At 38.7% G+C, this 280,962-nt stretch overlaps 23 protein-coding genes across 50 annotated transcripts; 17 read left to right on the plus strand and 6 right to left on the minus strand.

Annotated features, from left to right (window-relative positions):
• Positions 1-290: 290 nt before the first annotated feature.
• Positions 291-7,895, plus strand: tbx20 (T-box transcription factor 20). The gene is made up of 8 exons (XM_079470328.1): positions 291-737; positions 1,584-1,818; positions 2,070-2,234; positions 2,615-2,723; positions 3,390-3,548; positions 3,871-3,947; positions 4,980-5,092; positions 5,205-7,895. The coding sequence occupies exons 1-8, from the start codon at positions 611-613 to the stop codon at positions 5,543-5,545; spliced, it is 1,326 nt and encodes a 441-aa protein (XP_079326454.1). The 5' UTR covers positions 291-610; the 3' UTR covers positions 5,546-7,895.
• Positions 7,896-9,487: 1,592 nt separating this feature from the next.
• Positions 9,488-13,318, minus strand: herpud2 (HERPUD family member 2). Of its 2 annotated transcripts, none has more exons than XM_079470111.1 (9): positions 13,198-13,318; positions 12,183-12,557; positions 11,824-11,901; positions 11,590-11,691; positions 11,245-11,393; positions 11,034-11,159; positions 10,618-10,941; positions 10,428-10,530; positions 9,488-10,274 (listed from the first exon to the last, which is right to left on the minus strand). In XM_079470111.1, the coding sequence occupies exons 2-9, from the start codon at positions 12,327-12,329 to the stop codon at positions 10,098-10,100; spliced, it is 1,206 nt and encodes a 401-aa protein (XP_079326237.1). In that variant the 5' UTR covers positions 12,330-12,557; positions 13,198-13,318; the 3' UTR covers positions 9,488-10,097. The 2 variants fall into 2 exon arrangements, with proteins under 2 accessions (XP_079326237.1, XP_079326238.1); XM_079470112.1 differs by having other exon boundaries at positions 9,627-10,274; positions 13,091-13,199.
• A 621-nt stretch (positions 13,319-13,939) lies between these two features.
• On the minus strand, positions 13,940-15,457 carry pkdc (protein kinase-like domain containing). The gene is made up of 2 exons (XM_079469062.1): positions 15,394-15,457; positions 13,940-15,050 (listed from the first exon to the last, which is right to left on the minus strand). Exon 2 carries the CDS (start codon positions 15,047-15,049, stop codon positions 14,084-14,086), a length of 966 nt encoding a protein of 321 aa, XP_079325188.1. The 5' UTR covers position 15,050; positions 15,394-15,457; the 3' UTR covers positions 13,940-14,083.
• A 1,444-nt stretch (positions 15,458-16,901) lies between these two features.
• smarcc1a (SWI/SNF related BAF chromatin remodeling complex subunit C1a) lies at positions 16,902-29,772 on the plus strand. Its single transcript, XM_079470115.1, has 28 exons — positions 16,902-17,148; positions 17,969-18,088; positions 18,280-18,365; positions 18,513-18,594; positions 18,707-18,799; positions 18,890-18,959; positions 19,101-19,170; positions 19,362-19,437; positions 19,563-19,688; positions 19,891-20,006; positions 20,206-20,333; positions 21,354-21,413; positions 21,504-21,541; positions 21,675-21,793; positions 22,651-22,722; positions 23,687-23,800; positions 23,888-24,041; positions 24,173-24,283; positions 24,370-24,429; positions 24,541-24,799; positions 24,916-25,077; positions 25,960-26,015; positions 26,138-26,279; positions 26,515-26,669; positions 26,833-26,967; positions 27,666-27,921; positions 28,001-28,129; positions 28,215-29,772. The coding sequence occupies exons 1-28, from the start codon at positions 16,963-16,965 to the stop codon at positions 28,319-28,321; spliced, it is 3,282 nt and encodes a 1,093-aa protein (XP_079326241.1). The 5' UTR covers positions 16,902-16,962; the 3' UTR covers positions 28,322-29,772.
• A 13,519-nt stretch (positions 29,773-43,291) lies between these two features.
• cspg5a (chondroitin sulfate proteoglycan 5a) lies at positions 43,292-71,258 on the plus strand. Of its 6 annotated transcripts, XM_079469083.1 has the most exons (7): positions 43,297-43,755; positions 49,971-50,868; positions 59,835-60,023; positions 62,881-62,959; positions 67,137-67,193; positions 69,522-69,623; positions 70,541-71,258. In XM_079469083.1, exons 1-6 carry the CDS (start codon positions 43,668-43,670, stop codon positions 69,606-69,608), a joined length of 1,398 nt encoding a protein of 465 aa, XP_079325209.1. In that variant the 5' UTR covers positions 43,297-43,667; the 3' UTR covers positions 69,609-69,623; positions 70,541-71,258. The 6 variants fall into 6 exon arrangements, with proteins under 6 accessions (XP_079325208.1, XP_079325209.1, XP_079325207.1 ...); XM_079469081.1 differs by lacking the exon at positions 69,522-69,623 and having other exon boundaries at positions 70,541-71,257; XM_079469085.1 differs by lacking the exon at positions 69,522-69,623 and having other exon boundaries at positions 43,314-43,755; positions 62,884-62,959; positions 70,541-71,257.
• A 5,914-nt stretch (positions 71,259-77,172) lies between these two features.
• Positions 77,173-86,765, plus strand: ppox (protoporphyrinogen oxidase). 4 transcript variants are annotated; one of them, XM_079470068.1, is made up of 15 exons: positions 77,267-77,307; positions 77,403-77,445; positions 78,143-78,177; positions 78,332-78,458; positions 78,803-78,937; positions 79,732-79,847; positions 79,969-80,101; positions 80,215-80,359; positions 80,655-80,848; positions 80,973-81,036; positions 81,147-81,265; positions 81,518-81,631; positions 82,301-82,450; positions 83,634-83,676; positions 83,759-84,808. In XM_079470068.1, the coding sequence occupies exons 4-15, from the start codon at positions 78,372-78,374 to the stop codon at positions 83,890-83,892; spliced, it is 1,434 nt and encodes a 477-aa protein (XP_079326194.1). In that variant the 5' UTR covers positions 77,267-77,307; positions 77,403-77,445; positions 78,143-78,177; positions 78,332-78,371; the 3' UTR covers positions 83,893-84,808. The 4 variants fall into 4 exon arrangements, with proteins under 4 accessions (XP_079326193.1, XP_079326191.1, XP_079326192.1 ...); XM_079470067.1 differs by lacking the exon at positions 77,403-77,445 and having other exon boundaries at positions 77,173-77,307; positions 78,071-78,177; XM_079470066.1 differs by lacking the exon at positions 77,403-77,445 and having other exon boundaries at positions 77,224-77,307; positions 83,759-85,095.
• Positions 86,766-101,325: 14,560 nt separating this feature from the next.
• Positions 101,326-113,017, plus strand: kcnj21 (potassium inwardly rectifying channel subfamily J member 21). The gene is made up of 5 exons (XM_079468746.1): positions 101,326-101,653; positions 102,552-102,655; positions 107,578-107,718; positions 107,831-108,707; positions 111,611-113,017. Exons 3-5 carry the CDS (start codon positions 107,641-107,643, stop codon positions 111,940-111,942), a joined length of 1,287 nt encoding a protein of 428 aa, XP_079324872.1. The 5' UTR covers positions 101,326-101,653; positions 102,552-102,655; positions 107,578-107,640; the 3' UTR covers positions 111,943-113,017.
• Positions 113,018-114,725: 1,708 nt separating this feature from the next.
• On the plus strand, positions 114,726-119,902 carry fbl (fibrillarin). The gene is made up of 9 exons (XM_079469266.1): positions 114,726-114,915; positions 115,639-115,770; positions 116,206-116,346; positions 117,236-117,330; positions 117,410-117,580; positions 118,147-118,279; positions 118,360-118,472; positions 118,655-118,800; positions 118,913-119,902. Exons 1-9 carry the CDS (start codon positions 114,906-114,908, stop codon positions 118,935-118,937), a joined length of 966 nt encoding a protein of 321 aa, XP_079325392.1. The 5' UTR covers positions 114,726-114,905; the 3' UTR covers positions 118,938-119,902.
• Positions 119,903-120,034: 132 nt separating this feature from the next.
• Positions 120,035-125,085, plus strand: alkbh8 (alkB homolog 8, tRNA methyltransferase). 2 transcript variants are annotated; one of them, XM_079469264.1, is made up of 11 exons: positions 120,035-120,570; positions 121,077-121,311; positions 121,445-121,576; positions 121,686-121,781; positions 121,970-122,074; positions 122,145-122,215; positions 123,004-123,110; positions 123,315-123,466; positions 123,574-123,830; positions 123,995-124,144; positions 124,236-125,085. In XM_079469264.1, exons 1-11 carry the CDS (start codon positions 120,439-120,441, stop codon positions 124,800-124,802), a joined length of 2,004 nt encoding a protein of 667 aa, XP_079325390.1. In that variant the 5' UTR covers positions 120,035-120,438; the 3' UTR covers positions 124,803-125,085. The 2 variants fall into 2 exon arrangements, with proteins under 2 accessions (XP_079325390.1, XP_079325391.1); XM_079469265.1 differs by having other exon boundaries at positions 123,574-123,821; positions 124,236-125,038.
• Positions 125,086-126,451: 1,366 nt separating this feature from the next.
• On the plus strand, positions 126,452-162,004 carry dyrk1b (dual-specificity tyrosine-(Y)-phosphorylation regulated kinase 1B). Of its 4 annotated transcripts, none has more exons than XM_079470166.1 (11): positions 126,452-127,239; positions 153,762-153,907; positions 154,116-154,235; positions 154,482-154,670; positions 154,846-154,993; positions 155,464-155,750; positions 156,199-156,345; positions 156,644-156,805; positions 158,321-158,624; positions 158,703-158,806; positions 158,890-162,004. In XM_079470166.1, exons 2-11 carry the CDS (start codon positions 153,845-153,847, stop codon positions 159,625-159,627), a joined length of 2,262 nt encoding a protein of 753 aa, XP_079326292.1. In that variant the 5' UTR covers positions 126,452-127,239; positions 153,762-153,844; the 3' UTR covers positions 159,628-162,004. The 4 variants fall into 4 exon arrangements, with proteins under 4 accessions (XP_079326292.1, XP_079326293.1, XP_079326290.1 ...); XM_079470167.1 differs by having other exon boundaries at positions 156,644-156,784; XM_079470164.1 differs by lacking the exon at positions 126,452-127,239 and adding an exon at positions 143,702-145,788.
• A 1,043-nt stretch (positions 162,005-163,047) lies between these two features.
• zp3d.1 (zona pellucida glycoprotein 3d tandem duplicate 1) lies at positions 163,048-167,189 on the plus strand. Its single transcript, XM_079468607.1, has 9 exons — positions 163,048-163,703; positions 164,292-164,404; positions 164,482-164,585; positions 164,699-164,873; positions 165,075-165,186; positions 165,478-165,566; positions 165,652-165,722; positions 165,940-166,674; positions 166,758-167,189. The coding sequence occupies exons 1-8, from the start codon at positions 163,149-163,151 to the stop codon at positions 166,530-166,532; spliced, it is 1,812 nt and encodes a 603-aa protein (XP_079324733.1). The 5' UTR covers positions 163,048-163,148; the 3' UTR covers positions 166,533-166,674; positions 166,758-167,189.
• A 1,368-nt stretch (positions 167,190-168,557) lies between these two features.
• Positions 168,558-174,232, plus strand: zp3d.2 (zona pellucida glycoprotein 3d tandem duplicate 2). The gene is made up of 10 exons (XM_079469235.1): positions 168,558-169,214; positions 169,361-169,476; positions 169,548-169,651; positions 169,750-169,924; positions 170,006-170,117; positions 170,221-170,309; positions 170,396-170,469; positions 170,608-170,834; positions 173,757-173,997; positions 174,074-174,232. The coding sequence occupies exons 1-9, from the start codon at positions 168,705-168,707 to the stop codon at positions 173,793-173,795; spliced, it is 1,446 nt and encodes a 481-aa protein (XP_079325361.1). The 5' UTR covers positions 168,558-168,704; the 3' UTR covers positions 173,796-173,997; positions 174,074-174,232.
• fli1rs (Fli-1 proto-oncogene, ETS transcription factor-related sequence) lies at positions 171,715-182,378 on the minus strand. Of its 2 annotated transcripts, XM_079469232.1 has the most exons (10): positions 182,098-182,378; positions 177,239-177,444; positions 176,557-176,729; positions 175,147-175,350; positions 174,892-174,963; positions 173,768-173,836; positions 173,573-173,635; positions 173,422-173,469; positions 172,839-172,922; positions 171,715-172,684 (listed from the first exon to the last, which is right to left on the minus strand). In XM_079469232.1, the coding sequence occupies exons 1-10, from the start codon at positions 182,113-182,115 to the stop codon at positions 172,161-172,163; spliced, it is 1,461 nt and encodes a 486-aa protein (XP_079325358.1). In that variant the 5' UTR covers positions 182,116-182,378; the 3' UTR covers positions 171,715-172,160. The 2 variants fall into 2 exon arrangements, with proteins under 2 accessions (XP_079325358.1, XP_079325359.1); XM_079469233.1 differs by lacking the exon at positions 172,839-172,922 and having other exon boundaries at positions 182,098-182,376.
• etsrp (ETS1-related protein) lies at positions 175,637-188,001 on the plus strand. 2 transcript variants are annotated; one of them, XM_079469236.1, is made up of 10 exons: positions 175,637-176,748; positions 177,273-177,467; positions 183,909-184,142; positions 184,409-184,490; positions 185,179-185,289; positions 185,405-185,494; positions 185,603-185,791; positions 185,913-186,152; positions 186,248-186,366; positions 186,530-188,001. In XM_079469236.1, the coding sequence occupies exons 4-10, from the start codon at positions 184,409-184,411 to the stop codon at positions 186,803-186,805; spliced, it is 1,107 nt and encodes a 368-aa protein (XP_079325362.1). In that variant the 5' UTR covers positions 175,637-176,748; positions 177,273-177,467; positions 183,909-184,142; the 3' UTR covers positions 186,806-188,001. The 2 variants fall into 2 exon arrangements, with proteins under 2 accessions (XP_079325362.1, XP_079325363.1); XM_079469237.1 differs by having other exon boundaries at positions 176,563-176,748; positions 185,212-185,289.
• Positions 188,002-188,848: 847 nt separating this feature from the next.
• On the plus strand, positions 188,849-191,467 carry caspa (caspase a). The gene is made up of 7 exons (XM_079468758.1): positions 188,849-189,461; positions 189,803-189,954; positions 190,026-190,202; positions 190,317-190,551; positions 190,642-190,758; positions 190,925-191,034; positions 191,120-191,467. The coding sequence occupies exons 1-7, from the start codon at positions 189,191-189,193 to the stop codon at positions 191,228-191,230; spliced, it is 1,173 nt and encodes a 390-aa protein (XP_079324884.1). The 5' UTR covers positions 188,849-189,190; the 3' UTR covers positions 191,231-191,467.
• Positions 191,468-192,705: 1,238 nt separating this feature from the next.
• Positions 192,706-194,873, plus strand: pycard (PYD and CARD domain containing). Of its 5 annotated transcripts, none has more exons than XM_079469242.1 (4): positions 192,706-192,842; positions 193,356-193,684; positions 194,066-194,122; positions 194,505-194,873. In XM_079469242.1, the coding sequence occupies exons 2-4, from the start codon at positions 193,414-193,416 to the stop codon at positions 194,765-194,767; spliced, it is 591 nt and encodes a 196-aa protein (XP_079325368.1). In that variant the 5' UTR covers positions 192,706-192,842; positions 193,356-193,413; the 3' UTR covers positions 194,768-194,873. The 5 variants fall into 5 exon arrangements, with proteins under 5 accessions (XP_079325368.1, XP_079325365.1, XP_079325366.1 ...); XM_079469239.1 differs by having other exon boundaries at positions 192,718-192,842; positions 193,287-193,684; XM_079469240.1 differs by having other exon boundaries at positions 192,718-192,824; positions 193,287-193,684.
• LOC306901479 (sodium channel regulatory subunit beta-1) lies at positions 194,475-196,967 on the minus strand. Its single transcript, XM_079469238.1, has 5 exons — positions 196,609-196,967; positions 196,079-196,245; positions 195,660-195,897; positions 195,338-195,497; positions 194,475-195,241 (listed from the first exon to the last, which is right to left on the minus strand). The coding sequence occupies exons 1-5, from the start codon at positions 196,661-196,663 to the stop codon at positions 195,196-195,198; spliced, it is 666 nt and encodes a 221-aa protein (XP_079325364.1). The 5' UTR covers positions 196,664-196,967; the 3' UTR covers positions 194,475-195,195.
• Positions 196,968-199,762: 2,795 nt separating this feature from the next.
• Positions 199,763-218,515, plus strand: gramd1a (GRAM domain containing 1A). 4 transcript variants are annotated; one of them, XR_013787389.1, is made up of 19 exons: positions 199,763-200,324; positions 206,830-207,028; positions 207,492-207,512; positions 207,596-207,680; positions 207,784-207,887; positions 208,138-208,233; positions 208,345-208,425; positions 209,821-209,939; positions 210,191-210,461; positions 210,702-210,864; positions 211,213-211,356; positions 212,368-212,489; positions 213,201-213,343; positions 213,433-213,536; positions 213,618-213,842; positions 214,006-214,112; positions 215,232-215,339; positions 215,417-215,537; positions 216,501-218,509. XR_013787389.1 is itself a non-coding variant. In XM_079469894.1 (19 exons), exons 1-19 carry the CDS (start codon positions 200,215-200,217, stop codon positions 216,594-216,596), a joined length of 2,403 nt encoding a protein of 800 aa, XP_079326020.1. In that variant the 5' UTR covers positions 199,763-200,214; the 3' UTR covers positions 216,597-218,515. The 4 variants fall into 4 exon arrangements, 2 of the variants coding, with proteins under 2 accessions (XP_079326020.1, XP_079326021.1); XM_079469894.1 differs by having other exon boundaries at positions 214,006-214,096; positions 216,501-218,515; XR_013787390.1 differs by lacking the exon at positions 199,763-200,324 and adding an exon at positions 204,489-204,889 and having other exon boundaries at positions 216,501-218,513.
• Positions 218,516-218,819: 304 nt separating this feature from the next.
• On the minus strand, positions 218,820-231,249 carry scn1ba (sodium channel, voltage-gated, type I, beta a). The gene is made up of 6 exons (XM_079468895.1): positions 229,646-231,249; positions 223,799-223,965; positions 222,695-222,932; positions 221,503-221,644; positions 221,073-221,144; positions 218,820-220,944 (listed from the first exon to the last, which is right to left on the minus strand). Exons 1-5 carry the CDS (start codon positions 229,713-229,715, stop codon positions 221,078-221,080), a joined length of 684 nt encoding a protein of 227 aa, XP_079325021.1. The 5' UTR covers positions 229,716-231,249; the 3' UTR covers positions 218,820-220,944; positions 221,073-221,077.
• A 992-nt stretch (positions 231,250-232,241) lies between these two features.
• Positions 232,242-237,414, plus strand: psmc4 (proteasome 26S subunit, ATPase 4). Its single transcript, XM_079470399.1, has 11 exons — positions 232,242-232,341; positions 233,161-233,259; positions 233,388-233,574; positions 233,747-233,893; positions 233,985-234,094; positions 234,219-234,312; positions 234,489-234,656; positions 234,915-234,991; positions 235,073-235,241; positions 235,423-235,478; positions 235,614-237,414. The coding sequence occupies exons 1-11, from the start codon at positions 232,306-232,308 to the stop codon at positions 235,725-235,727; spliced, it is 1,257 nt and encodes a 418-aa protein (XP_079326525.1). The 5' UTR covers positions 232,242-232,305; the 3' UTR covers positions 235,728-237,414.
• A 733-nt stretch (positions 237,415-238,147) lies between these two features.
• Positions 238,148-257,292, plus strand: LOC306901510 (beta-1,4-galactosyltransferase 3). 2 transcript variants are annotated; one of them, XM_079469291.1, is made up of 8 exons: positions 238,586-238,678; positions 239,053-239,078; positions 249,755-250,727; positions 250,839-251,074; positions 252,407-252,594; positions 252,797-252,919; positions 254,585-254,689; positions 254,818-257,292. In XM_079469291.1, the coding sequence occupies exons 3-8, from the start codon at positions 250,472-250,474 to the stop codon at positions 254,978-254,980; spliced, it is 1,071 nt and encodes a 356-aa protein (XP_079325417.1). In that variant the 5' UTR covers positions 238,586-238,678; positions 239,053-239,078; positions 249,755-250,471; the 3' UTR covers positions 254,981-257,292. The 2 variants fall into 2 exon arrangements, with proteins under 2 accessions (XP_079325416.1, XP_079325417.1); XM_079469290.1 differs by lacking the exons at positions 238,586-238,678; positions 239,053-239,078 and adding an exon at positions 238,148-238,364.
• Positions 257,293-257,459: 167 nt separating this feature from the next.
• Positions 257,460-263,721, minus strand: mtdhb (metadherin b). 2 transcript variants are annotated; one of them, XM_079469172.1, is made up of 13 exons: positions 263,194-263,721; positions 262,697-262,786; positions 262,373-262,454; positions 262,043-262,249; positions 261,899-261,952; positions 261,253-261,423; positions 261,094-261,153; positions 260,875-260,940; positions 260,674-260,795; positions 260,380-260,490; positions 259,812-259,907; positions 259,595-259,703; positions 257,460-258,725 (listed from the first exon to the last, which is right to left on the minus strand). In XM_079469172.1, the coding sequence occupies exons 1-13, from the start codon at positions 263,521-263,523 to the stop codon at positions 258,658-258,660; spliced, it is 1,566 nt and encodes a 521-aa protein (XP_079325298.1). In that variant the 5' UTR covers positions 263,524-263,721; the 3' UTR covers positions 257,460-258,657. The 2 variants fall into 2 exon arrangements, with proteins under 2 accessions (XP_079325298.1, XP_079325299.1); XM_079469173.1 differs by lacking the exon at positions 261,899-261,952 and having other exon boundaries at positions 257,841-258,725; positions 263,194-263,659.
• A 1,844-nt stretch (positions 263,722-265,565) lies between these two features.
• cep85 (centrosomal protein 85) lies at positions 265,566-275,859 on the plus strand. Of its 4 annotated transcripts, none has more exons than XM_079469410.1 (14): positions 265,566-265,765; positions 266,350-266,389; positions 266,474-266,596; positions 269,153-269,859; positions 270,185-270,315; positions 270,407-270,524; positions 270,610-270,795; positions 270,914-271,066; positions 271,370-271,524; positions 271,629-271,746; positions 271,846-271,896; positions 272,709-272,816; positions 272,906-273,149; positions 273,760-275,859. In XM_079469410.1, the coding sequence occupies exons 2-14, from the start codon at positions 266,365-266,367 to the stop codon at positions 273,924-273,926; spliced, it is 2,286 nt and encodes a 761-aa protein (XP_079325536.1). In that variant the 5' UTR covers positions 265,566-265,765; positions 266,350-266,364; the 3' UTR covers positions 273,927-275,859. The 4 variants fall into 4 exon arrangements, with proteins under 4 accessions (XP_079325536.1, XP_079325537.1, XP_079325539.1 ...); XM_079469411.1 differs by having other exon boundaries at positions 273,763-275,859; XM_079469413.1 differs by lacking the exons at positions 265,566-265,765; positions 266,350-266,389; positions 266,474-266,596 and adding an exon at positions 268,201-268,448 and having other exon boundaries at positions 273,763-275,230.
• The last annotated feature ends 5,103 nt before the right edge of the window (positions 275,860-280,962 follow it).

A 280,962-nucleotide genomic window follows, 5' to 3' on the forward strand; every position in this document is an offset into this window, starting at 1 on the left:
ATTCAAGGGGGTCTGTACTACATCTTCCTGGTGTGAATAATTTCTCGTCTTCTTGAAATAATGAAAGCTAATAAAAAAGTAGGCTACTTGTTTTGTTGACAGATATGACGTGCAAAACTGCAATTGTACAAGAGGCAACAAGATTCCTGCAATTTCTAAGATTTTAATGTTACTTGTGTCCAGTCATTTTTTTTAGTAATATTATCCTAATAAGCTACGCATTCTTCACATCGGTTTATTAGGGCCTGTCACGTGTCATTATTAATATAAGATACGCCTTCGGTAGGACTGGTACATGGGCGCATAGCAGACGGAAGAGGACGAAGAGCCAATGATCTTGAAGCAACACACCGATTGGTCGTGGCTGACTACGACTGAGGGGCTTCTGAAATTAAGGGGACTGAAAGTCATCCAACACTTACAATGAAAAACCAGCCTGCGTAAGAAAACTCAGGGGTGACCGGAGCACTGCGCGCACAATGTCCCAGACGATTTGGAACTAACACCCTGTAGCCTTCAATCCTTATAGCGTTAACTAAAAGTAACGTCTTGTTTTTAAGGTCGAATCTGGACATTTCTGGTATTGAGAATAGTTTTGAGCATTCGCATCATGGAGTACACATCTTCCCCGAAGCCTCAGCTCTCGTCCAGGGCGAACGCTTTCTCCATAGCCGCACTCATGTCAAGTGGGAAATCCAAGGACAAGGAGTCGGAGGAAAATACGATCAAGCCGCTGGGTAAGACCACATATGAATGTAAAATATGAAGGAAAGTTTTGAAAAGCGTGCGTCTGATCGCAAAAGACACTGATTTGTGACAGACTACTGCAACGTCAACGTTTCGAGCACCACTGATACTAAATATATGGATTTAGGATTAAAGTAGTTTCGCATATTTTCAGTGGGTTATACAATTGCGTAGCCTACCGTTTGTCTCTTCATACAAGTGTAATCATTTTAAAGAAAGGGACACAAGAACGATATATATATAATATTTCCATTCAGCACAGTAAATGAAACATTCTGAAAATACAATCGTTGCATCCCTGTGTTTGGCTCGTGAAAAGCATATAATAATGTGAAGAACTCTTACACATAACCATATGTATGAATTAATGCCTAAAGTGACTGTAAAATGGAAAAAATGCAAGAATGAGTTTCGATTCTTTATTTTGCGTAATATCGTGTTGGTGCTTTTGTGCAGTTTATCAATGTTACATTACAGACGACGTTGCAATATACATTTAAACAAGAAAATCCTTCAGAGCCATCATTGTACACAATACCCTACATTTTAACGGGAGATATTTTAGATAATATTTCTGTGTTGCAGGACTGCCGTGTTACAATTGTTAGGCTACATGAAAGCAGGCCTCGTTTTATTTTATTTATAGTTCGCATGCATAATGACGATGTCATTAATGCTCATCGTTTTATTTTATATTTATGTCGTGACGTGGTTTACACCTTAATTCCACTCCCAGATCTTAATCATTTTATAATGGTTCATACACCATAATAAACTCGCTAATGCTGAAAATGTGCGAATACGCTTCTAATGGTCTGACATGATTTAAATTGTAGAACAATTCGTGGAAAAGTCATCATGCCATCAAAACCTCGGCGACCTTCCTGCTCTGGAAACCCACGGCGATTTCAACAGCACCGCGCCTCCGTTATGCACCGAGCCGCTTATTCCCACGACACCCGGCGTGCCCAGCGAGGAGATGGCCAAGATCTCCTGCAGCCTGGAGACTAAAGAACTGTGGGACAAATTTCACGAACTCGGCACGGAAATGATCATCACAAAATCCGGAAGGTAAAAGGCTCATATGATTTGAGTTTTTTAACTGCACCCAGACGAATTTTTGACTTGAACAATTCTTGGATACATTCCATTCATACGTTCAATTCATTGTGGCCTATTCGCCTATTGAAGATCTAAAGCAGAATACTTTAAATCAGTTCGCCTCTCTAATAATTTATATATATTTATTTTGGTCGTAAGTGCGTAAAACATTGTTTGTATATTTCACATTTGACATGCTGCTTATGCATTCATTTCAACAGAAGAATGTTTCCGACTATTCGTGTATCATTTTCCGGAATGGATCCGGACGCAAAATATATTGTCCTAATGGACATCGTTCCTGTGGACAATAAGAGATATCGATACGCCTATCACAGATCATCTTGGCTTGTTGCGGGAAAGGCAGATCCACCTTTACCTGCAAGGTAAACCTTTTGACGTGTATATAGACTATTTATTATTGTTTTACTGTTGCAAAATTGTGGAAACCAGCGGCTACTCCCCAATTTTTTTTACTGAAACTGATCATTTTAAGATGATGTGTTTTTCGATTTCAATATACGATTACTTCGTAAGGATCGATAAACGTACATTTTGTTATATTTATCAAATTAGTATAACCATTATAATATTATAGAAACAATAATACTTTAAATGGTAAATATACATTTGCTTTATAGATTAAGATTAAAAAGAATATAGTTCTATGTAAAATGCGGGCAAGCAGAACATTGTTGTCCCTATTCGTTAAAATGCCTGAATTTTATAGTCAGCAAAAATAAAAGGCTTTTTATTCGTTTTGCAGGTTGTACGTGCATCCAGATTCGCCATTTACCGGTGAACAGCTATTAAAACAAATGGTTTCTTTCGAAAAGGTCAAACTTACAAACAACGAACTGGACCAGCACGGACACGTAAGTCGTGAATTTGTTTTAAATTTTGTGTAACATTGTTTTATAAACATTACAAGTCACATCTTCCACGCTTATTATAAAAAATAAACACATCTAACCCACCAGCGAGCATGTAAAATTCAAGACACTCATTTGATGACTTAATATGACAAGTGTAGTGTGATATAGGCTACATTAAATGTGTACACAACATTTGGTTGTTTCGATTTTAAATTCTGGCAGTAGCCTATAATTTTGAAAGAAAATCGGGTGTAAGACACAATGACGCTTTTCTTTGAACACTTACGGTAATGTTTAAAAAGATTTTTGGTAAGCAATTTTAATAATTATTATTCAAGAACAATAAAGTGCGTATTTGTTACAAAATATGTACTGCATGCATTTCACAAAAGAAACAAGATTCCATAATGTAATATTATTTAAGGCATATCTTTCAAATGTATTTATATTTAAAGTCACAACACGTGACAAAGCTATACCATACCCTGATGCTACACAACCAAAAATGCTGCAACCTGTATATTTCATAATGTTTTATATATTCTGTATTTTTTATTTGCGCTATGTACCTGGTATTTTAATTGTAATTTAAAAAAATACAGTACATTTAAATACATTTCAAACTCTTCATATTTTTGTTATACTTACGAATATTTTGTTCAACAGATCATCCTCAACTCCATGCACAAGTATCAGCCCAGAGTCCATATCATCAAGAAGAAAGATCACACCGCCTCTCTACTCAATCTTAAGTCTGAAGAGTTTCGAACATTCGTCTTCACTGAAACTGTTTTCACTGCGGTCACTGCCTACCAGAACCAGCTGGTGAGTTTAGCAGCATTACTCTGAGAACAATATTAAACATTTAAATTATTATATTATAAGTAATTCTCTATGTATCTGGTCAAGCCTGTGTTATATTTAAGGATATATTGTTTTAAGCTATTTTATGAAACCGTAACACTGCTCTGAATAAATAATCGTCCTTTTGAAACTATTTTAAATTATTATAATTTTTCTGGCATTAGAAAAAATATATACTGAAAGGCGACAATCGTTACAGCCAACCTTATGTTTCTTTAAATCTTTTAGAATAAAGACTATGAATTGATGGACTAATTCGACGTTTTCAAATTTTTTGCTACAGATAACCAAACTGAAGATTGACAGCAACCCTTTCGCCAAAGGCTTCAGGGACTCCTCAAGACTCACAGATATTGAGAGGTATGAGGAATTCTGCTGCTGGATGTGTTGATCTGTGTCTTGCGTTCAGTGAGATCAGTGATTGCGGTGGGTGAGCAGCTGTACCGTGGAGTGAAATGTGTGGTGGGGAACATTTAGCGGATTCATTAACAAGTGCATAAGTGCCTTTTCATAAGATAGATTCTCATAGTTGCTGTTGTGTGTGGGTGGCTTAAACAGAAGAGAGAAAGGGGTATGAGACATGAAACACAAAAGGATTACATGACCCCTTAAAACGTCGCCAAAGCTGGAAATGACAAATCTGTTCCCTGAATTTTCTAATATAAATTCTAGTTAAACATCACAAGGCAAAATTAATTTAAGACACATGCAAAAGTACCAAAGAAAGTCAGTGACTGCCAAAAATACCAGACAAAAATGCATCCCTCTCTCTCTCTCTTTCGGTGTCTCTCTATTTCTTCTCTTTGGAAAGGCTGTGAATTAGATCTGATCAATTGATCTTCAGGGAGCTGCAGAAATCGCATTAGTCTGGAGTCGGGTACTGCACTAAAACACAGTGTAATTCAATTGAGCCCGGTGACTGATTGAAAACAGCCACCCAAGTTGTAGGGCTGCGAGGCCCCTCTCCTCGAGAGCGCATCACAGATAAAAACACACATATTTGTATTGCGCTGCTGACAGATATTGCACTTTCCTAACCTAATTGGGAGGCTAATGTGGACGCATGGCTCTTGTGATGCAGACCATCTCAGCCTGTCTGAGGGGTCTAATCTAACAGGAGCAAATGCATTTACTGCAAGGCAAGCAGACACGCTGCTCTCTGCACACTTGTTGTGTGTTAACGTATTTTTATGCAGGTGTTGTTCGGGCTGATGTTATGTTTCTTGACACTACCCACGCAGCCTGTAGCCTTGATTTATAGGTGCCAAAGATAGTATGACAAACAACAATTGTTTTGTTTATTAAAATGCAATGTATTTATTATTATATTTAAATAAGCAGTTGTGGATAAAGAGATTTATTTTGGGCTGTGATCTTTCGGTTTTGCTGTAGGGAAAGTGTTGAGAGCTTGATCCACAAGCACTCTTATGCCCGGTCGCCCATTCGGACTTACGCTGGTGACGAGGAGCCCTTGGGTGAAGATGGTCACTTGGCACACAGTAGAGGTAAGCAATTCTCAAACAATCGACCAAGTATACATTTTAACAGCAGTGCACTTTTATTTGCTGTAGACAGGTCATATAAATGATTTGGATATGTACAATTTTGCTTTTGTAGGTTCTGCATTCACTGCTTCGGATAACCTCTCCCTGAGCTCCTGGGTCACCACCACGTCTGGTTTTACCGGGTTTCAGCACCCTCAATCACTGTCTGCTATCGGAGCCGGCACGGCCTCCTTGGCCAGTCCTCTCCCTCACCCCATCCAGGGCTCTCTGCCCCCTTACAGTCGACTGGGAATGCCTCTCACCCCTTCCGCCCTGGCAAGCTCCATGCAGGGCAGCGGGCCTACCTTCCCCTCCTTCCACATGCCACGGTACCACCACTACTTCCAGCAAGGGCCCTACGCCGCCATCCAAGGACTGCGTCATTCCTCTGCAGTCATGACTCCGTTCGTATGATTCCTACCATTTACAATAAGTCAACCTGATTTCCCTACTGCTGGCATGTGAAGACACACGGCACCCAAACACACGCAAAAACACACGCTTACCCGAACTTGTCCTCGTGTTCAATATCCATGAGGAAAATGCCAGTTCGACACGTGTAAATAACATTGACCTGACACAGTATTACCCAACGACCCTGACACGCTGCTTCCCGCAGTCGTACTGGAGAAAAAAAGTAAATGACAAAAAGGCCAAGTGGACATGGAATTTTTCGAAGTGTAAACCATAATGTCGAGCATGAGTTTTTAGCATTGATAAGACTCGGAGATGGAAAAATCTTCATTTGCAGATATGTTTATGCTACCTTTAATGATTCATCTCATGCTTTGTCCACCCGCTTTCTTTTTTTTAAATGGATAGAGCTAAATGAGGAACAACCTCAGAAACATAACAAGGACAAACACTGGACATCTGCTGTTCCTCTTTACATCAATCACCTCTTATTGATATGATATCTGTGGAGCACTCACTTTTCTCCTACAAATCATTGATATATATATATATATATACAATAGAGGGCGCTGTGATTTCGGGATGTTTCAGAGCATCATTGGAAGGAACATTTTTGGACAATTCAAAAATGATGGACAGGCCACTGTTGGGTTTATCTTTATGGTCAGATAAGTAAAGTGGGTTTCCAGATATTTTGACTATGCTTGTTTAGTTTGAAGGCACAAACAACGTATTATTATGCTAAACTAAACATTATGAGATAAACTGCAAACGAAATGATTTAGTCACAATCACAACTCCGAACCATCAACAGGCACTATGAGGTCACTCGTAGTCACTACCAAAAAATTGTTGTATTAAACTGAATGTATATCTGCCTAAGACTGCTTGTCAACAGCCAGGAGACATCCACACCTGTAAATATTTGGTTAACTTTTGAATTATAGGGTTTTCACCCAGGGAAACGAGGGAAATTAGGTGATCCTGTTCATCAACATCCCTTAACCAAATCACAGAGAAACTGTTTTTGCCATAGACAGATGAAGGAACTAGAGTGTGTGTGTGTGTGTGTGTGGTTATTTGTATAGGTTAAAAATACAATTATATTGGATGTTCAGGCTAAAATTTATGAGAGTTATTTTATTATTTTTATTTCAATTAAAAACAATCCAAGCAGTGTCACATTGTGCGAATAATTACAGTCAGATTTAGCTTTTTAGGGTTCAGATTAAATTTACGTATGAAATGTGACGTTTTAATGAGCCAATGAGATGAAACCAAAATAGATTTGCTTTCTTCAATTACCAGATTTTGAAAACCCTCTCACTTCATCAAATATAAATCGTGCATTTCATGACCCACCATTTCAAGCCTTTGATTTGAAATGAATGGACTACCAACAATTATGTAATTGCAATGTATTAGCAAATGTTTTTTCTGTTTGTGTGTATTTTAAATGTAACCTTCCTATAAGGAGACAATGTTTTGATGACTTTTTTAAGTGCAATATATTTATTTCAGCTCTATGAAAAAGAAATGGCTAATGTAATATTTGAAGCAATGATGTTATTTGTAAACGAGGAGAAATATATATCACCCCAAACTGACCTTTTCAGTGTGATTTTTGTTGTTGTCACTTTGCATTGTTATCTTTATTCGGCTTGCCCAAAATATTCTGTCAGTTGGCAATGTATAAGCACAATTTAAATTCTTTACATTCAGTTCAGTCTTAAATAATATAGTAGGCCTAAAGTTAACAGGCACACAGAAAAATATATTTACATATGCAGATCATTTAGACTGTGTCTAACATTTAACTCTGCATACATTTAAGTACATTTTAAATTAACATATTCATCATTTAATTACTACATGGTACTTAGGACAAATTCAACGTACTTTACATGCATTGTATAGCAGTCACTTCATAAATCATGTCAATAACTATGTCTCTGTTAAATGTTTTTTTTTTTTTTTAATGTTAGCAGATATTGAGGATATAATGGACAACCACATTCGCAGTAAAAAACTACTACTGCAAAATGTACACTGACAAGTTTGCATGTTTTACTTGATTATTCATTTATAGAGGCAAACATTCTGTATAAAGTTTATCATATTGCTGTGACGATTGGTTAAGCTTGAAGTATGTACATAAAGAAACGAAGTGATCTGTGAAGTGACTTAATGTTATTCATCTCAAGTCTTACAAAATCAAACTAAAAAAATATACAAATATTTTGGATACAAATTCATCTGCAGATTGGTACAATTTATCAACCTCAAAGTTGAATTGCATGCCATTTTAAACAAAACAGTTGTTGGAATAAATAGAAAACCTTTGTTCACCAAATGAGACAGACTGTCATTTCAGAACCTATACAAGCAAACTATTTCTGATTAACCATACACAGATGTGACACCAATTATTCTTAATTAATATATTTTATAAAATACTTTGGGAAATGCCTATGGAATCTGTAGCATAATTCAACATATGTAGAAGGGCTCTATCACACAGCCATCGCTTTATAGACCACCCACCAAATCGATAGCAGGTCGTTAGTCACCGTTTCACCAGGAAAGAAAGCCACTATACCGTCTGATAAAAATCAGTTACATCCTTTAGAAATAAATAAATAAGCAAATAAATAACATCCAGTACGAGGGTGATTGGATTAAAGAGATAGGGGATAGGCAGAGTGAGGCCCGTGAGGTATGGCCAAAGAAATTGAAAGGAACAGTTCACCAGTGAGTCAATTTTAAGGAATAAGAGCGTAATTTGCACAGTGAATACTGCCAGCCAACTTTAATGTAATTTCTTTCAATTTTGCATGTTTTTCCTTTCTTTTATTTTTTTACTTCCTCTCCGTTTCTTTTCAAATGTCTGGATAAGACAAAGGGACTATGGTTCATTTTAATGGTGCAGCCGGGAATGAAAACGAGAATGTCTTTCCCTATGTTGGTTGTTGTCTCTATGCATACTTGGCCATGACAATTTAGTAATCATTTTATTAATGCACCGACTATTTATTTGTGAATTGCACAATTTGATGGCGAAATGTTCCCGTTAGAAACATATTGTTTTTACTGCAATGCCTGTGTAATATTTTCCGATTGTGTCTTGATGTTTGGTTTGATTTCACATTTTTCTTTTCCTCCCGTGATGTTAGTTTCAAGAATAGTTTAGTAACAATTCAGGCAAAATATTACAAACTAGGCTTACTCGATTTTTACATGCTTTGCCCCAATCCTGCATGCTTGGGTGTTGCTGATGAATGCCATGCGGTATTGTGAACTGTAGTTTTTACAAAAACAGTTTTACACATTCTGAAGAACTGATGAAATCATTGTCTGACAGAACATTCAGTGGAGATCTGTTCTCTTGATAAGAGTTGTCCTACCTTGAGAAAAGGGAGTGTAACCCGATTTGCACAGTTAGGCCTACTTAGTTGAGCCCGCATGGGTGAAATGAGCCCAATAAATGTCTCTGTCATGCATAATTAATTGTGTTGTTACAAGGAACGGAACAAAATCCATCTTCATTTGATTAGAGATTTTCTGAAGGCACTGAAGTGAATGATGCTCTACTCTCCATCTCACCTCAGTGTCTGGATAGGATTGGATAGATGGATGGATGTAAGAGGTTGGGCTCTGGAATGCAGAGGACTTTGTTATTTTATGCTGTGTACTGTAAGAGTAAAAGCGTAACGTCAAAAAGACGTAAGTTACGTAATAATTAAGAAAATAATTAAATGAAAAAAAATCCTATTCTGAAAGTTCTATTCTGAATTAATGTTGCAAAATATAAAACAATGTATAGATAGAAAGTCTTTGGTTTGGATGAATAATTAAAAATGACCTTATGTTCTATTGTAGAGGATAAAGTCTAGACATTATCTATGGATTTTATTGTATTAATTTAGTGTATTTTTTTGTTTTACTGCATGGGTGAGAACATTAAATCGGCAAGAAAATGATAATGTTATACATACATCTTTTGTAAATAAGGCCTACATAATACATGCAGTGGTGTTGCACATGTTTTTAAATCAGTGGCGCCCTCTTTCGGATGTAAAAGAAACCGTTCTGCTTTATTTCATGAAAGAAATAAAACCACTTATTACACTAAAGAACCAAAACCTGATTTTATTTAAAAACACACCTTGTTTCAATGAAATGCATATATTCATATATGTAAATATTTACTATTTATTTACACACGAGGAGGAGAAAAAAATTTTTGCACTAAGTCCATGGTTGACCAAGTCTTATGGTCTCGAGTGTTGTTTGATCAGATCAGAAAAAAAGTATTCCGTAACAACATGGACTGCACATCCATGAAATCTCAACCCGACTTAAGAGGTGGGGAAAGAAGCGTTAGGCAATGGCATATGGGGGAAATTTTAATACCATTGAAGCAGCATTGTAGACTTGCCAAAACATGGCAGATCTTTTTGTACATATTTATTTACATTTTTTTCTGCAGTGTATTGTCTATTTTTGTTTTTGCTTCCTCAACTGTGCAACAACTATGTGGAGAGGTCTGAGTTCAGTTGGCAGCGCGTTGAGGTCCCTCGGGGATGAGAGAGGTGAAAAAAGTGCTGATGAAAGACCATGCTGCCGAGAGGAAGCCTGGCTGATGTGGACCACCGTTTATGGGATCTTCCGGACCTTCCTCTCCACTGTCCCCCTCATCGTCTTCCATCCCCTCGTCCATCATTCGTTCCTACAATGGTGAAATAATGAAGCACATGGCCTAGTTTACTTAATATATTTTTGGTACAATTTTTGTTTTGTCGAGAAATTGACAAAAACAAAACGTAACAATACACTGCTCTAAATATAGAATAAAAAAAGATAATCGCCCACAATAACTAACCATCTCCTGCATATCATGATTTTGCTCCGCCTCATCTTGTGGACCTTCTTCAGCCCTTGGATTCTCTTGGTCAGCTCTAAAGGGAAACCATCCTGCCTGGTGCCTGAGATACACAAACAAAAACAAACTGTATAATTTCGATAGCAGAAACATTAGCTTTTCCAATAACAAACTTTAGTCTGTGACTTACAGATAAACCAGCAGCATGGCACCGATCACCATGACAAAGCGGCCGAAGGAGGAATAGAAGTATACGATGCTGAGTAGGATGGCGGCACGTGACACTGTGTACATCCAGTCCAGCCAGTCCCGGTTTAACTCATCATCGTTCAACATGGCCCCTCCTTGTGCGTTCAGCTGGATGTTGGGGTTGCCAGGGCGATCCTCAGGGGCAGGATTGGGCCCCATAGGGGCTGCAGGTTGGTTAGGCTGAGCTGGTTGAGTTGGTGGGCCAGCGCTGGAAGCAGAAGACGGGGCCGTGCTAGAGGCCTGGGACGCTGCCATGGCTGCTTGACTGAAAGAGAAAAATCATGAGATTAATGGTTCTCATAAGAAAATAAAAGCATGTATAAGAAATATAAGAAATATAAACAGCATGAAACTTACTATTGCACATAATAATGGCGAGCATACATCTGCTGCCACCAAAACATTTGCATTGGCATGTACATAGGGTGGACAGGAAAGCCAGCAGGGGCACCACCTTGCATGGGAATAGGAATTCCTTCAGGCCTGAGTAAGGAAAAAACTGTCAAAATTAAAGTCTGAATAAAGACATCAACAGTCATCTTATCATATTGTGTCATTGCGTGATGACCTCTGCATGACACCAGGAGGGGCCGGATTTAAGCCAAGCGTGTTTGCTGGGTTGCCTCGGTGCCGAAGACCATCAGGGCCTCCTGAGCTAGCTGGGCCATCTTGACTGGGGGTCGATGCTGAAGATGACACACCAGCACCGTCTGAAATCTTGGGATCGAAAAAGAGTAATACAGATGCATTAATAAGATGCTTTTATCCAAAGTGATCTTCACCTTCTTTCTATCAACGGACATGTCAAATCCCATGGTACTGAACCCATGAACCTATAACTGCTCTACCAGCTATGGGAAATAAACTTTTTCTCTCTATACATGATGTCAAAGGAACCAGGGCAGGCACTTACTGAAGAGATCGAATCAGTGGGGGTCACAGGGTTGCTGAGAGTGGGAGATGAAGGTGGGGTTCGAGAAGCACACACAAGGTGGACCATGTGGTATTCATCTTGCTGTTGGAATTCCAGAAAATCCAGAGATTCAAATGAAAAAAATAATCAAATAGTGTATACATTAAATAGTATAAATAACAGTCAAACAGTAAAGACGTTAGTGTGTTGAATTAAACCAGATCAAAAGAGTACCTTTCTAAGCACATCTCTTAACTGCAAGTGATCCTGCAGAAGCCGTCCAGAATAGACAAGTCTCTGGTCCTTAGATGACTAAAAGAGGAAATATAAACGTAGAATATAATAAATGCATTTGATGAAAAAGATGATATTGAAGCTTTACTTAAGAATGAATGTGATGCTCAGGCAAAATACCAGCAATGCCAAACATTCCTTTAAAGCAAGTGGGTAACATCTGAGGCCTAAACTTGGCGTAAATGTTCAAGAAGCGAGGCTCTAATGATCTTGCTACCCATATCTTTCATTTTAGAACAGATAACGCACCCGGTTTATAATAAAATAATTGCCCCAAAAAACAAAAGTAGCCTACTCACCGGCTTGCTAGGATAAACTTTGGAGATGTGTTTTTTCAAGTTCTCTACGGTCCAGTTCAAAAAACAATTGATGGTCTGGTCATCATATTTCTGGTTGGGTGCCTTGATGACAAGAGTAACGGGGCTGTCAACTGTACCCTGGTCCATGTTTCATACTAAAGCAGCTTTATCTATCAGATGGGGTTATCGCACAAAGCAAAGGTTCCTGCACAAGGCCAGGAATACTTTCCCTCATCAGAACTTATTCATGACAGGTGGCAAGCTGTAAACGTTTCCTTCATATTCCTCTCCAGGCTGTTTCTGCCCTCAGTGCCACATACAATCGGTACCTTTGGTAAGATGAATGTGGCAGAGGCAACTGGGTGCACTTAGCACCTAGGGGAAAAAACACAATGGAGATCTTCTGGTAAATGAAAACAGCACACTTCCCTCTATATGAAACGACAGTAAAACAGTTCTGCTTGCGAAAGATTATGTGAGATCATACTAAAGAACTTACACAAGGAGAACAAGTATGTACGAAGTCAAATGTGTTCATAAAAAGATATAACTAATTCACCTAAACCAATAAAACTGAACCTGGTCATAAAATGTCACATTTACAAGGAAGTTCATAACATGTAATGAGTGTTCTTAACTAAACAAATAGAAAAACACAGATTATTGTGAAAATAAACTCAGTATATATCGTGTTCGTGACAGTTGTCAATTCTGGTAACGTTAGAATATAACTAAACAAAAAACATCACATACAGTCGCCTCAAACCAATGCGTGGTGTACTTGATCAGAAAATCTAGCTAAATCGCAAAGGCTTTATACTAAATCCAAGCCTTTACCGTCAGACTAAAAATAAACATAGATTTAATAAGCAAACAACATACGACCAACTAGCCAGTTAGCAACTCACACCACATTAGCCCAAAGATCGCAGAACGCTGAATATCTACGTTTGTTATTCAAATATAAAGATTGTAGTTTAAATACATGTTAGGAGAAAACAAAAACTATACGCACCCGAGAAATGTCTCTTCCCAAAGACTGTTTTCGTGTAAAATGGAGTCGGGCGTAACTCCGGAAATGACGTCGGGAGAACTGAGAGGACAGTTCCGCACATTTGGAGATGCTTCCACATACCAAAGCGGACCCCTATGACTGACCTGAAATCAGTTCTAACATTTTTCTCGAATACAGAATAAAGCTGTGGGGTGTTGTGAGGGTTCCTAGATCAGTGTGAACGTTCTTCATGCTTCATGGAAAGACAATAGCAGAAATTCGCCGATTTCCACAAAATAACTGGTCATGGGGAAATAACATACATTAAGCGATTTTTAACACACGACAGTGTATGCTGATAAACGTGTTATTAAAGGTAGTAATGGAGTGGATTATAGAAGATTAACAGATTGAATAATTCAATAGGAAAGGCATTTTAGGAAAGTTAACCATAGTTTTAATGTAAGAGTAAAAAGTGTAGTAACCATGGTTTGAGCAAATGATATAGATTTACTACAAACATCATGTTTAAACTATGGTTAGTATGTAAAACCAAAGTAAATTTGTGATGGTTACTATAGTTAAAAAATACGGTCGATTTGCACAAAGGTCATTAATAATAAGCTTTATAGTTTTCTTTTTACAATTATAATAATTAAATGTTGCTATAGTAAAATATGTTTGTGGGTACCTCTTATCAATTTATTATCTCTAATCTATAATACAACAAAGTTGGAAACAAAGGCACAAGGGCTAGAAAACTGGAATTAATATACATTTTTAATCTCACAGGCACATTACATACAGAATATACATACATTTTGCAATACAGCATTAATGCAAATAACCCTTATACTTCTGTTTAATTGCAGAATAAAACACAATACATTAAACACCTAAGTTTTGTTTAAGATTGTTTCAGTGTATTATATACCTCTTCGACAAGTCTTTTGCTATACTTATTAATCTTGTGATGCCCCGGCATCCACCCAAGTACAAAGCGATGAAAGTCTGTCCAAGCAAATGCAAACATACTTCTCCATTCTTTCTCCAGCTCTGGAAAATTGGCCTTATTGCCCACTGATATCCGCAACTCTGAAAAATAGTGCTCTAAAAGTCCTGGCACTTTTCTTTCACACTCCCTCTCATCCATACAGCTGCCTAAAAAATAAATAACATCTTTCATTCCACAACCTCCACCGACATACTGAAAATCTACAGCTGCGACCTGCAGACCACCCTTGGAAAAGCAGAAATTTGCTAGTTTTGCATCACCATGCAGAATTGTAGTAAAACGACAGCTGTTGAGGATGTTGTCTATCTGAGCAGCGGCCGCTTTGAGTTTTTGATCTGACATGGCTTCTAACTCTTCAGGTCTTGTTGCTAAATGCCAATACGTTCCTACAGACCACAGACCTTCTGGGGATACACCAAGAAAGAGGCCATGAAAGTTGGCAATCCAGCTGAGGCATGCTTTCATTTCAGCATCATTTATACAGTTTTTTCTTTCTGGGAATCCTGCCACATCAAGGTCTTCCAGAACAATCAACAGCTCGTCACCAAATGACTGGGAGGCCAGAGAGATGGGAGCTTGACAGTGTTCATTGGTAGTGTAGTTTTGGTACCAATGACTTTCAACTTGATAGGATCGCACTTTGCGCTGGTGAGATATGTCTGAGTTCCAACCTCCTGGATGTTTCAGGTTTTGGGGAAACTTTACATGTTTGACAACAACAGATGCCCGGTCACATCCCTGCAAGTGGACTCTTCTTATTTCACCATAACCGCTCCACAACGTCTGAATCTTCTCTCCAATCTGAAGAGACGTTGCTCCACATGCTTTCAAAATGAGCTCCTGGTGTTCCTGTTTCATTCTAGAGATTAAGATTTGTAACATAAAAGACTGTTACAGGTCTATTAAACATATTTAGTTGTATTTAAATGTTGGTTCAAACTAACTAAAACGTATTATTATAGTAAACCATACATTGACAACTTTATTTAGAATATAGGCCATTTCAAATAACTTATCAAATAGTTCAACTGAATCGTTTATATAGCAGGCTACTTTTGAATGAATAAACAAATTATGAGGTTAAAATAAAATAAGCAGACTAGCGCTGCAGTGTCTTATCGAGGGTCGATTATCAAAGAAGCCACTGGATAACGAAATGACCGATTCATTTGTCTTTACGATACACATTGGTTTGCATTTACCTTATATCTGGCTGTGAAAGGTTTTCGGCAAAAGACGACGTAGAGCTAGCAGGTACAACTTCCGGCACACGAAAATGGCATTCTGGGAAATGTAGTTATTGGTGGGCTCAATTTACGAAAACGAGTGTAATGTCCGGATCAAATTCATCCCCTAAACCACAAGTTAATTATATAATCTAGAAATAAGATGTTATTTTTTTCAGAAAGACTAAGGAATAAAGAAAATGACTGGGTTTCATGACTGTTCCAAAGAAAATTTAGCAAGAAAATGTAAATGTATTTTATTTTTATTGTGAATTGCTCGTTTTTGTTTTACATATTTACGTTATACATTTTACAAGATGTTCCAGACTTTGCTTAAGAGACATCTAAATCTGTTGTTGAATGTTGAATATTATTGAAAATATTAACAACTAATAATAATTACAAAATATTTAGGTCTATTAAATCCTTGATTGGGATGTAATCTTTAATCTCGAACATTGTCATTTACTTCCTGTGAACATTTGGTTGGCCAATTTCACCCATAACAAGAAATAATTGTTCATGTGTGACTCAGTCTAGAGGTGGTCCATACACTTCAACCTCACATAGTGTGAGAAATTCACTTCGGCCAGGACCAAGAATTACAACATTGACTTAACCTCCCCAGAGGTCTACCGAAAATTAAACTAACTAAAGCACAAACTAAAACTTTCTCTACCAAATTTAAAACTTGGCAACATATTAGTTTACAGCAATGGAGGCTGAAATTGTCAAAGGACACACCACTGCATGCAAAACAGCGACATGATGATTGATTTTGGTACAATGATCCTAAAAAGCCAGGAGAAGGCAAAGAGAAACATGCAGTCAGGACAGTTTTCTAAAGCAATTTACAAATGAGGTAAACAATGGAAGCAATTGGAACAACAAAAAGCATACGTGCAATAAAAATGGTCTCATATAGCCTACCACAGTATACAGAGCTAAGTTCTTTTTAGAAAGAGTAGAAAATAGATAGAAGTCAGAACAGATCGTCAGGTGCAGACGGAAGAGATTTGTCAATCAACTAATATATGACTTTGTACTAAATTAACTAAAAAAGTAATTAACTTATATGAAAGGCATAGATAAATGTCATGACCTTCAGAACCAATCTAACCTATTTGGCCTGCTATCCCCTCCAACACAGGCAGTCTGTGCACTGTAATCTAACAGTCGGTGGGCTGTGTGTTGGGAGGCAACCCGTTAACTGTATGGATAATATACATGAAAAATTCACATCCCAAACTTAAATGGTTGTAATCCATGAATGCTTTGGAATAAAGTCCTAAAACTGTTTTTTAAATGACACCTGGAAGATAATTGCTAACCAAAAATTAACTTCGTCCTTTATTTTGATATATTATGTGTGCTTGTCCGTGAATTTTGCGAAATAAATCGTGGCGCTGTTGTATGTTGACTCGAAACACTAGGACATATCGCGAGATTTCCCCAGCAAGCGACTCCCTCGTCGACGGTTGCGCAGGCGCAGTTTCGTTTTAAAACATTTTGCTCAGTCTAGCCTCTCTCGCTAATAAAGAAACAATGGCGACAGCGGCTACTGCAGCGGGCGGAACGGGATCCGGAGGACCATCAGCCGGTCAAGCAGGGGCCGGTTCCTCGATCGGACGGAAGAAAGACGGAGGACCGTCTTCGAAGTACTGGGAGAGCTCCGAAACGGTGTCCCAGCTGGAGACGGTTCGGCTGTGGATCGGGAAACATTACAAAAAGGTATGCAGCTCGTGCGGCGTCCGTTGAATGGGGGGCGCGCGCATCACACAATGGCTACAAGAAGCGTTACTCGCGCGATTAATAGTTTATTCGTTATTATAGTTGATTATACTTGGGAGTCAAACCGGAGTGGTGTAAAGATGACATTCGAGCATTAAACTGACGCTTTTTTCGGTTAGTTTGAATGCTGTGTTGTTTTGAGTGACAATGTTTTGGGCTCCTCAGTTAGCTTTCGTGCTAACATTTGAGCTGCCATGATGATGGCTGTCTCAAAATCTTGTGTGCTGTGTCTTTTCATTTTTATGGCATTATTATCGGTTTAAGAGGAAGTAATCATGAATGATGATGTCCTCTAGGATGGTATACCCTCACGTGGTCCTTACAAAATGTACTGTTGTTGCACCGAAGTGCAGTTTATAAAGTTCTCCGATCATAATACTTTGACGCTTATAATATATCGAAGTGATAAGGATGTAATATGTCATGTATGTATATGTACTGACAATTTGCATGTCAGAGAATAGCGATTTCCCATGTGTTATGTGTTCAAAAGCCGTAGTGCTTACCATGGTTGGTAATACTGTAGTTCTCTGCACAACAAAAACAAAACACACACACACACACACGTGGTTAAATAAGCTTTTTAATACTAGTGGTGGACAATGGTTACACAAGTCTAATATTATTTAATAAAGAAATGTATTAATTTGTCGGGGATTAATCTTTCATCGTATTGAAAATGTGACTTTCTTGTGTAGGTGTGTGAAACACACTATAGTATAGATATGTGCCTGATCAGTATCCTGGTTTTGTTCCTCAGTATGTCCAAACCGACTCTCCTACGAACAAATCTTTGGCTGCGCTGGTGGTACAGCTGCTGCAATTTCAAGAGGATGCATTTGGGCGTAGGGTCAGCAATCCTGCCCTCACCAAGCTACCAGTAAGTTTCTTTGTGCATATTTAGCCTTTCATATCTGTTACTCACATGAACGTGTTCATCTGTCTTTATTTCAAATGAATCGACAGAGGTTGGAGTTGTACAATTCAACATAAAATTGAAGAGAAAGTAAACAATTGAATTGCTTTGAAATTCCATAATAAAGCTGTGTTTTGTATTTTCTGCACTTCTAGGCAAAGAGCTTTCTTGACTTCAAATCTGCCGGAGCTCTATGCCACATTCTTGGGTCTGCATACAAGTTCAAGAGCGAGCAGGGCTGGTGAGTAGAATCTCAGGAGAGTAAAGAAAGAAGATGCGGTGATGAGCAAAAAGCGACTGCTCTTCTGTAAACCTTAAAACTAGTTCATTAAAACACAGTTATGCCACGTTAACCACCTGTGCGATGTATTGTTATGCGTTTCTTCAGGAGGAGGTTTGATCTCCAGAACCCATCCAGAATGGACAGAAATGTGGAGATGTTTATGACAATTGAGAAGACACTGGTTCAGGTAGTGACCCTTCTTTAGCGATCCACTCACACGTTTATAATGGTATTCTGTGTCAATTGAGCTTTTGATTGTCTCTGAATGATCTTAATACATATTTTGTTCTTTTCTGCAGAACAACACGTTGACTCGACCTGTTGTGTACATTGTGTCTGATGTGGAGCAAAAGCAAGCCAATAAGCTCAAAGATATCATCAAGAGACATCAGGTATTAGAACTTGTCAGGTTTGGATGGATTAGAGTTTGGTCATTCAGATTTTCAATGTCCTGTTGTTTTTTTTTTTTTTTGCATCTCAAGGGAACTATCGCTGAAGATAAATCGAAGGCCACCCATATTATCTACCCCTCCCCGGCCCAGCTGGAAGAAGGTTTGTAATTTCTCTCAAAAAAGTATTACAAGTTGCATATTGTGAATATCACCCACTGTTACCAATGGTTCATTCTTTTTGGTGTTTGGTTTGCGTTGACCTGACCATGTTAATTGTAGTTCTTGTGTTGATGTTTTTTAGAAGAGTGGTTGCGTCCTGTCATGCGCAAAGACAAACAGGTGTTGGTTCACTGGGGATATTACCCTGACAGGTTAGTAATGTGGGACGTTATGTTAATGCACGATTTTAAAGGGATGAGTAAACATTCTAATGGTCTCTGTGTGGTCATGACCTTGAAACGTAGAAGTTAGGTAAAAAGGTGTCTTTTGAAGCCGTATGATAACTTCTTCTGTATTGTGCTGTTTTTATCAAAGTTTGCATATGGCTTTGTTGTACTTACAGTTATGACACATGGGTACCAACAAATGAGGTGGATGGAGATGTTGAGGATCCACCAAGCTCTGAGAAACCGTGGCGGGTGAGGGGCTTGTTTCTATAAACCGTACAATGTGACTGCATTGGGATTTGTATTTTAAGTGATGCAGCCTTGCATCAATAATACATTTCCCGGAATTTGCTCAGTATGCTCTCTGATGCCCTCAGGTGCATGCTAAGTGGGTCATGGACACGGATGACTTCAACGAGTGGATGAACGAGGAAGATTACGAAGTGGATGAAAACAAGAAGCCTGTGAGTTTCCGCCAGCGGATCTTCCCAGGGGAAGAAGTGGTAGGTCCCAGCAGGATCCATTTGTCATTGTCTGTGCGTCTGTCAGTCATCCTCTCAAGCTTTTCCTCGCTGCTTCACCCTCACGTGCCTCACCCTCCCGCATTTCCCCTCAGCACCCCCTCCCCCTTGTGTGTAAGATCGTTCCATTCTCTCATTCTCTCACTCTTTCTCTCATCCTTCACCCCACTATGGTTCTGATCAGTCTTCCCGTACACCCGATCGCAAGGACCGCAAGTCTCTGGTCGGTGGCAAGAAGAGGCGGCGCTCTCCATCCCCACCCAGCACTCCTGTGGAGTCTCGCAAGAAGGGCAAGAAAGGGTACGTTTGCTCATGAAACATACTAGTATCCTATTATGCTGTGCACACTTTTTACCCTGTGCCCAAAAGAGCAGAAAAGTTGAAAAGTATACTTAGTGCTATAATTTTTTGGATATGTGGTCCGATGAGCCGTATTTGAAGTTGCTATTGAGCCTTAAAGATGTCCTTTTTTGGAGGCTAACTATTGTTTCTCAAACAGTAATCCTGGATCACAGTGGAGGCGCCGTGGACATCAAAATGACGATGAGCAAGATGAAGATCTCACAAAGGATATGGAAGATCCATCCCCTGTGCCAGGAATGGAGGAGGTTACATTGCCCAAAAATGGTAAATTGTGGTGTTTAACTGGGGCTCTTGATTAGTCCCACAAATCTGAAGCAGTGCTGCAGCATTGGTTTTGGATGATAACCTGAAGGTTGTATGTTGGAATTTTGCAGTGAATGATCTTTAAGTGACCAATTTACACTTCATCGGACACCTATGTTGCTTGGAGTGCCTTGCTCTTATGATCGACTCGATAGGGCTTTTCGCATATGGTTATTCTAAACCCCAGGTAAACAGAATCCTGGGTTATCTGTTTCACACTTCGGTTTTCATAACCTGATGTTTCACACTGTACATCACTAAATCCTGTGTTAACATTTTTATTTGCATATTTACAGTGACAAAAGTCATGATTGGATTAATACTGCAGCGTAAAACTGACAGAAGAAAAATAGTGCCGGGTCACTTTAAATAACCGAATACCCCGTTGTTCCACATCCGGGTAAACATGACCCCTCGCAAATCCTTTTTGCCTGTTTTAAGCCTCCAAAGACGTTACTTTCTCAAATAAATAAAAAACCTAAAAGGATTGTTTACACAGCGAGCAGAGTTTCTGTGTCTGTTCACAGCTTGTGAAATGCTGTTCAGTTTTTGATTAGGTGACTGTTGCTAAGCGTCTGGTCATATCATTCTATGTTTGGCGCCCCGGGTTTCATAACCCAGGTGAAATGTGGGTATAACCTTGCTTCAAAATTACAAATGTGAAACGTTGGTTTACCCGGTGTTGAAAGCAGGGTTTTGAATGAAGATAACCTGGGGTTAAGCACCGTGTTAAAAGCCCTAATGTGACTTCGGATAAAGATAAATCACAAAAGCCTTCATTCCCTGCGCATTTTCAAGCTATTAGTACAATAACTCAAAACACTGAATCTTCTGTGCAGCTTCTAAAGATTGAGTGTGTGACTAAAATAGACAGCGTGGCTGCAGCCCTACTTTCATTGTCCTACTTTACATGGAAAGCTTTTAAACGTTATTAAATTGTCTGTCTGACATCACTAACTTGCTTTTCCTTTCTGCCTGCAGTAAATCAGAAGAAAGACAATGAGAACACACCATTGAAAGGGGGAACTGTCACAGATTTGGGTAAGTATTCTGTATGGTTAGTTGCAGGCATAACTGACATGCATTGCCAAGGCACCGGGGATGAATGAGTGAATTTGTTTTTTGTTTTAGGTGACCAGGAAGATGATTCAGTAGCCTCTGGTGGCAAGGTAGAAATTATTGTAGAATGGAAATGTTTCTGTTATCTAAACAGATGCACAGTGTTTGTTTTTAACAGCCTGGCTCTTTAGCCAATATGCTCCATATATTTTATTTAATATGTTGGTAATTTGTATTCGATAGGAGGATGACGAACAAGATAAAACGGCGATCAATCGACTGATCGACTCTGAGGACAACGTGACAGAGCAAACCCATCACATTATTATCCCAAGTTATGCTGCTTGGTTTGACTACAACAGGTATGGGATCCATCCCACTGTCGTCCTGCTTTTCTACTTGGTTGTTGTTTGCACAGATGTAGTGTTAAACACATAAGGCTGTTTATCTGCCAGATTGTGAAAATTTTATTTAAAGGGGTCATATGAGACGGCTAAAACGAATATTGTTGTTTTAGGTGTAATGCAATGTATATACCCGAGTAAATACGCTGTATTTTCCACATACTGTGCATGTGTGTATCTCCTCTTTGCCCCGCCTCTCTGAAATGCGCAGATTTTTTACAAAGCTCATCACTCTGAAAAGCGAGGTGTGCTATGATTGGCCAGTTAACCAGTGCGTAGTGATTGGTTGAATACTGCAAGCGTGTGACGAAAATTTAACTCTTATCTTATTTGGAACATCAGGTTCCAAAGCAATTGTACTGACAGATACGCCCACCTTTCTTGCGTATATACATTTGGGAGGTCTTAGTCAAATCATTCCACGAACTGACGTAGATTTGTGGGGGTGTGGTTACACGAGGTGTTTCAAGCAGGTCTGGGTGAGCTTTCGCTTTTAGATAGAATGCATCTTTTGTTCCGATACTTAAATTTTTGTAATTTTACGTGTCTAATACATGCATGGACAACTTATAACAAAGACACAGAAAAACACATTCGCGTCATATAACCCCTTTAATATATAATTTGTTAAAAATGGTGAATTTCAGCAAAATGTAATAACTTTCTCTGCTTTTGAAACAGCAAGAGAAATTATTAATTAATCATAGCTATGTTTTATATGCCACAATACAGACAGGAGGTTAAACGTGTTTTGCCTAATTTGGGAGCTTTATGATAACTGTATGAGATCTGTTAACTTTGAAATTCTCTTCCAGTATACATGAAATCGAGAGACGTGGCCTACCAGAGTTCTTCAATGGCAAAAACAAATCTAAGACTCCAGAGATGTAAGTCAAGACTTATCCTATCTTAAGGATACAGTTTGTAACGTTTTTGCATTAAAATATCACAAAACCACTAGAGAAGTGTTATATATTTTGTTCATTTGAGTACTCTCAAATGTTTCCAACCTTTTTAAAAAATCTTGAGAAAATTGTCATTGTAACCAGTGACACGGAGCTGTGTCTGGCAGTCAACAGCGTCATATCCAGTCACATACAGTTGCCAAAGACACTAGATGGTAAGCCTGCAACCTTGAATAAAAAAATTGCGGAAAGCGGACTAGAGGCTGTTCTATGATTGGCTGAGGTGCTTCACATTTCTCCAGACCTTGCATCTCCCCAAAAACACAGTTTCTGGCGTTACCCACAGTTTCCGCTTTTACTGCCTTAGAAACCATGACAACAGTCTCATGGACAATTGTGAAAGTATCAGCTTGCTCTATCAAGCAACTTTCTTGTTTTGCGCAGTCATTATGGAGCACGATTATTCTTTACTGTTTGCAGCTGGTCAACAAATACATTTTTACTAGACAGAGACGCTGATCTTGCATATGTTTTACTAGACAGGTGAAAAACTTAGCTGATAGAAAACGTATGATTATTATATAGATCAACAAAGTTAGTCTTATTGTTTGAGTGTCTCTTTCTTAATTTAATACGAGTGTCTTGTATAAATTTACTAAACAGCCAGTAATCGTTTTTAGATAATCTTAAATAATTAAAATAAATTAATGGTATGAATTATATCTAATTCATTATGTTACAAAACTATTATTTCTCATTCACCTCTGTTTTGAATGTGCGCCCTCTAGCACGGGTTTTACAAACTGTATCTTTAATCTTTCCTTAAAATAAAAACATAATGAATTACATGAATGCTGCTTCGATGGGCTGATGAGTTGCTGTCCTATAATTCCTGAATGTGTACTTGTCTTGATTGTTATGTTCCGTCTATTGACATTTTTAACAGATATCTGGCTTATCGTAACTTCATGATCGACACATACCGTCTGAATCCTCAGGAGTACCTGACTTCCACCTCCTGCAGGAGGAACCTCACTGGAGATGTGTGTGCGGTCATGAGGTGAGAATTGTCATTCATGGTCCTGTCATTTTTATTTGTTCTCTTTAGACATTTATTTTTTGTACTAATCTGTGTGTTTTTCCCCAGGGTTCATGCCTTTCTGGAGCAGTGGGGACTGGTGAACTACCAGGTTGATGCAGATAGTAGACCCCTCCCTATGGGTCCACCACCAACTCCACATTTCAACGTACTGGCTGATACTCCCTCTGGTTTGGTACCGTTGCATCACCGCCCCCCACAGGTGAGGTTTAAAACAAGCTTTCTCATTACCAACTAATGATTAAAAGTAAACACCATAGCCTTGGTGTGTCCTCTGTCTTTTGAGCATGTGAATCTGATGCAGTGTCATAAATTCTCTGGTGTTTTCTGCAGGCTCCCAATGCCCAGCAGATGCTGAACTTCCCAGAAAAGGGCAAAGACAAGCCGACCGACCTGCAAAACTTTGGTCTGCGTCCAGATATATACTCAAAGAAGAATCTCAAGGTAAGGGGCTCCTGTTCTTATAGCTGCTGTGATTCTTTGTGTCTTCCTTCGCTCGGGATTTGATCATGTTTTTCGTTGCTTTACAGAGTAAGGTAACTACTGGTGGCAGAGACTGGACCGAGCAAGAAACTTTGCTTCTGTTAGAGGTGAGATCAGACTCTGATTCAAATTCTTTGTACCACCATTGGCTTTTTTTGTTTGCTTTTGCCATTTTCTTCTTTCTTTGTCGTTTATTTAACCTCTGCTTGTATTTCCAGGCTCTGGAGATGTACAAGGATGATTGGAACAAGGTTTCTGAGCACGTGGGCAGCCGTACTCAGGACGAGTGCATCTTGCACTTCCTGCGGCTGCCAATAGAGGATCCTTACCTAGAGAGTTCTGAGGCCTCATTAGGACCTCTGGCCTACCAGCCGATCCCCTTCAGCCAATCAGGAAATCCAGTCATGAGCACCGTTGCTTTTCTCGCCTCCGTGGTCGACCCCCGCGTGGCGGCAGCTGCTGCCAAAGCAGCTCTAGGTATGTCTCTGTCCTGTATCAATTTTTGACACAAATTATGCTTTTAAACATTGAGCTCTTTTTGCCCTTAAATACCTGTGATTTGAATAAGGTTTTACTGGATGTTGTGTTTGTAGAGGAGTTCTCTCGTGTACGTGAGGAGGTGCCGACAGAGCTGGTGGAGGCTCACGTGAAGAAGGTGCAGGAGGCGGCACGCAACACGGGTAAAGTGGACCCCTCGTTTGGTCTGGAGAGCAGCGGTATTGCTGGCACTGCCCCTGAGGAGCCAGAGAAGACGGGTAACTACTAACGATAAAGTCAGAATACTCTATGGTGGCAGGTTTGTGGTGTAATACCTGCTGCTGCCACCTGATGGCATCAGATTAGTACGTTTGTGCGCCATCCCTTCAGATAAGGAGGGTTTGAGGAGAACTCATTGACCATAATCAGCATTGGATGGGCTTGTCCCAATCTAGAAATTCAAATGAAAGATATATGCTGCATAGAAACTCCCCCCCCCCCCCCATGCTCACGTATGAGCTTTAAGGACTTTGATAATTTGATCTGACATCCATATCATGTAAGACACTCGAGTCCTATATGCGATTGTGCTTTTGAAAACAATGGTTGCCCGTGGCTCGATGCAGCGCTGGCAGATGCACAAGTGTGGGGGGTTGAAACTGGGTCAGTTAAGGGTGACCTAGCGTGACTTGTTGTGCCAGCTTTGACTTTGCCGCACACACACCTTATCACATTTTTCCATATGTGCCGAATTTCCTCATTCAGCTGTGGTGCTCTATTTATTTGTAAGGTCATAGCGGTCCCACTATGTCATGCTGTTGTGTCTCATCTAATGGCTTTGTGTCTTCATGTGTCAGGTGCTTTAGAGTTCAGTGTAATAGGTCGACTGAGGCCTGGCACAGTGTGTTTTCGGGCAGGGCTGTGATTTACACCCTGCAGCTCACCATAGCACCGTTTACTCCACACTTACATGTGGACCAAATATGACAGGGGCAAAAAATATTAATGTTTTGAATTATGATCTGGAAAATGTTTATAATCACCTTTTTTTAGTATAGTCGTAGTAAAATGTATTTAATATTTTATTTAAAAAAAAATCTGATTTCATGTATTTGGTGTGATGTGCGTTATTCTAGTCAATGTGTTTTTTGTCCTTACAGAGACAACAGAGACTGAGAAGATGGACACAGACTCAGATTCCCAGCAGCCAGATAAGGTCAGTTTTGGTCCCTCTCCTGGTTGCCAGATGTAAATTTCCTTGTAATTTTAGTTCTTCCAGATTTACATGTCATACAGACACTTAAACTTCATATGCATTGCTCATGATATCTGACTCAGGCGGAGTCCAAAGATGAAGCAGAGAAGCCCAGCGAGTCTGCGGAGAAGCCAGCAGAGGTAGAAAAAGAAAAGAGCGAGGCGACAGAAAAGCCTGAGCCACAGGATGAGGAAGATAGCGAAGGTGGAGAAACAAAGACAGCAGGTACAGATTCTGACAGCCGAGTCTGTTCCAGATTCTCAAAGGCTTGTTTGCTGTTTGGTTTCTCTCGCCTAGCTAATCTCTTAGGTCTATAAAGATCTACCAAACAGAACTAACTTATAATTCTGGCACATTTAATATAGATATGCCCGACTGCTCACAGAAAATGTATTTGAAGTAAACAAAACAATGCATTGTGAAGAAAACTGATGTGCTATATGTTTACTGCTATTTTTAGAGAAAGACAAAGAGGAGGCCATGGAGACCACAGAGGAAGAGAAAGAGGCAAAGGAGGAGAAGGAGGAAGGAAAGAAGCTGGAGTTAGATATCGAAGAGGGCAACATTGCCACCGCCGCCGCAGCTGCTCTGGCATCTGCTGCGACCAAAGCAAAGGTAACACATCCGATGCATGGACTTGATATGATATTTAAGAAATCTTTGACTGACTTTGCACTAACAAACTGAGTTTTACACTTGTGGTTCCAGTCTTTATGCCTTTTATAATGTCAAGTTCATTTCATGCGGCATCTAATTGTCTCTCTCTCCTTTGTCGCAGCACCTGGCAGCAGTGGAGGAGAGAAAGATCAAGTCTCTTGTGGCTCTGCTGGTTGAGACTCAGATGAAGAAGCTGGAGATTAAACTCAGACACTTTGAGGAGCTGGAGACAATTATGGATCGTGAGAAAGAAGCGGTGAGTATTAAGTCTTGCAAAAACAGTTTAGAACATGTCTGGTTATAAAATAAGTACATATTATGGTATCTCATTTTGTGTTGTCAAGGGCCACAAATGTTAATGATCCTAAAATAGGCTTTAACAGTATAGCCAGTAAAAATTGTTAAACCTATAAAACTCACTGGTGAAAATATGTTCTTGTGTATCTTCAAATCTTGTGTTTGCACACCAGGGGTGCTCTCCACAAAATGTCTGAGCAAATGCAGCTGAAAATGTAACCTAATTTAACCGCTGTAAATAGTGCATGAAGTGTCTTTATATAGTCCAGTGTCCAAACATTTAATCAATGCACCTTTAAAAGCGCATTTAACTGAAATCAGAGGAAGACATATGCAGTTATTCACAACATGATTTACCAGTTGTCCTACAGTAACTCTTTTCACACTGATAATGTGCTTCTCACTGCCTATGTTGAAGTATCTATGCATTGTTTTATCTGTAGCAGCCAATATAGATATCCAGATTTTGGCTAGACTGTCCACACAAGATTTGTTTGGGGCACTTTTAAAACTGTTCTAAAGACCAGATGTTATGTTTATTTTTAGACATTTGAAAGACTCTTTATGAGCCTCTATTGGTTTGACCTTTCTGTCACGTCATCATGCTGTGCCTTGTACTGTAATAAATTCAAGTTGGATCTTTCCGTCTGTCTTTAGCTGGAGCTCCAGAGACAGCAGCTCCTGACCGAGCGACAGGCATTCCACATGGAGCAGCTGAAGTATGCAGAGATGAAGGCTCGTCAGCAGATGGAACAGCAGGCGGCCGCAGCTGCGCAGCAGAACGCAGGAGGCCATCACGGACCTCCCCCACACGGCCCACCTCCAGGCATGCACCCTGGACATCCCGGTCACCCCGGTCCTGGGTACCCCCCCATGCATCATGCCATGGGTCCCCACCATGCCCCTCAGTCAGGTCAGCACTTTTCTTAATAGCTTTGATGACTAGTATCTTTATGTAGCAAACCTCAAATGTCTCTTGTTTCTTGGTGCAGGACCAATGGTTGGACCAGGACAGCCCATGCCAGGTCGGATGATGACTGGACCTCCCCCAGTTGGGCCCCCACAGGTTGGCATGCCCCCTATGATGGGACCACGACACCCTGGACCACTCAATGGCATGTGTGAGTATCCTTTCTGTTTCAGATTTTGTCCTTTGCTACATTACTTTAAAGCTGCGTTGAACAATATTTTGTTCGCTCCTTACAGATACAGGTCCACAACCTCCTCAACCTACACAGCCCACAGATGGGTTGGCTCCTGGCCCAGTGGGACCTCCCATCGCTGCGCCCGCTCCTCGTGCTGCTGAAAACTAAACTGTTGCCCTGTCCTCACACATGTACACATCCACACAAATACACACAGTCAATTGAGCATTTTACTCTTTTAAATACAAATTAATCCTGATTCCTCTGAAACGCTCGCTAACCTGCTGTTCTCTCCCTCTGTCGATTGCCTTGCTGATGGGTGGGTCGTCTCTAAAGCCCCCCCAAGCTGAGCTAAGCACTCACCTTCTCACCCATAAACATCCTTGCACGCTCAGGGCACAGGAGTGCGTTTGTTCCTGCAACTCTTGGCTAGTAATAGCATTGGCTAGTGTTTGTTCTGTAATGTATAACACCGCGCTGCTAACGCTAACAGACTCCTGTGTTTGGGGAGGAATACCTGCTGTCATTTGGCTCCTCCTTGTAATGTGACTGAAAGAATAATATGTGTATATTGTGCTAAGCCAAGTAAGCTAAACCTTCTGAGACCAGAGGGAGCCAAAGCTCTGCTGTGAGTCAGTGCTCCCTCTTGGAAAACACACTGTAGATACGAGCCGGTCGGCAGCCTCCTTCCCTACAGGCCTGTGATGCTCAAAGAACCAGATCTCGCCACCGTTTTGTGTGTCTGTGGTGCGGTGTTTATCTTAACAGGGTTCCTAGTGGCGTCTCTGAGCTTCCTTTAAAATTTACACCCTCACTTTGCTAAGAATCTACCTCGCCGGTCGTTTTCCACCTGTGCACGGTTTGTGTTACTGTATCACTCAGACTTGCTTTATGGTGCTTAGTTTAGTCAGCCACACTGTGACCTAGCAATGCTCTGGCTAGAGCGGAGATCAACGAGCGCTCACCCTATGGGGGGTACGTTATGCCATATCCCCAGCCAAGTGGTCCCTGCTGTCCAGAACATGCCCGAGTACTGTATTCCCCCCAAAAAAGAGCAGATACTCCGCTTTAGAGATGTACCCACACGTTCAAAAACGCAAAACACGCCACATGACAAACTCCATACGTTCACACTGAGAATGAAAATGGAGGTGAATATGGTATCACACTGAAATGATTGGAGGACCTTTGCTTGTTTTAGGTGTAGCTAGCCCTTTGTGCTCCTCCCTTAGGTGCTGACAGAATAGCTGCCCTGCCTCGCTCTACCTCTCTCACTTTGCTACCTCTTTTCTCTCCCTCTCTCTCTTGCTCTCTTCCTATGGCTGTTGTCTCTCTTTGTGTGTGCCCATGTGACTGCTGCATTACTGCTGTGTGGAGGCTGTCGTCCTCTTCCTCCTCAGGTGAACCAAGCCCCTCTCTTCATCACGGCCCACCCCGCTACACTACACACACAAACACACACACAGATACACGTGCATTTCCTCTTCCAAAACTTTCCAGGCTGTATATCACAGGAGACAGGGGTGATTCCCTATCTTCCTCATCCCCAATATATATCTTTTATTGCTTTTTATTTTATGGTAATGTATTTTTAAGAAAATAAAGTTTGTGTAGACTCAGTTATCTCTGTTCTTGGATGTTTGTAGCTTTTTATTTTTACCCGGCACATAGGTACTAAGACCTGAACACTGTCAAATAAAGTGGGTTTCTGTTTTTGTACGACTGCTTATGTTTAGTTTGGATATAGCCTAAAGGAAATGAAACGCATCTTCTGTAGTTTTGCATTGTGGCATTTTAATGGCAATTCGAACTAAATTGTTTGGATATCTTTTTTACATTATTACATGCGTTTTACAGTTACAGTAAAAATACACTTGTACATTGTCTTGTAAATGTCACAATGCAAATCTTAATGGTCCTAAATAGGGTTCTTTTTTATTTTGGGGGAAATCAAGCTATTCTGTGGGCTGGGATTTAACTTTTATATGGCAGTCATTTGGCAATGTGTGTCTATTTGAAGTAGAAATTGAGTATATATTAAACCTATACATAAAACAAGCTTGTGGAGTGCAAAAGTGAAGCTTTGACCTCACGATGTGTTCGCTTGTCAGGTTTTCACTTTAGATGTGTTGCTACTTAGTGGTATGAGCACACATGATTATAGCAATTTCATTTTGCTAACCTGCATAATCCAGTTTAAAATGTTCTTGGTGGTTTAAATGGGTGTGAGATAAAACTGTTATTTATTTTAAATCTTTCTGTTATAGAAGTTTATAATGTATGACAGCAGAAATATGAAGTAAATGTATTAGTGATCAAAATAATCAGTCTTGTGACAATCATTGGAGTTTATTGTAGGCAGTTTGTAGTTGCCACGCAACAAGCTTGGTGAATGAATATATGGGCCCAGTTGTATAAACAGCTATTCACACAGACTAACAATTAGTTGGGACTAATCAGCCTCACTTTTTATATTTCAGTTAGACCCATCTACCTTTTTATGTACCACTTGAAGTTATGAGCAGTCTTGTAGAAAAAAAATTGATGACTTGTAAGACTAGTCTACCGGTTTATGCAAATGGGGTGGGATCACTGTATTAATAATATATTACTAATAAACAATACATTTCTAATATAAATGGCAAACAGCTTTTGGAGACCACGGTCATTGACCACGAAAAGAGCTTATTTGATTGATAATTACTCTCAGGTCCGACTTGTTAAATGGTGGAATATGATAAATATTTAAGGTGTTTTCTCATATTCAGCTTTTACAAGCCTTCTCATATTCGCAAGGCTTTTAGCACCTCACTGCCTCTGTGTGGATATTAATATTAACGGCTGCTATTTACATTGGATGTAATGACACCAGATGAGGTCCAGGTCATAAAACCGTGCTTGAGGCGTACCAATACGCCCAATGATTTCAGGACATATTAAAACCTCCTCAATAACTTAGAGAATTTAGTGCTATACAGCCGTGTGAAGGCTCTTATTTTTCATAAGCACAGTCAGAACATTTCCTGTTTCTCCATTATTTGTTTAATTTGTTGACAAAAGTTGCAAATTTATTTGATCTATTATTTTATATTAGTGATTGAGGTTCCTACATTTGACAGTTTTGTGATATGTATGTTTTCATCCCTTTAAATTTTTCCTGTAGTCTTATTTCTAAAATGACTTTCATTAGATAGGGTACGCCTGTCAGGGGATAATGTCTTAAATTCACAGTTAATTTGGTAAATATGGTGTAAAATACATGAACCACAATGTTCAATGAAATAAATAGGGGAATAATAGTTGGGTTTTGAGAAGTAACAGAGATAACATATAATTTTTATTCTCTGGATGTACCAATAAATAATTTACATGGAGATCAAGAATTATGGATTGTTGATCAAATAATGAATTTTACTCGGCCTCATGTCACCCCAAACACAAAAGAAGATATTATAATGAATGTTGGTTACCAAACCATATTGCCTATTGACTTCCTCTGGGAACAAAATGGGACATTTCTCAAAATATCTTATATATATATATATATATATATATATATATATATATATATATATTGTATAATATCTAGTCATACATGTTTGGTTGAATACAATATGGAAGTATTTAATCACAAATTTTTTTTTGTCATTTTTACATATATCAGTATTTTTATTAGTATAAATTCCATATTGGTTATACCCACTTGTTTAAATGTTACATACTTATCCCCTTTAATATTTGTGCTGCATCATTCCTATCATCACCGATGAGATGGGGTCATTCTTTAAAAGCCCATTTTCCTCCTCTAAACCCATTACTTTTTGCTCAGCTTTCTATTGCAGGTTTTCAGTACTCCGCCCATCTTCTTTTCCTTGAGTCTTTGTCGTCTCTGTACCCTCACCGCCTCCTCCTCGCTCGTCCTTACATGTTCTGCCGTCGGTCTTCATCCATCACGTCCGTAACCATGGCGGCAGGTCCAGAGATGTGTGAATAAAGCAGAGGGTGCTCAGTGCAGCTTGATCGTGGCACCGACAGAACGCACTCTACGACTGCGCTGCAGGAAAGAGAAGACAAGTGTTGTGGAAAGCTTGTATTCATATTTGCTGACAATACAACGCACATTTATTTGACTAATGCTCAAAAATTGAAAGCAATAGGGGACCTGTATAATTGTCAGATAGTGGCAGACTCAAGGGAGAAACGTTTGATTCTAGGGAACATGCATGCTAATAACCGTGTACCTTGACTGCCCCAGAAGCTAAAATGTGTTTGCTCAAGTGAAGAACATGTTTACATATAATATAGAAGGCTCAATATCCTCACTGTTCCCTGTAGGATTGCAGAAACTCCCAATCTAAAATCTTTTAGATTTAGATTGTCAACAAACAATGACAGCCTGTGTGTGATGTGCAGATGGCTGGAGCTCCTGGGCTGCCAGAGACAGTTGGTGTGTGTTTTTTTGTGATCGTATATTAAAGATACTTTCCTTGTTTCCTAAGCACCATCGCTTCAGTTCGATACCAGCTTGACAAAGGCATTTAAGCATTTCATGTTTGTGCACCCGCACTATCTCTGAGGACGTTTCCATGGCAACAGTTCTCATGGTTCTGCATGAAGAGTAGCCGTAGAGGAGGGGCTGTTTCGTGCTTTAAAGATGAACGTTAAAGCAAGTGCTTTGGGAAATCTAATGGTGGAGACTCTTGTCGGCGACAGAATTAGTGTCACGGTTGTAGGGGACAGTAGCTGCCTTCACCGGTCAAACAGAACTGTGACTGTCTTCGTAACACAAAATGAATAACACATCTAATCTGCATGCGTTGGGAACGCTCCCTTCGAGTTCCGTGTGCATGACCTGAAATGTTCAGATGGAGGGTCGATGAGTTCATGTGAGACAACCTCTTTTGGATTGTCTCAATCTGATCTCTGTTTTAAGAGTTCTCAAAAGGTTTATTCGCTGAAGCAGAGGCACATTCTCTAGTTTGTGATTTGATCTTCAGCCTTCCAGACTAGAAAAGAGCAAATCTGGGACAGAGCCCAGGGATTAACTTCAAGCTCTCAATTAGGGTCCGTCTGTGTTTGTGCCACGACTGAAAACATGGGACTTTGGTATCCATACATGGTTTTCACTTGCTGTACCATGACAGCTCATATGAAGTTTTAGTGAAGACTATACATTAAAAATACAGATATACATGAAAATAGAATTGATGCAGAGCACCGAGGTTTGAATTTGTAAGCCTTGAATAAAGAAAATATGTTGTGCATTATGGTTTCAATTCGGCAGAAATCGATTAAAATTTCTGGGGATGCAAATTCATTGGGCACACCAGGGACATTGTCATTTGTTTTATTTTATACAATCATAAATGTTAACTTGGAAAAGGAAAATGAGTCCATTACATGGATAACCCCCCTGAGCATTCTGGGGTTAAGTGTCATTTAAGGTCATAATCCAGACATGTTCACAATTCCCTGAGGTTCTGAGTCAAAAGGCAAGTCAGGATCGAGTCTTTTTAAAGTTTAAAGATTAGATGCTGTGATAGTATAGATTACTATTCTATTGAATGTATCTAATACAGTGCATTAGGATTTATTTTATTTATACGATAAAATAATATATTTTAAATTCAATATTTTGATTTGGAGAAATGTAATAGCGTAAATAATAAATAAAAAATTGTTTACTAGTCGCGAGTTGATTTTGAGTCTCGAGTAATTTGTCCGAGTCAGTCCAACAGCTAAGTTACGAGTCTCCGGGTACAATGAAAATGGCATTTGGATCAATCTTTTAGTTACCAGAGTTTAAACACTACGCCAGACCCCCTTCATTGTGTTATATAGTTTACTGAAGCACACAGGTGACCTGTTCACTTTGTGAAGACGAGTTTAAAGGCTGAGGAGGTAATCCTGTCCAGAAACGTTTTTTGTATTGCTGGTTGAAAGTCTCTTAAAATCCCGATAGGCATAAGTAAAGTGGTACATTGGCATTTTTATATTTATATATCGCATGTGAAAGGTGTAGGACCGAAAAATGTTTGCCCAAGGTCATGTGTTCGTGTACAGTCAATGTACTTTGCATCCGCATGCCCACCCTGTTTCACGCAGACACAATACGTCCGAGCTATTCTATTGTTAGTTGAGGGGTTCATTAGTTTTAATTACATTTCATTAACTTAAATTGACTTAAGTTGAGCCACTCTGTAACTGAACTATTCTGTTAATTTAAACTCTGTTTTTTGACACAATTTAATTGGTAAAAAATATAATTTTCATGGCCAGACAGTTAAGTGGGATATAGCAACAGGTGACAGATTTATTCTTAATTTTCTATATTTCAGAGCAAGAATGTGACTTCTAAGGCTAAGCTAAAGTAGGTTGGGGGACTCCGCAACGGTTACCTGGACGGGTTGCATACACAGCTTCACGCTGGATGTGTGAGAGAAGAGCAGGTGTCTCCTCCAGTCGCCTGCAGAGAGGAAATTAGATCCAGCACCTTTTTCACCGGTGGGAGACTGAGCCTCGGCCAGACCCTTTAAAGTGCAAAGGTGAGTGTGATGCCTGTTTAGCATTGAGCTCAGAGGCCTGTTTATTTGTTGTTCTTTATGGCCTATTAGTTGCGTGTTGTTGTGAATCTGTTTGTGCTTATTCCTCAATACATCTGCTGTTAGTTGGATTCTTGAATCTAGAATAAATAAGACGATAAAATGTGATTGTTACCGACATCTTGAGCATTTAAGATCAATCATATTTATTATATTTATCTTAAAGCATGCAGTGAGGCTATTGTGTAGCTGCATTCCTTTCCAGATATGACACTAGTTGCAAGTGTCATCCGTCTTCAAATTTTATTTAGGTGTATTCACTTAAAAATTGTGGTATCAAGGATTGGGAGTTGGCAACCAGCTTTTAGAGTTTTGGAGGTCACTGAACCTGCAGTTTTTGATATTCATGACAATAGCTCTGCGTTCCTTTCTGATCGGTTTCTTGGCCGTTACAGGTTGTTGAATGGTGAGCTCCAGCGCGGGTTCTGTAGAAGCTCATTTAAAATGGAGGCTAAGAAAGTAGGCCAGCGGTTTATTGATGTGGAAGTGTGGATGGGTTGAGAAAAAGAAGCATGCTATTGTCTGCCATTGCTTCCATTTTCACAGCTTGGTTTTTTTGACTGACTGGTATACTATCTCCATGCGTGATTCTATTTGGTAAGGTATTGCACTGGTGGAAACGGTAAAATGTCATACTACATATTGTTTTTTCCCCTAATCTTTCATTGTAACTGCATTGTATTTTCACAAACTGAAGGACAAAATCAATTTTATGTGCATTTAAGCAGCTTAGAGGTCCAGTGTATGAAATTTAGTGGCATCTAGCGATTTTGCTTCTTTGGTTGAAGCAGATAATGTATTTAGGAAACGAGCTCTGTAGAGTAGTTTGTCAGTTTAGGGCAACTGTAGAAACAACATGGTGAATTCCACGTAAGGGGACCCACGGTGTATGTAGATGGAGATAGAGATATTACATTTCTGTCAATAGATCCTCCAAAAACGTACACACTGGACCTTTAAATGACCTTAAATTTAGTTGCATTCCAATGCTCACATAAACTCTTTACTATTTAATTTCTATGGTGTGCCAGATAGACTTAACATCTTGTCCTGCAACAATTGTCCTTATTTTCTGTGAAATAGCCAGCGTGTGTGAGTTTTCTGACTCTTTGTGGGTGATTGTTATGGCCAGGCGCAATGGCAGTAAATGAAAATGAAAGTACGTTTAATGCTTTGTCTGATGGAGGAGCCACATGGAATTGTCCCATTGAAAAGAAATATGACCAAGCCAGAGTTTACGAATTGTGTGCTTTTGTTTAAAACAGTCACCTTCTGACTATTTTTTGAAGAATGATGGTAACTAAACAACATTGGCAACCATTGACTTCCATTGTATTGACACAAAACCATTAAGACATTTCTCAGAATATCTTACTTTGTGTTCCACAACAGAAAGGTCTATAAACGTTTGAGGGTAAATAAATTATGACAGATTTTAATTTTTGGATGATCTCTTATCCCCTTATATGCACTATGGACACTTTGGATAAGAGCATTTGCCAAATGCATCAATGAAAAGTGCAGATGTTTTTTATTTTTTGTAAATGACATGAATGCCCTTCAGTCAAACGTGACAAACATGCCGTTGTGATGTGATTTTATAATTCGTGTTATTCCTTTTGTTTTCAATTTGCTGAACTCTTCATTAGTAACTTCGGTGGATTACATCACAATGGTCTTCATTGTTCTCTCAATCATCTTGCATGGTGAGTTAATGTAGGCATCTATTCATCTTAGTGGGCCATTGCTGGCAATGTTTTATTTTTTCTGTGGTATTTGTTTATGGAAAACAACTGTGTGTTTTCAGGTCAATGTACGTACAGTCTATTCCGTCCGGCAGTTCTTAACATTTTGCCAAACAGTAACAGAAAGTATCTCAACACATGCTCTGTTTCACTGTTTAAATTGGGCTGTTCTTTCAGTCCAATATTGAGATTCCTCTTTCCAATGTTCTGCCAAGTGCCCGTCCAGCAAATAGTCTGTGTACTGTGTGCTACTATTAGCTCGCAGTGTGTACCATGTTCTGCTTGTTGTGAAGTCTGCGGTAGGATCATTATAACTTTCTTTTTCGCTTCTATATTTGATATGTAGTCAGGTTGTCCTCCAGCCAGCATCTAACACAGATGAAGCACAGTTGTGTCGTCCTGTTTTCATTGCTGTTGATCTGACATCTGGATCTTACACTTTTTCTGATGGGTTTTAATGATTCATATCAGCCATGTGTTGTCCTTGTTTTTCTGTCACCTTTTGTTCTTCAAGCTAGTCCCAGAAGGAATTCGTTTTATGACTGAAGCATCATAGGTCTGTTTAGCACGACATCTTAATACAGAAAAAAACTATTTATTGCTTTATTTTGTTTAAGATTTTGGTTTTTCTATGCATGCTTTTTATAAAACCTATATTTACTCATATGCTATACTTTGCCTTTTTACCATACATCTCAGATGATGGTTTAAACTTACTGAGATGGCATTAAAAGCAAATATACAAATTATCCTCCAGACAACACATTTGGCCACTGCAGATGCATAAATGCCATTGATCTTCATATGTTCCTTAAGGCAAAAATACACTACAAGACTTTTGCTCAGATTTTGTTTGTCTGTCCCAGTCTGTAGATTTGTACAGTTAGTGTGTTTCTATCTGAATCTTTCAAAAAGACTGCAATTGTATGATGTCTAGTTTAAAATAAATCTGTTCAGATTTTTAAAGTCTTAGTGTAGTGTAATCCAAAGCAATGCTGCAGTCTCTGATCAAGTCGCTCATAATACACAGAACCACCACGTTTTACTAATCATTATTATTTATGAATCATATGACACAAATATGTCACAACTTGCACAAGTTTCATCATTGTAAGAGATAAAAAGTTACCGTGCGTCTTTAAATGAAGCACAGAGGGAGATGGTGGGGTTGAGTCAATGCCAATGGTGAGTGGTGGAGGGGTCTGCACAAACAGTTTAGTTCTGCTCTGGTTGGCGGCACATAAGCCCGTATGATCCAAGCTCCGGCCCGTCCAGAGCCAGGAATAGCAGCAGTGTGCTAATGGCACTTGAATAAAAGGAAAGCGCTGAAGTAGGCGTAGAAGAAAGAGAGGCCGGTGCTTACGTCTGGCCACATGGGGAAGGATCAGTGTCTTTCATATATACTGTGTGAGTTTATATGCAAGGGTAAATCAGCGAGAAAGACTTTGAAAGCGCTTTCACCTGGCAGACGCAACAGAATGTTTAACTTCAGAATGAATAGCTTCATTGTGGTGCCAATAGTCAAACAGCGGCCAAACAGTAATGCTGCTTTGGAAGGCGAAAGTTCTCTGTCAAAGTAAATTTTATTTGGTAAACTCAAGTAAACCAATGGTTTGTGGGAATAATTTATATCTGCATCAGATAATAAATGATGTTGTTGATGATGACGTTTTTATTCATTTTAACCAATGACAGGATTTTGCTGTTTTTGTTAGACTACAATTATATTTTAAATTGTGATTTTCGTAACAATTTTAAATTTGTCATGATTCCGCTATCATGTCATGTTTATTTTTGGTCTTGCAGCGGAGTCATGGCATAGCCTTAGGTTTTGTGTGAGAAAGCCATGTGCTTTCTCGTGTCTCGTCAGTGTTTCCCGCCATCTCGTTTCCTCGTTAACCTTCCCTGAGTGTTTCAGTACCCGCACCTGACCCTTGTTAATTATCCTTTGTCTGTCTCCCTTTAAAACATCCTCGTGTTCATTGTCTTGTGCTGGTTCGTTGTACTTGTTACCCTGTCCTAAGCATTGTTGTGTTAGAAACTTTAAAATCTAGTCTTTGAGTGTTCAGGTTAGTCTTAGTGTTTATAGTTGAGTTCTTGAGTCTTTGGTTTTCAATTTGTCTAGTTTTGCTATTGTGTACTCCTTTGTTACCCCCTCGTGGGTTTTTGTTTTTCTGTTTATATATATATATATATATTAAAGTCCCTTCTGTTAACCCCTTCATCCCCGTTTCGCTGCCTGCAATTGGGTTCTCCCCTCACGATCATAACAGAACGAACCAGCCAGAACTGAACCCAGCAGGCAGCTATGACCTCGGCACGATCCCGGAAGCCTCGTCTACTCTGCGGCATCCAGCAAGGGAACTCAAACCTGCAGGACTATTTTGGGAGATTCCTGGATGTCGCAGTTGATGTGGACATGGGAGAAGAGGAGCTGGCGGTGCTCTTTAATGCCGGTCTGAGGGACCCACTTTCGCGGGCGGAGATGAGGTCATTGGGACCTCCGGAACTCGACGACCTGTGGCGGTACGTCAATGCTCGCTCTGAGTCCGGGGTCTCACCCCAACCGATCTCTCCGCTGGCCGCCATCCCCGAGGGCCGTACCCGGCGAATCGGGGCTGTGGGCCTCTCCTCACCCTCGGCACCCTTCAACTCTTCCAGCACGGAGCTGGTCATGCTCCCCGCCGCTTCTACGCAACCGGCTACACCCACCGTGAGCCGGGCGAAGAAGAAGAAGCCGAGGAGGGGTGTGGTGTCCAGCCCGAGGTTCCAGCCGGAGGAGAACGCCGGAACTCAGCCCAAATATTTTTTGGGGGGGCGTCATACGGGCAGGGGGGCCCTGTCCAGCGGGCCTCCTGGTGTCCCGTCAAGTCCGGTGGTCCCAAGTCCGGTGGTCCCAAGTCCGGTGGTCCCAAGTCCGGTGGTCCCAAGTCCGGTGGTCCCAAGTCCGGTGGTCCCAAGTCCGGTGGTCTCAAGTCCGGTGGTCCCACCTGCACTCAGTCAAGTGCCAAGTCCTGCCCAGGCGTCCAAGCAAGTGCCAAGTCCTGCCCAGGCGTCCACGCAAGTGCCAAGTCCTGCACCCAGTCCTGCCCTGCCGGCCTTCCAGCCGGCGTCAAGTCCTGCACCCAGTCCTGCCCTGCCGGCCTTCCAGCCGGCGTCAAGTCCTGCACCCAGTCCTGCCCTGCCGGCCTTCCAGCCGGCGTCAAGTCCTGCACCCAGTCCTGCCCTGCCGGCCTTCCAGCCGGCGTCAAGTCCTGCACCCAGTCCTGCCCTGCCGGCCTTCCAGCCGGCGTCAAGTCCTGCACCCAGTCCTGCCCTGCCGGCCTTCCAGCCGGCGTCAAGTCCTGCACCCAGTCCTGCCCTGCCGGCCTTCCAGCCGGCGTCAAGTCCTGCACCCAGTCCTGCCCAGCCGGCCTTCCAGCCGGTGGCTCAGCCGGCCTTCCAGCCTGTGGCTCAGCCGGCCTTCCAGCCGGGAACAAGAACAGTTCCCCCGAGGACTTCTCCCATCAAGTCCCCGGGGATTCCACGCTCGCGAGCGCCCCCGGGAACTAGGACTGTCCCACCCTATCCCTACCCTCTTGGACACTCTCCCGTGAACTTTGTTGTTCCCCCACCCCCCCTCCCATGTTTATTATTTTTATTGTCTCACCCCAACCCTGTGATTTTGCTTGCTTGTTTCCCCCTGATATTGTTTTCTTTGTTTTGCCTTGTATTGTCGTGTTCCCAGTCTGTCTTGTCTTGTTCGTCTACCCCTTGATGAACACCTGGAGGTGTTCATTTAAGGGGGGGCTTATGTCATGATTCCGCTATCATGTCATGTTTATTTTTGGTCTTGCAGCGGAGTCATGGCATAGCCTTAGGTTTTGTGTGAGAAAGCCATGTGCTTTCTCGTGTCTCGTCAGTGTTTCCCGCCATCTCGTTTCCTCGTTAACCTTCCCTGAGTGTTTCAGTACCCGCACCTGACCCTTGTTAATTATCCTTTGTCTGTCTCCCTTTAAAACATCCTCGTGTTCATTGTCTTGTGCTGGTTCGTTGTACTTGTTACCCTGTCCTAAGCCTTGTTGTGTTAGAAACTTTAAAATCTAGTCTTTGAGTGTTCAGGTTAGTCTTAGTGTTTATAGTTGAGTTCTTGAGTCTTTGGTTTTCAATTTGTCTAGTTTTGCTATTGTGTACTCCTTTGTTACCCCCTCGTGGGTTTTTGTTTTTCTGTTTATATATATATATATATATATTAAAGTCCCTTCTGTTAACCCCTTCATCCCCGTTTCGCTGCCTGCAATTGGGTTCTCCCCTCACGATCATAACAAAATTAAAGTCAGCATGAAACAAAAGTTGTGATGGGGATTTCTTCTGAATTTTTATGGATATCGAAGTCAAATGGCTTTTGGAGTGAGGAACATGAAGGTGTGGCTTGATTTCGTCCTGTGGGAATTGATTGTTGGAAGCCTGGCCCTTTTTGAGTCCCATCCTCGTGATAAGACATTCGTAGAGCATGCAAAGAAGAGATCTTTTTGATAATAGATTATCACATGATAGATGATGGTAGATGAAAGATTTGACCTACACAAATAAATCATTTATAACAAACACTTTATTATTCCATGTAAAATAAGTAAAAAAAAATGTCCTGGTGATTTTAAGAACCTACTGTAGATGTTAGCAATACAAGTTAATTCTACGAACCAGATGTGTTCACTGTACTTGTTCTAAAAATGCTTTTTGGTTAAGACTCTTTGAACATTTTTGCTCTGGAGAGATGTTATATGAGGGCCTGTTTTTCTTGAATTTGGTAGTAAATTAGATGTAATATTTTCAGTTTTTCTGAATTTACAATTTATAGGTATGTGTTTAGGTAAAATTAACATTTTTGTTTCTTTCTGTGAGTGTGAACTACTAACAATATTTCTACCAAATTTCAAATAATAATATAGTTTAAATTTGCAGAAAAACTAAAGAACCGGGTCAAAATAACAGAAAATATTTCATTTCTTCAGACCTCAAATACTGCAAAGAGAACAAGTTCATATTCACTTTTAAACAATACAACAGTAATATGTGTACATGTATTTAAGAACAGTTCAAAAATAAATGATGTGTTCGATTTTTATCGTTGTCTTGTGTATTGTCATGCTGTCAGTCTTCTGTTGGATGACTTTATAACACTCCTGAGGTTTGATTTTAAATATCTCTAATATAACACTCTTGTTTCTACAGCCCTAGACTTAAAACTGTATTACAAAAGGTGCGGTTATATTCTTTGTGTAGCAAGTCAGAAAGCTTTGAGATGTTTTCTGTCAGTCAGTCATTTTGTAGAGCGGCATGTCTTTACCTTTACATTTTTACATTTAGCAGACCCTTTTATCTTTTTAATCCTTTGTTCATCTGTATTATGCATTAAGGCATTAAGAAGAATATGGCATCTCTGGGGTTTTAACATCTCCCTGCGTTCAGCTTCATCACAGCACATTTTTTACATGGATGGATAGTCACAATTATTCATTTTTAATAGGCATTCCCAAAGGTGGCTCTATTTAAACCCAGCACTCTTATTAATAAAAGGTTGTTGCTCACCTCACGAGGGCAATAAAAGAAACACGCTTTAATTCAAAACCTGAGCAGCAAAAGAACAAGTGCAGTTTAGTGACATCCTGTTTGAAATCAAATGAAGTCATCGAAGCTTTGTGGTAGCTTTTTTATATGTATATTTATATTGTTAGAACACTGGTTGGAATCCCACATTACACCAGCTCTTCTCTCCGAGTTTCTTTGATGCAGATCTGTTGGCACTGAAGAGCAGTGTGGGAACGTGTGAGGGGGGTTTAGGGGCCGGGTTAATGAGTCCGAGGTTGAAGAGAATCTATTTTTTATGTCTTTCCTATGTAAATGAATGCACATGGGTGAAATATGTTGTGTGATGAACTAGGATGTGTTTATAATGTGCAGTGCTTTGTGTTTGACAAATGACTGCTGCTGTCTCAACATTAGTAAAATATCTCAAAGCTTTTAAAGAGCTAGTTTTGTGAAAACTGTCAAATTTGGGGCATCACCGTGATGTTGAAGAGCACTTGTTTCCCCATTGACCTTCTGGTATAGACAATAGCTATAGTCCGATATATTCTATAGCTGTGCTTCAAAGTACGATCACTGAATCGCGCACACACATAGATCGCAAGCCAATAGTAAAACGCCTGTTGCGCTCTCTTGTCTTTCTCAATGGCGCTGTGTGGAAGAATGCTGCCGACCCCCAACGACACATTCATCCCCTCAGCCTCCCGCCCCTCCTCTTCTTTATTGCGTTATCCCACTCATTTCAAACCATCAACCCATAAACAATCTGGACATATCGCAGCCCTAAAATGACACATGCATCTTGCGCGGCCCTCTTATCGGAGTTTAATAAATGCATTGGAATGGAATCTACATGCGCCTCCCTGCGCGTGTCCCAATTGCGAATGTATATTGTAAGCGTTAAATGTGTTATTGAAATTTCAGCGAGAAAGGGATCTGTTGCTTTCTGAAATTTGTCAATAGAATTGGCTATCGCTGAATATGTTTCTGTTATCTATTAGTAGGCTATTTGTTAACATGCTGATGTTTAAAAGACTAAGCCACTGACAACAAATCCCATATATTATGTCGCTATCCCAGATAAAACCCGAGAAAATCGATTGTGTGCAACGGAAAGCTGTTTGGTGTTTGTCAGTAGTTGAATATCATTGAAAGGAATAAGAAGTTGGGGAGGGGCTGGGCAGAATAGGGGGTGGGGAGACGGTGGGAGTCAAAATGATTTTCCCTCACAGACTGTGAGAACGCGTAGAATCGCATCTCAAACCGGGAAGCGGTTCATCCTCTTCAAGTGGACGGAGACTGGTTTCAGAACCCGATTGATTTAAAGCCGCGCCTGTGTTTCGGCAAGATCACCGACTTGCATTTGCTCTTTTGCAATGGGACCATAAAGGAACACATTCCATCGCATTAAAAAAAAAATTGCTAGGGGAAGTAAATAAATACGACTCGGGAAGACACATCACAAAGAAGTGGACATGGAAGCGTGCAGAAGAGATGCGTAACTAGGGCGCATATAGGATTTACTTATCGACTTGAAAAATAAGCTGTTAGGGGTTTCTAGCGTTTATTCAGGTACATTTACTAGTGTTACAAACAAGAATGAACCGAAAGCAGATGTCAAGATGCTGGAGCGTGCCGATGCTCTCCGTCCTCCTGGCTGTATTATGGGGGCCGTTGTTTGCACATGGTAAGATGTTTTTGAAACATGCATATAAATCACAAATCGTTAAGAATCTTCAAAGACGAGCTGACATTACAGGACAGCATTGCAAGATGTGAATGTCGGTCAGTGGTGCAGCCGCCGCTGGGTTTTGCTGTGCGCTCCTGACTGCGCGCGGCTGCTGCTGTTGTTCAGCGCCGCGAAATGTAGGTTAAATGTCGAATAGAGGTTTTTGGGATACGTTCGAAATGTACATCAGCATTCATTTAGCGACATTGAAAACAAATTATATGTTATATACAGTCACTTACAATAACTATATCTATAACTACACGTTGACCTTAAATCATTTTACGCACACAATTATTTCTCTTGGTTTTAACGTGGAGTAGTTGTAGTGCGGGTAATAGTATAGTAAAGCATGTGCAGAGAACTGCTGTGCTTTTGCCAAAGAGCAGCTGCTGTCACTATGGCAATGATGGAGGCACAAAGGCAGGATTACAGTACCGAATAATTTACGTTCGGACATTCTCGCGCAGCACGACCCTCCCCGCAAATCTCACTTGTTTACGCTTGCGGTTAGATTTTACGCACGGAACATGACTGTTTTTATGGTTGGGAATCTCGATCGCTTTGGTTTTGTTGAAACGTTGTGCCATTCCTCCGATTTTCAGTAATGGATGGAGCACCGACCCAATGGGAATTGACCGTTTCCTTGAGCACTGATGTGTTTAAAATTCCGATAGAGTACTGAACATAACAGATGAGCTCATCCTCTTTCTGTCATTACCAGCTCATTTTCAATCTCAACGGTCTCTAACCATAATCGTGTAATTTTGCGTTGGTGCATGAGAGGTGATCTATTGTCCATCCATTTGGCTTCCCCACCCAGCAACAGAACATGGAACATGTCTGGGTGTTGAACATCGTTTAATAGCAAATAAATGTACATGAATAAGAAACTGTGTGACAGTTATTGTTTTTTCATGATTGTTTATTACATTATTTGACTATACAAGCAGTAAGCTTCATCAGCTGTACACCTTTGTTAAAGCTTGTGTGATGGCGACCACTATGGAGTCAGTCAGGTAAAAATGATGTCACCCTCGACCATGCCCTTTTATTGTTGTTCTGTTCCCCTCCCATGTCAACGGCAAGGCATGCATATTGAAAAATCATCATTATTGGACTAAATGGCTCCTGTGGAATGGTTATGCAGGAAGAAAAAATATACCCTAACAACTGGCCATTTTGGACAGATTTTTATCCAATCCATCAGTTCATCATGGTGCGGTGTCCTCTGCAGTAAATGCAATTTGTCCCAGTAACTCATTTGATAATGTATTCCTTTCAGTGCTTTAACCACTTTTTGCTGAATAGCCTTTTTTATTGTCTCAAGAGTCTAGTGGACACACGACTGCCGTCGTCTGTGCTGGACAGGTTTGGCTGCTGATCTAGACAAAAAGGTGTCGCCCGCCATGTCTTGCGGATCGGACCAGTATGTTTGACTTAATGCGATCTTTTTGTATTTTATGTTTAGTGTTTTACACTGCACATAACTGCTTTGATCTCAACAAACAGAAAGCTCTTTGGATTTTCATATGCTGTTTGATATATTGACCCAAACATGATTAATAGCAGTTTGATATGCATGTGACACCTGTTACTGGCCATCACGATAATCCAGAATGCACGTTGATGGATCCCCTTGAGACGACGTAAGCATGATGCTTTATCTGATTGATCGAGATCAAATTATTGTTCGAGGCGTGTCATTGTTTATAATCGAAATGATCATTTTCACAAATGCAGTGCTGAATCATTTATAGTCTCAAATGAGAGATGCATGCAACTTGGCTTTGACGCCTAGCAGTGACTATTTCTCCAGCTACTGTTCTTTGTTCCAGTCGTATGATGTCATTTGCACACTTCCTAAAATGACAGGTTGCAGTTTAGTTGTATCATCAACATTGAATTTTTAGAAAAATAATACAAGAATATTCTTTCATGTGGTGGGTTACTTTTCTAGAAGGTGTCTTGAATCCTTGATTTGCATTATTCATATCATGTCATGCCAAGCAAGCAGAAAAGTGAAGGTAAATGTATCATGTTCATGTGGGTTGCTGCCATTTTGGTTTCATCAGACATAACTTGCAGCTGTTATGAAACAGACCAGCTGTGTCTACATTCAACAACCATTTTTTAATTGTAGGCTTGGGTGGCGATTTCTTTTTTAGGTGTTTCTCGCTGACTGAACGTATGAATTTGCGCCGATGGTTTCCTGCACGCCGCATTCGAGCTCAGTCGAAACATTAGCTCTGCACTGTGAGGGCAAGCCGGTTCCCATGGCAACACATCTCTCCTCCATCCCACCACCTGTTGCGTACAGAAATGAAAAGATTTATGCAACTGGAGGTGGAGAGACATTTAGTGGCAGCTGTTTGGTTATATCTCAAGGTCAAAAGATCATAATGTTACTGGCTGAATAATTAGGCGATGTAAAAATTGAGTGAAGCGTTGGGTTGTCAGGGTGGAATTAAATATTTCACTCCATTCTTGCGCGTGGAAATATCTAGCCGAGGGATTTCGATGTAATCAGGCAGAGAATGAAGACAAGTGTGAGTTTTTGTGTGAGTGGATGCAGCAAAATCGTGAACAAAAATGGCCAGAAACACGCCTACAAACTTTGCTCGCTGCTTCCCGTTCTTTGGGAATTACCCACTCAAGTCTGGTCTCTATGTAAAACTAAGAATTTCTGCTTTCGGGTTCATCTACTCTTCACAACGTCATTAAAACAAACATGTTTCTGCTTAGCAACGGCCTGCTACAGCACCTCTGATGGACAACTTTAAAGGCCATTTTCTCAATGTTTCAATTTTTTTCACCCTCAGATTCCAGATGTTTAAATAGTTGTATCGGGACCAAATATTGTCCTAATTGTTTTGATTGTCAAATATTGTCTTAATTATCCATACATCAATGGAAAGCTTATTTATTCAGCTTTCAGAAGATGTACTGTATAAATCTCAATTTAAAAATGTTTTTACCCTTATGACTGGTTTTGTGGTCCAGGGTCACATACAGTCGCCCAAATCAAAATTCTATGATCCTTGAGAGACTTATAATTGGTGTCGTTTAAAAATGCATTTTTTCTTCAGAATGTTAAGTTTTTTTTTAAACGGTGTCCCATAAAGTTGTTGGTCTTGACCTCTTAACCTTCTAACAATATATGGTATGATAGACAGTGACAGAAAAAAGTCATACGAGTTATTCTAGTTGTGGGGTCCTGGAGTTATACCTCCCACAGTTCTTGCTAGGGAAGATGGTGATCAGAAAAGTGTCTGAGCTACAGACAAGCTGTCACTGCTCATAGATGCCCTGCTTGGATGTCTGATTGTTTCACAAAGTCTCCTCCCTGATTCATGCAGCTGAGACCTGTGGCCATCTTTCCTCGTTGTCCGCTATAGAAGCCCTGAATTTTGGAACATGCTCCAAAAGACCTCCTCCCCCTTCAGGGCTGTTTAGGGGTGCCTGAGAGAAAACGGGTAACCAAGTATTGTACCAAGATTTGACCATCTGAAAGAAATGCGGAAACACAAGGACCCTTTTGTGTCCAGTCTGTGCTCTGCTCTGGGCCCCCGATTTTGCACTTCTGTAACGTGTCCTGTCTGGGAGACGCATTAAATAGTATGGCAGGAGATCTTTGATAATGCCGTGGCTCTAAAGATCTGACCCCGATCCAGCGATTCTACCCACGGTCAGTTTATTTGACAGAATAAATAGTCATGACTCTGGTTTGTAGACTCGTTGAAAGGAGATCCATCTCTAAATGAAAGTGTACAGTTTCAGAAAACCTGGTTCTGATTAGGTTACCGGCGAGTATCTGTGACGCTAATGGTTGAAAATCGATGTGCATTCCCTGTTATCTCTTATGAATTCAGGCCTTCCACACCACAGTTTGGTTTTCCATCCGTGTTTAGATTAACGCATGCACTCCGCATGAGTCACTCTAAAACATCATTACGCAATTTTCCAGATCCACTAAACAGCAAACATCATTACACCGCTTAAACGACAGCTTTATTACTTCATATTTGTTTTTTCTTAATGGTGTAAAACACTTTCTTTTAATGCATTCAGATGTATCATGCTGTAATTGTGCATCTGATTTTTATGTACTGTAGTCCTAGAACATTAGATTGATGTTGTCTTCGAGTACAGAGTCTGTATTAGTCATCGTCACTTTTGGCTCATAACTTTTGGTTGGAAATAAAAGAAGAATCAGTAATGGTATGCTTGAAATAATAGTTCATACATACTGTTTGATGTTTTTGGACTTGAACCCACATAAAGATTGGTATGTAAATTAACCTGAAATTTTATTTTTATAATCGAAATGGCAAAATATAAACAAAATATTTTTAAATGTATTTATTTTTTTAGGTAGGTACTTTTTTCATTTTATCATATATTTCCAGTCCTTCTTAAAGATTCAATATGTAATTTTCTGGAGTATCTATTTACAGAAATGCAATATAATATAGATACGTGTAACTGTCTTCAGAGGAGTATTTCGTTTTATTACCTTAGAATGAGTTATTTCTATTTACATACAAGGCGGGTCCCCTTACATGGAATTCGCCATGTTGTTTCTACGTTGCCCTAAACAGACATACGCAGATACGTTAAGAAAGCAAAAATGTGACGACGTTTTAGTTCTGTGTCAGCCGCCGCAGTCTTCGAAAGGGAGGGGTGTAGTGAGCCGTTGATTGCAATTTGCAACCTGACCACTAGATGACGCTTAATTTCATACGCAGGACCTTTGAACTTGTATCTTCATATTTCGTGATTTTTATTTTTTGCCATAAGTTATTATTTATATTCATCCCTCTGTTCGTCACTGGGTTTTTCTAATACAGTATATAACCAAACCAAGAATAGGTATTTAAATGCATGTCGACTTCGACAACCTAATTTATGTTACAGATTGCAGCTTGAAATTCAACACACACATTATAATTTATTTTAATTTCTAAACAGAGATTAACAACTAAATACCATTGATCTTCTCAAAAAATGAAGTCATATTCATCTCTCAAGCATGCAGAATTCAGTTCTTAGTTTGCTTGTGTTATCACAATGCTCTATCAGATTCATCTTTCTCAGACTTGTCTCAGAAATATCACACTTGTTCATTCACATTCACTAATAAAACCCAGACCAAGCACATCTGGCCATTTTTGGGAACCTTTCCGCGGTGGCGGCCCTCCAAAGATGCCAAAAGAGACGCCAGAAAACTTTAGTCTCCACTGTCACGCGTAACATTTCGGACACATTAATTCTGCTTCTTTATAAGTGTTTACAGAAGCAACGCAGCGATGTTCATTGGAAAAAAGACCCAATGTTTTGCTGTCAGATACAGGAGAAAAAACCCAGGACAGCCGTCTTTAGTGCTTTAAGCAGAGAGTGTCATGTTGGTTTGCTTACAATATGGCTCTGGTTAACAGGCAGGCAGACGCTCAGTAGAACCCTAAAATTGATAGTGAGGAGAATAAATTGCATTTGCATTGGGTTGTATTGAGTTATAAAGGAATTTTATTTGGACGAAAGACTACTTGACTGTCTTAAAGGGACAGTTCACCTAAAAATAAAATTCTGTCATTTATTCATCCTCATGTCATTTAAAACCTGTATGTGACTCTTTCTTATGCAAGAAAGATCTTTTGAGAAGTGGTTCAATGGTTTTAGTTTTTGAATGTTCTGCAGAAGAAAGAAAGTCATACAGGTTTGAAATTATATGAGGGTGAGAAAATAATAAAATAACTTTCCCTTTAAGGTCGGTTCACACCATGGACTATAATGATTATATTCATATTCATGTAATATACAGAAGTATGCATGCTGCCGTTTCACATTTTAAATGCCTGAGCCCTTTAAATTTGAATGAATTTGGATTGGCTATCAATGTTTTATTGTTCATATTATATCTATTATGCCAATCGCTGGCCCATTGAAAGCTATTGTGCTTCTAGTCTCGGCCACTAATCCCTAATCCTGCTTCTGTGAGAACCATGTACATTAGCAAAATAACGGCTTAATCTCAAATTTTGTTAAAGAGGCTTTTCAAAAACATTGGAGGACATACCACTGAGAAGTAAAAAAAACTGATGCTAAGATTCAGAACCAGTGCTTTGTTTTTGCTTGTTTTGTAGAGTTTTGACCGTAATCTTCTCTTCCCATAGGTAACACTGTGGTGGGTAATGAAACCGAGGCAGGTATTGCTGTTAATGTGACCTCCTCGCCTACCGAAGGTGCAGAAGAGAAGATTGAGGAGGTGTCTCGGTCCACCATCGCCACGGTCCTGACTCTTCTCACCGAACGAAAGCACAGGGAAGAAGAAGCTAGCGGCATGCTGGAGGAGGTCTTTTCACCAACTCCTGGTAGCACCGAAGTCGCCGCGACCACATTTGCACCCCCAGAGATCAGCCCTGACTCTGCTGAGACCGACCACTTGTTACCCCATTCGTTTATGGAGGAAGAGGAAACAGAAGAGGAGGACGACTACGAGAGGCCGCATGCGTCTACACAACCACCCTTGCAGGGCATTAAAGAAGATGAGGAGACCACTGTTTTTGACCTCGATAATAATACGTTACCTCCTACGGTCCCCTCCACCACCACGCCCCCTTCTCCCTCTGACGTCACCGTAGATTTCTTCGGCTCTGACACCCGCCGTAAGAACCTGGACCAGCCGTCTCTGTCCCCGCATGAGCTTCAGGGCCGCGACCCCACCTCCTGGGCCATGCCAGGCAGTTACGACTACATGACGCCATACGACGACAGCGTGTCCCCCACTACAGACGATTACACCAGCACGACCGAAACTTACGATGATGATATTTCCACCACCCCTCCACCCAAGCCCCTCCCACCACAGTTTTCCAACCCTGATAACACGCTGATCAAAGTAGCCACCGTGGAGGAGAGCCCTCGCATTCCACCCAGCGAATCCAGCGATGGATGTCAGCAGGGTTTTATTCTTATCAACGGCACCTGCAGGTCTCCATGTGACCTGAAGACCAACTACTGCTTCAATGGTGGCCAGTGTTACAGCCTGGATGGAGCGCAGGTGTTCTGCAGGTAAACCTTTAGAAGAATCTGTATATTTTGGATCGTACTTGGGATATGAGATAGTTCACTCAAAAATACAATATTCAGTCATCATTTATTCACGCTCATGTTGTTGAAAACCTGTATAGGACTTTCTTCTGTGGAAGTATATATTTTAATTTTATATTTTGATAATATATTTTGAGAAATGTCTGTGATGTTGTGTTCATACGATTAAAGTCAATAGGGGCCAATGTTGTTCGTTACCAACCTTCTTCAAAATATCTTCTTTTGTGTTCTGCAGGAGAAAGAAAGTCATACAGGTTAAGAGCGACCCGAGGGTGGGTAAATTATTAAAAAATTTGTGGGTAAACTGTCCCTTTAAAATGCAAAAATTCCCTTAGACTTTTACAGAAGATAAACGTGGGCCAAGCATAGTGTTTTTTGTCTTGTTTCCTGCTGCAAATCAAAACAATTTAAAACAAGACGTATTTGTTTGTGATAAAAGATATTGTTTATAAAGAAATCTAGCATTATTTAGAGAGGTCTATGCTTAAAACGAGATAAAAAGCTACTTGCAAAGAGTATTTATCCATTCTTTCTTTCAGCGTAAATCTCACAAAATTAAAAAAAGAAGACATCTCATAACATTTTCTTAAAACACGCATGTGTGTTGTTTTAAAAATGTTTCGATACTTTTAGGGAAAAACTAAAAGTATGAAAATATTTTCTGTGAGACTTAGGGTATAGTTGAACACAAAATGAAAAATAATTTACTCACCCTCATGTCATTCCAAACCTTTATATCTTTCTTTCTTCTGCATTCCGCAAAAGAATAATATTTTGTGTAAAAACATTAACTAAACAACATATAACCCCATTGAGTTATAGTGTATGTACAAAAACCCACTGAGACATTTCTCAAAATATATAAAAATTAATATATAAATAAAATAAAATATATAAAACTTTAAAAAAATAAGCGTTTAGTATAACGTGATGAATTCTTATAGCAACCGTTGTAAACCAACCAGATGACGACTTTGAACGTGCTCAAGTGTTTCCAGAAAAGTGTGCCTTATGCATCAGACGTTTATCTTGGTCCGTGGGCATAACGTCTGAAACTGAGACTTTGGGAATCACCCGAAACGCCTAGAAATGCCCTCGCAACTACCCAGAACACCCTAGCAAAACACACTCAAACTTTAGCAACATAGCAACACACCAGCTAGCATCACTAGCAAAACTCGCACAAGAGCAAACCGAGTCCTCCAAAGCCCAAAGCAGCACATGTTTTTCTCAATCCTTTATGAGAAAACTTTATTAGGAAACTTCCCGCTCGCTGCCAGATTTCTTTCAACTGTTCTTGCACAAACATGTGACCCACATGTGCACTGGTTTCAAGTTTACATATTTGGACCTTGATTTGTTTTCATGTGTCTTCCATTATGACTACAATGCTCGCTCGTACAAGAAACATATTATGAAGAAGTTTAATTTAGAAGAAGGAAAATCGTCCCTCAGACCGTCAAAAGATCCCGCAGATGTATTTACCATCGCAGTAACTGCTTTACAGTACACCCAGTTTTAAAGAGGTCAAAGTTAGGATTACCTTTAAAGCTAAAATAAGTATTAGAAGATACGATTTGTGATTTTTACATGCAGATTAGGTTGACACAGGGAGGGATGGGAGGGGGTATCTAAAACCAAAGCAAACTGCTGCCTGAAAATAAGTTTTTCCACTTTTATAATGAATATGCGTTTTTTGGCAGGGTACACCTGCCTTATCTAATACAGCGTTTTAATTCTCAAGGTTTGATTTTAGCTGGTCTTAGTGGTGCATGAACGTGAATATTGGAATATTTCACGTTCATGACATCCAGAGATAATTCACAGTGTTATTATGACCTCAGGGCTTCCTCCGGGCCAGCCTGGGACTATTAACAACTTATTTACGGCCATAAATTTCTGGCTCCTCCTTCATGCAATAGCTCTGCCTGTGACCCCAACCTTCATGCCAGCCCAGAGGTCACGGTCTGCAGTTAAATGTGCTCGTTCATTCTGATGTATTACATTACAAGAGATAAGGTTTATCGCTCAGAAATGGCTCTTTGATAGAATAAGAGCTTCAGTATAAATGTGGTCTCGGACATTTATTCAGAAAAATCCTTAGGGAAAATAAAAAACACATTGGACATTATATTGATAGACAGTAAAAGTGTAAACAATGATTTTGGAAAATAAACAGTTGGTCTGACAATTTATATAAGAATACATTTTAGAATAAATAATAATTTTTGTAGGAGTTATATGTGAGATATGAGAGTAAATTGAGGTTTAAGAATTTCCTCACAATTTAATCTATTTTCTTTTCCTGTTGTGTTGGCTTAAAAAACAATAATTTTCCTTATAGTATGTGTCTAAGGTATTATTTTAAATTATAAGCAGTCTGTGCAACGTAGTAAATTATCTTGCTAAAAATGTGAATTATTTCACATGTCTGTCGTTGTCACACTCTCGGATACATTCACCGTATCAAAACAGTTTATTATTTCTCCAAGCATTCTGGGTAAGAGCATCTCCCTAATACCATATGTAAATCTCTGAACATGTTAAAAAAGTTCACGGTCAAAGTTTATTGTGATGCTCCTATGTTTGCAGTGCAAAAAGATGCCCCACCAGTGACCCCTCAAAGTCAAAGTGGGTCAGCAGAAGTCTGGCCAGCTGTGTCTCATGTGGCCTTTGTTTATATGAGGCTCGTCTGAACACTGATTTATTCACACTGGGATCTTATTAGAGGATGAATGTTAATGGCTCAGACATCTTTTCATAGCTTTGTCCCCAACCCCCCATTCACATGCACTTTTTGTGTGTGGACAGGCGGCTTTCATGTCATAAACATGTTTTCCAGGGTTTCGAAAGTGTTTTTAAAGCATTTATATTATTACTCAGAGGTTGCTCTTATAGCTTAGACCATCTAGAGTCATTTTTGAGACTGTTATAGAACAGAAATAAGAAATAATAGGAAATTTCTTAAGATGGTAGAAACATTATGATAATAATATTTTTTTTAAAGAAATGTTATTACATTTCTGACTGGTATTTACATCAGTGTAGATATAGTATAAATACATTTCTTTTGAAATTTTTGACCATTATTAGGGTCTGATTCTCAAATGAACAATATGATTTGTGGAGATGTGGAGAGTTTTGTCAGTCTTTATTTGCACTCATTGTTTCTCATTACTTTTCAACAGAAAGCGTTATATCGCTTCAATCTTGTTTGACTATTTTCTTTCCTCTTTTTTTCTTGGTGTTAGTCATTCACAGGAGGACATAAAAAACAAATACACAGTTTGGAGAAATCTAGTGTTTGAAGAAAAATGCAAGTGTGACTCAGAGCTTTTGGATTGCTAGCATGGAAATAGATTGAGGCATTTCAGACTGGGTTCACAAAAAGTGTGTTTTTTGTTTGCGTTTTGAGATGATTTCATTTAAAAATGGATTTTCTGAATGTCTCAGTCTGTATATGGCTTGACTCTTCTTAATTGATGCTTGGATCTGGAAATTTTCTTGCAATCGAGTACAAGAATGAGATCTTATTCCGACCTCCCATGCAAGTCCCTCTGGCACACGGGGCGTGTGGAGCTGCTTCACACTCATTGACTGTCAACCTGAGAGTAAACTGAATGTAGAGTTTAATCTCGTCAGACAAAATGAGATTCATCCTGGAAGTCCCACTGAAAATCCAACTTCTTTTTCATATAAACAAATCTTTAACCCAGCAATGGGATGTGTGGCTGTTGAAAGACATGTATTACTTGGGTAAAGGAGTGTTCCAAACATAATACAAATTGAACAATTTTTTTTTATTTGGGCCGTAATATCAATTTCCAAAAATATTTTCTACCCATCCCTTCCAAGCCATTTGAAGCTGCGATGATATTGAAATTAGGACCTTAACGAACAGCCCCCCGTTTAATGGCATTATATGAAGAAGAACCCTGGAAAGCTTTCTTCAAAAGCCTCATTATGTTTTCGACAGAAGAAATAAAAACATCGACGGCTTGTATGACAGTGAATTATCATGAAATTTAAAAGTAAACTATTCCAGTAAGACATAAAAACGTCTTGGTTACCGATGTAACCTCAGTTCCCTGATGGAGGGAACGAGACGTTGTGTCGAAACGACAGATGGGGTTTGATCTTGAGAACCTATCGGCCTTTTAAATGGCCAATGAAACTGGCGAATGGTTCCCATTCATACCGTAGAGTCCCCACATCACCACCGCCGCTCGCTGCTGCAGACAGCCCAGGAGCCATCGCTGCAGACAGCTCGGAAGCTGCCATGGAGCGGGAAGCAGGTGATGTTGTGGCTGCGTCCCGGAGGACACAGCCAACCATGACCGCAACACCTCGTCTACACGAACCTTACTTCAAAATGCCGGAAACCCCAGACATGTGATGCACAGTTCATGCCCAACAGGCTCGAGGACTAGTCAATCGCATCAGAGGTTATCAGCTTATCAGAGTCATGTCAGGGACACGCCTATGCTGTAGAAAATGTTCAGCTCTTTTAGAAAATTTGCTCTTTTCGACACCTCTGTCTTCCACCAAAACGATTCAGATGATATGCATTGTATGGTCCAGTAGATAAGTACAGAGCGATAAATTGCTTAGCATAAAAATTATGCTTTGCAGGTTCCGAAGAACAATAGGTGGCCTTTTAAAAAGTACAATCGAACGGTTCTCGAGATCAAACCCTATCTGTCGGTTCGACACAATGTCGAGAGACTGAAAGAAAGGGAACTGGCATTTTTGGAACACAGAAGATATATTGAGAAATCTTTTTGAGGTTTTGTGTCCATACAGTGGAAGTTATTGGGGGCCAATGTTGGTTGGTTACCTACGTTTCTCAAAATATCTTCTTTTGTGTTCTGCAGAAGAAAGAAAGGTACAGGTTTGTAATAACATGAGGGTAAGTAAATCAAATTTTTGGGTGAACTATCAAACCCCCATTTGAGACTCTTGTGCTGAAGCTTGTACAAGCCGGTTTGGCTTTGTAAGATCAGTACATGATTGTTTTTTGCAGTTGGACTAAGAGCGTTGTTTTGACAGGCACAGCGGGACCCGATTAATGATAGGTCCTAATCCAGTCTCAATCCTTCTCAGGACCCTGGTTTATTACCATTGGGGGTCTTTAAGTGAGTGGGCTCTCCATCTGGGGATCACCAGGGCCATTGAATTTTTGCAAAATAAATAAAAGCCTTAAGCAACACAGAATAAAGTGCCATTGCTCAGGGTGTTAGTCTTTCAGGAATTTTGAGTGACGTTGTGTCAGCAGTGGTAAATCTCATGCTTAAAGTTGATGTGCTCAGGATTTGGCTGCGCTGTGTTTCTGCTGTACTGATGCTTATTTAAGGGACACTGGAGTTTTGTTTGGACCCATGTAGTTGCATGACTTAAATGAGCATAACATATGTAAGATGTCACAGGCAACGTTCAAATTTATGCATTGGAAAATAGACAGAAATGTGTTTATATAGTTAACATGATAGGAGAGAAAGACAGACAGCAGAGAAGAGACTGAAAGAGAGAGTAAAATAGAGGTAGACAAAGCTGAGGTTCGGTCTTAGGAGATGATGGAAGTGTCATCACTGCATCTGTTTCAACTACTGCCTGCTACTGCTCAGCTGGGGTTGTTTGGCATCCATCTCAACACTCAATCCTCTAACACACACACACACACACACACATAAACACGGTCTTAGCAGGACCATCTGTCCACACGGCAGTTTAATAAACTGCACATATTTCCACACAGAGGTTAACAGCACAAATTCAACCCTCTGCCAATGGAGTCACATATCTACCCAGTCAAATATAGTTCCCTTCCCTGAAACTGACATAACTTTAGTTCACCTAAGAATTACAATTATTTCATCACTCACTCACCCTCATTCTTCTGTAGATTGCAAAAGAAGATATTTTGATAAACAACATGGGCCCGTGTTGACTCTCTTTCTCAAAATGTCTTCTTTTGTGTTCCAAGAGTCATACACAGAATTTTAAAGACAGTAAAGCGAATAAATGATGACAGAATTAAAATTTTTGGATGAGCTATCGACATTTCTATTACCAAACATACAAACTCACTTAACTGGTCATTTGCTGCTTTGTGTGATGCTTTTGTCAGCTCGACGTATGCATTACAATTGCATGAAAGTGTATTATTAGAATTCCCTCTTCTTTTTTTCCACTTAAAGGAACAATTGACATGAAAATGAAAATTTGACATTTCCTCACCCAGTTGCTCCAAATCTGTATCGACGTCTTTGTTCTGATGAACACAGAGAAAGATATTTGGAAGAATGCTTGTAACCAAACAGTTCTTGGCCTCCATTGAATACTATATAATTACTTTAGAAAATTTCTTGAATTTGAACACAAAAGAAGATATTTTGAAGAATGTAGGAAAGCAAGCAGTTCTGGGGCACTATTGAACAACATTGTAATTTTTACTATGGCTGTCAATGGTGACCAAGAATTGTTTGGTTAAAAGCATTCTTCCAGATATTTTTCTCTGTGTTTATCAGAACAAAGACATTCAAACTGATTTGGAAAAACTAGAGGGTGGGTAAATTATGAACTTTTATTTTTGGGTGAACTGTCCCTTTTAGTACCATATCATAATGAGAAAATTACATAAATAACAATTTCAGCTAGTGATTTTGACTAAACTGTTTCTTTAAATCAGCCTAACGAGTTCATTTTTCTATGGTCTCAGTTCAGGGAGACCGTTAAGTATAAATATGACAGACTGCATTACAGATTCAACATCAGATGTGTTCAAAAGGTTTTACAAGCCAGACACAAACACTAGCTATGAACACGAGTGGGTGGAGGAAAGACAGATAAACAGATACAAAAAGAAAGCTGGAAAGACTTGGGTTGGAGAAGAGACAGAAGAATGGGTGTAGAATGTAATTTAGATCGCAGGCAAACACGCAGAGGAAACAAACACAGTTAAAGAAGCGTTGAGATCTTGAAGTGTAGATGTCAGCTGAACGGCTGAAATTATGGGATGCTTTATACGGCACGATGTAGAGAGGCATTTAAATGCGTGATCTCATCAACACGCCCGTCACTTCTGGGATTGAATGCCCTTGGTGGCAGCATGCCAAACCTAAACTCGTTCCCTCTCGTCTCGCTCCTGGTTGGCACAGGCACAAAGGGGTGTACAGGATGCTGTGGTGAAAAGGAGCGTAACCTCAGACCCCCCTCCCATGGCCACCAAGGCTGTGAATGAAGATGACTTCCTTTCTCTCTACACATTTACATTTTAATGTGGGCATGTGCAGTTGAGAGAGAGGACGAGGTGGCCATGGTTGCACTCTTAGCTGATCATTTGGGTTGGATTTGCTTGCAAATGTTTCGGTTTTTGAAATGTCTTTGACTTGCCAAATGTGTTTTTATTCAATCGGCTTCCTATTTGTCTGCTGAAACTTCCTACAATTACGTTTGTGCAAAATGTAACTTTATCGGTCATTTTCTGTTTAAAACATAAAATTGCATGTTACTTCACATATTTATCTTTAAAGAGTTTAAGGTCAAATGATATACAAGTGAAATTTTTTATTTCAGCTAAATAAAACATTATTATAAGCTTAATGTTGTGAATCAGGCAAAGGTGAGAAGACACATTTTTATGTATTCGCTTAATAACTGAATTTTTGTTTAATTTTAACAAAACCATACGCAGCTTTGGAGCTTTTACATGGTTTGTCCAGGTATAATGTAATTAATTATAAATATTATATTAAATTATAAATGTAATTGTTTGATTTTGGGGAAACCATTACTGACAAAGTGCAAAATTACAGATCTTCATAGTTTTCATGTAATTAAAATTGGTGGCATGGCTTTTAGTTACAATGTTTTATGTACATTGACAAAATTCACATATAAGCATTCAAAATGCACAGTCTCTCATTTGCGCCAATACGGACCATCAATTTTTATGACATCACACTGCATTAAAGCCTCTCATCAGATTCCAGGCTGTGAGGTAAACTAAACAAAGAGGAGAAGCCAATCAATATATCCCGCCCTAACTCTGTGTTTCCTGGGAAACTATGTCAATAATTTGAAACAAAGTTGCACAATTCAAGGCACTTTAAAATATGGTTTCATGTTCACTCGGTCGGATGGGTTTTTAGGAGAAGTTTGCATACGATTCTTTCCTTCGTTCCAGCATTTGTCTGAAATTGTATTTAACACAGCTGTATATTAAACATCAGGTGTGTTCTGATTGGCTGTGATTGTGTCACTGGAATCAGATGTAATCTTACTGTTTGTTCTGCTTGCAAAATGGGGGAGGAAGTGTTTAGAGTACTGATGGAGAGAATACTGATGCCCATGTGCTTGTTTTCCTGACGAATCCCAGATCCAAAGGGTTCTGCAGCCTTTTTTGGTAGTGACATTTTAAATAAATGTTCACGCACACACACAGGATTGCGATTTTGAAGGCAAATGTCATTTGAGTTTAAGGTGTAACATATTTGCTTCTCAGCGTGACTGTGCGAGTCGTGACTGTCTCTAAAGTACATGCACTGGCTTTACAGTCCAGAACGGGTTTTTAAGTTCAGAACAATTAAGAAACTTCAAATGAGATAAAAGCAGTGGATGAAAACCAAATGTTATGGTTAAAATGCTTAAGCAGTACATTTTAATTTGCCCTTTGTGCAGGAGAGGCACTGTACCCCATGCATAATTCATATGGAGCCGGAGACAACATGCAGAGTCTTGGGACATTTTGGGAAGGGCATTGAGGATTCAAAAAGTGTTTGGATATCAACCTTGTGTTTGATCTGTTTATTTAGAAATATTACTGTATTTATTGAAAATTCCCAATAATTGGATATTGGATGTTGGTGTCTGATTCAAATCCTCATCAAGACAAACTTTAATCTCACACGTCTTTTTCTGTTTCGTAGGTGCAACATCCAGGACTACATGTGGCACAGGGGGTCACGATGCGAGTCGGTCATCACCGAGTTCCAGGTGTTGTGCATCGCCATCGGCTCCTCCACCGTCATGGTGCTGCTGCTCTTCATGACCATCGTTTGCTTCGCCAAGAAGCTGCACGTCCTCAAGACCGAGAATAACAAGTTGCGCAAGCGCAGGTGAGACTCCGGACAGAAGAGGGCGACGGAGAGAATAGAGCAAATGTGTGGAATAACCAGAAGAGTTTTTATCGAGAGAAAGAAGAAAGGTTTATGGATTAAACACCTTAAATTCCTATGTTATGTGGAGGAATTAGAAGAGAATAAGCCTTGCTTATTGTACAGGTTACTGTAGCTTGCCAAACTTCCACGTATTTATAAAAACAGTAATGTTTTGGTCTCATCACCTTATTTAGACTTATATGGTGGTACCGTCACACACAAGTGTCAGCATTGTAATACCGCAGCTGTTTTTCGCTAATCGGATGTTACGGAAAATAAATAGAGCAGCGAGTGGATGGCGTGCTAATGCTGAGTGTAATAAGCTAGCATCGGGCAGACTGCATGATGTCACAAGAGCTCGAGCTGAAAGTAGGGCAGTGCGATGGGGGAGGAGGGGCAAGCTGACCTACATACAGCTGTGAGAACAAGGGGGGTGTGGGGGTGGAAGCTGCGGCCAGGATTTAAACAACTCAAACCCTCCTCAAAGACAAGAAAGAGATGGATGATGAGAACAGTGGAGCAAAACAAGGCAGAGTGGAGAAACAGGAAGTTTGGTTTGTAGGTGAGAAGGACAGCATGGTACAGATGAGGATGTGAATACATCACACGTCCACCTCTCGATCCACGGCATGTATATGTGATTGGGTTCAATGTATGCACGCAAAGATGAGATCTGTAGATCCTGTAGGAGGGGATAAAATCTATTTTAAAAAAAAGAGTACTGGCCTGAAATAACTTTTATATCTGTTCGAGATAGACCAGAGCTCGAATGAAAACCAGAATTGTGTTTGTAGTGCTGTTTTTTTAAGCAGGGTGGTTCTTAACTGGTTTTTCTTTACAACCCGGATTTGACAATTCAAGTGTCGACCTAATACATTGCAAAAGCATTTTGTCATGAAATGTCAAATGTCCTTTCATGTCATTTTGGTTCAAATGACATTTTGCTGTAAAAATATTAACATGAACCGCATTGACCCAAAAATGAGAAAAAGATTAACGTTATGGGGTGAATAGAAAAAAACACAATTTTGGCGTCTTGCATTTCAATAATTTCCTGGTCTCAGCCACCAATAAATTCACCACTTTAAATAAATTGTGGTCGGCACAATTTATGTTTATTCTCACGGCATGTGATTCGATATTTAATGAAGTCCAGGGTTTGTTTTACTCTGTATATCGTTTTTTTAGGATGAGGGCAGTATGTAACCTGTGCATGTTCGTGTCTGCATAAGTGACTTCTACCAAGTGAAAACAACAAAAGATATACAAAGCATTCTCTCTCTTAGTTCCTTGGCCTGTTTATAAAGCATGCACAGTTTATATGGTTGCATAATTGTTCTCCGCTGTCCGTTGCACAATAGGAACAAACCTTGACTCACCAGTTGAGAACCACTCAATAGATCTCATATCTGCTTTATAAAGTAAAGTAATAAACGTTCTGGAAGAAACGAACCCTGATAACCTCAGGCCATAAATTCGATGATAATCTGCAATAGAAGTCGACTTAAAGATGTAGACATCAAATAAAGTAAATTGCTGCTGTAAATATCTGAATTATAAGAGCAAAATATAAAAATTATTTTAGGCCTGAACAATGTTCCTGCTACTTTTAATTATTTGTGAATATCAGGATTTCTTATCAATTAAGGTAATTGTTTTCCTATTTATACAGTTTCGAAACAAATTCAAAAGATTAGAAATTCATTGTGATAAACATCATTAAAAAATACAAAAGTGCATTGATTTATAATTTATTCATCATATTTGTTAACAGCGATAATAAATTGCCAATTGGCCAAATTTGTGTGTTAAAGGCCCAGTGTAAGAAATTTTGCTGCATGTAGAGGTTAGGTTGCAAATTGCAACCAACGGCGCACAACCGCGCCCCCTCACTTTCGAAGTACTACAGCAGCTGACACAAGACTTAGATGTCGTCGTATTTTCACTTCTTTGCCGAAGGAGATACCATACAGTATTTACAAAACGCTCTGCAGAGCAGTTTGTCCATTTAGGGCTACTGTAGAAACAACATGGCGAATTCCATGTAAGGGGACTTGTTTATAGATAGGAATAGCTCATTCTAAGGTAATAAAAACATAACGCTTCATTATTTAAGGTCTTTATTCACCTCTCTAGACAATACATAGTTATGTATATTATATTGCATTTCTGTCAATTGATCCTCCAAACTACTTACATACTGGTCCTTTAAATCCCTTTTAAAAATATGTAATATGTGAAAATATGTTGTGTCAGGATTGATGAATGCAATCTCTCTCTCTCTCTCTCTCTCTCTCTCTCTCTCTCTCTCTCTCTCACTCACTGTCCTTGTCTCCACCGCTCTCATTAGCCAATCACGCGGGTTATTAAATTCATATCGCTGTGCTAGTGTGAGAACAGGAAGAGTAATGGAATGCTTAATTAGGAAGTGAAAAATGGAGAGTGAGGTAAAATGTTTGTCTTCACAGGAACCAGAGTTTAAACTGGGAACAAACCTGCAATGCTTTTATATGCTATTATATTTATTCACTTGTTCTCATTTTGTGCTGATTCAATGTGTCAAGAATATGTTTTTACACATTTAGTAGTAAGTGAAATATTATATTTACTGTTGCATCACAGGTTGTGTTTGTTTGTCTGAAGCAGTCTTAGAAATGCACTAATGCTTTTCTCTTGCGTTTTTCTCTCTCTCCACTGTCCTTCATAACCACATCTCTCCCTTTCTATATTTTTGTCTTTTTTATTTCTACCTCTCGTTTTCCCATAATTCCTCCATCGTTCCATCACTTTTTTCCTCCCTCTGCCCACCTCACAGCAGTAAATACCGTCCTTCTTCGGAGCACCACAATGATAATTTCTCGTTGTCCACGATCGCTGAGGGCTCCCACCCAAATGTAAGGAAACTTTGTGACACCCCTCCTAACGTTCCTCATGCCCGTGCTTTGGCTTACTATGATAACATTATCTGTCAGGTAACGTGTTTCTCGTCTCTTTCCTCTCCCCCCTCTCCCCCCCTCTCTGCATGGACCCAAAGCGTAACCTTTCCAGTAGGGGAGGGGGTGCACAGAGAACTGGGAGTGTTTTCTCTGCTGAAAAGGTCTGCTCTCAGATAGGAGCACGGTTACTCAGGCAACAGTTGTCACTATAGCAACAGGGAAACGGGGAAAAGAAGCCGCTGCTTTTGATGTTACATTAATGGCAGGGATTGGATATGTGGCTGACCCGAGTCAATCACTGTCTGTCAGACTCTGTCTGGCCATCCATCTGTCCGGCCTTGTGTCCATATGAGAAGATAGTCTAGCCAGTCGACATTCTTTAACAGTGAATTGAGAGACTCATGGGAAAGCAGCCTTATCGATCCCATTCCCGAAAATCAATACGGAGACAGATGCACGAATATGCATATTAGGGGTGGGTTTCAACAGGGACCAAGCGAAACGATATGATACACTGTATTGATATATGGGTCATGTTTGCTGTTCGAGACTGTATTGAAATCTTAGGATTGCAGACTTGAGCAAACGTGGACAGAGTCTGAAAAATAGGCGATAAATGTTACTGTTTTTTTAGAAGAATACTCTAGGAGGTCTGAGATTTATGGAAAGAAATTTATTTGCATCGCATGTATTATTTTTCCAACTAAGATCTGTCTAGTATTGTGGTCAAATAGAGCAATGTAAGAGCAAGTTATTTAAACGGATAGTTTAATAGAAAATTATTTCATCATTTACTCACCCTCGTGTCAGTTTAAACCTGTATGACTTTCTTTCCTCTGCAGAACACAACAAAATATATTTTGAAGAATGTTGGTATCAGAAAACCGTTTGATTGACTTGCATTGGTTTTAAGTCCATACAAGAGAAGTGAATGGGGTCCAACGGTTATACGGTTACCAACATTCTTTAAAGTATCTACGTATGTGTTCGGCAGAAGAAAGTCATACAGGTTTGAAATGAGTAAATATTGACACAATTGAATTTTTAGGTGAACTATACGTTTACATTTGTGCAAGTGGCAAAATGAATTACAGGGTAAACATATTCTGTGGTCTTATTCACATGTTTTTGTCCTGATGGCAGACCTTGGACCTCGCTGAGATAGCTCGCCCAAAAACGACCCACCCTCCCGTCCACCACCCTGCTCCCCTTCTCTCTCTTCTGCAACGCTGCATGTTCACACGGACCTTTTAGAGGTCACGTGTCCTGCTGCTGCTTGTCCACTGCGTCACACTAATATACCTGTCTGTAATTTCATTCGTTTATCCTGGTTCAGATCTATCAGAGTGGCCAATCTTCCAAGTCTCACCAACCAATGAAGTGTTGAGTATAAAATGCAGGATAAACAACTGAGATGCAACGTTCACCGCTGCCTGTAGGCGGCGTCACCCGGCTTACAAGTCTGCAGCATGGGTAGAAGTAGATCTAACACGGGCGTCGATCTCTTCTGTGGGATAACCATAATGTTTCTCTATTTCTAATTTCACGATTGTTCTGGTGTTTGAAAAAATTTATTTTTATGTTTTCTCTCATTATGTTTATCATTCGAGACCCGCAGTCCTGTTAAATTCAATGCTGGCCAGCAAATGAGTTGTTGAATAATTTCTTTACTAAACTTGTCAATAAAGACAACACCTCCATAAAATTTATATACATTTTTATTCATGACATTAACTGCCAGGAGCTCATCTTGTACCCTTCAAGGAAATATTATTGAAAGGAAAATGTTAGGAAAAGATAAATCAATCACACTCAATAAAACCATTTTTTATATTTTTGTAATAATCTTTTGGGCAAGGTGGACATACATTTAGTGTCTTTAAAGTGATAGTTTGTAAAACACAAAGATATTTTGAAGAATGATGGTATCCTAACAACGGAAGTGCCCATTGACTTGCATTGGTTTTATATCTGTACAGTAGAAGTGAATGGGTACAGCTATTTTTCTGTTACCAACATTCTTCAAAATACCTTTTGTTCTGTCGAAAAAAGAAAGTCATACAGAAAATTGTCAGGGGTGGCAGGAGAAGAACCCAAACACAGGCAGCAGTGCAAGCAACGAATAAACTTTAATAATTAAAGCAAAATATTGGGGAGGGTTGGGTTGTGGGAGACAGGAACGTAACTAGAAAATTATAGGCAAAAAACAAGAAAACTCAAACTTACTTATAAAATGACGGTGACAAGACTAAATGACAGAGACAAGACTTAATGACATACATGACAAGAGGCAGGGAATATGTACAGGACAATGTAGTCCGACTTGTCGCTGTAACACAGCAGACAACAAGGTCACGTCACAAAACGAACTAGCACAGGACAGCAAACACAGGGACATTAAATAGGGAGACTAACAAAGGATAATTAATAAGGGACAGGTGTCGGGAATGAAACACTGAAGGGAAGCTAAAGGAGGTAATGAGAGGGGCGGCGCCAAAGACAAGACTGGAGAGAGCCCATATCATGTCGTGACAACAATAATATTTCTCTCCACACAAAACACAAGGTTCTGAACCATGACATCTAATGATGACAACATTTTCATTTTTGGGTGAACTATCACCTTAAGACGTAAGCGTACAACCCTTTTGTGAGAATTTAGCCTACAGTTTCACACCATTTGTGAAAGCAATAGTTTATCCAAAAATAAAGTTTCTAGCTGTTATTTACCCCCCTCTTGTTTTCCCGAACCTCTCTGCTGTTATTTATTCCACTCTAACACAAGCGTTGTTTACTATCAGCCCAAAATATAAGTCATTATTCGTAGAAAATAACAGCATATACAGTAAACAGTCAAACCAAAAATTATTCAGACACCAGATATCATTTTTTATATTTTTTACTAGTGTGTGCAGAAGTTCATTTATGTAACAAAAATGATTCAGACACTTTGACCTGCAAAGTGTTTAACTGCTAACGAATTTTATTTTATAACGCCTTAGAACCGTTTTATAATGCATATAACCTGTATTGACATATTATTTGCATATTACATGTATGAGTAAGCTGGCAAGATATGCTTTGCATCCCTGTGATGTTATTAGTGCAACTTCAGCCTTCGGAGAGCAGAATTTGGTCAAGCAACAGCTGTACTGTGTTTGTTGTATTTAACACAAGTAAAGATTAAGACACTGATGGATTGTTATTCGTTTCTGTACTAAACTAATATATAAAAGTTTAACGTTACTTTCATTTTCACAAAGAAGGATCACGGCCAACCCAAACTCTGCTCCAAGTTACTTACTCTCTCTCTAAAATTGTAAATATAAACACTCGATACACCACATTTAGGTTAACTATAAATACATTTGTGTCACTGTAGTAGCCTTCTGCGTCGTGCGAGTTTAGAATTAACGCAACGTTACCGTCTGTTGGTGCGGACGCAAATATTGAATCATTATTGTTATAGTTATCTCAAATCCTGAATGCATCCCTCGAATGCATAGTGCATCATTTTTCCAGAAATTCTTCACTATTTCCCCAAAAGTGCAAAAATATACACTGGGAGCAAATGGCTGATACGGAAAGCTTGTCGGACGTAGCACAAGGAACAAAGGAGGGGGGAGTTTTGCGAATGGTCAATTGTGTACTTAAATTTAACAACTGACAGTCATCCAACATAATTCATTCGTGAGACAGTCTAACAAAAGGGTGGCCAAAACCAGTGAACAGATATGAGAGGAAAGGAAGTCAAAAAAATGTTGTTATTGTAAGCAATGTTGAAAGTGTCTGAGTAAATTTAGGTTTGACTGTATTTGAAACTGAGTAAATTATTTCCAACTTCACATTTTGGGTTAACTATTTGTCAGTCAAGCACCTGTTAATGTATGTCCACTTTACCTCAGAGGTCAAAAGCTAAACCTTAACACCCCTACATTTTCTGTAGGGCCACAACCTTAAATCTTACAAAAGGTACAGCTTGAGATAAGGGACTCTGATCCTTCTCATCACTCGAATCTTTGCAAAGGGCCCTCTTTCTCTGTCCCTCTGTGTGTCATGTCTCTATATCTTTCTGGATCTGAATGGAAATGATATCTCTGAGGTAAATAATCCTGTCCATGCCCCCACCCCCCAGAAAACCATGAGCAGATATACCTGGGAGTGTAAGACCAAAGAGGAGCCCAACTGTGAGGTAAGACTGATAACCCCACAGCCACCGCCCAAAGTGACAGCAGCTGTCCCGTCATTGTGCTGTTATCCTGTCCTTCAAACTGTTTAGTGACCAATCCTGAGTCTCCTTTTCAACAAAAAACACTGGGAATGGATTTTGCTAGAGTATGGTCCATATAGTTAAAAGGGGTCATATGGCGCGAATACGTGTTTTTCTCTGTTTATGGTGTGTTATACATGTAATAGGCGCGTAAAATTCCAACAAAAGTAAGTATCGGGACAAAAGATGCATTCTATCTAAAAGCGAATGCTCACACAGACCTGCCTCGCTTTTCAGAGTGATGAGCTTTGAAAATAATTTGCGCGTTTCAGAGAGGCGGTGCAAAGAGGAGACATACGGAAAAATACAGCTTTTGAATCTTAAATCGTGCATACACATTGCATTACATCTAAAACAAACGATAATATGCGTTTTAGCCATTTCATTTGACCCTTTAATATACATTTAAATAGGAAGTTTGAAAGTCAAGGAATTGTTCACCCAAACTATTGAAAAGGAAATTATGAAAATGTATTTTTCTCGCTCTCATGTCCAAACCTGCACCTATTTTTATTTCCCTATATCTTTTCCATTTTCATGGACTATTCCTTGAATGCAATAGAGACGGCAGTATTTCCCTTGACCATAAAAAGATCAAAATAACACTTTGAAGAGATAAAAATCCATTAGTGGAATTTAGATGTGAGTGTGTGATGTAACAGAGTCTCCTGCAGAAATCTAATCTACCGGTATTAGATGAAGAATGAGATTCTCTAAACCCATTCAAACACTCCATGACCTTTAGATAATACAGGACGGAAAAATTGATTGTCTCTTCCTCCCGCACGGAGCTTTGAGCTCACCATCAGCGAGAAAACACTCCTGTAAATGAAATGCATGAAACGAGAGAAATCTCTCAAGACAAGAAGAAAAAAACTTGGACAGTCTCTTTATTACCATCAGCCATGAGCTGCTGCTCCACGGATCGATATCCGCTTGAGTAAAAGAGCCTGGCTTTGGATAACAGCCAAATCTCTTTCTCTCTCACTTACTCACTCTATCTCACTCTCTTCACATGCAAACAGTCTTGAACCCTCGGGGTCTATAGCTTGACAGATGTTTTGGAATTAAATGGACCATATATAAACTAGAGCAGAGAGGTCAGATAAGTGAATTGGTCGCTGAATATTTTCTGTTGGAGAATTTTATGCTACTGTAAAGCATGGACCATGCTTGTGCATCATTGGATCTGTCCTACCAGTCTTCTTTTAAACCTCTATCTTCTGATCCGAAATGTGCAGAACAGTTTTATAGCAGTCATACAATATGAGTGTGGACCTCTAGTTGTGTAATTTCATATGTCTTTCATCCCCTCTGTCCGCTCCCATTTTGTGCTGATGATCCGTGAAGATTTTTAAATGTGGAGCCTCTTATTCTAAAGTGTGGCGTCCCTGTTTTGTCCTTTATTAAAACTAAAATGTTTGGAACTTTATAGTTCTTTTCCAAAATCTAGTGAGATGCCAACTTGGATAGCGTTTTAAAACATAATAGACAACCAACAGGGGGGAATGATGCAGCCTTGTTTGCCAAATTCTAAAGGAGCGTTGCATGTATTCCTTATCCATTATGCAGTCCCAGAATGCAGTGTGACATGCTTTATAAACTGTATTAAAGATGGAAAAGTTATAGTGAAAATGTACAGTATTGAAATTTATTATAAATATACTGTTTTTGTTTTGTATTTTCTTTGTTTATTACTGTGCCCCGTTGATGAGTTAGCAACATGTGGACACATTTTAATTCTGAACAATTGCTTTCGTTGAAATACATTTGCAGTGTAAAGTGTTTAAAATCAGACACTTATGACATTTCATTTTGGTAAGGGTGCTGTCTTGTTAAACATTACCAAACAGCGAGGCTGCTCACTAGGTTTTGGAAAAGAGCAATAATGTATCTGACATCTAAAATGATGTGAAGTGCATACATTTCTGTGACTGCACCAACAATTTATAAAAATACTTGAGGAGTTCTTTAAACTTTGATGGATAATACCTAGTTGGCCAATGTTTATCAGCAATCCATTAGAATTTGAATGTTTGAGATGAAAAATATTGTAAATAAACATGTAGTTACGAACATTATGAACAGGCATTATTTCATTAATTGCATAGCTAATTTTCATAAAATGTCAAAAAAGAGTTACTAGTCATTTATAATGTTATCGTTTTTATGTACACATACAATCAAAGAAATTCTCTCATGAGAAGTGTAAACCCAACCCCATCCCAATTTAAAAAGCACGTTTTCCAGTTGCATGCCGACAGAAGAAAGGATGCCCCTTATCCCGTAACCATGGAGGTGGCATACCCCCACGTACTGCCCGAAGTTACAATCTAAGTCATCGCTGAACGGGTAAATCATTTTGAGTTGTCTGTGTGGAGTTGGGAACGTGACACGTTCGTGCCTTAATCCATCTGCACTGTGGACACGGAAAGAATATCTACTCAAACATGACAAGCAAGGGCACTCACAAATGCACTTGCACTGACAGGATGATAATACATATTTATTTACTTTTTCAATTACTACACTATTTTTTATAAAATAGTTAAGGTTCACTTAACTCTATAGTTGACTAAATGGTTATTCCACAGGGAGAGTGCCAATCTTTATTGATATGGCGGATGAGTTCCTCTTGCTAGATCTTTAGGTGTAGTTTCTGTCTTCTGGAGGTCAGGATGGGGCTGTATGAGCTGTGATGGGCTTGCATGTATGCATGTATACTGGCATCATACAGCCTCTAATCTACCCAGAGGAGAAAACACCCTCAGCTATTGATTTGACATTGACTTACATCAATATGTTGATCCGCGGAAGATCTTGCTAAAGAGCCGTCACACTCCAAATATTTGGATGTGATGCAAAAGTGCTGTTATAATTCATAGAAGTTTACAATGCAATATAAAGAAACTGTGTAAGAACTAAAACGATTCACTCTTCCAAAACTGGATGGCAAGTATAACATGCATTTTATTTCTGGCTTAGTGACGATCATTTATTTATTTTCTTAATGTATTTTAAAATACAATGTGCATTCACGCATCATAGTTTAATGTTGCTTTAAAAGTAAAATGAGATATGGATGGTAAAAACAATACAGCTGTTTATCCATGGTATTTGTTTTATTTTGATTTGCATTTTGAAATTTTCACGTTTTTTAAAAACAAATTTACTAGCAAATATTAATTTGATTTCTTCAAATACTAGGAGTCACCATGATGCTATACTATAGATCTGATGAAGACTAACACACAGCTATTATTTCTCAGGATGATCCTAATGCCCAGAACAAGCTGGAGGACCCCGTGAAGGCCCCCCCACCCAAAGAGGACGAGTCGTTGAACATCCAGAACTCGCTCACCCCCAAGCACGAGAACCATAAGGTGCTGGGCGAGGAGAATTCTTCGGAGGTAAACTCGCTGCAGAACAACATGATGTAGAAGAGCTAAACTAAAGCACTCCACCACGATCACTTAAAGCATTAAACAACAGGTGCTGTGAGCAGCCACACCCACCACTTCATCACCACGTGAGAGAAAACCCCGCCCCTTGTACCCACTCAGTCTCCGCCCCTGCCCCGGCCCTTGTCGCAGTATTTTTGCCCTGTAGTTGACCTGCCCCTGACCCAACCCTTATATATATATATTGTATACACACCTACCCCTGCCAACTGAATTATGGCATGCGTTGGTGTATATTGTAAAAAGGAAAAAAACATATTCGGGGTTTAAAATAGAAGATATAAAACGTTGTCATTAAAGAAAAAGCTACTGAGAGGTTTTGATGTTTGTCTGACTAATTCAGTGAGTATGTATAAATATATGAAAAAAATGTTGGATTGATATAAAGAAAAAACACAATGTGTCTTTGTTCTGATGTGATTTCTAATCCTTTGATGTACTTGTTTTATTTTGTACTTTTTTGGGAATATAAACTACGAACAGACAAACGTTCTGACAGTTGTTGAAATAAACCTTTTTAACACTAAACTCTTGGTCCCCGTGTGGTCCTAGCCTGTGTTTCTCCCTGCTCATGTCGTGCTTTGCTTGATATCGCGCATGGCTTTTTAACGCCTGGTTACTGCCCTGAACTCTGCATTACAGTGCCTTGCAAAAGTATTCATCCCCCTTCATTTTATTTACATTTTATTATGTTGATGCCTTATCTTAAACTACTTCAAATTATTTGTTTGCATTAATCTACACTCCATGCACAATAACGTCAAAACAAAAAACTGATACATTTGGCCATTTTATGCCATGCTTCTCCTCAGATCATCTCGAACTTTGTCTGGTTGGAGGGAGATCATCAGTAGACAAACATTTTCAGGTTAATACAGAGATGTTCAATTGGGTTCAAGCCCAAGCCAAAGGTCTGGTCACTCTACCATAAAGCAGAGATATTTCTTTTTTTTATTTGGATATGCATTTTTTGAGCTGTTGCACCTTTTATTGAGAGGTACTGTGTGCTGCTCCAAATCATACTTATTCAATTGAATTTGCCAAAGGTTAACTCCACTCGAAGTGTAGAAACATCAATACTTATGCAACTTAGTTATGTGTGTCATTATTGTGCACGGAGTGTAGATTAATGTGATTTTTTTATATTTAAAAAGTAGTTTAAGATAATACAGCAACATAACAAAATGTAAGTAAAATGAAGGGGGATTTGCAAGGCACTGTACTTTACACCTTCACTCTGACGACATGCGTTGGAAAGTCTATAACTCATGCATTCCAGGTGGATGACTAAGTCACACATATCTTAGCTATTTCTTTTGGTTCTCTTTAAATAACTGACCAGTATGAATTGCTAATGTTTTTAAAACTAGTCAGATTGCGCATAGATTTCTGAGGGTCTCGATGCACCACAGATGCCTATGAAATCCATCCTGGGAACATATGCAGTATAATCATGAGACTCGGCTGTTTATGTAGTATGTTTGTCAGAGCCCACTTTTTCTCGAAGCTCAAGAGCACTTTGGCAAGCACTAGCCAAGTCTGAGTGTGTGACAGCCATAGTTCTTACAGCTTATTTCCTAATCTAATTCCTGCCTGGTGCCATGACAACTGCATATGCATGAGAATCGAAAACATACAAAACAAAGAATACAACCCCACAGTCTGAATGTTATACATACAGGGAAACCAAGGAAAATCTAACACTATACGTGGTGACGTAGGGGCCAGATACATAAACTGTCTTAGATGTTAGTCATCACATTTTTTTCTTCTAGACTGGTCATAACTCAGTTACATAAAAAGGTAGATTGGGCTAATTGAAATATAAAAAGTGATTCTGATTAGTCCTAACTAATTCCTAGTCTGTGAGAATAGCTGTTAAGACGCTGTTTATGCAACTGGGCCTTAATGTGCCCTTGGTCTCACAGACACTGAGAATATTGCCGGCTCAGAGGAAAAGACATAGTACAAAGGTCCCCGGGCGCTCTTGTCTCAACAAGTTTTTGTCTGAAACCAGCTTAATACCTTCAACTCATTCTTTCTTTTTACTTTATTCTCTCTCTCATTTTTCACTCTCTCCCCTTTTTGTGGCGTGTTGGCTGTCATGCTAATTAAATTCTGGGGGTATGATGGTCATAGAAACATTCTGATACTCTGGGTCATTGCTATATTAAAGAGAGGTGAGTTTCTCTCTCATTTTCTATCTCTCATGTTGAAAAGCTTACAAAGGATATTTATTGTTTTCCTAAAAAAGGACAAAATACACTAAATGCAGTCGAATGCAGTCTTCAGTGTAGTTAAATTGTGCATTACACAAAGTTTTTTGGTTGAATCGAATATACATCTAAAAAAATGAATTAAACAATAAATATGTTTAGAATTATTTAGTTTGGTCCTCAGCAATCAAGGGATGTTGGAAGAAAATAAATTAAAGAGGCGTGGCACCATCCACCTCCACCAACATGGGTACAGGGATGCTGGATCCCTGCTTTCTCATTGGCTACAGAAATGGTGGAACGATGACATACTTATCTCAAATAGAGTTCAGCCATTGGTCATTTGAAATACGCACACACACATTCAGCTGTGTTCTGAGATTTGGATTGTATTGTTGGTATTAAGGTATTGTTCGTCAGAACATGCTGAACTAATAAGGAATGTTAATGCTTAAGATTATTAATGAGCCCTTTGGATGTGGTCTGAGAAGCCTTTATAATGGAAATTTACCCAATAGATTATGGTCCAAATGCTAAAAATACTCCTGCACCCCCTTTTTCCTTGAGAGCGATTTGTCCCGCTGAGTTTGGTATGTCCATTTATTTGATGTTGAAGAGCACATGAGATCTAAAGCATCCAATAGTTTTGCAGGAACAACAGATATAATGTCCATATCATGTATTAATGTGTTTATGTGCATTTATTCAAGCACAAGAGAAAAATGATTTATGTGAGAATTTAAAAACAATTCAAGTTTAAAATGGAATAAATGAAATTTAAAATAAGCTTTATTTTCTAGAAACCGAACATATTAGAGGTTTTGTTACATTTAATCATGAACTAAAAATAATAATCATTATTATCATACTAAACAATTCTATTATATTATGTTAAATAATAATACAAATAAAATCGTTTTTATATTTGATTAAATAATTGCATTATTATTACTATTATTTTTATAATCATTATTAAACAAACTTTTCATTTAAGCACACCACGTGTGTCTAAAAACACCACTTCATCCTTTTGAACACATTTTGTTTATTTTGTGTCATTGTGTGCCAATGGAAATGTGTTTTTTGCTTTTGCTTGTTCTCTTCGCAGGGAAAAATTACAATTGACGTCAAGCTCCACCTTCCAAAACATGCCAAAGTCTTACCCCACCACAATCCGTTAGTCCACTATGACGTGTTTCTCTATAAAGAGGCCAAATCGCCAAAGTACAGCAGGACGAAGCACAAGGTAAGATGGCAGGACTGTCAATACTGTGCCTTTGAGTCTCCCTTCACCTGCCATCCGTCCTACAATACCATCAGCACACACTCACTGCCTGCAATCATTCATGAGAGGACTCGACCACGCAAGAGTCATATACCTCAGGTGTGCCTTCTGAGCCGGTCCTCTGACCTTCATTTGTCACACCAACTCCAATGGTCTCATTATTCTCATGGTGAATGATCGACAATGCAAAGTGGAGACCTGAACACTTCAAAATGGTTCTTAAACAAGAAGTATTGTGGGAAACGTGGTAAAGAAGACTTAAACACGTTAAGTTAGGTTCAATGAGGGTGATTAAAACATGGGGACATTTTTATTTGGTAGTAAAGTTTCCTTTTATGCAGTGTAATATGGTATTCATGAAGTCTAAGTAGCCTAATGTATATTAATAAATGACATACATTTGTCATAATGATGGTTTCTCTGCTTTTCACTTGTATGAAAATGACAGGACAACACTGTATATGCCCATAATGCACATTAAGGAAACTTGTTTAACCATCATGTGAAAACCATCATTGCATTTTCCCCCAAATTGTGGTCACTAAATAGTTCAGAATATCTCTGATTCTCTTGGGATATCTCTTGCCAGATTGTTTAGGAACACATACAAACAAAAATCTATCTTTAAAACAAATATCAGATTTCTGCATTTGTGCACATTTATTTATAGCAAAAGTCAACTTTAAACAAAAGGGTTTATTAATAAAGGCTTCTTGGAGCCAATATGCGCTGCTGTTTTTAAGATGTAGCCCGGGCAATAAAGATTTTTTATATTTATGTTCCGCGTGCATGCTTTTTTTGTTATGCCATAAAATAAATAAAGTTATTTCAGAGTTCTTCTGTATGAAAATGGATATAACTGACCTAAACGCAACGAACACAATCCAATTAACATTTTGTTTTGACATAAAAGAGCTACATACATTTAAATCAACATACAAAACAGGTCCAACTGCATAATGATTTCATTTACCAAGCCACAAACTTTTCTGAAATCTGTTTAAGGCTAAACTGGTGGATTGTAAGTGTTTGAGTCTCAGAAGGGACCCCAATAATTTATTAGACCTGGACTGTCCCACCCCCTGCCCACGAACCCATGTTGACAGAGCCAGGGAATGTGCGAAGAGCGTTGTGGTCAAAGGGACTCCTGCAACACAGAAAGCAACAGGACTGTCTCTGGAACCACAAGGAGCTCTAAGGGCCCTTTGTGCCACATTGGATTCAATTAGCACGGTCCATTAGCTTGACACAACGACACAGGCCTGCTAAAACCAACACACACTCAGTGTAAGCATTTTCTCTGTCATTTTCATTTACATAATTGTATTTTATTAATCAAAGTGTGAAAATCTGATTCCTAATATCTGCAATATGAGTATTTATAGTATCAATACTTGATTGTTAATATTCTATATTGTGTCGCTCTAAGTCTATTACGATTTACATAGGCAAAAAAGCTTGTTCAAAGACAAAGCTCGTAGCTTGTTTAAAGAAGAACAAGCATGGCAGAGGTCAGTTTAGAGTAAAAACATCATAAAGATGTAACACATCTGTGGAGAAAATCTTGGTTTAACTGTAGCCAAAGTAACAAAGTAACTTATAGGGTTAGAAACGAAAACAGCATGGTCTGTTCTGCCATCTAATGGCTAAACATTACATAGCAGTGAGTGAGTAAACCTTTTTAAATCATTTGGGTATCCCAAAAGCATAGTAGCCCACCATAACCTGCAGAATTCATAGATCTTTGTTTGTCCCTTCGGGTTAGAAATTCTGCTCACTTGGGAACTTCACGCCCACTAGAACACATGGGCCAAAAACAGGAAACAGGTCATCAAAGTAGTCAAGTGGTCAAGTGCAAAGACCGCAAGTGGGGGTATTTAGACGCAGCCTCAGTCTGCTGCCAGTAGGGCTGGGAATTGATTAAAAAAATAATCGATTCCTCAATTCCAAGGTGTTGAGTCCATTTAAGGAATCGACTCCTCTTTAAAAGCCTTGAAAAGCACAAGCCCCGCCCCTTAGCTGATTTCATTGGTAAACTAGATCACATTAGTTTCTTGTCTAAAACAGTAGGCAGGCCTACAGACTTCAGAAAAAAACTAAAGTCTAGAGCTATGGAATTACACAAAATATTCTGCATCCATTAAAGCAAAAGCTGTGTTTGCACACACAATGCAGATGTAAATACATGTATCCACACATTTAGAAAATCACAATTTGCTTTTCAGACGAACTGTATACAGACATTCTTCTCTTACTCTCTAAGAGAAAGGAATAACATGTATATAAAGCACAGTCTCACAACATATTTACTTGGACGTCTGTTAAAAGTTGGACAGAACTTTTTCAACACCTGTCTGCACTACTTGCATTTAACAGAAATATGTATATTCACAGTATTCTTACATATTGTTAATACGATTTACGGATTAAAGATCTGTCTACTCTATCTATATTCCAAAAGTATTTTTGTTTTACTGTCAATAAATTTTATTACACTGCGGGACAACTTTTAAAAATAGTCATTTGAACTGTGCTTTATTTCTGAAAATGGCTAGTAAATTAGATTATAAATTATATTATTAATTGGATTTGCAGGACAAGATCCATACTCGGTTAAGGTTTTTTGTTAAAGAAACAATAAACATGTAAAACAATAAACATGTAAAAAATGTAAAAAGTGACAACTTTGAAAACTGTGTCATTTTTTAAATAATAAATAAAAATCTGTAGTAATTAAGCAGAAATCAAACACAGCAGCTAGAAATCGATTCTCGGAAACCAAGAATTGGAATCGGAATCGAGTCCAAAAAAATCAGAATCCCGCTATTTCTCTCATTCAAAATTCCATTTCACTCGGAAATGCGTGAAATTACGGAGGTAAAAACGATCGCAACCTCCGGCTCATGGGGACTTTAAATAAAAAAACATCTGTTGTAACTACGCAAGAGGAAGAGACTTTTATTATGGAGTTTTCTCGCACGTTTATCTTTGTTGAAGTTGGGCTGAAACAAAACTACACTCATGTCATTTACGTAACAGAAGCCGCTTGCTCTGAAATATAGACGTTTATGCAGGTATCGTGTGTTTTTATGACTGTCAATTGCATTTATAAAGTTTGTGGTCCTTTACTTTTATGATTGAAGGTTGACAGCGTGCATTCGTCCTGCAGTTTTCATGTTATGTTGCTCAAGACAAGTCAAGTTTGATGTAAGGTCTGCAAACAGTATCATTATTTTAACGTGTTTAAATAGCTTTGTATGATACTTTGCTTTTTACCATTATTGTAGTCTTCTATTGTATCATATTTTTTATTATATTGTGAATTATACATTTATTTGCGACTATTTCATAACACGTTATGGTCTGGTTTGAGATCCCCGCTGACAGAACAACAGAGCCCTGCTTAAGACAAAGAAGAATATGATATGTTTTTATGGGTTAGCATATCATGGGAAGGAATTCATAATATGGAAACTATAATGATGTCTACTGGTTGGCTATGTGATGGGGGGATGACAGGATCCATGCTGGAAAAAACAATAGAAACCAGTAAAACGGTGATAAGGGTTTTAAAGGGATTTATATTGGTTTATATGGGAACCATAAAATGAATTTTGTAATGGTTTTATTAGGAAAAAAGTTAATTGTTTATGATGGAAATCATTAGAATACATTTTAAGTAATTTGTTTTTTTAGTAGTGATATTATCTACGTGTAAATAATGCAGCTATATCGTCTCAATTGGATGTATTTTTGATGCACACATTTTATTCATAACCTCAAAACGTCTGGCTTTTGTTTGACTCTGATAAATGACAGCACATTCACCTTATCTAGGGCCACCACCCTGATACTCCCATCAGGGGTCACACAGCCCGTAACCATTAACTTCTTTTTTTTGCTGTCAAGTCAGAAGAACTCAAACTTCCTGCAGTCCTTAAGAGGTTATTGTGGTTCAATTTTACTTATGATTTTTATTTTATGTTAGAAAATGCTGTATCTTGGCCTGTCTTATTTTTTCCTTAGCAGTTTCTAATTATTTTTTATTATTGTCTCAAAGTATAACAGTGCTGTAATGTTTGGTTGCTGTTATTTTAGACGGTGCTCTTGTTGGATGTGTGGAGGGGTTTGGAGTTGAATGCAGAAGATTGTAGCAGTGCTCGGTGGGGGGATCGGGGGTCTGTCTGCCTGCCACCATCTCAGCAAGAGTCCTAATGTATCCAAGGTAAAACGGCATTAACTTATCTAGGCTAAGTAGCCCATTGATTTTATTTGATATTTAAATACTTATTAAAGTAAATGCCGATTTAAAGATTTTTATTATCGGCGTTCAGTTTTTAAAACACAATATAGATCGAATAGGATTATGTATGAGATTGAATGTCTCTTAATAAACTCTTAATGTCTCATTTTAATTCCTATCTTCCTTTAGCTTTTTGTGTTGTAGCTCTTGGATTGAAAATATCTGTTTTTATCTATTACTACGTTGCATTTCAAGTAACGTTATTTATAAACTTGTTCTTTCCACTGTACACCTTACACCACCACATATCTCCTGTCATGATGTAGGTGGTGCTCCTGGAGGGAAGTGGGAGGTGTGGAGGTTGGATGTACACCACAAGGAGAGATGATGGAGCGGTATTTGAACACGGACCCCGAGGGGTGAGACCTGCAGGAGCTGTCGGCCGGAACGCTTTGAATTTGGTATACATGTTTGTCTTTATGTTTTGTATGAGGGTTAATAAGTCAGCTGACTTTAAAAAAGACAAATGCATAAGTACTACTCACCAAATTTAATAAGATAAGAGTTCCTGTAGCTCAGTTGGTATTAGCAGTGCAAAGGCCAAGGGTTTGATCCCCAGGGTACACACATACTGGTTAATTGTATGACTTTTAATGGACTGTAAGTCGCTTTGGATAAAAACAAATGCATTCATAAAAAAATGTTATGTCAATCTTGTCTGTGAGGTTTGCTTTTCAATTGGATGACCACAAGAGGGCCACAGTGTACTGATAATATCAAAATTGCCATTAATGTAAAAGCTTATATCCGAAGAGGTTAATTTCTATTGTAAAGGTCTGGTAAATGTGTACCAGACATTACTGTAAAATAAATAAATAAATACTCAGCCAAAATGAAAAATCTGATTTAATTTACTCATCCTCAAATCTACATTTATTTGATTGATGAACATTTTTTGGCCACCGTTGACTACTATAGTAGGAAAAATTGCTCTCTAAATTTCTGTGATCTGTTGAACACAAAAGAAGATATTTTGAAGAATGTAGTTCTGGTGCATCTTTGACTGCCATTGTAATTTTTCCTACTATGCTAGACAACGTTGGCCAAAAACTGTTTGATTACAATCATTCTTCCAAATATCTTTCTGTGTGTTCATTAGAACAAATAAATGTTTACAGATTATGATCAACTCGAGGGTGAGTAAATGATGACAGAATTAATATTTTTGGGTGAACTGGGTTCATGGTTTGCGCAGGTGTCTGAGTTGGGTATTGAGTCTGAAATCCTGTTAGTTACAAAAGACCACGTGGCTTCCAAGAACCGGTTCTTGTATGTGAAAGGACAACTGCACAAGATGCCTTCAGGACTCGGGTGAGAAGAAATTAATTACTACAATATTAGTATTTTTTGACACCCTAGATCAGCATGAACAGGTATTGAAACTTTCTATTGTTGTCCCCCCTGAAATGTTTTTTATTAATTATTTCTTTAGCGGGGTTCTGCGCACCATCTCTCCCTTCTCCCGTCCCATCAGTCATAGCGTTCTGAAGGATATGCTGGTCAGTAAGGGAAAGGACGAGGACGAATCTGTTCATGCCTTTGTGTCCAGGCGTCTGAGTTCTGAGGTGAGACCTAACCTAACAGGATTAGGTTTGATGACCTGCACTTCCCTATCACTCTCAACAGTCTCAAATCTATCTATACTGATTTAGCCTGTTTTTCTTCTGTCTCTGTGCAGTTAGCAGATATAGCTATAGACAGTATGTGTAGAGGAGTGTTTGCTGGTGACTGCAGGCAGTTAAGTGTGAGATCTTGCTTTCCGGCTCTTTTTAGAGCAGAGCGGGAACGAGGCTCCATTGTTCTGGGCATGCTGATGGGTTCAGGTGAGACCTCAGAAGAGACGTTTCTGTTGTAGTATACGGTACTGTTTCTGTATGTTGTTCACATTTGGTTAAATAAATATGATTTAAAGAGATACTTCATCCAAGAATAAAACGTGTATTCAAACTTTGGAGGATTTCAGTGAATTCAAATGAACAAATCAGAAACAATAATAATCAAATAATGAAGAAGATATGGCTCTTCATAGAATACGAAATAGTTGATGATGTTGTTGACATTTGCATGTAATTGCCTGGAAATGTAATTTAATGTTTTTATATAATCATATTACATAAGGTGGTGGTCCTAATGTAGTCCCTTCTGAATTGGCCAAGAGAGCATCAGAAGAGTCATGGAGCCTGTGGTCTCTGAAGAGAGGCATGCAGACACTTCCAGAAGCTATGGAGAACTCTCTGAGGAGACGAGAGCATGTGGAGGTTCATCACAACACTTGTGTTAAGAGCCTGACCCTGCAAGGAGGGGTTTGGGAGGTGAGATGTGTCCGGAATCTTCTCATTCAAATGAGGCAAAAAAAATCATGACACGCTTTGCTGTTTTGTTGCTGTAGTCAGACAGTAATCTTGATGTCTTATGTTTTTCTAAATTTTTAAATAGATCAAACTGGAAGATGGAGCCACGTTAAAAGCTGATCATGTGATTTCCACGCTTCCTGCATCAGGTAAATCTTATTCTTTTTGGTCACAATGTATGTCTTTTTATTACTTGAGAGAATTCCACATTTAGTAAAAGTAAATTATATTACATCACTTTCTATATGTATCTTTGCAGCCTTGGCATCAGTGCTGCCTCCTGCTGCTCAACCCCTGACAGAACAACTGCGATCCATTGCCTCTGCCACTGTTGCCGTGGTGAATTTGGAGTATGAGGGTTTCATTCTTCCTATTACAGTAAGACCTTATTCTGTGATCTCAAACAACAATAAACAATCTATAAAGAAGACACTTTATATAATATAGTCCACTGTAAAACAGCGTTCATATGAGCAAGTGGGCGATATTGATGAAACCGTGCATTCTGTCAGCCTGGTTGGAATGGTGAAATTCATACATTTTCATCCAGATGTTCCAGAGGTTTTGTTTATATACCCAGGAACATGCATGTGTTGATCTGATTATCAATGTATCTGTGATGTGTTTAAGGGCTTTGGACACTTGGTGCCTTCCTCAGAAGATCCCGGTCTGTTAGGGGTCGTATATGACTCGGTTTCCTTTCCGCAGCACAATCGAAATGGAGGACCGACCACCAGATTGACGGTGAGACCTTTTACATACACAAAATTAGTGTCACAGTATTTTTTTTATTTTGTAGGATTTTCTTGATACAAACAAAAAAGGGTTTCTGCTGTTTTTGGCTCAAGCAATGGGAAAATATATACATGCTCAAGGAGTCTAAAGCTTCAAATTTGTCCTTAAAACTACAAATATTGTTTATATATGAAGAGATGCATTTCTGATTCGATCAAATCCTTTCGGTTCTTCTATCTTTTAACATATTAGCCACAGATATAAAAATATCTCCTAGTGCTCTCCTGGCCTCAAAACAACAAAAAATTGCTTCTGAATTATTAATTACTTATCCACTTAAATCATTATTAATTTAAGAGTTACGAGTCCTTTGCTGTGGACATGTTTTCCCAATACATCTGTGTATTCGAAGGACTGGTGACTTCTGAACAAGCATGAAATCTGAGTGCTATTGTTGAAATATGCTGTGAGTGGTGTTAGGAACCTGAATAACATAATGTAACCCCCCAAACCTGCGCAGTGAGATCAGTCATCTGAATGATGTTATAATAATGATTCCTGCTGTTATCATCACAAGGCGGTTTTCTGAATAGTGTCATTTTCCAGTGTAATTACTGCCGTGCTACAGCCGTATGTGTGTGATTATTGAAAGCTGTGTGTGTGTGTGTGTGTGTGTAGGTGATGATGGGTGGTGCCTGGTTCGAGCAGGCGTTTGGTAATCGACATGAAGTGACCCAACAGACACTCTTGGATCGGGCCACCAGGGCGGTAACTTCTCACCTGGGTGTCACGTCCCCACCTGTGTGGAGCCTGGTTTCTATACTGGAGGTACTATAATGTTTGCTTATTAATTATTAAAGAAAGAGTTCACAAACATATTAAAACTGCCCCATCCTCATGCCATAACATACATATATATATATATATATTTCTCTTCATTTCAACACAAACCATATGTTTTTTATTAAAATGCTGTTAAGTTATTTAACTTTGGGCGAAGAAACAATTCAATTCAAATCAATTAGTTTAAAGGTCCAATGTGTTATTTATTTGGAGGATCTATTAACGGAAATGCAATATATTAGAAAGCGTTATGTTTTTTTATTACCTTAGAATGAGCTATTTCTATTTACAAACACCGTGGGTCCCCTTAGGTGGAATTCACCATGTTGTTTCTACAGTAACTCTAAATGGGGTGGAGTGAGCCATTGGTTGCAATTCGCAACATCACCGCTAGATGCTGCCAAATTTCATACACTGGACCTTTAAGTTATGTTTTCCAAAGCAAAACAACATGTTTGAAAATTGTTATATAATATAAATTTATTGGGTTTCGATGCAAGCAACCTATGTGAACTTACTAAATAAAATAAGTACTTGTTAAAGGAATTATTCAAATGTTATGTTGAATTGAATAGATAACATTTATTTAAAAAGATGACGAAGATCTAATTTGAGTCAATCGTGAGATTATTTCACAGCCACCAGATGTGCTCGGTTTCTGTTTTGACATCAATCCCGGCAGATGGTCCATTTTTTTAAGCGTTACTTTGCCCTCCATCTCTGTTTTTCTGGGAGTTCAGTGAGCAAAACAGAATGTAAGATGCTGGGGCAGGATGTCTTAAAAAGGTTCACCTATCCTCTGACCAGTCAAGACAGACTGTCTCAAAGGGGCCGAGAAGAGCCGCACTGCTTCATTTAAGATTGACTTTTGCTTTATTACTTAGTCGAAGGGCAAGATGATAATTTCCACCTTAGTGCGCCCACACGCTTGCGCTCATTTTATTTCATGCTACATTGTCTAATTGACTGCAATGTCTCTGAACGGTTTAATTACCCTGATATACTCTCACAAAGAGGAGAGCTATTCACTCCTCTGCTGTATCTAAAATCTCATATTGTCTTTCAGATGAATGAATACCTCTTTGAATTTTGATGTTTTTCTTTGTGTGTGTTTTGTCTGAGCTCAGCTGTGAATAAATCATGTTTATTTATGCCATTTGCTTTTCAGAACTGCATTCCCCAGTATCATTTAGGACACTGGAAACGACTTGGTAAGTCAAAGTTCATTATCACCCGAACTGATGTCCTATTCTAGAAACATATTAATTACAGACAGACGTTTCTTATTTTCAGAAAAGATGAGGCAATACATCAGCAAGAACAATCTGCCCCTTACACTGGCTGGAGCTTCCTACGACGGTGTCTCTGTCAATGATGTTATATTCAGTGGGCAAACAGCTGCAGAGGGTCTCATCGGGGAAATCTGACCTTCAGTCGATTCTGATTTTGCGAGATGGTTTGGTGTTGTACATTTGAGGAAAGGACCAGCTTTACTTGAATCCTAAATGGACATTTAAGTGTCTACATTGGATCTACAGCATAATGTTTGTTTTTCTTATATATTTCTGGACTGCTGTGAACGTTAAGAGACCCTTCGTGCAAAAATGAGCCGCCAAAAAATAAATGCAATACAGTTGCAGCTAAATGATTGTAGAGCTCTGCTGTCCCCATGGCAGATTAATTAAATTAATTTCTTAATCTAAAAATTGATCTTGGATAAAGAACATAATATTGCACTGGGATATTGTGTATATAAATCTCGCTTATCATTAGGAAAGTTTATGCAAATTTTGTTACCAAAAGATGATATGCCATTAGAACAGAGTGTCTTTTTTTCCAGAAATGTCCATTATGTTTCATACGCGCAGCAGATTGGAAATGACTGTGGCCATCTGTATTGTCATTTACTTGGAAAGGGCAAAAAAATGTAAAGTACACTATCACTCAAGAGAAGCAGACTTTTAATGGCCGCTTGAGTGCCATCCGTTTAACATGCAGATGCTTGGAAAAGCATTTCTCAAAATGTACCACTGTAGTGTGATTCAATTCAAAATAATGTTTAAGCATAATATACACAGATGTGCCTTTTTGCTTTTAAACTCACTGAGGAGCGATCGGTGGATGGGCCAATAACATTTGAAATGGCGTTGAAAACAGTTCCATTAAATTACCTGAATTACTTTATTAGGCTTGACAGTTGATCTTGGTTATAATTTTGTTCATATTATCTGTAGATCTTTGCATCTGATCAGCATTAAATGAAACGTGTTTGCTATGTCAGGTCACGTGTAATGTAGTATCTGTACCTTGATAACAGTAAATTAAACAACAAACATCGTACTCAAACCCATAATCATTAACCATACGGTGAGTTCACCTTGACATGTTGTTGCTCACTCCTCTGGGTCGGTTGACAGCTCGGTTGGAAAGTTTTTTGACAAAACGCACATCATCAGACGAGCTCGGAGAATGCTGTGCCGGCCAGCAACATTGACATGTTGTTGCAAGAGTTCTTGTTGGCTTTGTAAATTGTGCATTTTTAAGCATTTCCTGTCTGAATTCACACTGCTGGAGATTGACATTGTCGCTAATACTTATTTTGAACGAGAAGACTGGACCGTTTATGATTTCAGCTCAAGCTTTATTTGTGTTTTATTGTATATGCTATAGACTTGTGTTTAAAAATGGACTGGGGTTGCACCTGGTGAGGTGGGACGTATTGATTTGCACCAGTAAGCAACCACCTAGCAACTGCATAGTAATGCACTAAATAACTCGCATAGGAAAGCCAATGCATGTTTACACAAGGAAAGACCTTTCCCCATTCTAGTTGAATCTATTTTACGATTATCAAACTTCACAAATATATCGAAAAGTTGAGTGAGGATCTATGAGATCTATGGCTTTCCACTAGTTTAGGACAAGCCCACCTGTCCTATCAGTGCCTTCATATAAAAATAAAACTAGCATATGGCATTTTCTAAAACAATGAAGTGAAACATATTGTTATAAAAGAGTTACAAAGAGACTTTTGGCGTTACTCGACAGTCGTGAAGAGGTGTGAAGGAATCTCTTTTCAATTCTGTTGAGAGCAGTTGGCAACCGTCCTCCGCTGAACTCCTGATAGAATCAGCATTGTTAAAACGGCTGGCATCAGTTTCGCTCGGAGCAGAGATTTTGGGTCTTTTTTTTATTTCTGGACCACCTAGGACAGTTCCAATCCTGTCTGGCGGTTTATTTTTCACAACATTTCACGTTGACCAATCTCATTCCGTGATGCCACAACACATTCCCTTTGTTGGCAATGTTGTTTCATTAGGAGCTCATGTATTCAAATCATTAGCCAATATGGCGTTTAATTGCCATTCTTAAAGCTGGTGGGTGGGATTTCAGATTCTCTTTCAATTTGCATATATTTCACGCTCGATCTGGGCTACTAAAGACCTTCGCATCTCAAAGATAAGCTTCAGTTTCTGATTCTTATACAGGAATTATAATTATGTCTTGTTTGTATTTTGACATGCTCTTTTAAGTTCAACAATGAACAGTGCATTGCATAATAATGACAAATCCTGTGAAACAAGTTAGATCATCCATGGGTTTACTTTAGGCTTATAGAAGTACTTCCAAAACCAATGATCTGAATTATATGTATCCTAAGTTTTGTGTTCTCTGCTGGCAGGTAAAGTAGGTTGATAGTAGGTTCACAGTAGTATCATGATACTTTGAAAACAAAATCCAAAACATGACCAATGTTCAGGAAGATTTGTTTTGTTGTACATATAACATATTATAAAGCTGACAACCTAGATTGAATTAATCCATCTGTATGTAAATGGATACAGACTGAATGTATAACTACATCTCAACATTAACTTTAAGAAAACGAAACCCTAAGTAAATAACTTAAAGCGGTAAAAACAATTTAGATATAAAACGTTATATGTTGATGCAGATCACATGTTGGCAGCTCAACCAATATTGAACAGTAAAACAATCGTCAATGCAGTATACACCGCAAATTATTTTGTATTGCAATATGATCTTACACCCATACTAGGCTTGATCTGTGAATACTTGACAGACAAATGAAAAAAGAACACTAACTCTTTCTCTCAACAGCTTGGTCTTGCTTTTGTTAATACTAATAACTTTATAAACATCTATTATTGCTCATCTATTCCTTTATGTTTTGCTTGTTTTTCAGTCTTGGCAACACAGAGCATTTCATCTCCGAGCTGCTTTTTATACTTTTACATTCTGTTTTTTTGCGCTGTCCTTGTAATAAGAGGAGAGTCACAATGAAGAAAAAAGGAGGTATTTCAGTAATACGTAAGTTTCACATTTTGTATTACTCTACAAGTGAAGAAAAGGGAATGCTAGGCTGTTAGAACAACGTTATTATTTATACAGCCTAGCATTCCCTTTTCTTCACTTGTAGAGTAATACAAAATTTGAAACTTTTTTTCTTCATGTTTTGATTTAGAATAGAATGAGCAGTGTTCTCAATGCATGTATATTGAAATAAAAGTTATTATAAGGATTTTGATCTTTACTCACTTTAAACACACTGCTATTATTTTGAACACAACTGAAATAGAAAACAAGATTTGTATATTTTCTAAAGAAAATGTGAATAGTGTTTGCCTATTCAAGCCTGCATGCTGTGGTTGCTAAGGTGTTTTGAGCTGGTTGTAGTGTGATGTGCTGGTAGCTCCTTGTGGGCTCCAAAAAAAGTCTTTTGATATTCTGGTTCTGGTATTTCAGATATGGCTCAGGTCAGTCTTTCATTCTATGGGATTTGTTTGCTTTTATCATCCCAGGGGAAATATTGTAAGTCAGACGGGCATTTAATAGCACAGCTTCCCTCAATAAACCACATCACAAGTTTAGCGTTTATTCAGGTCTGTAGCTTAAACAATGCTAGATGTTTCTTCTAAACCCATACAAATAATAATCAAATTTGAAAATTGATATCAAAATATATAACGCAAAATAAAAATAAGTTCGAAATTATTCTAGGTGTCTGTATTGCTTTTGTTTAATTTCATTTCACTATCATCCACGCTTTATCCCACATCAACAGTGCAATTTATCGTCTCCGAGGCATTGTGACTCTCCCTGCAAGCTTCTGACAGAGAAATTATTTACCTTTATAATACATTCATGCGACGAGGGAGACGTACAACAATGATCAAATGTTTTTCTTACCTTTGTGATTTAGAGATGGGAATTCATCTTTTAGTAAACAAATTGGGTTACTGCCTGTTGGCCTCTTGTTTAAAATCCACTGACAAGTTCTTTCTCGAGGACTGATTTTTGTGTTACACTCATTGCTGGATGGATCTTTGATGCACAGAAACGTTTCAGGATTACAAGTTGCTTGTCTTAAAAACAGGTGCGTAACCACGAGGGACTCGAGGGACACTGGTGCACACCCAATAACTGTTTATACAAGTTAATACAAGTCTGATATGCTTTTTGTTCTTTTCTTGTTTGGATTTTGTTGTTTCTGATAATTAATGCAACTTGTGCCAATGTCATCTTTTGCACATTTTTGTCGCACAGTTGTTGTTCTTTTATAGCTATAGTTCGCTTATGCTTTAAGTCTCAATTGTTAAAAAAAAGAAACACATGAGACGATTGTTAACATACACGAAGAGTATATGGAGCTGTAATATAAACGTACGTTGTAGAGATAGAATATTCTGGATAATAATTGTTCTTTTGAGAATAATCTGGATTTCTCTAAATTTGATGACAACGTCTGAGTTCATATATTGAAACCTTCAATAATATTAACTTTTGATTGCAGACTTGACAAATCTGAACTCAGTTCGAATTGAGACATTTTCTAAATAAACGTGTTAAATTTCTTGATCTTTTTTTCAGAAGAAATATCTGAGACGCAACAGAAATGCCCCAGTTTGCTCTAAAATCTCATCTGTGATATTTTTTCTTATGAGACATCAAATGTGTCCTTTGTAGATATTGTGTTGTTATGATTTCAATATTAAGATAATCTAAGATGGCTGGCGAATTGTTGATAATAAATAATAACATGACGTCAACTTTTAGTTATATTATAAACTGTGTGTCTCAGAACCTGTTTTCTGTTTTTCTCTGTTTGTATATATAAACACCCTCTATTTTTTGTCACGCCATTGATAGTCTTTCTTGCACCAGAATGGTGCACGTGACCTCTGTTCCGTTAGATTGCAGTCAACCATTGAGGTGAGTGGACAGAAACATGAGGAAATCCTCCTCCGATGCTTCATTACTGGAGATGATGAAAAATATAAGGGAGGTGTGAGACTGCAACCGCCTTGGTTGTAGGAAAGGAGCTTAATTTACTGCTGTCAAAAGCTAAAAGCCTCCAAATCGTACAGTAATTAAAACAGCAGGCGTAGTGAAGCCTGTTTGAAATTCATACGGCACGATGAGGGTCTCGTGAGGAGCTTTAGTTTTCATACATTCAGTCGATGCATCGAGGAGAAAAAGCCCTCGGGTCCACCGGCGTGCCCTCCCACACTTCCGTTCTCTTTGGCTTTGTGTAATAATAGACCCGTATCTTCAAGTGTTCCCCTACCATGTTCCCCGTCATATTAACAAAGACGTATTGCCTCCGAATGCAATTCTCTGCAAAGCTGTGGAGGACGTTAAACCGCACACTTCGGTAAGCAGCACAGACAAGTCTGTCACATTCGTAATCCACAGGAGTTTAATTAATCACAAAGTTATAATGTTTCTCCCAGCGGGGGGGTCGAGCTTCTGATCTGTTCATGACAGTGGATAAATCTTGCCTACGCAAATGCGCAGCGCGCAAGCTCAAATATTAATCGAGCTCATCGTTTTACGTCACCAAAGATTAATGGATGATCGTTGGCGGCTGTCTTCGTCCATTCGTCCCCGTGTTTTTTAGGCTTTAAAAATCTAAAAATGACTCTAGTTCCCTCTTTTCCTCATGGTTCTGTCTGAATGTGACTGATAGATGTTGATATTAATTGGAATAGTGGAGCTCATTCCCCTGCCTGGGTGACTAGGGATGGAAACAGCCATGCTCGGTCCAATTAGATGTAGTGTCAGTCAGAACCTGTTGTAGATTTGTCCTCCAAAGCCAAAGGGTTTTTTGGGCTTTTTATTGTAGAAATAGTACAGAAAAATGAAAGTATGAGGGGTAGCGAAGGATGGTATTAGAGTGTTATATATACCAGATTAGAACCCTTGTGCCGCATAAGCAACTGGTCTTAAACTTTTAGTGGAAGGAATTTAAAAGGGAAAAACTTACTTAAAATGAAATTGCTTGAATATAAACCCATTATAAAAGGCCAGAATCGTTATAAATCCAGCATTTTCATCAATGTACCCCCCTCTTCAACTCCTTATAAATGCTTTTTAAAATGGAAAGGACTGCCTTTCCACGTTAACCATGTACAGGGTTGATATTAGAAAGCAATTTAAAATAACCTTTCAGAATTGAAGGAATAGCATGATTGCTGGGAAAGCCACAGATCTGAATCTGAAGGCAAACCTTTCTCACAACTGGATACATTTTCTTTCAGAGACGGAATTAATTCATGGGATCCCTTGAGAAGTGCAGTTTACAATTAGGTTGCATAAAAAGTTTATATGTTCACACCAAACACTAAATGGTTTGTATCCATATTAATTAGATGTGTGGGCTGAGAGTGATTGGATAAGGAGAGAGAACAGGACAATTTGAAGGAAAAAGTGCCACATTGTGCTCACTTAGCACAAATTTGTAAAGGCTTTCTCTGTGTTCATTAGAACAAAGAAATATATACAGATTTGGAACAACTTGAGAGTGAGTAAATTATGAATAATTTATACATTTTTATTTTTAGTTGAACTGTCCCTTTAAGTTTTCCCTTAAAGCGATAGTTCACACAGAAATACAATTTCTGGTAACATTTATTCACACACGTCTTGCTCAAAACCTTTAAATGCCCTTTTCTTTTGGAACAAATTGGTTTTGTGTCTATACAATGGAAGTCAATGGGGATCGATTGCTTTTAGGTTACCAACATTCTTCAAAATATCTTCTTTAGTGTTCTGCAGATGAATGAAAGCGTTACAGGCTTGGAAAGACATAAGGGGGAGTTAATCATGAAAGGTTCAGATAGATTTACGGTGGTAAAGTGAATCTGAAGTCAAACCTGCACAAAGTTTCTATCAGTGAGATGGAGTCAACTGGATCCAGAGAATCAGATTAGATGCAGGTTAGTCCAGCAGCCTTGACATCAGATAACACAGCAGCAACTGATCTCCTGCATTTCAGCCTCTGACAGCGCAGGCTTCAAGCACAAGAGATCAGTGATTAAATGCCTGTTTGTGTTACAAACTGTTAACGTGTGTCAAGCCGTGCGACAAGATCGTCTGTTAGTTTTCCCTGAAATTGGATGCTGAGACACACGCGTCAAATGTTTGTGTATATGTGTGTGTATGAGCGGCTCTGTCAAGGATTGCAATGACAGAACCCAATTGCAGACAGCTCTTTAAACAAAAACGTTTATTCACAAAACTTGAACAGAAAAATCCCTTGAGGTGGAAAGACAGGACCAAAACATAACTGGATAAAATACAAAACTCTTACCTAAAGAACAGGGCAGACAAGACGTGGCGGGGGAATAACAGTCCACCACAAGACAGAAACACACCAAAGAAAATGCAAGAAATGGAGCTGTCATGATCCCGTCGGCCAGAACAAGAGAAACAGCTGCTAGGAAGGCGGGATCATGACAGACACAGCAGGTCTATGCATCACTGAATCATTTTCTAGATCCAGTTATTGTTTTTACACTCATAACCTACTCTAAATCGATCCTGCTCATTACAGACCACAGATATGTGCATAAATGCCTCAGACAATTAAAAAAATTCAAGATTTTTCTGTATATGTTTGCATACATAAATAGAAAAGAATAGAGCGACAGATGCGCATGAAACAGCGTGCATGAAATTTCTGAATAAAATTAGTTTTCATGCCTCGCACTCAGCTCCAATAAAAAACGATTTTAGAGTCCAGATTACATTACAGGCTCACACAGACATTCTTTGGTGAGGTTGCTTCAATGTCAGTGGGGTAGATGACCTCATGGACCTTTGAATTAGATCTCAAACTCTCAAATATTAAATTAAATAATATCCAGCTGGAAAAAAATCTTCCCTCTGAGCTAGAACGGTTTTAAGCCCACTTACAATGCTCGTAATGCTTGAAATGTGTTCTCTGCAATAAAAGCAGACTTGGCGTCCTTTGAGATCTGGAGTGTAACTATGCATCTCGGCATGCGTGCAGTGTGAGTTCCCAACGCAAAGAGAAATATTCCCTGTGCAGCTCTGTAACAACCACAAATGTGTCCTGGAACTCTGCTGTGTTCAACAGTGTATCTTTTTTAAACATGTTGCAGTGTAACTTATGAAACTATACATGTTTTTTAGGTGCAGAAGTGAACATCTGTGGAAAATGAATAGACAGACTGTGCAGAGGAGAAAAATAAGGTTAGGTTTTCAACATATTAAGGACAAAACGTTAATTTCCAAAGATCTGTAAGAAATGTACCATTATTTTGAGAGGTTTTCTCTACTTAAAGGTATAGTTAACCCAAAAATCATTTGATGAGGTCTGGGAAAACCTGTCAGATGTTGCACTGGGACATTTACAGAAATATCTAAGAAGGTCGAATGACTGTTGTTTTTGTCAAAATTGGGTTTTCATTAAAGTATTCTATAACATCATGTCTATCATCTTTAAAAAAACATCTTGGCCAAGTTGTAAATTTTGTCATTCCAATCCTGTATAGTTAGTTTGATAAACTCTATTTACAGGTGCTTTTTATAATAACTAGGCCTACTTAATTTGTTCATGTCTGTTAAAATTTGTAGAAGTATTGCATATACGTAGAAAAAACATATATGTAGTATATTATAGGATTTACTATATTAAACTGTAGTAAAATTCTAATAGTGTTTCTAGCCTTACTCTACTGTTATGGTACCATGTCCAAAACAAAACAATTATGAATTTGTTATATTTATACATTTGATTTGACATATGGAAATCAAGGTTTTGCTGTTTTGTATTCAGAATATTCCCTTGTTCAAAATCAATTGATGAACAGATTTTAGCCCTGCCGTTCCCTGTTGTTCTCGGTCAAGTGAACAGGAAGACAATCAGTAGCCCTGTAATTAAACTTTAGCCTCAAACATGTGAAGGAAGCATCACTTCTTATTCCGTCTGTGACCATTTGCATAATTTTACATTTGGAGATGACAGGTTTAAATAGCAGCTCTCTCTACCCTGCAGCCACAATCAACGGGTATTGGCATTTACATTTAACTGATGCTGCCTCTTGATACTGGGATGTGCCCGGCATTAAACACCAAAGGCTCGTGCACTTGCAGCTCACGTTGTAGGTCTGTCGGGAGGTTGGGAGGAGGGGAGACGGAATGTGAGAAAAATGAAAATGTCTTCCATTTGTCTTTCACACACAGCCACAGACCCTTCTTGGAAATTCGAAGCTCCGTCTGGTTTTAGAAAAGCTGAAAATATGCTGCATCTATTATTTTATATATTAGCAATGCAATTTTTTTTAAGCTTTCAACAGAATAATGGATTGTTCACTTCCTTCGCCAAGCATAATTTGGCTTGCTTCGTATATTTACATTCCAATAACATTTAAGTCTACCGGAGCAATTATTTCTCTATTCTGTCTATATTTCTTTCTCACTCACCTCAGGGAAATAACAGCAGGAGGTTTAGCAATGTGAAAGTCTGTAACCATAATGAGGATTCATGCTTAAATAATTCATTTTTACACTTGGGTTGTTTGTCGTGTGCATAATTACACCTTATAATAAGTCACTGTGGTTAAATATGATCGAAAGTGACTGTTTTGTATTTTTTTAGGTGAAATCATTGAATGTTGTCCTTCCAGGAGTTATAATTGTCCCAGAATGCTATATGTGGTTATGCTGCTGTTTAGTGCTGCAAATAGTATCTTGTTCATATGTCATAATTCTTTTTTTAATGTTTTATGAAAATGGCAAAAAATTGAGAAACGTTCATATTTCCCTGTTCTGTCGAAGAGGATACTTGAACAAACAATTGTCATTTTGTGTCAGAACGTTGAATCAGTCTGGCAACAGATCACATTCAAACACATTCTGTCACTTAATATCTGCCCAGAATGCTTTTCATTTCTGCCCCTTTTATTAAATATTGTTGTATTTTCTGTTTTCTTTTAATAGATTGCTAAATTAGCATCAACTGTGGCTTCCTGTTCGGTGACATTTCTTGTTTGAATTAGTTTCAGTTTGGCTTGTCTTCTTCTTAACTTTGATTGACCCAAATGAGGCGCTCATGCCCTGGAGGCCAGACAGAATCTGTAAAAAGAAAATAAAAGTTGTTCGCTTACATGAGGCTTGAAGAACATTTTCATCTTTAATAAAAAATTCCGAAATTCATGATAACTGGGACCATTTATAAAATTGAGATGAATGTGGAATTGAATTATAAACCTTATCATGACTCACGAATATGAATGAAATGTTGTTGCATTCACCCTGTAGTCCTTGCTGAAAGTTAGAAGGGTTTCCACACCACAAATCTCTCAGTGGACGTAGCCTCGACAGTATTAGGCTTATGGGTGCTGGTTGTCTGATATTCAAAAGGAGTCATTTTGTGCCACACAAATCTGTCCATTAATCCAAAAGAGGAGAACCTCTGGGTAATGTTAGACTTGAAAACAAGCCCTTTATATGCCTTGGCAACTGTCTCCTGTTGTTGCATTTACATAATTTGTTCTGTCAGCATTTTTTATTATTCCTTAACGCAAATGGGATGCCAGTTTAGCACCGATGCTCTTGTTAGATTCGACAGGGTTGGCCTAGTTTTGAAAGGATAAACTTTAGTGGCTTTGTGTTTAGAAAGTGAGGAATGAGATGAGTCAATTTGCCGAACGGGTTCAGAATGCAGCGTGTGTTTGTTCTGAATGTTTGCTTGTGTGTCCACAGATTACTAAATCATACTCGTATGTCTTGAGGGATAATACTCAGTAAAGTACAAGACATTTAGTGTGTTGGGGTAAACGGCTACAATTTGATTTAATAAAATAGATTTTTAAGTTTGAAGTTTTAAACATTCTGTTGAATTGTGAATTGAATTGTGCCTTGAATTGTGCCATTGAATTGTGCCTTGATACATCATGTTATACTTGACATGCCTAGATTTGTGATGCACGGTATCAATTGTATAACAACAGTGTACCATTGTGCCTTAAAATGGGTGACAGGGTTGATAATTTTAAAGATTAATTTGAGATTGCAAGACTGTGTTTCTATTTTACAGTGTTAAAATATCAGTTGCTTGCTATAGAAAATCATGGTAAAGGGGTTGACATTTTAAGTTTTTACTTAAAAAAAGTGACAAAGAGAAAAAGCAGTTTTCCATATTCTGCAGAATGTCTGAATCGTATTTATAGTCATGACTGTTAAAGGTTCGCTGTATTGTTGCTAATACTGAAAGTTTTTATAGAGCAAATGCTCTGAATTGACGGTATACAGTTGTGCTTTTGAATGGATAACACATTGACAGTTTTACAAATTAATTTTAACAGAAAGATTTGCAAGACTAGAAAAGATAGTAAAACTACAAGGTGCTTCTTTAAAAGAAAATGTAAAGCTGATGTTTCTATTTTACACTTTTTAATTATTAGTTGTTTGCTGTAGAAAGTCTTGATCACAGGGATGATATTTTAAGATTCTTCTCATAAAACGCACAAAGAGAAAATAGCAGTGGTTTACAATTCCGCAAAATGTCTGAATCATATAGTCATGACTTTAACTGTTTTGCGGTTTGCTATATTATTGGTGATACTGAAAATTATTATTTTGTAGAGCAAATGCTCTGGATGCCATAACAACATGTTGCACCAGAACATGAACCTGCTCAGATGCGTAGCTTACACAATGCTACTTTGACCGAGCATCGGTATTACCTTTGTTACATAACGCATGACTCAAACGCTTGAAACCTGAATTTAACAGGCATAAAAAGACAACACAGATATCCAATGGAAAGTCACAAAGAAACTATATTTGTAACGAATTGAATTGGTAATTCAACTTAATTCAAGTAGCACTGACATATGTGTTTCAAATACAAACACCCTGCCATCTTCACGGTACATCAAGTGCTTTCAATATTTCAGAGCGGGTAGGGCAAAGTGATGTTCACTTTGGACCAGGAAACAAAAAAGATATAGAGAAAGATGGAGACACAATAAACGAGAATCTAGTGTAAGTGAACAATACATAATCTCAGACCTTCTGTTTGATCGCTGCATAATTTGCGTTGCAATAATGGAGCAGTTATCACATTGACATTTGATGCACAATTAATGGGTCCAAATGTACTTTAGGGACTTGGATTTCATTATAGAGGGACTGTAATGATATGACATGCTTACTGGGTCTATCATTGTGTGTGCTGAATCCTTCTGATCATTAACGTCTTGTTTAATCAGATTTGTGTTTGGCCTTGAAATTTTGCTTTGCATCTCTCTTTCTCTCTCTCTCTCATGTCTTTTTCTCTCTGTTACTCGGTCTGCCCTTTGAAAGGGCAACACACATACATTTTAAAACGCAGAAGCTGACAAGATTTGTTCTTTTTTCATTAACCTTTGCTTTCTAAAGTGTGTTCCACTTGCAAAGAACCTGAATCATTAATGCATGAGGTGTTTTGACAAGAAAGCAGCTTTTCTTTTAGCCAGGTTGGAATTAGGCATCGATCCGGAATTAGGCATCGACCCGCCTGAACCGAAGTGTAAAGCTCTGATCGTGTAATGGTTTAATTAAGTAGCAACAAAAGGCAAGCAACTCTTGCTTCCTGTATGTATTTCTTGACAATAACCTGTAGCCCAACTGGTAGTTATGGGTTTGATCCTTGGGGAGCACATAAATCGATTGAATGTAAGACGTTTAATGCAATTTGGATCAATAAAGAAAATATAAAAGAAAAATATTTCAATGTTGAACATTTTTATAAAGGAGTGAAAGATTTGCCCTTTCAAACAATACGTAGTAAATTCTTATAGGAAATGTCCCCCTCTCATGTTGTTTTAGACATTTGTCATTTTTTATCTTTTAGTACCTTGACAAGCATTTTTTATTATATAAAAAGAATCATCCAGAATATTCTTCAAAACACTTTTCACGGATGAAATCAAGACGTTTAAAGGTATAAAGAAGTGGCCTTTTATCATTTTATTCTGTTGTCTCAGGTCAACTTATGATGTTCACGTTGTTTTTACATTCAAAAACATCAAAATCAATAAGTTATAGTCTATTCTCTACCCTGATTTTGAGGCCGGCTCGAGAAGCGCTTGGTTTTTATGGGCGGGGCCGCATTGAAGACTGACGTACACTGCTATGATTGGATAACAGTTCCAATAGACGTCACTGTGCCCTGTGATGTACATTTCTGCGTGTCTGTTTGACAAGCTTCGTGCTTAGTTGGAGACTTCTGTAAACTTGGTTAGACACGCAGATTACACATATATAAATTTATGTTTGTAAGTCTTGTTTTTCCGAGCGTTTCCGAATTTGTTACTTTAATGTAACACAGCATGCGCTCTTAATCGGGCATAGTGTCTTTTAAACAAACCGCCTCATCAGAGTCTCTGTGTCCCTTATCTCAGAATAATTTAGAGTAATATGCAATTTGCAGTGAGATTAAGCCACGACAGTGTGCACCGGGTCAGGCGTGAAATTACAGGGACTGTAGCAGCCCATCAAAATACAAGTCATCTTTCACATGTGCCTTTGATGGCTTTCTGCCTTTTCCTAAACCATTCTCTCAACTCTTCCATCCTCTCGCGTATTCGTTCGCGATATGAAGGAGGAAATGGTAACGTATCATTCAAAAGGATCCCCTGAAGGCAGAGACTGTAATGGGTCCATTTCAAGCATTTAGACATTTAGGCGCACAGTCATTGCGATGGGCTATTTAGAAGTGATTGAGAAGGACATGGGGCCACAGTGGGTCCACATTTCAAACAGATGGAGAGATTTTGGAGAGCCCGCTTATCAACGTGTTGTTGAATGAGGATCGTGACTCTCAGAATTTAAGAGGCGCATTGGTATGTTGGGTTTGTTTTTACTCATCATGTTGTTGTACTAAACACAATGTGCGACATTTTCAATAATTTTGCTTAGTAATGTTTTTATTTATTTGGATCAATTGTTTTTAAAAGTCGTCCCACAAAGCACTTTTTGATCCCTTTATGTTCTTGGTCAAGTTGTGCATGTTATTGGTTTGGGCAACAAAACTCCACAGGTTGATTAAATTTCAAAGATAAAAATATGAATATAAAATAAAAATGTATTTAAGCATATCAAATTTCAGAAGTACACTATATGGGTTAGAATGCATGCTGGGTTATTTTTCAACCCAGCTGAGAGGAAGCCAATTGGGTTGTAAATGATCCTGTGCTGTGTTTTTTATATCAAATACAAACCATTTTGAATTTTAATTTAACCCAACAGTTTGTCCATATGTTTGACCCAACAGTTTGTTTTGTCCAACAGTTTGATCCAAACGCAAAACCTTTTTTAAAGTGTGAAGACAGAAATGAAGGGTGTAGCAATATGCCGGTATTGACAATAAGTGTGATATATTTTAAACGAATATTGTAAATATTGTGTTAACATTACATTTAAGAAATAAATGATCACGTTAAATATTTTGCCTTCAACCACAATTGTTACAAACTCTCTCTGCCTCCCTACACTCGTATTTTGAATGTGATTCAATGGCTTAAATAAGAGAAAACACAAAATAAACAAATGTATTTATTAAAAACATGAATCATTTTAATAGCTGTGATAATATTGCTATCATGAATTCTTGCATGACAGTCATGTAGTAAAAATCTGATATTGTGACAGCCCTTACAGAATTATGCAAGTCGTTGACACTGTTGAGCTCTAAAAATGCCAATGCAACACAAATGTAAATCATACCTCCTGATGTGCTGTATTTTCCCAAATTTTTTGTCTTGCCAGTGAAGTATATACTACAGTAAGTCTATAGACCTTTGTGTTAAAGGATGCTGCAATAGGGTTGTTTTTAAAGGCTTATGCGCTTTACAGCAATGAAGACCAAATATATTTACGGCAAGAGTCCCAGGCCAACACTTTCGGATCTCCGGCCCTTTAAAACACAAAAATAATGACCTGTGTTTCTACATAAAAATGTGTATGTAAGCCTATTATAGCTCATTATATAAACTAGTCCACAGACAAGTACCTTAGAGAATGGTTTATATTTCAACTTTGAAAACTGTAATAAACAGTGATGTCAGATTCAGGAGGAATCGCTTCACCCCTGCACTGTAATGGAAAAGTGAAATACACCACACAAAGCCCTTAGCTCAACACAACAGCGTAACATCCATCACAGTTAAAGTTCCTGGACCTTGGATGGTTTTGCCCTTTTGAAACGTTTTTTTCACAGATTGAAACTGTAAACGCAATAGCTGAAGGTTAACAAGAAAAAGAGAACATGATGAAAGAGCTGCTTATAACTTGACAGTATGTTTAAGTACTCGGATCGCTCTTATTTAAAAAAAGTGCGGCTTTTAAATGATGTGTTGCATTCAATCTTTGGAGGTATAATGAGACGAAAGATATACATTGTGGTTCAAAGGCCAATTTCTTCTGTTTTAAAGGAAGCAGATTTATCTGACTTTTTGAGCATTTGATTTAACCAAAAATGAAAGTTTTGTCATCATTTATTCACCCTCATGTCATTCATAACCTTTGTCTGATTTTCTTTCTGTGGAACACAAAAGAAGATATTCTGCATGTCTCACTTGTTTTGTGTCCAATGGACACAATGTTTTTGGGGCACCAACATTCTTCAGAATATCTTCTTTTGTTTCTGCATAAGAAAGTCATACAGGTTTGCAATGACATTAGGTTGAATAGAAGATTAGTAAACATTTTCATTCGTCGGCGAACTCTCCTTTTAATGGGATCTAAGGCCAGATTTTATTAATCATCCAGATATGGCAAGGAATCATACATCATCTGTCATTCTGTTTACTTTGTGTAAAATAGTTTTTTATCCAAAAGCTGTTTATATTCAGATTTAAATGATGTGGTCTCAGAATTCTTGACCCCACTGCATTTCCACAATCTGTTGTGTGACTCCATTGTATGGTGGTGCTGAATGTGGCAAATATATATCCAAATGAGAGGTGTTCATATATCATTATAACTTTCCAAACTGCTGAACTTTTTGTGTTATAGTGCATTGTTTTAACCTAGTATGTGCATATCCTTATCTCATCATCCTTGTCCCAGCAAAGTGCACCGATCTCTGGTTCTCCCACAGAGATCCTTGTGGTGTCTCCTCTCTTTCCTCAACCCTTATGCTATGGCATCTTTACATACATAGTGCGTTCCTTGTATTTAAACATTAGCATGTGAAACGTAGCTAACAAATTATGATATCACCAGTATTGTTCAGTCATGATTTATAATTAAAAGACAAGTATAAGACTACAATCTTGGTAAAGTTTGGAGTATTGGTATATGAACCAATATTCTTTCCATAAAATTCAAGCGTAAAAAAAAGTTGATGGTTAGTAACTGCAAGGTTTTTAACCTGAGATAATGAGCAGTCACCCATAAGTCGTGCCCATAAGAACTGTACTGACACCTGGGTTTCTGCTTTAAGTGTGGAATTCACTTTATATGGTTAAAAACAATTTATTATTATCATGGTATTCCCAAAGTAGCTCTTGTGTGTTAAGAGTAAACAATCGTAATGCAAGATTATCAATCATACCTCAAATTCAAGTCTTTTGAATAAAATGTAAATGGTTTGTTAGTGGGTGCGTATGTGTAAGAGAGAGAAAGAGAGAGAGAGAGGGTTCAAGGTCCATTCCAATAAAGCATCCGACTTGCTTATGTGATGGTGCAGGTTCCTCAAGGCCAAGGGCAGAGCTTGTCTTCTGTAAGTGCACGTGACAACGCCTGGGTTACTCTAGAATTTGCTACGAAGAGGCTCAAAATTAGTTTTATGATATTTATTTATTTCTATGCAACACATTTCATACATTTCTGGATTTTGCAAACACATTGAACATCCAATAGTCCCTACTCCCTGTTTCTCATTGGGGAAGGGTTTTCTGTACAATAATGGCGTACTTTCACAAACACTGCTTTTTTGCTTATTACAGCTCCAGCGTTTATGATATCAACATTCGGCCTCCCACACGCAGAGGTCTTCACGGGAAGGGAAATTATTTCTACTTTTTAGGACTGTCAGTCGATTAAAATAATCACGCCTTTGACATTAACACGGTCTTCCATCAGCTGAAATTCACATTCAAATTGTTTTTTCTCTGTTTCAAGATATTTTTCCATCCTGCAGTCCACTGCTGAATCTCTCATTGGTAATGTGCTTTACTCATTCCTGTGGCATTGAAATTTCACTATACAAGGATTGCAATTGCAGTATGGATGTAATATTAAACAAATGTGCTCCTCAGAAGCTCTTTGTCTACATTGATACGACACACATTGGTGGTATTGAGCCAAGTACAAGCTCTGATATTTTCTATGTACTTTTTGCCTTTATATGCTTGGTAGTAGTTGATCTAACTGCACACTGGAACTCGACTGTAACAGTAGAATCACTCCGATTTCTTTTTACCAGCAATCTGGTCAAAATGCAATGATGAAATGACTGTTACAAGTCATTTAAAAAGGGGGTGGGGGTATATGTATCACGCGTTCAGTGATGCTTTCGGTTACCAATTCCTCTCCTCCTCGTGCGCGAGCGCGACGCGATCGTCCAGCTTAAGCATCAGCGCACATTTGCGTGATGTGCGTCGTCGCTGCTTGCGTTTCGGAAGCGTCCATTCCCTTGGAAAGGTTGCATCGGAGAGAATAGCCCGACGTATCTTCGTGCGATCCACTTCCCAGTTCATCTGACGTCGTGGGACGTGGTATTACTCTAAAGACCTGTCAGTCATATTGTTTGTTTGTGCGAATGGAGACAATGTGTTAAAGCGAAGCTCGGTGCGCGCTTCTCTTTAAACGAGACCGTGTTGGAAACCCACTGCGAACCGAGGCGAGGAACTAACTTAAACTACACAGGTGAGTTTACATCCACTTATATGCGATTAATTGTGTTTTATGATTTTCGTTTTTCCAATTTTAAAGTTTTCACTACTATAATGTTCTCATTTTCTCCACTTTAGGCTACTATATGATTAATGGTTGTCGTGAAAACACCGACACGTTCACTGTCGGAACAACATGCGTCTAAATAATTGATATGCATGAATGATGCATTGAGACACAAGCCTGAACGCGGTTTTCATGGCAGCACAGGAGTTGGCCGTTTGTCTTAAGGCTATTGAATAAATCATCATTCTAGAACTGACAAGAAGCGGTCTGCTCAACAAACCCTCTTATTCATACTAATGTTTTTACGTGTCAGTGCAATTGCATTTGTTTGGAAGGCTAAGAATATTGTTGCAATGGTGAACAACTTCCAGCCAAGGAAGAGGATGCTAAAAGGATGCTTTTCTGAGGATGGAAATACTACAGTATATATAAACCGCTCACAAACAAATCAAAAGCCATCATTTGTATTATTGTAATTTATTGTAACACAATTTAAAGCTTTTTAAAGCGATAGTTCACCCAGAATATACAAATATCTGATATAATTGACTCAATTAAACAATAGTTTCAAATCCATTTGATAGAATGAAAACAAGTCCATGTAAAGGATGCTTTTCATTTAGAAAACCCTTCACGTTGGTTCTGATGTAGGCCTGTTTACAGAAAGAATGTACAATGTATCGCTGCATAAATTGTGCATTTGATTTTAATGATGTTTTCCTAACTTAAAAGCTAAAGTTGAAGTTTTAGTCAACCCATATGTTCCAGTCCAGTATAGTTTAAAGCAACATGACTAAATTATGAAATCTATAGACTTATGACTTGAAGTGAACTATAGCTTTAAGTCGTCTTCGTTTGTGTTTAGGTTTTCCACTGATGCAGAGCCCTTGCAAGCGTTGTGTCATGCATAAATCAAAGCCGAGATCAGGACTGCAATACAACGAGGTCTAGACATATATTTGCATTGAGGTACGTAACGTAACTTGGTTGTCAACACAAGGTCTAACAGTTTTCTCTCAGGAGACTGTGTGTAATGGGTTTGCTCAGTGAAAGGTGTAATTTTTTTCCCTGTTTCCCTGCATGAAGCCATTATGATATCTGACATCAGCCAAATCAATCGGTAAAGTTGCTATGTGGCTGGTGTCCTCCTGTCCAAGGTTATCTTGTTTAACATGACTTTCTGAGTTGGTAAATAATATGGGTTCATGTTCTAATTTCTATAATTATGAAGTAAGATTGTATAAATATTTGATGAGGTAAGCACTGAGGCAGTTTGCGATTGGTTGTTTATTTTAATTGTTTATTAACCCCTAGCAGTACGTTGTTTTACAATGCCACATGTTAACCTGCTCAAGAGTTCAAAACCCATGGGTTAAAAGTAGTGCAAAATGTCTGCCAAGCCCCGGGGTTCAAATTGTAAGTGTTAAGTTTAGTGTGAAAGGCCCTTGTATGAGAGGATGGGTGACAAAACTGGTTTTTATTTTCTTCAAAAGTAATACCTTTAGCTGTACAATTCATAGCATAAAATCATTTAACCTCATTTGATGGCATATCTGCCATAATTCCATTTACTGAACCTGTCAAAGAAACCAAGAGCAATATAATTCTATATCACACCATATGAGTTAATAAGCATACGGACTAAGACAAGCTAGCAATGAATAATGGACCTCAGGCTATAAGAGACCCATTGAGCGTCATAAATATAATGGATTATGTTTCCGATCTGTAGATTAATGCTGAACAATATGGCCCGATTTAGGTTCTTCTGTTCATCTGAGACGAAACACAGACATAAAATATAACCCTTAGGCTTTAATTAAACCCCAAATTAAACAGTGCTTTTCCCAGGGGACAGTCCTTTCCAAAGGGAACGGGAAACTTGGAAAACAGTTACTCTCGAAGGGGGCGAGATTTGCGAAGGGAAAGAACATCCCTCGTAAGACCTTAATCTGGCTATCTTGTTTGGGAAGGATGCAATATAATGTTGCCCAAACCCTCACCTGCTCTGAATGAGCACCCTAATGGAATAGAACGACTAAAAGCTTTGAAAATGCAGATCTATTTTTGGGACATTCTGGACGGCTCACTTCTCCACGCTTCTGTGTGTATCTGTTGTTCTGAGCAGAGATGAGACGGCTGCCAGACGCAACAAAGCGATTTTATCGTTGGAGATGAAGATGCCCTCTATTGCTGATAAAAGGGTTTTGTTAATACACAAGTGCATAATGAGAGCCCATCTATATTCTGACACCCTACAGCTTTGTTTTATCATTTTGTAAATCTTTCAGTGAGCATATGTACAATAAGATGTCCAAAAACAATTTGGGAATGTATAAAGTGATAGTTCACCCAAAAACTAAATGGTTACATTATTCCCCTGTATGACTTACTTTCATCTGCACAACATAAAAGAAGATATTTTGAAGATTGTTGGTAACTAATCAACACTGGACCCCATAAACTTCCAAGTGATTTCTCAAAATATCACATACAGGTTTAAAACCACATACTGTATGGGTGAATAGAATAGAATAGACAGAATTTTCAAATTTTCGGGTGAACTATCCCTTTAACAAATAAATGCTATGAGGAGACACAGATGATGATGTCCATTATTAGCTACCCTGAAATTCTGTGCAGTTTTGAGACACGTTTCACAATAATGAAAATGTTAAACTATTACAGTCTGTCTACTTTGAGGTTCGTATAGCCATATAACATATCAAAGGTTACTAAATCCAATTTAATGGCCAGACAGCCTTCAGGTCTTTCCTTATGTCAGCATTAGTAAAGGTTGAAGAATCACATCAGCGGTTGTATGTACTGACCATGATGCAGTTACACCACACTAGAGGTAAACCCTCCAGTCTTCAATGGCGGTGATGATCCAGTATATCTATGAAACAGAAGTATTATGTAAAAATAGTTGAAAAGGTGATTATGTAAATCGTTGGAGTGGAGAGTTAATGCTCTAGTCCGCCACACTAAAACTCCCTACTGCCGGACGGGTTTGAAGTGAAAGAGCTTTCTTTGGCCTTGAGGTAGTATCAGCTCAGCACTGATGGTAGATTATAAAATTGGTGAAGTAAAGCGGTGAATTCCATATATCTGATGTGGATGAGGGTTGTGTGAAGGTCAGATTCGTCCGGCGAGATCTTTTCTTGAGAACTGTCTAATCTATTTTGGCATTGGAGCCATTTTTATATCTTTAAATTTTTCTCAATGTGCTGTCTGGAGTATATCATTCAGCTAATGCACCGCAGTAATAGCCATGTTCATCTCTTCGGTTGTATTCTGTTTCTCTGCTGGTCCTCTTTAACGGTGAATAGACTCAACGCACGATCGCTTCCACATTTTGTCTTAGCCAGCGCAGTTACATCCGGCGCACATAGCGGTAAGGAAACAATGAGAATCTTTTCTAAAGATGCACCTTGGATTACGGTCAATGACGTAAATTAAATTAGCCAAACAACCAATATTGATGCTATATTGTACAATACCATATTACAGATTTTTTTACTTTGTAGCCATAGTTCTGTTCTGAAATGACTGTACCCCTTTGTTTGGGTTAAGATGTGTTTAGCTCAAATGTGTTCAGATACCAAAATCTCAAATAAATATTTTTTTATTAGCATTTATTTGCAGAGTATGAAAATTGGAGAAACAGGTCAAAAATGCATATGATGCTCTGTTTTTTCAGACCTCAAATACTGGAAAGAAAACAAGTTCATATTCACTTGTAAGCAATATAACAGTAATATGGGAACATGTATTTAGACTAAGTTTTAAAAACTTTGATAACCTTGATTTTTATCACAGTTTTCATGTGCTTGTCATGCCGTCAGTCTTTCACATTGCTGTTGGATGACTTTATGTCACTCCTGAGATTTGATTTTGTCGAAATTCAACAGACACAGGACTGAATGGCCACAATACATAGAAATGCTGATTAAATGAAAATTTGCAATATATTACCAAAATGTTTATACAGTAGTGGCCAATGTGATGTATTATAGGTGCATTAAAAATGTTATATGCATGTCGCACTGGAGTGCTTAGAGTGTAAACTGAACATCAGCCACCACATTACATAAATAAATAAATCTTTTAATTTAGGTATTGGCATGTACAGTACAAAGGCATGGTATGTGGAGTTTAAAGAAGCTCTCAGGAGTCATATGAGATAATGAAACAGAGTGCTTCAGTCCCACATGGCGTGTCAGGGTCTACACTCTGTTCCATCTCAGTGAGACACACAGAAGAGCAAGAGTCCACTCCTGCTGTTCTCCACAGTTGGTGACATTTTACATTGACCCCTGCTGCAATACAGTGTTCCAGCTCGAGATGATGCCACGGTTTAGGCAGTGTGACACTGTTGGAGTTGTGGCCGGGCTGTTTGACTGTGTAATGGAGATGACAGAGTCCAGAACCTGGAAACCTTTGTATTTTCGGCAATGATTTAAGATGAATTGTGAATGTGTTAAATGGAGATGAGATGTACCTTTAATGGTAAAAATCGGTTGTTGTTACTCAACTGGAATGGAGTTACCAAAGCCAGGGTCATGGACATGGGTTTATCTTCAAGAGAGCACCTCAATTCGATCAAATGTATTTTGAATGCACCGTTTGAATAAAAGCAGAATGCATGTAATATATGAAGTCAAAATAAAGCCTATTTAATGTTTTATCCCAAATTATTGAATAAGTAAATGCTTGTATGAATGGAGCTGTATGAATGACTTTAAAAATAAATCTGACATTAAAAGAGTATCAATGGAGAAATAAGTTAGTGATTCGATGATTGATTCTTTTAGTCCTATGTTTTTTTTTGTATTTTTAGTTATTTACTATCTATGGACAGCACTTTGGTCCATTTTAATGGCTTTGAAAGTGCTTTATAAATTAACTTTGATTTGAGTTGAGTTAGTACTCATGAAAAGTCATGCTTATGTTCCTGCTATAAATAGGGCCAAAAGGAACAGTCATTTAAAAGTCTTTGTTCTGATGAACACAAAGATATTTGGAAGAATTCTCGTGACCAAACAGTTGTCGGGCAACGTTGAATAACTTGGTAGGAAAAATTACAACTACATTCTTGAAAATTTTGCCTTTTGTGTTCAACACAAAGAGATTGATAAACATTTTGACTCAACTGTGGCCAAGAACTGTTTGAAACAAGTTTTAGTTGTTATCTATAATTTTGTTTATCTCCCTCTTCCTTCCTCTCTCTCTCTCTCTTCCTCTCACTGAATCAGTTCATGTATGAGTGATCAGATCTCCTAGTGGGTGCCGTCTGCCCCAATCTGTCTCAGACTGCCTCGCTCCTTGCTCCCCCACGGGGCCGGCTTCATTAATATTGCTTTCACGTGTGTGTTATAAGAAGTCACAGACACCCACACCTGCTGTCTGTAGTGTTGTGTAATGTTGAGCTGAAAGGAAGAGTCCTAGTGTCATTGAGGATTCAGAGCTAATGGCCAGCCTGTGGCAACAGATGTGAAGTTCAGCGATCAATGAACGGGATCAATAAAGTGGACGATGAGGCTGATACGGCACAATGTGCAGTTTCTTTAAAAGATGTATATGGACCATTTCAGTATTGTATCTGTAATGGCATGTCTAACCAGTTTAGACCTGCATGTTGGCGTAAAGGGATTGTTTGCACCATAATAGAAATTCTGTCTTGTAAATCTATTGTAAATATGATGTTCAACTAAACAAAAGTTGCAGTAAATTCACAATTCACCATGTTACATAATTCACCATGCCGCGCTTATTTATGTGCTTCCAATGTCCCACATATGGACAGATTTTTTTAGGTAAACAGTTGTAATATTTGCTCTCTGTTATGGGTTTGCACTTACCAGTCTTTATGTGTTTGTTTTTAATAGCTTGAAAGCTCCAGCTGCTGTGTTGGATCGGAGCGGGCATCCTCGACTTCAGCCTTCCAGGATATGAGTAGTTTCAAGGGCCAGGATGTGGAAAAACAGGGCATCAAGCTGCCAAAAAAATGGGCTGATCCCAATGACAAGGTACGTTTTTCACATTAATCACATTCACTCCACATTCATTTGTGTCCTCTCTGACATTAAAGTCCTTTGTTTTGTCTTTTTATCCATTCGTGTACTCAAACACACTTGTCAGATCCCAACAGACCGTACGATGGTTGTTGGTGGAGCGGTGCGGGGAGGAGACTCCTACAAACCCGCAGCAGCTGCATTAAAGAAACGCCGCCAGCGCTATGTGGAAAAGGACGGCAAGTGCAACGTCCACCACGGAAACGTGCGGGAAACCTACCGCTACTTTATGGACATATTCACCACACTCGTGGATTTAAAGTGGCGTTTAAATCTTCTGGTGTTCACGCTGGTCTACACCTCCACTTGGGTCTTCTTTGGTCTCATTTGGTGGCTCATCGCATACGTCCGTGGAGACCTGGATCACACCGACGACAGTGACTGGACGCCTTGCGTGAATAACCTGAACGGCTTCGTCTCTGCGTTCCTTTTTTCCATTGAGACTGAAACCACCATAGGTTATGGGTACCGAGTAATTACGGATAAATGTCCAGAAGGAATCATCCTGTTGTTGGTGCAGGCCATCTTGGGCACCATCGTCAATGCCTTCATGGTGGGCTGTATGTTCGTGAAAATCTCACAGCCAAATAAACGTGCCGAAACGCTGATGTTCTCCAACACAGCTGTGATATCCGTGAGGGATAGCAAGTTATGTTTGATGTTCCGAGTCGGTGACCTGCGTAACTCGCACATAGTGGAGGCATCCATTAGGGCCAAGCTGATCCGCTCCAAGCAGACCAAGGAAGGAGAGTTTATCCCTCTGAACCAAACGGACATCAACGTGGGGTTTGACACGGGGGACGATCGGCTGTTCCTGGTGTCACCGCTGATCATTTGTCATGAAGTCAACAAGAGCAGCCCCTTCTGGGAGATCTCTCAGGAGCAACTGGCAGGGGAGGAGTTTGAGATAGTGGTCATCCTGGAGGGAATGGTGGAGGCTACAGGTGAGGGGATATCTCAGAGAATTAGAAAGAGACAGCAAAAGCTCTATTGGCCTGGCTTGTGGTGATGTGATTTCTTTAAATAAGCTGTCAATTTTGCTCAAAGGTTTATGGTCACTTACTGTTTTTGTTACTGTTTTGCATTTTTTATGTTTTAAAATGAATCAAAACTTGTCATATCATCTTCATTGCCCACCCTTACACAAAATAAATCTATTCAAATGTGCAATTACTATATATTTCTTTAAAACCAAAACAATATATATACTTTTTATACTATTTTTTAGAAATAGATTTTCCTGTCAGTATAAGTCAAGTTTCTTTAAGTATAATTTTAAGTATATTTGGCCTACTTGCACTCAATCCTTTGGTGCCATTATACTTAAATGTATAATGAAGCATTTGAAGTGTACATGTAGTTGCGTTTACTCGTTTTATTAAATAGCTAATTGAATATACTTTTTACATAGTTTTGCATAGAGTCTTATAAATGTGCACGTTAAAGTTTATATAGAAACAACATAATGTATTATATATAAAGTATAATGCTGTGTTCTCAGAGTTGGGATATTTCCCACCCCAAACTCAGAAGCAACATCTAGTTTTAATTATATTAAAAGCAAAACTATTTCAGACTTATTTCAAACCAGAAGTAAGGTAATGTCAAGATTATTATTTCACTCAAGTAACCCTAAACGTTTGAACATTTTCTCACAGTAGTTATGGTTGCGACGTCCATTATCATGGGGTACTTAGAAGTGTGTGCGAACCATGAGAAATGACCAGATTTGTCCGTGGTCCCCCTGGGAACAGAACGCTGACAGCACATATTTGATGTGGAATTTTCATGGGAATCTCTAATTATATTGACAGTGAATCATGTGAAAGCAGTCGCAATTACACCGCGCTAATTAGCTTCTGCATTGTGCTCAGTGTCAGTATAGATGTATACTGCAGCCTGCAAGCGGAAAGACTGTGGACTCCTGAGATGTCTGCGAGTTAGTAAGACAAGCCTGCATGTGTCCTGTCAATAGAACCGCCTCAGGGAAATCAATGAGCCAAAGACAATAGAGGGAACTTTAATGCAATAGACAATAACCATTGAGATATCACAATCACAAACCTGAATACACACACTCCTCAAACACAGTCTCCTACTTCTAAAACAGTGAATCATTGCCCAGAAGTGGGATGCTGTGAAGAGTTTGATTCGGCTCACAATGATCACTTACCCAACACTGTTTACTTTTTCATCTCATTCGTCACACATTTGAAACCTTGGGACAGCCCACTTAGAGCTGAATGTAGGTTCGTCCCGTCTATTATTAGACAAAAAGCAGATTATCAGTGAATAAACTACTATCAGAAAACCACAGCAAACTATTCGGGTCAGGACTGCACCTCAAGGCCTAATAAAACTTGAAAATGATAAGTAATTATCGATTTTCTAAATGTGGCCCTTCTCAAAGTTGATAAATCAGGGTAATGACATGAGGGAGGCAATGGAACACATTGAAAAAGTTCAACCAAAGTCACAACTTTACAAATAACATGTCTGCTTGGTATAAGAATATGATATTCTGCACATTTCTGATTTTTTAATCACATCATTTGTTAGTGCATTGCTGTAAACACAAACTAAGGGACAAGTCAATATTTTGTGCAGTAGACATTATGGAGCATAACTTATTTTGAACCTGTACACCCTTAAATGAAGATGTTTTCAACTAAGTAGCGCATTAAATGCAGAACTGCCCACGGGGTGCTGCTCTTAGCAGAACCAGCTCGATATGACCGTCAGAGGCTTAGAAATGTTTTCAAACTGCTTTCCTTTAGTAATCTAAGTCTTTAATACCAGTGAGGCTTTGAGTAAACTTACATAGATTCTAGATTACTTTACTTTTTGTTGAGGGAATGCATTCGGAATTAACAGATCACATCTGAATGTGTTAAAAACTATTGAAAAATGTTACACTTGCCGTATTAATCATAGTTCACATTGAGTATATAGTTCTATGCATCCTATATTTGAAATAAACATGGTGACTATATCAAATCCTGTTTGAAAAACGAACATCTTCGGGATGCTGGGACAGGCCCCAGTCCACCAAAACTGTAAAGTTTCACTTTTCCCGTTTTTCTTGCAATTCTATGGTTTTTGACCATATTTCAAAAACATGTGAAAAAATAACAGTCAAATTTCATTAATGTAACAAATGCTATCAATAGGTATCGTGTTTTTCCTAAATGTCATTTGTAATCATTATGACTTATGTGTGTTTTTGTTCATGTTTTATGTGTTTGAAGATGAGGAGTGTTAGCGCATGTCTGTGTGTAATCTGTGGAGTAATTGATGCACTTTTTATGGTTCACATAAGTAAGTGATGAAGATGCTTGCGTTCTATTTTTGAGAGATGTGCAAATTCAGCGTGCATGTCTCAATTCTTTAAGTACAGTACATTCCCGTTCTATCAGTAACATTCAAAGGTCAAATGCACAATTAGACAGTGATCTTTAGTTATATTCAGGCGATGAAATTGAACAGCTAGTTCCTTGGCACATGCTGCACAAAGGGAAATCTTTATATGTCGCTAAAATCAAATTGATCATATTAAGATCAAAAGTCATAATTTGTTTATCTCTGTAACAGCATTAGTTAAAGATACAATTACTATTTCAGTGGCCACTTATAAATAGGATTTGTTTTCATATATATAAAATACAAAATATATTTTTATTTTATTTATAAAAATAAAGAACACCAATATTAATCTAAAACTACATCATTTTATTGATTAAAATTAAAAATATAGTTTTCTTTGAAAACATTAGTTATATTTAGTCTATAGTTCATGTGTTGATCTGTACCTGTATTAACACCTATATCATCTCTGGCCTTTCCACAGGAATGACATGTCAGGCCCGCAGCTCGTACCTGAACTCAGAAGTGCTTTGGGGAGAAAGATTCACCCCTGTGCTTTCATTAGAGGAGGGATTCTATGAAGTAGATTATGACACGTTCCACCACACCTACCCCGCACCGACCCCTTCCTGCTCAGCACGGGAGCTAGCGGAGCTGGCAAAGAAAGGGGAAGCTATCCCACTGCCCCCTATTTCACCCCCAGCAACTCTGGTAGAACCCCAACGGCCAAAGGAAATGCCCGGCGTGGAGAGCATAGAAGCAGAGGAGACTGTTAGCAACGGGGATGTGAACCAAATAGTATGTGGGCAGGAATGAGTCTTTGCTGCCCCTGTGTGGATAGATTTGTAATATAAACAATATAGCACATTGCAGAAATATGCATCTTTGACCTAAAATGACTGTGCTTGCTTCAGTCACATCAACTCAACATGAATTGCTAAAAATCTATAGGCCTTTAAGTCTTATTTGCCATTGACGCTATGCTGGTATTCATAAAAACAGTTTTGTATGAAAGTACAGAATCAGATTATATGTGTAAAAAAAACCTTAGGCTTGAATTTAAATGCAATGTATTTAATTAAGGAATATACATTATTTACAGCTTTATACTGTTTGCGTAACACACACACACTACAGAATTTGCATCATTGCTTTTGTGGTTTATCAGTGTTATACTTTTTTATTTATTTATTTGTAGATAAGATTTATTGTATGAAATGGTGCCTAGATACACAGCAGCATTTTTTAGCTTTGTTGAATGAAAGAACTTTCATTCCCTATGAAGGGCATATTGAATATACAGTATGCTTATTAATGCACATTATCTGTGATATACAAGGGTTAGTGTCAAGACAGACCCAGCTGTCTGTTTAAATGAATTGCAATAAAGAAAACTGAGATTTAGAATTCTTGTGAATTCTCTGTTTATGGTGAAAATACTGTGCCAACAAGTTCTTAAAGGTGATCTTTAGTACAATGCAAATATTGTTGTGGTCTGAGATTGTAAGCTGAGACCCGAAACAGTGATTCTAATATCTAGATATGAAGAACAATTCTCCAACTCCGGTTCACATTTAACGAGCATCAATTCTGTTATAAACCAACAGTGACATCTTCTGTTTGCGACATCATAACAAACAATAACTGGGAAATAAAGTTTCTTTACTGACATGCAATAATCACAAGTTTGATTTTACTTTTCAAGAAATAAAACCCACAAGGTTATTGTTGCGAAATGTTTTCATTTGCACAAATAGCAGTGTATAAAACATTGTGGTGCTTTGCTAATGTTGTCATCTTGCATATAGACATTCGTGCTTCTGTTTGTAAATCATCACTGTTGTCATTTTTGCTCTTTTAAACCATTTTTAATAAACTTCATTGCATTTTTTGTTTTGTTTTACAAGAAGTGAATAATACTTAAATAGCCTACTTCATTTGATATTGTGAGGTGAATGGAAGGAAAGTGATGAAAACAAGTGCGTAAACTTAAAATACCATAAACTGCAAAGATTTAACATTATACAGAAAGTGAGATTAAAAAATGCAATTTGTAAATGAAAACAAGTAGATTCAGGAAAAAAACTTTGTGGGTTTCTTCACAATGTAACTGTAATGATCAGGGACGTGCACAGACATTTTAAGGGGCAGGGGCTTAAGTGGAAAAAAGAGCACTTCTCATATTTGTTACAATTTTATCCAAACAAAATGTTAAATATATTAAAACAACAATTGTTTAAATCCCTCACACTCACCCAATTGTTTCATGTTGTTTCATTTTCCAACAATTTCTGCAAAATAATCAGTTCATGACACCATGGTCTTCTTAAGAAATCAATAATTGTATCACAAGAACAGACAACAACAAAGGAAACTAAGCCTCAATGTGTATGTTTTCTATGCTAAAGTTTCAAGGAAATATTTAGAATAAATGACTGCACAAAGGAAAAGTGCATATTTTCAGTAATAATTTGTTTATTTTGCACAAGCCAATAAACTGTTTAATTGTTTTGGTGCTATTGGGACAGCAATAATGACCTTCACACTAAATTTGTTATTTAACAGGACACAAACCTGCAAAACAAAACACACCGCAAAAAAATAATTGACAAAATACCAAAATACTGCAGCTTAACTAATTTTTATTATTGTTGTACACTTTCTGTACCACGTAAGCGCACGCACAGACTAATGTTGACAAGAACTTTGTTTCATAGTTGAGGGAGGGCTGTTTAGATCTATCAGCACAACATGGATTATTTGATGAGGATTCTGACATCAAATTGATCAAGTTATTGTTTAAGGCAGGACACTTCATGTACTGTTAAATTTTGAGACAGCTGAATATATACCATTTGAAGGGAACATACCACTCTTGATGTAGATCTAGTGGTCAGTTGTGGCCTGGGGGTTAGAGCATTGAGGCTTGTGATCAAAAGGTTCCTGGTTCAAATCTCAGTGCCAGCAGATCATGACTGAAGGGCCCTTGTGCAAGGCACCTTACCCCTGATTGCTCTGCAGTAATGTGTCACTGTAAAAAAACTACTTGTAAGTCGCTTAAAAGCATCTGCTTAATGAATAAATGTAAATGATGTAAGTCTAAAACCTGGTGATATGCTTCTGTTATTCTGTATATCTGCATTGCCTGATACATTTATCCAAGTAAGCATATTTGAATTACTTAATGCTTGGTTTACATATCAATGAGGCGATTCTGATGACGTTATCAATTAACTTTATTAACTTGCAAGTTTTGGAACATTATATTTTCAGCCAGACAAATATGCACTTATGATACGTCAAAAAATTATACTGATGGGCAACAAACATCATGTGTGTCATTTTTTATTTTTATGGGAACACTGTTACATAGAAAACCAAAGAAACTGGTAAATATTAAAATACTTCTACACATTTGCATTGCAGCATTGGTGAGTGAAACGTCAAAAAAATTAAGGTGTGGAAATAATATTTTAAAGTGCACACAATATACCTTATAATGACCATATCAGTCCCTTTAATAATATATTCGTGGACATTGCACAGAAAAAAAAATGGTTTGTTCAGTGCTTTTTTATTGTAGTTGCGCATTCCTCCGCTAGATGTCGGTAAAACGATCAAGCGCCACGTTTTGCAATGCATTATGGGAAAGCACGTTTGACGCACATGTGGCCATCTGATCTACTTGCTCCGCAAGACCAGAAGAAAGCGGCAGAAGTTTATCGGCTGCGGTTGCTTAAATAGTCAAAGAGAGGATTTGCCATATTTAAAAGGCTAAAATGAGACCAGGTAGGTGCCTTGCATGCATTTAAAATCAGAGTTACTATGTAGCATCGCGTGATTAAACAAACTGTTATTAATGTAGCTTTGCATGCCAACCAGTTAGCCGCGCGCTAAGTTTTAATACACGATTTTGACTACCAATAAATGTCACGACTGCGTTGCCGGCGTTTTAAATTACATTTAATCGTGAATTTGAGGGGGAAATGCGTAGTGAGGAACTTAACTTGTGATTAGCATGTGCGTACAATTGAGCATTTTGCGCACGCGGGTCTGAAGCTCCCACATGGCTTTCGACCATAAGACCGTTCCTGTTTGATAAAACTACTGGTTTGGTTTCTATACTAGATTCTCGCGATGCATATTAATTCCTCTGTTAATATATTTGGTTATGCTTCGTTTAAAAAAAAGATGAAATGCGTTTAATGGTGAAGTTAACATGTATTGTTGGGGGCCACATGGGTTTTGGTAATGGAGTCGTCTGTTCCACCATGTTGGGTTAATGTCAACAAGCGGGTATCGGCTCATGTTTTAGTTTACAGCTGGTAACGTTAACCAATATATTATTGCGCTAAACTCGGATGTACCTATAAAAATGTAAACGTATAACTGGACTCCAACTGGTCGAAGTCGTTTAAGCGTGTAATATCTTATTGTAATGTTCCAGGTGGCGTCTTTAAATGTTATCACTCTTCTCAGTTTAAAGAGACATTGCTTTTTCTTTTTTTGCAGGATTCAGCCCAAGAGGAGGTGGAAGAGGAGGGTTTGGAGGCAGAGGAGGGTTTGGTGGAGACCGTGGTGGAAGGGGAGGGTTTGGAGTAGACCGAGGCGGAAGGGGAGGGTTTAGAGGAGGCAGAGGTGGTGGTAAGCAAGATTTCCAGCTTCAACGTTTTAATACTCTAATTTTCTAACACGTCTTATCTAAAGTATTCAACAAATAATAATGCAGCCATGAATAAATATCCCAGGGAATGAAACACTGTGTTAAAGGGTCACCCTGAAATACAAATTGTCATTTTACTCATCCTTGGGTAATTTCCTACCTGTATAAATGAGTTTAATCCGATGAACAAAGAGAGAGATATTTAGAAGAGTTTTAGTAGTTTTCGGTTCCGGGACACTGTTGACATCCATAGTAGGAAGAATTAAATGGTTGGCAAAGAAATGTATACAGGTTTGAAACAACCCTAGGGTGAGTAAGTGATGATAGATTTTTAGATTAACTATCCCTTTAAGTATGCTGGACAGTGCGAAGTAAATGAAACAAGACGTTGAACTCATCTATGCTGTTCGATGAAGGTGGCGGGTTCAGATCCCCTGGTGGTGATGGTGGGTTCCGCGGGCGCGGTGGCCGTGGCACGCCGAGGGGTCGCGGAGGACGAGGTGGCGGAGGCTTCAGAGGGGGCATTAGAGTGTCAGTTGAGCCCCACAGACACGAAGGTGAGATCTTGGTTGTAATTGACCCATTCGCAAGCAGTTTGATCGACAGGCGATCTGGCCTATCATAACGTTGATATTATGTGCCCCCGAGACTGACAGCCATTTCGTCTGACAAACAAAAGCCGGGCGTAGTAATGCTTTGGTGATTAATATGAAAAAGTAGCCTTTTAATTATTGTTATAGTAAACAGACACATACCCATATTTATTGGATGTTTGCACTATAACGGTAAACTAAAACCAAGTTTTAACTTTTAAAAATCATACTAAATGAAGGAGAATGGAGGAGTTCACGTCACAACCATACCAATACAAATACGAGACACGATATTGTTGTAATCATTCGTGTATCCATCACAGACAGATAGTGGTGCAATGGATCACAAAACTCGCGGTTTCGATCATTTTATAGATTTTGGTCACGGATCGGATAATTTTTCGAATCTGCTAATGTAAATGCTCAGTTTATTACTGTATAATATTATTATAACTATAATAGCTTGTGTTTGCAATCAATAAAATGCTTAAAAACAAGGGGGCTTATGTAAGGGCTTAAAGAATTTTATAAAAATGAAGGTGTGAAAGTATCCACAGATTATTTAACATTATAATCTAGGCTGTGACATGCAATATGTATGACAAAATGTTTATCAAAGTAATATGATATAAACGAGCAATTGGAGTATTTTATTCTATAATGAATACATTTAGTTAATCTGTGGATCACATGCTTTACACACATTTAAATTAAGATATACTCCAGCATGCGCTTTAATATGGTAATCGTCCAGATAACATAGATCTGATAAACAAACGGAATCAACGGGTTAATTTCAGGATTTTACATGTTACGTGAATGTGTTAAATCAAATTCCATTTAAATTTCACAGGTGTATTCATCTGTCGCGGTAAAGAGGATGCTCTGGTAACCAAGAACATGGTGATTGGAGAGTCTGTATATGGAGAGAAAAGAATCAATGTTGAGGTAAGCTTATCAAGACAGTTACTTCTTTATTTGGTTATTTATAGAAAGTAATAATTTTGTAATTCATGCATTTTTGAAGGAAGGGGAAACAAAGATTGAGTACAGAGCATGGAATCCTTTCCGGTCGAAACTGGCTGCAGCTATATTAGGAGGTATAGACCAGATCCACATCAAACCTGGATCAAAGGTCATGTACCTCGGAGCTGCATCAGGAACTACTGTATCCCACGTTTCTGATATCGTTGGACCGGTAAGTTTATTTGCACAGTTAAAGGCCGGTTTCACAGACAAGGCTTGAGGCTAGTCCCAGACTAATATGAATTAATTAACTGGATATAACTTGCCCTGTAATATCTTAAATTGGCCGCAACTCTTGACAGTTTCTGCAAATCTCATGTTAGTCACAGTGTATCGTGTACAGAAATACAACGTCATACATTTGACAAGTTGACCATGAGAAGACAGCACGTTAAACACTGTAAATAAGTCATGTTGCATTAAACGCTGTTGCACATCCCCTTTAAAATCTATCGGTGCTGTTGTTTTGTATAAAGATGCACACCAGAAATGTATTCCTCCAAGGCATTTTTATAAAAGCGACTTCTAAGCTAAATATCTTCTTTCAAGGCATAGTCCTGGTTTAAACTAAGCCATGTCTGTGAAACCAGGATTCCGTTTTTGCAGATTTAATAACAATTCATGTTTAAATGTTTGTGGGTCCATAATAGATTGTAAATGTGTAAAAACCTTTGCACAGTTGGTTTTGTGTTTTTGCTGCACACAGTATAGCGTCTTGACCGATGTATTTCTTTACAGGAAGGATTGGTGTATGCTGTAGAATTTTCCCACAGATCAGGGAGAGACTTGCTGAATGTGGCCAAAAAGAGAACCAACATTATTCCCATCATTGAAGATGCTAGACACCCACACAAGTACCGCATGCTTGTTGGTAAGTTATCTTGATGTGAGCGTGTTTATCATTTAATAAATATATGGGTTGGATATTAAATCACAGCTCTGCTCCTTAAGGTATGGTGGATGTCATCTTTGCTGATGTTGCTCAGCCTGACCAAACAAGAATCGTTGCCCTCAATGCACACAACTTCCTGAAGAACGGAGGCCATTTTGTTATTTCCATCAAAGTAAGATGACTATAAATTGCTCTTTAAAACAAAGCTGGTTAGTTCACAAGCTTAGTTGTAATTGTTTGTGCATTTATGACTTAAATGTTTTAAGGGGTTATTGTGGCATGTCTTTAAACATTGATTAACCATCACGTCAAAGGTTCCATTACTTAATGTTTTCCCCTAAATTTCTTCCTCAGGCAAACTGCATTGATTCAACAGCTGCTCCAGAGGCAGTGTTTGCTTCAGAGGTTAAGAAAATGAGCTCAGAGAACATGAAGCCTCAGGAACAGTTGACACTTGAGCCTTATGAGAGAGATCATGCGGTTGTTGTAGGAATCTACAGGTACGTCCTGATAGGTTACTTGGTTTAGGTCAAGTTCTGTTTGTCTATATGGTTTATAGTTAGAGACATTTTTTTTTAAATATCCGTCTCACGGTATTGTTTTTTTTTTCAGACCTACGCCAAAACAGAAGAAATGAGGGGTCCTGCTGAAAAACTTCCATTATTCTTCATGTCCACCTTTATTCAACTTCTGCCACTAGGTGGCGCCACCATTTGGAGCCACAACAACACAGACTCTATGTAAATGACCCATTGAATTGTTTCTGCTGAAAACTCCACCAGCTGTATTTGATTGATACAGGAGCCATTATGAATAGCAGCTCTGCTACAAGCTTTTTCTTTTTTGTTTGAAAGTCCTCTGTCAATTTACTGTACTAAGAGGGGAATATTTTTTTTTTGGCCTTTCATGATTGAATACTAGATGTTATGCTAACTAAATTGCAACAATTTTCTTAATGTTGAGCAACTCAAAATTATGAATTCACTTGCAAGTATAGGTTTAGTTAGACGTGACATTTTGTAATAGTCAATGTTGAAAGATGAGTTATGATTTGTGGCTTCCCCAAATGTAAATTAGCCAAGTTTCTTATTGAATTGAAAGAATACTACTTGTCAAATGAAAATGTAATTTGTGGAAATTTACGTTTATTGTTGCCGTTTTTGAATATTTTATAGTAAAACATTTTAAACGACTTAACAGGCATGGATATTTCTGTGGTACCTTTACAAACGTTTGCATTTCTGAAGACTTCCGCCAAAAAATGAATGGTTGCACAGTAAGAAAAAAGGACAGTGAAGGATGAGGCAACTTAGAGGAGTTGAGGCTTTAGTGAATTGTTTGATAATGTGAGGAGCAAACTGGCAGTGAAGTAATTTGGCTGTTGTGGCGAATAACACACGTCATTAAAAGATAACTTGTATTTTTTTATCCTATATTTAAAAAATGGGTTAAACCTGTCTCTGGGTTCTGTAATGAAAATGCTTTGTAACTTTCTCGTTCAACATTCAGTTAACCACATAGGCAGTTATCCGTCTCAACCCCTTGTCCAGGGGTCTGCAGAAAATCTCTGAAAATAAAAAGAAACTGCAAACATTTAAACGATACGGTTTCATATAGAAGTGTTCATATTTATTTCTAAGTGTTTATCTCTGCTTGGTACTTGCATATTACTCCATTTTTGTCTTGTAGTTTTTCTCACTACTCTTCCCTTATTTCACTTTCTGGGTGTTGTAAAGTAGCCTTTGCAAAGATGTAATGAACATTTCTACAGTACAAATAAATGCATTTGAATATTTTTTTCACAGATTTATACGTACAACATTACCCTTATTTTGGCCAATTATTGAATCTATTGTCTTACACAATATCACATTTATTTTGCACAGTTTCAATTTTTCTTTATACAAAAAATATAATAAATGAACATAGGAAGGCAGTCATCACTAAAGATTTATCATATGGCAATATATATATTTTTACGTTAAAATAGTAATTCTTTCCAGGTTGCTTTTCGAACAGGAGGTGACTACAAAGAGGACTCTTTAATCTAAAGTCAAAATGTCATGCGATGTTAAAACCGTTCTAGGAACCAATGTTGTAGTTCTTGCGCACTCGGGGACCAAATAAACTGTTGCACAATGGAGAGCAGCATGGACAACACAAGTGTCAGACGAACTAAAGAGGAGAAAAAATTGTTTCGTAGGCAAATTAAAGCCAGTCACACATTACTCAAACATGAGGGCATAAGTACAGTATCGCATCCCACAAAGGTACCTGTTCAGCGTATTTTAAAGAAGCGGGATGTAGCATCACCCACAGATGTATTGCATATCTGCGTTTAAATGGACAAAACTGCTTTTAGATTTCACTGTCACTGCATTGTTTCTGGTGTGCATGTATTTAGGCTATACTTAAGTTCACTTTGAACATTGACAAGTTGCAAATAAAATCAACAACCTAAAAATCCAATGTCTTTGATTAGTTTTTCAGTAAAATAGATATAAGCAGTTTGCTTCCAGAAGCCCACTTTCAAAATGATGTAACTTAATAAGGGAAAAGGGCAATAACCAGTTGACACAAGTAATATCGTATTAAATTCAAAATTATTAAATTACTATTAAATAGAAGAGCAAACCAACACAAACTTTAAGAACCAAGCATTTTATCAGGTGTACCTGTTTATGTGAAATGATGAAAAATATGAAGTTCATAGCTATGTATGAATGTCTCGTAAAGGTAGTCATGCTCATGAATGTCTGTTATATATCTCTTGCAGCATCTGGTGGTCTCTAATGGGGGTTTGGGAAATGGAGTGAGCAGGGATTCGCTGCTGGAGGTTCTTAAAGAGGGGGGTACCGTCGAGTCGCTTCTCACACCCCCTACTAAACCATATGCATTTGTGACATATTCATCAATTCAAGCCGGCCAGAATGCTTACACACTTCTCAACGGACGATCACTGATGCATTTGGATCAATGTGTCACACTTTATTTCAGCTATGTTGAGAGAGGTACGTTGGACCTGTGTGTTCTTTATTGTCTGGGATTATTTACTGTGGGAATTGATCTGAAGAGCCCCAACCTTACAGCCTTTGTCTGGAGACCGAGACTTAAGTGTGTCTAATGTTTTCATTATTTTGTCAGTGGATAGTGACAGGACTCGGTCTTGTGCTTTGCCCCATGGACTATCTATTTTGGAGGATTTTGTGTCTGTAGTGGAGGAGCTAGAATTGCTAAAGGCTGTTGATTGGACGTTGGCTACTGATGATATCACAGGTGAGAGATAGTTGGTGTTCTTATATATTTGGAGAGTTTCTATGAGCATATATTTATTGAACGCAGTACTAGTAACACTTTTTCTAATAGTTTTGTTTTTGTGTTTTAGTGCAGAAAGCTTTAAAACACAGAAGAGTGAAGCATTATGGATACGAATTTCGGTACGATGATAATAACGTCGACAAGGACAAGCCTTTGCCTGGTGGTAAGTTAATGGGTGTATGGATATGTTCCAAATATTCATTTTTGCCCCTTTTATATTTAGTCCATTAACTGTATCGGACAAATTAAATGAGTTAAGACCACAAAAATGAGTAAACTTGTGGTTTATGTTCTGTATGTTGCTAAATAACTGTAATCTATAAACAATTGAATAGACATCTGTAATTTCAGGTCTGCCAGTGGAATGTGATGCTTTACTTCAAAGATGTTTGACTGAAGGCCACATAAGTGTCCTCCCAGACCAGCTCACTGTAAACCAATATCAAAGTGGACAAGGTAGTGCATGATGTATTTTTGAAGATAAAGGCAAATTAATGTCTGTTATAAATGTAAATGTTTGTTACAGGAATTCCACCCCATGTTGACACTCACTCTCCATTTGAGGACACTATCCTTTCTCTGAGTCTTGGAGCAAAGGTATGAATGAGTGAAGAACTCTTTGGAATAAAAAACAGAAAAGTTATTTTAAAAATATGAGAGAGTCCATGTAATATAGCAGTCGCGCAGAAGGTAGCTGCTGGCCCAAAAAAGGGTACAGGAGCTGTTGAGGTCTGGGTCCTAGTCCAGTTCAAGATTGATCCCGTTCCCTTTGCTCTCCAAAATGTTTCTGTTTGGATCATTCCACCGAATGGGTAACACACTGAATCTAATAACACACATATTTTACTATTCAAAATGTGTAGTGGGCAGACTCAGGGAACTATTTTACTTTATTACATGATTTTAAAATGGAAGATTTATAAATTTTTAACTGAACTGAAAGAAACAGGACTGAATTTTTAACATAGAATTAACAAATGCATGAAAAACAGCCCCAATGCAAAGGATATGTTACGGTAGCAGGACTGAGTAAAAACCTGTGTAATTGATCTAAAATATTATGGATATATAAAGCATAAATAAGAACACTTTAACAATAATTTTTCATGGTAAGTTATAGTGATAAAGAGTGCTGTTATTCAGCGTTTCCAGGTTGTTTTTATTCAGGTTCTAAATTTTACATTTTAAATCTGCATTTACTTTAATATGCAGGACACATTAAGTAGTAATACAATCTATTTTATTTAATTTTATACATATAATGGCAAGGGTACAGAAATACACAGAAGATTCTGTGTATTGGTCTCTTTACCTGTCTAATGTCTTAAAAATGTAATCTAATAAATGTAAATCTAATCATATGTCACCTCTCCACCTTTTTTTAGACAGTTATGGACTTTAAACACCCCGATGGGCGCTCTGTCTCTGTGGTATTGCCAGAACGCAGTCTACTGGTGATGAAAGGAGAGAGCCGCTATCTGTGGACTCACGGGTGAGAAAAACAAGAATAAATAAAATATGAAAGCATACTAAAGATTCCATCAAATGCTTTGATGAATAAAGTTTTTGTAGGGTGTTGAAACAGATGTAACATAGCAATTGCAAGTAGTTTGCTATGAACAATGATCCTCCTTTTATTAAAATGTTGTAGGATTGTAAAGGAAAGGTTAAATTACATTTGAATGTTTCATGTTAGCATTACTCCTCGGAAGTTTGATGTGGTACCGGTTTCAGAGGATGGAGGGTCAGGGGTCTTGACTTCTGACTTGAGGAATCTGACCCTGAATCGCCGTGGCACCAGGACATCACTAACCTTCAGAAAAATTCGGCACACACCATGTAACTGTGGTGAGTCCATTTACTTCTTGCTTTTATGCTTTATGACTTTGACATCAGAAGAACTACGGATGTATTCAAGATGCACTTCGTTTACAAGAAATTGTTTTCTGCGTTAGTGTATCCATCTGTATGTGATAGCCAGCAGCCACCCGCCCCACCCACAATGCCTGTTATTGAAGCTGACGCATGCTGTTTGGAAGCACAGTATGTTCACCAGGTCTACGAAGAGATTTCTTCTCACTTCAGCAGCACACGACATTCACCATGGCCCCAGGTGCGAGACTTCCTGCTGTCCCTGCCACCTGGTGCAATTCTGGCGGATATTGGATGCGGCAATGGCAAATACCTGGGGATCAACCCTGAGGTGATGGCGGTGAGTCCAATAATAACACAGTACATCACAACAGACTTTACCAGAAAGTTACAGATTTGTCTTTAGGGTGGAGTCACAGTTTTCAAATACTGTGATGGTTTTCATTTTCTCTGAAGCGTTCATAGCTCCTCAAATTTGATTGCTCTTCTTCTCTCTATCTGTAGGTGGGCTGTGACCGCAGTGCTAATCTGGTGCAGATCTGCGTCGAGCGAGGTTATGAGGCATTTGTGTCAGATGCTCTGTCTGTTCCCCTGCGCAGTGGCTGCTGCGACGCCTGCATCTCTATTGCGGTCATTCACCATTTCTCTACAAAGGTGATCATACTTATGTTGGGAAATATTATAATATAGAACAACCATTGGCCACATATAAACCCCATTTAATTAACCTTTTTTGTTTTTTTAGGAGAGACGACTGTCTGCTATTAGAGAGTTGATCCGGCTGTTAAAAGTGGGAGGAAGAGCACTGATCTATGTTTGGGCCATGGAGCAGGAATACAACAATAAAAAATCCAAATATCTAAAAGAAAACAAGTACGAAGAAAATGCTGTGCCTACATCATGCATGAAGACAACTGAAGAAAATAACACTAACCAACATGAGGAGCACATTAGTTCAGACATTAGAAACAAAGAGGACAGTTCTGGGGGTGTGAGGGCACACACACTATACGTCCATACGAATCGCACAGCTTTCCTTTCCCAGGATCTCCTGGTGCCATGGCACTTAAAGGGTAATAAGGAGAAAAACAAAGAGGCGGCGAGTGGTAGTACAGAGGTCCCTGTGGAGCAAACAAGCCAGGGGCCTGTATTTCACCGTTATTATCATGTGTTTCAGCAGGGTGAGCTGGAGGAACTGTGTGTGTCGGGTGTAAAAGTGCTCAGGAGCTACCACGATCAGGGTAACTGGTGTGTGGAGCTGGAAAAAACGGATGTTATTTCTTCAAAAATTGACATTGCAATGGAAAAATAATGTCATTTCATAAATATTATAAAATAAAGAACAACTATTATCAATTTGGTATGTATTTTAAGTCACGCAAGTAAGTTATTAATAGACAAGCTGTATAAGGGTTGTGAAAAAATGGTCTTAAACACATACATGACAAAAATGATGCATCTTTGCTAGTTTCAAGTATTGTCATTTTCACATTAAAATTAATGATAATGTATGTGAGGAAAATTACTAAATAAATATTGTAATGTATGTAACTTAATTTTCATGATTACAGTTATTTTTGGCTATATTAAGGCAGTATTTACCAGATTTTTCAAAGGGGTTTGCTAAGCACAACATTTTGTGTAAAATATATACGTTTATATATATATTTTTTTTATAATATTAGTCAGTGCATCATTTTGGGGTTTAAATGCATTTTGGTTCTGTGTGCTGTTTTAACACCACTAGATGGCATCAGATCAAAATTTAAAACAGGTAAAGGTAGCGCTGTGAACTTTCACCTTGGTTGAATTTGATGACGAACTTCCTGCACATATGTTTAATTTTAGACATGGATGCTCAGTTGATCTATATCTTATTTAAATGCACATTTCCTTCTCACATATTTCTTACAAACGAATGCAGTTCTTACAGTTTTGGGTAGTCGGAATAACGTGCAATACGTCTCCAAAGTTATGAATCGCACATTCTTGAAATAAGAGGCAGGTGTGAAATGTTACACCTATTATATCTATGCAAGGTTATCAACCAGACACCTTTTCATATGATTGGCGTGAATGTATCGTATTTACATGTGTCTTTATTATTAGTACATGGCACATTTAGATAATTCTGAATTATTAGACAATAAAAGGCCATCGCATATATATATATATATATATACACTACACAAACCCGTCTTGAAAAAAGCAGTTTGTGGCACCTCTCTGTCGGAGAACTGACGAACTGACGAACAGCGCGCGTTCACGATATGCGCGTCTCTAAGCAACAGATGTTTGAAAGTTATGCTCATTCACCAGAAAAACGTTGGTACCAAGAGTCAGTTAATATTATTTAATGATAATTTGAGGCAAAAAATAACATTTATATATATATATATATATATATATATATATATATAAAACAGATGTATAAATAAAGAGTAACTAAACGACAGAATACAAAAAAATCGACGGATTTATGTTGGATAATTTCGTTTTAAATAAAGAAAATTCAATAACATGATATGCTTTTAAAAAGGGCTGAATATGAACCTGTTTAACTCGACCATTACAAAAGGTCGCATTTAAAGTGCGCATGATGACTTGCTGCGCAATTTTTACCAATTAAACCTATTGGGATAGCTTCTCATTTGCTTTGTTTACATACATTTAAAACATTTCAAAATGAAATATGTTCTTGTTTATAACTATTTATTGTCAGGTATTATCTCAGCAATACTACAGCTAGACATTGTTGCGTTTGTTTTGCGTTCAAGCAGCCTGTGATTTTTGTAATTGCCACAACCTGCTATAAAGTCACTCCAGTGTAAGTGTTTTTTTTTTTATATTGTTTAAAAAACTTCTCCCCTACACAGGCAAATGCAGAGGCAAATCACGCTAACAGCCGCTGGGTGCAGCCCGTTGTCAGGTTTGTTTAGGCGGCCATTTTGTGAACACTGCATACACCGAAGCGAGGGGAAGGGAGCGCGCTTTGCTGCGGGAACGCGCTTTGTCGTGCAGACCCTCTCCCAGCGACAAACAGCCGCGGAGCCGATCCGAGATTAACGGGCAGTGAGGGGGGGTCCCTGGCGAATGCACAACGCTAACTGTTGCGGTGCGACGGAGAAACCCCGATTTTTAGTTCGTCCGTTTTCTTTCTTTTTGAAATTTCTTTAATTTAATCGATCTCCTCACCCCCCGCTCCTCCTGCTGCAACACGACCGCGAGCGAGCCGCTGCACTGCCGCTGTTGGGCGATGCGAACGCGGTTAGCCTGAGCACTAGCCGCCGAGACCCACACACCAACACTGCTATTGCTTAACGCATCGTGGTTTTTTTCAGAGAAGAAGAGGAGAAACAACCACGTTAAGGCGGAATATCGCGGAGTACCGAGAGGTGACTGTCACGGTTGCATGTACTGCTCATCTTCGGACTGGCGGTTAGCCGCGACGGGGGTTTGAAGACGCTCCCGCTGCGACTATATTCAGGACTGTGCTTTTGGGGGACTGTTGAAGAAAAAGACGAATGTGGTGAAGAAGGATTTTAGAGCGACGACAGACAGCGTGTGCGTTTCGTCTTTTTTGGAGGGCGATCGTAGCAACCCGTCCGTCAGAAGGGGTGGCGGTTCGGGGGGAGGGGGGGTCTTTTGCCGGTTTTTCGGTCCGCCCCGGTACCTGTGCGGCGGAGGTTCGGACAGTAGAGGGGGAATACTGGTAATGGCTGCTTCGGGAAGCTGGAAACCAAGCTGAGGTAAGAGAGCAGTGGGCTTCTTAAATCATAAAACACACATTTGGACCAGCTAACGTTAAGTTAGCTAATAAACGGGCTGCTGGATACGATATGGTATATGGATGCTCTCATACGGATCTGCCTGTTCCCTCCTTATTCATGTCAAAGAATCCTTTGAACAGGCCGTTCAGTGCCGGGGCTTTAGGCACAGGAACGGGGAGGGAATGTGGTATATTCGGGCTGTTACTTCACATAAACTGGGTCAGACGCAAAAGACCACTGGCATGTATTTAAACGTTATCCTCCTGTGTCATCCATGGCAGCCAAGCCTGTTGTCAGTAAATGTATTTTATCATTAAAAATCATGCAATAGATTTGATCTCATCTGACATGAATATTGATTCGATTTTGGCTATAAAAATTGGCCATCAGTCAAATGCATTGCATGGCATTTTGGGTTGCTGGCATTTGCAAGCATGCACCCGTGAACATGTTCGATTATGGATTATGAGACTTCAATGCATCTTTCGATTATCGTTTTTCATTACTCAGATTGATGAGTCAGGTTAGCCCATCACGTTTGTTTTAGACACCCAGTCGTCATTTAATGGTTGTGACAAAAATCCCACAGCATCACTTCGGCCACAATTACATTAATGCAAAACTGCAGTGTTGCATGGGATGCAAATCTTGTGAACATGATGTCTCTAAGCTACCAAAATTTGCCAATACCTCTTTGGTTTTCTCTGCATCGGTCATTGCATTTACCGTTTTTGATCTAGGATGTTCATCTTGATGTAGAAAGGACGCATTTTGTTAGTAAAAATGCGACTTTTATCGAGGCTCTCTGTAGAGGTTGACGTTACGATTTTTCTTCTTAATGGTCATACGTGCTCGACAGGGTATACTGCCGAGTCTTATTTCTTTTCACCTCTGGAATAAATTTGGTACATTAATCCAGGTCTCAATTTAGCCCATTGTGTCGTGCAGTTGAATCTTGGATATATCTGGCATTGCCTACACCCTCATCTCCATGGCGTGTTCTGCAAGGATTCTGCTGTGGTGCTGAAGTAGCAATGCCGGTTCAAAATGGACACAGTTCTCTTCTTCTCTTGCATGTTGCCTTCACGATCAGCTTTCTTTACGGCATATTTAGATAGCATATTTAGATATTGTCACCTTTAGGAATGAATAAAACGTAGCTATTCCCATTGTGTTAGTTGGTATTCACGCTTTTGCGACAGATTATGTAGATTTTTCAGAAGATAAATGGGTGGAATCATTTGGATTGTAGAGGAAAGCTTGGAAATAAATATAAAAACACACTTTTATAAAACCACCTGGTTATTTTTTTCCACTAATTCTATCTAGGAATATAACATTATAAAAAAGGTATTCATAAAATGGCTTATTTAAGAGTATGTCTAAATGAACTAGTCTTGGTTGCAACGTCTTATGTCTTTTAAAAATCTTAAAATGTTACCCATTTTTCAACCTTTTTAAACATCAACATGAACTCTTTAGGGTTTCTTAATGCATTTTCAAACATCTGCCTTGATCATACATTAATCTCCCCTTTTATTTGTATCTGGTTTGTTCTTGTCTAAAGCTCTGTTTGGGATGTTTTTTTAGGAGGGGGTATTTCTTTTGGTGCTTGTGATAGACTGACACGGAACCTTGAATAGATTAACTAACTTCATTGTACGAAATCTTACAACAACTGTAAACGTATTGTGATGTTAAATTAAAGGGGGTTCTTTGCTGGTCGGGAACTGTTTTATACTAAAGGCTTGTTTCAGCGGTCCACTCAAAGCGATGACCAATGCATGTTAGAACAGAATACTTTGTGAACGTTTTCAAGGAAACACTTGTTCTGTCACTTTTTAACTCTGGGACAGCACATTAAGCATGCAGCGGGACTCTGAGACCAGTTTTACCGTGTTTCCTCAATTAAGATTCAAGACAACGACACAGTGTTCAAGGAATGTACTACAGAAACAACTCTTAGATATGTGTTTAGAAAGATTGAAAGTTTTCTTTTGGCTATCAGTGTTGCCCCTGATCAGCCATTACTGTCCTGTCTTTTATGTTCTTCATGTAGCTGACAAACTTAACCAAAATAGACACAAGCTTGTCAATCATTTCAGAGTCCATGCATCTGATTTCCCATTCATCTCACAACACACTCCTAAATTTGATAGCTTTGTGAGAGGATACATACCACTTAGAACTACATTTTTCATTTATGCATTTGGCAGACGCTTCAATCCAAAGAGACTTTGCATGATACAATACATTGGTTTTCTGAGTATGTGCAATCCCTGGGATTGAAACCATGACCTTGGCGTTGTTAGCTCCATGCTCTAACCACTGAGCTATAAGGAGCTACATAGTTTCAATACCAGTTTTTGAATGCTAACTTCCTTGATGAACAGCATATGCTGTATTTTGGTTGTTCAACGTGTTGTTTAAAAGAGTAGGAAGGTTGCTTAGGAGAAAAACTTTGGGATGTGCATGATGTACCCTCAGCGAAAGATGCTTTCTCCATAGCTCACCTCTCTATCCCTTCACTCATCAGATGGCATATAGCCTTACACATCGATTTGGATGTGGCTCTTAACAAGCTTTTCCTCCAAAGCATGGCTTGTGTGTGTCAACATGTGGCTCTATGAATGATAACAGAGTTAAAGTAGTACATACAAACGTATTTTCTCATCAATGTGTAGATTGTCCAGGCTGTTAAAGTGTGTTGTAATCATTCTGCACTCTGCAGATCTTCAAATTTGATTCAACCCATCAAAGATCCCGTCAAAGATACAGACCTTTCCAAGACAGCTTCCAAGAAAGTCTTTCTTAAACGTTAATGGCAACATCTTGTAAATCATAGTTAAATGTCAGTGAGACACCAATGTTGGGTACGCCAAACTGATGCATCTATCCTTCATCATCACTGCAAAACACGACTGATTTTAGGTCTATATCCAATATTAAAAGAACTTATTTGCACATTGCCGATTTGGCACTAAAGGTCACTTTGAAATGTATTTATTGTCATTTCACAAAGTATCCCACTCCCAAATTATCAAAACAAATGGAATGTACTTAATTGACTGCACAAGCATTTTAAAGAATTATTATAGCCTACTATAGTTTTTGATTCATCTTGAATTGGTTTAATTCTAAACTTGGATATTTCACGGAGCCAACATTTGGTAGCCAAATGTTAGATTTTATTCATTCATGTAACCGTGACCCTGTATCACTGTGTGATCTCCATCTGTGTTTGTTTGGAGCCAAAGTGCGTATGGCATATGAAAGCGTCTTTGCTGACTTCATGGGCAGTTCCCAGCTTCCTTTCATAAGCTGTTGCTTTATGTCACAAATTGGTAATGTAAAGCACACCCTGGCTTTCGTAGATGTTGGACAGGTATTGTGGATACCTAGGGTAAGAGAGATGCTAGGAGCGGTACATGACAACAAGGTGAGAAGAAATGGAAATTTAGATACTGTAAAGCACCGATAGCTACTCTTATAGTGATATGTGATAGGACATCACTTGTATCTGGACCACTTGAACACATAATCTAGTTAGCAAATGTATAGACGCTTTTTCCTCAGCCTGCTCTATGTAAGTGGTGCAGAATGAGATATTGACACTTTCCCTGTAGATAGAGTTTTTGTTTCTGTAGTTCCTGTATTGCCTGTTTCTCTCTTTTTTTCAACCACTCCATACATATATCAAGCAGGAGCCTACCTTAGGTAAGATGTAGCCCTTAGCAGCAGTAATGTGTGTATGTGTGAGTCATTCTGGTCTAGTCCCCACCTCTAACTGTGATGCAGTCTTGGTCAGATTTTAAGGTGTAATTTACAAGAAAACTTCATTTAAACAAACATTTTTGTGACCCTTATATCTGAAACATCTTAGTGTGTTAACATACTTTTTTGATCTGTGTTTATATGTGTCAACAAAGACATTCACAACGCTTCAGTGGTTAACTACACGGTTTCAAAAATATTACATATTTCTTTACTTTCTGCACCAAGTCTGTATTTGCTAAATTAAGTGATTTGAACGAATGCCAATCCCAAGTGTTAAACTTTTGTGTATAGCTCATTCAGTTTCTACTGCAGATAAAAATCATACTTCAAATAAGGCGGCCTGTTGACGAATGGTTTACTGTTAAAAAAGCAGCAAAAATCCCCTCGATTCACTTTGAAGGTCCATAGTGTCTATGGTTCAGAATATCACAGAGATTTGGTGTTAAACAGTTTTGACTTGGGGCAGTTAGTCTCAGCCTAACTGGCCCACGGATCGTTGGTTGAATGTCTAATGCACGAGGCACACTTTCTTGAAACGCTTCAGAAAGTTTGAAGTCTACAGGATGTCAGTGCGTGTCGCATTCTGTAACAGTCCGTCTGGAAACAACACAAAGCCGCCTGATTGAAGAAGTAAGCTGTTGTGTTTACATCGGTTGCAGTAAGAATTCATCATATATGTGAGATTAACGGCATAACCTCTGAAACATTGTTGTTGCTGTTAACTTTTGACACATTCGTAAATGTGCACCGGTTTGTTGCTGTGGGGACATTTCTACTTCTCTAAACATGACGTGGCACAGACCGTTGTTGTCAATAATATGGCTTCTTGGGCTGTGAATATCTGAGTGCAGTACTGTTAAAAACTGAAATTGCCAGACGTTTCTGTTGCTCTATAATCCAAGCATTTATTTAAAATCTGGGCGCAGTCAGAAAGTTGGTTTGCCTACATTAGTGTTATGCATGTATGCCTTGAATCAATGTAAATTCACTTTACACGTATGTCTGTTTACGCATCCTCTGTGCATCTGTGTGATAAGGCCCATCTTCTCTGTGATGATCTTTTTCCTTCTCAGCATCCCTGCCTTGCTGACCCAGGGTTTTTCCGGCATAGAAAAATTGGAGGCGGCCCCCTCAGTCAAATTTCGTGTCGCCTCAGTCTCTGGCCAAAATGATGTCGGGTGTCTTAAATAAAAAAACAGCTAGCATTCAACGAACTGATTTTAATTGCAGTTGCAGCATTACGCTACAATGGCCAGTGAGGCGCTGAAGAGTCACAGTACTAGTACCAGTCGCAGTAAGAGCTATTCGAAGCTGTTTTGGCACTTCAGGTTAATATTGTTTCTTTTTGCATCCAAGTTTCCTTAATTTTACCTGCTGTACATTATTGTAACGTTTTAAGCTGTGCAGTTGGTTCGTTGAATCAGCGTTATACTGCACACAGCAAGTTCGTCAGTATGAACGCACATTGTGATCAGATCGACTCGCAAAGTAATGACTCATTTGAACGGATTTGTTTGAACAGTTGAAACTATTCAGTCACTAGCGAACATAAGAGAACCGTGAATCATTTAAAGCTCAGTGAACCACAAGAGAACGCAGGATGTTAATGAGCTTTGCTTATTAATTAAAACTGGTGAATTCAGTTTACTATTGTGCGCTGATGTTAGTTGAAATGATAAAAAGCTTATATTTGATTTTAAGCAACTTTTCTGTTGGTTGTATACATTATATGTTTGATATAACTTAATTATTTTCATTGTCATCAAATTTTTAGAACGTATATATGTGTATTTGTAAAGGGTTTGGTTAATCCACATAAAGGGACGATAGGCCTACACATGTTCGTATGTACAAGATCAGGATGGCACCACCTCCGCCTCATTGTGAGCCAGGAAAAACCCTGTGACCTGCTTAATGCAGCTCTGAGATGGAGAGAGAGTGAGGCTGAATGGGTTTGAAAGTATAGAGAAGTGATCCCGGAAGATGGAAAAGGTTGCAGGGAATTTGAATAAACTTCGAGAGAAGTGCTCTCAATAAATTAAGACTGATGAAACTTCAACTCAATCTAAAGACAAAAAGGAAAGGTGTAAAGATGGATGTGTATGTGTGTCAGAGAGAGTAAGTCATCGGTGGAGCTGGATGGGATAAAGATGTTATGAGCTGCTCCCGAAATAGACTTTTCTTCATCATTCTAGTAATCTTTATCCATCCCTTGCGAATCCCTTTACTTTTAGAGCATGGTCATTTAAAGTCTCGTGCACGACACATCCACAACTTTAAAGACATTTGTAAGAACTCAAGTTGAAAAATATATTTTATTGCTGTCCTGTTTACTAAAACTGAGTGCAGACCCAATTTTGAGCTGTCAGGATATAAGCTGCTAAATTTAAATGTAGACTTGAGCCATTGAAGTTGGCCAAGGAGTTTTCTTGACTTTAGAGTTTTGTTTGACAGTAAATGGGGTGAGGAGGTAACATCGGGCGCGACAGGCACGACAGGACAAAAGACATTAGAAACGCATTGGAAACCATTATAATTGAATGCGGCACAATGCGAGAAACCCATTAAGAACAAACAGGTTGTCATGTCGCGCTTGTAGCGCCAGGTGTAGACACGGTGTAAGGATTCAAAACGGCATCTTTTGCATGATCTGAAATAAACTCAACATATCTTATCTCTAATACTAACAGTAGAAAAATATGTTTCTATAAAGTATACATTCTCATTGTCAATTTCTTTGGAAACGAAAACAGTTGAGATTTAGTCCATCATCTGACCAATATCAATTACCCATTCAAAAGTAACTAGTGTTGTTAATAGCTTTCCAGTAGCTCAGTTAGGATAGTGCAATGTAAGTCGCTTTGGATAAAAGCATCTGTCAAATGAATAAATGTAAATCGTTTTGTAATTCCTGCTTGCTTGTTCCCTCTTTGACAGGGTATCGGAATCGCATGAACACACTCTCAAGGCTTGTATATTTTGGAATTTGGAATGTATTTACATGGCCAATGTCTGTATGGATACGGTGACGTGGGGATAGTGCGTGGCAGAACAGTATAGGATCCTCATCAGGGACATTGCTGGGTCACTCTCTTCAAAGGGAGATGAAAGTGGGTCAGGACTGGGGGAAGAGATGAGAGGAGAAAAGAGGAGAAGGACGGAAATGAGGAGCAACTGAGAATATGCCACAGATTTATTTTAGTCTGTTGCACTTATGTTAATTAGTCAAGCTTGTGTGTTGCCTGAAATTCTTGATTCTGATTGGTTTAGCTCAGCACTGAGCATTTAAATATTGTTATAAGTTTGTTATAAATATAAGTTTATTGAACACTAATATACCAGGAAAATAGTGAAATAAACAGTTAAAGACCCACTGAAGTGCCCTGAAATGTGCAGCTTCAGGTTCAATGTAGTGATGTTATTTCCACTGAAACAGATAGTGAGGGTGGGGCATATCAGTGACTCCTCCTACTTTTAAAATGCCCAATAGCATTAAGTTTACCTAACATCTGGAATGAAAGAAGCTGAGGTGCAGAATAATGTCATACAAAATGATTGATCCTTATTGGCACAAGCGAGAGACTGTCAGTTTTAAATGTTTATATTCTCTTAATGTACGTTTTGTCAATGTTTTCATGCACACTAGTTTATTTATATTCTTAATACTAAGTGTAATATAAAGGGATAGTTCACCAAAATATTATTTTGTCATTTTCTCATACTCATGTCATTTCAAACCTGTATTACTTTCTTCTGCAGAACACAGAAGATATTCAACAGAATGTTGGTAACCAAACCACATTTGATTTTCTTTGAATGGACACAAAACTAAGACATTTCTCAAAATAGCTTTGTTTGCATTCCACAGAAAAAAGGGTTGTATACTAGTGGTATGACATGAGGGTGGATAAATGATGACAGATATTCTATGTTTGGTTGAACTCTCCCTTTATTAAAAGGCCTGAAGTTTTCAGTTTATGTATAGTCGTCTGGGGTTGCTTAGACGTCAGGAGAGAATTTTAAAATCAAAGAATGATTTTGCAGGTACTTAGCTTTTACATTGATTCAGAAAAAAGCAATGGACATTTGATAATCCTAGTCCTACAGGCTTGCCTAGATATAGACAGTATGCATCTGAATCGGTTAAGAATAGATAAACCTTTAGGGGGGGTTTCCTGGACAGTTTTTAGGCCTAGTCCCAGATTAATTTAAAGAGGTGTCTTGATCGAAACAATTTATTTTAACATATCTTAAACTATATCAGTGCGGTTGTTTTGTCTCAAGATGCACACAGTGATGTTTATGGAAAGTATATTTTTAAAACGATTTAAATATCCTAATTTAACTAAGGCTTGGTTTAAGCTAATCCTTGTGCGGAAAACCGCCTACTGCATAAATTGTCCCCCAAAGTCAAGTGACTTGGATTAAAGTTGTCATTCATTGGTAAACTGGCTTGTCTGGCGGTCTGTCTGTACACACGCATGCATCATGCTGCACGTTGAAACATGACTTTTGATTTCAAAGCCCATGGTTAATAGACTGCATGTGTCCATGTAAAAGGCCCTGTTGTGACTGTGGGAGTGCGAGACTGCTTCATGCACTAACTGTGACAGCCAAAGTGCCTGCCTGCACACACCCCAATGCCAGGCTCCATGACTGCTCTAAGCTGGCACAGCAAGAATTAAATAGCCAGAGCTTCTAGAGATTATGCCTGGCTTAACAGAAGCTTAATCACATCGTATGTGCAGTATAGGAGGAATGGGACGGTAGAGAGAAGGGGAGAGGTGGCAGTGAGCCATTAGGTGTCCATGTGGACTGAGGGTCTAAGAGGCCGTTTTCAAGTAGAAACTGAAAACTTTTTAGGTGTTTTGGCTGTTCATTTACACGACAACAGCATTTTGGGGGACGGAAAACACAACTTTTCAAAGGGCGTCTCAAAGTACAAGTTTTTTAAAACAACAGCGTTATCGCCACCGTGTAAACTTGGTGGCAAAAACTGATGTCGTACGCATGCGTTTTACGCGTTCATTCTGTAGGCATGCACAAGTTTTTTAAAACACACATAACACGGTAAGCCAACAAAGTACATTATAAGCGCTTTTAGCTTAAAACGGTATGCGTATGAGCGGAGTGTTTCTTTATAGTGCAACATCACCATCGGTGTTTTTATTCGTTTTCCCGGATCCATGTAAATGCAGATCATTTTGATAACGCTGTCGTGCTGTGTAAACGTGAAACTTTGAAAATTTGAAAAGTTTTTCATTTGTGTTTTTTAATGTGTATAATGTACTCTAATAATTGCTGTATAGACAGGACAAATTAAGGGTATATATTTGGCTTCATGAAAAAGGGGGTGGGGTAGAGATCATTTATTTGTAAGTCTTTTGGACTTTGTTCAGAAGCAGTACACTGAAAATCCACCCGTGTGATCAAAATCTTCAAACTAGTTTCTTTTAAACTTTTTTTAGCAACAGTTGTTCACAACATTCACAAGCTAAATATCTTAATTTGTGTTCTGCGGAAGAAATAAAGTCATACAGGTTTGAAATGACAAGAGGGTGAGTGAATGATGACACAATTTCCATTTTTGGGCGAACTATCCCTTCAATACTGATGGATGCTATCAAAAGAACAAGGCTTGTAAATTATAATGTCAAGTCAACATTAACAGAGTTCTGTAACCAGTTTTACTTATGTAATATGACATTTTCCTTTAATGACTGCTTTGATGTTCGTAGACATTATTTTTCACCCACGTGACTAGGGCTGCAACTAACGATTATTTTTATTGTCGATTAATCAGTAGATTTTTTTCTGATTAGTCACCTAATCTAACGATTGCTTTTCTGATTAATCTAATGCTTGTTGTTGGATTACTATATTCATTATTTGGTGAACTTTCCAGTGAAATAATAAGTACAGCTTCTACTGTTAATATTTTAAACTTTAAAAGTTTTATTTTTATAAAAATATCCTGAGAGGCAACATGTAGTTTCAAGTAAAATCAAACATAAATAATGCCCAACAAGAACAGTGCACAAAAATATTGGGAGACTGTGACACAAATTTTAAGTTACATTTCAAAAAGGGTAGTGCATGACAACAATAATTGTATTTTTGGAAAGAGTAACGTGTTTTATTATGAAATGTATGAACGAAGAAAGCATGACAACATGTAAAATGTATACAGTGAAGGTCTAACGAGAAACCGTGTTGTTTACTATCTGTTATCAATTACCGTGGATGTAAGATTTATATCTGACTAATGTTGACGTTTACTGCCACCGTAGGTAACTAGCACCGTTAGCGGTTAACATTAGCATTATTACGATATGTGCTAGCCGATAGCTTCAGCTCTAGGGTGACGTTTATTATGAGTCATTGACTGTAACAAAGGCTCGTCGTTTTGAGGTCGGAGAGTCACAGGATGTTTTCTCTTGAGGTGCTCTTGCGTCGCAGTCGTGCTGCCGTGGTATGCCATTATTTTGTTACAGAGTGAACAAATCACAGTTTTGTCCGAACTCTGTATGAGGTATTCCTACACTTAAGATGATTGTGGTCTGGTTTTATTTAATGTTTATCTTGTCATTTGCACTATGCCGGGAGCATAATCCGCCATTGCTGCTAATTAATATAAATCATGTGATCGATGACGTTGACGCGTCATTGCAGTCCTACATGTGACCCAGGTGATGTTAGAAAAATAAGGCCATTACAGTGGCCGGGAAAGTTACTTTCGGTGAAGGACTCTTTAAGTAAATAAGTTAAAGTGACCGGAACTCAGACAGTTTCTGCATATATCATGTAAATCTTCAGTACTTACAGAATTGTATTGCACCCTTCAAATATCCGTAGAGTCTTTAATAGATGTGATCAAACTAAAGACAGCTACAACTGTACGATTATTTCCGAAAACATACATCCTCCCGCACGCATGTTTAAATGCTGTTTAGGGCTGTTATCCTTATCAATAGTGTTGTGTTGTCTTAAGGGTTTATTTCCCACCTTACCATTTTCTGCGAGGTGGTTAAATACAAGCAATATATAATGTTGTTCTTTTATTTATGTGACTGACATTAACAGGTTTGTCCAAAGAGGACGAGATTGAGGACGAGAAACCAAGAAATCTTAAAAATGCCTAAAGACTTGAATTTGAGTTGTTTACTGTGTATGACGTTGTTTAATGTAGCCAACACAAGGTTGTAGCAAGGAGATGGCAATATAATAGAAGCATCAGTTTGAGCTTTGATTTAACCTTTTTGAAACAATTGAGAGAGGACCTATGACAAGCAGTGAGAGAAAGCATTTTTATAGGTTTTTGGAAATAGTTTCCTCTTAAATATATTGCATATAGAATTCATGCCTTTATAATGGGAAAATATATTGACCTGTGTTTGATTGATTTTGTTAAACGGGTTTGTCCCTAGGCAAATACAGTGGCCTTTATTCAAGTCCTGCTATTAGATCATGTGTTTATGAACTTTTGTGTGGAGTACTGAGCTGGTGTTGTTGATTTTGTAAACTGTGGTTACCACGTAATGAGACACAAAATTTCTACCATAATATAAGTACAGTAGTTTGTATAGTTATAATACAGTTATAATTATATATATAACTAACTTAAATATACCTAAACAGATTTATCAAATTTATAAATGTCTGTGTTCACGACCCAGACTTTACCTAAAATGTTGTTTCAGATCATATATCAGATTGTTTATACATTCTTGGGAGGTTCTGATGCAGGTACTGTTTCTAAATATCATGTTTGATTACGTTTTTGTTCTAAACATAAAATACAGATGGACTTTTTTGCCAAGCACCTATTTCCAGAACTACCTTGTGAAACAAAGACCTGTTTGAAAAACGTATAAATAGCCATATCGGCCTATGACACTGTGCTATGAGCAATTACACATAATTAGAAGCAAGGTAGAGGTTGAAAAATCACACTTGATTCACCAAGTGCTTATCGGGTAAGACACAAATGCTCTCTCTCCCTTTATGCAGGGACGTCGTTTGACCACTAGAGGCAGCAAAGGCGGCATCACCAGGAACTTTCACATCCCTATGCATGCGTTTTTCTTTTAATCCCTGTTCCAGAAATAATATAATGTTATTTGTTTTTTGTTTTTTATTTTGTATTTTATTTTCAAACATACAATTATGTATTTTTGTGGCACTTCAAGGCCATTGACATTTTTGTGTCACTTCAATGCCATTGACACCTGCTGAAAGAACCCATGACTTGTAAACTCTTCATGAACCCTTAAGAAAGAAAATAAGATCTACTCCCTCTTTTGTTGCCTATGGCATAGCAGGTAGAGGACCCAAACAGATTCAATAAAGCAGTATACTTGTACACAGAATAAGTAATTGTAGATTAATTGAGCATAGAAAGTGACACTGGTGTGACCTGGGCTTCTTCTCTCATTGACTGACTATGTAACCGTTAGATGTGTGGTTTTCAGGTGAAAGTTCACGGTAAGGAAGGGAGGGCAGGGTGGGTGGAGGCTCATCAGAGATTAACAGTTGGGATTCTCCTGCATCTACGAAAGGGTCAGGCGTAAGTGCATTGACACGTGTGAACAGATTCTGTTGAGCTTTGTATCTTCCTGATCATGTCTACATTATAACCAGAACAATTTAGGCTATGTTAAATTTACTGTGATCTTAACTGTTATATTCCATAACTGTACTGTAAATCCATTTCTTTTTACATGAATTAGAAATATTATGACATCCAATTGCTGTACTGTGAATGCTTTTGTTATTTTTAAGTGAATTGTTTATACAGTAGAAATATTTGTATTTCCCCTTGCTGAGCGGAGAACACACATTTTATTTTTGTGTGTATTATTTGGCTCAAGCAACGACTTTTTGGCATAAACCTAACAATTGCGTGTCATATCGATGGTCTGTTGATATTTATGAAAAAAGGTTTTGTTAAAGTCAAAAGTTTAAAAACGAGGCAAGACTCAAGATGCGACAGCATTGGCAGTGATTTTGAAATGCTCGCACCATTGTTCCAGCTGGTCCTAAGTGTTGGACAGCTTTCCTGTTCATGCCTTGTCCAAGCATGGCACCTCATGCAACCTATTTATGGATGAAACCTCAAACTTCTGTAACGGTAAACTTGACCCCCCTCTTTGGTTTCTTGGCAGAACTTCCATGGCATTAGCAACATTGGGCCATTTTTGTCACATGTAATTGAAGTGTAACAAGGTTGAATGTTTTGTTTCGCAACATGTTTTTGTACCTACACCGTCATATGTTGTACATGTGGTTATTTGCATGCTATACAGTGGCATCGCTCTCTCCTTCCAAACCAGGATTTCTTGTTGATTACGTTATGAAATGCACATATTTGACTGTTAACACGTGAATATAGACATTAACGTGTGAATAAAATGTCTAGTTTCCTGTTTAAATGTAACGTTATCTTGCCACAGGGCACTTCAGATGGTCCCCACCGGTTTTAAGTGTCCATTCCATAATTGGCATTGTTTGTTATACTGCTCTTGGATATAAGGAATAGATGGGCTCCAAAGAAAGCACACACTTTATGTGGCTATTTTAAATATTTAGGGTCTGAGAGGTCAAACATCACTGTAGCTTTACTTAGTTGTAAATATGTCACTGTTGGCGTACAGGCGGCTTGCCAATGGGAAGCGCTATGGTGTATATCTGGCCATTCTGCCTATTGATAAGGAGGTTGAAAATAAAGCAGTGAAGAGTAAATGATTTGTTTTGGTCAGCCTACCGTCCTTATCTGCGCTTCCAGCAAACCCATATTCGTTGCCTTATTTAACTTGCATGTGTCCAAACAGACAAATGTAACTCTGTAATGCACACTTTAAAACGGAGAAAAAACCCATCTCTGGCGCGAGCAGAGCTGAAACACAACCCCGGCAATCTCCCTGCAGTGTAATTGTAATTCGCTGCTGTGTTACCCCTCCGTTCCTTTTGCGCTCGCTAGCTTCTTCAGTGAAGTTCGACTACCGTATCTTCCCACTGCATCATGTTTACCTAGCAACACGCATCACCCGCTGCCGGCCCTCCCATTGGTCATTTCAAAACGCAACCGGGACCAATGGCAGGGCTGTTACCATGGTACAATGTGTAGTTGCCGGGTGGAATTTTGCTGCAAGGCACGTGAGTCCCGGAATCTTCGCCTTGCGTTTTTAATCTCGGGTGTCTGGAAGCTTTGCAAAGGTGATTTATTGGAACCGAGTCACATTTCCTCTCAAGAACCAGCTCACTTATACACGTAGACGGTTATCTGTACCTTTACGATTTACAATCTAAATAATATAATAATGTGACATGAGGAGGGCTGCCGCAGCTGTCACAGGGGCGCGCGCTGCTGTAGCTGTGGAGAGAAAGGAGCAAAGTTGAATTCTTTTTTTAGTTGAAATGTTATTTAACAATAAAACATTAAACGGGTCTATAATTATATATGGTTTGTTCATTTTGATAGGCTAAGCACGCGAAGTGTTTATGTTATTACGTCTTCCAAAACAATTAATCTTGTGACTTAAATATTATCTAAAAAAACAATATAATTATTTATTTAGTTTGTCTGTTGTTTAATGCGTTGAGGGTATCCATCTGTTTAGGTGGAAGACTTTTAAGACCTTTGCTGTTTGGATTAGGTCGAGATAGTTTGCACGAAAATCAAGATAAAATATATTCACACATGACTCCAAATTGGGCGGGGTTATCTGTTATTTCTGTAATTGCTTTTCAAGATTAAAATATTAAACGTTTGGACATCACTCCCCGAAAGAGGTCTTGTCGATCCTTGTCTCTCAGCAAGAGATAGGTATGTTAAAAGATGCATATAAACGGGCATCTGTGGAGTCATGAAGGAGGAATGACGGCATGGTTAACCTCGTTTTGCACCCCCATCAACCCCCTCCCCTTTTAATTTTTTAGGGGAGAACAGAGCAGAATTTTGAACCATCACGCACCGGGGTTTTAAACCGGCTTATTGACAAATCTAACTGTTTAAAACAGAATGTATTATTGTCATGTTTTAATCAAACTTAAATTTGCCCATATTTTCCTCCCATTTTCTATAGGGATGCCACCAAATTAAAACTAAATAATGTGAACTATGCAGGTGAATCGAGTTTTACTTTTTATGACAAAACGGAATAAGTAGGCTACAATTATTTCTGGTGTCGCTTTAAAATACCATGAATTTAAAACTGCTTTGGGGCTGGTGGCCTCAACTCGTCAAGTTATGCAATCTGTCTGCAGAGCCTATTCTGACAGAGGACACGTATTGTGTGCAACGTTACATTGGTTTGATTTTCTCAATTTTTCCTAAACTGGGAATGTTTAATTTAAATATAATGTATCGGTTTATTCTATTTAAAGTAGACCTTAACCAAAATGCGCTCTCTTTTATTTATGAGGCTTTCGTATTTGTTCTGTTCATATAGGGTCGATGGGTGAATTATGGGTTAATAAATGTTTGTTTGAATTCATTCGTTACACTTTGGCAAGGCGAGCGTTAATTAAAACCTGAAACATCTCCTTAAGTTTGCATCAGTGCAACACTTCTCAGCCTCCGTTTAGGGCGCGATGACAATTCCCCGCTCTCAACTTTTCTCTGTTGTCTCTCCCTCCTCCCCCTCCGTATCAATCTACCTGAAGTCTTGTGTTATTTCCGCGGGCACGTCATCCTGTTTCAGCGGCGTATTTTGGAGACAACATGGAGCTAGGGGAAAGGGCAGTCTCTCCTCTGTTCTCCGCCCACATACCAAGCTGACCAATTCAAACAGCCACGGGGAACACTTCCGACCAATCGCGAGGAAGCTGCCGTGGCGTCGGATAGCAACAGACCCTACGAACGCGCACACAGGGGGTGGAGAATGTAGCGCCCATGAACGCGCGTTAGCAGAAAGGGAGGGAGGGAGATTTGAGGAGCAGCAGTTCTATGGAAAGAAACATCGGCGTGTGTGCGCGCTTTAGCACAGAAAAGTTTGACAAAACTTAAAAGGGCACTTGAAAATTGAGGCAATAATGCCGAGCCATTTAAAAAATGGAGAATATGTATTTTTCAAGTCATGACCATGAAGTCAGGTTGCGAATTGTTCTTTTTAAAACATTTTCACGAGGCCAGGGGGGGGGTTGTTCTCCTTTAGTGCCGACCTTGACGTTTCTGTGTGTCTGTGAATGTACCGTGTCCAGTGCATTGTCAAAAAAACCTACGTTTTGCATTTAGCAATTAAATAAAAACTTTATTGCCCATTGTTTTACAGCATTAATACCAACGCAATTGTCAGACATTGCTACTAATGATTTCAGCAGTCTATATATATATATATATATATATGTGCACTATGTGAATATCTATATCTGCAGAGTTACTATAAATGGAGAGAAGCGGCTTGGTGGCGCTACTAAGCAGGAAAGGGGGATGCTGGGTCTTTTAAATGCTCGTTGATGTGTTTTGTTTGATCTGATGAAATCTGTGTAAATAAGCAGATAGTCATGCGTCACTCCTTTGAAACGTGTTTCGTGGTTCTCATGGCAGCCTTCTGCTTTTGGTGTTTAAACATTGAAGCGTGGGGAACTGCGTCAAGCGAGCTCCTCAACAGAGTGGCTCTCATACATCCCCCCCTTCGCTTGAACTGCTGATGGAACAATCCTCATTGCAGGGTGTGGATCCAGTGCCGGCCAGAGAGGCTAGACAACGAGGAGTAATAACGGGCGAGCTGCGAGTATGATATGAGACTGGCTAAAAAAGAAAACTACTTTACTTGGGGAAACATTATCCGAACTGAAGAGACGAGGAGACGCTTTGAAACAAAAGGAACGTTACGGCAGCGGGTTGGAGTCGAACAGCGAGAGATACGGGGGCAGATGTATATGTGAAAGTGTACGCGGAAACGCCACTAAACGGGACGGAATTGCGATTGCTGGGACAGCTGTGGATGCAAGTAAAGTCAGATTGTTTTAGCGGTTGAAATCTTGCACGAAGGCGGCCTATTGAATCCTGTTTTTACGAACGGCGGAAAGTTGAAAGTCGTCTATCGCGGAGAAACGGTCCCTGTTGTTCTTTGAGTCGACTTGACAGCGCGCGGATGGACGACAGCGTGAGCACCGACAGTTATAATCCCAACTCTTGAATTGTCACAGTTTGATCAGAAAAAGGGTCGTTGGTATTTCTGGAACTTGCTTTTGGATATTTTTGCTTTGTTTTTCCATTCGGAGTGGCAACACGTTCATATAACGTTAACCAAATCCTCTTTTACCGAACTGAAGAGGGTTGTGCGCGTGAAGCACGGGCTCCTTGCATTGTTGGTTCGTTTGACATTTGCGCTCTATAATCGAAACCACACTGTATTTTAAAAACGTATAGCGAAAACGACACGTTTTTATCCTTCTCACAGTAGCTGTATATTTTGTGCCTGTATAACTTGCACTTCAGCACTTTGACTGGTCGGCGTTATTTGTGCATGCACGTGTTTGTTTTGATCGAAACATTTATCATAAACTGTATGTTGTTGTCACCCGTGTTTTGAGCTCCTGCCTCCCTCCTTCCCTGTTTTTGTCTTGCCAGCGAATAAGCTTGCCTGTAGACAGCTGCGGACTTTGCCAGTTTCACCAAATGGGGAAGAGTCGCTTTGTTTTTTCCCCACCAGGAAGTCACTGATACCTTTTTCATTTTTTTGCATATCAGGATCGAGACAGAAGATTATATTTTGGAAGAAGTGGCATCGCAGACACAGCTGCCGTTTTTGACTAGTTTAAGTCACTGCAAGATACCTAGACAGAATATAAGAAACGCTTGCTATTTTTAGCGAGAGTGATGGGGTAAATGGTGTTGAAAATTGAGACCCCCCACCCCCAACTTTAAGGCCACCAACACTTCCAGGTTTGGCTCTGGGTTCCTTGTCAGCTGCTGAATTATCTGGATTGGAAAATTAAAGTGGGGGGGTCCTCTCTCAGCAAAGATCTCAGACATATCCCACTCGTGTGAACAATTATTGATATTTTAACAGATGGAACCCCCTCAGTATCGCAGGACAATGAGTCTAGATACAGTACAAGTACAGCAAAGTTTAGTAACCAAATAAACTCATCCCCGTATAGACAGAGAAATATAAATATCTATATATGTGTGTGTGTTGCAGAGTATATATATAGCTCTATAAAATATATGAGACATAGTTTGAATATGTATATTTTTATGCCAAAAGTGAGCATTGTTGCCTGAAACCCAATCCATTGCCTTAGAATCTCATAGTAATAAAGGGAATAGCAAGGACAGATATGAAACGGTGTATGAATAACTAAATGGTGCCTTTTTCGTTCATCAGTTTCCTCTGTCGGTCACTTCAGGATTTCGCATGTAATTGAAAGATATTTTTGTGTTCAAAGTCCTAAACTTTATAACTTGCCTTTATGGTTCAAACGTGAGTTTAGTTTCTGTCGGATGGTACCCTACTGGATTATTTACTGATGTTATAGGCACGTGAGGATTATTCGATACTTGATGTCAGCAACTTTTTCAAAAGTACTTTTTGGGATTCCAAGCAAACTTTATTAGAGTCATTCTTTGGATATCACGGGCCAACACATAAGCATTTCAGATGGTGATCACTTCGTCCGTGGAGGAGAAGCCGCAGCCTTCTAACAGAATGGTCGCAAACTTGCCGACCGAATCCTGGATTGGCAGCCCAGATCAGAACCGCTTCTTACCCCAGTCACACCTGCTACGAAAGCCAGCAAGAAGTTAGTATCTCTTTTTGCATCCATAACAAGTGCGCATCTGCAGAGTTCGTGCACTGCGCAACATCGCGTGACCTGAACATGCATGTATGTTAAGAGACTACATGGGATGCATGTTTTTGCCATTTATGTTTGTTGCATTTTATATTATTGATATTCTGATGAGAATTAAAAGTATAGGCATTCAGTCAATTAAAGTCTATAGTGTAAATTCACACGTAGTTATGGTAAAATATGTTTACCATTTGATATAATTGTAGCTCAAATGCTGTTTGTTTTGAAGATTTTTAATGGATCCAGTCAACAACAACAGAAATTATGTGAAATCCACATGGAAAGCATCAGAATGTGTGGTTGGTTATAGGGCTGTAGATTTTGAGGAAATGTCTAATTTTGCTTCAGTGTTAATCCAAACACAATTTCGGAACCTGTCACGTTTTATAGGTCCATTGGTAGTTCCCACCATTGCCTTTAAACATCAATAATTGTCAATGAAAGCAATTAAAACTTGCCGTGATGTAGCTCATTTTAAAAGAATGGCTATTAAAAATGAGTATAATTTTGCCATATGGCCATGTAAATATTAGGCAATTTAGGGTAGAAAAAAGAACCCAACCTGGGGCATTTCCCTTTGGACCGGACATAAATTAGTCAAATGTTTCACACACTTGAGATACCCCTACAGACCTGCACTCCTTTTCCCATAATTGTCTTTACATAATATGTTCAATCAATCATGGGAATAGACTCGTTCTCAAACGGTTTCAGAGGCTGCTTGATCTTTGCGTCATTTCTGCGCGGTAATTTGTGCTGTGTGCTATGGGAGCTCTACGTGAGGTGTGAGCTCACAGTGATCGCTCTGTTGCTGGGAATCTTAGAGCTGCAGCAGAATGCTGCTCTTTAGACCAGCTTGTACTGTATAGTGCACAACGTACGTCACAACGCAGATTTGCTGGATTTGTCAGTCATTTTAGATTTTAATGTGACTGACCTGTGGTGATGCATTCATACAGTGTTGTATGCTTTTGATTTCAGTTAAAGTTTATTGTTGCTGAAGTTGGTGGATTGTCCAAATCATTTTAGTTGTTAAGTGCGGTTACTTGAAAGCAAGTCATTGTTTGTGTAGATTGTTTATTTAAAGACATTAAAATACTAAGGTTTTCGGCAATGCTTCTGGGGCTGCAGGAAATGGTTTTTGAGTGTTGAGTGAAGTTTGAGTCCGGTGACCATCAGCTCATTGTTTTTCTATATACGATATGTAAAATGGAAGTTGATTTGTTATACATCTAGGCTTGTTTTGCTTCAACCTTCCTTATTTTTTTGTTTCTCTGTCAGTTTAGGATTAGAATAAAGAACTCAATTATCCATCAATCATTTAGCTGCTTAATGCAGTTGCCGTATAATTGCTTAATTGAACCATTTCAAGAACGTTTCCAAACACACTTATGCAATCTGTATTACTTGCCCAACACCACACAAATCTAGAATTAGCTTAAAAGTACATTTCGCCGCAGCCATAAAGGTCATGGGTTTGTCAATGAATTAGTCATTTGTTGGAGCGTGTTGTGGTGTCAATAAACCCCTATTGCATTATATTTCTTGTTTTTCTCTAATTTATAAAAAAGAGAGAAATAATAAAGATTTAACCAAACTTGTTGCACAGTAGGCTTGACAGATGACAAGTTGAAAGTATATCCGGTAACATAGTTTTTTGTCCGAAATACACTGTGCTAGACTCCATACCACTTTGCATTCAACTGGACTATTGTTTATGCCTGTTATTGCTTGTAGTTTTTGCTAATAGATGGATTAATTGGCTTGGAGAATTAATGAAATCTTTATTGTTTGATCATGACTATGGTGTCTTTGCGTTTTCTGTCGCCAATCTTTATTTTTATCTGTGTATCCAACTGACTTTTCTCCAGTTGCTATTTTTGTCCCCCCACCCCAGTCTGGCATGTCAAGCACTATGTGTATAACTGCCTTTCAGAAGCCTGGGTAACTCTTTTAAAGATAGATTTAACTGCAAGTAACCTACTGGGTTCAGCGGAACTGCAGGAATACTTCACAAACTGTCTGTCTCTGCATCCACCCAAATGAGACTAAGAAAAGAGCCACGTCGTAGCCCATAGGAGACTTGAACATATCATATCAGCAGAGACAATATGAATGAATCAATAGAGTTTGGACTGAAAAAAGTTTGTAAGAGGCTCTTCGCACTTTGCCCCTTTCGCTCAGACCGTTGTTTGTTTGCTCACCAGTTTTCAGTCTAAAGGTGAAACTAACCATTTTGCCATGTGATATTTGACATTAGTTGCTTATAGAACATTAGAATGTTACAGTTGTTGCAGTTGCACAAAATTCCATGGTTTTGGTGTTCTGTGGAACTGTTGCGCATTGCAGAATCCAGGCATAAAAACAGAATTTACTCTATAACGCAGAATGTCACAAAATTGAGCAAAGTTTGGATACAAGTTGCGTTCGTTTCACTTTAAGCATTGCAAGCAATAAGAAACATTGCTGCGTCTACGTCAAATCCACATGTTTTTAACATAACATGAAACCAGAAAGACAGGCGCAGAAAACTATGTGTTATATATGAAGAACCTACGTTCCAGTTGGCAGTTCTAAACATTATGTAAATAAATATGATAAAAAATAGTAATCTAAACCTACATACAGCTGCACTGAAAATATGTCATAATAAACACTGGTATTAACTGGATTAAAATGTATGCATATTTCTCTATAGCCCTAAGTCGAACGGAGCCGACTTCTAGATAGACGTGTAGCTTTTTTATCGCTACAACTGAATGAAGAATCAAGCGTTTATGTATGTAACAATATTGTTGATTTTTTATGCTTGTTGTGTACTTTAAAAATTCAGGATCTAATGTATGCTTTTTTGTACTATTGAAGTTTCTACCATTTCTACCAAGTCCCAGTGAAATAATAAATTACAAATGGCAATGTTTTAATGAAATATTGCAGAGTTTTAGTGTAAATAGTTGTATATCAATGTGAGTCATTCTTTTATAAAAAAATTGTGTGCCCTCATTTCAGTTAAAATCTGAAAATGCACTTCCGTTCTGTATGACAACCCATCTTAAATGACGTATGTTAGACGGCTTGGGTGGAGTATCCGTTGCCAGTTTCTGCTGCCAGTTCCATTTAAAAATGCACTGGCCGTTTTCATACATCCTATCAAATCGCAGAGAAAGATGAAAGCCACGGCAACAATTTTTCTTATTTAAAATTTCATTTCACTCAGAAATTCATCAAAATACAGAAGTAAAAACGATCTCAACTTTCGGTTCACAGGGACTTGAAACATTGAGAACATTTTGGATTTTAACCATATTGGTCCCAGTACATACTAAGTGGGCCTTATAAAGAACAAGTGCATCAGGTTGAAGGACATTGTAGACACAAGTTTACCTATTGTTGTCATATTTTTACAGATTTAGGAGAAAAAATGGCGAAACATCTTCATGGTCATTGGCTCTTTTCCTCCCGCTGGATTTAACCGGGGCTTGAATCAGAACAAAAACATGTTTTTGTTTACCAGATTCACACACAGTGTACCTGCAAGACCAAAACAGCCCTTCTGCCCCATCCATCCAACATCTCGCTCAAACAACCCCTTAGCTCACCCACTCTGATACAGCCAGCTCCATCACTAAAGGCATGTTAAACAATGAGGCGACTATTCTCTGTCCCATTCCCAATATCCAGTTCCCCGTCGTGTTGCTCGGGTATTTACAGTTTTCTCTTGTCTGTGTTTGTGTCCCACATCATGACTCACACTGACATCACTCTTGCTCTTCTCTTTCCAAGAATGAAAGTAAACAATGTGACTAGGCTTGGTCCTCTTTCTGTGTCAACATCCACCTTCACAGGAGCAAGTGGCTCTTTACTCAAGGGTCACTTGATTAGTGCTGGTCACTTTAGATTAGATGCTCCAGTGTTAACAGGAGCTCGCAGTTACTTCGAGCTGTGAAGGTGCAGCCTCACATTGGGAGATTGGCACGTAAGCGCCTTTTGGTCCCGCGGCTGGTGTTTCTAATGTAAGAGAGGTGGAGTCTAGGCATTCCTGCATGGCAGCGGTTGGCATGCCTTTATTTTCCAAATAAAATTCAGGACGTGCTACATTTTCTAACCGGGTTTGTGCAGTGATAGGATGATACTTGCCTACAGCTTAATAATGTCTTTCTGGTCTGTTCCACGATCCACTGGCTGGATTATAAACTGTTTAAAATGTTTCATGTGAATTTCGAGCACTTTAAAAGTAAGATTAGTCTTTATACCGTAAGCTTTATTGTTTTATCTAGCCTGTATGTTAGCAGTATATCAGGCTTCTGTTCTCTTAACATTGGCGTACTATCAGCAAGTACACAAAACATACTGGTCAACAGCTAATTTCATGCTTTGGTTGGTTGAATATATAGCGTACTGACAGCAGTTGGCTTGTTTTAGTTTCACCTGTTGCTGGGCTGCATACATCTTTAGCTAATGATGTATTTTGAGGCGGTAGATTTATTTTCATTTTAATGCCCTGTACTAGCTCTCATTTTACCAGTGTCACTGTTTGAGGCGTCGACCCAGATGGCTTTTTATTAATAGTGGAGACTGACTCAGCTATGGGGGCCTGACTGTTTAAAGTCCTTTGTAGGAGTGTTTGGGGTTTGGCTGCCAGGTTGGACGGTTATCGCATAGCACGGTCAGAGGGTTTGAACTCCGTGGAAAGGTTGAGAAGTTTTGCTCAAGCCCTGCGGAGGACGGTGTCCTCTTGCAAATGAGGCGGTTCAGAGAATCGGATGGAAGTTTTCTTTAGTCTGATGACCGGTGGGATTGTAGTTGGCAGGACAGGCTCATTCAGTTCTTAAATATAATCCTTAAATAAATGTGTTTTACCAATTCAAAGTTACAGGAAGGATCAAGTATAACCCAACCCCACTGCCCTCACATTTTGTGAAATAATCATTGCACTAGTTTGGTGAGTGGGCTAAAGGAAATGACGGAAAGGTGACAACTGAGAGAGAGATGATAATTCAAGGATGTCATTCTGTTCATAAAAAAATGAAATTACATAGAAAGTGCCAGATGTGATGAACATCTAGTGTGGAATCTTTAAATGACAGTAGATTGGGATCACCATACTGTTTCCCAGTGCATGCTGGGAGACGTGCCTCTGTGATTTCTTTAATCAGGTTAAGAGGATTTTGGCCACTGTTCTAGAACTGTACAGTATGTAATATTTGCATTTTAATTTCTGTAGTTCTTACAGGTTCTCTAAGAGTTGTGCCCTGCATCCTTGATAACTCATACCTGCTTGCATGTACCCATGCTCATTGTTGAGCAGCGTTGAATGAAAGGCCTTAAGGGTCCTGTGGTGTGGGGCATGACATCCATGTGACCTGCCATCTGCGGGCACAGTCGCACATTGGACAGCGGTCATTGCTTCAATGTTCTGTATGTTCACAATGTGCCTTTTTCATAAACAACATTTGTTTTAGACACACTGTGAAGTGTTCGGTGTTCATGGAATATAAACTTCCTGCATACTAAGGATAAGTTTTAGATCTTGGCCAATATTTGCATGCATATAGAATAGCTTTGAATGTGTGATTTTAATAAGACGTTTATATGGGATAAATATATATTTATTTCTTATCAACGTTCTATCTCTCTATGTAATGCCTATCATGGCGTGTCCAGCTTTGGCTCAGCAGCACCTGCATTCCCATTACCCTAACAGGGAATAAGATAGGGGTCAATATGGACTTCGGAGGGGTTAGGTTTGGGAGGAGGGCTGTTCAGCTGTTCTCATGCACACACCACCATCCTCTTCCTGTGCCTTAGAGACAGGAAATAGGCTGGTCTGTTGCCATGGCGACATGGTGATTGGCAGCTGGCAGCTGTGTTTGGTCAGCTGTGGGGATGTGAAGTGAAGTGTGGGGGGTCTCGTGGTCGGTGCATGGTTAATTGCTTTAGATGATTACTTCATCCACCACCTGATATATTTAACTGCTGGGATGTACACTTGGCGTATGTGACAATAAATTCTAGCCGGGCACCTGTGTGTCTGTGGATGTTGTATTTTATTAACGACGTTTATGCCAGCGCTGTCGCCAGATCAGTACGAGGGGGGAACAGAAAGAGGTAACAGGCAGGGAAAGGGAGGGTGAGAGCGGCATTGTGGGAAGGGTTGCTGATACAGCACAAGCTACCAGGTTTATTTATAGAGACCTCGCCGCCCAGCCCTTGGATACCGGCAGCCAATCAGGAGGAAGAGAGCGAGGGGGCCTCCGCCAATCAGAGCGGAGGAAGGGGGGTGTCACACTCAGGAAGTTCTCAATGTGTTCGTTTCAGCATTTAAAGGCACAGTGTGACATTTTTTTTTTCTTGGTGCTCAGCAGATCGCTGTCTTTGCCAAAGATGGAATCAATAGAAACACTTGAATTCTGATTTATTACAGTAAGATTGCAAATTTCTCTTGCTTGTTTTTTGTGCAGTTTTACCGTTGCTAGAGCACAAAGCAGATGATGCTCTTTGACAGCGTTCAACCAGTTGCTTTAAGGCATTCGGTCGGTCTCGCAATATGTCTTATGAGAACTGATCGAGCAGTCGTCTGTATTCCAAACCGAATCAACCAGTTTGAGATGAGTCACATATGTAATGCTCTATATCCAAGCAGCCTTCCTGTCAGCGAGTTGATGCTGGGACTCCTCCTATGGGCATGTAACAGCAACGCTTGCCGTCACTCTGTGGAATTGATGGCGGTCAGATGTGTCGTTTTGCACTTTGTTTAAGCTACGGCCATTGATCGCGGGGCTATTTCAAGTTGTAATGTGTCATTGATAAATTTCACCTCTATTACTCCTCACCTGTCAGCCTGTAAAAGTGGCAATAAAAGCATTTGCTGTGGGATATCTCATCCATTTCATATCCTCCCCGTTAGACTTTTACATCCTCGCTTCCGCACTCAGCAATCCCACTTAATTACCGTATTCTTGGCCTCGTCTGTTCTCAAAATGTCTGATATTTCCTTTATACATTATGAAGCGCAGCGGCATGGTGGATTATTGAGGATTTTAAAGAAATGCATCCTGTAATTACAATTTCAGTTCATGAAATTTAGAACTCTACATAGTTTGTAGCTACGTATCCAGATTCTAAAGATCATGACGAGTTTTTGGCATTATGGCTATGCTGAATTCTCATTAATGCAACGCAGAAAACTATACATACATTTGGGAATGTTCGTTGTAGTGCAGTTTTAATGTTTGCATACTTTAATAAAAGCAAATCATTGTATTACAGTATTTACAGAAATGAATTGATGCGTTAGAACAAAAACTTGATACATATGGTACATTTACAAAAAATGTAAAACTACATTGTTCCCTTTTAATGTTTATTGGCATAAAATATGACATGCTTTTAATTTGTGCACCTATTTATTTATACACCTGACGTGAATAAGGTCGTGACGTGAATAAGGGCACCCAAACATTAATGTGTGCACCCTGTACGCTGCATATGCTTGGCCAACAAGTGGCAGCACAGGACCATGGAGAGCTCTGCTTGCGTTCCGGTCACTCCCATTTCCACTAAGGTTTTAGTTTGCAGTGTCAAACTCTGCTTTTCTTTGTTCTGCTTGCTTTACAGTGACCTACTGAACACTGATTTTCTGGAGTTTGCATATTAATATTCCATAGCTGTGGGCAAAATACAATCACGTTTAGAAACTCGAGATAATTCATCGGAATTTCAAACTCTTCTCAGGGCATTGAATGTGTATAGCAGTGAACTTCTTCAGTCTTACCTGAAAACCTGTTGAAAGTTTCCAAACCAAAAGATTAGTTGCAGATATCTTCACTGAAATACTTCTGTGGCAGTACTTTTCTTGGTGTTTACGATATGTAGGCATGTATGTTCTTTAACCTTCTTTCTTCCCCCTTTTCTCTGTGAAGGTGGAAGCAGCTCAGGATGCAAGCCCCCCTCCTCTACCCTCTGCCAGCCTGCCGCCTTGGGCTTCTCCCCCGCTGAGCCAACCATGTCGAGCCAGCACAGCCACCCCTCCTTTAGTAACATCCACTCCATGGCCGACCAGCAGCAGGTATCACCTACAACTAAACCATTCCATAAAACATTTACATGTGCGTAAAATGGATTCTTGGATAGAAATACAATGCCCCTGTATACCTCAAAATACTGTATGTTTACCAATACTAAGATCGTAGGTTCGAATCCCAGGAAACCCACATAGTAAATCCACAGATTTTGGTGCGTTGTGTCTTCTAATTGATGTTGTTGTGTTGGTGCAGGTGCTGTCTGATATGACCATCCTGCAGAGGAGGATTCCACCCAGTTTTCGAGATCCCGCCAGCGCCCCGCTACGAAAACTCTCTGTCGATCTCATCAAGACATACAAGCACATCAATGAGGTGAGCTGTTATTTTGTACAAATCCCCCTTCCGACGGTTTTGAGATTAGATTGCTAGTATAGTATAGAGCAGTCCTTTCAAACTCAAAGACGTCCCCACCCCGACTCTCAGCCAATCCCTTATAAAATATCATGTTTCTTACATCGTTAATTTGAAAGTTAATATTAAGAAATGTTGTGAAATGTTTTTTTATGACATAAAATTGCATCAAATCCACTATTGCATGTTATATGCTTTACTCTTTAGGTGTATTACACGAAAAAGAAACGACGAGCCCAGCAGGTTCCCCCTGAGGACTCCAGCACCAAAAAAGAGCGCAAGGTGTACAATGACGGCTACGACGACGACAACTATGACTACATTGTGAAAAACGGAGAGAAGTGGCTGGACCGCTACGAGATCGACTCGCTTATCGGCAAGGGCTCCTTTGGACAGGTCAGCCTATTTTGAGGAATGTATTGAGGAAAGGCTATAGTACAGAAGGAAAAAGCCTTTGTTATGTTAAATGAAGGGTCTGTTTCTAATAAAGCTGGTTCATTTTTAAGAAAATAAAATGATAGTTCAACTTTGTGTTATTGAAGCGCTGATGATTCTGATTCTTTATGTGTAGGTGGTGAAAGCCTATGACCACCACGAGCAGGAGTGGGTGGCCATTAAGATCATCAAGAACAAGAAAGCCTTCCTGAACCAGGCCCAGATCGAGCTGCGGCTTCTTGAGCTCATGAACAAACACGACACTGAGATGAAGTACTACATAGGTAAAAACTGCACACATACTGGTTCAGATTGTCATTAAAAGTAATGAGTTGCTGTTCAGTGAGTGAGTCAAATGTAGTAAGAGCTCAGACTGATTCATTCAGGGAATAATTTTGCTGTGACTCATGTGCGAGTCATCAAGAACCGGCTCATATGAGTCATTTGCTCATGAATCGGACTGTTCCAGTCACTCTGTTGTTGTGTGCAACCTGCGTCAACAACGTAACAGAAAGATTGATTAATAAAAATTTTAATGTCATCAGATTCAGTGAAGATAGTATGAACTTTATAGAGCTGGACGTATGTCATAAAAATAGTTGGTTATAGCATGTTAGATTCATTTTAAGGGAACTGGTTCTTGATTCCCATTAGGCACGCTGCATGCTTAGATTTCACATCTGTTCTTCTCAAAACCTCTAACTTTAATAAAGGTCATTGTCCTAAAACATGTTTTTGCTTTGTTTCCATTCAGTCCACTTAAAGAGGCACTTCATGTTCCGTAACCACCTGTGCCTGGTATTCGAGCTCCTCTCCTACAACCTGTACGACCTCCTGCGCAACACCAACTTCCGCGGCGTCTCGCTCAACCTGACGCGCAAGTTCGCTCAGCAGCTGTGCACGGCATTGCTCTTCCTGGCCACGCCCGAGCTCAGCATCATCCACTGCGACCTCAAGCCTGAGAATATCCTCCTGTGCAACCCCAAGCGCAGTGCCATCAAGATTGTGGACTTTGGCAGTTCCTGTCAGCTAGGACAAAGGGTGAGACTGCGTCTCAGGCCTATTGGCTTCCGTATTTGTTTCCAGCAGACTGAGATAAGGTCGCACCCGGTAGTTAACTAGCGCAGATTTCTGAAAAAATCACACTCTTTATGGCACAGCTGATGTGAAAGGAGATGCTGTGGTGGTGACACAGAGTCTGTTTTAAACGCTTGTAAGAAAATAGTGGTTTTAGCAAGGTGCCATATGCATTCAGGACACATTCTAGAGGACTTTCCCAGGGCTGAAATAGGTTTTACTCCTTGAGAACAGATTCCCAGTGGTGGTTCTGCACCCTCCTTAACTTGCAGCTTCTGCTGCCCCCTAGTGGAGAAAAAGTATTGAAATTTTCAAATTCAAATTTGATTCAAACTGTGCAAATACAACTTGACTGAAAATTTTGTGAACTGTATGTCTAATCGGTTTCTTCGTCCTATCTAATCCCATGCAGATTTACCAGTACATCCAGAGTCGGTTTTACCGGTCGCCGGAGGTGTTACTGGGCATGCCGTATGACCTGGCTATAGACATGTGGTCGCTGGGCTGTATCCTGGTGGAGATGCACACGGGCGAGCCGCTCTTCAGTGGCTCCAATGAGGTAAAGTTGATATATTTGCATTATAACAAAACACATGAGCACATGTGTTTTAATAGCTAGGTTTGTTACAAATTACCCATGATTCATTATAATATAATGATAAGACATTGTACTAAATTTCTTGTAGTAAAAAGCTCTCAAGATGCTTATCCCACCCATGATTGGTTATTATTGATTGGTCCGATGTGTAACAAAAGTTGAACTACTGTATAAATAATCTGACAAAGATAGCAAATGCACACTTGCTGCCAGGTCAGTCGGATTGGGATCTTGCCCTGACACTGTATGTCTCCCTCAGGTGGACCAGATGAATAAAATAGTGGAAGTGCTGGGGGTCCCGCCCAACCATATGCTGGATCAGGCCCCTAAAGCACGCAAGTACTTCGACAAGCTGTCCGACGGCCTCTGGACCGTCAAGAAGAACAAGGATATTAAGAAGGTACTTTATCCTTCAGCCTCCGTGAGTAAAACTCTGCTTCTACTTAACCTTGACCCTCCTCCCAAAGCCCCGCCCCTTCCACATGCCACCCAACGCTCACCTTATCCTCAGGGAGAGGGGAAGAGAGAAAGTAGGGTCCAAATGGAGGAGGGTGGATAAAAAAGGTTGGGGATGAGTTTGAATCATAAGATAAGACATTTTAGCCTGGAACGCTCCTAGCTCCAAAACAGGGTATACCTGGGCCTTAATATGCATTTACACATTTGAAATAAGCTTTTACCCAAAGCAATTTCTAGTGCCTTCAAGGTATACATTTAACAGTTGTGTGTTCCCTGGAAATCGAACACTTCACCTTGGGGTTGTCAGCGCTGTGCTCCACCCTTTAAGCAACGGGATTGCACTTGAGCTAATTTGAGCTTGACAACAACCTCCTCCTCTCTCCGCTGACCCGCCTCTGGGTCAATCAAACCTTCAGCATCTGCTCTTCATTGACATCACTGTCCTTTATCATGACCATCCAGGAAAGTAAATTTATTATAACTTATATTTAGTTTAATATAATGGCATATAGGTGAAGAGATTCAGATAAAGTATTGTTAAATAACTAAATAATGTCAATATACAGTATTATTGTGTTAACACTGCCTAATTTCACCACAGATACTCACTGGCTGATTCGCGATAAACACGGTTACAGGTTAACTGAGTGCTGAGAAGATAGAATGACCCTGTGTTTTCAGGGAAGATAAGTAAAGTATCTTGGTAATGAGTCAATTTTAAAGACGTAAAGGTGATAGCAAGTGGAGGGTAAATGTCTGGATGAGGTCTCAGCACTCGGTTTTAAAGTATTAGTGTCTGGCACCTCCTGCCAACTCATCCAGAGACTCCACTCAGGAGGAAAAGCTTGAAATTATTATTACAGTAAGATGCCAGTACATGTAACCGTATGTCCTTATTGTAGTATTTATGGAGCATGATTGTGGACCTGTGTGCCGATGTCATTACTTCCACAAAACCACAACATACACATGTCAACTTCAGTCCCCATTCACCTGCATTCATGAATGATTTTGATTAGTTTACTGTTAAAGTCAACCTGAAATCAAAATGTACAATTGTTTACTAATTTTCTTGTTATTCTTTGTATCAGAAAAATGATTGATTTTGTGATCTTTCATCAGGCATTGTTTTTTCTTTGTTTTGTCTAGTCCTGCTTTGACTATCCAGTTAACGGACAATTGCTCAGATGTTTTCCAATCCTGCTTTTATTCTTGTAATATTTGATACTAAATTAAATCATTAAGAAGTAGTTCAACTTCCCAATGATTGTAAATACCATTTCTTGTTGACTTTAAAGTATTCATGTGATAATTATATATACAAATACTAGAACATATATGCATTATTTATGGTATATGGTTAAAGCTAGTGTAATATTATGTACTTGAAGAAATGATGACTGATGCACTAGTAGTGACGTGTTTGCGACTCATTCCTTCCTTTTCCTCTGTTTTCTCTGCTTATTTGTCATTTCAGGAATATAAACCACCCGCCACACGACGACTGCATGAGATCCTGGGCGTGGAGACGGGAGGTCCAGGGGGGAGGCGAGCCGGAGAACAGGGCCACGCGCCCTGCGACTACCTAAAGTTCAAGGACCTGATCCTCCGCATGCTGGACTACGACCCCAAGACGCGCATCACGCCCTTTTATGCGCTGCAGCACAACTTCTTCAAGAAGACGACAGACGAGGGCACCAACACCAGCAGCTCCACCTCCACCAGCCCTGCCATGGACCACAGCCACTCCACCTCCACCACAAGCTCTGTCTCCAGCTCTGGTAAGAGGCATTCACTGTGGCATTCCGTCACTACAACCTGAAAGGATTGTTGATGTCATAAATTCTTTGTCATCGCAGGTGGATCCAGCGGTTCTTCCAACGACAACCGAAATTACCGGTACAGCAACCGGTACTACAACAGCGCAGTCACTCACACGGACTACGAGATGCAGAGCCCACAGGTGAGGTCACCGACCACTACGTCACATGTTTTTTGTCATTTTCAGAACCCAAGTTGACGCGTTTCTCGGTTTCTCTCCTCTAGGCTCCGTCTCAACAGCAGTTGCGCATCTGGCCCGGAGGGGACAGCAGCATGGGTCAGCTGTCCAACAGCAGCAGCGATTCATCTTACTCGCAGCTGATGCTGCACAAGCCGGCGGCCACGCAGCACTCGCGCCACTTCATAGGCAACATGGGGGGCATGATGGAGCCGCACCATCCCCACCCCATCTACGGCAGTCACCACAGCAACGGCAGACAGCTCCGGCAACAGCAGCCGCAGGGCCAGACCTCGCAGGGCCAGCAGGGCCAGGCGCTGATGCCTGTCTCTTCCCCACAGATGCAGGACAGCATCGAGCTCAGCCTCACCCACCACCACCATCTGGGTCAGTCTTCCATCATGCAGCCACCCCCGTCGAGCTTGGACTCCAGTCAGTACGGCTCCTCCAACCTCCACTTGGGCCTCTCTGCCTTTCGGACTAGGACAGTCATGGCCCCCCAGCAACCCCCTTCCACTTCCCAGCAACAGTTGCCACAGGCCCCAGCTTCCCAGGACAGCATTGTCGCTGCCTCCGGCTTGGGATACATCCCTCCATGCTACGCTGGCAGCAACAACAATAACAACCCGGCCCAGGGAAGCGTTGGAGTGGGGGGTATGCTCACCGGGGGGCCCCCGCCCAGAGGAGTCGGGGGAGCTGGGGGGCGGCCAGATTCCGAGGAATCCGCCATGATGGCAGTGTGCGGTAGTGGGAGTGGGAGCGGTCAGAGTGCAGCCAACTCTTGATAAATCTTGAACAAATTCCAAAAGCCATACGAAAATTTTAACGAAACAACACAACAGTGACAAAAACGCCACACACACACACGACACAAAGTAGTGCGACATCAAACACAAACCGCAGAAAAAAACTTGTGAAATAACAAACAGTTGATTTTGGTTTCGTTTTGGTTTTGCATGGGGAGACGGTCGAGGGAGGGCACGAATGGAATGATTTTAAACAATTTTTATCCTTATTTTTTGGTTCTTTTTCATTTGTTTTTCTTTATTTGAAGGAGAAGCGCAGCGGGCAAAGTCGTTGGAACAGAAGGTTTCAGAAAGTTGGTTTTTACCGTTGTTATATTGTTATTTAATTTTATGTGCTTTGAGGTCAGGTTTGCAGCGAGAGATTTTTATTCATTTTGCTTTTGTGAGGGAGAGCTTTAGATTTTTTCGAAAAATATAATGTTTTCGTCAAGACGACAGCAGCAAGAGAGAGTTCCCTTCGTTTTGTCTTGCCGTAATTGTACATTTTTTATTTATTAAGAATCACTACATGCAGGATGAAATGGGAGAGGGCTGGAAACCGGTCTAAACTGAGAGGTGGGATTATTTATTCGATGTTTTATTTATACCGTTGTTTTATTTCACTGTTTGAGGGACGGATGACATTTATGCATAGACAATAACAAGCAAACAAATCTGGGTTTGACTTTTTGACTTTTTTTTCGTTTGTTTTTGCATCATTTCGTATGCTTCTCGAGTATCTCTCACCCACCCACATGCAGCAGACATACACACACAGACACACAGACACATTTTTGTTACTTTCTTTTTTACGTTTCCAATCTCTATTTCGCTTGACAAACTGGCTTATATATCTCAAACTATGAAACAAGTCCTACGAACGAAACAAAGCAAATGACAGAAACTCTTTTTAGTCACCACACAGTGAGAAAAACCAACTAACAACTAGAGGAGGAGGCTGAACTGTGAGCCGCTTTCACGAGGAGAGGGGGAACGTAACTCAACTTAACATACAGGAGGAAATGATACAGGAAAGTCTTGAAAAACATCAAAACATTTTGCCAGAAGGAAAACCAAAATGCTTCCCTGTTGTTCGTTTCTAAAAATAGTCTGCCTTCTCGCCATCTCACGAGACTCTCTCACCTCTCACTCTTTTGGTTTCGTCTCTTTCTCTTGCTTTTCTAACCCCCTTTGTTTTGGACAGAAAACTATAAAAGCGTTAACACACGTTTGTATTAACTCTGGATATGCTAAGCCAAATCTTGCTGTAGCTCTCTCTCACTTTGTTTTCTTTCTCGCGCCATATTTCTGTTGTAAGGAAGAGTCTGGGGCGAGATTTAGCAGGAGGGTGGAACACTTCACTCTGAAGGGACATTTTCGTGTCCTCCTGACTGCGGCCCCTCCCACTCTGACTTCACATCCTGCCTCTCATTTTCTTTTCTCTCCTGTCTTTAAACCCCTCCCACCACCACCACCTTCCTCCTTCACAACACTCTGTGAGTGCTGTTTGCCATCAAGTCAAAAAAAGTGAACTACTCTCTCGGCTGCTATCTCCACTCTCAACCATGTTCGGATTGCTGCTAAAGAAAACAGACAGATAAATAAATAAATAAATGAATAAATAAATAAATAAAAATGAAAACTTTTTAACCCTCCTGCTTCAGAAAAATGAAAAATAAACCACTGCATCTCATGTATTTATTACTATTTAACAAAGGAAAAAATGAGAAAAAAGAATCTGTTTTCTGCTGTTTTTTTGTTTGCTTTCTTTCTTGGTACAGGTTAAAGCTTGACATTTATATTATGTAACGGAAACATGGTATTAAACAAGTGCCTCGATTTATTGGTCAGCCACTGGACAGAAGACGATTCTAGGAGTTTGAACAAGGTTTATTATATGTATAGCGACAGAAAATTCAAGCCTCATGCAACTGTGTAGAAATCCACTACAATTCAGAAACATGTGAAACCTTCATATTGGAAGTAAGCTTCGGTATGACTGACCAATACCATTATATTTAATTAACTGCTGACATCTTCATCCATTGTAATCTGTGTACATAGCATTCATGCATCATCCAGTTAACGTTAAAGCAATGTTAGGGTGAAATGTCATTTTCAAGGTTAATTCTAATGACTGGGATTGGAACCTGTCACCTCTAAGGCCGCAGGTCCTGCAAAACTACCTTATTCTGCTCAGATCAGTGATGATGACTGCTGTCCTTTCTGTTCTAAATAACCGGTCGAAACTTGTAACTGGCCGCACTGGCTTTTTTACTTTGTCATTTTTTTCAACATCATCCTTCATGAACATAATGTCTGAAGTATTATGATATCATCAGTTTTGGTTTCTCTATTAAAGGGAGAGTTGCCTCTGTAGGTCCTCTAATCTTGTTATGTCTAGACGACGTTGGTCACGGTATCGATTTGTCGCACTCACAATGCACTGTCAGAAAACGTGTCTGAGCACTGATAAACTTTGAAAACGCAGATGTTTCCGAGCTGCTTATAACACCAATACAGAACTTTGTCTATTTAGATGATATTTAAGAATATAAGGAAATATATATATATATAACTGGAGGGGTCTCGGGGACGATATTCAGAACAACTTGCTGCTCATTCAGCTCTCACTACATTTTGAAAATCCTCACATAAAATACATGTTTACACCTGTTTAAGCATCTTTACCTTTACAATTTTAAGCTGTAAACAGATTATTTGGATAAAAGCGTCTGCTAAATGACTAAATGTAAAATGATTTACGCACTGCAAAACGTCATATCAGTAAGTCATGGAAACGTACGTTCTATAAACTCATCCAAATATGTAATGCAATTTTACATTGTTTTTATAAGCTATAGCAAATGGTAAATTGAAATAATAAAACCGATTAGATTGTACTTAAACATTAAGGGCAGCAAATCAAATTACAATGCAGAAAAGCATGCCTGCTTACGTACAAATATATGTGTATATATATATATATATATGACGTTATTTTATATATTATTTATCACCTGATGCTAATTTTAATGTCTGTTCTACAGAACAAACGGTTCAGTTTTGCGTAGTTTAACGAGAATTATAAAACACTCAACAATTATTTTGTGTAATAATATTTGCTCTGTATGGCAGTTTTGCATGTCATCGGTGATCCTGTAAGGTTAACTAACTTATAATGAAATTCATAAACTCCATTCAACATAAAGTAAAATAAAATGTGAATTTGTACCGATTTTATATTTCACAAAACGTTTATTGCAGTGTGATTAACGTTACAAACAGTGCTGGGAAACAACAACAAAAAACATGAAGTGACATTAACCTTTATACTAAAGCCCAAATGGTATATTTAACTTTCACGAACATGAAAAAGATTGAGTAAATTTAATAAATTAGACGCGGTGGCGCGCGCTCGGTAAGGCGCGAGTGTTGCGTGATTGAACAATACGTCATCATCAACAGGTGACTGTCGTACGTGCCTTGCGTCCTCCCACGGCGGTGGTTTTCTCTGCGTTATGATGGGACGCATACGTGTTTGTTGGCCTTTGTACTTGTTAGCCTTACTACACGTCTGCAAAACCTACATGGCTGATATTTTTGACGGTCACCCAAAATATAGCCACTTAGCTTCCTTGGAGCAGAAAGCTTTTCAAGGGCAACCCATGTCAGGGGCGCTCAGGCCGTGGACAGGCGACGGTGAATTTCTAAAACCTCCCCCGGTGATGCGTCCTTATCACGTTTTCCCGATGTTTGAGCATGCCCCTGTTCCGCTGGTTAACATGGATCATTTCAGACCTGCGTCCGGGAGAAGACGCCTGCCCAATATTTTGAGTAGTCTTCTTCATGCTCAAGTGAACCGTCGGCGCATCCAGGTGTCTCCGGTGGGCAATACTCATGGTGTGGAGGTCTGGTGTGGGTACAGTAAGGTTTCGGTGCGTGTGAATAGGATGCTGCTAGGCTTCAAGAGTTCACCGTCCTGGTTTTATTTGGGAACGTGTTCTGCCACGCGCTCCGACAAAGACCTCGTCGATTTTCATTACGACCTGAACGAGTGCGGTAGCTCTTTAACGGTAAGCTGTGACGTAAAAGGCAAAAAAGTACTTTTGGCACGTGTTTACATAAACAGCGCTGGATTATTAACTCTTAAAGTGGGAAGTAGGCCTACTTGAACATTTTTCAAATATTAGTTTTTTGTATTAACTACTTCACAACATTGAAGCATGCTTGCTAATACTCTACTACATTTTATAAATATGCCTTCATTTTTTTGTCTTAAGAAGCCTTACATTTAGAAGTAGCCTACGTTAAAAGTCTACTTTCTTTTTTACTGAAGTAAAAATAAGAAAAACGCACGTAATAAATGTACACAAATCGAGTCAAATAGTAAAATATTTTTTCAAAGTAAAAACACTGATAAAATACAGATGTTTGAAAATCTTCACGAGAGTAGCCTACTATTTTCCACCTCTTTACTACAATAACCATTAACCGTGATATTGGTAGTATTGCTATGGTCATACAAATGGTAATTGATCAACCAAAAAACATTGTTACTAAAATTACTATGATACTATTACTAAGTGATGGTAAAGAATGCTTTGAAGAATAGTTTTTGTAACACCAGTGCCTTATTAATAAATGTAAAATATTTTCTTCAGATGATGAATGGCCAGATCATGTATTCCAACACCTTACGATATATGCCAGAGTCTCAAGGGACTGTAATAAGAGCTGTGCCGCTTACGTTAAACATCCAGTGCCTTTACAACAGGTAAAACACAAATCCCAAGATGGTTAAAGACTTTTGGATATCTGATGCAGTATAGCACCCTCCTTCTTACATTTTAGATTTCATTATTCTTACAAAATGGGCTTCCTACCCGTGATAAGGGACCACGTGTTTCACAAGACTTTTGAAAGCAGGGCCAAGTTTACCATATCTGTGTGTAATGGTAAGCTTCTTCCCTCCCTCCCTCTCTCTCTCTCTCTCTCTCTCTCTCTCTATACAGTGTATGCTTTAAGGTACATTGATGTTCTTTAATCTTAATTTGTGTGTGAACTGTAGAACGCTGGGAAAAGCTCAAGAAGAATGAAAGTTTTATGCTTGGGGAGCCCATGTATTTTGAAGTGTCTGCTGCTCGTGTCTATAAGAGTGAGACGATATTCATTGACTCCTGTTATGCAGCATCTTCCAAAGACCCAAACTCTACTCCAAAACACAGCATTATTCACAATTATGGGTAAGTTACAGTAGTCAACATGTGAAGTGGATCAAAAAAAGTGAATCAAAGTTGTCCTAAGACAAGAATAGGTATTGTTCTCGTCTTGGGACAACTTTGAACCTTTTTGATCCACTTCAAATGTTGACTACTGTATTTGGCCCGTTCTGCTTTTCATGAAGAAAATATGAAAGCGAATACGAAATCCCTGTACAATTTCAGGTGTATGGAGAGTAGCAGAAGACATGGAAGTTTGTCCCGCTTCCTCCAAAGACAGTCGAACTTTATAAGGTTTTCGGTTGATGCCTTTTTACTCCCCCAAGTTACAGGCAAGGTATTGTTTCCATTTTTAAACTTGCTATATTTATGGACATATTTTGACTTTATTATTACCTTAAAAAATATTAGTCAAAAGTCTGTACATTTGAAATAAACATCTCTCTTAATGGGCAACAAAACTGAAGAAGTCAGCACAGTGGGGCATGTTGTCACACTGCATGGAGCTAGTGTAATATCAATCTCTCAATGTGACAACTTCCCCGTTACTAGGCTGGATACAATATGTGTGTGTATCTGTCTAGAAATGTATATGTGTGTTAATTCATTTTTCCAATTTATTTTACAGCACTTTTACCTGCATTGCATAGTATCAGTTCACAATACCACTGCAAGTGCCTCAGCGAAATCTTGTACCTATAACAGTATTAAGAAAAGGTGAATCATTTCACACAATTCTGCAACATCTGTTCATCACCTCAATTAAGCTTCATTCATCTGTTTTTTCTCTATTTGTCTTCAGATGGGAAGAACTCTACACTGATGTGTCTGTTTGTGCTTGTTGTGAAGTAACCTGTGAAATTGAACCTAAATGTGAGTACAAAATGGAAACGTATGTGTGTGTGTGTTTACATTTTTCACTCATGTTGCTCCTGTACAAAAGTGTCTGATTTATGGATGCATCCATGTGCTTGTTACCTGCATCATGATGGTTCAGACTGTCCTCCTTAGATTTAAGTAGAATAAGAAATAGATTTCAATGAATATTATTTTGCATAGCTTATGAATTACATTCTTTCTGATTTACCAGCTTCTTTGTCCCATGTGACTCAATCTCTGATAACAAGTAAATCCTGGGTTTTAAACAAAACCGAACTCTCATTTACTCATCATAAGAAAGGATGGGTCAATACTCAGGATGGTACAGGACAAGTGAAGTTTAAGAGCGAACAAGAATTCAATGAAGAAGAAGAAGAGGAGGAGGAGGAGGAGGAGGAGGAGGAATACACAGAGGAGATTGTAACTAATATTGAAGAACAAATGGAAATTTCAGAGATAAACGAAGACATGCTAGTGATTGATGCAGATGAAGAAATTCAAGTGATTTCAGGTACAGAGGCAACGTTAACAGAGTTTCAGGAGGATGTTTCTGTTCGTTTTGGAAAGGTGATTATTTTAGAGGAACAAATGGAAAAGAGTGTCGATATGGATGTGGTGAATGTCCAGAGCACGAATAAATCTGACACTGTGGTGAAGTCTAGCGTTCAGTCTATGGTAGAATCATTGGATGATGCTCATGATGAAACAAAATCCAACGCAAGTGTTCCAGAGAAGATTTCCAGAAAACAAAAGCAGCCCGACGATTTAGAGAAGAGCATGGATGTACAAAACAAAACGCTGTAACCAATGGTGATTAATGAAGATATGTTTCTAAATGCCAAACAAGTTCCAAAGGAGTGGAGTAAAGATGCACATTAACTAAAGCAAATAATGAAATACTAGAAGCCTGAGGGGTCATTGTAATGCTATATGAAATTTCTCTAAGGTAAGAAGTATCTTTATACAAATCTTATTAATTCAAATTGTTTAAATCGATATTGTTTTTTAATTATTTTATTTCTGTTTTAGGACCCTTGATTGGCAGATCTTCTTAATTTAATATGCGGGGCAGACAAACTTGAGCGTAATGTCATTCTTGAAATAAAACAATGTTTTATGATTGTGTGCTGATGTGTCTGCATGTCTGAAGAGAATAATTTAATAAATCTTTATTTGCATTGCAATTTATAGGCGTACATAATCCTTAACAATACCAAGATGTCAATATTTGAATAGATATGCATTTTTAGAGGTTACAAGCAACCTACACTATTTAAGCTATAGCTAGTTTATCACAACGAGTTTTCTGTTCTCTATGTGTTTCTGTGTCATTTATTTATAAGGGTCTTAGTATTATATCACATAATGAAAATAATAGAAATAGAAAAAAAATATTTGTTGTATAAAACATTTTTATGCTGGAGGTGGGAGGTAATTCTATAAAAAATTATGTTGGTGCAGAAAATCATAAGCTGAGCCATTCATTTGAGGCCCTATAGGCAAAGTTTATTTTGGAGGCCCCTCACAGCACCCCCATCCCCTCCACCTTTAAGGATAAATAAAGTTTTTTAGTACGCTTTAAACACTTACAATTTTAATGATAGTTGATCTAAATAACATTTCCGGGATTTATTTTTTGCAACCATTTTAAAGTAACACAGCCATCACTTTTTCACTCTTTTGGATGACTTTAGCCATCCTGTATATAAGCCTATTTTAAATGGGGGGAAAGCACCATCATAAATAAATGACTTAAATTCAGTTGTGTTTATTCTCTTTATAGCCTAAAATCAGAGACTGGACCTATGGACTATAACTTAAGGCTTTCTTGCCTGGTGGACAAATGTTTAGGGATACTGTAGGTGTGTTCCTCTTCCAAATAAATAAATAATTGCAGACTATTTAGGCCAAAGTATGGGTTCACTAAATCTTATTTCCCCATCAGGTAAATTGGGTGTTTTAACAGTCCTGTTTCATTTTAACAAAGAAACTTAATAATGCAGAAATGAAAAACTGCTTCTTCACAGTATGAATTAAATAAACAGACAGATGTAAAATAAATATACAAAACATCTTCAGTCAAGAGCAGTTCGTGATTTTCTATGTTGATGTTTTATTAACATACATTGACGACAAAAGCAGTTTTTAGTCTATTAAGGGATAATGTAATGCCGAGAATATAAACCCCGACAGTGTGATCATGACACATCGCGAAGCTGAGGGTCTTTCACACTTTAATCCTCAATAACAACAGTCACTTTAATATAGTGATACATATCCGACTGTTTACTTTCACTTAAAACATACTGTCGTCGTGTGTTTTTGACATAAACTTGTATTTCACAGTAGCCTAACTTATATAAGGCATGCCATAGAGAATTTGCGTATCTTGCGCTGTATAGAACTGGCGTCTTTGCGCGCGCTGACTGGGACATCTATAGAAAGTTTAAATGGGAAAGCATTTTAAAACGCGTAAAAATAATCTTTGGTTTTGACAAACAACGCCAAATCACTGTTAAAGAGTTTTGCATGTGAGTACTGCTGCGTTTATGCTTTCAAAACACTTGCAGTAGCCTAAGTTTGACGTTATGTGCGTCGAATTTGGAGTCACGTCACAGTTATGGAGGCCCTATAGGCAACTATAGGAAGCGCCGGCCCTGGTAATAAATCTAAATAAAAACATGCTTCTTTTTTATTATACAAACTATACTTTTCCGTCTCATTTTGAGGTGAAAAGCATTTCTTAATTCATGCAGCTACTCTTACGCAATTTAGGTTTTTCATTCACAGATTGCGACTTATCTCTGTGCGTACTGTCTGAGAGACGGCTGTCTGAGCATGCGCAAAACATTACGTCAGTCGTGCATCTTCTGTTGGGCTGCTTAATCCAAAGGACAGGTGCATTCATTTCAATGTTGATCCAAGTTTCCCAAGAAGTTGTTATATGGGTAGTTTGCAACTTCATTAAGCCTAATTATGTTTAGAAAAATGAAGAATTATTTACCATCCGCGAGTATTTTCGGTGTCTTTTTTACCCTAGTGTGCGCTTCACAGTCGCGCGTGCCATTTGCACCAAGTCCTTCAACATTAAACAGGAGTTTTGAAACTCATTTGAACGAAACTGCTATCAAACGCCGCGATTCCTCTTATTTACAACTTCCCATATTCCAGCATTCTCGAGAACCTCTTCTGGATAAAGTGCAGTTTTCTCCCGAGCATGGATCGGGTCGCGAGGAACTACCGGAAGAAACGAAAGAAGTTTTCATCCCTCCCGCCGCGCAACAAGCGTCCCATCGCAGCAAAGGGTCGCGCGGAATAAACGTCGATTGTTACTTGAAGAAAATGATTGTTAAAGTTAACAAACAGATTTTAGGACGCGAGGGCCTTGGTGGCAAATTAAAACTGGGGACGTGTGACATCAGCAAGACTACGAGGACATATCATCAGTTTATTTACGACATGGACCAGTGTGGCAGTGAGAGAAAGGTATGGTTGGGCATCCCCGTACAGGAAAAAGCCACGTATATTTCACACGTGCAGAAAAATGTGTATGTGTATTGTGTCATGTAAAACCCATGAGATCAGTTTCTTGCATGAACTTGACATAATAATGTTTTCTTTCTCCAATTTAGTTGATAAGAAACAGAGTTTCTTATTCCAACATACTTCACTACTATCCAGAGATTTCCCCGGGTCCTATTCGCCGTGCCATGCCTTTCTCGATTGCAATTGAGTGTCACTTTAACAGGTAAGATCCAGGTGATAAAACTTGTTTCTATTGTATTTTTTAATTGTCTAACCGAACTCTCTTTTCTCCAGGTATCATTACTCGTACAAAATTGGTTTCACGCCCCAAGTAGAATATCAGAGCTACTTCAGACCCCTGAAAACCATGGACAGTGTTGCGCTCAGGCCCCGTGATTGTAAACTATATTGCTACTTCATATGTTTAGTTCAAATGTGTCAACTCGAATTAATACTTTGTCTTTCGGACAGTAACACTTTCTATTTTTTGTTGCAGCTGTGTTGAAACCGTTGTCCCCCACTGAAGCTTACACCATTGGTGACCCCATGTACTTTCAGGCAGACGGTCCCCCTCTTTCTGAGGACGAGAGGCTTTTTGTGGATTCTTGCTATGTGACTTCTGACAGTTCTCATTTGTCCATGCCTCGATATACAGTCATCGAAAACCACGGGTAATGTTTATGTTCAGTCAGGGTTACGATTTTTGCTCCATCGTGGTCAGAACAACTACTGTGTGTTCTTTTATATTTCAGGTGCATGACTGATAGTAAGAGCAGAAGATTGTCCAGGTTCATACAAAGTGAAGAAAGGAACATCGTGCAGTTTTCTTTGGAGGCTTTTCTGTTCCATGGGATGATTAAAAATGTAAAATAATGATGTGCTTGCTTTCTAACAAAGTGTGTATTATAAGCAAACCCTGTAGAAGCTTGTTGTGCACTTTAAGTCGTTTCCTGTTTGTTGTTCTCAGCATCTGTACATGCATTGTGAAATATACGTGGGAGGAATAAATCCAACACAAAGTTCAAAGCTGTGCAACTACAACCAGGGAACAAAGCGGTACATTGAGCTTTGAGTTGAATGTTTCTGTATATTTTTAAATTCAGTTGTTACATGAGAATATGAGCTGATCATTTCTTTTTTAGATGGGAAGAGTTATACGGTGTCAATTCTGTGTGCTCTTGCTGCGACACCAACTGTCTGGTTTCTGATCTGTCCGGTGAGAATATTCAAAGCTGATTTTAAAGATATCAAGATCTGTTGGTTTAATGAAGACATTTTAATAAATAGATTTCCAACATATAGAACTTCCATGTCAAGCCTACAAGCGTACTCTTTCCTGATCGTTTGTGTACAGGGACCAGCAAGGTGATCACCAGTGATGTCTGGACCATGGAATCTGATCTCAAAATTGTAGAGGAAGAACAAACATCAACTTTAGTCCCTCCACCTTCAATAGAGGTGGATGTAGGCATGGCCCAAACAACGTTGGTGCCTAATACAGGCCAACATTATTATGTGACAGAACTGGCTGTGATGGAGAAAGAAGATTCACTTGTAGAGCCACGCCGAATATTTGAAGAGGTATTTGGACTGGACTGAACAAAGAGCATTTCAGGTCAAGAGTGAAACCTTTCATTTAATCATTTAATTTCACTAGAAATGGTAATAAATCACAGCATGCACTTTGAAATCATTTTCATCAATACTATCTTCCCATTGCTTTTTTGCTCTCGCACCTAGTAGGTATTTTCATGTAGTCGTAATAAGAGTCACATGTATTGCGTTATCTGCATCCTAATGTTCGATCGAGCAATAATTAAACATTGAGAATTTCTGTTTGTCTTATTCAAAGCCAAAGATAAATGAAATTAATAATGTAACTGCTTTGTGAATTGTATGTTTTATTAATTTAATTTCAAATAGGAATACATACTCAGGTAAGTAAAGATTTAGTTTTTGGTTTTGTCTCTTAAAGTGCAGAGTTAAATTAAGCTCTCTAAATTATCTGATGAATTTATCGGCATCTGCGTGCAGTTTCTGACATATGGGAAAACATTTTCTGAATGCCGTTTAAAGGACCAAAGTGTAATGTTTTGGAGGATCTTGACAGAAATGCAATATAACAAACATAACTATGTCTTCAGAGGTGTATTGAGATATTTCTATTTAAACACACTGATTCTACTTTAGCCCTACACAGACAAACTGCTCTACAGAGTGCGTTTTGTAAATACATGATCTCCTCCGGCAAATAAGTGAGAATCTTAATGCTGTATCAGGCTTTTCTCTCTGCCACAGTCACTTATCTCATTTTGGGCACTTGTGCATGCTTTTCTTAAGCCCGGAATACTACGCAACAAAATGTCTTTGGAAATATGCTCGGGCTAGTTTTTGTGATGCATTGAAGAGTAATGTAGTGTTCGTCAGGACAATCGAACAAAATCCCAAAACGCATTAAGTGAGCTACATGTTTTTATTGGTATGAAATATATAATGTTACACTTATGGGAGTTATGTTATTTGGTTAAAGTCTGTACAAAGATATTGCATACCAAGGTCATATTACATCTGAACATTGGATATGAATTCATTAAAAAAAATTGCAAAAGCCTTATATGTAACATGCAAGACATATTTACAATTTAGCCCTGAAGTACAGCCCTTTGGTATGAATATATACTGTACAAAAATGCCACTAGATGGAGAATGCTACAAGAAATTTAAACTGACTACATCTCGCATTGGATATGAATCCCCCAAGTTTGGTGGATTTGTTTTTACTAAAACCACCAAACACTTTCTAAGATGCCATCGATATTCTTTGGCAACCTCATAAAGCCTAGAGACATCGCTATGAATGCCAAACGATCTGATTTAAGGCTTTGCGATCGCTATGTCTTCCTCCGTTTAGTAATACGAGTTCAAATGAGCATGCGTGCTGGGATGTCGTGGCATCGGTGAGCTCGGATACATCACCCCTGTCGTAGAATTCCAATAGGTGCTGGAAGGCCCAAAGAAATTCCCTGAAGAAACCGGCATAGGGGTTGAATGAGTGCTCATGAAGTTCATTTTTGGCTGGTGACTGTGATAGGTCTGCACATAGGGAACTTCTGCCTGGTATTTGAGCACGCCACCATCTGGAGGGTGGTTTTGGTGAGCTTGGGAAATGCCTTGGAAATCGAATTTGTATGCGTAGCGCTTGCCGTGCACCTTGGTCATGATGTTTTTGTCATAGTAGTAGCGAAGGGCACGACTGAGCTTGTCGTAGTTCATGTTAGGCTTGCTTTTCCTCTCCCCCCAGCGCTTGGCCACCTCATCTGGGTCGGTCATCTTGAATTCACCGTTGGTTCCCTCCCAGGTAATGATGCCAGAATTATTGCTGTCAGACAGAAGCTCCAGCAAGAACTGCCACAGCTGGATCTGACCAGAGCCTTCGTTATGGAAAATGACATTTTTAGCAGCAGATCAAGTTTGATATATATACGGCGGTGTATAAAGTGGATAGAAACTGTTAGTTTTATCTCCAAATGTGACCTTTTTACTGTATGGTTAAAGAAACAGAATGTGGGTTGGCTAGACACCTACCCACGGTCCTGTCAGTGCTGGTGATGGGCAGGTTGTAAGAATTTTGTTTGGACGATCGTTTCTTGGTGTTGAATGGTTTCGTTTCTGTGTGAAGAAGGTCGGGCAAACAGTCATGCTAATTATGTTCTAATGTTTTAGCACATATCGTCCTTGTGTCGTATGTTTGATTTTTACCGCTATGAATGGACTAAAACCAGAAATTCTTTCTGTTAATTGCTCAGAAAGTTTACGTACTTTAAAAAGGCCACATTTGTTTGGTGTTTGTCGCTGATGAATGCACTTTTATTAAAGTCATGGTTCACCAAAAACAAAAATTCTGGCATCAGTTTATACACCCTCATGTCGCTCAACCTGTTTATGACTCTTTGTTTTATGTAACACAAAATAAGAACTTGTGAGAAATGTCTCAGCAGTTTTGATTCTATCGAATGGAAGTTGAAAAGGGGATGGTGATATTCGGATACCAAAAATCTTCCAAACATCTTTTGTTCTTCTTGAGCAGAAGAAATAAAGTCATACGGGTTTGGAATGACATGAGGGTAATTAAATGAGGAAAGATTTTTTGTCGCTTTAATGTTCTTACCTGGATTTGCAAGGCGGCTGCTGATAGGGCCTAACGCTTGGTAGGGGTCTGCAAAAATATAAAATACCAGTTAGATGTTTCATGATGTGGAGTAACAGGACCGATAGTTTCATTGACTTAAGTATTGAATTAAAAAGGAGAACATATCAACCTTGCGCAGGTCTTGGTGGAGGCTCTGTAATTCTGGTATTGTGCTGATGTTCAATCGGAGAACCTGTAGTTTAAAAAAGTATTATTGTATGCAGTACATATGTATACATTAATATATATATATATATATATATATATATATATCCATGTATAATGCAGTATAATTGTGACTTATTGCTTTGCAGAGTATCATTACCTTTTGGAACAGCTGGCAATGCACTTGAGGACCAACTGTTTCTTCTGCCGATCTCCTCAAAGCTGTTTTCTGTACAAGGGCAAAATAAGATAAGACTGGTTAACAAAGGGAGATTTTACAGGAAAAGATGCTTTAAAGAGCAGGGAGAAGGCCGTCGAAGAAGGAAGGAAGCCTTGCATTAAAGATCCCCAAGGAGTAACCCAGGGCAGAACAAAGCCAAGAGGCGAACAGTAAGAAGGCCAGAAGATGGCACACAATTCCTCAGGGTAAATGTCCTTTTGTTTCAACCGATTCTGTTTGCCACAGAATAGTCGATTGTGTCCTAACCTGAGGTCTACACCCCTTGCTTCCTGTCCTGATGCAGCTGTTTCCTCTCTGAAAGTGCAACAATTCGAAAGCCGTGTAACGGTTGAGCGCTGAGCATTACAGAAACACCACAGTCCTTAAATGCACCTCTCCGTGCCGAATGTAAGAACACAGCAGTATTTTATTGTAGTGTCTTGTACATTTGGTGAGAAGTTGTTTAAAGTATTTGTTTAAATTCAATTTGGTATCCTGTTTAGGTCCGACAAGCCACAGTGCTGATTTTACCACAGGTTTTTTCAGACACAATGCGGTGCAAAAGTGCGGAACAATGTGAAGTAAAATCATGGTTAACTGTGGTTAAATAACTGTAACATACAACATCTTGTGATTTTATTGCAATTTTTAAACAAACCCAACAGTTACAATTTGGCTGCTAAAGTTTTGCCATATTCATGTTGCGTTAAGGAATGTGCGCGGAACCTATAGAAAACTGTTATTTTTCTTCCATAGCAATGTTCTGTTTACATCTCAAGCTTTTGCTGTTTGAGAACGTGTTCTTAAAGGATATTTCCCCCAAAAATGAACATTCATAATTTGCTCAGTTATGATGTCATTCCAAACATGAATGTCTTTCTTCCGCAGAACAAAAAAGATACTTGGCAGAACGTTGATAACCAACAATTGACCCCCATTGGCAAAATCGAAATTATGATCCACATGAGGGTGTGTAAATGACAACATTTGTATTTATTTTATAGATTCCCTTTAAAGAATTATGTGGCAAGCCACTTTAGCCTTTCGCTTGTAGTTTGACTTACCGGCTTTCACTTGTAACCTGGGTTGTGGTTGTGTATTGGTTGGGGTTGTGGGGTAGGAAAAGGTGGGGCTACCTGAGTAAATAGTGAATAGAAAGAAAACAAACAGTTTATCTACTGTATATATAAATAGGTACATAACATTCAAATCAGTAATCCACAAATTTTTTTTTTTTTATAAATTCTCCCAGTGTGTTCTCGGAAAAACGAACAATTAGTAATGGATTATTCATATGGATTACGGGCAAAGTCCCTTACTCTCCCGGAGGTAGTTTAGGTGGGAGAGCAGGATGTCTGTGTTGTAGGTGGAAGTGAGACGCATCATGTCCTCTTTGGTCATTTTGCAGAGCGATTTTCCATCCAGTGTCTGGAAGAGGGACATGTCCACATCTGACAGCCCGTATTCCTTTATGGCCCAGTCCACCCATTGCCGTACATGGTCTTGTGTCCAAACCTCTGGGTCTGAACGTGAAACGGAAGGAAGGAAAAAATGAGTGCTTTGCAGTTCAAATTAGAGGTAAGAGAAAAGTAAATTCCCAAGCACACTCTAATGCTATCTGAACTATTGTAAATGTGCTGTACTATTATAAGCTACTCTCTTAAACCCTTCTTATTTACAGGATCTATGACATCATATCCGTGTATTGTGAGCACTGCAATTGTTTGGTCCGGGTGACACATAAGCAAGTATCCCCGCTCTACATGTCAAACAGAGCGACTCCACCGTTCCGCCCACTTTTAATGCTGTCACGACGACCTTCAAAATGGCTTAAAGTGCCTCCCCAAAGACCCCCAAACATCGTAATTGGCATGTGAGCTAGAAGTGATTATCTCTTTAGGAATCCATGCAGTAGTCTGGTGATTTGGCTTTGACTACCGGGATCTTAGAAGAGCAGGAAGTAGGAAGTGTGTTGGCACAATGTTTATTTCTCGCTTTTACAATGTCCATTTACCAAGCTGTGCTTTCCCCCCACACATGTAGTTCCTGAGTGACGCAAGACGCTGTGGTTAGTGCATACTTGCCACATATTTCTTTGAGAACAGCATCTTGACAACCTCTACATGGGTTTAACCAACAGTTGACCAATTTCTAAAACTAGTCTTCTCTCTAATGGTCAAATGCTTCCTGTTTTAACTTACGAAGCATGAAATCGAACCCCTTATTACCTTCTTAATACATGTTCTTGGAGACTGATGTACAAATGATGGAAAACTGTGTATGCAGATTTCAATGCCCATTTTGTGCAAAGGCAAAAAAAAGATTCAAGTGGCATATAAATATTTATAAACTTTGCGTACACACCCTATGACTCCCCTTACTGTGCCTATACACTTTTCTTAAAAAAAGTTTTAAGATTAACTTGCTTTGCCTCTGAAACAACTTCTTCATGGCAGATCAAAATTGAATAAATTGATCACTCTTTTATTAAGACTGTTAAATCGGTTGCACTTTATTTTACAGTACGTGTACCTATAGTGTACCCACAGTGTCCCAACCTTAGATAGTACTGGGTAGTATAAGGTAACTACATGATATAAGTCTAAGTTTAGGGGCAGGTTCAGGGTAAGTCCCTAGTCATTACCCAGTTATTATATATGCTGTAATAAGTACACGGTATGTACATGGGAAACAGGACTGTAAAATAAAGTGCTACCATTAAATCTTACCTGCCGGTACAATGACCCTCTTCTCCTCTGTGGTGGTGGTGCTGGGCGGCGTGGTGGACTGTGGGCTGCTCCGTTGCTCAGGGTACGAGGCCTGATAGGCCAGCTGCCCCCCATCGCTGTTGCTCATGTGTCGGGTTCTTCTCGTAACACTGCAGTCCACCGGGGACTCACGACTGTCGTATGATAAACAATGTCAGTATGCAGGTTTGCGTTCTTCATTACATTTGTTCATTTAGCAGACGCTTTCATCCAAAGCTACACACAAGGAACGGAGCATTCCGAATTTACACGCTAAATGCATTATGATGTTAAAGAAACTGTTTACACAAACATTGTTTAATCATGTTCACATACGAACATTCATGGCATTTGAATGCATGTCATGTGACTGTGATTACGTGAATGCTGTATCTTAAAAGGGGGTTGATTTTCAGGGTATAGACTAAAATACAGGAAGCCATTAAATGACTTGATCTTCATAGCCGGTGGTCATTGTCTGCTATCATTGCATAAAAACACACCTTTTCTCCATTGGTATTCCACGGAAGAAAAATTATTATAACAACATTGTCTTTTTTAATAAACTAGTCCGTTATGGAGCGACAGCACAGAAACAGTTCAATTCTAACGTGCTGTATTTTGTGATTTATACACTTGTGTTGCAGCGTCTAGTTCTCCTCACCTGGTTCCGTTGATGTGTTCTGCTCTTTTTGCAGGGTTCTGTGTGGCCGATCCTGTCCAGTCCGGCTCGGTAGGTTCAGAGCTTTCTTCAGAACCCTGTCTAAACACTGCAGGCGAGCCGATCTCTCCCTTCAAATGCATGGCCTGAGGACCACTGAAGGGTGACTCGAATATGGACTGGTCTTCACTCACCACCGATAGGGCTTCCTGTGGAAGATATGCTTTGATTGGTAAATGACAAATACATAACCAAGTCATAAATACGAGTCGTGTGAATGAACAAATCGTTAAGGACAGAACGCGGATGTTGCGTGTTCTTACTCCTATCGCTATGATGTATCTTTCTAATCAGATTTTACAAATGTTCTCTAAAGTACGTTTAGCAGAGCACATTTTGTCTTGAAACTGAAACACTATTTATCCGTTACCCGTTTACCGAAATGGTTTAGGGTGTTGAGTCAAATAGCACGAGTCAATTAGTTGCGAGTCAGTTTGGAAATGTTAGGGTTTGCCGATGGTTGTTTTGCTCTCATTCATACATTTGACACTACGATGTAGACTCTCAGATGTAGAAGCCTTGAGAAGAAAATAAGAGGCTTCAAAGGCTAGTTTAAACGTTCAGATGTACATCAGTGTTTATGTGTGAATAAATGTTTGTGTTAAAGATGAATTCAGAGTGCTTGTTTAAATGGCTTCGGTATTGTCTTTAAAGCAGAAATACGTCAGCGCTGAGCTTTTTTGGTGGCTTACAGGAAATCTGGCCCCCATGTGCAGTGAAACCTTTTGGCATGGGGCATGAGATCGGAAACAAAGGAGTGGTAGAAATGTGGGTCATTTGAAGCTGAAAAACAAATTTGTTCTGAATGCATTTAGGTTGAGGGTCACCAAACAGGGTGGAGGTATTCGTTCATTGCGCGGTCCATTCACCTGACATTCGAGAGCATTGCTGATGTGTTCCGAGAATGATTCATTAACTGCTTTCTAGTGGCATAATTTACCTATAAAATCCTGTATCTTAAAGTCGTTGTGAATGGCACTACACCCGTTTCTCATCAGGCATGTTATGTAAACCCAATGACTGACAGATTGCATGAAATAATCCAGCCCTGGTAGAGAAGTGAAAGCAAACGCAAAACATGACTGAGTTCAGAGCTGGCGTCGCTTGTGCAAAACGATCTTCTATATGAATCTGCAAACTGCAATGAACATCCTCAGTTAAGAGTGCAGATGAGTAAACTGGTGCTGCCTTGTGTGGCAAAGGTGAATACGATTATAGTGCAGCACAAATTGTGAAGCGCTCTAAATACTTTGTGAAACATGTACACATTCACAATTTAAAGTTAATAATAATTATGATAATAATGAATGATAAATCACCCTGTTCTTTAACAACACTTGAGACTTATACACCTGACAGCAGGTAACTGACAGGAGCAGCAGTTAAATACATTTTTGCACCTATTGCACCCTTGAAACCACAATCACACACGTACACACTATTGCTATCTCCTCAAATGATAAACATAAACTACCGTAGCCACCAATGCCACAACTGACTTCCTGTTCAATGTGTTTCATACCAAACTCTGTTGTTGAGAAACCAAGCGCAATAATTTAGCAAATAAAAAACTGTGCAGAATGTCAGGATCAAGGTCGTTGAGATTAAGGCACAGCTTGCATCAAAACAACAAGATAAATATGCACGTACACAAACATGATAACCATGGCATTGTTGTGCCTTCCTTTGAGCCACTCACACGTGTGACAAATGCATGAGGTGTTTCAGGTCAATTGCAACAGATGTCCACTTATTTTGTCACAAGTAAATTTGCCAAAGATATGCTCATTGGAGACTGTTTTGTCGTACAATCTTTGTGTTTTACAATATTTCTTGTTGGGTTTTGGATACACAAATCGCCCTCAAAGGGTGGATCTCAAGTGTGCTCTGACAATGTGTAAATTTACTAGAGGATAGTATGTGTGTGTGGTTAAACCCAGCCGTTTTCCCTCATTCCCTCCTCTTATTTCTGTACAGGTTAGAAACGGATGCCTGATGCAGGAAGCACCTTAGATTAGTGGTCAAACTTAAAAAATGCAGGCAGGCTACGAAACACCAAAACTCAGATGTGTAGGTTCTTGCTTCATCTCAGTGATATATGAAAATGACCCGTGACCGCTGGTTTGTCAGGTTAAAGAAATGTTGGGGTGACAATCACAGTAAATTGCAGAGGTTGAAAGAGTAAAAGTATACTAATGCTTAGGGCTGTGTTGTAACTTCGCTTAAAGCTACTTTAGCTTTGTTTAGCCTCTGTATAAATGCTGTTAAAGTAGTCACGTCTGACTATTTAAAGAGAGAGTTAAATGTATTCACCCTCATGTAGTTCAAGACCTGTAACACAAACTATTTTGAGAAATGTCTTTCAGAATTGCGTTGTGTCCAAACAATGGAAGTAAATGGGTTGCCAATTATTCAAAATATCGTCTTTTGTGTTCTGAAGAAGAAAGAAAGTCATACAGGTTTGAAATAACAGGAGCAGGCCTATGCGTATTTCTGAGTAATCTAATACTTTGAGATCATACTTATTATTCGTTCATTATTTTTCTTCTCGTCGTATAAAAATGAATGACTATATTTTTGCCTAGCAATGATCGCTAATTTTACGGTAAACATTTATTCGACATGCAAACCCAAAACCTCACTCGAATTTCGTTCTGAATTAAATCGTGATCTTTTGCAACGCAGCTGCATCGAATAATGCAGCATATCTGATTGGCTGACAGTTTGCAGTCACTGCACTTAACCAAAGACGAGCCTATTTTGATATTTCTCAACCCAAGCAGGAACTGACAGGACTGAGAAAAAAATCGGTTGGATTTCGTTGTTAAATAAATAAAAATAAAATAAATAAATAACTTTGACCGACTGTTCATTTTTTAATGCTTGTGTGTGCTTAATAAAATAGTTAATGAAATAAAAAAAACATATATAATGAAACAAAATCAAGAAGATTATTTAACGTAAAAAAATAAATGCGCTTCAAACTTTTATCTTGTGTTCCTATGCGCGATCATTTAATTGCTAATATATTAGGAGCGAAAACTTCTGTTTGTCATGTTGAGTTTGCGAGATTGAGAGAAAAGCAGAAGTTGATGCTGAGGCGTGCTGATTTTGCAAAGACACACGCAGCTGCGCGTTGAGCTGCAAAACACTTTTTTTTGTGGTTTCACAAGTTTTTTATCAGCAACGTCGGTGTAGAAGTGGAGAGGGGCGCTTTTCTGAAGAGAGTCTTCATTATAACAGCACAACAAACGCGTTGGGCCGTTCGGTTACGGCTGGTTTAATAGAAATGTTGAACAATGCATCGGCATCGCACATCTATCGAATCAATTTTGTTTTGTCAGTCTTTGTTGCCCTTTTCGAACGGAGGGTGCGGAAGTGTGTGCGGAAAGTCTGAGGTTTGAGACAGGAAGCCTGCTGAGTTCTGATAACGACACCTGACAAGCGCTCAGCAATAAATGATTCCTTATAGAACTAAATCAGGCATGGGATGAAAACATATGTAATGATAAAAACAACGTTTTAATAACGTTGCACTTGTTTGCCGAGGGGGAGGCTACAGATTCACCGCGTAAAGGCGCAGCGGCAAAACATAATTGCAAAACGTCGATTTCGATAGTCGTATTCTTGTCATTCGTTAGATGGAAATAAATAATAAAAGGGGTTACGTTTATATTAGCAATAGAGGTGCCTGTAAGATGCCGTATTTAAGAAATTCATAAACGCCTGTGGAATGAAGTGCTCTGTTGGTGACGAGCATTCGAACAAAAACGGCCACAATTATAGTACATCTCCAAAGTGAAGGAAATGATGACAATAATAATAAAACACAAATCAGCAAACAATAGCCTGAGAATAATAAACTTTGTAATAATGATGACACTACTGGAATGTCAAAACGACAAATATCGACTGAGGTTTTAGATTAATACATTTTTAGCCCTCTCCTTTTATTAAACTTTTACGCATGGACAGTTGTTTCATCACTATTTGTGTGTAGGCCCATACTTGTTTAAGCATTGGTCTAAACGAAAAGCCTATGGCTGTAACCTTCATTAATAGTGTTTTACTCTTGACAACCTATAAGAAAAAAAGTATAGGCTAATGCACTTTTAACATGCATAAAATTGTGGAAAGCCACTGCCTAGATTATTAAGCCGCATGCCATGTTCACATTCAAACTATATGCTGGACATTCAAACTAAACAATATTAGTAATTTTTTTACGAAAAGATACAAAGTGAAAATACCCGACGCAATACGATCCGTGATTTTTAAAGTCTCCGTAGTAATTCCATGTTGTTGGCGCCATAAAGCCACCTGCTTCGAGAGCGCCCGCCATAATTGTGCCATATTCGATAGTCTTATTTTGTTCTCCAGATTGCAATTGCTTCGTTTTTCTTCGTTCTTTCGATCGTTATTGTAAAATAAATCATCAAAATGTGCCTCACAGTCTTGGAAAAGATATTAAATGCACCACTGCGTAGGCCTACACCAGTGCGTAATTGTTCAAAAACATTAAAGCAAATTTAATCACAAATTTGTGCATACCCTCTCTCGCGCGCTCTGGCCACCATTTCGTTTTTTAACTGAGACTAAAAGTTGTAGCGGTTTCTTGTGTTATTAAAGAGCCGACATTCAACCACGAACGGGAAGGAAGAGGAAATTTTGTACGAGAAGGAAAGAGTGGGGACCTGCATCACCGCCTTGCCTCTCTCACCAGTAGTCGCACTAACCGTGTGGGTGGTTGAGCGCTCTCTACTCATTTTCAGAACAGACAATAAACCAGATCAAACGCCTACCTTAATAGTACAGTCCATTGCAGTTTTCTTTGGAGTTCATGAAGAAATACTATGGTAAACTCGAGCTACGTGAACTCAGGCACTTTGATAACCCAGTTGAAACGCATCGACGTGTGTGCACAGGCGCATTTAGTCATCGGCGCAAACCATTGCTGCAACTATTTTCGCTTAGACCATAACCGGATGGTAACAGTTTTTTTCACATTGAGCTCTCCTTTCTAAAATTGGGAAGTGAAGTCACACAAAAGCATCTAGCGCTGTTCCTTATTGGTGAAATCTATTGCGTTAACTTCTCAGAACGCTCGTTTAACCAAAATCCCTGATAACAAATTTACATATTACAAACAGTTGCGCAGCATGAATACTGAGGTTTTAAAATACATATGTTGTCTTTCTGCATGCTTTGAGTTTAATAATGTAACATCTGAGTCATTTGGAGGATAAGTTTAAAGTTAGTGAACAAGAAAATGCAGATACACACAGTATATGGATTCATTGGTGGATGGATGTTTTCCCCAAACACATCGCAAAAAACAACAGGAAATCGCACATTATACCTTGCTACACAGGATAATCATTTTTGGTTCACCACAAAACTTTTGGTTTTTATTTAACTTTTTCTTAGCATTACCCATATAGTCTACTTTACTCTTTGCCACAGAAAAAAAACATTTTAGCAACAGAAAGGTTTTGTGAATGTAAACCTTTTCTTATAGAACCATGACAAAGAACATTTTAAAAATCTTTATTTTTTATAGTGCATGTTAGTTTTTTCAAACCCCAAACTGATGACATGAAACGTCTTGTCGGGGTTATCACTCAATTGCCGTCAAAAATAATAAACAAATGAGCGAATAAAATAAAATGGAAAACATAATTGGAATACAAAAATATTCCCTGCGTTATGCACGCAAACGTAATGCGTGCGTTTTGAACGCCCTTATAAATATGAATGAACGTATTAAAGAACAGTTCATTTAAAAATAGATGTGAAAATCATTTGTTTGAGATTTTACGGTTCATTAATTTGTTTAGATGGGATGAACGTGCTCTCCCAGTGTAAACACATCGTTTAGGCACAAATGTTAAATTAGACGCATAGCAGGGGTGTGTGGAGGTGTCATGGGAATTTGACACTGATTGTATCCTCTTAGGTGTGCGGGTCGCTTCAATCACGACTCATGCCTTGCTTGCACGATTTGGCAACTTACTTTTCCAGATGTATTTTTTCTGCGCCGGAGGAAAATGGCCTGAGGTGTTTGTTTATACAAGACCCTTGGGCTGGTCTTATCTGTCCAAAGCACTCACGCCGTGATTTCAGGCCTGCTCGACTCGGAACTTTACAGTCTATTGTTCTCATGAATGGCTTTTAAAGATACGAACGCCTCATAAAGGCAAAGTTGTTGGTTCTGATTGATCTTATTTCTAACTTTTTAAGTTTTGAAAATGTCTCCCAGCCTACCTAAAATATGCGGAAGGGTTAGTGATAGCGGCCCCTCACTTTCAACTTGTGACTTAAGCCAATTTTTCGATTGTGTATTTAATTTGTGAAAAACCTTTCTGTCTCGTGCACAAAAGTTTAAAGTGGGGTGTGCGTCTAAAGTCTCTACCGTTTCTTGTTTATAATAATTGCACAAAATACGTCCTGTCAAATGTATTATATTATTATTCGGATTAGCTGTAGTGCACATTTGTTGCATTGTGTGTTCCCCTTAAGTGTTTTTTAAACGCCAAAGGCCTACAGACCGTTTAATCCAAACATTGTTTATTTGTTTTGAACGTCTTGTAATCTTTATTTCAACTCCCCACAGACACATTTTCTATGAATGAAAGGGTAACAAATCTGTGGTCGTGACTCCTTTCTGACGTCACGAGGGAAACGCAGTCACGACGCATTCCTTCACAGGGCGCGCGGAGACACGCCCCATCGGGCACTGCGTCTTTATAACGGGCCCGAGTGGAGCACCAACAGTGAACGGAGTTGTAAAACAGCGCTTCGGGGTGCAGCAAATCCTTATCTGGAATAAGACTGTGAGAAACTTGAGGTAAGATCATCTTTTTTATTTCATACGAACTAAATCTGAGATTTTTTTATCTGATCAATCAAGTGTTGATTCATTAGCTGATATTGAAGATAGTGGACCATTGTGCAAACAATGATAATTTATTATAAAATGATATACAATACATGAATCTGTGATGTAACGATACATTTATTGTGAATTGTATAACTTACACTTCAAATGTATCCTTTTTAAAATCTAAAATAAAAATAAATCATTTCAAATGAAACGAATTTTTCTTTCTGCAGATGGAAACGTATCAAGCTGGATTTTACACAGAAGACTTCAGAACCCAAGAAGTTCCTGGTGGATTCGACTTCAGTTCATATGGTAATTTCCTCTTTTTATCCATCATCTCATAACCCTATGGTATTTGAAATTGAACTATAAAAATAACGGATTCTCAATATAATTGATAATATAGATGTCCATAATTGCTATTATGCATTCACTCAGCCCTCAAGGGGAAAAGTCAGCACATTTTGTGAGCTGTAGTGCTCCTCCGGCCTTGTTTCCTGAATCTGTGCAAAACATTTCCTTTGTCCTTCAGCTGTAAAGGCAGATTTGCAACAACCCTGTCATACCCCCAAAATTTAGACCTTGACATCTTGTTTGTGTGCACTAATTCAAAGCTCATCAGGAAAAGGGGGTGTCAGGCTGTGCATGCTCTGAGATTTAGGAATGTCCCATTCAGGGATGTAGAAAAAACGGGGTGGTCAGGTTAAAGATACACCCGTTTCTCTGTTCCCTCCCTCTCTTCCTAATCCTTTCCTCCAGACTTCCTCCTCAAACAGATTTAGCACCCTGTCTCCTATAGCCTTCTTCATCACCCTGTCAGAGAGTCTCTTTATAGCGTTTCCTTTATCCCAGCGTGGTTCAGACTGGTGAAGAAAACTTTTGGGTGTTGAGTTGCACAGATATGAAACATCTTTAATCTGATCCGGTCCATTGTTAATTCTATGCATCACATCTCGCGCTGTCTCTAATTCATTTAATATCTTTGATAATGTACCTCCAGACTACAGTGGTGAAGACCTGTCCTTTTTGTTAGACAGCAAAGGACCTGCCCAGCACCAGTATCCAGAAACATACTCGGAGCCCCAGAAGGAGCATGTGCACGCTTCCAAAGGTAAACACATTTTTTCTCGCAAATTTCTCTCAGCAGTGTTCATTGAAATCTTACAAAGCACACAAGGAATTTTAATGATTAAAAACATACAAATGTGTGCACTCTTGGATTTTAGGTCACACTCAGACGGTCAGTTCCACAGACTCTGGACTGTTTAATCTGGACTCGTTCCCTGAGTTTAATTGCTGGGCATCATACACGAATAGTGAGTATTGAATTTCAGTATATCTGTACAAAACATTTTCTTCTTTGTTGAAGTTCCTTCCAGACATTTTTGAAACCCTGTAAGTAACGTGTCGTTTTTCTTTTAAAGTTCCAGAGGGAATGATAGCAGATAGACAACAGGTTGGCTTTCAAGAGACTGCTCAAACCTACCAGAACCTTGTCCCTCTGTGTCCTACAGCCCAAAACGGTCCATTCGGCTCAGGAATGGACACCAGCAGTCATTACCAACACGGGAAAGCTCCAAGATCATCTGTCACTAATAATTTGGAACATTTGGGTTAGTATTAAATCAAATGTAAATAGAAATCTCCAAAATTCTGAAAACAGTGAAATTGCTGTTATATGAATCTGTGTATGATCATTGAGTTTATACTTAATCCTTGATTTTTCTTATTCAGGTGATGCTGAGAGAACATATGCTTTATATGAAGCCGACCAACAAAGCAGGTCTCCATATTGGTCCGACTACCCATCACCAGGTTACTGCACATCCATGCTTGGACAACCCCCATCCTCCTCCTCATCTCCGGTTCCTCAACCCTCAGAGACATTCTGCCCCCGTGTGGTCAAAAGACGTAGTGTACCATCTCAAAGATCAGACAGGGAGGGAGACCCCACACCAATGTCTGCTTATCCAGGTGAGGGATTCTGTTATAGAAGGTCTTTGTTTGTTTTTATGAAATGGTGGTCTTATCACGATGTATAACTTAATATTGATTGTTCTGCACTCTAGGATCCGGACCTATTCAGCTTTGGCAATTTCTGTTGGAGCTTCTGCTGGATTCTTCTTGCCACACCTTCATCTGCTGGACCGGGGATGGCTGGGAATTTAAAATGTCAGATCCTGCAGAGGTGAGATTCATTCCTCAATCAAACACATTGGTTCTAATTTAGTCTTCAAACTAAAGAAAATGCTCACATTTTAGAATAGAGGGCACATGTTATTTTCGCATCAATACAATCTTTAACTTATTGGTTGTGTTAAGACACTAACCATGTTCCCTCAAACCTACAGGTAGCAAAGAGGTGGGGTCAGTGTAAGAACAAGCCCAAAATGAACTACGAGAAGCTGAGTCGTGGTCTGCGTTATTACTACCACAAAAACATAATTCACAAAACAGCAGGCAAACGTTACGTTTACCGCTTCGTCTGCGACGTTCAGGGCATGCTCGGGAAAACGGCACATGAGGTTTTGGCCAGTCTAAACATCTCGCCATCAAATGCAGGATCTCCACAGTCTGTAGTAAGCACAACCAGATCAGAGGAAGCCACAGAGTCCTGGGGACATTAAAGGAGACCTGTCAAACAGAACTGCAAGCATCACAAGTCATGTCGAGGATTGAATTCTGACTGTAGCATTCAAAGATTTAACTGGATTTTGCAGGAGCAAAAACATTTGGGGACTGCAGTTTCAGCAGCCGTGACAGATCTCAGATCAGTGTTCAAATATGTATAGCCCCAGTTTATTTGCTGTTAACGCAATACAGTTAGATGCCTTAAAACTGTTGTTAGCTACCTCTTTTGATGTCGGAACACTAATTTTGTAAATGTATCTTTTCTGTTTTGTAAACTGATGTTGTGACATCAGATTGTGAATTGTTGTAAATAAACTGAATGTTGTCAATGTAAATGTTTCTACACAAAATGTCGCTGATCAGTCTTTTATCTTGTAATTTTTTATACATCAGAATCACACATCTATACTCTACTGTAAATAGATATGATTTTATAATCTTGAAGGGACAATTAACCCCCCCCAAAAAGGTCATCATTTACACACCCTCGAGTTTTTTCAAAGATATTTGGAAAGATTTGCTTGTAAACAAACAGTTCTCGGCCAGCATTGACTAGTGAGAACAATGGCAATAGTCAAAAGTGCCCCAGAACTGTTTACTTTCCTACATTCTTCAAAGAATTTTGTGTTAGACAGAGCAAAGAAAATTATAAAACTACCTACTATGGTAGTCAATGGTGCCAACACCTGAGGCGGGACAACAAAATACATTATAAACGCATTTAGGATCCATTGTAACTTAAAATGTTGTCCATGCGGCGCGCAGTGTTAAAACTGTTTGGTTATAATCATTCTTCCAAATATCTTTCTCTGTGTTCATCAGAAGTAAGAAATGCAGATTTCGAACCACTCGAGGGTGAGAAGCTAAATGATGACAGAATTTTCTTTTTTGAGAGCTATTTCTTTAATCTTTTGATTGGAAGGTGCATGAGTTAAAAAATATATTTTGTGCCGACATCTAAATATTTTGATTACAGCTAAAAAGAAGAAAATGTTGTTAACGTATTCTTTTCGTATTCGTAACTATTTTAAAAGGTTGCTAAATCAGTAATTTCTACATTTATGGGCAGTTTTTGAATTTAAGGGGGCCGGGGGGATCCCCATAAGAAGTCAATAGATTTATGTGAGTCCCTCAGATATTTGTATTTGAGTAAAAATGATAATGACAAATGTGATTAAATTCATGCAATGGATATGGTACGTTTGGTGAATTCATTATTTGTAATAATTTATATAGGCTTAAGTTTGTTTATGGTTGTTTTTTTAAATCTTTCAAAAATCATCTTTTCATTGTGCATTCCAATTATCAATCAAACTGATTGGGTTTGATTTCAGCCATAATAACTTAGAACAAACAGAAAACTAACACAATAAAACACAACAAAAACATGATAACATAATAAAAAAGTTAACTCATTTTCTTAGTAAAGTCATGTCTACTCAGCTCAGTTTAATTTGCTAAATTTATGTTTGTTAATGAAACTTAATTTTAATGTTAACGTTTCACATTTTCATATAATGTTTATAACATAAGGTCATTTAGTTGATGTCACATAACATTTTCTTTTATCTCTCACAAGATATTAGCTTAACGTTTATTCGAATTAATAAATGTAACTGCCCACTAATAACTATTATAATAAGTATTATTATAAATATTTATATTATATATAAATCCTCTGCCTAGTTGTTACAATTATATGTTAAAAAAACACAAATAATATAAGTAGTGCCAATATGAATGAATTAAGTTACATAACTGAACATGAAAATTTTTTACAATAATGTTGTAACTTATTTAATTTAATCGAATTGGACAAGCAGCAAACATATTTTTTTCAGTGTAGTTATGCATATTATTGTACATATTATAAATATATTGTATATTTTGCATAAATTATATATTGCGAGGCTAACCCCAACCCCACAAAAAACGCCCCATAAGCAGACCTACTTGATTCAATTCGAGCACTGTTTATGGGTGTGGTTAGGGGAGGGGCTTCAGTGTGGGTTTTATAATGATTTCACATTTAATTATACGAATAAGTCACCTCTAAAGAGTTCTTGTGGAAAACAAAATGGTTCTTCTATGGCATAACTGCAAAGAAAAATGTTTTCTTTTTTAAAAGTGAAGATGGTAACCCTTGAATATTATTTTAAAAGCATCTCATAAGTAACACATAACCTCATCATATGCACGTACACAAATGTATGGCGTTGCATTAATGTAACATCATTGTGAAAAACACAATGTTTCAACAGACGTGAAAGGAACAGAACCGACAGGAATGAACGGAAACGCGATAGGGGCTGTTTTGCTTTCACTTCTTGTGTCTGCCAGTTAACAACGGGCACTTGAGGAGGAAAGAACACTAAGGAAACATGGAGAAAACCATTAAGGATCACCTGATCGACACTTTTGAAGATCTGGGAAAGGATGATCAAAAGAAATTTAAACGCAAGTTGTGCGATCGAAAGCAAGAACCGCGCATCCGCAGAGCTCATATCGAGAAGACCGAAGACTCGCTGGATCTGGCAGATCTGATGATCAACCATTTCACTTCGAACGGAGTTGTTGCAGTAACACTCGAGATTTTAGAAGCCATTGCATGCAATGAACAAGCAGAGGAGCTGAGAGAGAAAACAAAACCAAGTAAGTGGAAAAAAGGGTTAATAATTAACCAGGCAACACATCTATAGTGTGTTACTTATTAACTGATATTAAAAATTAAACTTCATATAAATTATGTTAAATGTATGTGTCAAAATCTGTCGACAATGGTTGTTTTCACTATAGTACTGCAGCAGAAAACTTGTGGTTTTAATTTTTGTTTTAAGAGAAAATTAAACTTGTTTGTGACAGCTGAATGTTACATTTCTGACAAGCCAGCCAGTCTCAGTTGTTGAAAATATGTATGCAGTTATCAAAGTTGAATGATTAAAGTGTGGTTTTATTTTCTACCAAAATATTTTGATATGATTTGGTTTCTGTAGGCACCCCAGTGGCTCAACCTGATGATGTCGACCAAAAACCAGCACAAAGTGATCTGAATGCTGATTACTATCTGTCAGATGAATGTCCGGAAGATTTTAATCCGTGCAGCCCAGCGTTCAAAAGCAAAATCCTCAAAGAAAAGGGCACGGAGGCAAGTATTTTATTTTCACCAATGCTGTCTTGTGTTTTGTCAATAATACACACCTTTGGGTTTGTTCTTAGATTTACGAAACACTGGATAAGTCCAAAAGAAAACGCTTGGCCCTGATTATTACCAACATAAACTTTAAGAAAAAGTCTTTGAATAGAAGAGGGGCGGAGCAAGATGAAAAGAACATGGAGTGCCTGTTAAGGCAGTTGGATTATGACGTTGTTAAACATAGAGATCTCACTGGAAACGTACGTTAGTAAAATGTATTTTTACAGCTGAAATCCTTGTGTTGTGTTCTAATCACTTCATTTTTTGTGTTTGGTCTCCATTAATGCAACTTTACTGTACATTTGATTTGGCAGCTAATGGATGACGCCATCAAGAAGTTTGCTAAACGAGAAGAACATAAGAATTCAGACAGCACATTTGTGGTTATAATGTCCCATGGAATGCTGGGTGCCATTTTAGGCATCAATTATGATGAGAAAAGCAATGATGTCTTCCCTATTGATAACATCTACAAGCATCTGAACTCAGTGAATTGTCCAGCTATGCTTGATAAACCAAAGGTCATTCTGATCCAAGCCTGCAGGGGAGGTAGTTAAATGATTAAAAATACAGTCAATTGACATCCTTACATCAGTGTATTCTCACTAAATGTTATTTCACATCTGTGTTGATTTTCAGAGGAACATGGACGCGCGTGGGTTAATGATGGAGTGCCGCAGGAGCCAATGGGAATAGAGGCAGATGACTTTGTGCACAGAGAGAAAGATTTTATCTCACTGTTGTCCTGCACCCCTGGTGAGCATTCAGAGACACGTTGATTATTTCAAATCAGAATTCTGAGATCAGTTGATGTTTTGCAGCGTCAGAGATTTAGTAATGTCTGACAGGAGGTTGTTATTATCAAAGTTACTGAGTTGTTTTGCAGATTTGCTAACTCCATGCTATTGAATTTTATTTACAGAAACCAAGTCCTACAGGCACACTGAGTTTGGAACATTTTATGTCTGTTGCATACTGAAGGTGTTTAGGAAAGTTGCACACGAGGACCACATTGAGGAATTGTTCAGGAAGGTAAATCAAATGTTGCTGCAAGTTGAACAAAGTCTGTGTGAATATTTTGTTGCAGTTGAATCACGATAATATTCCCTTTTTGCAGGTTATGAGATGCTTTGAGAGTGATAAACACATGTTAGGGGTCTACAAACAAATGGTGTGTAAAGACAGAGCAACACTGACCAAGCACTTCTACCTTTTCCCTGGACTATGAAGGCATACTCCAGTCCTCTGTGAATTATAGGTGGCATTTGGAGTCTTCGTGTCTTTTTTACATACTTAAGTTACATTTCCTGTTATGGCTGTAAAAACCTGTTCTTTTACAAACAAGAAAAAAACGAATTGATGATTATTCTGTCTGTATTGATGTAAACTGGGCTGTTTGTGTGTTTCCAAAATATGATTAACATATTATTTGAACCTTATGATTAAAATGTTTTTATTAAATTGATACGGTTTTCCTAAATGTCTGATGGTTATGTTGTACTTAAAGGCATTCCTCGCATCATCCACATTCAAGTACACGTAAACATAAACAGAATAAAGAGTTGTTACAGGTGGGAACAACTTTTGTTTTAAGATGCTACCTGGAGCCCGTTTCCGGAAGCAGGGTAAGTGCAAACTCAGTGCAAGTTAACCCCAGAAAAAGGGATACTCTGGGTTTTCCGTTTCAGAACGCGAGATAGGCCTCAAACCCAAGACCGGGGTAAATCAAGCCCCTTTCAGAAATCGAGGTATCTTATACTCAGTAATATCAGATAGTAAGCCAGTAGGTAACCTACTCTGTGAAACTAGCCTGGTCGGGAACAGGTTTTATTTTACAAACCCAGGGTTTGTTGCAATCTCCGCCCCCTTATAAAGTCATTTTCTCCCAAGTCAACTCTCTTTCTTTTGCTGCTGCGGCTATGTTGCTTTTCTTTCTGAAAGTATGAATGAGTGAAACAAACACCAAAACCAGACAAACAATTTAGTTATGTTGACAAGATACTGAAGACATCTGTGAATCAGAATGAAAAGACCCTGTTGCATATACCATGTTTGTTTTAGAAATATATACTGTATCGTCCCTTATTTTTTGGTGCTATTCCTGTGAAGTATGACTTCATTCACAGCATTACCAGATGAGATTGAATCGTTGGCTTCAACTTGACTGTTGCCTCCGGGCGTACACCTGGTATTTTTGCTGTAGCTGTTTGTGAGTTTTCTTGTTCAACTTGTTTGAATTGAATGAGTAGTTCACCCCAAAAGTAAAACCCGTCAGTCTAATTGTTTATTCACTCTAAACCAGAATGGCTAAGAGACTTCTTCAGAACACAGAACAATATTTTGAGGAATGTTGGGAACGATGGTAACCAAACAACATTGCCCCAAAAAATACTTTTGCTTGATACATCCTATATCATTCATAACATTGACACCTCTGCTGCAAATGAACACATAAAGTTTGTTTTGGAAACCTATGGTTCCTGTACAATTACTTCAAAAGACAGAAGTGCAATTACTTACATAATTAATAAAGTGAAACATATGATGAAGAAACTTACTGTGATGCTTCCCACTCTTTGTACAACATCTCTAACACACCAAAACGTATCATATATTCACAGTTGACCGTCATCTGGCAGTGAGAGATAAAGACCGAAAACACAAAACGCTCGACCCTGTGTGCCTAAGAAAAACATCCATGTCACAATTCACCCCGCGTTACTTTGTGCCCACTCAACGGTGCATGCCCCAGAAAACTCAGTTGCTAAAATTCTTCCAAATATCCTTCATCTGTGTTCAACGAAACAAAGAAATGAATACAGGTTTGGAACATCTTGAGTGTGAGTAATTCAAGACAGAATTTCTATTTTTGGGTGAACTATTCCTTTAAGATTGGAAAAATCTGACTGGCTTTATAAGTCACTTCAACTTACTATTTTAAATGTTGCCCATGTCTTTAAATTTACTTTACAGGAACTCATCAAAATATGTTAAGTTACATCAACTTAAACCAAAATGTCACTGTACCTAACTAATAATAATAAAATATCTAGTGGTGTGCTTAAAGAATAAATTAATCTGCCTTATCTATTTTCCAACGATAACATATGTTTGTTTTGTTATTAGGTATATAGTATATTGTGAGAACTTCAGTTCTTATTTTGAGTTACATGCAATAAAAAAGTAGCTTGCCTTTCAAAAAATGCCCTTAAAATAAATTATGTTTCAAAAGTACAACTTATACAAATGCGATTTGTAATGGAATATCTGTGCGTTTATATCAGATCGTTTAAGGGAAGTGATCATGTAAATGTATGTAGTCTCCACCTCCTAAAGACTCCTATACCTTCAAGCCACAGCTGGTTCATTCTCGTTTCAACGACCACTGGAAGAGGCAGAGAAACCTGAGCAATGGCGAAGACCCTTAAGGACCACCTTATCGACATCTTTGACGATCTGCCTCAGGAGAATGCAAAAAAGTTCAAAAGCAAGTTGTGCGATAGGAGTAAAGAACCGCGCGTCCGACGAGCTACAGTCGAGAAGATCAAAGACTCGCTGGATCTGGCAGATGTGATGGTGGACACTTTCACATCGAGAGAAGCTGTTACAGTAACCCTCGAGATTTTACAAGCTATTGGGTGTCATCAACAAGCAGAAGATCTGACTCAAGCCACGGGACACAGTAAGTAACATTACAGGGTAAAAGAACAAATGCATTGTAAATGTTTGCAACGAAAAAAGTTAACAAGTCTTGCAGAATTTACTTTCGATTTCGACCAAGTCGAAGGTCAGCTCATGGCAGTGTTTTAAAAAGTAGGAATAAGTAAAAAGGCTACTTTAATAATATTGCATAGTGATTCAATGTATTGAACAATATTGAATAGTGATAAATCAACAAAATAACCAATTTTTGGCGTTAACAAGGCTTACATAAACCTTAGGATATAGAATAGCTTTAATGGATTTGTTTGCCTTTTCTTGTACATTACGTAATAAATGTAATCAACTCTAAGATTAATAGCACAAAATAACAATATTACTAAAGTAATTCTTGTATTTTCAGCTGGAGCTAGTGGCAGCGCCGAGGTGTCGACAGGAAGCTCTGGTGCGCCATCTAAGGGTAAATAATGGCAGCTGAAATAACTTCAAAGAACTCTTCAGTTTGGGAGAGAATGAGTAAACATATAAACGTGATTATAGATGTTATCCTGCCTGTGAAAAACCCAGTTATTTTTAGTGATGTACTGTTTTCTGCATAAGACATTAATGTAAAATGTAAACACCATTATGTGAAAAAATAACCTTCATATCTTTAACGTTGACTGACTACGGCCATAGATTGAAATCATAGTGAAACGAATGACCGAAATCAATCTTCATAGATAATCTCCATTAGATTTTGAGACTCTAGCCTGGTTTCACAGACTGGGTCACATATAATCCAGGTAAATAAAACGACATCCTCACCATCTGACCAAATGCATTATTTTATGTCTTTATAGGCAAACATTTCATCGATATACATCGAACAGAGCTGATAAACCGGGTTAAAAACGTGGATGCCATCCTGGATGAACTTATTCAGAAGGACATAATCACAAACCAGGATTATGAGGAAATTCGCTCTCAAAACACCCCGTCAAAGAAGATGAGAGATTTATTTGCAGGCCCACTGTGTTCGGCTGGAACTGCAGGAAAAGATGCTTTATATGTGGCTCTCAATAAGTGCCAAGCTATGTTAATGAAAGATCTTGGAGCTAAGTGAAATACAAATTAAAATCCTGTCGGCCTTTTTTTACATGGGAACATTCTGCAGACAAGCCATTTCATTTGTAATTGTATTAACGATTGTAAACAAAACCTATATAAACATAAATTAATGTAATATAAATTTACTTTCTGTTATCTTTTTATAACTTAATTACACATCAAAATTGTGTTCATTGTTCAACAATAAACACCCAAATTAAGAAAGCCACGTGTTTTCTATTCTTTTAGTTTAATATTTAAGTACAGTATTTGTAGGCCCTGTACATCTCTGATACCGGAGTCAAAGTAACTTATAGGTTAATAAATGTAAAATATTGTAGAAATGTCTCTAGAAATTTGTGTATAGGATTCACAGTAATCAGTTCATCTCCTGTAACTCACATAGATGACTCTAACTGTAAATTGTACTAATCAATATTGCAGTTATTCCAGATGTACCCCATCACAGGAGTCCTTTGAGTCAATGAGGCTAAGAAAACAAAATATCGAAAAAGCGGGTTTTAAAAAATGTACCTGGCAACATTTACCAGACCAACATGAATTGTACAGATAATATGAGCCTTACTTTTTTTGGGCACGTGCAGCTTTTTTGGCCTCTCGAGCTTCGTTCTCAGCATAGATCTTCTTATAGCAGTAAATCAAGACTCCGATCATCCACAACTGCAGGACTATGATCACCACATACATCATTATCTCAGATATAACAGCTGTCAGCTCGGGGTTGGCTGGGGGGCAACAAATGGAAGCATTGTTTACATTTATGAATTTGCTTTTATGGCAACTTAAATCAGTATGTGTGTTTTCTGGCCAACCTTTGCATAATGCAATTGTGCTTAGATATGTATTATTTGTGATTGGGTATATTACGAGATTGATAATCATCTTACCCTCTTCCACAACGGTGAGTTCTATTTCTTTGATTATTGTCACATGTTCTTCACCTGGTGGAAGGTACAGTGTGCGGTGGAAGGTACAGCGGTAGGTACCGGCGTCATCATATGTGACGTTGTCAATGAAGATGGCCCCAATCTGCACATCCTTCGTTCCCATCGTCCCGAGCCACTGTAGTCTTCCCTCAAACTTTTCATGAAGAACATCAGGCGAAGGATATTCATACTTGAAAATCTGAGAGGATTGAAAGTGGATTTTACTTACAGTATATGTGAAGTCAGACATTCAAGCAGAAATGCTTCCAATATATTATTATGGATATAGACTGTAGTTACAACAACATTTTTACAGTTTTACGCTTTGTGGGTCAGGCTGACAAGACAGGTCCGCCAATGCACAAAATCATAATACTAACATGGATAAAGTCCTCCTTTTCAGGTGGTTTGTAATGCCAGTCCACAATAGCAGAACCAACCACCTCTTCTCTTCTCTTGCAAGAGATGCAACCCAACATAAAACTCTCTCCAGCCACGGCCTCTGTCATGGAGTCCACTTCGGCACATCCAGTTTGGCCCTGTGGCACTAAATAATGAAATAAAAGCTAAAAAGTAGAATGTCTAAACAACACTTATTTAGCTAAAATGAAATAGCAAAATGGAAGTGATGTAAACAGAGATTAGGCCTGGCATGGCAGAAGTGACAAAACAAACTAAAAGATTTAATGTCACATTTATTATTCTAGTGGCGGTATAATTCAGTTAATAAATGGTGTTGTATGAGTCCTGTACGATACATGATGATAATCGTTATATTTGTAGAATAATATTTTAACTTTTAAACTTGATTTTAGTCTCAAGTTAACAATACATGAGCATTTTAATGTAATAATCATTCACATAATAATAACAAGTAGCACATAGAGTTTAGTAGCTAAACGTAACTGACCTTGAATCATAAAAAAGACGCCGAGAACAAACAATGAAACAAATCGGAGGGACATTTTGACACTTCAAACAATCGTCCAAATGATGAATCCAAAGTTTCCTTTGTTATAATAACAGATTTTTAACCAGTAGCCTACCGGACCACAAACGTCCCATTTCGTTTTAGTAATTCAATTAGTAGCGAAATTCACATTTCACCACAATTCTGCTGCCATAGTCCTACTTGAAAAGACACGCGTTTAAAGTTTTAAAGCAATATTCCGTCTTGCTTAATTCAGTTTGTGTCTTTCGGCATAGACTTGGCGTTTAGAAGAGCTAAGTATAGACCGTGTGAATCCTTGTGCTTGTCATTCAATACGCAATCCGAGAAGTGAGTCCGATCGCTTAATCCTCCGGTCACCTACACCCGACTTCGTCAAAATCCTCCGATGTTGCATTTGTAGCTTAACACGCATAAAATATATAAAACTAACACTGTCTTCTTCATGTAGCCTACTGATCGACACTACAAGGACCATCAGGGTTTAGTCAAGAAATGTGATATATTATTTGTATATAGTACAAAGTACATACATTTGCAATATATATTTTACAATTAGCCTATAATATGTAATTTAAAATGCATTATTTAATTCACGATCTGTCCGAAAAAGCGCCATCTCGGGATTGTGCTCGAAAAAACACATTTTGCATAACCTGCCCCTCCTTTTTACAGTATGTGTCAATGTCTTCGCAATTATGTTCAAACATTCTTGTTCATTATAGTAACTTTTCTCCTATAACATAAGCAGGAAATCCGTTCTGGATATATTTGTAAGGTTATATGAGTACGATTTTAAATCCGTATTTTCCAAAGCTGGAGGGTCGATATGCAAAGAGTTTGGTTTGAATGTTATTTTACTGGCAAATTATTCCTGTGTAAATAACAATGGAGTCTTGATCATTGATGCAAAGGCCTGTGCAAGACCTTTAAAGACTTCAAACTACAAAACTGGCCATAGGTCATAACTGCTTTTTGTTGATATTACTTTAAATCCCATACTATTTCTATTTCTAATGCTGAATCACCTGAATTAATGTGGAAATATATCATATTTAGTTATACTATAAAGGTTAAATCAATGACAGAAACAGCAAAGTACTTTTTATTTTAACATTACTATTTGTTTTCATACATAATCAATATCCTTTATTTTTATTTGGCAACTTTATGTTAAAACTAGTTTATAAACGTTTAAGGATGGACCAATGTATGTGTGGTTTGAACTCAAACATGTGCATTGGTACAGTTTTATTTTTATAAGGTTTATCACACCATCTCCTTTTATTTTCTCTACAAGACACTGACGTTCAGTGTCAGTTTACTTAATCTTGAACACAAGGCCTTTTCAATACATGGAGAACAAGGTTAATAAAATACTCCCTGATGGAAAAAACCTCATCTATCTTATAAGAAAATGCATTTCAACTCTTTAGCACACAAGATGCAAGCAGCAAGCGTCCGATTCCCAAATTGAACAATGTTGGTGTACAGTGCACGTTTTCCCCATGTGCACGTTTTGTTAGCTGTAGGGTACGCGCATCATTTAGTTAAATGTATTTACACTGACTCGTGTCACGCCAGATTGCGTCAAAGGTGCCTTACACACCGGCAGTGCAAGCTGTTTGGCTTCCCTGAACGTCAGACCACCCGCCCCAGGAACAACAGGGTCCACGTGGTCCGTACGCAAGGCGGCCTGCTCAGTTTTCTTTTCCACACCCACAAGCTGGTGAACTTTTTATATTTAGCGCCGATCGAGTGTCCAGATGCCCAGTCAGGGCCAGCGGGCGTTCAGCGACACAAAATCCCTTCAGTCGACTAGAGCAACACAACTCTTAAACTTTTAGACATTGCCACGAGAGAGAGAGAGAGAGAGAGAGAGAGAGAGAGAGAGAGAGAGAGAGAGAGACAGTGGTGAAACGCTGTAAACGCCGAGGTGAGTCAAGGTTGTTTCTTATTTTGTAAATAAACTCATTGGCTCATCGTTCCAAAACTGTATAAAAAGAATCTACAGAACTAAAATATAACATATTTGGTTATATACAATAGATAATGTAGCCTAACGGTTACAATATAGGCTTGCAAAGTCTTCATGCATTACCCTGCAGCATTTGACCGTAAAGTGGATGTAAGCATACATTTTACATTGTGTCTTGGGGGAAAGTTTAGAAGGTTATTTTTCCAGACATATGTAATCGGGTATATGTGACCACGCACATTAGAAATTATTGTTCTAATAATAGTCCTAATATGTTTCCGCATTGATGTCTGTTTGTCTTTCGCAGTGAAAGCAAGGTGACCCTATTCCTATAGAGAAACGGTCTGAGAGGCATGAGGGTACATCAGCCCCTCCGAACAGGACCACTTTTAAATTATTTGCAAAATGATAGTTAAAATGCTTGATTTCGCCATTCAAGGTAAGCAGCATGATATAAAGTTATGACGCACTTTACACTTTAAGGATTAATTTATAATTTTGCTAAATGTTCGGTCTTTGTTGGACATGTGTTTATGGTATTCCTCCTTTATTACGAGTTAATCGCGCTACACTTAATGTCCTCCAGATGTCCCCATAGGCAAATTTATTTTAGAAATGCCTAATACAAGAAAGTAAAATTTAACAATACATGTAGTATTTAACATGCATTAAATACCGTAAATGCATCTTGGCCCACGTTGATCTTCGCTATTTACTAATTGAAGCTATACATTTCGATTTAGTTTTATAACGTTAATGAAGATATGTTATCTTTCCTTGTCTTAAAAAGGGAAGGTTGCGTTCAATGGTCGAGTAAATAATGCGTAAAATAAATGTAGATGTAAAAATAAAAAGGGATTTTGCACAGCCCGTTATTTCGGGGCTATTGAGTGCGGACGATGAAGAATAGGCTTTGACGGATTCACTCTCGACTGTACCATAAAGTGCGCAAAGAAGGGGTGCGCGTTATCGAGAATAGTGTCATAAAATCTATTTTTACCGATTTTAGCCCGTTCAAAAATACAATTATTAACTTGAAAAATCGTACAAGGTCGATGCTTTTGTTTATTGAGGTCAGTAGGTTTGCTATACTTGTGTTGGCGTCCTTATGTACGCTTGTAAACACTCCACCGTCTCATTGGAAGCTGGTCTGATGCGATCTTACTATCTCTTCGCAGCATTTAAACTCACGAAAAGTTGGTCAACTTAAAATGTAACTGCTACATTGTTTATAAAGGCACATTTTTCAAAGATAAAACTATGAGCTCGTCGAGTAGTCCAGAGATTGGAATTCTGCGCGGCGGACAAGCGAAATCAAGAATAAGAGAAAGTAAACAGAGGACCGTTTTCCCACCGGTATCATTAGCATGCTAGCCAACTGGTTCGACTGCCTGAATCAATAGCCTTGTGATGATTTATTTACCGGAGTTTGATTTCCGCGTATGTCCTGCGTTCCGTCAAAGCCTATGTTAACTTAGCTAACGGCACTAAATCGTTAAAAATATAAATAACCAAAGATAGAATATACTCTTGAAAACTGGCGGGGAAAGGTAGTTTATTGTTAGCTTGCCGGCTAATTAGGGGTGCAGATGTGTTCCTGTGAGAAAGAGGATTTTAACATCACCCCACGCACCGTCACCCGGCTGATGTATGAGGCCGAACAAGATAAAACTAACGGGGGACAGTCGTCCAATGGGAGGTAAGAATGCTAAGAATTATATCATTATAAATATTTGGCTGATAGATTTTTTGTTACTGATTTATTTTTGCCAAGTGGCTGGGTTCTTAATGATTCTTGACCATGTACTGTTGATTTTGTTTGGGAACTGCGATCTTGGGACCCCCCAATGTCACCCTTGTCCCCGACACTGGATTTTATGATCATGATCTTCAGTATGATCTCTTCTAGCGTAGACTAACCTGAGAAAGTGACATAATTTGTCTCTGGTTGAAAGAGCATCTATGTATGACGGGTGTCATTGTTTATATTTCACCGGTGAACTATTTTATGGTTCAGAGAAGGTGAGAGACCAGTGTTTTAATAGCTTTAGATTGATTCGTGCAAACAAAACCTAGACGCGATTGTGCTTGTTCAAACATGTAAGTAAATAAAGTGGAAATTCTTGCTCCTTTCATTGATAAACTGCCGTTAGTCCTGTTCTGAAGCTGTGACATGACTCACCAATGAGTTGACACGAATCCAATGAATTTATCAGAAACATTTGTAATTGTCGGACCGAAATCAGGAACTTGAACAGAATTTCTATACAGTCCACTCTGCTGATTTGTCCATTTGGATTTAGGCATCATTTTTAGGAAATGGATCAGATCATATACTACTTTTGACAAAATTTTTCATTAGTTAATAGTTAAAGTAAAACATGGTTATGGTTACGCGTGTGAAATCATTGAATTTAAGTTTAGAACGGTGTGTTTACAAGTAATGAATATGGGGGACACATTTTCTGGTTGATCGTTTCATTGTAGCTCTCCAGCTTGTGGCAGCACTGCAATGGAAAACAACCCTCAGCTGTTGCTTCAAAAGGAAGCACAGCCAATTTTTTCACCCTTTTCTATACCCACAACAACCCATAAAGGTGACGTGCATATGTTACAAATAAAAACAAGCTGAGGGTCAGGTGAGATGGGTTCGGTTTTTATGATTCCAATAGGTTTCCTATTTGAATGAGGGCTTACGTTGTTTACACATGCACGTCAAAAGGTCAAATTGGAATGATAATACGATAACATGCGTTTTTTACTGTGCGAAGTGTTATTTTCTCTTTGGTTGGAATTTGAGTGCGTAATAATTCCTCGCGTGTATTAAAAAGTGTTGGTTTTAAAAGAAAGTTAAAATGAGTTGTCATGTCCATAAGTTCAATTGTTTTCCTAGCCCTATTAACTTCCGTTGTAAGTTTCTTATTATAACAGTTAAAAAAAGAGGAATAAGTTGTCATTTATTATTTATTTGTTTATGTCACCGATGCTGTCAATTAGATTCATCTAGCATTAAACCTGGAATATTATTTTCAAACATAATAATGACATATTCCAGCACACTCTGGAATGTGAACCAGTTTAATGTTTATTTCCCTTCAGCCTTTCAGTTCAAGATGTATGGTTGGGGCTTTATTAAACAATATAGACAGGCATCGGCAGGGGAGAGAGGAATACGTTTGGTAAAGTAAGAGGTCGTTATGGGTGTGCCTTGATCTTTTCAGTCGATCCTGTTCTCTAATAGAGAGGTTATACCATAAGAAAATGGTCGGATGTCCAACAATGACCGTTAACAAACAAAAAATTACATTCATAAACATTACATTTCATGGCCATGGTTTAAAGATGTTAAACACAAATACAGTTTCTCCTCTCTTTAGCAGTATGACCTTATCATACCAGATGTGCAAATCACAAGAACAAAATTGCAAAACTGCAATTACTGTGATCTGTGCTTGTGGCGGTGAAAATAGAGACTCCTTTGAAAGAATGTCTTAATGTTGAGAAATACAAAGAAGATGGATCTAACATCAAGCAATCATGGATGCAAGCAAATTTGATTCTTAAAATGCTATTTATTCCAAATATTTAGCAAACAATTATTTGGTTATGCCAAACTAATGATTGTGCATGATGAAGCAGCCTCAAAGAACCTGTCAATCCCGCACCATCCTGATTCAAAAACTAACAGAAAGAAAGTTTTAAGAAAGGCGATGGCTGCGACTCCGCCTCCTAAAATAACTCTAGCTGAACCCATTCCTATTCCAACCCTGAACATTCTCCCTCCATCTTCCGACACGGAGTCATGGTCCTGCTCGCCAAGCCCACGGCCGCACCGGCACCGATCCCACAGCCGAAACTACGGAAGGAAGAAGCGCAAAGTGAAGCAAGAGCAGGTACCAGAGAACTGCTGGGATACAGAGAGAGGAGAAAGGGGTCAAAGTTTGTCACGTTCATCTACGCTGTCTCTAATGGTGTCCAATGTAGAAGAGGAGGAGCAGGGAAGCCCCTCTGTGCTTCTCCCACTCCCTTCTCGTTCGTGGTCCCGAAGCTCCTCATTAAGCAGACGTTCTCGCTGGTCTTTGCGTAGCCTTCTCAACAAGGACTCAGATTGTGACAGCATCAGGTCAGTCTGTGTCACTGCTTCACTCAGCCAGTTATACAACATCAGTTATTTTCAGCTTTGGGAAATGTTCATTTAAATTATTATTATGGCAGAAATGCTGTCATTAGAGTTAACTTAAACCTGCATTCTTTCCATGTAGTTGTGACATCATTCAGTCCATACTTGCATTACAGAGAAGTATGACTATACCAGCTACATTCAAAGAATAAACATCATGTTTATTAGTTTGTAATAACGGTGATTTTGTTTATGGACCAAATCGAACACTGACCCCAAAACAGTGTAATCCGTCTGTTTTAATAAGAGGATAGAATGTCGGATAAAAAGACCACAGAGGACAAGGGATCTTGGCAGCGGAGGGATGGAGGTGGGGCCGTAGCCCTCTGGCTCTTGCACACATGACATCACAATTACCCACTGGGAGTGTCTTCTTTTTCTAGTGATGTCACCGCTGACCAATCAGGGGCCTGTGTTTTGATGCTGCAGCAGGCGCTGTCAGCCAGTGAAAAGGCTAGCTCAGAGAGCAAAAGGTGTTTAATACACACCACACGAACAGCTGTGCCCATGTCCTTCTCATTTACCAACCGGTTTTCGCTGACCTAGATCTATGTGCTCGGCCTGCGATACGTTACGAGAACTCTGAATTTGTGCCACTATAGGTTGTGGATATTGTAATGGTTGAGGTTATTTATTTAGTTATTTGAGTTCTATATGCTTAGACCTTAAAATTGGACAGTGAATAAAGACAAATCTTTTTAATGTGAGCAAACAACTTTTTGAGGGATATTTTTTGTGAGTTTGTGAGGTGAAGATCTATTGCATTGCTTGCAAACCGATTAATTTTTGCTGACTATAGATTCTGTCTTGCTTGTTTAGCAATGTTTGTGGGATGTTTCTTTTTCCAAAATCAATGCGAGTTCCTGACATGTCAGTTTGCACAACATCAGACAAAAAGAGGGCCAAAGTTTGTGTTTTGCCACCATTTTAAACTTCCAATATATGGATTATAGATATAGATGTATAAATAGATTGTTGCACCAAAAGTAAGGATGCTTTTTAAACCCTTCTGCAAAAAGATCATTTGGATTTGCCTCCCTCCTGTGTAGTTCACTCTGTTGACGCAGATTGCTTCTAAAGCTAAAGATTTAATTTGTCTAAGCCTATTTGTGATGCTTTGGCCATTTCGACCACGAAACTTGTACTTGTGGTCTCCTCCTTAGTCATTGATCCCAATCAAATGAATTGTTTGTATTGCCTGGTGAAGAAATAAGAAAGGTTCATTTACTTTTATGTGAATTTGTTTGGCAGATGCAAATAACGGGCAGAAAGTGATTAGTCTTAAAAATGAAAAAAGCCATTTTTTAAAACTGAATTTGTTTAAGGTCACCATATATCTTTAAACAATGCTGTTGTGGTTTACTAAGCGTAACATATATTTAAGTGTTGTGGGTTGGAGGTTTGGGCATTCACTCTCACCCTACATGCTGAGATTACAGCAGCCTCTCAGGAACATATTCAGGCGTTTGATGATGATTATTCGCTACACTCTTTCACAGCAAAATGTTTGAGAATGAACAAAGCAACTCAGACAGGTGGAGAATGCGCTGCCGAGGTAGTTTGATAAGTGTTTCTGGTACGTTTTTGACTTCCACTCCCTCAATTTAAATGCCTTTGTGGCATTCTTCTCAGCTGCCTTCCAACACATTTTTACTGACTCAAGCGCTTCCACACAAACTCTACGCTGCAGATAATACTTATGGGTTGGCCCTGGTGTGCCGTTGTAAAGAGATGGCAACAGTGTTGAATCCCTCCTCCACACAGTGCATCCTCTCTTCTCCTCCCCCCGTGTGTAGGTGGCTGTAGGATTGCCCGAGCGCGCATGGTGGAGACCGGTGTGGTCGTTGAGTTCGAAAGGAAGAACAACCGAGGTCTGGCACCCGTTTTAGGATGGGGATGTTAAACAGTCGGGGTTTGTTGGACTAGATTTGACGGCGGGCGAACAGAGGACGATGCGTAACGCGTTCGGGCTGGTTAATCTGAACGTACCGTCTGCCGTGTCGGCGCAGTGCCATATAGAGCGGCGACTGTAAACCTGGACGTATCACGCATTGAATCCTCAAAACACCCAATGACATGTTTGAGTAAGTATTACAGGATTTGCGCAAAATGTGACACAAAGCTTGCTAACATCGTGCAGCATGTTGTTCTGTCATCAAGACGCATTGCATCCTAAATCGCACTCATGACATCGACATCTTTACGATAAGACCCGCCGTGCGCAAATGCACGTTCTGGATTAGATTGACGTGCGCTGTAGTTTTACTTTGTGTACGGTCCGGTGCACCTGCAAGTCTTGCTTCACGTGTACGTCATTCAAACGCAAAATCTTTTTGCACATTTGCATCGGCTCACGAGGTATCGATGTTGGTAACTGAAGCTCGTTGTACCGTATTGGTATTTTTAGCCTCGGCAATAGACCGCCCATTCATTCGGTTGACATTTTCGGAAACCGAGTCCGGAAATGACCAGAAACAAGCTCTTATAACGTATCGAGTTATACAGTATTTATACAGTTTATTCTGCTTGTTGTTGGGACGTTATTGACCTCGCGTGCTGTCCTGGGTCTGACTGTTTGTTTCTCGCGAGAATCTGCGAGACGAACGTGTTGCCAGTTCTGCTGATGGCTGAAGGCCATTAAATACACTTGTTTAATACTCGCCCAGTTCCTGAAAACGCAATTGTTGTTGAAAAGTTGTTTGCTGCTGACTCACATTTCACCTTCTGAATAGAGCACCATTGGAAGTGATATTACTACGATCCTGCCAGCCAGGTTACCTGGGACACTCTGGTATTTGCCCCACCCCCTTTTGTTTCCAAGACAACGCTAGAGGGGATTCAAGCAGATATGACCAAAGGCCAAAGTTGTTAGAGATAGGACCACAACAATCTATAAGCGCTGAAAGTAGAGTTAAAACCTAACCAGTTTAGTGAAAGAGAAGTAAAAAAGTATGTTTTGATTTATAATTTGGTTTACTTTTCACCCTTTTGCTTAATATCACGGTATTCTGTCCATTATTAAATAACCACGTGTTTGTAGTAAAACAGTTGTAATGACAAATGTACAGTTGTTTACCTAAATAAAAAACGGGCTACTAAATGCGTTGTATTATTTTTATTATAAGAAACGTGGAACATCTCATGATCATACTGTAGTATAGTATTATCTGATTCATTACCCTTTTAGCTTTTCTTATATGCCATGGTAGCCGTTTTTCTCAAATGACTGCTTATCATTATTGTACATTTTTATCATTTTAAACAGTAGTGGCTAACGTAGCAATAATTTATATGGTATTTTAGCAGAAACTGTGGTTTCCATGAAAAGTACCAAAGTAGCTGTATCATAGCCCTACCATGAAAAGCACCAAAGTATCTGTATGCTGGCCCCAGCGCAGTTCCCTTTTTTAATAAGGTCCATGTTTTTTTGTCTCCGATGTGCTCACATCGCAGCAGACCTGTGTTGATTGTGTTTCTGACTGCTGCTGTGGGTTTGTAATATGTTCAAGGTGGTTTTATTACTTGCACATCTTTTGCTGAGCAGGCCAATTGAGCACACCTTGATGTAATATCTTTTTCATAAATGCATGTGTCCTGCAGAAGAAAAAAAATCATAAAAGTTTTTAAATTATATGAGGGTAATTAGTCAGCGATTTTATCATTTATTTTTGGGTGAAATTTAAATCAGGGTTGTATAATAATGACATTATATACAATTAAGCCTATTATGAAATTGATTGTTAACAGGCTTACTATAGAACACATCATTACGGTTTTGACTTAACTGATGACCCAAATGTATTTCTGTAAAACCTCCAAATGTTTGTAACCAGAATAGGTTGGTTGTAAATCAATAAATGCCGTTTTATCAATAGTGGATAAACCTTTTCCACTCTTGACAGTCATGCTTCACCACGAACTTTCTGACCTGCAGGACTGTTGAACAACAGCACTGAAATGCCGGATGAATGTCTGGTCCGGTCGTTTGTATCTCCTGTCTGACTTGACTTTTCTCCTCCTGCAGTACAGCCAGTAATTCTCCACGCAGCACTCCTGGCAGCTCACCCTCCCTGCGCCGGCGCATGCTGGGAGGCAGAGCCAGCGAAGGAGAGACGGGCGTGGACAGAGCCGGGGGGAGTACGGATAGCCCCCTGCCTCCCACCCCCTCCTCATCCACCTCGTCCTACCCACTCGCAGCACGCCACTTCACTCGCAACGCCAAGGTACTTTGATCACATCACGCGCTAATGTGATTAATAAAGCCATCTTCTAATGTCATCACTCACCACTCAAATACTGACCCCTAAATGAATCTTTAGATACACTTTTGAGGGATTACAGAGTCTAAATGTGTTACGCCCATTTCTTCTCAAATCATTCTGAGAAGATGAAAGCGAGTTTATAAAGATATTGATTCGGCTGCCAGTTTAAGAACCTACGATTCTGTCATCATATACTCATTCTTAAGTTTCACAAAAAAGAAATGGTGCCTTTTTTCTAGTAGAAACTGAGACCCAAACATTGATAAAAATTATATTTGTTATTTTTCATTTCGTAAAATAGTTATTAGTTACATAAATAAGAGTAACCTATGAAATTTTTTGGCTAAACTGTCCCTTTAAAAAAATGCAGTTTTACCATTTGTGTATGAAATTGTAACCATTGTTCTTTTTCTTTCTATACCAGAAAATGCAGAGCTGGTATAATGTAAGTATCATGAGGGTCTTTTAAGGTTTACACCTCTGTGTTTTGTGCATTTGCTGATGGTGCTGAGTTTCTCTGGTCCGCAGGTCCTCAGCCCCACATATAAACAGAGAAACGAAGACTTCCGCAAACTCTTTAAAAAGCTGCCTGATACAGAGCGTCTCATAGTGGGTGAGTGTCATTACTTCATGAGCAATTACTCATAAAATGAGTAATGTTGTGTTAAAGGAGCAGTGATTCAAGATGTGATGATCACACGTTTTTTTTAATGTAGACTACTCGTGCGCACTGCAGAAGGATATATTGCTGCAAGGACGTCTTTACCTGTCTGAGAACTGGCTCTGCTTCTACAGTAATATATTTCGATGGGAGACGACGGTAAATCACAAACGTTTAACATGGAGACTGGAAGATTTGTATTGGTTTTGTGTAGTTGTGCTAAAATGAAAATGTGGAGGAATGAAACATTTTTCTTCAGAAGATGTAGGTATTTATGTGGCAACAATTCTACAGATGGAAAGGCTGTTATTAAACCTTGTGAATATGCAAATCAAACAGTTAATGCATTACAAATACACAGCGTGATACTTAAAAACCCAGATTTATCTCTCCGTTTATGCATGACCAGATAACCATACTGCTGAAAGATGTGACAAGTCTTACCAAGGAGAAGACGGCCAAGCTCATCCCAAACGCCGTCCAGATTAGCACTGAACACGAGAAGGTACCCTGCCAGAACACATTGGACATCTTTTCTAAAATGAACAAAAATTTGACTTTGTTGGGTTCATTTTGAATAATATATACTCACCATTGGTTTCAAATCTTTCTCCAGCACTTTTTCACATCATTTGGAGCTAGGGATCGCAGCTACATGATGATCTTCAGATTGTGGCAGAATGCATTGATGGATAAGGTGAGAATCTTATTTCTAGTTTTGTTCTGGTCTACTGGCAGAACACATTTTATATCTGTAAGAAAATAACTGACCGTCTCCTGTCAGCATCCGTGCTGCATATTTGTGATGTGTAGAGACATTTATATGGCAGTTGACCAATATCTCGCTTTGGAGAATAGCCATGACAATTAACACTTGGCACGCTGTGCAGATGGCGACTACAGATGAATCTCAATGCATGGCTACAGTTTTTTTCACTAAGTAAAAAATTAAGACCGTTGCAAATTTGAACATAATAAAATCAAACGACTATTGAGATGTTTAATGTAATACATTTTTATAAATGAAAGGGGAAATGTGTCAGTTCTGCACCACAGGCAGAAACAAACATTATGATTTATCATAAATGTGAAGTAATGTTTCCAAATAGTTTTAAACACTTCCATTGGTCTGACATGTTTAAGAATAACATGACACCCAAATATGATGAATCTTTTGAATGGACCTCCTTTCTAAAATACATATTTATATGTATTTTTTATAAATCAACATTTACGCTGTGTAATATAAACAAGTGTGATATTGTAAAGACAAGATATGAAATAATTGACTAAAATAAGAGTAATGTTGGATATATACGTAAATCTGAAGCAAAATTTTAATCTTTTCAAAATAATTTGTACTGTAACAATTTTAATCTTTGCAAAGACTACTTTAAAAAGCCCAGTGACTGAAATAACGAGTACTTAAGTTAGAAAAAACCACTATGAAGATAAAAAATAAAAGTATGCATGTAGCAAGAAAAAAGAGATAAACACGTGTACACTTCTAAACGAAACTGTAATCATTTTCAGTAGACTAAAAGTTTTTTAATTTCTCTGAGATTTTCTGGGGACCCCCTCGAATCTTCTGGAGGGCCCCTGGGTGTCCCTGTTTGAAATCCCCTGTTATTTAGCATGTAAGATATTCGCTTTGGTGAAGTTTAAGGAGCTTTGTGAATGCACATTTCTCACAGATATTTTAATGTAGTGTTGGACAAGTCAATGGTAATTATTCATAAATGGTAAGTATTATGAATTATTCATCCCCCTTCATTTTATTCACCTTTTTTATGTTGCTGCCTTATTTTAAACTACTTTCAATTTAAAAAATCTACAAAATAGATTTATCTACATAAATCTATACTCCATGTACAATAATGACAAAATTACATTGCATAAGTATTCATACCCTTTTCTGGGACACTTGCTTTATATCACTAGCAGGAAATTTCTGTCAGGTTTTTAATTTCTGTCATGAAAGGGCACTTTAAAGTTTTAAAAGCTGCGTCATCACCTTTGCCTCACAGAAATGGAGTTAAAGCTTGTTTTCAGTGGCTTCTAAATTACTGAGAATATTGTTGCTTTTCCACAGACTTTGTCTCCCAAGGAGCTGTGGCACATAGTTCATCAGTGTTACGGCACCGAACTGGGCCTGACAAGTGAGGACGACGACTACGTTTCCCCTACTGCTGAACATATGAACGGCCTGCTGTGAGTCCACGCTGAGAGAAATCTGTTCATAAAACTTGCTTATTAAATTGACCTTACACACTGGAACGGTTTTATTCTGCGTTGCCGTTTTTCCACGAGTGCACTTGTGGTGTAAAGAAAAGCACAAAAAACTGATTATATGATTGGGTTTGATTGATCTGACTCTCGTGTCAAATGTTTCCATGTCCACTTTGGACTTGTTTTGTTAATAGATTTGGCAACACTCATATCCGACCATCTTTCTTCTCCAGGCCTGCAGAGGAGTCTGTCTCCGTCACTGACCTGCTGGATCTGGGTTCAGTGCAGGGGGTCCTCACTGGCTCCTCTCCCCCCTTTTCTGCCTCCGTACTTCCCTGCGCTTCAGGATCTTCGCTCCCATTCTCCTCTTCCTCGTCCTGTCAGCCCGTGGAGGTGCCGTCCCCTCGGGTCAGCGCCGAACCTGACCCCAGCCCACCCAGCTCTCAGAGCTCACTGCCCCCCATCACGCACTCCTCACAGTCTGGAGCTTCGCCATCCTCAACCGTGAGTGTCCAAGTGACTTTTGTCAATTGTTTTGCAAGTTGATCTTTCTCCTTTTTCTAACCATTTTGTGACACAAAAATCAATCAATTATCTTAAAGTTTTAGATTTATTGTAGAATTCTGATTAATTTAACATTCACATTTTGTACACAATATTATATAATGGTTGTTCAGTAAAGCATTGCTTGTTGGTCTGAAATTTTGGAAATGAGTGTTAATTCTTCTCTTTTGCTTTTTATAGATCTTGGAGGAAGGCGGGGACAGCCAGTCAGAGTCAGCCAATCAGACGCCTCAGTCCCCTCTCATTATTCCACACACCCTGGGAAACCTCTCCTCATTGGATATAACCAACGACGAGGAGCTCCCCACTGACCTCAGCAATTCCTCTGACACCCAGGAGGAAAGTGAGTATCTGTCTTCATGCTGTTTCTCAGAAACAACCACGACAGTAACGTCTCAAAGTATTACAACATGTCCTAAACAACCAGCTGTTTTTCAGATCAATCTGTGACAGACATTTCTTAGAAAGTGTTGCTGAGAAACAGGATGTTGTGTTGTCTGCATTTATTTTTGTCACAGTGAGCACAGTAAATGGATATTATTGAATATCAAGTATCGTTTATGATTGTGTCATGTCTCTTCATGGTTAGAACATGGTGTAGAGATGACAGAACCTCTTAGATTTCCTGCTTCACCCCTCTTCTTTTCCTTTTTTACTAGCCCGTCCATAACCTTTTTTGAATTCTGTGCAGGTGAGGTGGAATGCTTCTGTGCCGACCTCAACGGCCGATTGCATATCAACACAGTTGTTTGTATGAACGTGGACAAGCTCCACGACCTTCTCTTCTCGGACACTCACTTCATACAGCATCTCTTCTCCCAGCGCAACTTCACCGGTAAGAAGATCGATCTGGTCTTGCTTCTCTCCTGCCTGCTTATCAATGCTTGCATTTGTCCAGATGAAAAGTCAAACATCGGCAAGACCAGTAGAGATGCTAGACACGTGTGGTCTCTGAGTGTGCTGCTGACTTTCCTTGCATGGATGCTTTTTGCTTTGGCGTTGCCTTTTTCTGCAGCTTCAAGTTTTCAAGTGGCCCCATTTGGCCCTCTTCCATCTCTTCCTCTTTTTTGCGGTTTGTTCTTTAGGGGCCTTTGTGAAACTAATGAGCTTTCAGTTATTGGATTTCACTGTATTCTAAAGCACAGACCACCAGTGATTCCTAACCAGGAGTGTGTTTATCTCTGAACTGGGTTTGTGTAGTCAAAAAAGTGTGTTGGAAAGAGCATAAATCCATTTCTTGGAGCTCAGTGGTAAGAGCATTGCGTTAACAACGCAAGGTTGTGTGGTTCGATCCCAGGGGATTGCACACACCTATGTATAAATGTATGGGATAATGCAATGTAAGTCGCTTTTGATAAAAGCGTCAGCCGAATATGTAAATGTAAATATTGTTTATTTCTGTTGGGGTCATGAGGAGTGCTGTGCGTAGCCTGGCAAGTTCATCTCACAAGAATGTAAATAATCGTATCGCCATATGATATCCAGTATAATATGAATTAGAAGGAGCATCTTTTTGATTTGATGCTGATAAACAAGGATTACTGATGGGAAACATTTTAATACATTTATGACCATAGTGTCTTCAAATTCTTTTTGGATGTTGGTAACTTTCATTTTTCTTTTTGATAATAAAACCTATGATTTAAAAAAATATATAAAAAATATTCTAGTCAAAGGAGTGAGAGGTTCTATAGCATAGAAAGAAACATGTTTTTTCTCACGCCAAGCTCTTTGTCTATGTTGTCTCCATGGATAACTGCCCCCTGCTCTGTACCCCAGCAAGTGCTCTGACTGTAACCCCTCTCTCTCTCTCTCTCTCTCTCTCTCTTTTTTGTGATTGGTTCAGATCTCTCTGTGCACGAGTGGCAACAGGACAGCAGCACTGGGAGCAACAGCAGAGTTCTGAGTTACACCATCGCCATCAACAATCCACTGGGACCCAAAACTGCTCCTGTGGTGGAAACACAGGTGGGTCCAGATTACTGTTCTTCTTTCTCCTCTGTCTTACACATTATGATAACACAATATTTTTCCATGATTGCATCTTTTCACCACCTACATTAGTGTTTCTTTAAATCTTACAGCCTCTAGCTGGCACAATAATAAGCTGTTTTAGAAATACCCTTTATTTAATATTTCAGCTGATGCTTTATAGGCTCAATAAAACTAGAACACAAACCTTCTCTACTTCAGTCCTATGATGGTTACAGCCAGAAAGAAATTGGACAATGTAGACTTTACATCAAGGTTTTTTTTGTTTACTTTAATTATTAAAACATTTTTGTTAATTGAAATCAAATAAAATATTGTCCTAAATATATATTTTTAATTGTATTATTTTTGTTTATTTCAACATTTTTGTTTTGTTGCGACACAACATTTTTTAAATAACTAAAAACTGAGGACTAAAATAAGAATAAATTAATACAAAAAATATAAAAATTTAGAATTTAATAATACATAATCAAAAAAACCTTTGCCCTCTTGTCATGAAAGATATTTTTTGTATGGAACTAACATAAGAATAAAAATACATTCTTTCATTTTCACTGCATTTTATAAAGATTATCAACAGTATCCAATAGATGAGGAACAGGCCTCATTTCTTATTATCCCATAAAATCCTGTTTCATGATCAGACCCGAACTTCTCAACAATGACTGTTTGTGTGTTGCGCAGACTCTCCGCAAGAACAGCACACAGGGGGAATGTTACGTGGTGGATTCAGAGGTCATAACCTCAGGCATCCCCTACCAGGATTATTTCTACACTGTACACAGATACTGCCTCACCTCCGTCAACAGGCACAAAAGCCGGCTCAGGTAAAACATCCTGACCATTGTTACGCTCACATTGTTACGCTTCAAACACAAACATCCTTAAGGAGAACCCAATGTGTGTGCGTCTGCAGGGTCTCGTCCGATATATGCTACAGGAAGCAGCCGTGGAGTCTCGTGAAAGCTCTGATTGAGAAGAACACTTGGAGCGGCATTGAAGAGTATTACAGACACATGGGTAAGAAGCTGTTCTGAAAATCTCTCGTATCTCATTATTAATAAAAAGTACCAATTAAATGTTATTTTGTGTCCTGATCAGAGATGGAAGTGTGTAAGTTGGAGACGCTGCTACAGACGGAGGTAACCGTAGTAGGCGCAGGGGAAGGTGCTTCTGCTGACTCAGCCAAGACGGCTCACAGCCTGCGCAGACGCAAACGCAACTGCCCACGCCGAGCAGGAGAGCGAGAGAGGGAGGGAACGGGAGCAGGTGGTGGGGAACGGGGGGATAGGGGGAACGGAGATGAGCGAGAAAGGAGAGAAGGGGGTGAGTTGATTGACTTTAAAAACTACAATTGCAAAAATTGGACCAGACTTTGATACTTTGTCTATATTGGGCATCCATGTGGAGCATTCTGACACCTAGTGGTAGAATGGGCTATTGTTGTTACATGGATAACTAGTTCTTAAGTTATTTTCCTGTTCTACAGGAGCGTATGCCAAACTAGGAGAGAGGTGGTGTGGAGCCGGCGTCAACAACAACAACAATATCTCCACCATACTTCTCATCGTCAGCTTTATGTTAGTGTTTTCATTTGTGTGTGTTTGTACTGTCAGCATTGATATGAACCGCTGATAACTTAAGGCTCGATTAATATATGAACAGAATTTCAATCTGAGCTCATTCCGGCCGCCAGGCTGTCAATGCTGGTGGTGGGTGGTGAGCTGTCCTTCACATTTTCGTTCTACATTTCGCTCTGCTCTTATTTCTATAGATAACATTCTTTACCAAGTATCTGCCGCTATCATAGCGTATAGAACATACTGTCTTGGACAGCTTGTTGAACAAGACGTTGTGATAATGTTCATTTGAAGGTTTTTTGATGTCATATTATCTCTTCAAAAAGAAAATTATGTGATCAGGTTTATGTCATGTGAAACCTGCATGGTAATGCGGTTCGTTTTCATATAATGGATGTGGATAGGGACTGGAGCTGTTTAACTATTCTTTTGGAGCTTAAAGGGGTAGTTAGCCCAAAAATAAAAAATATTTTATGATTCCCCAAAACCTGTTTGTGAAGCTTTCATATGTGGGACACAAAGTAATTCATTTTGACTAATGTCTCGCTTGTTTTGTGTCCATACCATGGAAGTCAGAGTTGTTTGGTTACCAACATTCTTTAAAATAGCCTCTTTTGTTTTGTGCCCAAGAAATTAAGTCATACAGATTTGGAATGACATCAGATTGAGGAAATGATGAAAGATTTTTTTTTTGGATGAACAATCCCTCCAAAATCCCCTTTCCATATCCACTTTTATTATAGTAAGAAACAGCCTACATATTTTGCACAGAAATCATTATGGATTACATGAAGGGAAATTTGTATTTAAAATGTGAATATTCTTTTTAAAAATGATAACAATATTGCACTGCTTCGTAACATCACACACAGTATTTTGAAAACAGGTTTTGCTAAGTAGTCTCTCTCTCTCTCTCTCTCTCTCTCTCTCTCTCTTTGTTTCTCTATTCTTTTGCTTACTAATATCTTCCTGCTCTCATCTTGTTTTTCTTGCTCGCTACATTTAGGATCTGTGTCAGGTAGAGCCTTTGTCTTTGTGATAAAGAAAAACAAAACACCCTTTTCTGTATATAATTCCTGTTACAATTTATAGCAAAGACAGCTATATTTATGTCTCTTCTCTGCTACTTCTCTAGTCTTGTGGTTCTTGTGGCATTGAACATGATGCTGTTTTACAAACTCTGGTCACTCGAACGGGCCGCACACACGCTGGAGACGTGGCACTCGTACTCTTTAACTGACAGGTACTTTTTTAAACCCTGGTTGTGCTGATTACACATTTTTGACTCCTGATGATTCAGTGAGATGTTTCTCTCTCCAGTCCTCTGCCCCAGTCCGCAGGAGAGTGGGCTCAGGTCCTTCAGCTCCAGAGGCAGTTTCATCAGGCTCAGATGAACAAATGGCAGCAGATCTTACAGTCTTCTGTCACACTTCTGGATCAGGTCTGGAAATGATGAATCCTTTACAGCTGACACCCAACTCTGACTTGTTTCTATTAGACATCAGTGAGAATATGTGGAGAGGTTTTTCAGAAGTCTCTTGCTTTCTTAGATGTTTGTCGAGAAAGGACCTCAGTTATCTTACATGAGTCTCTTCTTGGGTGTTCAGAAAGATCTCAAACTATGCTTGGATTATCCAGCCGTATTAAAATCTCAAACTTACTCGTCAAATTCATGCAAATTATCGGTCTTGATGGACACATTTATTTATAGGTGTATTTGTCATCTCTGTCTATTCTAAAAATAAGACCAATGGGAAGCGTAGATGATCTATGGGAACACGCTCAAGGCATTTACTAGTTCCTAGAAACATTTGGTGGACCAAACATAACAAGTTTTTGTAATGTTTTCTACTATATGGCATTTGAAGCAATGTGTACATTTCAACGTAAATGTTTTATGCATTGTCTGATTACACAAATTTTAAGCAGAATATTTAATAGCAATTAATAAAGAGATTGTAAATTATTATGTTGTTTTTATTAGAGATGCACCAATATATCAGCTAATAATCATTATTGGTTGTTTAAAAGCTCGGCCGATAGTTGAAAAACAGCCGATGATCAGGGCCGATATATCCTGTAAATCAAAAGAGGACCGAAAATGCATTGAATTTGTGCTATGTGTGTAGAAAATGTTAGGAACATCACCAGTTTAACGTTTAATATTAGTAGTTGTTATATAAATGAATAACATTTAGAAAATTAAGAAATATAAAAGAAATCTTCAAAATCCGTATCGGCATTGGTGCACCTCAGATTTTTATTTCTCCCGACGCATACGCTCTTCATTAAATTAGCAGACAAGAGAAAAAGTTTTTGGTTGAAAGTAATGACAACAAACCCTTCTAAAACGTATATTGGCAAAATTCACAATGTGAAATGTCATGTTTCTCCTCTGATGTAGATGAAACAGTCTTTGGAGAAGCTTCACAGAGGAATGATCACCCCAGAGGTGCAACAGAAGTCTGATTCTGCACCAGAGACGCTCTCGGAGCAGTGAAGACAGGTGGCCAGCCACCATGCGCTGATAGACTCTGACCTGTGAGGATGCCGTCCAGGATGGGACAAATCATGGAAAGGGAGACGGTGGTTTCATCTCGCTGAACTCTTTCAGTATCACTGATGTTAATGTTGTGAGAACCTCTGGGTGTCCCACCTGTACATAACAGAAACTACTGGACCTTCTACTGCTGTACATCAAACACTCAACTATTTTATCCATAGCAGAAACTCAACGGGTTTGAAGCAATAACACACACGTATGGGATCAACTGTAGTCCATGAAGAACATGTGACTTCCAGCTGCGCTGCATCATGAGCCGTTTCAGTCCAAACTGTTTGTCTTGCGAAACACACCTTCCAAAAATGTGTGTATGGCAGAGAAGAATATTTCATGTAGAAATCCAGACAGAAATCTCAGGCATGCCATGCACCTCCGGTCTACTACTACACAAGATCAGTTTCTCCACCTGTCCAACGGGACACGTCATTTTAGAGGAATTTTTTACATTTTCCTGGAAGAGACACTCCTTTGTATTCGATACCTCTACTGTTTTATTGTTCAGAGCTGTTACTGAAACCTGTACGAAGCGAGAAAGTGTGTTTGACCATTACAGTATTTATTTGCTAGACTTGAATCGCAGTCTTATGTCCACAGGCCATTGTGCGTTTCTGCTCGTGTATGTGAACACGGACCAATATACAAGGGGGTGAAATGGGGTGTACAAATACGAATTCCTATTTTAGCAATAATCATGTTGAGAAAATTGTAATGACGATAACAATCTAGGGAAAGATGCGAAAAACATGGAACTGTTACAGAGCGTCAGTGAGGGATTGTTTTTTAACTATTTAACTATTGTTTCTCCCTCATTTTTACACAGTTTTAGTTGTTTTTGTTTGTAAATCCCTCTGTGACTTGGGGTTGAGCGAAGCTGTTCGTGTGATTTTGGTGTCAGGAAACTCATCGAGTTGCTGTTATCAGACTTAAACTGTTCAGCGTTGCTGTAAGCTCGACCGGCTAAAAGTACACACAGATTCTTCAGTCTTCTTGAAGCTGGATGTTTAGGACCAACTGAAACTCAAGACCAGAAGAAACCAGAGCAGATCTGCAGGCAGTATTGCAATGTATATTTCGCTCAACACTGTAGCAAAAAACATGTCCACATCATATTCCACCTCAGAATCTAAAGATTTAAAATAATTCGCACACATTTTTGTATTGTGATATTTTCAGGAGAATACGCCCCGGTTTTACAACGTATTTTATCATGTTATGATCTTGGTTTTTTATTTTGTTTGTAATACTCTTTAATGATGATTCTGTCGTCTAGTCTAAAAGCAACGAGTGTTATTTATTTAATAATTCAAATTACAATACATCAACTACTGCCGTTTTGTATATTTTGTGATATATGTCATCCATATTTAAATGAATCATAATTTTTCGGAATATTTTCACATTTCAGCACTGAGAATTTGAGCAAAATTCGGGCTTATTTGTTGTGAGAATATCACAATGCAAAATACTTCCTAGCTTCATATCTATTAGCAAAATATTATTTGTTGCGGTAAAATAGCTATAACCCTGACATGATTTTGTGAGATTCACCTGCATGCTTTGGGTTTCTTTTTTTCTAGTTTGAGAATAGTCTGTTACTGTTATCCCCTCTGCACATTTCCTTTTTTTTGTCTCTGTATTTGTCGACTCACTTTTCTCCCTCCTCAGGGTCTGTGATCAAAGTGACGTCTGTCTGGGGTGCTGCTGTGCAAAGCCCTTGATGAGTGATGTAAGCGTGTGCTATTTATTCGGGTCAGGGAGGGAGAGAGAGAATGAAGGTGGAATTTATAGACATGATTGTAAAGATGGCAGTCAAAAAATGTATAATTAAAATAATCGACAACATGTTTTACAAACTGAATGTGACTGTTTACTTTTTACACTGGAGTATTTCTGGAGAAGTCTGTTAAAAGGATTATTTATTGACCCTCATGTTTTTTAAAACCGGTATATGACTCTTTTTTTTCCTCTGTGGAACACAAAAGATGTCGTTTGGTTACTAATATTCTTCAAAATATACTCTTTTGTGTTCTGTCACTTTAATGATGTATTGCTCGACACATTTAATGAACAAAACTTCAGACTTATCTGATTATACCTTTCAAACACATCATGCGCATTAGAAATGTAAACACCACACATTAGTTTTATGTATTTTATTTTGTACTATCTTGTCCATAAATTGGCAAGCAACATTTTCACTTAAACATGAAATGCATCCTTGAATCGTTGAGGCCATAAAAGTCATGAGTGCATTATACTATACAAAATGCCACAGAGCTGCAGACATTATTAGACAGTGATGTGTCAGTAGAAAACCATCTATGTTTAAGTTATCCAAACACTAAAAGCAGTTGTGCTGTTAACAAACGTGTATTTAAAGTCATGCAGTAGAAATCGACCAATTTTACAACCAATGAATGAAAGATATAAAAGTAAGAAAATCAGAGCTGGGAAGTCTCAAGAAGTTCTTCATGCATAAAGGCAGTGAGACTTGGCAGTGCTGTGCTGCCCTCTGTAGTCACTACCAGAAATTGGCTACTAAGAGGGAAGGAAAAACTGGAAGGTTTTTGCCGCACTTGTGAATGAATGCAACCCATTCCTGCTTTTCTTCTCATTCTTTTTTCTTTAGAAAACATCATGCTTGAAGAGCCAGAGGCTTGGGCATTGGTCACACAGGAGGCACACATTGGACTCTCTGAACTTTGTCATTTAAAATGATATCATGCAGCCCTTTTTATTTTATCAGTCAAGCCCAGAAAACGTGTTTGGTCAACAGTATGACTTCTCTTAATACCACAAAAGAGAACTTCATTATATATTGTAGTCCCTGCTGAAAAACATCTATTGGTTTCCGTTCCAAATACCATTAAGAACCACAGCTGTTAAAACCGTTACAAAAGTATTTCGTTTTCTAGTGTCTCGGGCATTTTTCCAGTGGGATCTAATGGTTTCTACTGGTTCCCATTCACCAGGTATCAACCCACTAAAAGCACTCAACAAATTATCATCAGAGATCATAAAAGTTCCTATTAAAGCCAATACAATTCTCATTATAACCATTCAATTCAATAGAATTTCTGATTATTTCTATAGGTTTTTTTCCAGCAGGGGAAGCCGAGCTTTGCTAAGTTATCCTAGACAACAATGCACTTTTCAACTTATGGTTCAAACAAACGTGACATCCATTTGCTTTACACTTGTAAAGAATGACACTGACCATTCGAGTTGTGCACAGGTGAGGAGAGAGAGCGCCACCTGTAGGCTACGTGGATGAGATCTGATAACAGCTTTTACTCTTGATTATGAGACAAATGGTGGCAGTGATTTTCGTCTACGATGGATAGTCACTATAGGACGGAAGTGCATTTTCAGATTTTAACAAAGGATCATGAGGGCACACAATTTTTTCAAAAGAGAATGCCCCACACTGATAAACTATTTACAATAAACGCTGCAATAGTTCATGAAAAATAGGCATTGCAATTTTATATTTCATTGGGACTTTAAGTCTTGTTTCCGTCACAATTATTCATTTCTGAATAATAGACATTATTTTTCTTTATATGTATATCAATTTTATACATAACGATAATCAGTATTTGAAGAGAAATTTGAAGTTTTATTATTATGTTATCATGTTTTTATTGTGTTAGTTAGCTGTTTTTTATTGTTTTATTATGGCTTAAATTAAAACAAACCAACTGCAGTTTGATTGATATCAATTGGAACCAAATGGAATTTTAATGGAACCAAACTCTTCATTTTTTTTCCTGTCTGTGAAATCCAGGCTAAAGTCTTTTCATCGAAATATGATATTAAAGTTTGATTTTAATCATTTAATTTCACTATAATTCCATTGACGTGGCCTACATTGAAGATATCAAGATTATATTTTTACAGAATGTAGTTTACATTATGTAGTTTACCGGCTTTTGAAGCATTTTTATCACACGTAAAGCGTAGTTCACCTCGTGTGGAAGAATCAAACAGCAGATGCTCGAACACATACTGTATGCACAAGTGACGTCCGGTACTTGGTATTGTTCGGTGTTGCACATTTAAACCTGTTAATGCAATCCTTCATATATGAACCTCAATGCTGTCGTCTACAGTGTAACAACTTCAGAGTCTTGTTTTTATCAAAACCCTTCCATATCAATGTGTTGTGTGTCCCTGATGCGCCTAAACAACGGCCCTGCGGTCACAGTGAGGGTGATGGAGGAGGCAGTCTGTGATGTCATGATGGGTGGAGCTTCAAGCTTTTGGCTTGAGAGTTTTCTTGGCCCTGAAAAGAAGCAAATAACACGTTAAATTCAGAATAAAAGACAAGTATATATGTTGCTTGTGTCTTTGAGCAAATGAATGGGTCCGGATAGAAATTTAAGTTTTTTTCATTGGATTCAACAAACCTACCTGTGTTATTCTGCCACTGCTACACCTGCACAATTATCTTTGCTCGCTGCGGTTACAGCTAAATATTCCGCCCTGAGAGAATAAGAAGAAAGGCAGAAATAACAGAAAACAGAAGTGTGAAGAGGAAGATAAGAAAACAGCAGAACGAACTTGAGTTTAGAAAACAGGGCAGTATAAAGAAACGACCATTTCGTCGATAAACACGAATTGTGCGAAACACAGTTTTGATGAAAGAACAAAAAGAAGCTCCAGAATAAATAAGAGGGGAAATATGACTATAGAAAAGAAGAAAGGAGTAACGTGTCCTATTGGTGCATCCTTTTAATATTTTCCCCTTTAATAATGCAGTTGTGTGTGTTACCTGTCAGGGAATAATAAACAAGACCTATATCATTCTGTGTTTTCATAAGTAGACAAAAGAAACACTCACTCGCTCTCTCTCAACGCCTCTTCTCCAGCTGCAGCTATCTTCCTGTAACAGTAGACCATCTCCACCACAAGCCAAAACTGCAGCCCGATGATGGAGACATACATCATGACCTCAGATAGGATGGATGCAAGGCCTCGAGTAGCTAGGGGTGAGAATTCATAAACTTATTCTCTAAATTTAAACGAATTTATTATTTCACAAGGTCATTTGAAGCCGTTTAATAGATTCGAAGAACATATTTGTAAAGGTTTAAGTTATGTAATATAGAGGCAGTGTAGCTCTCATAATGACCAGCGATGACATCACTGCTGGCGACCCTGACTCATGCATCAGCCTCAGACAGGATGTACAGATTTGTCTGATTCAATTATCACCCGGTGAACTTATGTGATGTATTATATTCCACTCTCTACCCTGATGGAAAGACACATCCAGCAGAAGCGTCACTCTTTTGTGCTGTAATGTTGTAAGCAAAAGTGACGTACGCAAAAAAGGTTACTCAAAAAACATTTGCTTTCAAGCAGTGTCTCTCAATCGGGGGCTTCACGATAACTTGAAATATGTCAAATGCATGTTTGTATTTTATTTTGTATTTAATTTCTGTTAAAAGGAACACAGGAGTAAAAATGTTGTTTAAATGCCACCTTGCCCTTTTCTTAAAACTGAAAGTGCTGTCAAGCTTGGTTTAAAAAAAAGAAACATAAGGTTGGGATTTAAATCCGCGTCCATTTGCATGAAAAATTTAACCTGGATCTACCCCTAGACTATTAACACGAGCATCTGCTTTCCAGGCCTTTTCTTAGACACTTTCATTGATTATTAGACAGGTTAAAGTATCAGGTTAAGAATCTATAATATTTGAATGTATGCAAGAATAAATTCTGTCGGTCATATAAATAATAATGCTAATAACTGTATGTATAAATAAAAAAGTTAAAATTAAACTCATAACTTTCCTTGCTATTAGACAACTAAACGTGACACAGTCACATCCACTATGATGAAGGCCCGATGCTGCTGCTGCTATGGCAACACTGTTTCCGTTCGGGACCAATGGCTAGGGCCCTGGTTTTGACATCTAAATAGACATGCTTAAATGGATGAATGACTAATGAATGAACTAAATTTCACCTCATATACAGATGTTTTTTTGTTATTTGTTTCATCTCTTTGTCTGTTTTAATGAACGTACCTTTTCCCACCACGTTGATGGTGATGAACTTGGTGTCATTGGTGTGGAATTCGTAATTGGAAAAGAAGAGATTCCGGTCGAAGTAGCATCGATAGGTGCCGGTATCATTGTAGCTGACATTAAGGATGTAGATGGAGCCGTCCTGCACGTCCACAGTGTTTTTACTGCCGTTCCAGTGTAGGCGATCAGTAAAGTGGTCATCCATTATATAGCCCCTCATGTCTGCGTAATTGTAGATCTAAATGTAAAAAAAAGAGTGTGATTCCACTTCGGAAAATAATAAGCAGTGGAAAAGCTGGATCTTTTCATTACAGGCTCACTTGAAAACAGACACAAGGCTTCTTGTCAAAATCTTTTTGTTCAACACACATTTCATATATTAAAAGGTACAGTATATTGATAGTATTTACATACTCATGGGTTTAGTAGGATTTAGCCTAATCTGTCCATGTAAAGTCAAGTACATTGGCAGGATGAATTTCGCTTTATCATTTGACACAATACACAACAATTTTACTTACAGTTAATTTGCACTGAAAATCTGGACACATCGCAAAGAATGACTTTCCTTAAATCATTTTGCATTTCTAATCACTTTCAAAAAAAATTTAAAGACTGTCACGTTTCTCATTCCCTCTCACTCCCTTCTACACCGTAATAAATGTAATTATTTATCACAAGTATGATTATGGCATAACAGTCAAAGGGCGCTGCAGATCTGAGGTTGCAGCTGAAATGCCGTGGTTGTTTTTAATGGCAGTGATGTCAGTCTGACCTCTTTGTAAACATCTTAAGGGTATAAGCTGCTGATGTCCATTAGCTCTGGGTTTTCTTGGGAGTGCTGCATGCTGGAGAAGGGCAGCAGTCATGAAAAATGCATAAAGTTGGCCTTACGTTGTTGCATCCCCCTACTAAATATCTGGATAATATGTTTTGCAAAGCCCACCAATTTCATTAAACACATTTCTGTGGGCATGAAGCTGTTTAAAAAGAAAAATGATCATACAAAATCTGCACATTACATTTTTTGTAACGCACCATCTGCGCCTCTTGACCGTATAAGGTTAAGCTTTTATTATCCCGAATGACACGTCTCATACTCACTTGTGTGAATTCAGCCTCGCCTTTAGCCATGAACCACCAGTCCACAGTGGCGGAGGCTTGTGTCTCTCCTCTCATCTTGCAAGAGATGCAGGTTAGTTTGAATCCTTTACCCAAGACTGCTTCTGTGTCCGAATCCACCTCCACACAGACTCCATGGCAAAGCCAAGCTGCTGGAAGATCAAGAAAACTCAGCAACACAAACACTTTTATACACTTCACATCTAATACAATACTCTATAAGATTATCGGTGCCCATTTCCCTTGCTGTTTGAACTGACAGGCATTACTATCTCCGTAACGGGAAGCTTCTTTTTTTGCGTGCGTTCTCATTGCTTAAAACTTTGCATGCTGGATTTTTTTAGTTCAGAGTGATTTCTTGCAAGCTTTATTTCCACTCATGAAAATGTATTATTATATTACAATAGTCCAAATGAACTGCGTTTGAAACACAGTATCTGTTTTATTCTTTTGGTCTCCACACAGAAAGCTTTGAGGGGAAATAAATGGTTAGCGTTGAGCGGTGATCATTAATCTAAATTCATATATAGATTCAGGTCTCTATATATATAGCAGGAAGTCAAATACTAGCAGAAAGAGACACACCTGATATCTTTATTCTTTCAAACTTCACCCTGCTGTTTCCACAGAGACATCTGCACCGCGCTCAACCAATGATCTTGTGCTATTTTCAATTCTGACCTCTGGAGAAGTGTTTATATGTATGTGCAATGAGATGAAGGACAGAAAACATTGCACACACATCAATGACTGAGCAGAGATTACGACTACAGAATTACATTATATCTTTACTGGGATCATCCTATTGGAGAATGTTTTATGGGCATCTCTTTAATGGACATTTCAGGAAAACATTTATAATGTGGCTTTGGGAAGTAAGGGGGGGGGGGAAGAAGAAAGGGGGAAAGGAAGGAGAAGAAAGGGAGGAATAAAGGAGAGAGAGATGAGTTAAAGTGTTTCAGGATTGCATCCGTGACATCACTAAGTATCATAGACAGAGTACTTATTTACTGACATCTGATTGGCTGCAGAGAGGAAAGAGAAGGAAAGATAGGGTGGGTAAGACAATAGTTATCACAGAAATACAGAAGATCGGAGAGGAAGGATAACAAATTATTTTGACACATCCTTAAAACAACCAATTGTCTTAATTTCACTACAGAACAAATAAAATAAGTTATCATAATCTTGGAAAAATAGGCAGGACTCTCTGCTCTCAGACGCTGGGGGCGTGTCGGCTGCTGCCACTGAAACCACGCCCACTCGCGGGAAAACGGCCTTTGTCATGACACCGTTTCTCAACTTTCAAATAGCGCTGGGGCGGGGCCATGCATGCTCGAACGCCCGTTTCGTCATCGAGTTACCGTTTTAGGCCCGCCCAGCAAACCCTGAACACCGAATTGGTGAAAAACTGTTAAACGGTTTGACTTCACAATTCTGTACTATTTGCTTCTGAGTCTTTTGTAACGTGTTTCAGCAATATATTTCAAACATTTATGATGTGTTTAGAAAAAATTCTCTGATTTCTCTTTACCTGGTCTTTAACATTAGTTAATGCACAGTGAACTAACAAATGTATTGTCATTAAAGCATTAACAAAGATGAATAAATATTGAAAAATGTACGCATTGCTAGTTCATATTTACTAATGTTAACAAATACAACATTATTGTAAAATAAAACAGACAGGACAAAATGAAAATCATCAGCATATACCTAAAAGCATACTATATAGAGACTGTACGAGAAAAGCCGACCTCAGACATGTAAAAAAAAAAACCTTTTAAACTTCTGTCAGTGTCACCAAAGCCCCACAGTCATTACATAACCCCCTTTTAAAGAGATTACATTATGCAATTTATTCCGGATTAGACTGCACAATGCATATTTAATCTAGGGATTGAATAAATGCTTTAAAGAGCTGAATTAGTCACTTTTTCAACAGTTAGTGAAAATGTAATTAAAGGACACTTTTGAATACATGTGAGCCAGTGAGAGATAAATGGAAAAGATGCCTTTCTGGTTGGAGGCAGGCATTTGAGGATGATGTTTCCATGCCAGCCAACTGTCTCAGAGTGTAGGCTATATGTGATGCCATATACACCCTGACCTCCGGGGAAATTACTGCAACAAACACTGATCTCCAGGCTAGAGATTTTCCATAGAAACAAGAGCTCTTTTATAGTTTACTTGTAGTGGTGTTGATATCACAGCAGGATATCTACAGGCTTTTATCTTCATTCTCTTCATAATCTTATCTCTAACATTGATTGACAATGAAATGTTGGTGACCTCACAGATCAAACGGAAATGGTAAACGGCTATGATATTTCCCCAGGCAGGTATACAGAACTGAAAACAAAGCTTCTTATTTATAGCCCTAAGACGATGAAGGGTTTCTAACATCTATTTCCGAGCGCAAGCGAGTGTGCCAGGGAGGAGGGTGGGCTACACTTTAATTTCCATTTAGCCTCTCAATGAAAAGCCATGAGCTTAAAATATTTTTCTAGCATTCTTACGTCCTTCTCTCCCCTTGTCTAGATTTAGCATCCATCGTCTCTCGTCCCTCCCTCACCCCACTTTTTGACACGCACACACTCAGGCCCACCTTTTCAAGCACACGCATGTGACAGTTTCCGCAGCGCCAGACCTGCAGACTTGAAACATGCGTCCCTGCTGTGACAGTGCCGAAACCTGCTGAAAATCTACACCGAACAAGAAGGCCTCTCCTTACTGGTTTGCCTGTATCTTACACTCTGTTTTAATCATCTGATTTATTTTACCGCGTAAAAAAAAATCATAAATAATTCCTTTCCCCTTCTGCAGTAAACCAAGACTGTGATCAGCAAAAAAAAGCTTTCTGCACATAAGTGCTCAGTTAAAACTGCTGAATTGCAAACTGATCAGTCATTTGCATCCTACATTATGCGTTTCATCCCTTGAAGCTTATACATACGGTATACATAGAGTAACTTTCAATCTAACAAATGAGTTTAAAAGAGATCTCAACAATGTGACAAACTTAGTCTGCAATCAAAAGCCAGTATTCTTGAAGATTTCCATATAGTGTAACATTGCTCATCAAATGTGCCCAAATCCAGATTATTTTACAGCTTGATCTCACAGCAATTTATCATTTTACGATGTGGCTAATTCGTATTAAAATTGTACGATATTTATCATATAAAAACATATGATTCATAAAAAACAATACTGAAGTCCCACCCCTAAACTGGAAAACCTAAAGCAAATTGTACTAAAAAGTATGAATGAAATCGTACAAATTCATACGGATTTATTAATAAATTGTATTCTGCTAATATACAATCTACGTATATTTATTCTTTTCAATGTATTTCAACAATTATCTCATTTGTTTCTATTTTTACTCCTCCTAACCACTTTTTAGACACATTTCTGAGACTAAGTTGATACTTAAATGTAAGATAAACTATGAAAGAGCATCCTTTAAGCAATAAAAGGTTCCTCTGGGCCGCACTAATATTCCTCTTGCAAGGTTAGAACTTGGCTTATATTGTCAACCACTTTAATTTTAGTGTGTGACCAACCATGGTATTGTTATAGCTCTCTCGTGTGTTGTACTGTATACAAGTATGGACTATTTTCTGCCAATGTATCTTAGCGACATACACCTCCATGTTTTCTTTAGAACCACCGAGTGCTTTTTGCCGGCGGCGTATTCTGACACAGAACAAAAACAACAACAACAGCATCCACCAGCACCGTGTCACATAGCTTCCTAGTCTATGATACAGCTGTTAAACAACCTGTATTGTCTACATTGATGGAGTGAGAAAACACAAGGGCAGAGAGAGATGATATCAGGTACCGAATGCTAATCTGATTTATGTAAAAAACTGATGCTGCAACAATGAATAATGTAATTTACTGTAATAGCATATCAACTGTTAGACTGCACTAGGTGTTCGATAATAACCATGTTAAACATCTCATACTTTTGTTTGATTACTTGATCCAACCTACTGGAGTGGGCATCCTCTCTGTGAGGTAGATGCACCTGTGCCAAAACAGCACTTAACCTTCCTTAATAATGTATGTGATTTAGCAGAAAGGTTAGATATTAGATTGTATACTTTTCTAGTACATCTAGGACTGTCCATCAATTGTACAGATATTACTAGTTCTTCAGTACCATTGATACTCCGGATCCAGAGTGGTGGGGTATACATTAGAGATATCTGCTCTAGTGCAGGTAAAAAGCTATATAAAATGGTTTGAAATATCTTGTGATGTGCTCCACAGTTTAGGGTAAGGTTATGAGAAATACAAATATTTTCAGTACATTTGTTCATTCTCTGACAAGGTTTGAAACAAATTCCCTCTGCTCTAGCTTCATGGCAGTCAGATTTTTCAGTCTCGAGTTTGGGCATTCTGAGTTGATCTCAGGAGACCGTTTTTCTCTCCTACACTGTATTATCAACCATGAATCATCTTTCTGTCCATCTGTCCAAGCTCGCTCCATTTAATTCGTCTCAATAAAACAGTGTCAGACCCTTTAGGTGTTACTTGTGCGATCCTGTGAGATGACCCAAAAGGTGTTATACAAGTACAGTTGTGTAACAGCTCTTTCTCGAGCGCTTTTTCATCATTTTTTAATTTGAACTCACAGCTCCGGCCGATGCGCCTGCTTAATGTCTTAAAAGTAAATTATTAAAATAACATACAATGCAAAAAAGTGTGATTCAACCAGGCTATATGCAAAAGGAGATACATTTTTATAAAAAGCAACCCTGTAAAATCTATTTGTCCTTTGGTTACAATATAACTTAATACAGTTATGTCAGGTGACCTATAAAATAATCTTAAGTACATTGTATACATGGATACATCACTGAATACATTAGGTTCCACTAATGAACGTATATTTTTCTATATATTAAGTTAATAGATCTATATTCTTCAAGCACTTGGTTCCAATATACGGAAATGTATTATTTAATATTTCTTTTCAAATATAAATACCATATATTTTAATTTGTAAGGGATTGTGAATTCAATTTTCTTATGTATTAGGGCTTGTATCTAACGATTCAAACGAATGCAGAACTGGCATTTCATATATCTTAATACGAATACTGTGTAACCCTTAAAATGGTTATTTTAAACATCTAATAACTGATGATCTCGTGAATTTGCATCTACTGCCAAAGTAAAGAACATTCACATATCCTCATAATGGGTCACGACAGACGGCATGAGGGAACATCTAAGTCCCGGGTGCGTAAACTGGGACATTTATAACTGAGGCGTAAGTGACAACACCCGCTACCCGATGTGAGATTTCTATCCATCACTGTCCTCCTTACTGTCACAGATCAAGGACATTAACTGTACGTACCAGAATCCACAGGCGTATTTTGAACACCCAGCAGAAACAAAGCATTCATAACATACAAGAAGATAATAACAGCTTGTGACAGTTTGGGCATAAGCTACTCTGTCGACTGGACCAGCCCGATCACCCACTCACATTTTACCATCGTCACTTCCTCTACGGAGAGTCACAGCTGGGTTTGGGTTCTACTGAGCAATCCGAGTGGCTGTGAAATCCTGATACCCACAAACACACACCCACAGTGACCTGACACCAGAAAAACAGCACTGAACAGGCGCTGAACTACACTGAACTGGTCCAAAAAACTAAAATAACACACAAAATAACATTAAGAATGAGATAGTGAGTGTCTTGCTCTTACACAATGACCTGTAGTATTTTCATGACATGATTGACATACGCACACAGATAAAGATTGTAAGACCCAAAATGTCGCAATAAAAGACACTCACCATGTGTTAAACACAAGAGAACGGGGACCCACACAAGCCGCAGTGCAGACATCCTCAGCATGCAGAACATCTTCAGATGATAGCTGCTTTCTTCAGAGCCGTCTCAGTTTTTCTTAACACACAAACACACACATACACAAACACATACACACTAACTAGGAAGTGAGGGCAGTACGTCCACTGGTTCTGTGAACAGGTGAGCTTGACGGTGTAGACAATGGATCAGGCCGGATGAAGACGGGATGATTGCAGCGATGTTATCACGGGTTCAGATGCTGGAGATGGTGGCTTCTTTCTCCCCAGTCTGGTAGATGTAGGGTGTTGTGATGAGGAGCGAGAAAGTCCAGTGAGGGAGTGTCAGAGATGCAACGCTTTTAGTGCAAGGCGATCGATTAATAAGTCCAGCCCACGGTGAGTGTATTCAGTTACTCAACGACAAGAACGGAGACGTCAGACTCTGTTGTAGTTAGTAATTGTTCTTCTAATGTTTTCTTCATCTATTTATATTTGGGTTACAGTTTATTGTGATATTTTAATACATGTCAGATCTGACTTGCAAATATAGTGATTTACCAAATAACTAAGTCTGTGGAAGACTTGAGAATCTATATAATGAGAAAATAATACAGATAATGGAAGACACCTAATTTAAGAGGATTTTGAGCACTGTACAGTTATGGGAAATGTTGTTAAGGTTGCTAACCTGGGAAAATAATTAATCTACCAAAAGCTATTTTTGTGCCACGGCAGTTAGAAATGATAAATGGAAGCATTCGTTTTCTTAATGATGATGTGTCTTTGGCGTCATGCAAACATACATTTAAACATTCACTTTAATGCTCAGTGACGTTTATTGCTGATGTATTTTGTGAATTATTTCTTATGAAATGTTAATGTGTGAACTTGAAGATATGTATTTTAGGATCAGTGAGAAGTTATAGACTTATAGGCATGCATAAAGTGGAAATGATGAGTTGTTAAATTGCCTTTATGAAATATTAGATTATATATATATGAATAGTCTCTTACCTGTCGTTCTTATACACAATAGCGCTGAATTGTATGTATTTTTAGGCTACTACGACCGGAGGCAGTTATGGCTCATGCCCTTATTATTCTCATATTTTCCCAACCGTTTGTATATACAACTGTCAAACAAGACTTGTGTCTAACAGCCAACAATGAGCACCAACAGTTCATAGTGCATACGTACACAATACAGATAAATACATCAAAAGACAGTTTGCCCTATAAACATATATACGCACATGTATCAAACACGTCGCCTGTCAACAATAATAAACGTAAACGTAGGTTTTTCTTTTACGGTTTCAATATATTTCTCCGCATACCGTAACCGATTCCGTATTCCATCAAAAGGCTCTCTCACTCATGTTTTCTCCATTCATTTCGTTTGTTTCCCCTTTGTTCCTGTCGGCTACGTTTCCTCCGTGAATAAATTCACCGTTAAATCATTCCGTCACGGAAATAGACTAGAATGCGATATTGTACCGCAAGTCTCTCTGTATTATTTCGGTGCTCAATGGGAGTTGTGTTGAACCGGAGGAACCCACGTTAAGCTCAATCGCGACGCGTTCTTCAGTGACGTCTCGTGCTCCATGGAAAAGGATGCTGTGTTTGGGATAAGCGAGGAGGGTGGGGTAGGGATATGAACGACCAATGCATTGCAAAGTGGGTGAAAGGCAATACGTCTCGGCGTTAAAATATCAAGTCGTTACGTCAATGTAAATTGATGATTTTACGACCTTCACGTTCAGTCATAGCCTAAGAGCGAGCATTGCTCTGTACGAAATATTGAATATTCAGTAGCTTGCTGGCCTGACGCTCGCAAGAACGGATTATTCCAGAACAGATTATTCTAGATTCTAAGAATCAGCAGTTTGACCCTTGATATATCAAATAGGAATAAAACATATTAATATTTGTGTATAGGCCTGCTAACACCGAAGTTCCCAGTATTTCTAGTATTCCAAATAATTGTTCTTTCTTGTCCTTAATTTATCCTTTAACTTTAGTTCATTCTGTAATACACACACATTGTACTTAGACCAATAACGTTTATCTGTTTATATGATAAAATATGTTAAATAAAGCAATTCCTCAGGTCACTACGATGTTTATTTATAACCTGAAATATTTAAATCAGTTAATGAAAATGTGAATCGACATAATTTAAAACAAATGCAAAAGGTTAAAGAACGATGGTAAAAGCATTACTTAATTCATTAAAGTCATTTAGGAATGTTAATATATTCGTATAATGGCTTTTATATAACCGCGTAAATAAATATAAATATTTTTACACGTATTTTCAAAGATGTTAGCTAAATTAAATGTTAAAGCTAGATGTAATACGACTAACCTCTAGGAGGTGCCACGCTTTCATTTTGTGCCCGACCACAATTACGATATTGCACAATTTGTACTGGAGCTTCAAATATATGCCTTTTTAATGGCCAAAGTTGTTATTTATGTGTTTATTTAAACGTTTATTTATATATTCCTATGTCGTTTTTTCCTCCTTACTATGAGACCAAACGGCATAAGGATTGGGAAAACGACGGGTTTTAGGACCATGTGATGATTTATTGGTCTCCATATATATTTTCCACCGTGACGTCAGTTGCTACAACGCAAACATGGAGGACGGCGGAGTGCTGGTTGAAAAACCTCAGGTTAGTTGTTTTGTAGCCTTTTTAAGCGTTTAATGAAGACGAGAGCTTATATTTACTTCCCATTTATCGGAAATATATTGTAGTGTATAAAACGGAATTACACGTACGGCATAAACCCGACTTTTAGGCCTATTTGTCAGTAAAAAGGTGCCGATTCATTCAGTTCGCTCGCTGCAAATGCTCAGTCATGCCATTCTCTGACAGCAGCTAACGTTAGCATGTGTGCTCACATTCATTTATATAAAATACAAGCGATTAAGGCGCTGTTTCAGATTAGATGTATTATTTTAACCGTATTTGCACTTTGTGATCGCTTAAGAAACATTGCACGAGTTTACAGATGAAATAGCTTTCTGTCGAATTTAGGCTATTGGTTAGCCATTTAGCATAGACATTTAAAAAATGTTTTATTTTTGGGAACAATTTTAAGGACATGACTAACGTTTACTCCATAACAAACCCCTAACAGATCAGTAACATTCAAGTACATTCATATGTCAATCTAACAGTTTTATTTTATATTTAGTTTAGTAACGTAATGTAATAATATATTTAACGGTGCAATTAACTGAAATGAATGTAAAGCCTCTGGCTCATAGATGTAAGCGTGGTCCTGAACTATACAGCTATGTTAATGTTATATGTGTTACGTATGTATAAAACAAAGCTCTGTATACTGTGGTAGGCTATTTGAGACCGGTTTTATTGCACTTATGCTTTTTGTTGTTCCAATTGCATCCTCGTTTTTAAGTCGCTTTGGATAAAAGCGTCTGCTTAAGGACTAAATGTTAATGTATTTAACGTTTTATTTTCCAACAGGAAGAAGTGCCGGCATTGCTGAATTCAAGACCTCAAACCAGCTTGTCATTCTTGGCTCCTGAGCCAGAAGATCTGGAGGACCTTTACAGCAGATATAAGGTTGGGTTATTTTTGTGGTTTAGCTCATTCTACGATATTGACACACTATCCTGTGCAAAACCGTTATTTGCTTGTAACTGTTGTTGATGTTTAACTGCCAATATTATTTGCTCATGTCCGCACTGCAGAAGTTGCAGCAGGAGTTAGAGTTTTTGGAGGTGCAGGAGGAATACATTAAAGATGAGCAGAAGAACCTGAAGAAGGAATTCCTTCATGCCCAAGAGGAGGTGAAGAGGATACAGAGCATCCCTCTGGTTATTGGGCAGTTTCTGGAAGCGGTTGACCAGAATACTGCTATTGTGGGCTCCACCACAGGTGAAGTGTTTAGTCTTGGTATTGATAGACATTGTCAATTTAGGAGTTGGCTTAAGATAACCCTATAACCAAAATGAGTATAAACCCATGTATCAAAAATGCAGTGTCTATTAGAGGTTTGGTAGTTGTTTTCTCTTCCTAATGGCATGCCTTCATTGTCTTATTCCTACAGGCTCCAATTACTATGTACGAATTCTGAGTACAATCGACAGAGAACTGTTGAAGCCCAATGCGTCTGTTGCTCTGCACAAACACAGCAATGCGCTGGTGGATGTTCTTCCCCCAGAGGCTGATAGCAGCATCATGATGCTCACATCAGGTAAGAGCTACACTTAGAATGAAGGGAAGCTTTTGTTTCAATTTCTTTTGGAAAGCTTTTGCAGCAACATTGTCTTTACTTTGTGATTTAGATCAAAAACCAGATGTGACCTACTCTGAAATCGGAGGAATGGACATCCAAAAACAGGAAGTGAGAGAGGCTGTTGAGCTTCCTCTCACACATTTTGAGCTCTACAAACAGGTGTGTATGTGCATTTGTTCATTCATGAACGAATGCATAAATGCATGCATTATTGCAAGGGCTTGTGGGAAACAGATTGCTTGGTAAATTTGTTAGTTTACACCCACTTATGTTCAATTCTCAGATTGGTATCGACCCACCCAGAGGAGTGCTTATGTATGGACCCCCTGGCTGTGGAAAGACTATGCTGGCAAAAGCTGTGGCCCACCACACTACAGGTTAGGCTCATGTTTGATAAGCATATATCAGTTTTTAAATTTTATCTACAGATTTAGCTTTTTTGTGCGTTGAACTGTTGTCCGACATCACAGAAGTAAAATGTTGTGAATGGTACAGAAATGTATTTAGCGTTTACTTCATGAATTCTTTGTATGTGGGTCTTTTCTTTTTTCAGCGGCCTTCATCCGTGTTGTGGGCTCAGAGTTTGTGCAGAAATATCTGGGCGAGGGTCCACGCATGGTACGAGATGTCTTTCGACTGGCCAAAGAGAATGCCCCAGCCATCATCTTCATTGATGAGATTGATGCTATTGCTACTAAGCGTTTTGATGCACAGACTGGAGGTATGACTCCCTCTTAGATTTCTCATCCTTAATACCTATTGTTGTTTTGGCCATTCCAGTGCAAAAAAAAAAACATGCGTTGCATCAAAAAGTAATTTTTTTTTAATGAAAACATTTTGGTACAGCTAATCATATATTTAGCATGTGTTTAGTTGCCTGGCAGTGTAGGTCATTAATAGCATAGGCTTTGATTAATTCAGTTAGAATCAATTTAATATCAGATCATAGTGTTCATTGTTTTTAACATCTTGTTTTTAGCTGACAGAGAAGTGCAGAGAATCTTGCTTGAACTCCTCAATCAAATGGATGGCTTCGATCAGACTGTGAATGTGAAGGTTAGAAAAACTACTTAATTCCTTGTGTTGCTATGTGGGTTCCTCTCCTCATCCTGCTGATGACTTCTGTTTCAATAACAGGTCATAATGGCCACAAACAGAGCTGACACTCTAGACCCAGCCTTGTTGCGCCCTGGTAGACTGGACCGTAAGATTGAGTTCCCGCTACCTGACCGTCGACAGAAGCGTCTTGTGTTTTCCACCATCACCAGCCAGATGAACTTGTCGGAGGAAGTCGACCTGGAAGACTGTATCCTAACCCCACATAAACTTTTATCATGGTGTAATTTATATTTTGCTGCAGTGGTAGATCAAAATATTGGAGTTATTTCTTAGAATCTTAAATTTGGCAATAGAAAACTAAAAGTAAAGGATGTTTTTTATTATATCACGAATATGGTTTCTTACAGTTGTTCTTAACAAAAATGCAGATGTTGCCAGGCCTGACAAGATCTCTGGTGCAGATATCAACTCTATTTGCCAGGAGGTGAGTTAATTTTTTTATTTTGTGAAAATTATTTATCTATCTGTCTTTATATATATATATATTGAACTCATCATTAAAATGTGACCTGAAACCGTTTGTTCTTTACATATTTTATCCTGTTTTCTTTGTGTTCAGGCTGGAATGCTTGCTGTGCGTGAAAACCGTTATATTGTGCTGGCAAAGGATTTTGAGAAGGCTTACAAGACTGTTATTAAGAAGGATGAGCAGGAACACGAGTTCTACAAATAGAGTAATCGTATGATGATGACTAGATATGACTAGATATTTGGCATTAGTTCTTATCCTGTTGAGCCTTTGTTTGTGTGTACAGTGTATTGTTAAGGATGTAACACTTGAACCTTGATTTATCCATTCAGGGTTTACTGCTTGTACTGGGGCTTTGATTTCACAGGATTTATTTACTCACATAAAATATGGATGCATCAACATGCGCATTTGGTGAGGATGTAATCTGTTTATTGAAGAAAGAACTACACAATACACATATTAAGATGTTTTCCATAAATTAGTCTAAATAAAGACGTTTTTGATAACAAACCTACGCTGTATGCTTTTTATTTAACATTCTACAAACATACACTGCTCAAAAATATAAAGGGAACACCTGATCATCACAGCTCAACACCAAGTCAGTTAACGCTCAGCACTATCAATCAACCCGGTAAGCATAAGTGATTGTGAACCATTTTCACTTGTTTTGGTGCAAATCTCATGTATCCAAAGCCATTAAGTAGCACCATAGACTGCCCAGGAGCTCACTTATGCTCTGATCCAGGTCTAGGAGGATATTTCACAGGAGACCATGTGCCATATCATCAGGAGTACGCCCAGACATTGCAGGGAGTTCATACGGGGACGTAGGGCCATGCACATTAATGACTAACATTATGAGTTACTGTGGTAAAAGTTGATTGAGTCAATATTTCTATTTTTTTACATTGATTTTACTGTAATTCCTGCCCTTTCGTTGACCATTGTCACATTATGTTGGTTCTCGCAAAGTATGTGAAGAGTGAAGAAATTGAACCTGGAAATTTTGTTCATTGAGATCTAATGTAGTGTGATTTAGGTGTTCCCATTATTTTTTTGAGCAGTGTATAAATTGTTTGTTTTATAATGATTTTAAACCAATTAAAAGCAGTGATGGAAAAAGTAACAGAAAAAGTTAGAAAGAAGTTGTATAGACATTGAAGTTCAAGAATCTTAGTTACGGTGTGATAAACACATGGCAAGACTGAAAATAATAAGTAATTATTTGGAATACAGTTTAAGTTTGTTGTAAATTCGTCACCATAAAGGTTCTATCTGTCGTTTTTCATTTCAAATTTTAGTTATTCCCATTTCCTGTGATAAACTTTTTTTAATTACCATTCTCATTTTTAGTTTTGCACATTTTAATTTTTAAACAAAGTTGTATCTACAAATACAAACTTGGTTCTACAGTATTTGTGAGTTCATCAGCACTTTTGAATCCTTTTTATTTTTCTATTGAAATTCATAAATGTCCTCATTAAGGGGAGTTTATTAGACTGTTTTGAAAGTTTATTAAGACTCCCATTGTCTTGCTCCAGACACTTCTGTAGAACAGAATTGGTGTAGTTAAACAATTTAAGTTGAAGATCTGTTTGGCTAGAAGCATTCTTCCAAATATCTTTCTATGTGTTCATCAAAAAAAATAAATGTATGTATGAAAATGTCCAGATTTGGAACAATTGAAAGGTTGAGTAAATGATGACAGAATTTTCATTTTTGGGTGAAGTATCCCTTCAGTCTTAAATTGTAGTTCTGGCTTTCAACACAAGATGGAGTGTGGTTATAAAATATGCACGTGCTTTTAAAGATAAGATAAAGCTGTGTCGTTTATGTGCGGAGAAGAGCCAATTAAAATAAAATCTTATCAGATCTGTATAATTATTATTTCTGTGCAAAGTACATTATAAAGATAGCAAACACAGAATTATAAAAAAGGATGTATAACTCAATACAACAAATATTGTACAAGTGGTATCATAAAGGCATTAATGTTCAAGATTGAGGATGACTTGTATGACATTTGATCGTCCATTTCACACTATACAGGATTTATGTTTAAGACCAATTTTTTTATGAAAGCTATAAGATAAAATGAGATAAATCAACTTTAATGATCCCAAAGGACAAAATCACGTTACATAAGCTTCTTTCCTCACTGCATATAAATGACCCAGCAGTCCACCATTGTTCATTAGAATCAGGTTGTCAAAAAGCCTGGATGCGTGGCTTTACTTAAGTCATACTTAAGTCATGATTTGTTCACTTTTCATGCAAATCCATCAAAGTCTATCAGTCTACCGTATTTCAACATAATTTTCCGTTTACCTTGGCAGTGTCCTTTTAAGTTTACTTTGTTTACACATTATTACCAACTGAAGCAAATACTGTGTTACGTTATAAATGATTTAGAGCACTTTTAAAGTCAAACAAACGAAACAAAGGTGAGGGATTAATATTTCGAGGCAAAGTCAACACGTTCTATAGAAGAAATGAATTATTAATTGCATCACTTTGTTCATTCAAGGATTAAAACACGAAACTGGGACGGAACAGCTTTTTTGTTCTGGCATGGGATCACACGCACATTTATTAATAAATGTTTGACGTGTAAATGCGCAGAACATCAGAAGAGCCCCGTTGGGCGCGTTCATCCACAGCACAGCACAGCGCAGCAGCAGCGTGAGCGCGCATCACTTCCTGCGCATGCTGGGCGCTTTCAACTCCGACAGGACAACCGCGAAGGGGGGACCGAGTCGACAAAGTCATCAAAAATAGGAATAAGTAACGGAAAATCTCGCTGAATAGTCCACCAGGCTTTTCGAGTTGAATCGGGTAAGTCCTAAAGACTCGTATCGGGATGTTTTTCTCAACGGGTGGGTTTTACAGAGGTTTATCTTTCTAGGGTTAGTGTGTGGGAAGCCCCAGTTGTGTTAGCCTGGTGTTGCTAACGGTGCTTGCGTTGTGACTGTGGGCGGCTCACCATGGTTTCCTCCCAAGTTCAGAAATAAAACAACAGCCCGTGGTCGTAACGGCTTTGTGAAATGTTATTTGCGCTATAACGACACGTTTAGCGTCATAACGCCCGTTCTCAGCGGCTGTAGTTTGTTATTAAATCGGCCGTTTTCACCAGCGGTTATGCGACTAAGGTGATTTGTTTTTATGTTGAGTGGAGGGTTTCCCTGTGTCACGGGAAATGAACACCGATACTTACTAAAATCGTTTTGTATTTAGTCATGTGAGGTTTTATTGTATTCAGCATTTAATTTTGCACAAAATAGTGGAATTTGTATCTTGTAAAGCACTGCGAGGTTGTTATTATCAGGTACTTCGTCGTGATTGTTAGTGAAGTCTTGGTGAAGTTTTAGCACAATCTCTTCAGTGCTTCAGGCAATTCGAGTCTGTATTTGGTTTCTCGTGGTTGCGCAATACATCAAACAAATTAAGGCGTATAACGGGTTCTGTAGTTCTGCTCAAGAACTAGCTCTTATAAGTACTAATAATTTTTTTCGTCTGTTTTCAGAAGAATTTAAGAAAATGTCTCGAAAGGTTTGTCTATATTTAAACTATTTTCAAAGTCGTTGCTCTCTGGATTTTAAAACAAGGAAATGTGTATCGCAGCCTACTTTCGGCAGAGGTTACCCCGAGGGCCCGATTAAACATTTGCAATGCAAATTCCCATTTGTAATATTGAGGCTTTTTCCATAACCACTCAACTATTTGTTTGACTTTAAGCAATTAAATAAATATCAACGTGAAAAGAATAATGTTTGAGCATCTCGTGACGAAGGAATGAAGTGGGTTTAGCGAGGAGCTGATTTATACGGTGATAGGAACGCTGAGGAATTCGGGCCCTGAGCCATTTTTTCTAAGCGATTTATAAAGTCGAACAATTGAAGCTCTGAGTGTTTTGTTAGTTAAAAAATAACTTTCAAACAATCCTTTATTGGACAATCATTGTTAATACAAAATGTAAGCAAAAAGTGGGGATTTTCCACTGTAACAATACACAAATAAACAAACTGATACAGTTTCTTTCGGAAGTCTATAGAGTCTGGTTCTCTGTCAGTTTTATAAAGTATCTACCGGGAAGAATAAACAATGTTTGTATTTCGTAGAAGAAGTATTTCTTTAATTTTAAGACATGAGGTCATCCTGTTATCCATTAAGAATTTGTAAAACGTTTCACCTTTTTGATGCGTTTACACGGTACATGTTAGGGGTCGGTGAACGCTGCTGTCTAAGCCTGTTTTACTTGTTGGAAAGCTACGTGAGATAATGCATCGCTGTGCTTTGTTTTTCTGTTTGAGACTGGGGCTGTTTTTAATGACTTTCGTCCCCCGGGGTCTTATCGCTTGGATACATGTCCAAGTAGCAGTAGCAGGTTCTCTTGCTAACACCAGGGCCTGTGATGTCCCTGTAGTTCCAGGTAGTCGCTGCATATGAAAAATGGGTCTGTGAAAAAGGATGTGTGGTTTAACGTTTTAGACAACAAAGGTCAAAGGAGTCCAACACGTTCATATCTGCTTTTTGTATAAAGTGTTATCAGTCAGAGGGATTGTGACGCGCTATTTCTTAAAGTTAGTTTAACTACAACTGAAAGGTTTTGATAAAAAAAGGCACCAGTACATCTGTTAAACATGTTTCTGAACTGCTCATCTTGTTGGATACGTGGCATCTATCTGTTTCTGCCCTGAAGTATCATGGGACTCTCCAGTAGTGGTGTTAACACAGACTGGCATGGCACTTTACGCACAGAATCCATCAGCATATTCCACTTTTTTATTGGTACGGCCGGTGGCATGTCCGGTTTGGCACTGGCATGCGGCACTCCGTCCGGGTTTGTGGTGGCAGTGGCACGTGTCACTCAGTTTAGTGGCACGTCCGGTTTTCAGTGGTATGTGTCTTTGATATGTGCCACGGCAGTGTGATTACTGGCACATGGCAGTTGTGTTGGAGGGTGGACTGTATCGCGAAAAGGACGCATGTTATGCGTTATTGCATGTGTAAAACAGCGGATTATTTTCTGTCTTCTAATCTAGTATTTAGTATAAACAAATTTAAATATGCTATAAATGTACTTCGTGTATTTGGAAGATCATTTAAAAAGGCTACATTCATTTTGTGCACTTATTACCTTTATTCGGTTTATAAGTGATATTCATTTAATTTATTAAATATTTATTTTATTCGTATTTGTTCAATCGACAAATTGTATGGAAGTGGCAGTTATGTTTGGATTCGGTTCTGTTTTCTGTGTTCATAGTCCCCGTGTTTTTTCCTTATTCATTCATTAGTTTCCATCCATGGTTACCAATAAGTTTACACCTGTTTCTGATTCCATTGATTACGTTCTCTGTGTTATTTAACCCATGTGCCTTGTCTGGTATTGGCTTATGTTACGTATGGTTTCGTTCCCGTTAGAATAGCGCCTGTGAATATATAAAAATTGTCCTTTTTGGAAAACTTCTCCTTTGTAATACTTTTTGTAATATTGTTTATATCATTATCGGAATTATATCGTATTGACAGAAATGCATAAATATATTTCAATATAAATTTTGGACATATCGTCCAGCCCTATTCTGAATGTTCCAGTGAGCACTTTTGTGGCTGTATTCCCAAAGTGGAAAGAACATCATTTCACCATAAACCAACCACAAACATGTGCTCCTCTTAAGATTTCTGACAGAGTAGTGAAAAGAATAATCAGAAGAGTGGTTAAAGTGTCAAGGACCACTTGTGGAGAACATCTGAAAAACCTGGAACAATTGTTTAAAAGAAAACCATGAGTAACGCACTCAACCGCAGTGGCTTCTATGCGCACTCACAACGCAAGACTCATTGCTGAAGAAAAAACACGTTAAAGCTCGTTTAAAGTTTGATACACAATATTTAGACAAGCCTGTGAAATACTGGGAGAATATAGTCTGGTCAGATGTGAGTGTGGATATGTCATCAAGACAATGATCCCAAACACACAGCCAAGGAAACTCTCAATTGGTTTAAGAGGATAAAGCTGCTAGAATGGCCCAGCCAATCACCTGACTTAAATCCAATAGAAAATCTGTGGAAAGAACTAAAAAGATCAGAGTTCATAGAAGAGGCCCACGGAACCGTCAAGATTTGAAGACTGTTTGTCTGGAAGAATTGGCCAAAATCACACCTGAGCAATGCATACGACTAATTTCTCCATACAGGAGGTGTCTTGAAGCTGTCATTACCAACAAAGGCTTTTTTACATAGTATTAAACTATTTTCAGTAATCGTGTTCAATACTTTTCCCCTGTCATTCTATTTTATTACATAAAACTTAATTTGTGAACTTCTTTGTTTTTTTGTCTTTGTACGTATGGATTATTTGGGATGTTAATGACATCTGGTCAAAATTTCATGTCAACAGCACCTTGAGAAATATATTTTGTTGCGAAAAATGGTGACGTGTTCAATATTTATTTTACCCGCTGTATATGATCTAATTTGAGCATTTTAGTTTTTTCAATGCCTACTGTCTAATGATAAAAAGATTAGAGATATCAACACTAATAGACAAACCTCAGTGTTTCCCCGCCCCTCTTGAAGGTCGAGTGAATTTTATTTTCTATATAGCACCAGATCACAAAATATGTCATTTAAGGTTACAAACTACATAGCATGCTCAGAGTTTACTGATAAGGTGCACATTCTTATTTCCTTATTTAGCACCTTAATAAATTAGTGTTTTAAAAATATTGTCGTCTTTCAAAATAAGAACATGATTCATGAAATATTCTCTTGGATTCCTCTCATTGTTTCCATGTGAAACTTTAGAAGCAGCCTGAAGAGCTGAGTAATAGGGCTTAAGGAAGATATTTCCTGGTACTGTTGCTGTGAGCGGAAACCTTAAAATGTTAAAGCAATTGGACAAAATATTTTTTGATCAGAATATTGAAGATTTTCTTTCTGACCCAGTAAGTCAGGCAAACAGATCTTGTGGTGTTTTAATGTATATAATAAATATAGTAATGAAAGTTCCATTTTACGTTGGATGTATGACATCTGTCATATCACTGTAATTTTCCTTTTCTTGTGGTTTGAGCTCACAGACCAGGATTGTGAAACTGTTTGTCGCCAACTGTGCCATTCTTCACAAAGACCCAAACCGAATTTGGTTTATTGTATTCATACTTTTTACATTTTGGATTCGGCAGGAATCCATTATCGCAATTTTTAGCAGACCGCCATCATGTAGATATTTGCATTTTTCATTCCTCTGCATGTCAAACTATAAAGTTACTTATTAAATTACTTTAAGTTTTTTATGTCTGGCCAACCTAGTAAACCTGAGCTGATGTTTATATTAAAATGTATTCTTAAGAAAATAAAATGGGCCCAAAAATGGCCTTTAGAACTTATTCTGTGACACGATCTGGTCTTTGAAGATGTGTCATGCTGGTTGGTTATTTATTGTGAAGCCACATATTGGTGGTGTGCAGAGCTGCCAGACAGCGTGCTATCATACCTGCTGGGACTTATTGTACAGATGGTGTGTATGGAGGTTAAAGTTTCGTAGCACAGGCCAAATAGGTGTAGCACAAGAATAAAACGTGCAGCTCATTACATCAATAGGCAGGTAAATGACAAAGGACATTTATGTTACATACAGTTGGATAAATTAGGGCCATATCATTTTTTGTTTTTCCCAAACTCTTTTTTGCGTTTTAATTGTTCGGAGTTCTGTATTTTCAATGTTTTGCTATACAATAGTAGACACATTTGTCCATAAAAACTGTAGTATACTATAGTATTTATTATATATGAATTATTTAATTATAGTGAAATTCTTGAGTACTACAGTATTGTTTAACCTTACTATAGTAAATATTAACGTACAGTATAGTGTTTTAATTTATACATTTACTACAAGTAAATCATTTTTTTTCATCTGGTTCAAATTAAGCGTACTTTTATTTTGGCGTGTCGTCGTAAAGACGCTTGAGGTTCAGTGTGTTTGACTGTGGCTTCCATATGGTGGCTTTACACAAACAGTGAAACGCTTGTAAAATAAACTCTGAACAGGATGAAGTTCATGTTTCATCTCCTCGTATAGTGAGAGGGACAAATGCACAAGTGGTTTTCCCCTGAAAATCATGTACCAAGCCTACTTTACACTAGTTAACGGTTCCTTAACCTTCAAAGTTTTCTGGTATATTTTTTATTTAAGCAAGGCAGGAACAAATTCATAGTCACGTCCAGCAGGTCTCAAGACAGAAAGCATTCAGACAACAGTTTGATTCAAACAATATGCTTTTGTTCATATAATTTACACATTTATAAATACTGTATCTACTTTTTTTGCTTATAGCAGTAAGTGAAGGATCACGACAGATATATAATGTACTGTATTTTAACTGTGAGCATTGTGCAGCTGAAGAAGTTTCATCAGAGGTATTTATTTTAGATTTATTAGCTGTATATGGCGGATCATTTATTGTGCTATCCCTAGTATTGGAACAGACAGATTATCATAGCATGTGCAATGGATATATTTCGTACTGTACAGCTCTGCCCACTTGAAGCTTTAGTATGTGGTCTTGTTTTTGACTGACTCTTTTTTTCCAAGGCACACGTTTCCTCATTCTTTATCTATTGCCCTTCTAATCTAACACATGCAATCCAGATGCTGGGAAACTCCAGCCAATGTTCTGCCATCAATAGTCTTGTTGTCAAGGAGTTAAGCTTCTTAAATTTGAAATCTTCTCAGCTTTTTATTCACTGAACCCTGCACTTCTAAATTCAATAGTCGCTCTCTTTAACAGTGCCTTTTGTCTGTTCAGCATGTTGCTGTGTAATTGTTGGGGAATGTGTCTAAACACATCATTATTGGCTTTGAATTGAGATTACTTTATTTTCTCAGGTATATCAGAGTACAGAAACAATTATGGTCTGATGATTCTGAGTCAGAGTCTCGGGCCAGCTGACAAAACATTTGAATGCTGTACATACTTAGTTTATGCCTTGCAAAAACATTTCTTTTTTTGTTTTGCAAATGTCGCTGATGTATAGTGGCCAAAGGTGATGTGTATAGGAGGGGTATATTTGAAGAGTTACATTTTTCTCTCATTTTGTAACTAATTTTCAAAATATTTTTAGTATTGTGCATTCCAATGAATATCAATCTAACTGCCGTTGGTTTGTTTTTATTTAAAGAGTAAGTAACATTAGATCATGAAAATAACATTTCATGCAGTGTATTATGTTGTCATGTTTGAAAGTAAGCAGTCTGCCAAGTCTGAAGGTGAATGAATAGCAAAGTTATTGGCTTGTATAAGAGGAGTCGACTCCGAATCACGCAAACGAGACGTGTCCGAGTCTCTAACCGCCGCGTATCTACGTCACTAGAAATAGTCCCCGCCTACGTTTTAATGGGACTGCCGTAAAAACGTCACTCTCCTCCCCCCAAACACTGTCGCTCGTTCGTGATCCGTGTGTATTAGGGATGGGCCAGTAAGAGATTTTGACGGTATGATAACCTTGCACAAAATCGCGGTTTCACGGTATTACTATAACATCTCTTAAATGTGTTATTTTTTCAATAAAAACAACTTTTCCACTGAACATAATACATTTAATTTTGAAGAAACCTATACTATATTTTTGAACAGTAAACATGCCAGGTTAAATAAATTGAATGAATATGTGAGTTCTTCTAAATTAAATTTGTCATCACAATAATGCTCTGAAATGAGCATTTTTTATAAGTTGGATGTCCTTCCTCCAAGCCGCTACCCAAAAAATTCCCACACGGCAGACTTAGTCTTTTTTGACGGGGGAAAAAGTACCAAAGATTCACCTCCTTCGGCCATCCTCCATACACATGACTCACTCCCTCTGACAGCGTGTACCAACCGGAGAGGGAGGGGTCATGTGACTCGTTACGTTCGCACACAACCTGAGGGATTCCTGTAACTTACTTTTCGTCTATGACGACGAGAAAAAGCTGCGCATACCGTAGAGACGGTATAGCGGACATTTTTAGTGGTTTTGAAACCGCGGGGATATTAAACCGCGGTAAACCGTGAAACCGATTATCGGCCCATGCCTAGTGTGTATCATAGTGCTGGGCGGTATACCGGTTCATACCGAATACCGCCGTGTATTTGTGTTATTATATGAATTTTTGATAAATTGCAGTATGGGTGTATCTATCTTAAACAATGTGCGGAATACGGCGCAACGCGACTGTTTCAGTGGGGTCCCTACAATGAGGTGTGCTTCAGGATTTAGCTTCTACATGTTAGCCGCCTGAAGGTTGTGTGTGCGAAGAAGTCTTTCTTTGTCAGTTTCAGTTGAAAACAGTATCAAAAAGGGTCACTGATTGTTAGTTTCACATTCCTAAATTCTTAAAAATAATATTTTGGGTTTTTTTCAGAACAAAAACATTTGCAATATTTTTTCTACTACGGTTGTCAATAATGCCCCTTATACTTATTACTTGCCAACATGTGCAACAGCTAACATACAGCATGAAACATTTTTGTCATACTGTCTTGATGAACAAGGTCTGAATTGCAGTAGACAAAAAAGGCTGGATGGATGGAAAGAATACATTTATGGATAAATTAACTGAACAAAATAACTTTTTACTTTTTTGTATGCTGAAATAAGTACAATATGACTTTAGAAAATTAATTATTAAATCTTAAAAAAACAGACACAGTTTTTTTTATCCAAAGCGACTTTTTTTTTTTATCCAAAGCGACATTGCATTAAAGTATACATTTTTGTTTTTTGAGTATGCACAATGATTTTTCTCTTTTAGACATCATGGCACAGATGCAGACGACAAAACATTAGTAGAAAATAACCCTTTTAATGTTCATCCTAAGGGGTGAAATTGAGACAGAAGTGTGCAGTCAGCAGCACAGGGGCAAACCACATGTGTTGTCTGGCATCATTTGCATCTTTTTCTATCCCTTATGTGATTATTTTCCATGATCTTTCTTATTCCTTCTATGTTCTGTGACGGTTCTTGTCTTTGAAAGTACACAGAATCGGCAATGCTAACATTTTGTTATTTAGCAGGCTGTTTTCTTCACAAAGGCTCATCACAGGCAAATACAGCAATTTCATGTTAAAAAGAGCATTACTTCCTGAATTCTAGATCTATGATTCTGAAGTATGCAAATGTCCTGTTGAATCCTCTCTTCTTAGTTTTGAGTGTTTTTACAAACAACATGTGATGTGATGCCTCTGAGATATCTGCCGATGGGGGTTGCAGTCAGCTGTCACATAGCGAGTGGTTCTTACTTGCTGCTGTGTCCGAGCATGCTAAGCAGGCAAATAGATGACGCATTTGTCAAGCAATGAGTTAGTCTGTTTTATATAAATGATGAGAGGGAGGGAATGATGAGCGAGTTGAAGCCAATGATGAAAGAGAGGAAGGGAATGAGGAGGGAGCTATTGACAAAAAGTAAGGTGATCTTTCTTCACAGACAATAACACCTCAAGAGAATCAGCAAGAAATTTGTTCAGATGTCTAAGTACTGAAGTTTTTCAGCAATGGGGGAAATGCTTAAGAACTGTTGTGTAACTGTGAAGAAACTGAGTGCATTTTTTTGTAAAGTGATAACAACTGTGGTTACCATGGTACGTTGGTAAGATGTTATGGATTGTTGTCATTTTTATTGTGGCCTTTTTTGTCTAAATGTTAAATTGCAGGTCGTTTTTTGTAAATGTGTAAAATATTAAATAGATCAAATATATGGCTAAAGTAAACATAGGCCAGCAGTTTAAAAACTCTGTGCCAAGTGAACATAATGTCTTTTGGATCCTAACCTTGTGTTCAAAACCTTTTAAAGATAGATAAACAGAAGCTAGAAGTTAAACAACATATTTTTTGTGTTATGACCAAAAATCTGTTTTCTTTTTTAAATATTTTGTTATTTTGTTTCTCTGTTTTAAACTGGTGGTGTAGGACTCCATTGCTCTTGACTTCATTTCATAAGGGCCCCATTTTTGCTCTTCTGGCTCTTTTGTTTCTTGCTCCATGAGTTTCCGCTGACTACGTGCACGTCCCCCATAAAAGATGATATATAAATATTTATACTTGCCACGTTAGCCGTTGTAACTGGGGGCGTGCGACGCATCACATTTCATTGCTTTAAATGCCAATTTTTTCTTCAGTTGCTTTAAATTCATAAAACAGCTTTAAATAGCAATCTGATCTTAGAATGTGTGCTATATGCTTTCTTCATGTGCAGGACAGGTGCAGCTCCTTGCAAGAGCATCGAGAAAAACTGCTACAGTAGAGCAGATTCACTGGTTATTAGATTACAGACTAGAGGCAATTACACATTGAGTCAGAAATTTGCATCCCAAATTTTAAAATTAAATAAAAAAAAAAGTTTGATTTGTTTATTTGTATTTGGATTAATGCACATGTTTCTTCATCATGTACAGAACTTTAAATTAACCACACCCACTTATTGACATTGACATACACGGAATAGAAAAATATTTTCAATTATTTTTAGTCACGCATCGTCATAGCTTTTTCTTTTAAAGCTGAATATCATAAAATGTTTTAACATGGCTAGAAAGAGAAGGTAAGTAGAGTAAAAGAGGTCATTTTGATCCAGTTTTTCAATAATAAATAAAAGACAAATAAATTAAAAGATCCATAGCATGACAATTTTTTTCTCTTGTTGAGTCTATAACCGAAATGGTCTGAACCAATTCTTAGGCAGCCAATGATATTGACCCTTTAAACTGGAAACTGGCGTCTGAATCAAGTGTTGTTTACATATATTCTATGCGAACTTGACTCGAATATATTTGAACCACTTGGCCTTCCATAGCTGTGTGTGCGCGAGTCAAGTTTAACTGCTCTTCCGCGAGGTGCAGAAGACGCGCAAGTGTAATACAGGCTGTGTGGTGTCTTCTGAATGCCACTCAAAGCGGGTTTGGAACAGATGCGTTTCATATTTTTCACATTACGTTGTAGCAAATCGCAACGTCTCACATCGCTCGTCATCGATTTCGATGAATTGCTCAGCCCAACCCAGCTCTGTATGGGATTAGTCAATGCAGACTACGAAGGGAGGGAACGTATGAAGAGAAGGATGGTTCAAGATTATCACAATTGGACGAGAATTAACCGAGCATGCACACCACCTATTTTACCTCTGTGTGATCCCATCTGTAGATTAGGATTATCAGGCTGAGAGGTTGTGTTTAATGAGCTGTAATTGATTTGTAAACAGATCCATCCGACAGTAGGCAGATTAACTGAAGCTTTTATAAAGCAGCCAGTGCTCATGGTGTTAGGACAGAATTCCCAGCGGTGCCAAAGTGTCTTTTGGGGCCAAAGTTGTGCTCTGGTCTAACAGACTTCCAACTGAGGGTGTTTTGCTATTTCCTGACAGACAAGGGACGTCAGCCATATTGGAATCAAGCAAAGGCTTTGGTCATCTAAAAACATTTTAAAGAAATTTGCTTTAGCAAAGTTAAAGTAAACTTTTTGCCAAACCTTAAAATTAGGGTTATATAGGGGTTATTTCATTTCACATTATACCATGGGCTGTTGAATGCTTCATTCTGATTGGCTGATGAACATTCCACGGGTGTGGATTGTTTTCAGTTAAACGCACACCTATGAAGTAGTTCAAGATCTGTCAACCGAATTATAGTTCCATATCACTGCCCAAAATGTTATTGAATAAGGTTGTACTGTAGCCTACTGTCCACCACCGAATACGGATCTGACAACAGACAAAATTACAGGCAACGACCATTGTCTGAGGAACGCACCTCCGGGTGTGCATTATTTTCAAAGAATTAAACAAACCATCCTCAATTATTTCTTACATACCTAAAGTTGAACTAAACTAAATAAATAATAATTCAGAAATGAATAATTAACATTTTAATTAATAAATGTTTTTGGTAAAAAGGAAATTTCCACCCATAGTGCCAGGAGCTAAATTTGCCACTTGTATTAAAAATGTATTTGTTTGTTCGTAAACTTGTGATGGTAAATTTTCTGCTTTTCAAAGTAAAATAACATTTAAAAACACACAAAACAGTTCGTTTTTTAGTAGACTGAACATCTTCGATTTAATTAAATCTTATGAAAACCTCTCTTGCACATTGTTCTTTATTAGTTGCAGACAGAGGCAAATAAACCATCTTATATAAGGTCTCTTCTCTGGGTCATGCCTCATGTCTTTCTATTTGTTTTTCAGGCACTGACTCCTGCTATTGGACCAGCTGGCTTTGGACCTTCCCCCTACACGGAGACAAAAGCCCGAGGGTGTTAGATATCCTCCCTCCCCCCTTATTGTTTGCCCCCATAAGCATCTAGGTTCATTCACGTGCATTATTTCTCGCTCGCAAACACAAACACAATACCTGCACACTCCAGCTTGCAAAGGCCATGGCATGCTTCACTACGTAGGGGCCATGAAGCGTTCACGGGACTTTTTGTGACCGGTACTGTGGAGGACCCTTGAGAAACAAACAGTCGGGTTCCTTCCAGCTCTCCCGGTTCCTGTAGCTTGACAAAGCTCAGTAGATCGAATCATGAAAACGCCAGAAGACCACTGGGAGTTTCCATTCAGCTTTTAATAGCCGGAAAGACTTCAAGCAAGCAAAGTGAATCAAACTCAGTAGTTGGTGTGAACATCGGTTGTAGGAGGATAAATGATATCCCTCGTTGACCGGTTCATCAAACACACTTGAAGTGCCTTCATCGAGCTGTTGTTTACACCAGTATCAACACCACACATCTGATCCATGATCCTTGTTTTTTGTTGGCATGTTGATATAAAAGCTTGAATTATACAAAGGAATGCGACCACCGTAGAGTCTAGTTCCTCACACATATCAAACCCAAACTCTGCTGAACTGCTCTTCTGACTCTCAAACTCAGTGAACGGATTCTGTCTTTCGCTTCCGTCGCCATGTTCTCCCTGCAGTCCAAATGGCGATATCTGATCATGCTTTTGGGTGTCCAGTTGGTCGTCATGGCAATTCTCTCAAGAGAGAGCTACCAGAAACGGGTGTCGTATTTTTTCCGAATTTTCCGTAAGCCTGATTCTTCAGCGGGAAATGCTGTAGGGCGGAACCACACGGATATTTATGCTAACCTCTCTTTTTTGGGACCCACTCTGAATAAAGACGACATGCCCTACTGCCCTAAAAAGTCTCCTTTGATTGGTGAGTGATATTTTCTAGTTAACCCACAGTTGAGTCAGTCAGTGTGAAACTTAACTAGCATGACGTTTTTCCCCTGATTGTTCCTGTTCACACTTCTCTTTTTGCATTCAGGTGGACCAATCCATGTCATTTTCCCTTCCAAACTGACGCTCGCCGAGGTGGAGAGGAAGAATCCTCTCGTGATCCGTGGCGGCCGCTACAGGCCTCCGAATTGTGACGCCCGCCACCGCACAGCCATTATCATTCCCCACAGGAACAGAGAACACCACCTAAAGTTCCTTCTCTACTACCTACATCCCTTCCTTCAGCGTCAACAGATCAATTACGGCATCTATATCATTCACCAGGTGGGTTCTTCACGTCTTTTCATACACGTACATTGCAAATTCCACAGCGGACTTGCTTTTGGCGTTCGGTCAGCGTTCATTATAGACCCTGCGTTTACATTTTCAGATGTTGTACAAAGATGTGTTGTTGCTTTGTTACGTACGTCCCAGATATAAAGCTGTGTGATATTACCCAACTCAACTGTGCCTTCTGGTGAGAGATTGTTCTTCATAAGCACTTGATCCTGTTATAGGTGTCAATCTACATTCAAACCTGTACTGCTCGCTCGGCAAGGTCACTCAGAGGTCATCTTTTGCTCCGCCCCAGCTTATCTCTTTTTAACTGGAATACTGGAAATTATCCTTTGTTTTTTTTAAAGTAATGCAGGATTGTGCTAGATTTAAAGGTCTTTCATCTGTCTGTTACATACACTCTGTTGTTTCAAGGTTAATACCGGTTTGTGTAGGATTGTGGTTGTACAGAATGAAATAGTTACAGTTGTTGGAATTGGATATACTTTACTCAGAAAATGTCCATTGGTGAGCGCATTACAATAGATGTTTTCCTACCCGGTGTTGAACACAAAATAAGATATTTTGAAGAACGTTGGTAAGCAAACAACATTGGTCCTCCATTGACTTCTATTGTATGGATACAAAACCTTATTTTGTGTTCAGCACAAGTCATTGAATGACATGGGGGGTGAATAAACGATGATAAAATGTTTATGGGGGGGACTATCCCTTTGATGCAATTAAGCAATAACTAATATAATATCAGTCATGTAAGGATAATATACGGTCAGCTTCATGCCGGGTCCTGATTTGATTATATATTGATTTTATTAAATTACATTAAAACTACTCAACAGTTAGCCATGGATTCTTCGCTGCGGTCTACTGGAAGTTAAATTTGGGCCACATAACGTTTGTTTATGTTGTTACAGCTGAAACCGTCTATGCACAATCATATTACACTAAGAAACATCAGAAAGCTCTTTAAAAAACAGCGAGGCCAGAATGTGGACTTTGAAACAATGCATTACCGTGGGAAGAAAATCATCTCTGTTTATATTCAGGACTATGATAGATATCTAGGACAGATATAACAAGGGGGCATGGATTAGACTGTAATCCTCATTAAGATGGCTTCTGATTCCTGACCACCTCCTACATATTTTCACTCCTTTTCATTATGAGTTTTATGCTGAGTGTGAATGCTTTGTGATTATTAATGACTCATTGATTCATTAGTTACAGACCGTTACACTCACAAAATCACACATCTGTGTATGTCTGGTTCTTATCATTGTAAATCGTTCATTTCACTATTATGTTTGTGTTACTTTCTAGGCCGGGAATTACACCTTTAACCGAGCAAAGCTGATGAACGTGGGTTTTCGGGAGGCCATGAGAGATGAAGATTGGGATTGCCTCTTCTTCCACGACGTGGACCTGATTCCAGAGGATGACCGGAACACCTATGTCTGCGACACCCACCCTAAACACGCCGCCATTGCCATGGACAAATTTGGCTACAAGTAATTCACATAGACACTTCTACGCAAAGCACAAATGTATTTGTTTATTTTCTTGGGAAGGTTTTGTTACTTCGTTAACGTCTTGCCAGTTGGTCTCCAACTACTTTTTAGCATTTTATTTGCCTGCACATGTAGTTTTGCAAGTCTGACAGACTCGACTCAACTAGACCGATGAAGAATTTACATGCAAGTTTTCTGACAGGTTGCCATACAAGATGTATTTTGGAGGCGTATCAGCGCTGACCCCAGATCAGTACCTCAAGATGAACGGTTTCCCGAACAATTACTGGGGCTGGGGCGGCGAGGATGACGACATTGGAATTCGGTGAGCACGTGTGTGTGTGTGTGTATTAGCCCCGAGAGTGGATGAGCATGTGGCAGATGCTTTGTGTTTGTGTATAGAGAGATTTCTGTTGGGGGACTTCTCTTGTGGTGCAAGCTGTGATCCAGCTAACTGTCTTTGAACAATCCAGCATTGAACGTGTTACTGTTATATGCATGAGCCACGTCCGGTTGGTCGGGGTGGCGGCGTCGCTACAATATTTAGAAACTTTCTTACTGTAACTCAGAGAACAGAGCATAAATTTAAATCATTTGAAGTGCTTGCGTTGAACATAATTATTCCTTACAAAAGTAAAAAACCTCTGCTTTCTTTTACATTGGTTACGGTGTATAGACCCCCGGGTCCCTATACTGATTTTCTGAAAGAGTTTGCGGACTTCCTATCGGACCTATTGGTTAACGTTGATAAAATACTAATTGTCGGAGATTTTAATATCCACGTAGATAGCGCTACCGATGCATTAGCACTGGCGTATACAGAACTACTACAATCTTTTGGGGTAATACAACACATTAAAGGACCCACTCATCGATTTAATCATACACTAGACCTGATTATATCTCACGGAGCCGATCTAACCAATATAGATATTATGCCTCAAAGCGACGATGTCACCGATCACTATCTTATAACGGGTACTTTGCGCACGTCAGGAATCAGCCCTTTAACTCTTTATCGACAGGGTAGAACAATCACCTCCGCTACTAAAGATAGCTTCGCGAAGAGCTTGCCAGATCTGACTCCTTTAATAACCATACCAATAAGTAAAGAATCGCTCGATGTCATGACAAGGACATTGGGTACTATTTTCTCTAAAACATTAGAAGCTGTTGCACCTACGAAGTCAAAAAAGATTAATGAGAAAAATATTGCACCATGGTACAATAGCACCACTCGCGCCCTTAAGAGAAACTCGCAAACTAGAGCGCAAATGGATAAAATCTCAATTAGAAGTCTTTAAAATGGTGTGGAAAGAGAGTGCAAATTGTTATAAAAAGGCACTAAAAGCAGCAAAGGCTGAGCACCTTCGTAACCTCATAGAAACCAACAAAAACAATCCAAGGTTTCTATTTAGCACAGTCGCTAAATTAACAAATAAACAGACTCCACCTGACCTGGCTATTCCGCCGCACCTCTGTAGCAATGAATTCATGAAATTTTTTACAGAGAAAATCGAAAACATTCGTGACAAAATTGTAAAAACTCAACCTCCAAAGCTCACTTATGCTCTGTTTCAAGCCTGGGAGGAGATCCCAAGACACCATCTGCCATTTCACCAGGAGTATTTCCAGACATATACGTTAGGCCATTCACAGTACTGACATAACACTGATCAAACAAGTTGAATCAGCCAGTATTTTTTACAGTGATTTAACTGTAATTCCTGCCCTCAATACGTTAATGATTTTGGCTTTCATTGACCATACAACAATATGCAAAGTATGTCATTGAATAGCTTTAGCTTTATATAAGAGATATTTTTTTGGCATTGCACTCTTGTGGCCTTATGGGGATCAAAGTGTCTCAGCAGATGTCATCCGGGTGTTGTTCACCTGCTGTACCATGAACTGTTTTTGCATGTTGTCTAACATAAAGATGCAGGGGATCATTTTGCTAACAAACGTCTTCCTTTCTCTTGTTTGCCAGCGTATCGCTTGGAGGAATGCTGATCAGTCGTCCGTCTCTAAAAGTGGGCCGATATAAGATGATTAAACACAAACACGACAAAGGGAACGAAGTGAATCCTAAAAGGTGTAATCTCTTTTTGAGTATCTGAGAAGGTTCTCTGCAGTGTAATATTAACTTCTGTAAAAAATGACATCATCACGTTGTACGTTCATTTATTAGATGTTCCACTAAGTCATTTGTATTTCATGCAGGTTTAACATGTTGGCAAAGACCCGGCATACGTGGAGAGGGGACGGCATGAATACAGTGGAGTACGAGATCATGTCTCGGGACTTTCAACCGCTTTACACCAACATTACCGTCAACATCGGCACGGAGGCGGGCCTACACCCACCGAAAAAAACTACTACTTAATATCCCAGAGACCCCAGTCCTCAAGGCAATGCCGCACTTTCCCCACTTGCACAGTGAATTCCCCACTTGCCAGTGAATCAGATAGGATCTCATGCCGTTAACCGCACCACAGACACTCCCGTTTCCTTAACAACTGTGGTGCCGCGACGGCGATCTCCCTTTCTCTCGCCATCTCCAAAGTTTGACATTTGTCTCACTGGTTCACTTTATCAGTCAGGATCTTGCAGACGGCTTTCTCTGCCACTCCTTCTGGGTTGATGCGTTCCTGACGGACAGACTTTACATGCATGCTGTGCTCGAGGGCACCGTTGTAAACCTCCGTTGCCTTAGAATCAAGCTGCACTCTCTTTTTACATTTCTTCATGACGCCTGAAGCGTAGGTTCGGGTAAGACCAGCACCTAGAGGAGGGTAGATTCACTTTCTGCCTTGGGTCAGAAAGGAAGCAGGCCGATGTACTGCATAAGCAACATTGTTTGCTGCACTACTCTGTGAGTTTCGTGCATTTTTCTGTGAGTTTGGACATGTACTGTAATGTTTTTCAGGTGGGTGGAGCTATGATGTTTACCTTCCATTTCGAGTAACTCGATCACATCTGGTCTTGTTTTGTTGTAACAACCACTTTTCATACGCTTGTGTTTTTTAATTTAGCTTCTCAAGTTGTCATGTTTGCCTTTGGTACTCTTAGTAATACCACTGGCTTTATAATCAAAGCGCTGCTTTTTTCTTGTTTTCACGAGTTATTCATTGTATTTTATCTGCATGAACATTGTGCTACGTTTTTATGATTTTTGGATTTTTTGTGTTGTGGTTTGGCTCTGTTAGAGATAGGTCGTGTCAAATATATCTTTCTTTTCACATGGCAAGTGACCGTGTCATGTCAGTTTAGAGCGCATTGTGACGGTGTGTCCGTTTAGTTGACCCGTCTCGCATGTTTGCAGAACACGCCTAATTACACAAAATCTTTAATTGAATTCATGTTTAACAAGTTTCCACCCAAATTGGTCAGCAAAGCACTTTAGCCAAAAGCTTTTCACACATTTGAGCTGCTGGATTAATGGGTGAATCTGACAAAACTGGCATTTTTACCATACAATTCAAACTTATAATGTTTAGAAATTATAAAAAAATATTTAGTTCTAGACATTTATTAGTGATATATTCAGGGGCCAAAATTTTGATGTGTTGAATTATGTCCTAGACACATGTGATTGAACATTTTCAACACACACAATGACATTTCGCATTTTAAATTTTGTACATTTTCCGGTGTAAAATTGAGGCAATATTGGCACCCGCTTCGCTCAGATTACTGCGAACTAGACTGTAATATGGCCTCCACAGGTTCTCATTAACCATATGTCTGACATGCCTTGTTTCATCTCTAAATGTCTTTTGCTTTGTGATGGTCCAGTGTCTGGATGCTTGATGCTTATGTGCAGCACGTCGAGTGAGTGAACGAATTCGAATGTGCATATCAAATGTGTGTGTGATGTTTGAGCGAGAGAACTCTATTATGATATCATGTTGGTAGTTTCGTATGTTGCTGTTCATTGAATAGGACTGTTGCTGGATGCATTTTGTATGCTGTTGGGAACTTCTCATTTACAATGTTTTGGTGTTGGTTTGTTAAAAACGTTATTGGATGTTGTGAAGGCAGAGATACCAAAAAATGTTTATTTTGTGGAAAGCATGTTTTTTTATTTTGGCTTCACAGTAATAGTCTTTTCTTTTGCTAATCGTCAGGTTAATCTTGTCCATTAATTAGTAATGAGTTCTTCCAAGATGCATATTCTTCTGTATCACGTTGAAAACCTATATTTGATAATTATTCAGATAATTCATAGAAGATACTGTAGAATTTGAGAAAGGTCTGGTTTGAGTGATATGAACAGGTCACAGGCGTGCACTACTCAGGTGGGGTGTGATGAATCAGATGCGTGTCTAAATGTGCCTTAATGGGCTTCAATAATCTAGAAATTGAGTTCGAGGGCAGTGCTTCTTATCCAGGGGCATTTGTTTCTATTGTTCGCAATGTCTGCACACAACACAGTGGCCTTAAAAAGATTTAATAAAACAATGTTAATGTATAAAGTGAAGGTTTCTTGTGACAGGTGTATTTATTCCAGGTCTCTCCAGTTATAACAAAAGCTGAGCGTGTAGATCTGATCAGTTAAAATGGTTTTTAAAAATAAAATGCTTATTGTACATTTATGGACATTTCACTGTTAATGTTGATAATCTAGGGGTTTTAATATTGGGTTATCTTGCTCCACGTTTCGTGCTATTCATACTTAAAGGGATAGTTCACCCCAAAATGTATGTTCTGTCATCATTTACTAATCCTCGATTTGTTCCCAATTTTTATACATTTCTTTGTTCTGATGAACACAAAAAAGATATTTGGGAGGATGCTTGTAAACAAACAGTCAAGCAGTTAAGTCTCCCAGAACTGTTAACTTTGCTTAGTTCTTATATCTTCTATTGTGTTCAACAGAACAAATACATTTATAAAGACATAGTAGTCAATGGTGGCCGAGAACTCTTTACAAGCATTCTTTCTTTCAAATATCTTTTACGGTGTTCAACAACAAAGAAATGTATATGCAAATTTGGAACAAATCAAGGGTAAGTAAATGACAATGTTTTTTAACAACGTGCTGCTTCAAAATATCTTTGTGTAGAAGTCTTGTTATGACAAGGGGGTGTATAAAAGATGAGACTTTTTGGGTGAACCGTCCCTTTAACTTAAGCGTTTCTGTAGACATTTTTCAATCATTTAAACTTTTAAGTTTCTCCTTTCGATGCTAAAACTACACAAACCGAAAGAGTTTGTGAATGTAATCACAAGAGAGACAGAAGTGCAAAGAAAGGTTAATCTTTATTACTCCTTAAACATGACTTATATTAACCAATAAATACGAAAGAGAAAACAGCATGCAACTGACAGATCTCTGCTGCCATCTTGCGCAACACAAGTTAAGGCATTACTTTTTCTGACGCTGCTATACCGGGTGTAACATTGATCACAAATACCCATCTGACGTCACTACTACATTAAAGCATGGGATTATAAAAGTTGTCAATTGGTAGGTTCATCTATTCCTACCAGTGTCAGTATTCGTAACTGTTCTCATGTATGGCTTAATTCATTTACGTCCTTATAACAGTTAACATCGCTGTAAATCACACAGCCAAAATACCTAATTTAGTGCACTGATCAGTTTTGACTCCTTGATCTACGGATGAATGAAACCATCGGCTCATGAAACAATGATCTACAGATCCCTGGGAACTCCTTTTTCCTATGTGCGCCAATCTATAAGTGTCACATTGGTTGACCACACAACAGCTCTAGTTCTTTACAAATAGAACCAGGATTAAGTTTCTTACAAAACCATTTTGCTGCAAATACAAATCAAACATACTGTATAATTCTCAATAAACATACACTGGGGGGAAAAAAAGCTATTCTGAATTAAGTGCCCCCATTCGTACGCCAGGCAATGTTAGAGTACATTGTCTAGATACAACTAATGAGACGGGGACACTAGGATGGGAATCACAACACAGTGGATCAAGGGTATAAAACAAAAGTACAGTCACTCTGGATGTATGAAATCCTGTACAACCCAGAGATTGCATATGTCGTCTTCTCTTTCATACACCAGCGACTTGCTCACGTGTCCCTCCTGGCCTTCTTCTTTTTAACTTGTTTGGGAGACTCCCAGCTCTCCTCTGCTTTTTCTAGGGGAAAAGGAAAGTATTTTAAAACTTGAACTAATAGTTTTGTTCACAGAAAGGCCAATTAAAATAAACTTGCATCAAGAGATGTAAAGAAGCCCTTCGGTCGCTCGCATCCAGGCATCACAAGCTAAATTTGAATTTGTGTCCCCATTTTGTACATGTTCATAGAAAAGCATTACTGCAATGGTGAGTTTTTGTTTAAGGTTATAGTCCTCAGGTGTGTGGTTAAACCAAGCAATGCTCATAATTACAACCGGCCTTACCACAGACCTTTATGACATTGACATGTAAATATACACGGAGCCTGTTTACAGAGGGAAGCATTCGGAGCACAGCTATATGGAAAATCCCATTGTTATTAACATAAGTACATCTAACATTTATATACCATTAATAATACTTTAATTAATTAATATACTTTTCTTTCATTGTCTAGACAAACTCTTAGATTCCTCTTTGCAGTTTGATAAATCAAACAACGTGGTCTTTAGCATTATAGACACAATGTAAGAGTAGACGAATAGATTAAAAGAACGGTTCACCCAAAAATAAATATTCTTTATTTACTCACCCTCAAGTTGTTTCAAATCTGTATAGCTTTGTGCTAAATAACACAAAAGAAGATATTTTGACAAATGTAAGAAAACAAACAGTTCTGGGGCACTTTTGACAACCATTGTAAGTTTTCTACTATGGTAGTGAATAGAGGCCAAGGACTGTTTGGTTACAAAAATCCTCTAAATATCTTTCTCTCTCTTCAGATATTTATACGGCGGAGGAGTAATTGATGACACAATTTTTATTTTTGGGTCAACTGTCCCTTTTAAGTTGAACAAACTGCGTTCATTTTACGTAGAGGTTTACCCTACTTTGTGTTAGTACAGGTGCGGGTTTGTCAGTCGACTCGGGGCCGGCCATCCTCTGCTGTGTTTGTGCTGGAGCTGATGACGCGGCACGTGACGGCACCTCCACACGTGTCTGTGGGCAAGCATGACACAACTACATGACCTGCAGTCTGACCGCTCTCTGGTATCTTGTTATTGTGGTTAATACTTTGATAAATGTTAAAAAAGAGAGAGCTCTCACCAAGGCGGCGGCGGCGGCAGCCAAGTTGTTTCCTGCCGTGCTCTTTATCTGTGGTCCAGTGCTCTGATCTTTTTCTGTCTTCACCTGGGACTGAATCTGAAACAGTTAATTACATAAATGTTTTGCATTCGTTTTAAGCTTAGTCATCAAAACTGTTGACGATCTAAGAAAATAATGTACTAAATATTTTACTGTAACAGTTGCAATAGAAGTAAACCGGTCTAATGTTCAGAAGGGTATTTTTAAGGCGCTCAATGTAATTTGAGCAATTTTCTTGAAGTGGAACTACTTTTTTAGATGGATGAACTGGTTATACCAAAATAACTATTGCGTGGACAGAAATTGTGTCACAACAAATTCTCAAAGTTAAAAAGATCATCCGTAACTACATGGATGGGTCATTCACATTTATTCATTCATTGCATTTGTTTATTTAACAAAAACCTTTTTTATAGAAAGCCAAAATGCAAATGTCACGCATTTAAACATTAACTGCCCTGTGATGTTTTTGCTTGTGGTGAGAAATATCGTTCAATCCCATTCAAGGTTAGTTTAGTCATATTCTCACCGGAGCAGATGGTCCAGCATCATCGACCTTCTTTTTCTTCTTCTTCTTCTTTTTCGCTTTGCCGCTGCCCGGAGGACCTGCTTCATCTTTCTCCTTCTCAAGATCAGACTCCTGTTTAATGCGGACAGGTACAAACTTCTTTCATAATAGCTGCAAAACGTATGTCGCATATTTAAATTTAGATCCAGCCTTCACGCCAAACAAAATATGCATAATGGATAAACATCTTCAACGTGCGCGAGATCACAATTCCACGTCTTTGTAAATGACACCACTACAGCTTTAAGGACTGACCTGTGGCGCTTCTGGAATCGGCTGCTCAAAGAGGACTGCGCTCGCTGACTGTTGCTCCACATAGTTCCCCCATTCCTCCGATGGAGCGTTCCAATCGCACAACTGGTCTGCAGGTGCGCTGTCTGAACAACACAACGGTAACTCTTAACAGGTACATTACCAAGCAAGTGTAGATTTTCGGGAGGAGATCGAGATTCTTACTCAGTCCAGACCACTCATCATCCACCTGCACAGGGGGCTGCTGAGGACCCCAGCTCAGGTCAGGCACTGTAAACATACAATCAAAAACAATTGTTGTGGAATCCGTTTAAGATAGCATGAAGAAACGAGGCGTTTCGGGCAGGTCTCGGTGAGCATCCTCTTTCGATAGAATGCATCTTTTGGAACCCCAGGAACCCACATTTCATAAATAATACTCACCAGCGGTTAATCCACTGAATGACACTGGAATATGAGATCCATCCACAATGGTCCATGAGCCTACATTAAGGAAATTGAGATAATTGATCTAATAATATAAAAATAAATTATGACGACATGGTTTAAGAGGCAATACTACCTTAAACCCATTTTCAGTACCTTCCATGTCCTGGGGCCAGACAGACGGTTCAACAGGCTGATTCTCAGCAGAGAGACTCAAGGTGGTCCAGCTCTCAGACTGAACATTGGCCATCTGAGGAGGAAGCTGTATGCTGAGGTCACTTCTGCCAGAACCATTAACAGACAGCACCTCTTCCCAACACCGAGTCACTAGAAGATCACGAGAGGTTTGGTCAATGTTGATGCAAAAACAGATTTGGGCAATCTATCAACAATGAGTTTATAAAATGGTTGAAAGTTTAAACATTGGTTTCAAGGTATAGTTCTCCTTCAAAATGAAAATTCTGCCATTAAAAGCAACAACGAGACGTTTTTTTTCGACCTTAACATAATCTCTCTAAAATTATTTCAGTGGTTGGACAACTCTTAACAGGATGAATTTTACAGCCGCTGCTACCAAAGCAGCCCTCTATCAGCTGAAATCACACTTTGGTGCGTGGGTAGGTTCACAAGCCCCGCCCATCACCGGCTTTACGGCATACGTCGCATTTTCCTCATAGCCTGTTTGACGTTAGGCCAACATCTAACAATAATACGAGACCATCTATTTCAAACGCAAGTGGCTTGAGATAATGGCTTGAGATAAATGTGTGGGGATAGCTTATTTTATCAGTCGATTGATCACCTTGAGGAACGACAGGTTTTCGTACATATTTTGCTTCAATTGCAGGTGTTTTCGCTATAAAGTGAAGAAGAAGAAGAGAGAATTAAGCAAAAGTGCCAACCAAATTAGCAAGAAAGAAATAATTAATTCACTTTGACTCCATACCCTCTACTTCTTTTTGGATGACAGGTGTAGAAGCAGCGGTCTTGACGGGGGTTTCGGGTGTATGCGGAGCAGTCTGGACTTGCTCCGTGATATTAATGACACTCGAAGTGGCTGTTGCTTCTGGGCTAGCTGACCCATCACCTGGAGTTTTGTCCTTCCGTCGCTTTTGCCGTTTCTCGCGGTTACTGACCTTGGTCTCCCAGGTACCTGACAGGTGACAGGATTATCATGACAGTTGCTCTATCCACCGTGGTAAAATAAGCAAGTTCTAATCTATGAAACGCTTTCTGCGTGTACTGATTTATGGACTTTATATCAATCACGATATACCTTCATCAGGTTCTTTGCCATAACCAGATGTAGAGGATTTGTCTTTAACAGCGCCCTTTTGCTTTTTCTTATTCTTCTTTGTCTGAAACAAAAGCAAAAGATGTTGGTTGGAATAGTTTTGGAACAGGCTTAATCAGCACCAGACATGACGCAGCCACCGCAGATATCTAAATCAGATGTACTCCATCTGCAAGTTCACACCCATTAAAAACGTCATTTATTTTTTCCTGAAATGACAGAACTCAAATGTTAACATAATGCCCGTTTAACACGGTGTATTCTATGCGTTCGTTAAAATGAATGCAACCAAAAAGTCTGGCAAACCTTGTCTGCCTTCACTTCCGGTAGTTCCTGAGTGTCCAGCACTTTGGTGTCTTGCTGTGGTTCAACAGCGAGACCATTCCTCTGACCGTTCTGTGAAACATTTAGACAACCGACATTTAAAAAACAATGGTGCATGATGACTTACATGATGTGTTATTGTAATTTAGCCCTGCTAAAAAATAACAGAAACCATTACAGCAATTCTAATGAATTTAATGAGAATTGCATTGGTTTGAATGGGAACTATAATAGTCTCTGCTGGTTATATGTTGGGTTTTATTTTATCTGGTGGATAGGAACTTTTATAACATTAACCCCTACTGGCCCAAAACACTACGTGACAGTGGTTTTAATGGTAAACATTTAATGGTTCATAAGTAAAAGAATTTGCATTGTAATTTTCGCGTGTGTATTTATCATATCAGGTTCTTCAACAGCTGTTTTAAATATATTTAAAGCGTCATTGCCCAACCCATGACAGCAGAAGGTAACCAAACCTTTTCAGCATTCCTCCTCCGGTTCCTCCTCTTCGGCTCATCTGCTTTATGGTCTGCTTTCTTCGTCGGCGGCGCTACGCCGGTGTCCGGTGTCTCCGTCAAACTTCTCGATACACCTCGGCAGACCGACACCCATAAAATCAGCACGAGTACCAGACCGATCCAGGCCGTCAAGAGGAGCACCCACGGCGCGCATACATCGGGATTCAAGCCCAAGTCTATTCCTAGCTCAGACTTCAGAAAGAAGAGGCCGGACGAGAGGACCTCGCGGACGTATCCCGTTATCTGTTCCGCGTTTTGCGAAACGATCTCTTGCCAACCCGGTGCCATTGCGAAGCGCTGTGTCGGCACCGGAGGGTGACCATTCACAAAATCAGTTTTCAGTGATAATTTCACAGGAAAACGACATTGCTTTAACAGCTCGTCGCCAGCGTGCCACCGATCACTGCGTCTGCTGCTGCTTCTGTGACTCAGTTACAGTTCAGTTATGGGAACACGAGCTGACTCATCAACAGCGACACCTGCAGGACTGGATCTGAATAGCGCTCTTGGGTTTAAACACCGATTCACAATATCAGTGTGTTGATTGTATAATTTATTTGATTGTCATTACCTTGCCCTATTTGTTATCTGTATTGATATCACGTATGAATTATGTTATTAAAGCATCAAATAAAGAAAAGCATCAGTCAAACGTCATCTTAAAGTTAGGGACTTTGCAGTGTTAAAACAGAAAAGTAGATAGGTAACAATATATTCATAAACACGTCAACAGGACACACACACAAAAAAGAAAAATACAACATTTATTTGTCTCTACTTAACGACATTTTACATTTTATCCAAAGCGACTTACAGATGAGGAAACATTGGAAGCAATTCTAACAACATACATAAGTGCGTCAAAACTAGTCCATTAAAGCCTAGCACAATATACAAAGCTAAGAAAAGTGAGGTTAGTATTTTTTATTATTATTATTTTGAATAAGAAGAAAGAAAGGGAAAAGAATTAGACCACCTGCAACTGTCACTGTTGTTTTTTAAGCAAGCACAATTCATAGAAAAAAGAAAACACAACAAACACAATTTCGAGAAATATAAACGGTAAGCCATTATAAATGTAAATATCATACAATTATGTACATCAGAAATGATCACAGGGGCTATTTTATCCTTTAATAGTACCCCAACATATTTAGATAGTATGAAATAATGTAAATATCATACAATTATGTACATCAGAAATGATCACAGGGGCTATTTTATCCTTTAATAGTACCCCAACATATTTAGATAGTATGAAATAATGTAAATATCATACAATTATGTACATCAGAAATGATCACAGGGGCTATTTTATCCTTTATTAGTATCCCAACATATTTAGATTGTATGATATTTACATTATTTCATACTATTATGTACATCAGAAATGATCACAGGGGCTATTTTATCCTTTATTAGTACCCCAACATATTTAGATTTTATGATATTTACATTATTTCATACTATTATGTACATCAGAAATGATCACAGGGGCTATTTTATCCTTTATTAGTACCCCAACATATTTAGATAGTATGAAATAATGTAAATATCTTACAATTATGTACATCAGAAATGATCACAGGGGCTATTTTATCCTTTATTAGTATCCCAACATATTTAGATTGTATGATATTTACATTATTTCATACTATTATGTACATCAGAAATGATCAAAGGGGCTATTTTATCCTTTAATAGTACCCCAACATATTTAGATAGTATGAAATAATTTAAATATCTTACAATAATGTAGATCAGAAATGATCAAAGGGGCTATTTTATCCTTTAATAGTACCCCAACATATTTAGATAGTATGAAATAATGTAAAAATCATACAATTATGTACATCAGAAATGATCAAAGGGGCTATTTTATCCTTTAATAGTACCCCAACATATTTAGATAGTATGAAATAATGTAAAAATCATACAATTATGTACATCAGAAATGATCAAAGGGGCTATTTTATCCTTTAATAGTACCCCAACATATTTAGATAGTATGAAATAATGTAAAAATCATACAATTATGTACATCAGAAATGATCAAAGGGGCTATTTTATCCTTTAATAGTACCCCAACATATTTAGATAGTATGAAATAATTTGTAATCACTTTTTGGTGAATTTGTTGCCTCGTGAAAGTGTGCAACAGTGTTCTCACTTTTTATAGGAATGTGTTTATTCTTTATGATCGAAGCACGTGAGTATACGAAATGAACACGGCAGTATGTCCCTCTGTCTCGGTTTGGCAGAGATGTTGCTCCACTAAACGAACGGCAGAGGGCGCTTGCGATTTCAAAGCGACACGCGGCCCAAACGCCGAGGAACAACGAGAATTAACGGTTGGGAGGAAAGGTGTCGATCTCCGGTCGAACCGAGGCGGGTAATCGCAGCTCGAGGCTTAGTTTGACTGTTGCGTGCTGGGATCGTTGACGGTAGCATCCGACCTCCGTCTTTTCTGTAATGCGGCACGTTATTGCACGTGTTACTTTTAGTAAAGACCCCTCGCCTGCGAGTTAAGGTACGTGAAGTGAAGTTGTTTACAGTGTTTGTTGACTTTTGTTAACTCGTACGGTTAGCTACAGTGGCTATCTGTATTGGGGTTTCTACGTAGCGTCATATGGGAAGCTTGTCGTTTCAGTTGCCCGGGACAGTTTTGTATTTTGGCGTTTGTTTTCTTGATAGCAGTTATACGAGTAATAATTCAAATAAAAAATGGTTATGCGAGTTCAACATTTCTGTTCTTTTTTTACTAGCTTAAATAACGGGTACTGTAAATGTACAATTTTGGGAAACAAAACATTTAACTGCACATTTAAAGGGATACAGAAGGTCCTTAGAGTACAATAATGTGCCCATAAAGGTAAAATAAGAACCTGTATATGTACCACCCCATAGTTTTGTTTCCGGAGAATGTAGCTTTAAAGGTCCGGTTAACGTTGCCTAGGGAACATCTACATTTTTTGCCATTCAAGTTACTGATCACAGCACTGCATTCATAGAAAATGATTCATGAGACTTGGTTTAGGATATTATGCATATCAGTCCTACTGCCTGTAGTTTAAACAAGGTTGGGTTTAGTTTAACAAAACAATCTTTCCACAGGTGACCGCAGTAGAAATGACCACCTCACAGAAATTCTCAGGTTTGTGTCCCGAGCATGTTTGTTATGTATCTGTAGATGGTAGTAGATCAAGTCTCATCTTGATTTCCTCGTGCGCGCCGACAGGACATTCCGACACGGATTGGCTGACACCGGCTGTGTCTGACAAGTTCCAGAGCCGGTTCGGATGGCGGAAAAGTACAGCTGACAGTGGGGACACAGGACTGGGCACCTCTGATAACACAGAAGGTAAGAAGAGCGCCACTAGGATGCGGTCATTTGCCTTTTTATTTTGAAAGCACACCGCTTCCCGGTGTTTGGTCCTTAGCCAAAAGATCAATCTGTAAAATCCTGTATCGATCCATCATCTTTTTGCTATATGAAATCGGGCTGCTCGATTATGACACGCATCATAATCGCGATTATTTTGGCCGATATTGAGATCCCGATTTGTTAAAACAACCGTGTCTTTTAAACTCTGAATTTAACTGAAAAATAAATGTTAAGAAATAGCACTGGTGAACCCCTATAAAGGAAAGGTGTGCGCTGTGGATTTATACTAAATGAAAAGAGAGGATCCTTGCCAAATGGAATGCGGCACAAAAATCGTTTATCTCGATCATTTTGTTTTTGTAATTGATGAAGGCTAAAATCTACAATTATGATTCATTTTCGATGAATTGCACAGCCCTTATATGAAAGTCAAACCTTAAATGTAAAGCGTATGTTTGCTTATGCTTACCTATTTGACTTATGTTTAAAAATGAATGAAACGCAATGAGAAGTTACATTTACGGTCTCGTAGGACATTGCAGATTAGTTTGTGACCACAGTTTTGACTTTATCAAAACAAACAGCAACGGTTGTGCTGGCTGTTAATAGACCAAGCTGCTGTATTTTTAGTTCTAGAGATGTGATGATAGTTTTGGGACTCCTATGAGATTTGGAGGATATTATATTCCGTGCCATACATTCCCCCAGGCAGGATTGCACTTCCTCTGATCGGAGGTCCTGACCTGGAGAGCCGAATGGAAACTCTGATGCTGGTCTTGTTTCCTCTTTTCCTCTGCTGTTAAACATGTAACGCACAGAGCTCAGCTGTACTCAAGTGCTTGAATATGACTTGCTAATGAAAATGTGGAGAGTACATGTAATGTATTCCAAAACATTGCTTTGCTCAATTTACCAGCACTTAACATACAAGCTGGCATTGTCTGATTTGTGAGTGACTGAATAAAACTAGAGTCTATGTCAACTGTTATTGTTGTTAATATAATACATAATACAATACAATCAGATAAGCAACCATGGAAACAATTATACTAATAAACCGTTCATCTTTTCAGTTTTCATGAATGCGATTGTGTCACTTAGCATTGAGGTTGTTTGTAAACTAGACTCGTGCTGGTTTTATTTGTTTCTAAGCAGTGGCAGAACAGAATGTCTTTGCAGCCGTTGCAGAACATTTCATGGGTTGAAATCTATGGTGGGTGTCTGTGGTCATCTTTGTTGAGATGGTTACGGCTTTGTTTTGTTTTTGGGTGTTTCTCGTAATGGCAGTAAGCCTCTCGGTAAGAGAAACTTCGGTCTACTTGGGAATTGTTTGAACCTGTCCACGGCAGATGTTTAATAGAGTGCCTTCAGGGCACGCTGTCAGTTTAAACACGCAGACCCTCCTGCTTCAATTGTTGTTTTGGTGATGGTGAACTTTTTTGAAAGGTACTTGTATTATATAGTACTTGATTAGATGTGTATCTGTATGAGGTGAGTTGTTTAAGAGCCCCCCACATTGACACCTAACAGTGTAACATGAGAGGGCTCTATTAATACCCCTAACCTTTCTGTGTGTGTTCGATCCTCAGCTGACAGAGCTGTAGAAGAGAGAACATTGACTCTCGTAGCAGGTAGACTCACCTTGTCTGAGCTTGATGCCGTGAGACGAAGTGGGTGTGTATGTTCTGGCAGTTTGCTCGTAACGTTTAGTAAGTCCCAGAAATGCACTGAGGGGGGGACATAGGAGTCAATATGCGTTCGTTTATGGCTCACTTTTTATCCGAAGAATATGTTAGCATTTGTTGGTTTCTCTTTTACGGCTAGCAAGGTGAGTAATATGTGTTTTCTGTTATTCATTTTGTAGTTACTTTGGAGTAGTTAAGTTTTTTGTCTTGGTGATAGAAGAGAATCAACAGGCAATATAGAATTGTGGTTTTTATAGTTGAGTGATTCTCATTGAATCTTGGTTTTAAAGATGTCAAACATAGTTTAAAAACAACATATTTAAATCAACAAGTTTCCTTTTTTGGCATTTAAACAAGGTCTTAAAATGTCTGTGTTAAGCATTCGTTTTTAAAACTTTAACTTAAGACCGTAAAAATCTCATTGCCGTAACTCTCTGAAAATTCCATAGCATGCTTTGAAACAACAACAGAAGTCATTCAAGAAATCCCTAAGCAAGTTCCTCCTGCATAATTATACAGTTAGTATATTTCGAGTGTGAGTAAATGAAGACAGAATTTTCATTTTTGGTTGAACTGTCACTTTACTGCCACGATGTTGCTATTTTTTGTAAAATAAAATGACCTAGATATGTCTAATAAAATTGAAGTAGCGATTTAGAAACAACTATGAGAAAACTGAAAAATTGTGACAACTGAAGTTTTGAAATGTGTTAAATTGACAAACATTTGGATGTAAGTCCACTATAAGTCTTTTTTAGGAACCAATTGGCAGACTGCTTCATGCAGCTCCTTTAAGACATGGCTTGTCTTTGGTTTCATTCACGTCTCACTTCGCTTTCCATTTTAGATTTCTGTAGCACTGGCAGCAGTCCCTCCTTCCAGCCCATCCGCAGTCAGATCCCCATCCCCACCGCCCATGTCATGCCTTCCACGGCCGGAGCTCTGGCCTCCAAGCTCAAGCCACATGCCCCTGATGAGCGGGCGTCCTCAAGCTCATCCAGCTCCAAATCGTCCCTTTCCAAATCGGCGTCCTCGCCCAATCTGGACGCTCAGCATGAGGGAGATTTAGATGCCACTGGAGTCAAACCTGATTGCCTGAGCCGATATCGCAGTCTTGTGAACGGCCTCGACCACACACTTTTTCCCTCCGGAGATCAGACACGACTGGAAGACGGCCACAAGTTTGACGTACCTGCCATGGAGCCCACGCTAAATCAGTCAGCTCTGCTCAGCGGGTTTTCCCCTGATGTACGCAAGCAGCTGCAAATGACCGGATTTGCAGACAATACTGGCTTGCTGGAACAGACTTATAAAGTTTTACCAGAGACTAGGACAGGTTTCGGCTGCCCCTCGGACCCCCAAAGGAATGTTTATTCGGGGTCTGGTGCCTCTGCCAGGATGTTTTCAGTACATCAGGGCATACCGAGTCAGGCTCTTCTGAGGGACCAGCCCAGCACTGGAGCGTACGATCCCTCTCAGTGTAGTGAGCTGGCCAGCTGGCACCAGCAAAAGCAGAAACTCGAGAGTTTGCGGCTACAGGTGGAACAAATGCAGGTTCGAATTCAGCATCTTATGTTTATGACTTTAGTGCCAGCCGTACATTTATATTCAATTGTGAATCTTTTTTTTAAACTCACCTCTATAAAACAAAATGTCCATGTGAAATACATTATTCTATTACAGATCTAGGTATTTATTATTAGATATTCATTATATTCACTTGATTTATTTTCATCTCAATCCTCTTCTTGTTCAAGGCAGATGTTAGCTTGCTCTATATTCAGCACAACCTTAGTACAGCTGATCTATTTCTATGAAGAGAAGATAAATAGAGATCTTTTAGTAGTCATTTTAACTGAGATTTCCTTCTTTATTGCAGTTTATGACAGGAGGGGGTGGGCAGTATGCCTCCCTTTATTCATCAGCTCCTCACACAGAGAACAGCAAGTGGGATGCTGTCGTAAAAGCTAATGAGAACTTGCGGAAAGAGAAAGAACTCATCATCGAAAGGTAATTGTTTTGGCAAGGTAAAGGCTAATGTTGGAGAGTGATATTGCGCAGGATTCTTTCTGTGTTAAATACAGTAAATGTTATATTGCAGACAGAAGCAGCAGATGTCTCAGCTGGAGCAGCGTCTTAGAGAGAGTGAACTGCAGGTGCACAGCGCTCTCATGGGACGTGGAGCTCCTTACCCAGACATGTGTCTTTTGAGACTGCAGGTCAGTCCACAGATATCGTTTTCTCTTATAGTATCAAGGCTTAAGTATAGTTGTTCAAAACCTCAGTTGTCTGTGTGCTTGACAGGAGGCCCAGCGGGAAAACACCTTTTTGCGAGCCCAGTTTGCCGAGCGCAGCGACTGCTTTACCAACGAGAAGCTAGAAGCGGACCGGAGACTGGCCGCGGTGGAGGTGGAGATGCAACGTCTGAATGAGATCTTGAAGGAGAGCAGTGAAAAACACGCAGAGGAGCTGAAGAAACAAGAGGAGAGGGTAAACATCTCCAAGCTTCCTCTACACATTTGATGTTGTGGACTGTTATGGTTTCTTATAGCCCTCTAAAATTATAATTTGCTTTTCAATCTTGTGGTGTTTGTTCTTTAATAAAAAGATCCGCAGTCGGGACAAACACATCAACAGCTTGAAAAAGAAGTGCCAGAAGGAATCGGATCAGAACAGAGAGAAGCAGCAGCGGATTGAGACTCTTGAACGATATTTGGCTGATCTCCCTACCATGGAAGACTATCAGGCCCAGCACAAAAAGGTACAGCGCTCTTTTAATGCCCAGCCTATACAAATATAAACTGTTATTCTCCTCTGTTTTCACAGCAACTGCTCATAGCCATCAGCTTGATGTGTGTGTTGTATTGCCAAAAACCATTACAACATTAATAATAAAGATCCCTTTGCTGTTTCGCTAAGCTTTTGTGTCTGATGTGTGGACTTGAAACAGAAATAGTTTGTCAGGATAATTGTATATTTTCATTGAGTTACTATAGTGTCCAGTTGCTTAATCCCACCAGAACATAATCGATTTAAAGAGTCTGTTATCGATATTGTGTTTCAGCTGGAAGATGTAGAGGAGAGGGCAACACAGCTTCAGGCCACCGTCAGAGATCTGGAGATTCAGCTGGAGGAGTCCCGCAGTGCTGTACGAAGCAAAGAGAACCAACTGGAAGAACAGAGGCACAAGGAGAGAGAGCTGCTTACAACAGTCACCAGGTAAATGACAGATTCTGGGCATCACAGACGCACGTAGGCAACTCTATAGAAAAGCAAAAACGTGAGACGTGGGATCTTCTATTGTTTTATTTGCTTTTGCTTAGTCTCCAAAACAGGGTGCAGGAGAGCCTCGAGGATGGGGTGAGATTGCCTTCTCTCGACATAGAGAAGCTACGAGAAGAAAACACTACTTTAAAAGAAGAGCAACAGCGACTTAAAAAGGTTCTTGTCCTCTTTAGTTGACATTCAGTGCAATGACACTGAATTCTGTTATTTAATTTGTTTTCAGCAGATATTCATTTGCTATCATTGTTTTTCTAGGTTATTGAAAAACAACTCAGGATAATGGAACAGCTGGGCTCACAGATCAGGGTAAGGATGTAATTCCATTTTAGCACTTTTCTTCATTGAGAATAGACCGTTTCACCCTAATCTGACCGATGGTTGAATGATCCTGAGTGTTTAGGTGACATAAGATTTAAGATTCAGCAGGGGGCGCTCTCCCCCTTAAGTTAAAGCAATGAACAGTAAGATGGGTTAAGGTTTTCTATGTCATAAATTGGCTATAGTTGAATCTTACATAAATGTTCATCCACAAGTGTGTACCTGGCTCATCACGTAATGAATTTGTATTTTAAATAATTAGTCATTTCAATATATTGTTGTTGGTCATCTAAGCATCTGGTGCCCAGTCTGTATCCGGACACTTCAAAATGATTAAGGGTGGTATTTAAGAAAAAAACGGAATCATAGGTTCTTGATCTCTTAGTTTCAAGACTATAATTAATGTAATTCAAGTAAACCTCGATTGTTGAAAGCCAGATTAATGCATACGTAGCCTACTTATAATAGGAACTAAAGCAAAACTATACAAACAACCTTAGCTTGTGACGCTTGAAAAGCCTGATGTTAGATTGTGATAAAACCTGAATATTTATTTAGTAGTTTATAGGAGATATAAATGCATAATACACCTTTATGACATTTCATTTTTATAATATGTATATTAGTCAAAATTCCTTTCCCATGGTTTTCTGCCTGCACTCTTAAAATGAGAAATAAATCAGAAGTACATTAATGGTCTGGGTTGGTGATCTGGGGGAGGGTGCTTTAGAATACATCTACATTTATTTAAAAAAAAGCATGTTTTCCATGTTTTATTGTGTGTGTGTGGGTTGAATCAGACTCTGGAGGAGCAGATCTCTCAGGAGGACTGCAGCAGTCAGGCCCTGCGAGAGGAGGTGGCAGAGAAAGAGCAGAGTCTGTTACAGTTACACGCTGCAATGAAGGAGGTTAGTTGTTTATTGTGATGCACACTTCCACTCTTCCTTTGAGAACACAAAGGCAATTTACTATTTGTGTGCATGTTTTTGTTTTTCAGCTCTCAGTGCACAACCAGGAGTTGATGGAGCACAATCTGACATTACAGGAGCGTCTTCAGGGCGATGACCCAAGTGGTGGGTCCAATTTGAATGCTCCTCTGCTCCCCGCAGGAGCCCGGCTCACTCAAAGGCTTTATGGAGAGATGTCGGCCTGTCTGTCTGACCTCCGATCCCTCTGCAACGTCCTCACCCAGCGGGCTCAGGGCCGTGACCCAAACCTCTCCATGCTGCTCGGCATTGCTTGTAAGTGCAGCCTCCGCTCCACAAGTTAAAGCGGTCCATTATAGACTTAAATAGATCAAGCAGATTGAATTGATTGCAAAAATATATTTATTTCAGGATGTTTAAAATATCTGGTATCTATATCTGGTAATTTTGCAAAAAGATGCCATGGTATCGTATGGACTGTACTAGTTGGGAAAAAAAATCAAAGGAAGTCATCTGCCAAAAAAGTTAGAATTTATAAAATACAATGCCGAGCATATGTGTATATATAAATAAAACATAGAAAGTATTTGATATAGCTTATTTTTGATACACCACTGTCACAATAAACAAGTGTTTATAAACAATAAACACTATTTTACTTTTTCAAGAATACTGTAGTATAAATTATGTTGCTTATACTGTATCACCCACACTACATAGTACAGATTGATTTTCATTGCTGTTTTATTGAAATTGTTGCCAAACAGTGACTATAGCTCATGCTGGCAGTATGCAATACGCTGTCATGGAAACAGTGTTATTTGTGCAGGTACTTCAATGGTTAAATGACCAAATAGCGACATTGTTGAGATGTCTGATTTATGGGGGTTTATCAGTTCGACTTAAGGTTTATTTGTGTCTCCAGCAGCTCCTCCTCCAGTAGGAGAGCCATGGGAGGACTGGCTCAGGCCTGATGGCCTGCAGACGAAGCTTCTAGAAGCTCAGCAGCTCCGTCGAGACGTCGAGGAGCTGAGAACCACCGTTTCTGACCGTTATGCTCAGGACATGGGAGAAAACTGCATCACTCAGTGAGCGTGGACAATACAGCGAGGGTAACTTCACATCAACAGTGCCTTTTCCTTGATGTTGAAAGACACTAAATGTAAAGCCTCCTTCACGAAGGGGAGACAACACTAACAACATTGGATTCGTATTCCAGAGGGCTATTTTTATACAGGTATTTTTCTAAAATGTCTGATGGCTTTTTGTGCTGTGGAAAGCAAATTGTTATTTAATATAAACCTTTCCATGTATTTGGGAACGCCTGTGATGAAGTTGACAATCAACTGAAATATTTAGTCTTCGTGTCCTAAGAATCGCAACTAACATGCCATATTTTTATAATGGTATAGGCCATAGTGTAGCATGAGGATTAGACTCAATGGCAGATCAGTTATCATCTCAATGTAGCAGAACGTGCCACAAAGAACGCAGCACCCAAGACTGAGAAATATCTCAAAGTGAAACACCAGAAGTTTTGGCAATAATAAATAGCAGAACAACTGGTGTTTTCAAGCAGATTAGAGCCGAACATTCCCTCATGTTTGATGTACACAGTTAGAGCAATAAACAGTGTGACTTTAAGCGAGCATGAAATGATATCCTAGTTATAAGTCAATAGGTGGAGCTTGATTCATCAAGATTGTGTAAACAGATCGTGTATGCACATATAACAGCAGGAATATTTCATCTGAGAGAATGTAGAGGTCTTATTGGTTAAACGGTACATTTTCTTGTGCTTTTTGACCGGCTCTTCTTTATAGCTTCTTTAGAGCATTAACAAGGTAAAACACAACTTCCTGTTGGAACGGTTACCACGAGCCACATAACTAAACTGGTACCTTTTCATATAAATATGTGCCCAAGAATGGCTTACAAAAGCATGCAAGATGTGATGTGCTTTGTTGACATTTATAATTTTTGCTGTCTGGTTTATTTATGTTTGTCAACTGTAAAAACAAAGAATGGAATCTAACGTATGTATATTATCAAGACGAAGCCAATCTGTCAAGCAAATATTTGTAGTGCAGCACAACATACCAATGTAGATCCTAACCATTATTCTCTTACAATGTACAACTGCAGTTCAAGTACCAGAATTCTATTAACAAAATGGGACCAGATATATCCCGGAGGAGTATTGTGAGGTGAATTGTCATCTTTTGGTTCAGAAACATCATTCATTACCCAGTGTGAGCTTTGATGTATCGCTGCATTACATTTAAAGGTTTAACACGAAACCAGCAAGAAAAACCGTAACACTAAATGTTTATATGTAGATTTTTGTCCTAAGTTGACTGATTTTCCAGAAATAAAGATTTGTTTTTTAGAACCTTATCTTAATTGTTATTTTATCTGTTTATCCACGTTTAGACATTTTTGTGTAATAAATTGCGCAATTTCTCAGTAGAGTGTAGTGTATGCACGTGATGCACACGAAAGTAACGCAAGTCTTTTCAAAGACTTCTGAAAGAAGAAAAAAATAAGTTTCACAGCAATTTGCTGAAACAAATGGAATACTGAAACGTGGTTGTGCGCTAGCCATTTCATGTCATATTTGGTTACGTGCTTTTTGTTCTGACAATTTGTTCTACTTTTACATATTCAATGGTATTGTGGGATCGGATATTGTTGGGCAACACAACATGACAAGGTTATATCATTTTTATTTGCATAATGATTTTTACAATATCTATTGTTTTAAAGCAGCTTTACAGAATCAAAACTCCAGTGTTAAAGACACCCACACTACTTATAAACAATCTGCTATGACTAGTGACTAAATACAGCCGTGGGAAAATGTGGAGAAAAAAATTAAATTTACTGAGTATTTCTAGATGCTTTGTGTCCATTCCAGTCCACTGTCTGTTGAATTTTAACAAATCAAACCTCAAGTCATCCAACAGCAATGTGACACATGAAAACTTGCTAAAAATCGAGGTTATTACATGAACAAATTATTTTTGACATTTCCTTAATATTAAATTAAAATGTAGCTCAGGTTTCTGTAAAACGAATGCTGTGAATCTGGATCTAGAGGGTTTGGGTTAGTGAGAAAATGTTTATTCAAAGACTATTAGGCAAATTGTTTTTGAAACGAAAATGGATGCTTGGTAGATGACTTATGAAGAAAGCTCAACTATATTGTTTAGAAATCTGCATTCACATTATTATTATTAAGAGCTTGTATGTTTTAAAGCTTATTAAGCTAATCGATAACCCTACAAATGTACTACTCAAGGGAAATTGTATTATTATAAATGTCTCCCATCAGGTACTACAAGAAAAAAATATTATTGTGATGCTAGAGAAAATACAGAAAAAAATTTAAGGAAAGTTATACATGTGACCCAGACTGAAAACCAGGCTTTACTTTTCTTTAAAGATTTTAAAATCTGATTATGACATAATGATCATCAAAGTTAGATTTTTACCATATGTTTATATTATGCATTATATTTCCACACAATGTTCTTTACATTATGTGGGGTTATTGTTTTATGGTAACAGTAAATCACAAAACAATGTTTTGACAATTGGGGTCACATGCGGGTAAATGATCAAGGTATACTGGGGGTTTGTAGCAGACAGGACGCTTTTTCTCGCAGCATTTTGCACTTTTCCATTTGAACTCATCTTCCTGATCCAATGACAATGAAGCACAAAGGCCCATAAAACTGTCCAGTGGCTGCCCATCATCCCAGTGAACGTAATCCACAGATGATGATGGTAATGATGTATTTGATGGTATTTGTCTTTGCCAGTACCAGTCTGTTGTCATCAGACTACGACGTAGACCAATCCAAGCCTCCTCATCCTCTGTTGTGTTTATCATATTGGCCAAATCCATCTGATTATATTCCCTTGTAGGACAGGCGAGGTGTTTTTGAAGACCCGTGCAGTGAGCCAGGGACTCAGCCCAACTAAGAGGCTCATTTCTGACTTCATACTGTCCAGGAATCACCACACAGCCGAACTCATCTGAACGCAATTAAACACATAAGTCAAACATCACAATCCTATGCTTTACATATTTATAAATTTAAATCTGCATTACAAGGAAAAGCTTACATTTAAAAGCAAGACTTTTTATTACCTGGTTGTGTATTTATAGGTATCGCTGGTCCTACATAAACTGTCTTGCCAGTGTTTTCCAGTAAATAGACAGCAATCTTTGAGGAAGGATGCCAGATGACAGTTATTGACTCGCTTAAAGGTATTACAGTTGAAGAGTATTTTGTGCCTGTAATCTCAGTCCACACAGCGTTTGTAACGGGACTGTTTTGTACGCGTACATTATCTTTGCTGTCAGTTTCTGCAATCACTAAAGCCTTCTTAAGGCCGGCGTTGTCTGAATAGAACTGCAGCAGGTAACAGGCAGCAAACATGTTTTCTGGGATCACTTCAATGATAAGACCTGGACGGATCAGTGTGAGGGACACGTTTCCCGACGCGCTTACGTACTGAGATTTCGTCTGATCTGAAAGTGACAGGAAGCCTGATGGACTAGGTTGTAACTGAACATTATTGTGGGATAGAGAAGTTGACTTGTCATTTGATGTCATAAGTAAGAGGCTCTGGGTTAAACCCTGAATGTGCGGCACAACAAAGTTCTGACCCTGAAATCGTTTAGGAAGAATCTGATTCACTATCATGTTGCATTTACAGGCTGTCGTTTCTAGACATGGATGAGTCAGAATCACTGCAACTTTATGGCTAGATTTAATTTTGTACAGTGAAGCATCGGCCTGCAACTGGATGAGCTGGTAAGAAGGGATGTTGATTTCTTCTTCTTGCACACTGCCCGAAATGTTCTTTACTATCGTGACAGTGTTTTCTGTGTCCTCTGCATTTATGATGATCAGTTTGAACGAGCTGTATCTTTGGGACCAGAAGGGTGCCGGGGATCCGCTGAACGTTTGGATAAGATTTGACAGGTTCGGCAAAGGGATCAAATATTCTGTGTCAAGATTTGTGATGGGTTGAACAACATTAGTCTGGACACTTTTCTCTGGAATGATAGCTGTACTTGTATGTGTCTGACTGAAAGAATGTACTACAATGTCTTTATCACTGGTAATTCGGATAGAGTTACTGGAGAGGCCTAGTTGATATACTTCAGAAGGTTTTGGAAACGACACGTTTGCAGTTTCGCCACTCCGCATAACTGATGATGGTATTTGTTTATTGTTGAAGTAGACAGTGAAGGTAGTGTTGTTATGGAGGGCGGTGATTCTTAGACCTCTAGAAGAAGTGTATGGGTAGAAGTAACCCACGTTCTCTGGAAATGCTGTGATAAAATCCTTTCCATAGCTTACCTTTGTGAGACCTTAACACACACACACACACACACACACACACACATCATAGCAATGCTTCATTTAAAAAAAAACAATAGAGGAGGGTATGTTTTTTCTGACCTTGGCTAAAGGTTGATGCAATCAGAAGAATCACGAACATCACTGGATCTGACCTAGAGTTCATGTCGATGCTGTGAATCCCTTAAGAAAAAACAAAGAATAATAAAGTAGCTGTGGCCTTGTGGTTAGAGCGTTGGGCTTGTGATCAGAAGGTTGCAGGTTCAAATCTCAGTGCCACAAGGTCATGACTGAAGTTCCCTTGAGCAGGGCACCTTACCCCCTGATTGCTCTGCAGTAATGTGTCACTGTAAAAAAACTCCTTGTAAGTCGCATTGGATAAAAGCGTCTGCCAAATGAATAAATGTAAATGTAACCACATTAAATTGGTTTAGTCGTCAAACGTTCATTTTTATAAGAGCTGATTACATTCACAGCTTCAAACTTACAGTTTGAATTCTATAAATGGAGTTTTGTTATAGGTGGAATTCTGAAAAACTGACTTCAAACAGCCCTTGTGATGTCCATCATGTGACAATAAGCCCTAATCTTCGTAACTATAAAACTAATGATGGAGTAGACAAGATTATTTTACAAATCATATTGATGTTACATACATTTATTTTCAAAACCTTACTTCAAGCAGTTTATATAAAGGTCAAAGCTGTGGCTAAATGTAAAATGTATTTGAATGCTCAATAGAATATTGCCTCAGTATGGCAGGTTGTTAGGTTACAGGTATTTGCACACACACAAAAACTACCACAGTAAACCACATCAGCAAATATAAAGCTCAGTATAAAGCTTAGAATTTCAGCTTTCAGGTTCAACTACTCTCTACAACATCATGACAGCGGTTAGCTGACGGAAAGCGTAAAAAGCAAACATGTTTCTTCTTATCAACGTCCTGCTACAGCGCCTCTGATTAATAACTTGAAAGGTGATTTTATCACTATTTAGAGTTTTAAATAGTTGTATCTCGGCCAAAAATATACAATCATTTTAATCATAGCAATGCTTCATTAAAAACAATAGAGGACAGTAAGGTTGTTTCTGACCTTGGCTAAAATAATTGTGTATCGGCCAAATATCCTAACAAACCATACATCAATAGAAAGCTTATTTATTCAGCTTTTAGATGATGTAGAAATAACAGTTTCAAAAATTGACCCATAAGACTGGTTATGTTGTCCAGGGTCACATTTTATAAATGAGGCCCCTGCTGTCTCTGTGACAATAGGGAAATGGAATGTAGACAATGAATTGATAAATAAAAGGGACCGTTGTGTTTATCCGTTATACAGCAAGAAAAAAATCAGAAAAGATATTGTGTTTATAGTGAATGATACCAAAGAATGATCAAAAATTTTTTCAAAGGTTTTAACATAATAATATAATAACAATAATATGGATATCATTGTGTGGCCTAATGGTTAGCGAGTCAGAGCTCTTATTACAACAGCTAAGGTGCCCTTTTTGAAATGATGCTTTTTAAAATATCAAATAAGTAATTATTTTATAATTCAGTTCAGTCATGGAAATATTAAATAAATCATCACAGCACACATTGCGACAGGACATTTATTCTTTATCAGCTGCATATTCTATTGGCAACATACAGGACATGTATAATAAAGACTTTCTTACCTGACAGGTGACCGCAGCCTTCGTTTTCACTGAACCAAATCAGCACTCCGACCTGTTTTTAATACCTCAGCATATTTGTCATTCAAAAAAGGCCCAGCAGGCTTCATGAACGCTTATCGCTCGGGACTTACGTTTTTTCTGTTTTCTATTCAACTCAGCACAAAGACAGTATTACTTCATTTAGTTTATAATTACTTCTTTCAAAAATGACATCTTTTAACTTTGCTATTAACGTAAATAGTTCTTCAGAGTCTGTTTTTATGAGATGCAGTCACCCATCATGTCACAGTCCATCAAGCTGAAATAAAACACCCAAAGCGCTTTACAATCATACCAAGGGTCCCTCCTCACCAAACACCAGCTGCCAAATACTGTCCAACAGAGGGAATTTGGCCAGAGGGTACTCTTTATTAAAAGTACCATGGGACTCATCCGAAGGATAGTTTTACCCAGAAAAACAATGTTCCTATACTGTTTCAGTGCTTGTTTACAATGATTCTGACCATTTAGAGATTAGTGGGGATTCTGTTTTCTCTTCAGCTTGTAAGAATGATGATACAGAGATCCTGAAAGACTGGCTAAGCTTGACCAATCAGAGCATTTCGGAAAGAATCAGAAACTCAACAGACACCTTTAATACATTAGTTAACGCAGAGCAATAACTCCACACATAGCTGTTTCTGGGAGTAACGTCTTACAGGATAAGGTGACAAATGAAGATGAAAAGACACAAGACACACATAGATTCATGGTTCATAATATACAGAGTTGCAGGTCACAGGGTAAACGAAATCAGACCGTTTCTCCTCTTTTCATTTACCTAAAGACCTGATTTGAATTTAAATGGAAAACACAAATATAAAATCAAATGGGCAGGAAGAGCTCAACTCTCTCCAGAACAAAAACCCAGACCAGCACGCCCAGAATGTGAGTGAGGATGCTGTCCCGCACGTTCTGCGGGGGTTTCCCGATCACATCCCCATCGACGCCCAAACTAAAACGACCATACTTTAATGATATTCTCATGAGCTGAGGATGCAGAAGATTTGCATGGGATTTAAAGG

This window comes from Barbatula barbatula, assembly GCF_947034865.1.
Source record: "Barbatula barbatula genome assembly, chromosome: 12".
In the NCBI taxonomy this organism is placed as follows: Eukaryota; Metazoa; Chordata; class Actinopteri; order Cypriniformes; family Nemacheilidae; genus Barbatula; species Barbatula barbatula.

What these genes read in the sequence shown, in the direction of transcription:
- tbx20 (XM_079470328.1), top strand. Translation starts at nt 611, where the DNA reads ATGGAGTACACATCTTCCCCGAAGCCTCAGCTCTCGTCCAGGGCGAAC. An exon ending in ATCATCACAAAATCCGGAAG is followed by an intron (nt 1,819 to 2,069) that starts GTAAAAGGCTCA and finishes TCATTTCAACAG; the next exon opens with AAGAATGTTTCCGACTATTC. An exon ending in GATCCACCTTTACCTGCAAG is followed by an intron (nt 2,235 to 2,614) that starts GTAAACCTTTTG and finishes TTCGTTTTGCAG; the next exon opens with GTTGTACGTGCATCCAGATT.
- herpud2 (XM_079470111.1), bottom strand. Translation starts at nt 12,329, where the DNA reads ATGGACCAGGGTACAGTTGACAGCCCCGTTACTCTTGTCATCAAGGCA. An exon ending in TAAGAGATGTGCTTAGAAAG is followed by an intron (nt 11,692 to 11,823) that starts GTACTCTTTTGA and finishes GAATTCCAACAG; the next exon opens with CAAGATGAATACCACATGGT. An exon ending in CCTCCTGGTGTCATGCAGAG is followed by an intron (nt 11,160 to 11,244) that starts GTCATCACGCAA and finishes TTCCTTACTCAG; the next exon opens with GCCTGAAGGAATTCCTATTC.
- pkdc (XM_079469062.1), bottom strand. Translation starts at nt 15,049, where the DNA reads ATGAAACAGGAACACCAGGAGCTCATTTTGAAAGCATGTGGAGCAACG.
- smarcc1a (XM_079470115.1), top strand. Translation starts at nt 16,963, where the DNA reads ATGGCGACAGCGGCTACTGCAGCGGGCGGAACGGGATCCGGAGGACCA. An exon ending in TTCAAGAGCGAGCAGGGCTG is followed by an intron (nt 18,366 to 18,512) that starts GTGAGTAGAATC and finishes GCGTTTCTTCAG; the next exon opens with GAGGAGGTTTGATCTCCAGA. An exon ending in TGGATCGTGAGAAAGAAGCG is followed by an intron (nt 26,968 to 27,665) that starts GTGAGTATTAAG and finishes GTCTGTCTTTAG; the next exon opens with CTGGAGCTCCAGAGACAGCA.
- cspg5a (XM_079469080.1), top strand. Translation starts at nt 43,668, where the DNA reads ATGAACCGAAAGCAGATGTCAAGATGCTGGAGCGTGCCGATGCTCTCC. An exon ending in GGGGCCGTTGTTTGCACATG is followed by an intron (nt 43,756 to 49,970) that starts GTAAGATGTTTT and finishes CTCTTCCCATAG; the next exon opens with GTAACACTGTGGTGGGTAAT. An exon ending in AACAAGTTGCGCAAGCGCAG is followed by an intron (nt 60,024 to 62,880) that starts GTGAGACTCCGG and finishes CCCACCTCACAG; the next exon opens with CAGTAAATACCGTCCTTCTT.
- ppox (XM_079470067.1), top strand. Translation starts at nt 78,372, where the DNA reads ATGCAGAAGATTGTAGCAGTGCTCGGTGGGGGGATCGGGGGTCTGTCT. An exon ending in CCAGGCGTCTGAGTTCTGAG is followed by an intron (nt 80,102 to 80,214) that starts GTGAGACCTAAC and finishes GTCTCTGTGCAG; the next exon opens with TTAGCAGATATAGCTATAGA. An exon ending in GCCTGGTTTCTATACTGGAG is followed by an intron (nt 82,451 to 83,633) that starts GTACTATAATGT and finishes TTTGCTTTTCAG; the next exon opens with AACTGCATTCCCCAGTATCA.
- kcnj21 (XM_079468746.1), top strand. Translation starts at nt 107,641, where the DNA reads ATGAGTAGTTTCAAGGGCCAGGATGTGGAAAAACAGGGCATCAAGCTG. An exon ending in GGGCTGATCCCAATGACAAG is followed by an intron (nt 107,719 to 107,830) that starts GTACGTTTTTCA and finishes CACACTTGTCAG; the next exon opens with ATCCCAACAGACCGTACGAT. An exon ending in GGGAATGGTGGAGGCTACAG is followed by an intron (nt 108,708 to 111,610) that starts GTGAGGGGATAT and finishes GCCTTTCCACAG; the next exon opens with GAATGACATGTCAGGCCCGC.
- fbl (XM_079469266.1), top strand. An exon ending in TGAGCCCCACAGACACGAAG is followed by an intron (nt 116,347 to 117,235) that starts GTGAGATCTTGG and finishes TAAATTTCACAG; the next exon opens with GTGTATTCATCTGTCGCGGT. An exon ending in CAAGTACCGCATGCTTGTTG is followed by an intron (nt 118,280 to 118,359) that starts GTAAGTTATCTT and finishes CTGCTCCTTAAG; the next exon opens with GTATGGTGGATGTCATCTTT.
- alkbh8 (XM_079469264.1), top strand. Translation starts at nt 120,439, where the DNA reads ATGGAGAGCAGCATGGACAACACAAGTGTCAGACGAACTAAAGAGGAG. An exon ending in TTTCAGCTATGTTGAGAGAG is followed by an intron (nt 121,312 to 121,444) that starts GTACGTTGGACC and finishes TTATTTTGTCAG; the next exon opens with TGGATAGTGACAGGACTCGG. An exon ending in GGACAAGCCTTTGCCTGGTG is followed by an intron (nt 121,782 to 121,969) that starts GTAAGTTAATGG and finishes CTGTAATTTCAG; the next exon opens with GTCTGCCAGTGGAATGTGAT.
- dyrk1b (XM_079470164.1), top strand. Translation starts at nt 145,647, where the DNA reads ATGGTGATCACTTCGTCCGTGGAGGAGAAGCCGCAGCCTTCTAACAGA. An exon ending in GCAAGGGCTCCTTTGGACAG is followed by an intron (nt 154,671 to 154,845) that starts GTCAGCCTATTT and finishes CTTTATGTGTAG; the next exon opens with GTGGTGAAAGCCTATGACCA. An exon ending in AAGCTCTGTCTCCAGCTCTG is followed by an intron (nt 158,625 to 158,702) that starts GTAAGAGGCATT and finishes TTGTCATCGCAG; the next exon opens with GTGGATCCAGCGGTTCTTCC.
- zp3d.1 (XM_079468607.1), top strand. Translation starts at nt 163,149, where the DNA reads ATGATGGGACGCATACGTGTTTGTTGGCCTTTGTACTTGTTAGCCTTA. An exon ending in ATCCAGTGCCTTTACAACAG is followed by an intron (nt 164,405 to 164,481) that starts GTAAAACACAAA and finishes CTTACATTTTAG; the next exon opens with ATTTCATTATTCTTACAAAA. An exon ending in TATAACAGTATTAAGAAAAG is followed by an intron (nt 165,567 to 165,651) that starts GTGAATCATTTC and finishes ATTTGTCTTCAG; the next exon opens with ATGGGAAGAACTCTACACTG.
- zp3d.2 (XM_079469235.1), top strand. Translation starts at nt 168,705, where the DNA reads ATGTTTAGAAAAATGAAGAATTATTTACCATCCGCGAGTATTTTCGGT. An exon ending in AGTGTGGCAGTGAGAGAAAG is followed by an intron (nt 169,215 to 169,360) that starts GTATGGTTGGGC and finishes TCTCCAATTTAG; the next exon opens with TTGATAAGAAACAGAGTTTC. An exon ending in ATTGAGTGTCACTTTAACAG is followed by an intron (nt 169,477 to 169,547) that starts GTAAGATCCAGG and finishes TCTTTTCTCCAG; the next exon opens with GTATCATTACTCGTACAAAA.
- fli1rs (XM_079469232.1), bottom strand. An exon ending in TCCACCAAGACCTGCGCAAG is followed by an intron (nt 173,470 to 173,572) that starts GTTGATATGTTC and finishes ATATTTTTGCAG; the next exon opens with ACCCCTACCAAGCGTTAGGC. An exon ending in CAGCCGCCTTGCAAATCCAG is followed by an intron (nt 172,923 to 173,421) that starts GTAAGAACATTA and finishes TTCTTCACACAG; the next exon opens with AAACGAAACCATTCAACACC.
- etsrp (XM_079469236.1), top strand. Translation starts at nt 184,409, where the DNA reads ATGGAAACGTATCAAGCTGGATTTTACACAGAAGACTTCAGAACCCAA. An exon ending in GCATGTGCACGCTTCCAAAG is followed by an intron (nt 185,290 to 185,404) that starts GTAAACACATTT and finishes CTTGGATTTTAG; the next exon opens with GTCACACTCAGACGGTCAGT. An exon ending in CTGGGCATCATACACGAATA is followed by an intron (nt 185,495 to 185,602) that starts GTGAGTATTGAA and finishes TTTCTTTTAAAG; the next exon opens with TTCCAGAGGGAATGATAGCA.
- caspa (XM_079468758.1), top strand. Translation starts at nt 189,191, where the DNA reads ATGGAGAAAACCATTAAGGATCACCTGATCGACACTTTTGAAGATCTG. An exon ending in TCAAAGAAAAGGGCACGGAG is followed by an intron (nt 189,955 to 190,025) that starts GCAAGTATTTTA and finishes GTTTGTTCTTAG; the next exon opens with ATTTACGAAACACTGGATAA. An exon ending in ACTGTTGTCCTGCACCCCTG is followed by an intron (nt 190,759 to 190,924) that starts GTGAGCATTCAG and finishes TTTTATTTACAG; the next exon opens with AAACCAAGTCCTACAGGCAC.
- pycard (XM_079469242.1), top strand. Translation starts at nt 193,414, where the DNA reads ATGGCGAAGACCCTTAAGGACCACCTTATCGACATCTTTGACGATCTG. An exon ending in GACTCAAGCCACGGGACACA is followed by an intron (nt 193,685 to 194,065) that starts GTAAGTAACATT and finishes TTGTATTTTCAG; the next exon opens with CTGGAGCTAGTGGCAGCGCC. An exon ending in CTCTGGTGCGCCATCTAAGG is followed by an intron (nt 194,123 to 194,504) that starts GTAAATAATGGC and finishes ATGTCTTTATAG; the next exon opens with GCAAACATTTCATCGATATA.
- LOC306901479 (XM_079469238.1), bottom strand. Translation starts at nt 196,663, where the DNA reads ATGTCCCTCCGATTTGTTTCATTGTTTGTTCTCGGCGTCTTTTTTATG. An exon ending in ACTCACCGTTGTGGAAGAGG is followed by an intron (nt 195,498 to 195,659) that starts GTAAGATGATTA and finishes GTTGCCCCCCAG; the next exon opens with CCAACCCCGAGCTGACAGCT. An exon ending in GCTGCACGTGCCCAAAAAAA is followed by an intron (nt 195,242 to 195,337) that starts GTAAGGCTCATA and finishes TTGTTTTCTTAG; the next exon opens with CCTCATTGACTCAAAGGACT.
- gramd1a (XM_079469894.1), top strand. Translation starts at nt 200,215, where the DNA reads ATGTGTTCCTGTGAGAAAGAGGATTTTAACATCACCCCACGCACCGTC. An exon ending in TACAGAGCGTCTCATAGTGG is followed by an intron (nt 207,681 to 207,783) that starts GTGAGTGTCATT and finishes TTTTTAATGTAG; the next exon opens with ACTACTCGTGCGCACTGCAG. An exon ending in AGGCACAAAAGCCGGCTCAG is followed by an intron (nt 213,344 to 213,432) that starts GTAAAACATCCT and finishes GTGCGTCTGCAG; the next exon opens with GGTCTCGTCCGATATATGCT.
- scn1ba (XM_079468895.1), bottom strand. Translation starts at nt 229,715, where the DNA reads ATGTTCTGCATGCTGAGGATGTCTGCACTGCGGCTTGTGTGGGTCCCC. An exon ending in GCGAGGCTGAATTCACACAA is followed by an intron (nt 222,933 to 223,798) that starts GTGAGTATGAGA and finishes TTTTACATTTAG; the next exon opens with ATCTACAATTACGCAGACAT. An exon ending in CATCAACGTGGTGGGAAAAG is followed by an intron (nt 221,645 to 222,694) that starts GTACGTTCATTA and finishes TCTCACCCCTAG; the next exon opens with CTACTCGAGGCCTTGCATCC.
- psmc4 (XM_079470399.1), top strand. Translation starts at nt 232,306, where the DNA reads ATGGAGGACGGCGGAGTGCTGGTTGAAAAACCTCAG. An exon ending in ATTTTGAGCTCTACAAACAG is followed by an intron (nt 234,095 to 234,218) that starts GTGTGTATGTGC and finishes TTCAATTCTCAG; the next exon opens with ATTGGTATCGACCCACCCAG. An exon ending in ATCAGACTGTGAATGTGAAG is followed by an intron (nt 234,992 to 235,072) that starts GTTAGAAAAACT and finishes TTTCAATAACAG; the next exon opens with GTCATAATGGCCACAAACAG.
- LOC306901510 (XM_079469290.1), top strand. Translation starts at nt 250,472, where the DNA reads ATGTTCTCCCTGCAGTCCAAATGGCGATATCTGATCATGCTTTTGGGT. An exon ending in TAAAAAGTCTCCTTTGATTG is followed by an intron (nt 250,728 to 250,838) that starts GTGAGTGATATT and finishes TTTTGCATTCAG; the next exon opens with GTGGACCAATCCATGTCATT. An exon ending in GCATCTATATCATTCACCAG is followed by an intron (nt 251,075 to 252,406) that starts GTGGGTTCTTCA and finishes GTTACTTTCTAG; the next exon opens with GCCGGGAATTACACCTTTAA.
- mtdhb (XM_079469172.1), bottom strand. Translation starts at nt 263,523, where the DNA reads ATGGCACCGGGTTGGCAAGAGATCGTTTCGCAAAACGCGGAACAGATA. An exon ending in CTGGCCCCAGGACATGGAAG is followed by an intron (nt 261,154 to 261,252) that starts GTACTGAAAATG and finishes TCCTTAATGTAG; the next exon opens with GCTCATGGACCATTGTGGAT. An exon ending in TGATGAGTGGTCTGGACTGA is followed by an intron (nt 260,796 to 260,874) that starts GTAAGAATCTCG and finishes TGTGTTGTTCAG; the next exon opens with ACAGCGCACCTGCAGACCAG.
- cep85 (XM_079469410.1), top strand. Translation starts at nt 266,365, where the DNA reads ATGACCACCTCACAGAAATTCTCAG. An exon ending in CACCTCACAGAAATTCTCAG is followed by an intron (nt 266,390 to 266,473) that starts GTTTGTGTCCCG and finishes GCGCGCCGACAG; the next exon opens with GACATTCCGACACGGATTGG. An exon ending in TACACGCTGCAATGAAGGAG is followed by an intron (nt 272,817 to 272,905) that starts GTTAGTTGTTTA and finishes TTTGTTTTTCAG; the next exon opens with CTCTCAGTGCACAACCAGGA.